Below are 288,358 nucleotides of genomic sequence, written 5' to 3'. Positions count from 1 at the left end.
GGAGTTCTCCTATGGATACTTGCATCAGTTTAGCATAAATTTTGGAAACTAATCCTCTGACAGGAAAATTAACAAACCATTTAATGACTGGGTGTGTCTCAAGACTGTTTCCCCATGGCACTCCATAATATTTTAGGGCTGATCTTAAGCGAAGATAAAAGTAGAAGGATGTCCTGGGGACCTCAAAACTAGCTCTCAGGTTTTCAAAACTCAACATACCTTTCTCATTGAATAGCTGGTCTAAAGTATAAACACCTCTGTCACTCCACTGCTTACAAGCAAAGCGTTTGTTGAGCGATCAAGTCCTCCATGTTCGGGAATGCGCTTGCATCGGTCGCTATGTTAGCCACCACTGTTTGCAGATTTTTGTGTATGTAGCTTGGACGATAACAGGACCTGTTTTCTCGCACTTGCTGGCAGTTCACTGAGTCATTGAGATAGCAGATAAAACGATTTGGCGTTGAAGAAAAAGGAATAGACCTGGTTATTCAATGAAATGCGGAGATGGGTATGAGAGCCCCAGTCTTCTACGACCATTGCGGCTGCTGGTCACGTGATCTCCTCACTATCAGAATTTGATCCATTCGGTCTGTTAACATTTAGAAAGTCTAAAAGAGACGCAAGATTAAATAATTTAATTCCCATTCAAGTTAGCGGAGCACTAAACCGGAAGTAGCTGGCTCAGCTAGTGGAAGTCTCTAGTGCACATCATCCGGGTCATTTTATATGTGTTTTTGGCCCCATGATGGCTTCATGCGCCATTGAGCAACTCTCATAGGAATGAACGGGGCTCAGCCACGAATGCTGTATCCAGTTCTAATAATACATCCATGGTGGTATTACCACAATTCTATAATATTCCAGGGGAATAGTTTGGATGTGACCTTTATATTATAGCTGTGGGATTTAATTATTGCAGCAGTGTTATAGTGTATATAGGATGCTGTTCTACATCCCATGAGGGCACAATATGTACTTAAATACTAGTAAACACACAGAGGATGACAGTCAGGAACTTCTCGATACTGTAGCTTTGATTCTCAATAGAGCCATCCTATTTCACTTACAGCTTTAGGGCAAAGCTGGGTGAAAGTTTTGGCTTCAGTAAGAAAACAAAAATCTAACTGACTCATTGCATTTCAATTATTGGCTTTTAATGATACGATTTTACGCTTTAACACCCACTGCAACAATATGATTAATTTGGGGTTGTAAATGTAGTAAATTGGTGAAAAAAAACACAACACAGAAAACACAAACCAAACAGAATACTCCACATGTCCAGGTTAACAAACTTTCATGTCCCCCATGAAGTGATATACTGTACTTGTCAAAATGGCAAACCTAATTGTCGAATGTCATGAAACCTCAAAACGGCACAGCAGCAAACAGAAACACAAACAGAAAAGAGAGGAGTAGGATTCCCCATCAGGAGTTGGTGGGGACCAAAGCAGCTTAAAGAGAGTGAATATTCGATCAGGTGGCCAGAAACACGACTCCAAATTAATAGTAATGTTGCTTCGTAACTGCTGGATGTGTAAATAATAGGGCTGTCAAAATTAATAGTTAGTTATGGCAAATTCCATTTAATGCCACTAGTGTTTTTGAAACACGACTAACGCAAGCCCATTTTATGATTTGGGCCTCGGGCCACTCCGGAGTTTGGGAAATCAAGAAGCGATGCAGCAGTACAGTTGTGGATGGCAAGCAGAAACAAACCTCCTTGAGCAGAAATGGATAAAAAAAAGGGTCTTTGGAATGGCAGTTCAGTTTCAAAGCCCTTCCAGATGGTTCTCTCCACAATACTAAAGTTACTTGCGTGTACTGTCAAGCATTAAAAACTTGAAAAATTAAGGATTAAAAATTGGATTAATTGATTGATTAATGGACAATTATGCAATTAATCGAGATTCAATATATTATTCCATTGACAGTCCTAATAAATAAGCAACTTACTGCTAACAAGTTTGCCATCAACTAAAAAGTTGATGACCTTGGTCTAATACAACCAGAGATATCAAAGGGATACATACCAGAGTAAAAGCGTTATGGAAAAATCTGACCGTAGACAAATGTATAAGTGACTATCTGTATCTCCCACTATCAGACCTGCCAACCTTGAAGAAATTTTATGAGTACACCCCCCCCACCGCCCCACATAAATAGCCTAACTGTTACCTTTATATTACGTTAATCAGCACCAGGCCTTTCTAAAACCTTTTAGTTTTCTAGCCATTCCACCACTTTTCTAACTGCCATCAACTAATGGGAAGGATGGCAGGTGTGATAGGCTAGCCTATTGACACCAGTGTTGGGCAAGTTAATTCCAAAATGTAATACATTATTGATTACTAGTTACTGTCACTGTCTCTGAATTGTAATGCTAACACTACTTTTGCGTTACTTTTGAGTTACTTTCACCAAAATAACAGCAGAAGTATTCTTGGCAGGTAGCTTGTTAATTTCACCACGGGGTCTTTCAAAGTCTTATCTTTATCCACTTTAATACATCATCATTTATTCATATTATTTTGTATTATTAATCTGACGCTGCAAAGTAACTAAAGCTATAAAATAAATAGTTAAGTAAAACGTTCAATAGACTACTTGACACTGAATTGCGATGGACTAGAAGTAGCCTAATAAGTAGGAGAAAATGAAAAATACCCAATTAAAATTGAATCAAAGTAGCCGACGGTAGGCTATAGTTACTTTCCAATGCTGATCAAATTTAATATTACGTGTAGCAAGACTAAACATTAATTCCTGACATGTTATCTGTCAGTTGCTCGGTCACATTGCTGTCGCCACTGACAGGACACAGATGTTGTCAGGTCCGTCTCTGGTTCTGGTTCTGACCACGGGAACAGTGACGGGACAGCTCGCTTCAACGCAGCAAATGTCCGTGTCGCAAATGTCTCTCTGCAGTCATTTCTACCACTGAATTGTAACGCGTTACTCCCATCACTGATGGACACTATGAACATTTTTTTCTTATCATCCATTTATTTTTAATATAATGTTTCGGGGGGTGGGGAGTATTTGTTTATGGGACTGTGTTCGTTACCTGTTGCCCCTTGGTGACTGATGTCGATGTCTGTCTTGCACACGGTGCAGAACGCATGAGGAGGTTCTATATACAGTCTACGTGAGGTAGCCCGGACATGTGGAGGAAAGGCTATCTCTCCCGTTAAGAAATCGTTCCGAAACTTTTTTTGAGGCGGTTCAGCCATGGCATGCAAGCCTACAGTTATCCGGACAGCCTGGCTTGGTGAGGCACTGAATTGAATTAAACACGCAAAGCGTTTGGCTAGGAGGGGCAGGTGGGCTGAGGGTTTAAAATGCAGCGCTCTGATTGGCCACTGCTCAGCGGCAGAATCAACGTCATAGATGTAGATTGCATAGAAACTGAAACCGGAGAAATGCGAGATGCAACAAAATGCGTAACAGTATCATCCTTGGTGTTGTGTAGCCAACAACTTTGAGTAGAATGTCTGTGGTGAACTTCCACCAGAGTAACAGTGGTCATCTACCCTTGGTCATAAAGGGTCAGGGAATTCAGGTGGACAGCTACAATCTCCTCTTCTATAAAGTGTCAGAAAACCCAGCATGAACGTTTTCTTTTTCAGCGGGCTGAAAATGTTTTCCACATCACAGGAGGGAATGGTGCAATGTCATCAGGCTGGTACTGAGAGTAGCCTCACCTTTGCAATAACCGTGTGGTATGGCAACACCTCTGATGAAAATCTGAAACATCTGGACAAAGGTCATTGACCCTGACCCAGGGCTGGACTGGCCATCTGGCATACCGGGCATTTTCCCGGTGGGCCGACGGACTTTTGGGCCGAATCGCTGATATAAATAGACCTTTTTTTAATTTTTTGGCCGGGCCGGCCCATAAAGAACTCACAGCGGCCCATTGGTTAATTTTCTTTATTGGCACTGGCGTGACCCAATGAAATCCAGGAACCCCCTTCCCATCTAGCGGTAAAATTGTATATGACAACCAAGTGAATATTACTTTCTAACCCCCCCCCATTCCTAGCGCGTTATAAATCCTTCGGTGGCCTTATTATTCCAAGAAGTATGACTTCATCTGTGAGAGTTCCTTCCAGGGTAATAATAGTTTTATGTTATTTTGGTACCATTTTATTGCTAACATCAGCTATCAGGTTCCCAAACATATGCAAGCTAATGTTAGTAAAGTATCACTGCTATCGTTATTCTGTATATTGTACAAGATTAATAGTGTAAGGTAATGTTTACAGCGTAGTAGAAAAGCAACAGAGGTTTGTGTATTTAATATATGAACAATGTCAATGAAACCGAAATTAGCTCTTATAGTATCTCCAGCTAGTCTATATTACAACTGCACATGACGAGAGTTGTCTGCCAGGGAAATCACGACATGATTACGTTTATGTTACAAGGTAGACAATCCTTTTTCATCATTGACGTAAGGAAAAGTATCCTAGACGTCGTTCTAGCGTTATGCACAACCATGATATAGTTAGCCAAGCAACTATAAAACTTTGAATTTACACAAATAGGCAGAATTACCTTATGAGAAGAAAGCAGGCAACTTTGGCATCCCTTTTAAAATCCTTGCTCCTTATGAGCTCTTTCCATATTGGAAAAGCCACTCCAATATTAACTTTGGTCTTGTTGCTTTGCCTGTTGCGACTCGCTCGAATGTATTCTGAATGATTCTGAATGGCAGATTTCTACGCTTACGAGAATACTTTGATTAGTTGGTGGAAGTAATTACACATGAATGAGCACATATTTGTGAAAGAACAATGGGGCCAAGTGACATTCTTAAACTTTTATAGCTGTCTCTTTGTAACAATCAGCACTAATCAGTAGCAACAATCATGACAACAACAGCCAACAACATCCAGAGTATACCAGTCACTGATAGTCATCGCTTTCAACATCAAATCTTGGTACAGCTTCCTACCAAACAAATGCAAGAGAAAGGTGGCAACGATAGCCAGGCAAGCCGTTAAGATCATAGGCATTCCACAAAAACAGCCATCTGATCTTTATATACAAGCAGTGGAAAGAAAATCCAACTTCATCATCCAGGATGCCTCCCACCCCCTCCACCAAAACTTTGAGCTATTACGGATTCAGAGTGCCTCTTGCTAAAAAGTAATTATACAACAAATCCTTCATTCCCAATGCCATACATATACAAAACTCATGCTACTGATCACACACACTCTGCCTTCAATCAAAAGAAAATGTTCTAACATGGCAACATATTAGACAATAAAGCTTTTTGAATCTTTGAATCTTGAATGTACTATTGTTTATTTGCCCCCTTTGTCTGCCACATGAGAATATTACAAACACAACTAACCATTCTTGACAATAAGCTCAAAATGCATGTCCAACGATGCCTTCACAAACATGCAGGTGTCCTGCAGTGGACTTTACAGCAAATTGATTTAGCCTTTCTTTTTCAATCAGAGTAATCTAAACTCTCTTTGCAAAGAAAACGATTAAGACAAATGAGATCGCAATTAGGACAATTAGGACTAACGATTAGCACTACTGATTGCTAACAGAGGGTTTGAGAACAGTGCTACCACTGCAGCAGCCGCAGAGGAGGAGAGCACAGAGAATAACACAACAAGATAGCCAACGGGATGTGGGAAGTGCAGTCATTTCACTGGAGTTTACCTTATGTTATACACATAGATTTTATACATGTTGCAACAAAGAACATCCTGTACTGACACACTGTATGGCTGCAGTTATAAATTTAGAAAAGAATGCCAAATGGCATATTTGTTGGCATTTGGCAGCTGTAACTGGTAATTGTGACATTTTGACACAGATCTGTGTTAAACTGGCCAAAACTATAAATCCCATTATTAAGTTCAATCTATAGCCATTACCTCCGTAACCTACTGTGTGTCCGTATCTATGGCTGCTGCATGCTATGCTCCATTAAAGCAACACCAAAGAACTTTTCTTCTTCGGTCCCCCTACAGGTTGGAAGCAGAATTATCCATTATCGTTCTCATTCGAACTACAGATCCGATACCCGATCTGGCAAACTTGCATAGTGCGGTTTTAGCCGATAGAGGGCCGCAAAGCGAATGCAGAAGTGCCGTTCACCCTGTTATGAGTTGATGAACCACTGAAACAATCTTGGAAAAATTATTTTAAGGTACAAAAGAATCTTTGGTGTTGCTTTGAAACCAGGGATGGACTGACAATCTGTGCATTCGGGAAAAGTCCAGAACGGCCGTCCAACCGACAAAGTCTAATAAAGTGATATTAACAGCCAACAGCAGGGGGCGCTAATACGATCACTCATATGCTACGTAAAAAAAAAAAAAAAAACTGAGGAGGAAGAGTAGGCCTACATCATCAGACGTGACTGATCATGATGAGGGACAGACAGCAGAGTTAATTTCACATCAGCAAGAGGTACTGGTAGTGCCAGGAGCAGGACACATTATAATAGGCTGCCTTTATCCCAATGTTAGTGAATTGTGTCAGCTATCAACATGGGTGTGCATCACGATTATGAAAATTATCTTGCCATTTAGTGCTGTCAAACTAAACGTGTTTAATAATTTCTGTTAGGTTAATTTGAAACATTAAACGCGTTAGAAATTAATCACGGGTTGACCGCAATTTGATTTTGTTGTATATGAGAGGTTGTAGTGAGCTCACTTTTGCTGATAGGATGAAGACTATGGTATTGAATTAAACGGGAAGACATTAGGCATGCATTGGTACCACTCTAAACGTGCTAACAAACAGGGAAGGGGGCTAAATAATTCACCAAATCTAAAATCCTAGCTTGCACTTTCTGTCTGTCTTTCATCAGAGTGCAGTTATTCCTTGTCTTTCATATTTGCATTTACTATTGTGTAACTGGCAAAGACCTGGTGGTTGATTATGAAAGTCATTTTCATCATTTCACAGCCTTAATATGAGACAAAAATTGTTAAAATATTAAATAGGTTATTCAATGCTAATTCTTTAACACAAAGCAACACATACTTATGATATATTATATCAATAATAGCTAATAACCTATCTTTAAAATAATATGTTTATTCAGGTTGAAGATAGATAAGAAGATAGTTTCATTATTTGTATTTTATTTTCAATGCAGATGTAATGGCATTGTACATTTTTTTTTTTATTTGAAGGCTGAGGCTTCATTAATAAACACAATCCCAGTTATCATCATTGGTTTTGAGATGTGTGAATACCTTGTCTGATAGGCTACAGTATTGTGGCATAGTATCAGGACATCCTGGCTAGTGTCTGTCGCTCACGGCTAGGGGCGAATGGCCGGATGATGGGCCTATTTGGGAGAAAGTCCAGGGCTGTTTTTTAGCCCCAGTCTGTCCCTGTTTAAAACCCAACATGTTTTGTTGTTGTCAGTCATATTTTGCTGTAGCCCGGGGGGTTGAATGCTATAGTCAAAAATGCAGCTATTTTCTCCTATGCTGATCTTGTTAGTGGGGAAAATTGTTCCAGAACATCATTTCAATATTTAGTTTGATGTCCTTGCTGCTTGGCCAGCTGATTAGCCTGGAGTGGCAGGCCAGTATTAAAATTGCTAAATGAAATTGGTAAATCAAAGCAAAAGTGGCAGTCCCCACTCCTTTTACTGACATAAACATGTCACACAAGCACAAAAAAAAATATCTTGGTTAAAATGGTTACAGTATACTTGGTCTGATGAATGTGTAGACATTGACCTGGGCTGACATTAGATTCAAGGCCTGAATTCTAATCCCAGTCTGGCCTTGGAGAAAACCATAAAACTAAGGAGCTAAGAAACTTTGGTGCAGATGCATGTTTTCTTAATACAGAACTATACAGCTTTACTCATTTGGATGTAGTTCTATACTGTAAGCATTGTAAAATTCATGAGAAAGACTGCAGCATGTGATTCAGAGCTCTGGCAAAAACTTGCAGGTGGACATTAAAGTAAGATACTATGTGTCAAACTACTGTTTATTATTGAGTTAAACGGTAATGCTTGTGTTCACTAAAAGCTGTTTTGTCAGTATTAGCTTTGATCAAATAATCATCATGGGAGAAAAATTTTATTTTTTTTAGACAAGATGAAGAATGTGAACTGTGACTTGAAGGAAAAAAGTATTTACATGGAGCATCATGCTGCTGCTAGTGTTGGTGGTCTCTCTGTGTGGGTCTGTTTGAGTTGACCACATCTTGGCAGGGGCGATTCCAGGATTTTTTTAAATGAGGTGGCACAGGGTGGACAAAGAACCCATTAGGCCCATGGGAAATCAGAAAATTGTATCAGAAATAAATACTACGTTGAAAATTGGCTTAGAAAACATTGGGCACGATTTTCAGGCCCTTGTGAAGGGCCCTGTGGCCTAATAGAAGGCCAGTGTAAGTGCTGAGCCTTAGTACTGGGACACACACTCAACCAGGTGAGCTACCAGGGCACCCCAGCCTGAAATTTATTTTGTCTTATTGTTCGTTTGTATTTAGTAAATGTTTTGCATGGATAGGACACCAGGTTGACAGTACTCTAGGGCATCCTGGATTGTGTCTAATTATCTCTTGGTCTATTCAGATCGGCTCTGACTGTCTGACTGTCTGACTTGGGATCATTTCTAATTCCTTTGATAATTAATTTAAACATTTCTGGTTCAGGTTTTCCATTGGTCCATTTGGGAAATGGACCAACATTTTCGACCCCTGAAGACCTCTTGTCTTAAGTATTGAATGTTAGTGATGACATTATTCAAGGAGAAATGTATTTAACATCACTTCATGAAAATAGGTTGTTCCAAAAGTACATCGCAGAAGAACTAGTGTTTTTTATATATATGTCTGAGCGTGGGTGTGTGTTTAAGAATAGCCATCTTAACACTGTATCAGCTTGGCAGTCTAAAATAATTGCTCTGCTCTTCAGGTTGACACCGTGAACAATGATTCACACAGTGTTAGAGAGCAGTCACATCGCTGTGATTGATAGGCGCTAACCTCCCATACGAGTGTTTTCAAGGTTTGAAGGAGTGGGCTTGGGAACGTAACTTGTTTGAGTCCCTGCAGTACATTAGAAATACTGTCACAGTGCCCCTGAGCAAGCCACTTAATCTCCGACTGCTCCAGTGTAGAAGCTCAGTGGGTGGAACAAGACTGAGATTTGACTCTGTAGATGTCTGTAAGTGAATGTGGCTTTGAAAAATAGCTATGAATGCCTACCGAAAAGGTTTTAAAACAGTGCAATCTGGGGCGCCTGGGTAGCTAACCTGGTAGAGCGTGCGCCCCATGAACAAAGCCTCAGTCTTTGCCGCAGCGGCCGTGGGTTAGATTCTGACCATTACTGCATCTCATTCCCCCTCTATCTCCCCTTGCATATCTTCACCTGTTCTATCAAATAAAGGCCTAAAAAATGCCCCCCAAAAAATCTTAAAAAATAAAATAAATCCCTGGCCTTTTTTGTTTTAGACAGAAACTCTTAAAAGAAATGTTCCCAACCATAGATCTAACAAAAGTGATGAAATGGATAACAATTTGATCTGTCACAAACTGCAATGTACAACTCTAACAGAAGTTTCCTTTCTGTAGCTTTGAAGACACTTTTGATGAGGTGTTAACAGTATTTTATTTCATTAGAGCAACAGTAAAATAGGAAGGAATGCACATCAATCCATTTGGACTCCACAAAGCAGTAAACACACATACATCTCTCTTTGTCAAACACACAGACAATGAGGCACTCTTTTCTCCACTTTGTTTTTTTGTTAAGTCTGGTAAATCTTTTCAAGTCAAGTTCTTTCTGTGAAACTACTTCAAGGCTTTCAACGTAATCAGCATCTTTTTTCTTCTCAGCCGTCTTGGGTTAACTGGAATGAACTTCACCTGCGACAAGTGGGTTCTGCGGTGGGCATTCCATCAGGTTCACTGCTGTCATACAGCTGTAGGGTTGCTCAGTAGTTACTTAAGCATCATCACCATCAGCAGAAATGTTCCAGAATCGATACCTGACCCTGTAGAGTTTATTCATGTTTAAAAACATACAGGTCCAGTCGACTGGCAACCTCTTACTTTACGCAGGTTAAGTACGTGATGGCCAAATCAAGCCTCATTAAGCTTCGTAAATCCATTTTTTTGTATTTAAAATAAAGAAAAATGGTTCAAAAAGCTTCATTATGCTTCATTTGCCCATCACTACTGTGTGTGTGTGTGTGTGTGTGTGTGTGTGTGTGTGTGTGTGTAGCTTTGTCTCTACATGTGCAATAGGCTGTGTAATGAGACCCATCATCCCCTGTTCTCAGAATGTGTTTAGACAAGAAGTGACTGTTGGTAATGAAAAGAAAGTAAGAATGACGCATTATAAATGTTGGGCAGAAGAAAGTATAATGCAGGTTGTTTAAAAAAACATTTATATTTAAGAACAATATTGCACATCATCCTTCCAGTGTTATTATTTCCTGGTGTGTTGTGTAAAGTGTGTGTGTCTGGATGTCAATTATGTAGCATCAATTTAGAAGACATGCAGTAAAAAAAAATGTAAATTTTATGATGGTTATTTCTGAATAGTAATGGTTTCAGATTACCATCACCTCACTGTTTGCATTTGTTGCTAATACATAATGGATGGCGTAAGCCAGCCACTTCTTCCCCCAACCATTATCCCAATTACCAGTGCACTTTACGCCACCATTACAGTCATTGTAATTATTACATAGTGGGCTAGGGTGAGAATTTTATAGTGCTCTTTCTGTCTCATTACCATTAGAGTGTCAAGGCTAATTTCTGAAGGCTCGTCCCATCATGAACCTATCCTGCGTCTGCTTTTAGTACTGACTACTAACACTGATGGCTACAAAGAGAAAGTTTGAGGGCCACATGTACTGACGCTTTTGCGCCCACTTGTTTCGCAACGTGCGTGTAAAAGCATGGCGAGGTATGTACAAACAGGCCGCACTGATCGTCGCGGGGACTGAAAATGGCAAATTGCGCTTTTACGTGTCATGCATATGCATTCATGGGAGGGTGAAAGGGAAAGTGGGAGTTTCCCATAAAGAGGCCAAGGAGACGAGCTGAAATCACACTTTTTTCTGTTGAGTGAACACAAAATCATTAAGCATTACAGATTAAGTAGCCATGCAATATTACGGTTACTGGAAGAAATCAAAGATGACATTGAATCTCCGACTCAGCGTTCACATTCCATTCCTGCAAAAGGCCGTGGGTTGGACTCAAACCTGGGCCACTGCAGTAAGTACTGAGCCCCAATATCCACTCTTTTTTTTAGCTCTGTTTTTGTTCTCCACCAACTCCTCAGAGAAACATCTCTATCTGTTTAGCTGTTGAATGCTCCAATATGTTTACCAGCTAGAATAGAATAGATCTTTATTGTCATTGTTAAGACAAGGAAACACAATTTAGAAGCTCTTTAGAATTGACAATATAAATAACAAAATATATAATAGCAAAACTATAAAAAATCTAGATAAATGAACACAATGAGGTGATACTATATACATAAGGTTATTGCACCTGTTCTTGGGTTGTGGGTTTATTTCACATTAGCCTTAAGGCGGATTTATGCTTCTGCGGGGGCTTTATGCAGAGCTTTCGCAGTAGCCTACGTAAATGGCCTGATGTTAATACTTCTGCACTGGTGTCTGCGTCGTTCTAGCGTATCTCTTAAAATTTTAAAAAATAGAAAATAGCAGTGCCGGCATGTGTGTTTGTGTGGGGAGTGTGTGGCAGAGCGAGTGACGAGGATTAGCTTGGGAGCGAGTACCAACTCTAGAGGCATAGTGGGAAAAACAAGGTGTCTCGCCTGTGCTTTCTGACCACGGTCGGAAAGCTGTAACAAGAAAAGTTAACCCTCTCCTTGATTTCATGCTGTTTATGGAGAAGGAGAACCCGAAAATGAGTAGGGGGAAATCATGGGGGAAACGCGATGCTATCAAGCCATGGCCAAGCGGACCAGTCACAGTTGTTGCGATCTGCGTCGCCGCGATTTTTAGTTACATTTCCTGAGAGGTGCACGTCAGGCTATGGCGTAGGGTCCTTCTCTCCTTACTTACGTACTTACGTACGTACCCACGGCGTTGATTAAATGCAGGAGCATGGATAGGAAGGGGATGGAGGGGAAGAGGGTTTGTGTATTTTGCTGCCTGTGGGAGAAGCTGTTTCTCAATATGTTGGTACTGGATGTGACTGTTCTGTATCTTTTCCCAGAAGGCAGGGGGGAGAATAGGTGATGTCCAGGATGACTGGGGTCCTTTATAATACAGCTGGCTTTCTCTTGGAGTCGGCCAGTGTATATGTCTCTGAGGGGGGTAGTGTTGTCCCGATGACACGCTCTGCTACCCTCACCCCCCGCTGCAGGTCCCTCCTGTTCTCTTCTGTGCAGCTTGAGAAGCACACCATGCAGCAGTAGGTCAGGAGGCTCTCTATTGCTGATTGATTGAAGTTGGTCAGCAGGTGGTGAGGGAGGTGAACGTGCTTTAACTTCCTAATAGAGTACAGCCTCTGTTGGGCCTTGCCCCCCTGATTGGAGATATATGTGGTGCACTTTAAGAAACGTACAGCTCTCTACTCTGTCTACCTCTTCCCCGTGCATGTAGAGGGCAGAGTGCTCAGTGCGCTTGGATTTCCTGAAATCCACAATAATTTCCTTCGTTTTTGTGATGTTTAATTCCAGGTTGTTGTACAAATACCATTCTGTCAGATGCTGAACCTCCTCCTTGCTGGCTGATTCATAATTGTCTGTTACAAGTCCTACTTTGATGGTTTATTCAGCAAATTTGATGATGGTGTTGGAAGGATGGATGGGAGAGCACTGGTGGGTAAAGAGGGAGTAGAGGAGGGGTCTAAGGACGCACCCCCTGTGGTGAGCCAGTGTTTGGGATGAGAGTGGATGAGCTGTGATCTCTCGTCCTATTGTTCTGGGGTCTATTGCTCAGGAAGTCCAGTATCCTTGTGCACAGTAAACTGCCCAAGCCCAGGTGGCACAGTTGTTGATGCTTCAACGCTGTTAGCTAGTTGCTAGTCTATATCCACAACGTTACACTTCCGGGATTGATCTGTTGCCGCCGGATGTCATGCTTTTCAGCCGGATGTCCGTTACCTTCTGCTTTTCTTTGTGCTTTGTGTTTTAAACTCCGGTGGATTTCTGAGGACTATGGTTAACTGCTCCTCAGATCTCTGCAGGGTAAATCCAGACAGCTAGCTAGACTATCTGTCCAATCTGAGTTTTCTGTTGCACGACTAAAACAACTTTTGAACGTACACATGTTCCACCAAAACAGGTTCCTTCCTGATTCCTGATTTTGCAGTGGGACTGTTGCTCTATCCAATGCTTAGCGCCACCCATGATGATTGTGATTGGTTTGAAGAAATGCCAATAAACCAGAGCATGTTTCTCTACCATCCCGGAATGCTGTGTGGACTAGCCTGCCCGGCCTTCTCAGTGCTGTGGAGGAAGGTCTGGCAAAGCGAGACTAGGTAGTCACTAACAGTGTCAGCCTGCTATTTGGTGCTGGGCAGGTAGTGTATAGTAGGTTTATCAGGGCTTTTTTTTATGAAAACAGCTGCCTACTGCATCTGGAAATAAGGTTGAAAGAACAGTGAGTCTAGATCCAAACACTTGTGGGCCATACAACCAAAATAATGAGCTATGAGAAAGATACTAAACTGCTCTGTAGAGCTGAGGGGGTCTACAGAGTCATTCTTAAATGCATTTTCAACATTTTTGTTTTGGGATTAATATTCTAAACTCAAGGATCCTTTAGAAGATTTATTGAGTACAGGCATTTAGTCACATGTGAGCAGGCGTTTGTGTTAAAACTGTGTCTGTAGTGCTAAGATATAATTTAAAGTTTGGTAAGACAATTGTCCTGTTTCTGCAAGGTCCAACTGGCCAAACACAATCCTAAACTCTGCTGCACATAAATGTCCTTGAGCAAAAAGCTGCTTTAATCCTTAGGCTTTAGCACACTTTTCATTCAAAGTGAGTACAACTAATTCCTTGTGTAAAGGAACTGAGATAACGTGTCTGCCTGTAATTCATATTCTGGGCGTGTACGAGGATTAAGAGTCACGCTATCATTTAAAATAGCTGAGGGGGCATACAGATCTCTGCATCACTTGTCAGCCTCCGCACACGTACTCACAGAGGAGAGATAACACGGTGTATAACAAGTGTAGAAATGGGGAGTGAGACATGCCTTAACTTTCATTATTCTAGGAAAAGGCTTGTCACATTAAATGACAACATAATGGGGAGAGATGGCGAGAGGGGAGTGGCAGGAAAACAAGATTGGAGACTGAATTACACTGTAACTGAGGAAACAAGAGTTGGGTTCATTAGGCGGGGAGAGACAGAAAGGGAGGTCGTTGGGAAGTGAGGAAAGGAAGGAAAGAGAGAACAAACTAGAAAAAACTCTGGCACGCAAGGCAGCATTTTGATCATAAAACATAAATGAAAATATGCCTTCTTTGAAATCAACATTGTGGTTTATTATATGTGATAAAAGCTGAAGTAAACACAATTTTCTTGTAAGAAACTCCTCTTTGTTCAACATCCTTCAAACACTGATCCATCACTAGCCTGATGCTGAAATACTGCCTAGCCCTTTTATTCTCTGGTTTGCTGCAGCGCTCGATACTTGCAGTGCACAGGCCATAACTGTGCATGTGATCTCTCCATAACCTTCAAACTGCATTGATATTTTTTGTACATTAACAATGAATCAAATGACTATGTATAATGTAAAAAGGGTTGCATGTAATCGCAGACCTTTTGTAAACTGACCCCAGAACAGAGATTTTCCTGTCATAGCTTAGCAACCATAACCAATCAATCAACATTTATTTATATAGCACTTTACAGTAAACAGCAGGTATCCAAAGTGCTTCACATCAGAAACCAAGAATAAAACACATATCCTACAATAAAAAGAATGAAACATAGAAAACAGTAAAATCAGAAAAGGTTAGAAATAGGAAAGGGAAATTGTCACACCACTACTACGTATTAAAAGCCATTCTAAACAGACAGGTTTTGAGTTGAGACCTAAAAAGAGCTACATCTGTAATCCGAATATCAGGGGGTAACTTGTTCCAGAGTCTCGGGGCAGCAACCGCAAAAGCCTGATCACCCCACCGTTTATACCTTGACCTTGGGACTTCTAAAACCAGTTGATTTGAAGACCGCAAGGACCGGTTGCGCTCACGCAGGATTAAAATCTCGGACAAATACTCCAGGGCCAGGCCTTTTAAGGCCTTAAAAACAAACACTAAAATCTTAAAATCGATTCTAAAACGCACAGGGAGCCAATGTTGCGTGTAGAGAACGGGAGGGATGTGTGCGCATCTAGATGTATTTGTCAAAAAGCGAGCAGCAGCATTGAAGTCGTGAGATGGAGGTTTGATTCAATCCAACATAAAGAGCATTACAGTAATCCAACCATGAACTAATAAAAGCATGAATCGTCTTTTCTAGATCATGCCTGTTAAGGAAAGGCTTAACTTTAGCCAGGAGACGAAGCTGGAAAAAGCTCATTTTAACAACATTGCTGATTTGCCTATCAAATTTCATGTTGCAGTCAAAAGTAACCCCCAGATTTTTGACTTGGCTTAAGGTATGAAGCCAGAGCTCCCTAACTCAAAGCTGGTTTTGTGAAAGCCACAACTTAATATCATTAGTACAGCTAAGCAGGAAGTCTAGTGCGACACTGTCATTCGGTTTCATAGGCAAATAAATTTGCAAATCATCTGCATAACATTGAAAAGACAGGTTGTGCTTTCCTATAATAGCCCCTAAAGGCAACATATATAAGGAAAATGTATACTAAAGTCCGATTTACTACAGCAACACTTGACCGCATCAGTGATCTCTCTCCGTTCCCCATTCTTTCTACAGCCTTTAATACCAGTTTTCAGGCAGCCAAATAGTACACACGTTGGTGCAAATGAACCTGACATATCAGGGTTTCAATCTCCACCTCTGAAAAGTGCCGCTTCTCAGACGGATTACGTCTTGCCATGTCGTAAATTGTAGGGACAAGGCCTCAAAACCAAGAATACATTGGGGAGTGATGTTTAAATTACGATCGTTTCCAGCAGCTGCATTTATCAGTGTACGACCATTCTTACGCTCTGATCGGTGTGATACGAACGTTTCATGAATCACACTTGAAGCCTGTCGTCAGAGGATTTCTGCGCACATATCTGCACTGGTTTCTACGTTAGCTTGATAAATGAGGGCCACTGTGTGTGAATTTCTCATGATATTGATGCCTTCTTTAACTGTTTTCTAGGAACATCCTGAAATAAATCCCATAAATCAAACAATCAAGTCAATCAGTGCAGTTGATGCAACCCTGCTGTTGATGAGCAATGTTGATTTCTGATTACGTCTCATCTAATCTAATGATTAGAGTCTACTTTCCTTTATGTTCCTTCTTCCCCATTGTTCCTTTGTCATCTTTTTTTATTCTTCCTTTAATGCCTCCTCCTCATGTGCCTGTCTCTCTGCGTGAATGGGAGATCCCATTAGGTGAGAACAATTTTCCAATCAGGATAGACGTTTGATTCATTAGCCAACAGTCTCAGTGAAGAGAAAACACCATCACCTCATCAGTTCTGAGAAGGAGGTTTAGATGACACTTTAAAGAAAGGTTTAAAGGTTATCTCATTAAAGATGATGACTGACTTTTTATCATCATTTAGAATCCACGTGGGCAGCCTACCTTGTGCTGCTTACACCTCCAATGCACTGCTCATCGTGCATGTTTAGAGGGTTGCTCTTTCAACCGACGCTGATATGAAACGATAGATCATGTTGAGCTGATGTCATTGAGTGCAACTCTCTTCCTCCCACTCCTCAGAAGCTAGCCGGGACTCTACATCAGCCCTGACAACTTAAGTTCCACCCTTTGCCTTGCCAGAAATTTAAATTGACTTAACTCCAAAGTACACTGAGAGCCCTCCAGAGATTTCTTTCTTTCCGCTGTTGTTTATTGTGACAGAGATGTTTGTCTGCCTTCTAAGAGGGACATTGTAAATTAATGACTGGTGTCATAAATGTGTCACAGAAAGTCAAAGACTAAACTTCATAGCTTGATTGTTAAAATAACATGAGGAGATTGAAGGGTGAAGATGGTGGCAAGTAGCCAACAGTAAACTAGGGCTGTCCCAAACGATTATTTTTTAAACGATTAATCTAGCGATAATTTTTTCGATTAGTTGACTAATCTAACGATTAATTTTTCGATTAATCTAACGATATATTTTTCAATTAATCTAACGATTAATTTTTCAATTAGCGGTTGTTAACAATTTACACAAAACAAATTTCAATAAGGTTAAAATCTCTATTTATTAAAATTGTTTAACACTGCACTGTTCAAGTAAAATAAATTTGTAGTGCGACCTGAAGACAAATGTAGGCTATCAATCCAACCACAAAATAAAGTCACCTTCAGGAGGAATACAAAAATAAAAACTTAAAGTAAACAGAGCAAGTGCAAAAAGAGTAGTGTATGAGGGATTAACCTGTATTTGTTTTTTTAACAGTAGGTAAAATAATGAATTAGTTCTTGTTTAACATCCAAGCTTTTCTTCCTTTAATTTAGGGAGGAGAAGTTGGACAGTTGTTTTGTCTCGTTCCAGTGATTGGCACATCTGGGTGATGATGTCGGATATGCGTTAGCATGTTAGATGTATTTCCACTCCCATACCCAACAACTGCTGATCAACGGCGACACACAGTCCTCGTCTTATCCACCACTCTCTCGCTTGTAGCCTACTACTGGAACTGACCCGAAGACCGACGTTTTTGAGGCGGGGACGGCATGAGACGAGAAGGCATTACACGAGAAGGCATGACACGGGAGGCTCCAGGCTACAGCCGTACAGTCTCAAAGTTTTGCCATACTCGTCCTTTCGTGCTGCCATCTCTGACTCACTCACTGGACCGTCGACCTCACAAAAAACTGCTAGGCGGAGGAGCTCGGCTAGCTTCAGAGCTAAGGCTAGATTGAGACATCGGAGCAATCCCTGAAGTGGAACAACGTGGATCTAGACTTCACAAGTGTAAATGGGGCCTTACTGTTCCCTTAGTTCCAGCTGAACAAAAAGTTATAAAGACGTTGTATCCATCAGTTTTAAAGTGCTGCATATTTGTTGGGGAGTTTAGTTTACTTACATATTTAGAAAACAAAATTATTCAGAAGCCGTTCGGAAGTAACATTTTAAAACAAAAAAACTGTTTAGTACATGTCTACTCGAATTAAAGGGAGCTCAATATGAAGTTGTCTTTAGATTGGCAAATATTCTTAGAGAAGTTCTTTTTTCTTATCATTACCGAACCTTGCTGTCGAATAACAGCTGCAGCCCAAGTAGCCTGATGAATAAAGCACTGACGTCTTAAGCCATAGATTGTGGAGTGATTGACAGCTGAGAGGTGCAGTGGATAGATGAAAAACCTTCTCTGTTGGGTCTAAGCTGTTTTGCAACATCATGGTGTCTTGCAAGTTTTGAAAATGTATTGCACTTTTAACTTGTTTCCCCCAATTACTTAATATTATATCAATATCACAAACAGCTGGCTGAGAAATGTGTTTTCTTTTTCTCAAACAGACAATGGGATACTGCAATTCAACAAGTGTTGGAGTCTTTACAGTCCGGAAGACCACCTGACAGCCTCCAGAGGAAGAGACTCCACCCCACGGTACTGAGACTCCCAAACAGAGGTTAAATTGGGCCGGAGCGCACCGGAGTGCAGCTCCGCCTCCTCAGGTCCACAACACACCCTGTCGGAGCTCAGCTCCGTCTCCTTCTGCACCATCTCCTTCAGCACCAAATATTGTTATTCCACTTGAATTATTTTTCATCTCCTGGCAAATACATGGCATATGAGACTGAATCATTTTTTTTTTTTTTTGCCGTTTTAAGTTTTTTTTGGGGCCGAATCAAATGTTTTATGGTCACGATTCATGTCGTAGCTGGCTGCCTTGGTTCCAGACTTAAAACTCTTTATATCAGCGGTTTAATGAAACGTCAACAGAGATATTGAACGGGGGGAAAAAACTTCAGAAACGGAGCCGTTAAAAACTGTTGATATCTGGGTCAAATGAAAGCGAGGCTCGTTCTTCTTTGAAGTCTGCCTCTTCTGGACAGACGGCGCCTCTCCATTGCTCCAGTAAGTGATAGGAAAACAATAAAACTAGGTAAAAAAAAAGTTTGAGCTGAAAGAAATGTTAGCTGTCAGAGACTGGGAGAGCTAAGAGACAAATAAAAATCAATCACGAAAAGTTTTTTCACGCACTCAGTTGTAGCATGCAGTCCAGGATGGTCCCAGAGCATGAGCTGGAGCTTTTTGATCAAATAAATGTGTTGTCACCTGACACCTGGCCCTCCCCAGTGCCACTGCTGTATGGAGAACAAGACTTGAGGCAACTGTGTGATAGTCTGGCAATGAACTGTCAAACAAGGTTTCAGGTACTACAAGGAAAACCCAAACATGGCAATTAAAGAGGGTCTTCTGAAATTAAAACACACAGTAGATACACTGGCTGTGAGCACAGCTGAATGTGAAAGGGGATTTTCAGCAATGAAAACCTACTAGTGTTTCACCACTGAGAAATCAGCTGAAGATTGTCAACGTGTCCTCTTTGATGTTGATGATGGAAGTGGGTGATGACAAGGTCAGCAGACCATGCCGCCTGTAGACAAAGGCAGCATAAACCAGAGGAGCCTGCCTTTACTCCTATTTGGAAGCTGATGAATGCATGAATTGTAGTATAAGCAAATGTGATGTATTTAAAGTGTAAACTGTTATGTCTGCACACAAGTGCCTCAAGTGATGTTCGGGTTGTTTCATAATGCATTGAGTTGAGCAATTACCTCCCGTGTCGGTGTGATTAAATCAAACATAACATAAACTGCCAAAGAAATTGGCCCTGGTTCTCTTAAATCAACATAACTTTCTTAGTTAAAAAGATATTTGCCAACCAATATTTTCAAACATGTTCAATTTCATACATTTTCTGAGGGGGAAATCCGTTTTACTGCCTGTTAACATTAGGTAAAAAATAATAATAAAGTAAGTGAATTCTAAAGTATTTCTATTTGTTTGAATAACTACTCAACCCTATGCTTACAAATTACAGTACATTACTTTATCTAGGTTTTTGTATGAATGGTGCATGGGAACGGCCTGATTTGTCATACATGAACAGAATACTTTTCTAGCCAATTGAAAGACATGACAGTAATGTTACATATATATATATATATATATATATATATATATATATATATATATATATACCTTGTGTTCCGAGTGCATGGAGAAATTAAAACTCATCTGGAAGAAAACATTTCAGTCCTATTTAGAACAGAACATGGGGTAAGGGTGCAATTCAGCCTCTTGTGGCCGAAGATGAGTATTACAACAACAAACAATTATATTGTATCTTGTTGTTGTTGCTGGTACCTTCTTTAGTGTTGTCAGCTGTTGTTTCAGTGTTTGGTTGATCCACCACCAGAACCCGCTGACCTATGGGTCCATCTAATCTAATCAGATCAGACACACCCATTTGTATTTATCCCTGAACCACATAGAAATCATTATGTCACTATGGGGTCTAATCACATCCTCACACATATTTTCAACTCCTCCTATTGTAAGTAAGTAAAATGTATTTGCACTTTTCACAAACATAAGTCAAAAGTGCTTCATTTATTGTGATCACTGTATCAAATAAATGTAGTTCAGTTCTACCTCTTTGAGCTCTTGTTTCAACTATTATCTCCTGATTAAAATGTCTGTATATTGTGACGGCCACTCTGTTAGGTCGCTCTGCTGCTGCTTTCTGTCTCCAGGGCTGTTGTTGTTTCTATGTTTTTACATCCATGCAGCACATTTTCACTCATCCACTCCCTATACTGTTGACTTTACAGTAGTGATGTCCAAATGAAGCCTCATGAAGCTTTCGTGAATTATTTTCTTTATTTTCTGAGCCCACTAGATGGTTCTCTCGGTTCCACGAAGCGCTGAAAGCACACTGAATTGCCATTCCTTGAGCCTTTTTCTTTAAACCAGGAGCACCATCTAGTGGCCTCAGAAAATAAATAACACGGTTCACGAAGCTCCATGATGCTTCATTTGCCCGTCACTACTTTACAGATTCCTCCTATCTATTTGTTTGCATTTGTTTTGCTTATTTTGTGGCAAATAAATGACTTCATTATTTAGTATACCTTGGCCTCTGTTTTGTCCCAGTCTAAAGCCGTTTTTCCACTGTATGGTATGACTACTCCCTCTTTTTTTGGTTTTCCATTGGCAAATCGTGGATAGTACATGCTACTTTATCTGGTACCACCTCGGTCGAGGTTCCAAGGGAGTTGAGCTGATACTAAAAGGTGGAGTTAAAACACTGCAGATCACCGTTTGGTCAGAGAGAATTGTCACTAGCGGGACATCCTGCACAAACCCGCTATTTTAAAAGAAGCAAAACTACGGTAAATATCAAATACAATTTTCTTATTCACTCGACCCAGATTTTATTTTTTTAATGGCAGCCTGCAAAACTACGCCATACACTATGCCATACAATTAAGAATGTTTGGTTGCAGATGAAAGGAAAACAAGTTAGCCAATGTCACAGCAGTTTCAATCTGTCGAGCAGAGCCCTTCCATGCAGTGGAAACATGACATAAGTGCCGGGCTGTGATAATATGCAAATGGTTTTTCATGTTTCTGCTAAGAATCAATGATGTCCACCATCATGACAACGTAACTGAGATTTGTCTTTCCCTTTATTTGTTACCTCAGCAAAGCTTTATCCCAAACTCAGTTTAAACACAAAGCAACCGTTCAGTTAGTAATGAGAAAATGTCCTTTTTTGCGAAATAATGTATGTGAACGTCTGTCATTTAGAGCAAAGAGAGGAGATTAGTTTGTGTGTGTGTGTGTGTGTGTGTGTGTGTGTGTGCGTGTGAGAAATTTGGAAGTCTGCACTAATGGTTTCAGGCAAAGTGTTTTAAATGTGTGTCTAATGTGTCTAGTCACTCGACACAATGTGTGTGTGCAGTTCAACAGATCTGTTTCCTTCAGGCTTATGTGTGTGTATTTGTCTGTTCTGATGATTAGAGACTAAATGATGCTGTCTGTTGTTACAGTTTCACTTGGGTAGCTTGCCTGCTAGCTAGAGCGCTAATGTGCCCAATGAACAGCAAAGACTACTGTAGGAATAGTGGCCTCACACACACTTAATGTACACACACATAACCAAAACGCCTGACATAATCAGACAAGGCACGATGTCAAACACACAGGATACACATATTAAAAGCAAGACACACACACACACACACACACACACACAAACTGTTATTGTGATGAAGTTTGGAGTGAGTCTAAGTTCTGAAAGTGCCTGAGGTAAAATAAATACACAATTAAACTGATGGAGTGTCAGAAGCAGCATTTATCAAACTGAGACCCACACGTTTCCCCAGTATGAATATAACAGACAGACAGCAGTGCTAAAGGACACGTTTTGACAAGGCTACATCAGCGCTTATATTGCAGACATCGGATTTATTTATTTAACATTTTATGTAAGAAGAAGATCAAAAAAGCGTGCTCTGCGTTTATATTTGAGAGCGAAACAAGGACGGGGAAGAAAAAAAATCACACTGCTGCGAGTTACGCTTTCTTCACTTTATGGAGATCTTTCATCTTATAACTGCAGTCGGCAAAATGTAAATGTGAAACTACTGTACACTCATCAAACATATCACACCTACTGTAATTAAGATAACTAAGATAAGAGAACTGTTTTTGCGGAAATAAAGAAAATTGGATTAACTCCTTGCCTACAAGAAAATGCATATGTTTTAATTGCTTTTTGGTTGTCAGCGTGTGTGGATGTTTTGCTGTTCCTCCAGGTGAAGAGAAGTGAAATAGAGCTATAGAAGGGTCTGCAGTAAAGCAAATAAAAAAGTGTGAATACATATATTTATCATAGAGGAACATTAATGAATAAGAGCGAGGTTTCAAATAATCATTGTCATTTTAAGAATAATTCCAGTTTGCAATGTTTTTACTACTTGCTAAAACACAATTTCTGATACCTGGGCCCTTTTTGTCGAAACTACACATAAATAAATATATTTTATATAAGGGTTAAGGGGGACTGCCCATTTGTCCGACGCTCCATTGTTCCGACCTCTCAATAACCCGAAAAAGTCCCTTTAGTCCTACAGCCCACTAGTCTGACGTCCCTTTGGTGGCGAAATTACGAATCCCACTATGGCCATGCCAACACCCGCCCTATGAAGCAGCTCGATTGGTTGGGGTTAGGCATTTGACCTCGAGTGGTTAAGGTTAGGATAGCCGATTGGTCAGGGGATAGGACCTGTACAAATGGGGTTACGTTATCTTGCGTAAGCATGGACATCTGGCCAATAAATGCTATTGAAGGGCAGGTCTTGGCGTGGCCATAATGGGATTCGTAATATTGCTGGTGGACGTCGGACTATTGGGCTGTAGAACCAAAGAGAATTTTTTGGGTTATTGAGAGCTTGCATCAATGGCCCCTCTGGTGTAGAGATGGAGATGAACACAGAGATCGTCTTACTTGTCCACATCGTCCAGATCTTAGCTGACAGCCATCGCCACTTTTGATGTTTACATTTGAAAAAATCGACTGGCCAGGCTAGCAGAGTCAGCAGGAGACTGGTGAGCTGATTCGCCGATACTGATAAGCGACTGGTAGTGATGAGATGGCCACAGAGATGATCTGGCTAGCTTGGGCTTATCTTCTTCACATTTTCTTTGATATTTAAATTAAAAAACCTGACCGGCCAGTTGCAGGAGGTTAGCAGAGTCGACAGGAGACTGGCAAGTTGATTTCCCGATCTTGATGAGGGATTCATAGCCACTTGCCATCAACCACATCAGCAGAACGAATATTTGTAAAATAGACAATTCTGTATAGATTTTGCAGAGCTGAGGGAGAGACAACTGGAGAGTTTCTGGACCTTCTAGAATAATCTCTAGCAAAAGCAAACACTTCATTAAAAACTATATAAATTCTTCTTCTTAGGAGCCCTCCAGAAAGTTCAGGTACTTTCCCCATTTACTAGTGTAGACATCCAATCTGTCAAACCGTTTATAAAACCACCACCCTAGCCATCTCACAGGCCCACTCCTGGATTGACGGCACCCCTTCATTCTTCCATCCTCTTAAAATAATGTTATAATATCATTAAGCTAGTCTGGGCCCAGCTTCTTATGTGCTTTTCCATCCAATTTAGGATTGACCCATCTCCCAGAATAAATAATCTCGGGCTGAATGGAACCTGGGTCCCTGCAATCAGACATAGGTTATCATGTATCCCGGTCCAAAATTCCTGGCCCTTATCAGAGGACCATAGGACATGAAGTAATTGGCCGTCCTCTGTTTAACATTGGTTCGCTGCTTTTCTTGAACATCTGAAAACTTTCCTAAAAAAAATCCTGAGACCTGACCTATCCAGAACTGGAAGATCCCAGTTGGCTGACAAGTCACCTAAGCATGCTGAACAAGAGTCTCCAGGAAAAGGGAAGCACAGTGCTGCAGATGCTGAAAAAATGTTTGAGCAGTTAAGCGTAAACTGACAGTCTTCGCCAGAGACATAGAGCCACACTCTCTCACTTCCCCTCCCTGCGAGAGTTCAAAGCAGGACACAATCACATCAATTTTGATTATTTACACATGCAATCATCGGAATGCAGACTTAATTCGGGGAAAGATTCAGGGAGTTCTGAAAGGAAAAAAACTACACTGTCCTTTCCTGCCACAGCTCTGGACATTGACCCGACTGCATTCACAGGAGTAAGTCAATTTAATTTGAAATTGAACTGGCCGACATAGCTGACTTGTGGGTGTCCAAGTTCAAGTGTGGATGGACCCCTCATCTACAGTCCCATGGAGAGAAATAGAGCAAAACCTCACTGGAAGTCTGCAAGACCTTGCCTTTGCAGGTGTGTGTCCAAAAATGTGTATGCTAGCCTATGGCCCTATTATCACCAACACATTGACCAACTTTAAACAGGTGGAGGAGCAACTACGCTGCACCAATAAGTGGCATTTGAACACAAAAAATTATTTTCTGATTCTGGTTCTAATGAATAAATCTATCGACGATAGCATCCAAGCATTCCTGCATTCTTACTGATGCATTACAGTGGTGACAACTTTTTAAGGCACTAAAAAGGTGTTTACAGCCAATTGTTATCTGTGTTCTCACAGCGGTCTGTGTCTGCTGACCATAGGAAAAACAACATGACAAAATGAGGGCTGCTGAGAGATGCAGAGTTGAACACAGTCTGCATTATGCAGCCCAGTGTGCCTGTCCTTTTCATCTAAAAAACAAGTTTCTCATTTTCAGTTAGGTCCCTACTGCATTCTGACAAAAACATATTCATTGATGTTGATTAGACCTATTAGTAATGTTCATAGGCCAATTTCAACGTAATAAGTCTGTGTTACCTTTATTATAAGGCTCAAATATAAGGCTCAAATGACTTTTGCGGCCCCAGACAGATTTGTTTTTGTTTGTTTTATGTCCACAAATGGCTCTTTTGATAGTAAAGGTTGCTGAACACCTAGTTTAGTTGTTTAGATGGCCACACATTGTTTTAATGTGACCACCATGTGGCACATTATTCATTTGTGTTATTATTTAATTATATTATGTCTGATAACCAAATTAAATATGTTGTTTATTCCTTCATGTGAAGGACTCATTGCATGGGTAGAATCTGTTCTCAAAATAATTGCATGGCCGGGTTGGCTCAGTGGGTAGAGCAGGCGCACATATACTTGGAGGTTTATGCCTCGACGCAGAGGTCCAGGATTCGAATCCGACCTGTGACGATTTCCCTGCATGTCTTCCCCCTCTCTCTCTCTCTTCTTTCTCACCTAGCAGTCCTGTCAAATAAAGGTGGAAAAGCCAAAAAAATTATCTTAAAAAAAAATATGTGCAAGTCTCCTTCAAAAACAGTCCACGGTACTAGGGTTTGTGAAATTCAAATGCCTTTATTTTACATGGCAATATGCAGGGGAGGGAAGGGAGTGGAGGAGATGAGGGCAGGGGTAAACTTAATGTTTAAAAAGAAGATAAATGTAATGTGGCTCCATCCATACTACTCATGTATTACACCTTTTTGGAATATTATCGCCCTGACATTCTTACCCTAACCATAACCAATCCCACTCCTCTTGCCTAAACCTAACCAACCCAACCAGAGCAGGCATATTCATGAGTCTTCCCCTACCACCCTGCAAAAAAAAAAATTGCGTTCGCGGGTCCTGACTTGCGCAATTGCATGCAAATTATCCAATCCAAATTTAAAAAAATAAGATCACCACCCAGAGGAATCTAACTCCAAACTCCCATACCAAAGGTAAGCGTACTAACCACTCACCTAGCAGTTCTTTTAAGAAGCTGAATAACTGTTTACCACTTGGTTTCTTCAAGCCTCAGTTGCTAGGTAACCATACTGTATACAAAAAAATAGGTACTAACTAACAAACTAACGGTTGTATGCTTTCACTGAAGACAGAAAGCGCAACTGTAGTATCCATTTTCCGCTAGAAATTCAATTGTTATAAACTTTAGAGACAAGACATTCCTAATATGCCAGTTTCTGCGGTCATGGAAGATGAACGTCCGCCATGATTTCGGTGCACACCAGCAATGTTTTTTTTGTTGTTACGTCACAGGGTGTAAATAGCTCAGCTGTGTGGCCGAGGCTATTCGTACCGGGGGTGCAAATAGACACTCCGTAAACATATTTACTACAAAATCACCTTACCCATCATTAGTTCCAAAACCAATAAATATAATGTATGAAAATAAGGCAACAAGGTGGATCCTTCCTATCTCAGTAAATACAGACTTCTTGCACTATAAAAATATTATTATACACCTTATATTTAATTGTTATGGGCCGTCTATCCCGGTGCGTCTCCGAGAAAGCTGCTCTCCGCTAAACTAAAGATACGTGCCGTGTCTATTTTCATGCAAGCCGTGGGGCATTCAGACAGCCGGGCAGGAAGTGAAACAGCGTGACTACTCAGTCAATTTACCAAAAGACACCCCCCAATATCGTTTATGTCTCCTTTACAACACCGCAAACAGCGAGAGATTCATCTTCGAGGTTGAAAAACAGAATACGACGGGAAAAGAGAAGGCATGGAGATCAGTTGCAGGTATGCTAGGAGTGGAAGGTAGATACTGGCTTAATAAACACACATTTTTTCTGTAAAGTACATGTTGAGACAATATAATCTGCGAGTCAGGCAGCAATGTTCCGCTTCGGAGTGTGGTATGGCGCGTGGCGGAGGACGGAACAAAACCGTAACACAGCCAAAACGCAGCACAGACACGCCCAGTGCAGGGCTCGACATTAACTTTTTGAGGCACATGAAGTACATTTACGTTTCACTTGTCCATGCACAAAAGTCACTTGTCCGGGTAAAGATTTATCATTATATAATTTTGTTGTGTGTTTTGCTAATGCAGAATTCGAACAAGCATCCAACCTCTATCAACATTAAGAAAATTCAGTTGAAACAGTAGAAACAAATGTGTCCCAACAATAGATTTCCCCTTTAACAAGAAAAAAGGATCTCCAGACTCCATAATACAAAGTAATACGTTTCACACCGGTGTACAGTGTATCATCAGAGGTAGTGTTTATTTGAATTTATACTATCTATCTAAAATAATCTTGTAGACATAACAATGGATTTTGCCACTAAATGCTGGTGTTAACGTTTTATTTTTTTCTACAATTTCACTTTCTACCCGGCAGAGGCTGATTTACCAAGGGATCCTTTAAAAAGTGTAGCTACTTTACAGTTGATTATTACCTGATATTTAATCTGGCAAGTCGCGGAGCTGAAGTTTTACAATAACTGATGGAAAAACAGCGCAGTGGAGTAGTAATGCTACGAGGCAGAGAGCCAGCCGCTAAATGAGTCAGATTAACTTCATGCTTCATCCACACAAAGCACACTGCTATCGACGGGGTAACGTTAAGACGGAGTTAGAAAGCTAACGTTAGCTAACTAACACCGGCTGGTTGGCTTGCTGGTTCCGCCGTGCTTTTATGCTGCATCGCTTACAGAGAATGAGCTGAACAACTAGCTAGCGGTCCGTCCGAGGTTAGCGGTCCACTGACCCACTGCCGCTGTGTCTAACCATAGACAGTATATAATGGACCAATAGATCCCGTTGCTCTGGACGGAGACCAGTGAAGGCTATTAGAAGCACTTTTCCGGTGATGGCCAGCTTTACTGCGCAGCCTCCAACTGAGAGAGACGACATAAATGTGATGTGAGCAACCTTTCTGAAAGTTGTAAGTCTTTTGGTAGCTGTGCCAAGAGAAATCTCAATCATTCCCAATCTTACAGAGACGGAGAGTGTAGGTATATGTAAGGAGATAACATGGGCACAGGCTAATTATTGCTAACTAAAATGCTAGTTAACATTAGTAATTAAACCTAAACCGCTCATGTAAATTCAAACTGCCTGCAAGCTTATCCTGTACTATACGGTTATTCCTCTACTATTTGACACAATCGTTAGCCTATTTTTACAAAAACGTCTGCTACGGAGCCATAACGTGAGGTACAAGGTAATGGAGCCTTTTATACATTGTCGTGTTTCTTTAGAACTAAACAATGGACAAATAGAGTCTTTTAACGCTTCAGATGTAAAGTTTTCACTGTCAAGTGAAGTCAAAATGAATGCTAGTCAGTGGAATGCTAACGGGAGGTGATGGCTAGGTAGCATCAAAATGGCGCCATAGGAGGTTCGAGTTCTGAAGCAAAGCTTACCCCCTTGGGTCTAACCTTAGCAGTCTGCTGCCCCGGATTGTGGGGAAAAACATTTATTTGTTTCAAATCGGTAACAGAGACATAATGAGTGGCACATAACGTGAGTAACATGGCATTTTATTTAGTTTTAATATTACTAGGGTGCCTTGTAGAGAGGGGGCCAGAAAATGGCCTATTTATTGTAAAATGTTATATCTAGTGCTGCTGCAATCGGAGACAACGGGTCTGCCAGGAGGACTCTCGAAAGGGAACCAACCATGTTTCTGGTTCATTGTTATTTTGGGGAGCGGATAGAAATCCCGGGGTCCGTTTCAGAAAGCACGTTTAGTGAAAACTCTGAGTTTGTTAACCCTGAGATGAGGGAAACTCTGGGTTTTCTGTTTCAGAAAGAGAGGTTAATCAAACTTGAGAGAGAGGGGTAACTCCAGCCCGTTTCAGAAAGAGAGGTAAGTCAGTTACTATGGTAACTGAGTCTGTGAACCTAACCCTGTTCGGGAGTAGGTTTTCTTCTCTCAGTCTCCTCCCTCTGACACAGCGCTCTCTCATTTCCTCATTCATTCATTCAGTCTGTATCAGGCGCATTTTAGCGCAGTTTGTTATCGGCATGAATAAAAAAAAAAAAAAGGGTTGGTTTATTAACTGTGTTAGGCAACTTTTGTTTTCTAAAAACGTGGCATTTCCTTTTGTCGACGATCCCGTTGATGAAGAAGCTGTATTACTTTGCAGGGTGTGATATATCGGGAGATGATATTGAAATGACATTTTAATTTCCAGATAAATTCCTATTTGAGCAGTATCGTTTTTCTTCCCAGTCTATCAGTTATGCAGCCTACATACAGTAACCTTATCCGTCCTCATATCACTAACGTCACCCATCTTATGCTCTTACATCCTAGCAGATTATTTGTGTTGCATTACGTTTTTTTGCAAACGGCAGATTTCTTTACCACATTGGTGATGCGGAGCATTTTAGTAAAGCCAGTGTTTAGCAAAGCGCCGTCAGAAGAGTGTGACTCGCTCTGAAACGTGTTTTAAACGTTTTTGTAATGTTCCCTGGACACAAACCAGTAAAAGCCATTAAAAAGGAGTTCCACAGGAATGTGAATGATGTAAACCCTTTGAAATAAAAGATTATGAATTATAATTCTGTTAATGATGGTGCTGCAGCCTCAGAATGGGATTAGTAGGCTTACTTTTTTGTCCGCCGTATTGCACCTAAATTAAATAGATTATAGGTTCAATACCATTTCACCAGTAATATTAGGCTGTACTTATGATTAAATATGATATACACTATATTGGAACTAACGCATTTACTCTAGCAGCAATTTTCTCCCACGCAAATTCTCTCTCTTTTGCAGCAGCCACTGTGTTGTTTTTTTAACTCGCTGTATGTGCTCATGAGTATTTCCGCTGACCCGTTTGTTTGTGGTTGTTACCATGGTGACTCGTAGTATCATGGCTCCATTCATGCTGCCTTTTCATTGTGGTGGTGCACGCGCGTGAACCTACTCTGAGTTGATTGAACCAACTCATATCAGCTGTTCTGAAACCGAAAACTCAGAGTTTCCCATCTCAGGGTAAATCAACTCAGACATCAGGGTTAGACTCAGAGTTTGTTAAACCTTCTTCCTGAAACGGACCCCTGGTCCGTACAGATAGTCTCTCTGCTTGGCTGTGATATCACTTTGATTGTAGAGAGATTGAATAATATTTCAGATTTTAGTTTAAGTCTGTGTTTATATACTGGCATATGTTTCCAATAGACATTGGGCTTCCAGAGCATATTGCTGTTTATCCAAAATGATAAATATATAATATATAAAAGGTTTGATAATAATATTGGGGTTATTTTTTAATTGTTGCAGCGCAAGTCTTTCTGCGGCTGTGAGACTATCTGTACAGTCCAGGCTCTCCTTGTACTGCCTCAGGATCTCTCTATCCCTCTAGGGGATTAGGTGTAGAGATGTTCCGATACCGATACCAGTGTCGGTATCGGCTCCGATACTGCCTAAAACACTGGTATCGGTATCGGGAAGTACTGGACTTTATGCACCGATCCGATACCACTTAATAAAGCCCTAAAGAAAATCTACATTAAAGTAGTTTATTTATGTTCTTTTTCCGTTAAAGCTGACTCTAGCTCTACGGCATTCATTGTTTGTGTTTGTTCATGTTTCACAAAGAGTTTAACCTGAGCCAGACCGACAACAGAGATAGAAATCATATCACATCCATACAGAGATAGTAGTATACAGCTGTTAAAACATAATAAAATATATGGCACACTGGTATCGGATCGGTACTCGGTATCGGCCGATACGCAAGTTCAGGTATCGGAATCGGTATCGGGAAGCAAAAAAGTGGTATCGGGCCATCTCTAATTAGGTGCCTGATTGGTTTGCTCAGCTGAGCTCACTGGTTCACAGCTGGATGGAAAAGTAAAAGGAATAAGGTTAAAGTCATCATTTTGAAACTAATCTATTGTCTTAAGTCTCCTGTGATATTAACAAGGTCCATCCGGAGCACTTCCCGATCAAAGTTGTTCGGTCGAGGAACAAAACTTAGCTCCCTCTTCAAGCAACACACCTTAGTCATGGAAGGTATTACAGATTTACAGAGACAGGCACAGATATACAGTTGTGGCCAAAGGTTTACATACAGTTAGTAAAGAACATGTATTTCATATTTTTGACCCAGTGGATTTGCTCACATTTTCAGAAGACCCATAATAAAGTCAAAAGAGACCCAAATTCCATGACAAAGAAGTATGTGCTCCAATGATTCCATCACAGAAAAATAGGAGCTGTAGTAATAAATGGAAACTCAAACTTCCATGGCATACATGTTCTTTACTGTATGTAAACCTTTGGCCACACCTGTAGGTTTTAAGGATATGTCAAAAGTGTTCAGTGATCTTTATTTAGGAATGTTTGTTCGGTACGGTAGAAACTGCTCCTGCAATTTCAAGTAGAACAAACTTTGTTCTGGAGATGCAAAACGTACATGAGTTGGGTCAGAGTTATACTTTGAGTAAACATACTTCAATGCAAAAAAATCATCAGACAAGGACATCATCAAATTTTGTGAGTCTCTATTCTCTGCATGTCATATAGGGCCAATGACAGCATATTCAAGAACTCAGTCTTTATGTGGAGCCTAAAAAATATTTTTAGGAAGAGATGAGAAAAGGAGGTTTGATTGTTATGTGCTGAGAAAGAGACTTGTTTTTTTAGAAATTTGATATGAGGCAGAATTGTGTCAGGTAAGCATTTGATAGTCTTTCTCAGATGTTTAAATTGACGTTTGTGATGGTAAGATATTCAAATCCAGAGATTTATTTTTTTCAAAACCCATCATGTTTCAAGCTTCTACTATACCAGGACGGCTTTGAAGTTGTTAACCCTTGAGGCTCTGCATAGACGAGGCATAAAGTATTAGCTGCCTTGTTCAGGGTGATGAGCCAAATCTGTCTGCACCATTGAGACATACAATTCTGCTGTTGATTGCCTCCAGACTAAAGATACACCAGATAAAGGAGTACAGTTCAAGTCAGTAATCAATTCTTTGAAATTCTTGAATGTCTGTCAGCCATGTTTGCCACCTTGTATAGACATAACATCTTCAAGGATGTTATGTGTCGTATGATGTTGCAATATTATTATTATTATTATTGTATTTCATGAAGAAAAAGACATGGTTGAATTACTCCACTTTGTTCAAAGTTCAAATACTCCGCCTCTGATGCTTCTACAAAGTGTCTTTGTCTTCTTTGTGTGTGCCGTGATGTTCTTATTCAAGAATATTTAGAGTCAAGAAAAGCTCTATTCCAAGGAAGTAACCTGAAACCAAAGCATTGTTATTTAAGTCATTACCCAGCACTGATTCTAAAACGTGGCCCCTTGATCAAACTATGGACAATGCGATTTGAAGGTAAGTTATTTCAAGAGATGGGCATGGACTCAATCCAAAGAAAAGCAGTGATCATGTTTCATGTCCACAGTAATATAGAAGCCACAATAAGGTAACTAGAGGAGTGGGACAAAAAATAAGTGGTTTAGAACAACTACGAGTCCTTTGACAATCTGCGTGAGTTACTCAACAAATAGGAGAGGCCGATCACGACCTCCGTGGCAGGTGCCATCAGAGAGCTCCTGCAAACCCAGAGGAGGCAGCTCCGGGAATACTTCCCTGTGCTCAGCGAGCAAAGCAGCTGGATGCAAAATCTGTTTGCCCCCTATAATGAGAATGCCATTGCAGGTCTCAGTTCCAGGAAGCAGGACAGCTTGTGATAACTGCTTTGAAACTGATCTTCACACAGAAACCCTTGGCACATTTCTGGATGCGTGTTTACTCAGAAAATATCTGTCTGAGAAGGCACTGATGTTTTTGACGCCTTTTGCTACCACTTATCTGTGTGAAACTGGATTTTCAGCACTTTTGGCTTTAAACACAAAGTACAGGAGTAAACTAGATGTTGGGCCTGAACACCGCCTAAAGCTGACATGCATTCAGCCAGATAAAAAGATTTTGACAGCTGCTATGTAGCAACGTGACCCTACTCATTAGGTAAGTTGCAGGTGACACAACATATTGTTACCCAACGTGTGATTCATATCCAGTGTATCAAGATAAACTGTTTGCGGATGGTCTCACAGAAACTGGAGTATATCTTGTGGTGATATCAATGTAAGGACTTGCAAGATTGAACACTTGATTTTGTGCTGTTAATGCCTCAAATATGTCATGGCAGTGTGCCCAGCTGTGGTGGATTGTAACTACTTCAGAATGCATGTGTTGAAAGATATGCAAATGCCTAATTCAAATGATATTTTCTGTCTTTTTTTTCATGTTGATATTAAATTAGATTGTATTGTTAAATTATATGTATGCAGTCAAACAGGAAGGATACAGGCCTAATAATTCACTATTTCCACTTCATTCTTTTTACATTTGTCCCTTCACAAAATGCAAACATTATTCATTTGCACTTCATAGAATTGTTGTATTTATGAAATGAGAAATATGTAGGGAAATACTTCATCTTCAACCAAGTTCGCATGGTACTAGTATTACCTGGGGAACTGTAGTAATGTTATACATTATCTTAATCCCATGCAAATCTGCCATTTCTGTAATTTGTCAAGTAAAAATTCCCCTGCAAATTACCTACCATATTTCGCCAAACAGTTTGTGTGATAATATTAGTCCTGTGCGTATTGTCCTCTCTGTGATTTGGTGTTGTATTGGCTGCGTTGGGAATTAAAAATGAAAGTTTGGACAGAGCCTGACATTATATGTGAGGGATAATGTCAGTAAATACTTTGCTTATCCTGTGGGAATGCATCACACAGAACACAGACGTGGGGAGATAATTTCACATGTCACATGAGGTCCCCTGGAAATAGCCACGTCCAGCTCCTGTGCCTAGGTCATGTTTTTGTGTCTTACGTTTCAGCCCTTGTTCCTAGTGTCTGTTTCAGTGAGTGAGTTTTGACTAGTGCCTGTTTTTGCCTCAGCCTTGTGATTTGGTTGCTGCTGCCTGCTTATTGTGCTCCTTTATACAATAATAATAAAAATATATAAAATAATAAAATAATAATAAAGAAGTGCCTTTTTTCATCGGAAACCACCGTTGTTGAGTCTGAGCCTGTTGTGACAAATACTAGTCCTCTGCAAACAGGGGTATAGTCTTGTGTGTGATTAATTCTTAAAATCCTGGTAAAGCAAAAATAAAAAATGGGTTCAGAGTCTGTCACACCACATCGAAATGTGTTATTAACCACCCAGTCAAATTGTATACAATTTTTAAATAAAATTAGGTTTTAAAATTGTGAAAAAATAAGCAATATTCTCTGCTCTGCAACACTGGGGCGGCTGAAGGTTCTGAGCTGAAGAACGAGCCTCTGCCGTGGGCCGCTGAGCATCGAAAGACTCTCATTGCAGCTGTGTTAGTTCACTAGCACCATAGACTGTTACAAATATAGACACAGTCTCTGTGATGTCACCCATAGGTTTCTGAAGAGCCCAAATTAGTGGCAGTGCCTGATGTTGGCTAATCTAAAATGGGCAAAGAGGTGGCGCGCGCAGGAGTTTAGGAGCTTAGGAGGGCTGAATGAAGCCTACAGTCTTATGATTGCCTCCTGAGACCAAAATTGCGTTTCGTATCGGGCTGTAAACATGTATTATTCTGCCGTGACGTTGTGCATTTTAACATTTGGGCTTATGGTGATTGACTCCCTTTTGGAGCCAGCCTCAAGTGGCCATTTGATGAACTGCAGTTTTTGGCACTTGTGCATTGGCTTCATTTTTTAGTTCAGGTTGCTGTTTGGCTAGCACATGTATTAATGAAGTAGCACACACACCCTGAGCACAGCTCCACTGCAAAAGACTATCGTTAGCAGCTTAGTATTACACCCAGCAGCATGCACAGTCTATAGTAGGACGGGCACACACAATCTGAGCCGATAAGAGCACAAAGCACACACACACACACACACACACACACACACACACACACACACACACACACACACACACACACACACACACACACAGCAGTGAGCAGTAACTGCTGGCGGGCCATGTAGCCATTTCGGGCTGAAAGACTGAAACGTATTTTAGTGACAGCTATTTGGCTTGTGTTTATATGATTGTGGTGTTTAATAGAGTTGTTTATTCACGTATTTATTAGACTGGAAAAGCTCATACTGCTCATACTGGTGGGGCGTCCTGGACATAGAAAAGGTAAAAACGGTCTAATTCCACAATTCAGTTTCAATTAAATTTTTTCCTTAGATAAGTATTTCCTTAGATGTATCATGTGTTTAGAAAGAAACCCCCGATTTTGTTTTTTCTTGACTTTAAGTTTGGGAAGCCCTGTTTTAAATTATTCTAGTAAGCAGTTCTAGTTACACTAAAAAAAACTACACAGAACTCCAAGGCTTCACCAGAATCTCAAGAACAGAGACACTACCCACAGGGGTTAAAGGGAAGATCTATTTTTGAATGCAGCATACAGCCTTAGTAAGACATTACCATTTGAAACAAACCTTTAAACAGCTGGTCACTGCAGTAGAAGTAATGTGAAAATGTCTGCATTTAACTGTGGTATTCCTCAGTCCGAATGGAGTTTTGGGGATGTATAAAGTGGAGGTATAAGGCAGGTGCCTCATGTGAAGGTGTCTTGTCTGGGTTTCTTGTTGCTGGTTTCATCTCAGTCGCTGTCTGTTCCTCCTCTTTCTGCTTTATCTGCATTAGTTTCTCTGCAGTTTCTCTCTGTGGCTGTTTCTCCTCCTCTTTAGTTGAACCTTTGGCTTCCTCCCTGCCTGTCTGTTCCCTGTCTCTCTGTGTCTGCCTCTGTGAAGTGAACTTTCACTAATGTTTGCAACTTTCTCGTCTCGGCTGCTGCAAATTAAGCTGATTGCAGCTATCCAGCTACTTTTCACTGTGTTACATTCGCATGACATCTTGACGATTCCTTTTTTTCAAATTCCATCCACTGGTTTTTGGTTTTAACTTTTAACAAATTTAAGAGCTTCGAGGAGTGCCTTTGTGGCTCGGCCGTAGAGTGGTTGCCCAATAACCATGAGGTTGGCTCCTCTGGCCACATGTCAAATACTGATGCACAGTGCCGGTTACTGTACGTACACACCGCCGCCGACTTGAGCTTCTAAAGATACCGGAAGTCATTCATTTTCAGTGGAAGCTGGCTTCTCTCAGCTGCAAGGAGCGTCAAATCTGTCGGCGTCGCGTTTTGGGCATTTTGAGCGTCTAGAGCGTCAATCAGAAGGTTGAACTTTGGTCAACTTTATGGTAATGAGCTATGACGCGGTTCAGCGGCAAGCAGCGGCAAACGGCAGCAACCAATCAGAATATAGACGTCCTTCGCGCTGGCTGATCCCAGAGAAACATACGATGTAAACTTTTGTGCCAAGGAAAATCTCATAATCGCCGTTGCTGGGTTCCCCTATCATTTATGATATGACGTTTTTTGCGTATAGGGACCAGTTAACGTTACCTGACGGTCACGTGGTCTCTAAACAGTCCGCTCACGGTGAAGTCCTGCACGGGTCAACAGCTGCCGGATGCTCGCTCTGCCTGCATTCTGCTGCGGGTCAGCGGCTAACGAGCGAGCTAACTGCTAACAGACACCGCTGCGACCAACAAACAATACAAATTCTGTCCTATATATGTTATATACTAGTTTCTAGTGTCAGTGGATTGGCCGTGCAGTGGCTGCTTGTGCTTTGTCTTCAATCGTGTGTTGAACATCATCGAAGAATGCTGCCATGTCAGAGTGGCCAAAGCGCATCAACGTACTTTTTGTACGTTCGTCCTTGAGAGGGCGGCCACAGCTACTTTGCAGCTCAAGTCGGCGGCGGTGTGTACATACAGTTATGCTGTGTTTTAATGTACTCGAAAATTGGGAACTTCCGGCAAGGAAAGATGCAAAGAAACGATACATTAATCGGGCCGGGCGCCTATATTTTATTACTGCTGATTCACAATGTCAGTCCAGCAGACAGAGAAAGAAGCCCAATAAACTTTGAGTACAAAGAAAAAATAAACTCCGGTCTGTCCTCCATGTAATGAACAACCCTCTATCCATGGCAGCAGTCAAGGTGCCGCCACTATCCTGCGGAGAGCTTCGGGGATCACCGTCACTTGCCATCCTGGCTGCTCACTGTTCACTAACTACAATCAATCACTCAACAATAAAGTTGACCACGTTAGCACTGCTGACCATGTTAGCACTGCTGACCATGTAGCACGATTAGCCATGTTAGCTAGCCGCTGACTCCCAGGCTCCATCATCTCCATGGTGTAGTAGTTGGGGCGGTTCGAGATTGGATCACGTTCTCACCACAAACTAACCGCCCGTTCGTTTGAAAGCCCCATCAAGGAGGTCTTTGTAAGCTTTTGGTGCGCATCTGAGTGCGATTGCTGCATTCAAACCTGCCCAAACTGACTGCACCAAGGGGGAAAACAAACTCTAGTGTAATCCTAACTTTCTCAAATTTTCCTTTTTTCAACACCTTAAAGTAGAATTCAAATAATTTTAGTAAAATCATCTTATGTTCTTTTTTTCTCCCTATGCATGACAGTCTTCAATCACCTGGCTTTTGTAAAGCCTCCTTCCTGTCCTCAGCATGCTAAAACTTGATTTTTAGGGGGGTTTCAAGGACATCTGGTGATATGATATGCTGTCTAAGCCTTCTGTTACACATACGTTCTATAAGTATATCTATAAAACTTTCTTCTGTCCCTTTTTAATATCCTGAGGCCTGGATCTTCCCTTTCATCTTGGAACAATTCTTCTGTTTTGACAGATTGGAAAGAGCTGAAGGCTCAGACCTCCAGCTTAAATTAGTTTCTTTTGACATCCAAGACAAGTAGAGAAAGAGGGAGAGTGAATCCTTGTGAGGAAAAGAGAGAGGACGGAGAGACAAAGGGAGAAAGACTAGCAATTTAAATGTTGTCTGGGATCCGAGAAGAGAAAGAAAGAAAGAAAGAAAGAAAGAAAGAAAGAAAGAAAGAAAGAAAGAAAGACAGAAAGAAGAAGATGAAAAGAAGAAGAAAATGATGAGAATATGCTGATGAGGGAGAACGCAATGTTAGAGGGATGGAGAGAAGAGAAAGGGATGAGCACAAAAAATGTAGCAGAGAGAGGAAAGGGATTGGAATTTTAAGTATTATCCTGAAATCCAGACACAGAATTCAAAATTCTAAAAATAGTCTTCATTTACAAAACTTAACAAAACACAACAGAAATGTTAATGTCATTAAGAGTATGTTACACTTCACATCAAAGCTGGCTAAATTAAGAAATGCGTGATTTTCGCTCTGTTTTTGCCTAAACCTAACCACGTTGACACATCTAGCGGATCCCATCTAGCATTTACCGTAGGAAGGAGGGAGCTGACAGCTGGAAGGACGGAGCTGAGAGGTGGGACGCAAAACGTACAGGGGGAGGTGGGAGCTCACAACTCTCCACAAATCTGTTCCGTCACTTAAATCACCACCCAGTACAGAACACTGCAGTCAAGCCGGCCTCCACTTCCGAAAAGACAGTCAAACTAGCTCAAATGTTTTGCATTAGTACGTGTTTATGCTAGGCATTACGGTAAGAGCATGTAAGAAGTGACTTAAAAATAAAAGCAAACTTCCAGTGAAAGTGGTTTCATATTCATTCAATAAGTCAGCCAGTCAGTCAGTGTGTCAATTATAATAAAAATAAAATAAATTAATTAATAAAACTAAATAATAAATAACTAAGATTAATCATAATGAACAAAAAACACTGCCTGAATTGAATGTCAATAGATTAAATAATTAGTTAAACCTAAGAATACACTTCCAAAGACCAATTTGATTAAAAACGATAGCACCTCAGAGAGTCACAGACAATATCAGGAAATTCTGATGTGGAATTCTAAAATGTAAGCCCACTAAATAACGATCCAAGCTGTGTTCCCTCTCAATTCAGTTATTCCGTTGAGATAATTTATTTTCTGAGCCCACTAGATGACACACACTTAAAGAAAAAGGCTCAAAGAATAGAAATTCAGTGTGCTTTTAACCCCTTGTTAATCAGAGAACACAATCAAGTGGGTTCAGAAAATAAAGAAAATGGTTCACGAAGCCTCATGAGGCTTTATTTGGCCATCACTACCATTTGGACATCACTAATGACCGGAGCCAGGAATGGTGTGGTCTGCCAGAAAGTAGAAGACCTGTTAAGTGGGCTCTCCACTTTCTACCACAACAGTCCACTGAACAGGGCAAAAATGGTAAAAAGCTTCCAGTCTTTTGGGCATACACCCCTGGTGCCCACCAGAATCGGCGGCACCTGATGGGTAGGATGCCTTTTGCATGCCCTGCACCACATCTGAAACAAGTAGTGGCTCTAGATTGCTATGCTAAGTACTACAAAAGTCATCATCAATATGTAATGTCCAGTAAATAACAATGAACACAGTTACAGTTAGTAACATCTTGTTTCAATGTTGTCACCTCACAGGACAAAATGCTTAAAAGGCTAGTCAAGAGTATGACTGACAGGTTCCTGGATGCCAGTGCAGGGGTCCCGTGTATTACAGACAACTGAGAGCGACAGCTCAAATCAGTTGATTCGTCAATCTGTCATGCATAAAAGAGAGCTGCACCCATCTCTCCTTTGATCTAAATTTTAATTGTTTGTGCAATTGCTGATATTAAATCATTCTGAATGGTTTTAGACAGGCCAGAGAACACACTAGAATGTTCAATGCTCTGCAAATATGCGGTCATAGCGTGCTATTAAGTCCACCTCCTGCCTCTTATTATGCCCTCTAAAAGATTGCTCTTGCATTCCCAGATAAGCTGTCACGTCAATGAGATGGATTAACGCATCTCTGTTTCCTCTCATTTTAATGTTGCAGTATGCCCTCTGCAAACATGCTCCACTGTCAATTAATTATTTGATGGTCACTCGACCAAAAAGCTTCAGCCTACTGTTCCCGCTGATGTGGTCACAACACGTCATGCCTTATACATATATAAATTCTTCACATCAGCGAATCCTTTAGCATTGTACTGCAAACTTATTAACTTATTAACCTTTGTCTGTTTTAAACCGTACTAATGTGTCGCTGTTTCCTGGTGCTCTGGCTTCAGAACATCTCATATATATATATATATATATATATATATGAAAGAAAAATGAAATGACTTGTCATAGTAGGAAAAACACCGGTGTTACTAATAACACTAACAATGGCTCTGTTGTTTTCATATTGGATTAGCGGTTTATTCAAGACATATTTGTACCTTTAATACCCATCTCACTACTATCTACAAACCATTCCTCTTTTATGAAGCAGTTTATACTTAGGCCAAGCAGGGTTATTTAAATAGTGCCACGCTTATATGATAGCTTCCTCCATTTTGGACTCAGATCTTTGTTCCCTCAACAAACTTGCTGTTGGTAATAGTGTGAATTTCCACATCAAAGGTCATCAAAGTTGAATTATATGTGAAATATATGTGTGGAATCACCTTAGGTAAATGATAGGGACAGACACGATATTGACGATACAGAGGGACAACAACAAAGATGGAGCAATGTCTGGTATGTGCCTGGACACCAACACCAAACTGTTGAAATGAAGAAAATAAAAAGTAGTGAAGGAGGATTTAAAGGAACAAAAGACTATTATAAGGTAATGAAAGACAGTACAAAGAAAAGGGAAAAAGCATTTGAACACAAGGATAGAACAAAGGGTTTCACTTAAACTTACCTAGTTGTCAGAGCAGGAAGTCAGGAAATAAGAAGAATAAAAGCCTGGGAGCCGTGCCATGACATTAAAAGACAAAGATGAACAAGGTGGAAATAAATGGAGGGGGTACAAAGTACAATTACTTTAATGTCAGTGCCAAGTAGCAGGTTCTGGTTTTCTACACAAGGTGAACTTTAAAAAAGGTGACAAAAGTGCTGCACATATTGGGAAATGGCAACCATAATTCTTATTTTCTCTTATGTTATGTTGTCTAAATACTTAATCTGAGTTATTAAAACATATTGTTTTGGCTTTGTTCATGCAGTCTAGTGTCATGTACAGAAGATTCTTCACTGTGTTCATACATCAAGCTTGTGTGACTAAAATTTTTTATTACGCTGCTGGTGTCTGGGGTTCAAAGAAACATTATTTTTGTGAAAGCACTCAAAATAGAGTCATAAGGTGGAGGTTTGAGGGACACAAGTTGGCACTATTTCAGGCCATTATTCCCATAGGCTGGGAGTAGTGTTGCCACCTTCACAAATCAAGTGGGTTTCAGGGGATCCTCCCCCATGAGATTTTCAGATTTTCAAAAGTCCTCACTTCTCTCAACATGAATCTAAAGGAAATAAAAGTCAATAAGAGTAAGGCAAAGTTGCAATTATATTCAGGATTTAAACATCACATCATAGACATGGCCAAAACCATTGGTCTTTCAAAATGATCTATCTGGTGTATTACAAGTAGCATCGCTACTAGTTTATAGAGCTGGGCCCCGAAAGTCGAATACCTAAACCATCAGTCGTTGACCCCTCAGTCGTCTGAGATTCTTCAAGTCAAGCAGTCTTTTGTTTTGTTTTTTGTCAGTCAGTGTGTAGTGTTTGTGACAGACATAACTGTAGCGTGAGCGCTGCTCGCTTTCACGCTGCTCACTATGGTAAAATCATTCCATTACGTCAAGTCGCTCCATCAGCAATGGCGCTTGGTTAGATCCATATAGACTATCACTGTGCAGTGCATTCGGAGATCGATCTCAGGAAGACAGCCTCTGACTGTTCAACAAACTCACCCCACTGCATTTTTTTGGATCGTTTTGGATTTTATCATTCTGGAAATATTGTGCAAAGACTCCAAAAAGACACATATGTAATGTTATTTTATTTATAAAGGGACAGTGCACAATTAAAGCGTAACTCTCGCCAAAATGCATCCTAGGGTATTTTTGTGAATGTCCGTGTGTCAAACTTTAGCTTGAAAGCATATTTAGGACCGATTTGCCACTTTTAAGATTCACCGTATTCTCGTTTTTGGGTCAAATGGCCTTTTGAATGGGAGTGCTAGGGGCACTTTTATGGTAGCCTCAAAATAGATATTTTTCGAAATACTAAGAAGGCTCGACACAACATGAAACTTTTGCTCGAAGTATCATCGACTGACAAAATGGCTGCGGCCAGAAACACCAACAGCTGCGGTGAGTTGCTCAAAAACTTTCTTTTTAGTAAATCTGTGTACACAAACAATGTTGTCAATGCTTTCGTTCATGTGTAGAGCCCCTGGTGATACTTCGAGCAAAGTTTCATGTTGTGTCGAGCCTTCTTAGTATATCGAAAATATCTATTTTGAGACTAGCATAAAAGTGCCCCTAGCACTCCCATTCAAAAACGAGAATACGGTGAATCTTAAAAGTGGCGATTCGGTCCTAAATATGCTTTTAAACTAAAGTTTGACTCACGTACATTCACAAAAAATACCCTAGGATGCATTTTGGTGAGAGTTATGCTTTAAACATTATCCTTGTATAAAAACAAGAAGAGATGCATTGCACCAGGTTGTTGCACAATTATTTTCCGCCCATCGTCTCTGGGCAGGTAGGTTCCACTGCAGTTCCAGGCTGAATTACAAAGCTTTTTGAAGGTCTAAAATAACACGGAAGCCGTCTTTGGAATGGCTCAGCTGTTAGCTTTCTGTTCATTTTCACATTGAACTGGAGGGATTATAAATAACAGTAAGTAATAATAAATGAATGTTCTTTGCTCATTTCAAGTAAAATAAGGGCAGCATTTAAACATAAAATACATAACAGAAACCTTTTGCAAAATGTGCACCTTAAAATAAAGTGCTTCATTTAAAAAAAATTCAATTTGTGAGCTATAGCTTGAGTTTCCCTTTTTCTTCTTTTTTTTTGTTCCATTTCTCATCTTCACAATCTCAACACATCTAACGATCGAACAGCTTTAACAACTCCTTTGGTGTCATGTTCCCAGGGCCCTCATTGTGAGAGATTGGTAAGGGCCATCCCCACAGCTGGAGTTGCAAAAGAACAAAGGGAGATTGACGTTTCAAAAGCAGTTTGAATGGTAAAAATCCATTCAGCCACTGTGGAGACATCAATGTATGGAATGGAAGTCAAGAAAACTGTCACCAATGTGGGGGCGAGGATTCAAGCAGTTTAAAGTTTGTACTTAAGTTACCCAGTTATACATTGAACATTTGATATATCAATAAATGTAAATGGTCTGAAAGAAAAGCGAATAGTCATTTAAAAATGACATGAAATTATATTTTGAAACTTTAAAAAGGACAAATAAGAAAGCCATCCGGAATCTGAACATTTACAATGCCTTACAACCTCTTTAAATGTAAATCTCATGCGTCCCTTTTTCATGTATGTATGTATGCATTTAATGTTTTCAATGTGTATGTGTATCTGTACTGTGTACGTTTTTTGAAGAAAAAAAAACAAATAAAATATGAGTTGTTGGCGAGCCGAGCCGAGCCGAGGCGAGCTTGCAATGTTTCGGACTGTCTGCTCGACCTAATTGCATTTTATTATACTACATTTATACACCAAACCTACAGTAGGCCTAGCTAGGCTACGTGCAGAACATTGTAAGTTATTTCAGAAGTGAAAGAATGGCTTTTGTTGCTGATTTGCTTTACCCTGAGCTCGAGGAGAGGCTGCACTCGCTTGTCTGAATCAGATCTACTCAGCCGGCTGATTCGCGTAAATCACACGAGAACTCATGAATCCCGACTCACGAGTCATCAACAACTCACGAATCATCATCGTGAGTTCTCGAGTGAATCCGAGTGAATCCCATGGTCTGCGAGCATCCGGCTTTGAGGCGGGTCGGGAACTGGCTCTCTGCTCTCTCAGTCGCTTGAATTGACTTGTGGAGTTGTTGTTGCCTACGAAATTGTAAGTTATACAGCTTTTGGCAGCTAAGATGGCTAAGACTAGTAGTAGCTAATGTTGCAAGAGGTTTGTGTGCAGCGCTGTTATCATTTTAGATTTAATTGTAGTAGGACTCAACTGAACCGGGTTGATGATACTAGAGACTTGCGATTCGTGAGTCAATTTAAAGATTGGTTCTTCATTGGTCATGTGCCCCTGGGTGGCCTAGTGGTTGAGGCTCTGTCTTTGATGAATGGGCTGCAGGTTCGATTCCAACCTACGGCTCCACAGCAAACGTGTCGTTTTCATTTATTATTGTGCACAGGTGTTGTCAATATTAACTTAAACTTAAAAGAAAAAAGATACTCACTCAAGTCACTCGATGTCTGCATCAAAGCGTATCCCACACAAACGTTGTCTGACGCAAAGCACGAATGTTGGTGAACGAATAGCAGCTTCTGCATATGTATTGCAGCAACTGGAGAGGTTACTCTAGTATTAGTTTTTGACCATTTTAAGACGAGGGAAGAACATTTCTCTTTGTTTGATTTCATTTATAGTAAAAATGGTCTTTGCTGTTGTCTTCATGACTCATTTTAAAATAGAATTTTAATTTAAATTTGCGCTATGCAGCAGCCGCACTAAACTGCAGTCTGCGGACGTTTGCCACTGTGGTGACGCAGTGTGCCGAATGGATGTCGCCACTGTCACTAACACCTACAACTTTTATACAATATTATTCAACTTTCAAAGCTATCATATTATTAAAACAATCATCACTTTTCCACATTTCTTACTTCACACTCTTGTTACACATTTTAACCACACAAAAAAAACATTAATTATTCCACATCTTTTTTGACATTAGTGGTGTTATTCAACTTGTCAATGAAATTCATACTTATTAAAACCATTCCCACTTTTCCAACTATTCTCACTAGTTCAACTTCTTCTTACAGATTTAAGCTATTAATCCAGTTTAGCTTTAGCAATTTAGCTATTAAGCATTCACACGCATTTTCTGCAGGAAATGCATTTTGTAGTTAACGTTTGAGAAACCGGTCCATCTGGTCTGTTAGAGTATCATCACTAAAAGATGTAATACAGCAAAGGTGTCCCAAGGCACTGTGGATACTTAGAAGGCATTGAGCCAGTGAATTGTTCAATAAGGGAGGCCTTAAATAAAATTTAGATTTTATTATTTTAAATTGTTCAATGACAGCTAAAAAACGGGCAACAATAGAGCTCTAGGTCTCACTTTATTATGGAAAAACCTGAGAAAAGTGAGTCATGAATTAGAGACAGCATATTCTATAGCTCTCCAGGGTATCACAAATGAGTCATACTTTATGAAGCCAGAGTTGGAAGGCCCAAGAAAGAATAAATTTGGGAGAAAAAGCCCTTGGTTTGGGTTGTTTTAGGTTGCTTGTTTTAGGTTGCTTTCTGTTCAATAGGGATTCAAATCTGGATGTGAAAACTCCAACATACACTGCAGAGGTTTGGAAATATGTCTGGGTTTTACCAACCGAAAAGGTATTTTGCCACTGATCCACACAGTCCCACATATTTGAGAAAATGTACTCTGCTTAGCGAGCGTGCCCTCTGAGCTGAAACGTTTCCACACCTTACATATTTGCATTTTACACCTTAGTGACAGTCTAATAGGCTGCCCTATTGGGAAGACTCAAACTGAATCACTAAGTGGTTGAACTTGACCTCTGGTCACCCCAAGTCTGTTGAAAATGATATCCTTATCGGGCCATAATAAGCACGGTGTTTCTCAGAAGTGATTTGATTGGCTGCACTGAATTTGACCCCACCCCTTAATTTGTTTTCTCATTGGGCATTGGGCTATTTCCAGTATTGCCTTATGCATATAGATTGGCTGTAGGTTAAACTTCTATAGAAGCCTTAACATATACTAGTATCTACTAATTAAGTGTCTTTGGTGTCTTTTGATGTAGTGAGGAAAAACTGATCACTCTGACACAGCATAAGAAAATGTTTTCAGTTTGTTAAAAAGATGCTTGCAGTCCAGTATAGGGATGCAACAATTATAGATTTTGTTGGTACAATAATAGTCTGAAAAATAATCACAGTTTCACGATTATCATGGTTTTTATGCATTAATTAATTTCACTGCTAATGAATGAAATTACATGAACACTCTAGATTTGAATGTGTTATTTATTAATGCCTTCTGAAACAGAAATAACACACCAACAGTTTTGAATATTTTGAAAATGGTAACTAACCGAAGTTGGAGAAACAGCCTTTTTTTTACTGTCTATGGAAACAGCTAGCTAGCTGATATATGATCCTTACCTAGCTGCTGCGAATGTTCGAGTGCCAACAAAGATGATACAGAAGTCTCACTCTGTAGCTAAAGCAGAGACCTAAACACACAGGGTAAAAAGAGGATATGCAGCAATGTGCACTACAACAAAAATATGGTGTTTTTTGAAAATTAAACAATGTAAACCTATTCTGGTACAACCTCAAAATACAATTATGAACCTGAAAATGAGCATAATATGGGCGCTTTAAGAAGTTGGCCCTTTTTGGGCTAGAAACGGCCCTGCTAGCTGGTGTGTCTAATGGAGAGATCTCTTTGCAGCCTTACGCCCCATAGAGAATGAAGAGGAGTAAGTAAGTAATGTTAAGTGGTAACATCAGTGACATGATTGAGCTGTTGTGGAGTTTTTCCTCGTACGAACATAATGTTATCATCGGTGCACTCACTGTAAATGCAAACGTCGGCTCCTTACTGGTAAGCTGTTAACCCTAACTCTAACCCTAATCATACCGTTAACATTAAACAGGCTAACGTTAGCTAACTGTTAACGTTAACAAGCTAACAAACAAATAACAACGTTAATAAACAAAGTCGCTAGCAAGCACCAACTTGGGAGGAATCCCCCGTTGCAGCTGCAGCTGTCGCGAGGTCAGGGGCTGGCTCTCTGTTTTCCTGGTGTTTGCTAATTTTATGTAACGTTAAAAAATTGCAGCAGTAAGTTATCCCACCACGGAGAGCCACTGTCACTCTGACAGTCAATACTCGCGGTGACCGACGTCTGATGTGCCGTGTGTGCACAAACGCGAACGTTTAGGAGTTCAAGGAGGTTTAATAAGAACTGCACATACTGCTATACATAACTTGCAGTCAGTTAACACTCGGTATAGTGGAGCCTTTACAATTAATTAGCCGTGATGTTTTAAAGCGCGGTTAATTGTGAAATTGGTTAACCGCTGCATCCCTAGTGCAGTAAGTTATAAAGTCTATTTATTGCAGTCTGCAAATGATCAGTTTTTCCTCACCACTTTAAGGGAATTGATTCATAGCGAAATTATGCTCATCCTTCATATGCTTGGGATCGCCCAGAAAGCATGATGTTCTGGGGTTTGTTTCATCATCTTTTTGGCTAATGATTATGCATAATTAATAAAAAGAAATGTTTAATAGAAAAGGGACCATTTATGTAATGAACATATCTTTAAATTCTGTTATTTACAGAATATGTTTAGTCAAAACTCAAAATGTGGGACAATCTGGTTGGAAAGTGCCCAGTTTTTCTCAATTCCTTGGGCATTTTTGGACATAAGGAGTTTCTACAGGATCCTGGTTATACATTTTTACTATCCAGTTAAAACCATGTATCTCTAAATTTGGTGATTGAAAACTTAAAGTGTTCCTGAGTGTGCTCAGACAGTTCTACATGCACAATTTGAAAACCATTGTAATATTTCAAAAAATGCTAAGTCACAAATCTGAAAGCAGGGCTGACTTAATCAGTTCATGAAAAGGTGATGTTTTGGACGTATGTAGTTTTCACAGGGAAGAGGCAATAATTCAATTCACTTCAATTTTATTTATAGTATCAAATCATAACACAAGTTATCTTGAGACACTTTACAGATAGAGTAGGTTTAGACCACACAAGGCTCTTGGTAGGCGGTGTCTGACGGTGCCGGTGGGGATGCAATGAACAGTGGCAGTAATAGTCACATTAATAATGGAACAGTGACTTCAAATGGTAGTCGTAGTAGTTCATGTCATATCAGTGCGCTGCAGGGCGTTACAGGATGTAGCGTGGCCCAGCAGAGCATGGATGGACATAGCAGGGTTCAGCAGGACGCAGCATGACACTGCAGGGCACCGCTGAGCTCAGCAGGGAGTGCAGCAGGACCACGGCGACAGCTGGAACCAGGATCTTGGTGCCAACGTTGTCCAAGGAAATACGCTGGGGGAAAAAACATAAGGACTCCGGGGAGTAAACTCCCCAGAAGCTAGGATTAGTAACAAGCATTTCTGGGACAGGATGCACACAAATATGTTAATAGAAAGGGAGAGGAGAGAGCAGCTCAGTGTGTCAAAGGAAGGAAGGAAGTCCCCCGGCAGTCTAGAACTATAACAGCGTAACTAAGAGAGACAGGTCATAAGGAGAGGTAGCCTGTTCAGGCTTGAAATTCTCCCCTGCCTCACTCTACTTTTGTTATATTATTAATCTAACGACTATGAAGAGAAGCATGTGGGCCTGGTTAGGCGGACGCTGCAACTCCTCACTCCCTAACTATAAGCTTTGTCAAATAGGAGAGTTTTAAGTTTATTCTTAAATGCGGTGACAGTTTCTGCCCCCCGAACCCAGATTGGGAGCTGGTTCCATAGGAGAGGAGCCTGATAACTGAAGGATCGGGCTCCCATTCTACTTTTAGAGACTCTAGGCACCACAAGTAACTCTGCATTCTGGGAGCGCAGTGGGACAATAAAGTATTAGGAGCTCTTCTAGATATGATGGTGCTTGACCAATTAGAGCTTTGTAGGTCAGGAGAAGGATTTTAAATTCAATCCTGGATTTTACAGCAATAGCAATAGGCTATATAAAGAAAATATATTCATGACTAAGAATGTAATGAATACATATCATTAAGTTCCGCTTTTAATTCTCTTAAGACAAGAAGGAAAGTTACAGTGTTAGTGAGTATGGGGCAAATGAGTATTTGGTAGCATTCAACAATTTTTAGCTACAGTACATGATTATTTACAGGTGCACACGAACTCATCTGACAAATAAGAAGATGCAGCTCACTCACACACACACACACACACACACAACATGCATATATACAACCTCTGACGTTTATGTACACACCCCCATTATAATGAATGGTGATGAACTATTCCATCTCTCACACTCACAAATAATTAATCATTTTAAAGAGCCTAGAAAAACATAAATCATGATTGGTGTAAATCCATTCAAAGTTGGTTGCTTAGGGTGCCTCCAAGTATTCTTAATGCTCTCAGATGGATGGATGTTATTGCATTGCAGTATTTCTACATTCTGAAACCATGTGAATCAAAAAATAACTCAAAATAAAGCAAATTTCCCCGTCTAATCAAAAAAGAAATGGCATCTTATATTAGACCACTTTGCCACACTGCTAGCACAGATATCCCTTATGACACCATCAGACCAAAACAATGATCTTAAAGATGCAAAAATGCTCTGCAGAGCTGAAATGGTCAACAGAGTCAGGTAATTATTCTCTGTGTGTTGGTACAGAACACATAAAAGTGTTTTCTTATCTGAAAATTATGTGTTACAAATCAATTATTTGGGTTTTATACACAAAAACAATTTAGTCACATTTATTCATAGCAATGACTTCCTTACTAACTTCCGACTTTCAGGCTTTTTGTAGATATATCTTTTGTTGCATCTAAATAGGAATGTGGATAACATAAGTGATAGTGAGATGCTTGCTACAGTTGCATTTCTAGTAGTCTCACTTTGTCAGACCATCCTCCACATGCTGCAGAGGAGGGTCTGGCTAGTCCACACAGCATTCCGGGATGGGAGAAAAATGTACTCTGGTTTATTAGCATTTCTTGAAACCAATCACAATCATCACTAAGCTAAGCTCCACACGGAGCCGCTGCAAAATAGCCTCGGGAAGGGACTTGTTTTGGGGGAACATGTAAGTTCAAAGTTGTTTTAGTCATGTGAGAGATAACTCACACGACTGCTAGTTGTCTGGATTTACCCTCCAGAGATCTGAGGAGCAGTTAACCATAGTCCTCAGAAATCCACCGGAGTTTAGAATACCAACACAAAGAAAGCAGAAGGAAACGGATATCGGCAAAAAGACATGCATCCAGTGGACTTTCCTGCGGCAGCGGAGCAATCCCGGAAGTGGAACGTCGAGTATATAGACTACATTTCTAGTGATGAATCGGCGAAAACATTTTATTTATGTGATTGTTCTATAGTCCCTCCCTCTTGGCTGGCTCAGAAAATAAAGAAAATTGTTCACTAAAGGCTCTGTGCAGGCCAGTCAAGTTCTTCCACACCAAACTGGGAAAATAATTTATATATGGAGTTGAACAGGAAAGGACCAAACACAAACTTGTTGGATGCACACTAATGTATATAATATAGTTGTGCACTGCAGCATTGACTGCACTGATTTATTTATTTCATGTTTATTTGTATGGGGACATGCAGCATGAACTAATACTAAACAACACTAAACAATACCACAGCATTTATAGCCTAAGCTAATTTGCAATGTCAGTCTCCAGATGGACCTTTAAAATACACAAAACTCAACAATAAAAAAAAAAAAACATACAAAACAGCACAAAACAAACATGATAGAATAAAATTAAAATAAAACTCAACAACGTTTACCAGATCATTCATGACTTCATGACTGATTCCTCTATAAAAAACTATTTCACGATCCCTTTGAAGTTCTGTGGGTAAGGATTTATACGTAATTCCCCTGAACCAAAAAAGCTTTCTGCCAAATTACGACTTTGATAGGCCTAGCCCAATATATGCAAAACCTTCCCAGATCAAATACATGTAATTTGTGGACAGGAATAATTTACTTCTAAGTGCTCATTGCTTTCATAATTGTGACCTGATATATTTTTTGGTTTGTTTTCTGTTATGTAATTGTTTCGCTTTTTCATCTTTTTTTCTTAGCCATTGTGACTACATAGACATCACTTCTAAGGCAAACAACTATATCGTTCTACTGTTTTTCTCCAGGTGAGACCGGCAGGAATGGATTGCTAAATACAAGTTATGTTTAGAACAGCATGTGTGAAAGCTTTCATGAGCTGGGTATAGACTGGCTTTGTATAGAGTCAGTATGGTGCCATAGCAAAAAGAAAGAGCAGAAAAATGAACATTTAATTATGTTTAATGCTTTTACAGATTTCACCTTACATTAATGAAGGATGCCTTTGGCACAATGAAATATGTATTTTAAACCCCTCTATATAAATTATGCTTTTTACAGACCTTTTCTTTGTATTTTTTTCTATCGCTGCTTTGTAAATGGCCAAACTGTACCACATAGGTAAAAGCTAAATTACAAAGCTACACCTTACCTTAAGCAGAAATATGCAGTGGTGGAAGAAGTGCTCATGTAAACTCCTGTAAATACTTCACTAAATGTAAAAGTATCCCTTAATGTTATGTTCAAATGTTTTAGATGGTCATGGAGGAGCTAATTTCAACTACAGTATATGCTGTAGTATATAACAGCCTAAGGTTAATTTAACCTGTAACAATGTATATATATATATATATATATATATATATATATATATATATATATATGGAGTGATGGCCAAATGAAGCCTCATGGAGCTTCGCGAACCACTTTCTTTATTTTCTGAGCCCACTAGATGGCGCTCTCTGTTCCACAAAAGGTTGAAAGCACACTGAATTGCCATTCCTTGAGCCTTTTTTTCTGAAAAACAGAGTGCCATCTAGTTGGGTCAGAAAATAAAGAAAATGGTTCACGAAGCATCATGAGGCTCCTTTTGGCCATCACTAGTTATATGGCATGTGTTAATCTCTGTCTTGTGTTGTCTTTGTAAAATCCTCATCAGAAAAAGTAACTTGTAACTATTGCTGTGAAATAAATGTAGTTTAGTAGAAGTGGAAAGTGACATAAAATAGAAAGATAACATAAAGTACAAGTACCTCAAAATGTCAGTAAGTCTACATTCCATACCTGGAAATATGAATCAGTGAATAGCTGCATGCAGAGCCTTGTTTTAAATGACCAGTATAGAACATTCAGTAATTATAATGGAAGTGTTCTCTTATTGCATAAAGGTGTCCTGCTGCATTTGTGACTGGTATAGCAAAGCAGTAAAGCAGTCTTTCACTTCCTTCACTTTCTTCTAATTCACTTACACTCCATCCAGTCTGCATACACTGAGACAGGGCTAGGGTTGGGTACCGAAATGCGGAGCCAAAAGGGCACCGGTTCCGACGTAAACGGTAGTAACGAGAACGAACAAGAAAGAAAATTTCTGTGCCTCATTTCAGTGCCTGACTTTTTTCTTTTTTCAGAAGCATCGCTGCACGGGACGCTAAGTTACCGTTAGCTAGTAGCTGGATTAAATACAGTGGTTCAAAATGCTGACAGCTTACGTTAAGCGGTGTAAAGTGTGACTGTATTTCGCTGTAGAGGATTCCAACACCGGGACGTAAAAACCGTTGTCGGAAAAACAACACTATGAGTTTACTTGAAACTCACCAGCCTTCAAAGTTATTGTAAAATACCCTTTTCCCATCTGGTGCTTGTTTTTGTCGTTTACCAGCCATTTACTGGTGAAATAAGTCACTGTTTTAAGTTATTGTTATTACATTATTAACCAATTATTTAATTTTGACAACATGGCCTTAGCAATAAACAAGCCGTTCTTTAATGTCGCCAACTGTCTTATCTTATACTATATATACTACTGTATTATACTTGTCTGTATTATATTCTTTATAAATATATTATATATATATTTCGGTTAAGGCACCGTTTAGGCACCAGCACCGTTATAAAAGTATTTTTTTAGCACTGGTATCGAAAAAAACAAAAACAATACCCACCCCTAGAGAGGACAGATCAAAACTGGTGTGTTATTAAATACACTCTCTGTTGCTCCCTATAGTCCGTCCTCTATCTGATCAAGTGTTATATCATCTGGGCTCAAACCAAACATGAATTAATGCCTGGCCTCCAAGCCTGACAGCCTGCTCTTGTAATGTACACAAACACACACACACACACACACACACACACACACACACACACACACACACACACACACACACACACACTCACTCACTCACTCACTCACAAGCCATCTGGCAGGATGGACTGCTTTTGGAGCTGATATGTAGAGTATGCTTTTGTACTGTCTTTATTTTTTACACTACAACAAACTATAACCGCCAGTCATCTGATTAATCATAATCAGAACACAAGTAAGGAAGCATAAAGAAAGGTAAGTGTAAGTGATGCTAGCAAAGCTAGCTAGCTAAAGTTATCAATTAGAGCTGGGCGATATGGAGAAAATCAAATATCACGATATTTTTGACCAAATATGTCGATGTCGATATTGCGGCGATATTGTAGGCTTGACTATTGGTACTTTTTTGAGATTTTTGCTAGTAAGTCTGGTAAGTTCAGAAAATTACATCCCCTTACTGTAATGCAGCCTTTAAAACCAGAAACTCTTGTGTAATATCACGTTATAACGACATCCAAATTTTAAGACAATATCTAGCCTCACATATCAATGTCGATATAATATTGATATATATTGCCCAGCCCTATTATTAATCTGCCTCTGTACCAAAACTCTCTTCACCCCTCACCAAAAGTGATTTAACAAATATTGGCTGATGTGTAAAGGTATGTTTGAGTTTTTTGGTCTGGTCTTGGTCTTGACTCGGTCTCAACCCCCCAAAGTCTTGTTGTTGTCTTGGTCTCAACCCTTCAAAGTCTTGGTCTTGTCTTGGTCTCAACCCTTCAAAGTCTCGGTCTTGTCTTGGTCTCAACCCTTCAAAGTCTCGGTCTTGTCTTGGTCTCAACCCTTCAAAGTCTCGGTCTTGCCTCATTCTCGTTATACTCTGGTCTTGGTAATGACTTGGTCTTGGTTTTGGTGGTCTTGACTACAACACTGCTGCTAAGGCTGACTACGGTTTACTACGTGGTCAGTAGGTTTTTGTAAGAATGAGGGTGTAGGACAGAAATTAAACTTCTGACCAAAAGTTTCTTTTGAGCCGCTACAGCCAATGCAATAGAGCTCAACAGTGACCACCCACTTTTTTAACGGCTTCTGGTTACGGACGTTTTGTTTCCCCAATCAATTGTTCCATTAATGTTTCACTAAATGCTTATTAAAAGAGTTTTAAGTCTGGAACCAAGCAAGCCAGGTACAAGAGTAATCAAAAAAGGCAAAGGTACAAGACTGTGTACAACTATCATAGACTTCAATGGTAGAAGCTTGCACTAGCCGTTCACAGGTAAACATTGCCATGACAACAGTGAGTTGGACCAATCAGAGACGTCGCTGTTATGCTTGTGGGTAGTGTAGTATTTTTCCACAAGACCATCCATCCATCTTCGTCCGCTTATCCGGTGTCGGGTCGCGGGGGGAGCAGCTCCAGCAGGGGACCCCAAACTTCCCTTTCCCGAGCAACATTAACCAGCTCCGACTGGGCGATCCTCGAGTTCCCCCAGGCCAGGTTGGAGATATAATCCCTCCACCTAGTCCTGGGTCTTCCCGAGGCCTCCTCCCAGCTGGGCGTGCCTGGAACACCTCCCTAGGGAGGCGCCCAGGGGCATCCTTACCAGATGCCCGAACCACCTCAACTGGCTCCTTTCGACGCAAAGGAGCAGCGGCTCTACTCCGAGCTCCTCACGGATGACTGAGCTTCTCACCCTATCTCTAAGGGAGACGCCAGCCACCCTCCTGAGGAAACCCATTTCGGCCGCTTGTACCCTGGATCTCGTTCTTCCGGTCATGACCCAGCCTTCATGACCATAGGTGAGGGTAGGAACGAAAACTGACCGGTAGATCGAGAGCTTTGCCTTCTGGCTAAGCTCTCTTTTCGTCACAACGGTGCGATAGATTGAATGCAATACCGCACCCGCTTCACCGATTCTCCGACCAATCTCCCGCTCCGTTGTCCCCTCACTCGCGAACACAACCCCAAGGTACTTGAACTCCTTCACTTGGGGTAAGGACTCATTCCTTACCCGGAGAAGGCATTCCATTGGTTTCCTGCTGAGAACCATGGCCTCAGATTTAGAGGTGCTGATCCTCATCCCAACCGCTTCACACTCGGTTGCGAACCGATCCAGTGAGTGCTGAAGGTCGCAGGCCGATGAGGCCATCAGGACCACATCATCTGCAAAGAGCAGCGATGAGATCCCCAGCCCACCAAACTGCAACCCCTCCCCACCCCGACTACGCCTCGATATCCTGTCCATAAATATTACAAACAGGATTGGTGACAAAGCGCAGCCCTGGCGGAGGCCAACCCTCACCTGAAACGAGTCCGACTTATTACCGAGAACCCGGACACAGCTCTCACTTTGGTCATACAGAGATTGGATGGCTCTGAGAAGAGACCCCCTCACCCCATACTCCCGCAGCACCTCCCACAGTATCTCCCGGGGGACCCGGTCATACGCCTTCTCCAAATCCACAAAACACATGTAGACCGGTTGGGCATACTCCCAGGCTCCCTCCAGGATCCTTGCGAGTGAAGAGCTGGTCCGTTGTTCCACGACCAGGACGGAATCCGCATTGTTCCTCCTCAACCCGAGGTTCGACTATCGGCCGAACCCTCCTTTCCAGCACCTTGGAGTAGACTTTACCAGGGAGGCTGAGAAGTGTGATAGCCCTATAATTGGCACACACCCTCTGGTCCCCCTTTTTAAAAAGGGGAACCACCACCCCAGTCTGCCACTCCTTTGGCACCGTCCCAGACTTCCACGCAATGTTGAAGAGGCGTGTCAACCAGGACAGCCCCTCCACACCCAGAGCCTTGAGCATTTCTGGACGGATCTCATCAATCCCGGGCTTTGCCACTGTGTAGTTGTTTGACTACATCAATGACTTCCGCCCGGGAAATCGACGACAATCCCCCATCATCCTCCAGCTCTGCCTCTAACATAGAGGGCGTATTAGTCGGATTGAGGAGTTCCTCAAAGTACTCCTTCCACCGCCCTATTACCTCCTCAGTTGAGGTCAACAGTGTCCCTCCTTACTGTACACAGCTTGGATGGTTCCCCGCTTCCCCCTCCTGAGGTGGCGAACAGTTTTCCAGAAGCACTTTGGTGCCGACCGAAAGTCCTTCTCCATGTCTTCTCAAACTTCTCCCACACCCGCTGCTTTGCCTCTTTCACGGCAGAGGCTGCAGCCCTTCGAACCCTTCCGTTGCCCTGCAACTGCCTCCGAGTCCTCCGGGATAACATATCCCGGAAAGACTCCTTCTTCAGTCGGACGGCTTCCCTGACCACCGGTGTCCACCACGGTGTTCGTGGTTACCGCCCCTTGAGGCACCTAAGACCCTAAGACCACAGCTCCTCGCCGCAGCTTCAGCAATGGAAACTTTGAACATTGTCCACTCGGGTTCAATGCCCCCAGCCTCCACAGGGATGCACGAAAAGCTCCGCCCGGAGGTGTGAGTTGAAAGTCTGTTGGACAGGGGCCTCCTCCAGACGTTCCCAATTTACCCGCACTACACGTTTGGGCTTACCAGGTCTGTCCAGAGTCTTCCCCACCCTCTGACCCAACTCACCACCAGATGGGTGATCGGTTGACAGCTCTGCCCCTCTCTTCACCCGAGTGTCCAAAACATACGGCCTCAGATCAGATGAAACGATTATGAAATCGATCATTGACCTTCGGCCTAGGGTGCTCTGGTACCAGGTACACTTATGAGCATCCCTATGTTTGAACATGGTGTTCGTTATAGACAATCCATGACTAGCACAGAAGTCCAACAACAAACACCCACTCTGGTTTAGATCAGGGAGGCCGTTCCTCCCAATCACGCCTCTCAGGTGTCTCCATCATTGCCCACGCGTGCGTTGAAGTCCCCCAGCAGAACAATGGAGTCCCCACTGGAGCCCCATGCAGGACTCCAGTCAAGGTCTCAAGAAGGCCGAATACTCCGAACTCCTGTTTGGTGCATATGCACAAACAACAGTCAGAGTTTTCCCCCACAACCCGCAGGCGTGGGGAGGCGACCCTCTCGTCCACCGGGTAAACTCCAACACAGCGGCGCTCAGCCGGGGGCTTGTGAGTATCCCCACACCCGCCCGGCGCCTCACACCCTGGGCAACTCCGGAGAAGAAAAGAGTCCAACCCCTATCCAGGAGTATGGTTCCAGAGCCAAGACTGTGCGTGAGGTAAGCCCCACCAGATCTAACCGGTAGCGCTCCACCTCCCGCACCAGTTCCGGCTCCTTCCCCCACAGAGAGGTGACGTTCCACGTCCCCAGAGCCAGCGTCTGCTGCCCGGGTCTGGTCCCTCGAGGCCCCTGACCTTCACTGCCACCCATGTGGCATCGCACCCGACCCCAACGGTTCCTCCCACAGGTGGTGGGCCCATGGGATGGAGAGGGAGTTGCCACGTAGCTTGTTCGGGCTGTGCCCGGCCGGGCTCCGTGGCAAACCCGGCCACCAGGCGCTCGCCGACGAGCCCGCCGTCTGGGCCTGGCTCCAGACGGGGGCCCCGGGCTTCCTCCGGGCAGGGTAACTTCACCTCTGCTTAGCTTTTTCATTGGGGTTTTTGAACCATTCTTTGTCTGGCCCCTTACCTGAGACCACTTTGCCTTGGGAGACCCTACCAGGAGCACAAAGCTCCAGACAACACAGCCCTCAGGTTCACAGAGACACACAAACCTCTCCACCACGATAAGGTGATGGTTCACGGAGAGGTTTTCCACAAGACGTTTTTCTTAAAACAAGGTTGATTTCTACGGATTTCCAATTTCTACAGGAGAAGAGACTTTAGTTTCACTACTTCTTAGCTTGTGGTCAGTCTACCTTGGATGGTTTAGAAATTATAGCTGATAATCAAAATCCTTACGGAGAAAATTAATGGGATTTTTACTTCCGGAACCATACTGTTGAGCTCTATTGACTAGGTTGTTAATCATATGACAATTTGCAGCTAGACAGCTACTAGCAAGGAGATCCCAGTTGAACCACAGACTTCACACTGTTTGCTTCACAGAACCAGGTAAAATAACCACCTCAACATCTAATTTATTCATCTGTATAAAACCGAGAACAGATGAGATTGAGGGTGGACACAATCACATTGCTAACTCAGTTAGCATGACGTTATTGTATAGCATTAGAAGCAGTGAATGCTTTTAATGTAATACTTTGTGTGCTCATAATGCACCTTTATGAATTATATAATATTCCATACTTCAGTTTCTAGACATTTGACAGTATTTGATTTTTTGTTCAGAGTGGGTAGCTGAAACATCAGCCTACAGAATGTGCAGAGACTCAAACATCCAGTCCATGTTCAAGGCAGAGAACTAAAAATAAGCTAATAAGCTAAATGAGAGCATGCATCTGGTGTTGATTCCCAGTGGGTTTGACACTACGAGCAACCCCATTATACAATCACTTGTCTACAACATCAAAAATATCAGTAAGTGAACCTTAAAGGACACAGGTTTAAATAGACAGCATGAATCTACATGCATACGTTTCATTACTGTAGACTCATAATTGAAAGGTGAAGATGGTGTCCCAAAAGGTCTAGAATATCCTTTTACAGAGGGCACGCTCCTTAAATGAATTATGTGTTCTACATGTAACATACCTTCATGATCCAATTACCAGTATTCTCTTGACTGTAGTTTAGTTTGTTTACTAAGGGCGCCCGGATAGCTCAGTTGGTAGAGCGGGCGCCCACATATAGAGGTTTACTACTCGATGCAGCGGGGCCTGGGTTTGACTCCAACCTGCGGTCCTTTGCCCCTCTCTCTCCCCTTTCCTGTCTATTAAAGGCTGAAATGCCCCAAAAAGTATCTTAAAATAGTTTCTTTATTAAGGTAGGATATTATTGGCAGGGATGTAATGGAGGCAAACATAAACCTATCTTACCCTGCTCTTTACATGGATCATCACTTTTCTAAAAAAGACTGGGGTTTGGGGTTTTTAGTTTTTATGCCCTGTAATGATCATCAACTAGGCTACAACTTAGTTTACTCACTCTTTTGTTTACTGCAAGTGCTGCATCACAAATAATGAGAAACGTTTCATAACAACTATAACATTATAGTTTCGGTCACAAATTTTTACATTTTAATTTAATTTTGTTGACCTTTCACCTTTATTAATGAAGCACGTATGGTGTATGGCAAAGATAAACTCATAAACTTTGGAAAGGGAAGCCCGGTTACTGGAATAAGTTTAGCAGGCATCGAGAATATCACTGCCCACAGCATCTTACAACCACGCAGCCAACCAAGCACCACAGAAGGCTGTGTGACCGAGCGACGGGAGATCGGAGACTTATGTGCGGTGCCGACTTGGCAGAGTGGCACATGATGGGCGGGCTTAGTTCCACACCGACAGAGCACATGACTCCGGTGGGATGAGGGGAGGGCGGACTCTTCACGTTATCAGCAATGCTTGGTGCTCAAATTCAAGTTGATGGACAATGATTAGATGTCAATTTTTTTATATTAAGATGCTAGCCACATCTCCCCAGATACTACTACAACTGCACTTGTTGTGTAGCAATGACAATAAATTAAACTTGAGCCTGATTTCACAGGTGTATTTTGAAATGAATAATAATCTGAATAATATTTGTCATGGAAAGGGTCTCTTCGAGGCAATCAGACATTAACGTGGCTTTCACTGGAATAGAGGTCTCTGCTAAATCCTAGTTTATTTAGAAAAATTGTAGCATTAGCTAGCATGTTAGTAATTTTGCCAAGCCAATTTGCCAAGTTCAGTCTAGCTTCAATTTCAGCTTTTCGTTAAGCCTACCTGTCACTATTATGACTACAAACAGGTGAAAAAAGTGGAAGGTTTTTAGATTAAATGACTGCAATTGTTGTTGTATACTAGCAGTTTTAAACAGATTAATCCCTTCTCGTGTGTAGGAATGGCATTTTTAACGTATCTCCCTCATTAATGCAAACAAAGTTTCGGTGACTCGGTTCATCAACGGCGCGCAGATGTTGTATTGGCGACCCAATAGAGTGTCGCCTCTTATTTGTAATGAACTCTTTCTGAAATACGGCTCTGATGTTATGATAATTTTTATTTAAATGCAGTTATTGTTCGACCCTTCATTTCAGAGTGCATTCATAGTTTTCATGTGTTTTTTAAAGGTACATTTTTGGGCTTTTATGGCCTCTCTCTGACTGTTTGTGTCTCTCTGGGCGTGACACTCCAGTTGCATCCTGCTACCAATCAACCTGCAACCATCCACTCATCAAACTCCTGCAGTGTATATACCCCAGCTTTACACTCCAATCTTCGCTAGTTTGTTCAGTTCGCCAAGGTGATACTAAGATTACAGCCAGTTTTTTGTTTCGTCAACATTTGCCTTGTGTTTGCTTGAGCTTTTGACTAAATTGTGCCTTCCTGTGCCTCAGGTCCCTTCTCCTCCTGTGGTCTCCGTCTGCCTTGCTCAGCGTCTCAGTCTGCTTCCCAGCCGACTCCCAGCCTGCATCCACTTCACTAAATAAACTGCCTCTGAACTGTTTGCAAACTACTGTCTGTGTTCTGCTTCTGGGTTCTACACAACAATTTGTATAATTTCATGTTGTGCAGAATCCCATACAGTATTTACTCTGACTTACTGACATATATTCCAACATATTGATGCATGTGTCCTCAGCCATATAAAAACTACACATGCATTTATACCAGACTTAGCTGTTGTTCATGCTGTTAAGAACTCACAACTCCCATTATGGCCACTATAGAGGGCATAAACCCCCAAGCTGTTATATCTATGTCATACTGTATTTTTATAAGTGCATACTGAAGAAAATGATTTAATTTTCAGTAAGGGCTTCACATGACTCAAGGTTGTACAGCTGCTTCCCAACAGATGGCCCCTCTACTGAAGCTGTAATATGTGCTGGTCTTTAGTGGATTCCGCTTATTGTAAAACAATAAGGGCGATGTATGGCTATAGACACAGCTGGGTAAGCTGTATAAACAGTAGGGAGAGGGAGAGAATGGGTAGGTGTGAAAATGAAAACACATACACACACTATGTAGACGTCACACTGGATATAGTATGCTGCTAAGTGTTGCACTGACTGTTTATTTAATAGAACATAGACACTGGAAATGGCAATGAGCCCAGCTGGATATGATGTATGTCACCAGGAGACTGCAGCAGGAAGAGAGAGAGAGAGAGAGAGAGAGAGAGAGAGAGAGAGAGAGAGAGATCTCAACACACACACAAACACACACACACACACACACACACACACACACACACACACACAATCGTCATCTCAGACCCACTACATACACATACTACTCCATACTAAGGGTTGTTGCAGGCTGCTACTAAGTAAGAATATATGTACTTGTGGCCAGCTGGATCTATGCTGTATAAAATCACAAACTGCTGCAGAGATGGTGTGTACTGTAAGTTTAAAGGGAAATAGAAAATGAAAGAGAAAGGGAAGTGCAGGAAAATTAACAAATACAGAAGAGTAGGGAGAAAGAAAGAGATAAAGAGGAAGAGAGTGATAACAACAAAGAAGTAGAGAGAGAGAGAGAGTGTGTGTGTGTGTGTGTGTGTGTGTGTGTGAGGGAGAGATTGAGTTTAGACTGCAATGCTGCAAAAATGTATTACAGATGGTTTTATGGCTGTACCTGCTGCTGAGACATTAGTGAACCTATGCTGCCACTCTGTGGTCAAATACAGTTATAGACAATCAGTGGTGGAAAGTAGAAAGTATATCTATTCAAGTACAGTAGCAATATCACAATGAAAAAATACTCAATTAAAACTGCAATAACTTAAGTAAAATACAGAAGTATTAGCAGCAAAGTTTACAAAAAGTATCACAAGTACTCATTACACAAAATGGCCTCAATTAAAGTGTTGTATTCATTATATGAGCTACACGCATGCCAAAGATGCCCTTAAATTTGATTCATTCAATAAATTATTTTTCTGTCTTAAACCAAGTTTCCTTTTTATTTTAAAGAACTATACCAAAACATCTTTGTTTTTGCAATTTTCGATGTCTCTTGCAACAAAAATACAAAAGAAATCGCAACTTTTATTGCAATTTTTTACAAAAGCTCCCGCAAAAAAGTGAGTACACCCCTATGTTAAATTCCCATAGAGGCAGGCATTTTTATTTTTAAAGGCCAGTTATTTCATGGATCCAAGATACTATGCATCCTGATAAAGTTCCCTTGGCCTTTGGAATTAAAATAGCCCCACATCATCACATACCCTTCACCATACCTAGAGACTGGCATGCCTATATGGGAATTTATCATAGGGGTGTACTCACTTTGTTGCCAGCGGTTTAGACATTAATGGCTGTATGTTGAGTTATTTTGAGGGGACAGCACATTTACATTGTTATACAAGCTGTACACTTAATACTTTACATTGTAGCAAAGTGTAATTTCTTCAGTGTTGTCCCATTAAAAGATAAAATGAAATATTTACTAAAATGTGAGGGGTGTACTCACTTTTGTGAGATACTGTATGACTGTCAATATAGCCAGCATCTAACGGTAGCTACTCTGCTGTGCTGTGAAGTAATGTCTGGCTATGTGAGACAAGCGTCTAGCAACATAACAACTCCAAAGTCCCCAAAGTCATTTGCGTAAAGTTGAATCCAGCCAACTTTATGCAAATAAGGAGCGGGCATCTCGATTCAACGCCTTTCAAAAGCTGACAAAAATCTTTCTAACTGACCTTTGCCGATTTGAAATGAAGACAGATTCAGCAACTGCATAGTCCGTTGTTTTCAGAAACACGGTTCGGTGAACAATTTCTGTAAAATAAGAGATCCCTAGCTCAGTCCATAGGGACTAGGACTGGGAACCGGAGTCCCCATACAGTCCAAGTACGGACTGTGGACTGATAACTGGAGAGGTTCACCTCCTGTGCACTGCTGAGATGCCCTTGAGCAAGCCACCAAACTCCAACTGCAGCCCCCTCACTCTGACATCTCTCCATTAGTGCATGTTTAAGGTCCTGTTTGTGCATGTGTGTGTATTTCGGGCTGTGTGTAATGTGTAACATACTGTATATCAACAGAGTGAAAAATGTAATTTCCCCCCTGCGGATCAATAAAGTATCTCTTCTCCTTCCTATCATGGCCGGTTTTGAAAAACCGGGAGCAGCAGACCCATGTGACGCGTTCGTCCAATCAGGTGCAGCCAGGAATGTTTGCGCGGTAACCATGGCTATTGTTTGTAGGAGGGTGTAGCTGGCCGGTCTTTTTGGAGGAGAAACTCATCACCGCTGTGTCTGGATTCCCAATCCTGTATACTGAAATAGTAACCAACGAAACTTCATCTTAACCCCTTAACGCCGACTGTCGCTAATTTGCATCAAACCCCTTCCATTCCGACTGCAGGCGAGATAGCGTGTGTATTCCCCCAATGCCGGTTTGTTTACATTCGATACATACCTAAGAACCTTTTGCATGCACTGGTTTCTCGTAAAACCGGTCGGAGTGGGAACTACATCCGGTTCACTGAAGCAAAATAAACCCTAACCCCTAACCTTAACCCCTAAACCTAAAAAGACTACTGTCAATGTTAGGGAGTAGAAGAGTGTTTTCTTTCTTGCTGTTGTCAAGATTCATTTATTTGTCAATTACTTTGTGACATGAATAAAATCTACATATCTGAGATGGGAAAATGTGTTTTATTAATTTTACCATTTTGTAAAGAATTTTACCATGAATGCATGTTGTCGCTAATTTGCATCATACCTAAATGTATATCTATTCTATATGCTATAGACAAATTAACAATCTCAACTTAATTTAGCATCAGCTTGGAGCCAGAAACACACATAATACATTTTTTTATATAATTGTGAATAAATTCAGGCGTCACGGGGTTAAGAATGATCAGAAAGACTTCAACAATGCTCTGCCACGTAAAACAAGAAAGAGGGGCAGATGTGGTGGCGTACTTCAGAGACTACGGAGACAGTCGCTCTCTCATATTCCTCTACCATCTATCATCATCACTGATGCAAAATCTATTCGAAATAAACTTGATGAACTTCAAGCCCATGTTCAGTTTCAACACAAATTCAGAAACGCATGTTTATTGCTTAAACCTTTTGTAGTTCTTCGGGTGCCCGGTGACCCTCGCATACTATGTGATGACATTTCACGTGAACTGGCGGGGGCCTTGTCCTTCGGGGTCCACAGACCCATCCTGCACTTGAATGAAGTCCCTGTAACACGAAGGACAATACATGGGTTAAGTGTCCTGTGATACTGTCATTGAGAGGCAGGTACTTATATTATGTTTTATCACCCTCTCAAGACGAATATTATGTGAATATTATGCAAACATTATCTTTGTTTACTGAAACTTGGCTTTTGTATAGAGACTCGAATGCGGAAATGTCCATTGATGGATTCGGCGAGCCTATCCATCTTGATTGTGAGGCTGGTGTCACCGGTAAATCACAGGGCAGGGGTGGGTGTCTGTATGTTAATGAAAGTTGCTGCAAAACAGTCATTGTCAAAGAGAGGCTGCACTAAACACGTTGAACTACTGTCTGTGTCTCTATGCACAGTCCATATATAAGAACAGTCCATATATGCCCACACTACCTTCCCCGGGAATTCCCCCAGATATTTGTCACTGTTATGTACGAGAGCTAATGAGGAGGAAGCCTCTGAGTCTATACTTAAAGTGACCCAGAGGCTGCAATCCATATCTCCTGATGCGCTCATGATTGTGTTAGGTGACTTCAATCACTATTCATTGAAAAAAACTCACAAGAATTTCTACCAATACATCACCTGCCCAACCAGGCATAACAAGATTCTTGACATGTGTTATGATTCTGTCAGCTCATCCCAGTATACCGTTCTGCCCTCAGGTGGGGCAAAATCATCTCAAAACAGATCAGCACCTGGACTGATGATTCTACCCTGAGTTTACAGGGATCCAATCCAATCCAACTTTATTTGTTAAGCGCTTTAAAACAACCAAAATTGAACAAAGTGCTGTAGAGAAGAATATGCTTTGACTGCACAGATTGGGACAGATTAAGGAATCTTGCAGTGACATTGATGAGTTGACCGATGTCCTCAGCAGCTATGTGACCTTCTGTCAAGACAGTGTGATTCCAGAAAAGACTGTTAAGGCATTTCCTAACAGCAAGCATTGGGTGTCGAAATCTCTGAAAAAGTTGTTAAATTTGAAAAGAAGGGCATTTCAAGAGGGCAATCTTATAGAGTTGAACCTGCTTAAAAAAGAGATCAGGAGCAAAATAGGTTGTGCGAAACAGAATTACAAGGAGAAGCTGGAAAGAGAACTTGCTAACAATATAGGCTGGAATGGTTTAAAAACTATTGTAGGTTCAGAAAGGAAAAGCAAAAAAAAAGGTGGCTCTTGATGGTTTTAATTCTGACAATTAATTGGCACAGGAGTTTAATATGTTTTATCTCAGGTTTGATTGCCTAGATTTTAATAGGGAAATTGTAAATCTGAGGAAAAAAAAAACTATCCAGTTCGGGCTATTCCCTTTGATGTTCTCTCTGTGGCCAAATCTTTTAAACACTCTAAAGCTAGGAAAAGCCCAAGGTTCTGATTTTATAAGTAGTCAAGCTGCTTTCCTCCTATGCAGAACAATTACCCCCCATCTTCCACCATATCTTCCAGCTGTCACTTAACCAACATAGGGTGCCAAGGAGTTGGAAGTAGTCTATTGGTGCGTTCTTTTTGTCTTGTAATCGCGACTAGTAGCTTGAGTGTGACATCACATCCGTATCGAAAAACGACGTTCAGACGACTTGACGAGTCGTATATACGACCTCGAGGGCGTTCTTTTTGCAACTTCGAAAAACGACTCGTAGATCGACTTCGGTGGACAAAAAGAACGCACCATATCCCTGTGGCCAAAAACAAATATCCCAAGGTTCTTAATGATTTTAGACCTGTGGCCCTGACTTCTTTTGTAATGAAGTCCATCGGAAAAACTGATAAAAGAGATATTCTTACCAAGACTGCACATCTACTTGACCCTCTTCAGTTCGCATTGGACTGGCCGGGGAGTAGAAGATGCCACTGCCACTTTATTAAACCTTGTTTTAAAACCATGCCAAGCTGTCAAGTCAACTTTTAACACGATCCAGCCCCACATTCTAATTGATAAACTTGTTTTGGTAAATTGCGCGTATCTTTAGCGGAGCGGAGAGCCGCTACTCGTACGCTTCTGGGACATGCCGCAGCACGGTTGATGGATTATCAAGCATTGACTTGAATGGCTGGAACGTAGCGCATAGTAGCGTGCCCAGTGGAAAATGGGAGGAGGGTCCAGCTGCGGCTTGGGCTTTCCCGTCATGACACAAGAACGCCCATTGGTTGATCAAGTCATACCTGAGGTCAACCATGTCCCAGGAACGGATCACTGGCCTTGCCGTCATCAATATCAATCACTCAATAGGGGAGCAGATTTCATACGATGACATCATTGATGATTTTGCATCAAGGAAGGCCAGAAAGGTCAGAAAGGTCCCCCCCCCCCCACTTCAGCTGGTCCTCAGTGAAGTAGAGAGATGTACAACAATTAGCTGTTTTTCCACAAAGGCATAGTCAATGAGACAATGTGATTCGACTGGGAGATTGGCAGTTAGGCTCCTCGAATTGTGATCGAAAGATCGAAAAAAGATCGTATTGTGGTCACCACTGTGTATTTTCTTCATTTGTACAAATGAAACAAACTGTTAAAGGTGACATATTTTGCCTTTCCTTGTTTTATGTCATATCTACAATGTCATAATGTTGGATTTTTATGTTAAACGTGGCAAATTCAAATAATAGGGTTAATATATTTTAGAGAAATCCCATGAACTAAAACGTTCAGATTTCCAACTGTTCTGAACGCTCCGGTTTCAACAGTTTTTTCTACTCTTGGCTAAATGTTAGGCAACTCTAAGCCGAACTTCTATGATTGGTCATCTGCTCCAAAGCGGAGGCACACTAGCCAATCAGAGCAGAATGGGCTTTTTTGGGAGGAGGGTTTAGGCACTCCTACAGAGCATCTCATACAGACGGTGAATACAGGTGCAGTATGAGAAATTATGTTGTTTTTTTTTGTACATTAAAGCATGTAAACATATTCTAGTACAAACACAAAATGCAAGTATAATCCTGAATATGCTATATAATAGTTGCCCTTTAAAGGTCCAATATGTAATATATTTATGGTAATAAATCCAAAAATGAAAAAAAAAGTTGAAATACTATCTTTTCTGACAATAATGCTCCTTTTGAAATTTCTGTTCCGTGACGGAATTTCTGTTAGTGTTTTGGCCTGTGTGTTGTTATCAACTGCCCAGTTTGACAGACAGGCCGTGTTGCCAGATATAACTCGAAAAACATAAATCCAGCGCGCCACATCTGTAACGTTAACAGCCATGATACAACCTGACTTTAAAAAAAACAGTTGCGTGACCAGAGACGTTACAAACCCTGGGTAAATATTGGAGATGTATTTGAAAGATGGAGACAGCTTGGACGCCGAGTTGGCTAATTTCCTCCTTAACAGGTAAGCATTAGCTTCAGGCTTATTTATCATGGCTACAAGGGACGGGGAATTTGTAATGTAATTTCAACATTTGTGTATTCACATTGAATTATATAGCTAGAGTACCCGAGTTGGTTACTCGTAAAAACAATTAAGACACAGCCAGTAAAGTGATCCCGACTGGTCCTGGCTAACGCCGCCACGCTAACCCTGCTAACTGCTAACATTACCGGAGGACCAGGCAAGCGGGCCATGGCTGTTTACAACGTGTAGCCTGTTTAGCGGCCGTAGCCGGTGAGTTATTTTAAGCCAAGAGAGGAAGGCTGTAAATTGGAAAGAGATGACCGTAAGTTTGCATTGTGTTAAGCGATTGTTGCCGTAATTCTAAGCCAATAAAGTGTGTTCAGTCGGGTGGAGAGAACGCCAAGGTAAGTGTTATTTTTAGCAATTCTCACCGTAATTCTAAGCCTAGGAAGTGTGTCTGTCTGTCGGGTGGAAAGGACAGCGAGGTTGTTATATCTATAGCTATCGTAATTCTAAGCAGAAAAGGTGTGCCTGTCAGTTGGGTACAGAGCTCCGCATGAGCACAGGCTTTTATGACTGTCAATACAGCCGGCATCTAACGGTAGCTACTCCGCTGTGCTGTGAAGTAATGTCTGGCTATGTGAGACAAGCGTCTAGCAACATTGTTGTGGATGCTGTGGTCTCGGCCTGGCAACCTCCGTGAACTTCGAGTCTGGGGAGGAGTTGGCGGGGAGACGACTCTCTCCAGGATTTTGATTTGTACTGCAGTAATTATTTAAACACTAGCTGTCAGTATTACATATTGCACCTTTAAACTGCACACGCTGTATTCAATCATTACTGTCGGTTTAAGTTTAATTTTAATGTGTTCATATGGGAACACGCTCAGGACCCTTAACACCTAGAATATTTTTCATCGCTTTTGCAGGCCAGCTGTGTAGCTACTTGTGCACCCATGGTTATTTTAAACCATAAAAAATCAAGGCAATCAGACAATAACCCAGTGTATGGGTAATTTCTAACCCAGCAATAGAGTTGATTTCAATCATTAGGTTGGGTCAAATTAAATAACCCAGCATTTGAGTTAAATTGTTAAAACTCAGCACAGGTCACTCCAAGGTTGGGTTCTTTTTTAATCCAGCAGTATTAAGTGTAGGGAGCCTTTTTGACTCAGTGAGGATACTAGCAGTGAGTATACTAGCTATTCAACCCGTGTTTGCTTAGATTGAAGATAAGAAGATGGTACTTAATCAATAATTATGTCTCATGCTGTCTCTACCTTCACTTGTTGACTATACAACACATCTTGGTGACATCCATGCCAGCCTGGTCTCACCGAATTGAAATTATCACGAACTGTTAACACCACATTACGTGGTGGTGGCCCCCACGGAAAACAATGCCAATGTAAAGTCAATGAGAAAATGAGGTAGCATTAGGAGCGACTACGGTAGCAAGTAGTATGAAAGCCCGGATGGGTCAAACACAGGACTCACCCTGTTATGGGTTGCCCTCTCTCCACCCTGAGTTGGGTGGTTTAGTTTTCCCTGTTTGTCTGTGTTCTGTGTTTTTCCACCTGGAGTGCTGGAGGAGTGTCCGGAGGGAAGTAGGTCAAGGGGCGTGGCCGATCCAACACTGCATTGCCGGTTTTCACAGCTGCAGCTCATCTTCATGATCCACTCCTGCAATACTTAAACTCGGGCTGATCACCTTGTTGGCGCCAGTTCGTTATCTACAACCCATGTGGTAACTTGGCTCTCAGTCTAAATCCAGTATAATCCGTTTTGCCTTTACTCCGGTTTTGTCTCTGTTCCCTGAGCTCCTACTAACCCTGTGTCTCTCTCCAGTTACCGCTCTGCCCAGCTGCCTCCTCTGCTTTGCCTGCCTGCTTCAAGCCCCACCATCCAGCCTCTGTCTCTAACTTGGGAAACCCTCCATGTTCTCGTCTCTGCCTGTTCCCCTCGTGTCCCATAAAGACTTGGATTCTTCCCTGTCGGCTCACCACAAGCCTCAGACCAGCCAGGAGTTTCACCACCCTGACATTACCTACAATGATTCTCTGAGTACACTCCGCTACATTAAACCTTTTTAACTGCTTTATGTTGTCGGTGGGATTTCTCTGCGTTCTGGGTCAGACAAGCTCCCTAACACACCCAGGAGACCGGGGATCGTGTCCCGCGTGTCACATTTCCTAAACCCAACCGTAACCGTCCCGTTCTTCTTTTCCGAAACTCAACCGTCCAGTTGTTGTCCCATGTCCCGTTATTGTTTTCCTAAACCCAACCGTTTATTGTTTTCCTAAACCCAACCATCCCGTTGTTGTCCCGCGTCCCGTTATTGTTTTCCTAAACAGATTGTTTATTGCAATTCCGTGAAACTGCCACAGATTTGGAGTTAAGGGGCCATGTTTATTTCACGGAATTCTGGTAAGGCAGCTTTTTTGACTCGAAGTCTAAGTCAAAGGATAATGAAATTCCAGATAATGAAATTACTTCTCAAAGTGCATCATTACGTAAGCTGTCATTGGGGAAACGGGAGAGTTCAGATAGTGGCAGTGACCACTGTGCCACTCAGCAGTGGCTCATAATTCATGTTGCATGTTTGAATGAATTGATGAGTGAGCTCATTTGTCCCAATTGTGCTGGATCTGGGTTGCAACTTACAATCAGGAGGAGTCTACAAATGACGTGCTTTTAGCGTACATGTTAGGATTGGGGTATGCAGTGCTCAAACAGATCAGCAAGGTGTTGGGGATTCCTGGCCTGCATCTTAAAACTTACCAGAGACATGACAAGACAGTGACAGGACAGGTATGTAAAGTCTTCAATAATTAAAGAGTAGCTTATCAGAAACTAATTGGCATTGATTTGCTTTGCATTCAGAGGTCCAGAAAGTACAACTTCTACCACCACTTATTTCTTCCAACCAGCTAGCTGATTCTAGCACAACCCAATAATTTATATTTGTCTGAATTCATGGCAGTATTTTTTTCACCTCTGTTTGCTTTCACTTTTTTGTCCACATAGCTTTACTTGCATCTTTGTATGAGGATACAATATTACACAGTGAAATAAAGTGGCATTTCCTTCAGTAATTTGTGCTGGTCAGTTTTACTTTTACCATACATATTTTCTCTGAGGTGGCAAAAACTAAGGTGGATATGAAAATAATGCAGCCTAAGCAAATAGTACCTTCTCAGGAGATTTAAAAGTGAGGTTGCAAAAAAAAAACATACACTTACACAATGCACAACACAGACAACGTTTTGTTTTTGTCCTCCGTTGTAAGTCAGTTTGGATATAATCATCTGGGCTACTAAATAAACCATAACCATTCTATTCCATACAAATGATCCAAGTCTTATATAAGCTATCTCTAGGACTGTAAGCATATGATTGCCCCCAAAGGTATTGGTATATGTAAGTTGCTTTGGATGAAAGCATCTGCAAAAAAAAAAAAAAAAAAAACATAACCATAACATCAGCTAAATAAATAAACATAAACATACTGTATGTAACTCGTTGCTAAAGTGAGTGATCCTTTATGACCGGTCTACTCCCCTCTCTGTTCCAAAAAACTAATTGGAAATTGCTGCCACTAAAATGAAGATATGTACGGTATCAATAAAATCAGACTAAATGAACAGTTATTGATACAGTATACTTTTCATTTTAGGGGCAGAAATTGAGATAGGTTTGGAGTCACTGCAGAGAACCAGGGACCAGATCAGGTGGGCATACACATATATTGATATGATATACTGATGTGGCTGAGGGAGGATGAGGATGCCATAATCAATATCAGTGTGTCTTTTGATGGCATGTGGCAGAAGAGAGACTTCACGTCCCCACTACGGCATTGGTGTGTGCATCGACATCCTCACTGGGCTGGTGGTGGACTTTGAGATGCTATCCTCCTACTGCCGTGCTTGTACCCTGAGAGAGTGTGCTAGGCGAGATGGTAAAATTATGCAGGAGGAATTTGAAAGCTGGAAGGAGACTCATGTAGACTGTGCTAGATATTTCTCAGGGTCAAGTAAGGCCATGGAGCAGAGGCAGCCAAGAGGATGTGGGCCAGGTCTGTGTCTCCACATCAGCTGTGCTACACTGAGATTCTGTCAGATGGGGACAGTGCAGCATTCAAGGAGGTGGTTGCGCTCAACCCATACCCATACGCGTGAAATAGTCAAGCATGGGCACAGCGCTTAGGAAACTGAGTGCTGAGCGTAAGTTAGGGGGCAAAGGTCAGGGTAAGCTCACTGCCAAGAAATGCAAAGCCTTGCAGAATTATTAAAGTGGGGCTATTCTAAATAACCAAGGGTCACTGGATCAAATGAAAGCAGACATATGGGCAGGTCTCCTCCACTCCATATCTAGTGATGAAAATCCCACGCACACTAGGTGTCCATCCATCCTGGTGTTGGTACAGGAGAGCAGAGGAGAATGGAGAAAAGCCAGTGAGCCATAGGCTTCACACAGAAAACCTTTTATCACAGGAGGTGGGTCAGAAGCTCATTCCTGTGTATCACCGGATGTCCAGTGACAGCCGGCTCAAGCACATGCAGCATGGAGGCACTCAGAATGCCAACAAATGCCTCAACACGATCTTATGGGCCTCGATGTCCAAAAACAGTCTTTGTGGGGAAAAACAGGGTTGAGGCTGCAGCCAGTATGGCTATTTCTACATTTAATGAGGATGCCTCTGCCAGGCTGACTGTGATGGAGAAATTTTGGCTTCAGAGCACTGTCATGACTGTCAGTGCAATGAAGGATGACGACATGGTTAGGATCTCAAAAGCCAATAGAGTCCATTCCGTTCAGTGCAAAGTGGAGCCGTAAAAGTGTAAGCACAGACAAAAAAGTGAAAAGACACCAGCAGGAGATGGAGGAGGGCCCTACATATGGTGCTGGCATGGATATGTAGACTGTAAACTAACTTGGGGGAACAAGGCTGTGTAATGGTTGTGTTCTGTCAGTTCCGAGTTTGTGATGGTCTTCAGTTGAAGTACATGTTGATGTGTTGTTTTGGATGTTATGATCAGTGATGGATGAAGCAATAATGAGTTTTAGATTAGGATCTTACTTGGACCTAAAGGCATATTTTGTCTGTAATTCATGGCTTTCAATAGAAATGTGTGGAATTTGGCCATAAAAATCTTTAAAAGACGGTTTCTCAAAATGAGTTTTTTCTCACACTCCAAGCGAAGAATCTCCACTTCTGTAATGGAGAAAATCATTCACCACCTTTACAGTCGTATTTCTAACTATATTTTGAAAGTTTTTACAGAGGGATATGTTGATATATCATTCTTGGCCTGATTTATATGCCATTTTATGCCTAAAAATAAGGCGAAAATCAATTTTTTAAGGCTATTGGCAGTATTTTCTGATTTACTGATTAACAAAAGGAGATATTCATAATACCCTCTGTAAATGTCTTATAATTTAATATATCAAGAAAATTTTCAATTGTCAGATTGCAGATATGCAAATTAGCGCATATATATTACAGAAAACTTGCCATACATTCTTTTCTCCTATTCATGTATATAATCAACTGGTAAAGTTTCATGGAGATATCTGTAAGTTAAAAATGTTGCCCTATTCACTTGTAGTGTCTCGCCTCAAGCACAACATTCTCAGCAGAGGGCACACTCGCTCTAGGTATTAACTAGGACATCAGTTGCTAACGCCAGCAGAGTAACTTTACAGTAGAAGAAGCCATCAGTACGTGATGAGTGAAATGTTTAATGTGCGTGACAGAGTGCTTCTAACTTCAACTGTATTTAATATTTCCAACAGGTAAACTAACTGAGAAAAAAGCCTGCTAATAGACAGAAGTAGTATATTTACAAAAGTAAAGCTAATTGCAAACTATGCTCTGCTTAATTGTCAAAATGGGGTTCAAAAACAAGCTCCTTCAACACTAGCAAATTGATAAAACATCTTAAGAGCCAACACAAAACCGAGTTTAAAGAGTTTGCTAATGCTAGCAACGGGAGTGCGGGACGGTTACATGCTGCCAGTCCGACATGCCGCCACTCCGACATGCTTCTATTCAGACGTGCTGCTATTCCGACATGCTGCCAATCACACACAATCGACACATTTTAGTACCGCAATTCCGACTACCAGGTCGCACGCCACAAGAAGCCGTTTGGAGCACCTTACACATGATTCTGACATATAAACTTCCTTTATAAGTGATTCTTGAAGGAAACGACTGTAATGCTATTTTAGTGATGGAAACAAGCTTTACACGCCAAAAAAAGCTGTTTAGAGCACCTTGAACATGATTCTGACATAAAAACATCTTTATAGGAGTTTCTTTAAGGTCTACTAATCCTATTTTATATTATTTTCAAGTCAATTTATCTCCACTGTTCCTGTATTAAATTCCAACATCCTGAGAAGCGCGGATGAGCTGTAATGTCAACTGCACCCGCGGCTAAATATCAATAATCCACCCACCATCCACCTATCTAACCCTAACCCTAACCCATGTCGGAATGGCGGGACGTTTTAAAAAAAGTAAAGTACCACCACTCCAACAATGGAAACTGTTGTAAAATTGTTGGAGTGGTGGGACGTTTGAAAACAATGGAAGTGCCACTCCAACAATTAGACGTCAATGTCGGAGTGGGGGTATGTTGGAATGGATGGCGGAACCCGTGCGGGACACAGCAACAACCAACTTTGGACATTACACTTGACGATCAGCCATTGTCAGTTGTGATAATACTGGGTTTCGACATCTTCTCAATGTACTGGAGCCAAAGCGAATTTGTGATGTGCCTGTTGCAGGACATTTCGGCCGTAACTATTGGACTAGTAGTGTCAGCCCAATGTCTCTCGTCAGCTTAACTGCACAGTCGATCGATGAGGATTTTAATCATGCAAAACGGTTTTGGGGTTTGCACACTAGTCAATCCATAGCAGGTGCGTTTGATGACATGCTACAGACATGGGGCATTCCTAAAAGTTCTGTTATGCCAAAAACATGATAAAAGCTATGAGTGATGCAGGACTCCCCAGCATGTCATGTGTTGCACACACCCTCCACAGCTGGCTCAGAAAAGTGTGGCTAATGCAGCGGCTGTCAGACGTAAAATAGTTGGGCATTTTAAACATTATGCCTTAGCCTGGTCCCTAACCATAGACAGTATATAAGAATGGACCAACAGTCCCAGTTCTGGACGGAGACCAGTGAAGGATATTAGAAGCACTTTTCCGGTGAGCGCTAGCATTACTGCGCAGGCTCCAACTGAGAGAGACAACGTAAATGTGATGTGAACAACCTGTCTGAAAGTTGTAAGTGTTCTGGTAGCTGAGCCATCATGAGAAATCTCAATCATTCCCAATCTTGCAGAGACAGAGAGCGGAGGTATATGTAAGGAGATAACATGGGCACATGCTAATTATTGCTAACTAAAATGCTAGTTAACATTAGTAATTAAACTTAAACAGCTAATGTAAGTCGAAACTGCCTGCGAGCTTCTCCTGTACTATACGGTAATTCCTCTACTACGTGAGACAATCGTTAGCCTATTTTTACAAAAACGTCTGCTACAGAGCCATAACGTGAGGTACAAGGTAATGGAGCCTTTTATACATTGTTGTTTTTCTTTAGAACTAAACAATGGACAAATAGAGTCATTAAATGCTTAAGATGTAAAGTTATTCGCTGTCAAGTGACGTCAAAATGAATGGCAGTCAATGGAATGCTAACGGGAGGTGATCGCTTTGTAGCATCAAAATGGCGCCATAGGAGGTTCGAGTTCTGAAGCGAAGCTTACCCCCTTGGTTTTAACATTGATGTGTTTACTACTGTTGCTAGGCAGCCTAAACGCAACTGTCGGCACGCAATCCGTTCCGCCTGCATGATCCGTTTTACAAAGGATTCGATCTGCACGATCTGTTCCACGCTAGCCTATGGCTAGCCTCCACCGGGAAGCTAACGTTAGTTTAGCTAACAGCTAATTCGGCTAAGCGCTAGCTGACAGCTAGATTCAGTCTAAAATAACGTTAAGTCAAACTTAATGGAAAAAGCAGGCTACAGCTAAATTAAGACTTTACAGTAATAACAATAAAGACAAATATTGAGTGATTGTATTTTAAATGAGCACAAGTAAAGTAGAACTGACGTAACAGCTGTTATATATGTTAACGTTTATTTTCAAGTTTTATTTTGAGGGTCTTTTAAAGTTATTACATGCTGTCTCGGCTAGCGGTTAGCCAAATTAGCTGTTAGCTAAACTAACGTTAGCTTGGCTGTCGACCGGAAGCGTGGAACAGATCGTGCAGTGTCGTAAATCCTCGCACAACAGCGCATGCGCAAACATTTTGTGCAGAACGGATCGTACAGGCAGAACCGTAGGGCAGAATGGATCGTGTACCGACAGCAACTTCCGGTTTCTTCTTCTCTACTACTGCTTGCTCATTCACAGATTATTTTGTTTGATTTCTGATAATTATTTATTGAAGCATACATTTTTCAATAAATAATGTCAGATCAGCAATAAATGAGCTCTCCCCCCCCCCCATCTTTTTTAGATAATTTCCATTTTAGTTATTTTAGAATATGCTGTTTTGTTTTTTAATATAGAGAGCTATTGGAATTTATGTATTACATTTTTGTTATTTAATTTTGTACAATTGAATCTCATTGTCAAAGAATATTAGGACTTTTATTTATTTAAAGTATTTGTAATGAGAAGTACACAGAACACAAATAAAAATGTAGTCAGTTGAGATGGTCTGTGGTGAGATCTGTGGAATATCCAGAGTTTATAGCTGTTGAGTTTATTTTACATTTTTGTTAGTGATATAAACTGAAGCTTTAAGATTAAACTGGAGGTCATAAAAACCTTCATATTACTGCCAGCACAGCTTGTAACAATGGAAAAAAGAACACAAGACACAGCACAGTCTTTGGAAGTTTTATTTGTTTTATTTTTTTACAAAATATAGACCAGAGGTTTGTTCGACAGAGCTCACGTTAACCACCATCTGCCTGCTTGTTTCAGGGATAGTTGGTGCACTGTCTGCCAGTCTAAAGCACCATCTTGAGATCCATCGAGAAATGGTTTTGAAGCCAATTGGACAGTTTAAACCAGGACCATGGTTCTTCAGTGAAACCAGGTCAGTCTCAATGTTGGAGGATGGCTGTATTCCAGCACTTAAAACTTAATTTATGCACTTAACCTATCCAAGCTGTCCGACCAGTTTAGACACTCCCTGCATTTTTCATTGATGATGGGAACTGAGATTACAATCAAACTACTGTTGGTTGTTACTTGTGAAACAAGAACACCATTATTATATGTAACACGAGAGAAATTTGACAGAATATTTTAAATAGACATTTTGATGATGAATAAGCCAATCAGCATCAAGAAACCTTTATACTGTCCAGTTGAGCACTAATATAGCACACATGATCAAAATGATCCTAAACATGTAAAGAATCCTCTGGTAGGATTCTCACCTGCTGAACTCACTTCAGTTTAACACACAGACACTTTCCACCTTTGTTTGTGGAGGAAACACTGGAAGAAGAAGTTGCTCATTTCTTCCTTGTCAGTCCTGGTGTCTGTTTGCATTTCATCTGAGGACGCGTGATACCCTAATAACTTCAGAGTCCCAGTCTACATCAGAGTGATGTCAAAAACAAACTATCAAATGGCAGAAACCTAGTCATTGTCCGAGAAATCACACATCATGTGATTAAGTTTTACCATTCAACTCTAATCTAATAAATCTAATAAAATAAAAAAAAGATTTTAAAACCTCGTTTTCAAAACTTTTTTGTCACAGTTAAGACTATCCCTTTGTTATTTAAGGTGTTATAAAGATAAAGTACATTATTATTATCAGTTCTAATTGTCCTGCTACCACAAAATACTGCTTCTGGTGATACGAGTAAAATAACAGCTGCTAGGACTAAAAACTAATCAGAGGTCAGGGTCCAGTTGTAGTTTAGATAGTGTGTTTTTCTGTGAGGACCATTAAACATACACCTCAGGCCTATCACACCTCATTTCTTTATTGTATTCAGTATTCATTATTTTCGGTTGAAACTGTAAGACTGTATTTTTAGAGAGTCATAGGTAATATTGTAATTTAATGTTGCTCAACAACATTAAGCAATATTGCATTTGAGGGAGTGCAGAAGTACTAAAAATCATTACGGTTGTAATTTGGTCATTAGGCTGCAGAAATTGTTAGAAGTATTTATTTTCTTTGTTGATACTTATTTCTTTTAGGCCATACTGAAGACTTTGTGGAGAAACCACAGATGAAAAGGTGGGGACAAAAACCAGAAGAAGCTGTCTTTCAGTAGACCACAACAGTCTACTTGTTTTTAATCAATACAAATGATAAAGGTTACACATGATTTAAACAGGTTAAAAACATTTACATTTCAAAATGGAAAAGCTAAACTAAACTGCCAAAAAGACTAAAACAAAAGCAACCAAAAACAGGGAAAAGATAAGAAGTCTCTCTGTCGAACACACAATGCTAGAATTAAAATCTTTTAAAAAACACTTCTTGCCACAATATATTACATCAGAAAGGGTGGTCTCTATAACAAAAATGTATATGGTCAACATAGCACACACACACACAATAAAAAATGAATATGTAAAATGATAAACTGTAGTCAGGCTAGAAGCTTCAGAGCTTGAACACAGAATCATTTCAGCCCACCTGACGTAAAAACAAAGAGTCCCCAGGGTCCGTCCTCCGATGAGAGTTCCTTCACTTTGATTCAGTGGTCCTAAACATTTCACAAATCTGGTTCAGTACTGTTGAACTGTCAAGAACCACTGGACCGAAGAGGATCAGCAGATTCCGCCGAGCTGTGGCGCTGAAAAGTGTCCTCGGCTATTTATACCCTGAAACTCCAACCGGTTCACCCGGCTTCTGTGGGTGGGGGGGGGGGTGTTGTTACCTGTCGGGCCAGGTGATGAATACCTAAGCTGTCTTCACGTGGATTCCATCTTGACTCACCTGCTCCACCTGTTTGTTCACCTGTTTTTAACACTGGTGGATATCAACTGAGCAAATTTTACTCAAGTATTGTCTTAAGTATAATTTTGAGGTAGTTGTACATTTTCTGCAACTTTATACTCCTACTCCACTACACCTCAGAGGGAAATATTGTTCTTTTCACCGCACTACATTTACCTGACAGCTTTAGTTACTTTACATTATTAAGGGAAGACACTACAAGCAAAAAAGATAATTTTTCAATTTAGAGATTTTGGGCTATTTATCTTCCATAACATGTCTTCTTTAGAATGGTTGAAAATAGGATTTAAATCCACAACTTATACCTTTAGAACAGTCTGTCCGTCTCTCCCTCCGTGTGCCGGCTGATTGCGTGTCTCGCTGTGAGAAGTCAAGACAGCCAAAATCACCATGAACCTAAGTGTTTCATTTATTTATTTATTTTGTTCAATACGTTTATTAAGTGTTGTCCTAGTAGTATAATACAAAAGGGCAAAGATTAGGAGTAAAATAATATGCCAATATGAAAAGAAAAGGAGAAAATAAAAAATAAATAAATAAAAACAAAAAAACCTAGGGCGCATAAACATTAAGTGTTTACATATTTATTATGTGTTTTATTTTTGTAAAAAAAAACATCCGGCTGCACTGTGGTCTTCCTGTATGTGATTACCTGCCCGGTGTGAACAGACAGATTGGTTAACATGGGCGCCGAAATGAAAATAGCTGCGCTACACTCCCTGGTGTGTTTTGGCTGGAAGGCTCCCAGGTTGGAACCAAACCTGCAACACTGCATTTGAGGGGCAAACACTATAACTACTCAGCTACCAAAGAACTCCATTATGTGGGATTTTAATTGATAATCTACAGTTTAAAGACATTTTAAAAACCATCATGGATTTGAGTTTTTCTGGATTTAAGTGTAAGATAAGCCCTTCTTTCCTATTAAAGGGTTATCTGGTTTAAAGGTTTTTAGGGCTAACAATCCCTTACAATGTATTAAATAGTATTAAAGCCATCTTAAATATTTCACTTTAATTCAAAATGGATTAAAGCAGACATGACTCTGATCAGCTCTGAGTGTCTTCATGAAACTAAGGGTAAACAGATGAAAGAAAAAAAAAGAAAACACAGTTGCAATTCTGTGATGGAACCTTAAATCTCAGAGAGAAGAGTAAGAACAGGTTTCGGCGTGTTGAAAACCTGTTGGATCTCCTCAGTGGCCACTACAATGTTATAGAGCCTGTTTGACCTGGTTTTAACATCTGTCCTGAGTGAGCTGATCGCAAGTGGATAGCTCTAGGTACGCGTGTTCCCACCTGGCAGTAGAATGTGTATCCAAATACATCCTGAGTGATCACTTGTGACTGGATCTCACCTACCCGCTCTATAGAAAATTAAAACTTAAATAATTTGTTTGCATATAGGCTGGCCATGTGTATAAATGTCAGTTGTTACTCTAACATAAAGCATATATTATAAACGTGACTAATGAAAAAGAGCTGCCACCAGTCGGTCTTTGTGCCGACATAAATATGTCTGCTGACAAGCGCTGGTACCTGTGCAGGAGAGAAGGACGTTTTTAAAAGTCTGTCTCTGCCATTTCAGCAAGCAGACAAAAAGAAAAGTTGCGTGTAGATTATCAAAGGGCAACGAGAACGATAGAGTACTTTTGTAGCATCAAACCAAGCAGCAACCTGCCGAGGTAAACAATGAGGCCAATGCAGAAGTGCCAAAAACTGCAGTTCATCGAGTGTTTGTGTTTTTTTGGACATTTTTCAAGCAAATATCTGACGCATAATATGGCTTGCTGTGCATTTAATTGTAATAACAGACCTGTCAAGAAGTCTGCGCTTTTATTTAACGTTATATGTTAGGATTATTAGCACGTTAACGAGCTGATTACCCATAGACAGAAGCAATTAGCCTTGGAGCAAGACGCCCAGCTAAAGGGAGCGTATGCTAGCCACAGTCATTGATGTTAAACCGGCATGAACCAAAATCAAAACGGAACATTTTCAATTTATTTATAAGGGACAATGTGCAATTAAAACATAAATGTGACCATTTGATGCATTGCACCAGAGTTAGCCTTTGGCTAATTTACATCTGCAGTCCACTTAACTTAATAGAGAAGGGTTCAAATGTAGTGATAATACTTAAAAGGTGCTTGTGTGAGCTGCACCACGTTAATGAAGACCCTGCTGCCCCCTGTGCCCGGGGACCGTCGGCAGCGGGGACCAACTGTCACGGACGACCAGGAGACAGACTGGAGTAGTGAAGCAGATCTTTATTAACAATGATCCAACAAAGAGCAGGAAGCAACATGTAGGAATCCGGTAGCTGAGTAGGCAGGTTTAGAGCAGCGGCAGACAACAGGATACGAAGTACTGGTAAGGCAAACTTAGGGCTGTGCAATGAATCAGATTTTTTGTTGAGAAAAATTATTATTTTGCTAATTATGTTTGGCAAGTAAACTCTTTAAGAGCATACACACACACACAGGACACCTAGACACGTGAAATCAGATGCCAGTCACCCTGAGTATTGACTTTCAGAGTAATCTACAATAACTATGGCTTCCTGTGGTGGGATAACGCTGCTGCAACTTTTTAATGTTAATCAAGAAAGCAAACAGCAGGAAAACGCAGCGCGTAGTCAGCCTGTGATTTCATGACAGCCCCTGACTTCACTACAGCTGCAGGGAATTAAACCCAGCTTGCCAGCGACTTTGTTTAATTGTTTGTTACCTTGTTAAACATTGTTGGTAACATTACCAGTTGGGTACCATTAACCCGTTTAATGGTTGGGAATGTCCAAAATAAGACCCTGAGGCCGGTCAAATCGGACTCCTATTAATTAATTCCTGTGTCTTCTTTTATGGACTTACGTTCACTCTACACAAGGATCAATCAGAGATGATGAGTTTAGTCAACCAAGCTTACTGAGTCCAGCATAGGAGTTACAACACAGCTGTGGGTTCGCAAAACAGGGACTAAGTTTCCCTAGCAACAGACATAAAGTTAGGGCTCGGTCCACCAAGATCTCGTCCGCAGTGAGCCCCGTCCTCACCGTACCCTAATCTTTTATTGTCTTCCTGCAGGGCGGTGTCTTCTTGTCTCCAGTCATCTTTCACAGGCCATCTGTGTTGCACCGCTTCCTTATACACATTTCCTGTTTTTCTAGCCGACCGTCTGGTTCATAATGTTACTTTTGTACCATATAAGGCTTACTCTATTTTAAGACTTAAGCTTAACCTTCTGTGCATCAGAGTTCTTTGTGCGGGGAATGCAAATGTGCCTCAGCCGGAGTACTTTAACCACTTCCTCAATGACTGCACACAGCTCTTTTGCAATGAGCACAATGTAACTTTGATTGTAATTATTATACAACAGCTTAACGGGTCAGCTGACAATAACGTTATAACATTACGTTAAGAGTCAATACTCTGCATCAGCTCATAACACACACTCTTCTTCATCCCCTATGGGACATAAGGTCAAAAGAGATCTCTCCATTGCATTTGGTCCTTGGCAACATGCTGCACATCTCCACATGACAGGTGCATCTTGTCCAGCAGCTCCTCCAACTTTTAGAAACACCAGCTAGCAGGGCTGTTTGTAATTTGTTGGGGGCCCTTATGCAAAAATCAACTTCTTCCTTAGGAGGACAGCACTGTTGTTGTCAACTTGGCCTGTGTTTGTGGTTTGACTGATTCACCTCTCTCTAATCTTAAAGTAACTAATTAAAGTAGTAATTTAAAGTAACTAACTTTTAAATGTTTCTTAAACCGTATAATTTTCCATCTGATGATCTCCTCGAGCATTTCCAGGCCCATACCTAGTCCACCCTTGAGTCTAAAGTCCTGTTGATTTTAAACATTCACTGCTCTCACCTTTCCATGCAGGGAATAGATTTTTGCAGGAGCAATGGAATCATCCTCATCTCATTCCCCCCATTCAAGCTGCAGCCACTAGGACGGAGTGTATATTGGCCTCTGAAGAGGCACGTTTACAACTTCTCTAACAGCTGGATGAGAGCTCATCCAGGACTGACGATGACAGTTTACGATCTTCCCACCATTGTGAGGAGTGCCCTTCCCCTAGCAGCATCCCCACAAAAAATTCATGCAGGGTTTGCATGCACTGGAATTTGGCCTTTAAATAGAGAGATCTTCACAGAAAAAGACTTTGCACCATCCCAAGTCACAGATCGCCCACTGCCAGCAGTGACCCCAGAGGCTCCATCTTCCTTCTCCGCAGAGCCATGTGCAGCACCATATCCTGCCACAACAAATGTGGTGCCTGAGCCTTCGGCCTCTTCAATGGATTCAGCCTTTTCACACAAGGCTGTCCGTCCACATCCAAAAGCTGGACCAAGAAAAAATACCACAGTGGGGAGGTAAAAAGAGAGACTACTGTTCTTACAGATACTCCTGTAAAGAGAGTGACATGGGAGAAACAGACTACAAAATAAAACAGGAAACTGAAGCAAAAAACATACACAAGGATGAAAACAGGGTAAAACTCAACAGAGAACACAAGAAACAGTAAACAAGGAAATGGCAAAATAAATAAACACAATTTAAAAAGGAAAAACTATAACAGAAAACCACAACCATGACAGAAATGAATGAAAAACGATTTTCTGTTGTGGAATTTGGTTACGGCAGTTCTGTGGAGGTTGTGCCCAGTTCCTGTGTTGAAAAGACCAATAAGGTACTGTTTCCATCTACATACATTTAGGATTTTGTTTGTATTTTTCACCAATGTATCTTTGTAGGGCTTGTTTTGCTACTGGACGTTCGTGGATGTCGGGGAAAGGGTAAAACGTAGGGAATAAGAAAAAATGGACTTTAAAAAAAAATCTAGACCAGGTACTATTATAATAACAACATTAACACAAAATGTAAGATGTTGTCCAACCGTCTGTTGTAAACTGATACATACATTGCCTTGATTCCTTGAAAAGTGAAACAATAAATTATTGGGTTTTGTTCCAGAAGTAAGAAAATCTCATTCAAAATTCCTAGGACAATTGTGATGACAAAATACATAAAAAGCCAGCCTACGAACAGAACCTTACTCAACAGTATGCCATGTGAAATCCATATGTTAGAATGGAATAAGAATGCAATCTGCATTAATGGTTTCCTTTAAATTATATCTTAAAGGGGTGATAGAATGCAAAACCGATTTTACCCTGTCATAGTTGATAACGACAGTTTGGTGGGTAAATCGGACATACATAGAAGCTCAAAGTCCCACTGACACCCCTTTACTATGAAAATTTCATATTTTGAAACTGCCGCTGAAAACGGGCGAATCCCAACAAAGCTGGAAGTTGACGTCAACCTCCCAAAAACCAGAACCTTTGTCAGCCCATGGGTGTATTAAGAGAACGGTCACGCCCCAACATTTACATAGGCTACACAACTGACCTGAGATCAGGTAGTCTTCCGAATCTAGGTCGCGCAGATCTCTGCTATTCCATTACAAAATTCACTTCTGAAACTTTTTTTTGTGATAAATCAACTATGTAAGACTCAAATATGGGCCATCATTGAATGAGCCTGCGGCTGGATGTAGTTCTATCAATGAGAGCTAGCTCCTCCTAGAATTCCTCTGAAATTCACAAATATTCATTAACTTGAAATCGGACACCGTTTTTAGCTTTATAAGACATTTAGGGAGATGTTGTATAAGTGGCCTAATAAAATTCAAACTGTAAATTTACAGAAATTACGACAAAAATGAAGCTAACTATCCGTGATTTGTAGCTAGCTACACATAGCTAGGATTGAAGGGACAGTCATAGCTAATGAAACCCCCACTCTTCACAAAAATTCATTAATTTGAAATCGGACACCGTTGTTAGCTTTATAAGACCTTTAGGGAGATGTTGTATAAGTGGCGTGATGGAATTCAAACTGTAAATATTCAGAAATTACACCAAAAATGAAGCTAACTATCTGTGATTTGTAGCTAGCCACACATAGCTAGGATTGAAGGGACAGTCATAGATAACGAAACCCCTAATCTTCACAAAAATTCATTAACTTGAAATCGGACACTGTTGTTAGCTTTATAAGACCTTTAGAGATGTTTTGTATAAGTGGCGTGACAAAATTCAAACTGTAAATATAGCTAGTTATGCTGACAGCCAGCCAAGATTAACTGGAACTGTTGTAAGAGATTGCTGGTGTAACAAGCTCGCTGATTGCGCTATCACTCTCACACACGGGCCATTTAGCTAGCAGGAAGAGGGGAGCTACAGGCCCTGGAGCTCTGTCAGCGCAGCAGCGTTTGGTCCATTAACCCCAAAACGGTGACTTTGCGCGGATATGGAGTGCTGTGGGCTGCAAGCCATAACGGAGCTCAATCGAGCTCAGAGCAGGCCGGGGTGTGTAAAGGAAGGCAGGCCGTGCAGCGAGGCAGCAACACAGGCAGCCCCGGCAGCTGAACTCCGACACACAGTCTTACCAAATTTGCAATAAGCCATCAATTTTCGTAAAACGTCCCATATTTGAGCTTTATATCGTTGATTTCTCGCTTAAAAAAGTCTCAGAAGTGAATTTAATAACGTAATAGCCCGACAAACAATGTATAACTTTGCAATGGGACCTGCTGTCGAGTCTCCCATGTGTTTCTATGTAGTTTGCTCAAACCAATCAGCGCGTAGCTCATTCTGAATATTCATGAGCATACCATATTTGGAAGAAAAGCTCTTGTTCCAAATAGAGCCATATTCACAGGGTAGTTAAGGGCCTAATAAAATAGCATTCGGGCAATTTTCAGCCCAACCAATGTTACATACCCCATTAGGAGACCTTAAGGAACAGTGTAAAATACCCTATATAATCATTCTATCACCCCTTTAAGACTCATACAACAAGGCCATTGAAAAAGCCTGACTGGTGGCAGAATCGTCAAACATTGATACAGAGGTGGAAAGAAAGAGGACCACAAAAAGGCCCTCTAAATATAACGCAGATGGTTCCACTGATAGTAAATTATTGGTAAACCTATATTTAATTTATTGTTCTGATTTTGGTTTGGGCAAGTAACATTACAACTAGGGTATTAAAGTGGTTTTAAAATGATGAGCCAGAAGAGGAAGGAACAGTTCTTAAATGTCAGTCACTTCCCTAATTTCCTTCATAAACAAAGAAACATACAAATATACAAATCGATGCAAACAAACAAATAACAAAATAAACCTAGTAGTTCCCCTTGCTAATCCAGAAGAAATATTACATATATGTTTATTCAGATGCTTTAACTTTTCAGAAGAACCAATAAAACAGAAACAAAAGCTAGCACCTCCAGCCCATCCTGCATGTATCTATGTTCCATCCATTCTATATAAATATTATATATTTCCCAATACTCATATGTTCCCAGGGAGACGTTTCCTCTTCACAAAGGCAAGCTTCCATTTTCTTCACCAATGTCGGATCACATACACATAAATTTACATTTAAAAAGTACATACTGTATGTTTTCATAGTTACAGTCAGACAGCTGACTGGTTAAGAAACTGCGAGAAAGTAACTGATAACAGATTCACATTTTGCTGCTATTAATGTGAGTATTTTAATGTGATTTACATCTTCATTGACGGATCCTCTTTTTCTTCTTCTACACTTCAGTAGCCTGCCTGGAGTAGATGACCAATTATGGAAACCCAGCTCCGTGTGATGTGAGCCGAAAGTAGAAAAAAAATTTGAAATAGGAGTCCAGAACATTGGGAAATCTGAGGTTTTTGCCCACATGGATTTTTCTGTTTACCTCATTATTTGATGCTTTGGCCATGTTTAACATGAAAATCTGACATTGTAACATTATAGATATGACAGAAAATGCAGAAAAGCATAATAGGTGCTCACTTAGTCTATATACACAATGTTCCACTACCGGGATTGCTCCAGTGCCGCCGGAAATTCCGCCTGATGTCCCTCATTTAGGCCGGATGTCCGTTACCTTTGGCTTCCTTTGGGTTCTAAACTCCGGTGGATTTCTGAGGACTATGGTTAACTGCTCCTCAGATCTCTGCAGGGTAAATCCAGACAGCTAGCTAGACTATCTGTCCAATCTGAGTTTTCTGTTGCACAATTAAAACAACTTTTGAACGTACACAGGTTCCACCAAAACAAGTTCCTTTCCGAAGCAATTTTGCAGAGGCACTGTTGCTCCGTACAGAGTCTGGCGCCGCCAAGTGGTGTGTCATCATTGTCGTCAGGCTGCATGGCGATCTGTTCTGGTTCCAGTATGTCGCCATTAGTGACCACAGGTAATGAAGGATGACACAGCAGGAGATCACTGTGTGGGTGAAAGATGGCCTGACCTCGATGGCCTTGAAGAAGATGGAACGCCACCTTGTCTTCGTGATTCCGAAGGATCTTTAAATAATGTTTCATGCTTTTAAGTAGCTGTGGTTGAAATAAGCTCTTACCTGATCTCTCACTGGCTCCCTGTAAGACATCATCACAGATATTGGTCTTGAAATGCAAGGGTACCCACCGTCTCCTAGGATGCAGTAAACCTCATGATGATGTGTGTATGGCCCATGCTACACCCTTTCATCAAGTTTCATGACATTTTGGCCAGTAATTTTTCCAGTAAAAGTAATACAAAAGTAATACAATGAACAAATATATGTCACTACCTAATTTTGGTTGCATAACCATTCATGCTTATTTGAACATTTGTCTAGACTGGTCTGATATAATCTCTGTTGAACGTCTATTCCATTCTACTGCTGCCATGTACAGAATGGAATTTTGCACTGAACATGTGTTTAATCTACGTAGCACAATGTCTGTGGCCTTACCTCTAGTTAAATACCCAAGTGTGTCCCTAAGTAAAAAGTAAAAAGTAATTCTTAAAATACTGTGGTGTATTTTTGTGTGTGCAAGATTTCATGCATTAGTCTCAATTTTAGCTGCCTTACCTGATTATTAGTGATGGCCAAATAAAGCTTCATGAAGCTTTCTGAATAATTTTTATTTTATTAGCCCACTAGGTAGTGCTTTTAGTTTTAAGAAAAAGGCTCAAGGAATAGCCATTTAGTGTGCTTTTAACACTTTGTTGAACAGCGCACCATCTAGTAAGCTCAGAAAATCCATCCCTACCTATTATCCACCATCAACCATTTGAATGTATTAGGGAAGGGCCTAAGCTGCGAAACCATCTTGACAATTTTTTTTGCGCTGTTTGAAGTTTAGTTTTTATCCCGTTGAGGGAGCTACGGTACCATAAATTACAGTCATAGTCAAAGTGAGATTGTATTAAAACTGTTGCTGTAACTGCAAACCCTTCTACTCAACCCTGTGACCTTGCTTTATTCATCCTGGTCGGTGTTTATATTCCACCTTAGGCCAATGTGAAGGTGGCAAGCTCACCGACCAGATATGTGTGGAATGGACACACCCGACTCCTTAGTTATTGTCCTCAGCAATTTCAACAAAGATAACATTAGTCATGAACTTCCCAAATACAGACAGTTTATCCAAAAAGAAAAATACTGTTGGATCACTGTTGCAGGACAGCTGCACCTTCAGTTACCAGTTCGCCAAGCTCCTGAAGTTTACATACGACACCATTCTTATTGGACTCATTTCTTTTGAGTATGAGTCTGCCTTATAGGTGGGAGATTGGCCATCTGGTGACCTGGTGCAGTCAGAACAACTTGGAGCTAAACACTCTGAAGAGTGCAGGTGGTTGTGGATTTCCGGAAGAACTCAGCCCCAGCTGCCCCCATAACTCTGGGTCAACATTGTGGAGCTCTTCTGCTTCCTGGGCTCCATTCTCTCTCAGGACCTCAAGTGGGAGCTGAACATGAACTCACTCATCAAAAATGCTTAGCAGAGGATGTACTTCCTGTGGCAGCTGAAGAAGTTCAACCTGTCAAAGAATTGATGGTGCACTTCTACACTGCCATCATCAAGTCCTTCTTCCCCTCCTCCATCACCATCTGGAATGCTGCTGACACCACCAAGGACAAGGGCAGACGTATCATCCGCTCCGCTGAGAACGTGATTGGGTGGAATCTGCCGTCCTGCCGGAACTTGTTAGTCTCCAGGACTCTGAGGCGAGCGAGACGAAAGATTGTAGCCGATCCCTCCCACCCCGGACACAAACATTTTGAAACACTCCCCTTGGTGGTTCTCATAGGGAATTAATTGAACCGCTCCGTTCTGCTGTTGTTACAGCTGCCTGTGAAAACCCAGCATAAAACACAATAATTTCCAACCAATCACATAAGTTGTCAATAATGTAATGTTTATGATTTATAACATGGGACGTTATGATGTTATAGTATTCCCACACGTGATGTGTCTCAAGTTGTAAGCAGAAATTTTTTTATTGAGTCCACAAGGGGGCGCTTTAGTTTCATTGTTGTGTTGAGACTGCAGAAGCGAGGAAGTAGTCAGAAAAACCAAGATGGCGGAACAGAAAATGGGGATTGTAAAAAAGGATTGTAACGGAGATTTAGAAGTTCACTAAAGAGTCTAAAAGCTACTTTGCTGTGTCGGAGTTTCATTCCAGAACATTACAAATAATAATAATTTCTTTGTTATGTACAGATGCTTTTAAAACAACAGCAGCCTTACAGGTATAAATTTGAGAAATGCCATTAGAATTGAGATACAACTTTTACTGGACTATTGGGTTAATTTATAGGGCCACAATCAAGGTCACCCAACACAAGACACTTAAAATCCTTGTTGGGAAAACAAAAGGAGAGAAACAAAAAGATTTGGATGGTCAGTGACAAAAAAAATATAACAGTGCTGAAATAGATAAATTAAACGTTATTCCAACAGTACCATTGCCAGTAATACCTCCTTGGATACTTTCTGATGCCACAGTAGATTTAAAGGGCAACTATTATGTAGCATTTTCAGGATAATACTCGTATTTTGTGTTTGTACTAAAAAAAACATGTTTACATGCTTTAATGTTTTAAAAAAACATTATCTTTCTCATTATTTTTGTTCTAAAAAGCCTTTTAAAATGTCAATGATGTCATACACATCTGTAAGGCCAGAGATACTGCTTTACAGCAAGATCTGAGTCACTTCCTTTTTTCTCTCAAGGCATCGACAACACAGCTGACAGGTTAGGCTCTCCCTGTCAATACATGAGCTAGAGAGAGGTTTGCTAATGTTTTAAAGACCAAGCCGAAATATTCACTCTGACATTCTGGTTCCGCTTTGGCTGCCATCAAGTGGGTTCTCTGGTCGTAATCAGCCCTTCACTGACCAATAGTGTTTATTACCAGAATGCTAGTGTGTTATGGGCAACAACGACTCAACCTGTAAGAAATCGACAGGACATAAGTACTCGATCATTCAACTTTCGACCTATAATCCATGGTGAATTTGAAAAAACTACAATCAAATCTGTTTCACTAGTTGAAGCTGGAGCTACTGCAACGGAGCATACGGCAGGACATTGTACCGTCAAAAATCGCAGATAAATAGCCTGACAAGCCAGACCCACATCAAGATGTTGGGTCTGGGAACTCACCACTGACAGGGCTCAATCCAAGGGGCAGGATAAACGGTTGTCTTTCCAATTCCCTCTGCATGCAATAGGATAGCGCTACAACCAGGCAGAGCAATGAAGAAGGTAGCGAAGCTAGTTGGTAGATTAAACTTTTGCCATATCCGGTCGGCAAAACTCAGAACACATCTGCCTTTTTAAAGAATGACTTCAGTGCCGTTCTTTGTTCTTTTCTCAAAGAAAAGATTAACTCCAAGTCTTCCAGAAGAGCGCTGTTCCCAGCAGCAGCAGCCATAAGCCCCGCCCACCGACTCTATACACGATGTGATTGGCCTGACCAGAGTTTGGTTTTTCCAGCTCGCAAGTCAACGGAGACTGCCTAGACCCCCCTGGCTGCAAAATAAATTTGCTGCCACTAGGGTGCGTCTAGATTTCTAGGCTAGCAGATAAAGGCCTCTGAACCAAAACACTATCCAATCGTATATGTTTCAGCCGTAATGCGACCCGAAATTGGGGAGAATTTAACAAATTGGCAGCAAAGATGAGAACTTTTACTGCCTTTAGCATGTAGCTAACATTACTATAGTTAGCAGTGGACAGTAATAGAATATAGCAGCACTTTCTACAGTCAAAAATCACAGATAAAGGCTTTTAAACTAAATACTACATAAATTGGGAATTGGGGAGAATTTAACAACACTGGCAGCTAAGATTACATATTTTACTGCCGTTAGCATGTAGCTTCATGCCACAATGTTTACTTAACACTTATGTTTACTTAATGTTTAGCTTAAAATAAAAAATAAAAAAAAACTCCAATCCTGCCCACCTGGAACAGATGACCAATCGGAGAAGGCCAGCTTAGAGTTGCGCAGCACTTAACCAAAAGTTAAAACAAACTGTTGAAATCAGAGCGTTCAGAACAATTGGAAATCTGAACGTTTTAGCCCATGGGGATTTCTATAAAATACATTTACTTCATTATTTGGCCACGTTTAACATGGAAAGATACATAGCCATTGAGAGCAGTCATTTGTTCAGTTTCAAGCTCATAACTAGCTAGTTTACAGCACAGTGATTCAGACTGCACACCAGACATTTTGATAGAAGTACAACAAACATTATTCTGAATTCAAATGACTGGTATTACAGTAATATTTGTATGGATACTGGCACATATTGGTATCAAAGGAAATGAAAGTGCAGATAAGGTTGCAAAGGAGACTAAAAAAAATAATCACATTGATATGGCAGCTAGTCTCAGCAAAACAAGACCATTATTAAACAGAGATTGAAGGAAAGGTGGCAAAAGGAGATGGAGAGGAAAGGACGATGGCTTTACTGCATTCAAAGGAAAGTTGGAAAAATTAGGTGTGCACGAAGGAGAAGGAGAGAATAGACAATAATATCAAGACTAAGGTTTGGACTGGATTAAACAGCACACTGTTTAAAATAGGTAAACATAATACAGTAAGATGTGATCACTGTGGACATACTTTATTGTCAGGAATATGAGGAAGAGAGAAGTCAAATCATTCAAAACTCGACAAAAATAAAAGTACAGTGTAATTTAATATATATTTTTTCCAAAAAACTGAAGCTTATTCAAGTCGAGTTTAGTTGTGTGTTAAATTATCATTATTTTATTTTATTTTTTGAGTATTGTACATACAGTAGGCTATATTAGATACCCTGATCCACACTCCATACCAGTTGGTGGCGATAATTCACCAAATCGTTGTTTGTCAACCGCCGACAAACATCAAAGAGGAAGAAGAAGAACTATTAACAAATGGTAGTACCAAAGATCCAAACCGTCTCTGGTAGTACTCACAGGATGGCTGAAGAGGAACATCACAGCGGCTTTTATAGAAAAATGCCGGTAGGTTATAGCACCATTGCTAAAGGCCTTGTTAAAGGCAATGCAGTTTTAGTCAGTGTGCTTGCTGTATTGTTTACTTTTGTGGTTTTGTCTGGGCACAATGTTAGCTGCGGCTATGCTAACTAGTAAGCTAGCTTTGACAAAGACCTGGTTGAACTTTACAGCATGAAAATGTTAAACGTGTGTGACAGGTGTGGCTTAATGGGGCGTCTTAAGTTGTAATGCTAGTTCTCACGTTGTGAGTAAACGTCTAACGGTCACTTGTTTGTAAACAGATGTACTGTCGTTTGTCAGCTGGCTAACAAACATGAATGATGCTGTTTATGTTTTCTGTGGTTTAGCTCAATGCTTACCAGCGGAGGTGACATGCCTTTAACGTTACTACATTCTATACCTTGCCATCAGTAAGTTGTTTTACTTTTGGAGTTCGCCTAACGTTACACACAAAACGAAAACTATCTGGGAAGTAACGTGACTGACATTAGCTAAAGGCTCAAAACTACCACCAAGTAGTTCGTGCTGTTGTGTTTACAAAACTCTCGTTAACATGTGCAACTGCTGTAATGTTAGACAGATGTTACGCCTGGCAAGTGCATATTTATGAAGCCTGCGCAGCCCAATGTGCCTGCAATTTATCTTTACTAACTGCGTAGGTTTCTTAAGAAATGTGCTGACGCTGGTGATGTAAGATAGACCTTCAGCCCTGGTGCTAACGTTACCTCTTGAAATCTTGCTTTGCTTAACATGAACACATTTTTCACACACAAGAAATAAGCTTTTCAACAAGAAATATGCCTAAATAGAAAAGATGTCAGGGAGACAGGCAACTAAAAGGAAGATGGAGGAATTGGAACACGTTTTTAGTGAAACAATACATCCTTTCCTGTCAGGGGTCAACTGAGTCAGTTTCTGATGGCAACGGCACAGCTTGATCAGCTGTCAGTCTGCAGGTATTAGCAGCTCCTTAGCATCTTTTTAAATCGTTGGATTTTGTATTTGCACGGATAGTGTGATGTACTGTCCAAATAGTCTTGCATCACAAGACCTAACTCTGGCTCTGTCAGCACTGGAACATGGGTCTAGCTGCACAAGTTTACATTCTGGTATAGGGGGGAAAAAATCACTCTGGGTTGTTTGTATTTCTTCAAAATCCTGCTTTATACCCATACTGTACATCCGGTATACAAGACTAATGTCCAAATACTTATTAGGGTGCACAGTTATCACTGCTAAGGCTACATTTTTTTTTTTTTTTTTTTTTTTTGATGTCCATCCTCATCTTCTGCATCTTTCCACCTATAATTAACTTTTGGATGAGCATCCTCACATCAGGCACTGAGTGACCACACATGACATTTCTTGTGACAGCAAGGTGTATTTATTTATTTTTTTTCTCGAAGCTGGAGGGCAATAAACTAAGCTCCTCTGCTAGCGTCGAAAACCCCAACGCTCCAGTCCCCCAATGCTCCGAGCTCCCAGTCCTGGCAGCCCAGTTAACTGAGCTAACTATCTGACAGCAGCTATCTGATGTTAGCAGCAGTTAGATCAGGTCACCTGGGGAGCGATACGATGTGAAAAAAGGCAAATGAGAAGCCCCCCCCCGTCTCTTTATCCTCTTCCCTCGCTCCCATTGACTTGTCTTCCTCTGTGATCTTTTGTCCAGAACTAAGGTTGATGCTTGGGAAATAAACCTCCTGGAGGAGGGAGGAAGTGTGTGTGTATAAGCCTGGGCAGCGACGCACGAGTGATGGGTCCGAGGAGGAAGGCCACTAAACTCCAGCCTGCTGTAGTGGGCAGCGGTGGAGTGGAGCTGGTCCTGAGACCTAGTGAGCCCAAAGACTACATCAATGAGTTGTCCCATGAAGTCCTCTGTCATATATTCAGGTACACTGCCCTCAACCTACACTTTGCATTTCATTCTAGGACTGGGTGGGGTTCTGCAATGTGTTTTTTATTGTTGAAGAGGACGTCAGCACCATGGGTGAGACTGTGTACAAGTAGGAATACAGGTGATATCACAGTTGTAATTTTCCCTTTTTATATAAATATAACCGTATGATAGAGGGCTGGGCAATATATCCCGATTTAGAGTGTGGATCGGGCCGCATTTTTCTGTGCGAGCCCGGCCCGCGTCCGACAGAGCAGTAACTGAACCCGACCCGAGCCCGACAGGCATTAAGATATTTATGTCCGAGCACGACACAGTTAAAATCTTGTTTGTTTTTTTCATACTAATGACACATCCGTTTTGTTTGTGTGGAAAGCCCGCTTTTATTAAGCAACTGTAGGAAGGCGTTCGGAAATGTCAACAGTGCACACGGGGCAACAAGCCCACGTTAACACATGCGCGCACCTACGTAATAAGCTTTTTTTTTTAATTTAAAATGTTCAATGCCTTATCAAGCTGATGTGACTGAGCCCGAACTGGAACATCATTTCTAAATATCTGTCCGATCAGCTGTGATCCAGAATGAAAATCTGTGGAATTTAGTGGACTGTTTATCTGTTTGGGGTGGAGATGTGTTAACATTCTGAGTCTTACTTTAATTTCTTTAAAATCTGCAGAATTCTGTGTCCGCAGATTAGTCAATATGATAGAACCACATGGTAAAGCCAATTTTTGTACTACTGTGTGAATTACATACTTGACAAATGAAAAGTACTGAGTATTTTGTCATCTTATTAAGAACTTTAGTGCAAAATAAACATAACATGCAAAAATCTGAACGTAAAGCGTCGTCCAACTGACATATATTGCCCTAATGCAGTTCAGCTGCTGTTTTTTTGATAGAAACGATATAGAAAAATATATGACAGACATTTTTTTATTGTTTTGATGAGCTATATATATTGCCCAGCCCTGTCCGTGTCTAGACAGTGGTCTAATACACCCAGAGATTTTAGAGGGACCGCTACTAAATCATAAACAGTATTATAAAATATAAAATGGGTGATAAATGTCTATCATCTCATGGTATTAATGTATTCCCATGTGACCTTACCATTGGTGACTTTACAGAAATAAGAGTTACACCTTGACCTAAGCCTAAGGTGCAAAAGGTTTTGAAAGTTTGGACATTTGTTTTGTTTTTTTAGGTACCTTCCCATGAAGGACATCATGTGTATGGAGTGTCTGTCCAGAAAGCTTCGAGAAGCTGTAACTCTGTACCTGCGGGTTGTCAAAGTAGTGGACCTATGTGCTGGTCGCTGGTGGGAGTACATGCCTTCAGGTAAGAGCTTGCAGCACAACCACTGCATCCCTAACAGACAAATAACTAAGTACAACTGCTTACAGTACAACTGCTTAAAGTGTTTTTTAAAGAAATTACACATTAATAAGTTCTGTCATGTGTTGTGGAGGTGCAGTCTGAAAGGGTGTTTTTCAGCCAGTGATGAAAGATGGGCAGTGACCCTGCTGTCCTGACTTCAGTGGGGGGTTAATTGCACCACTCTGGGACCAGAATAGAGAAGAGCTTTCATGAGATCAGAGGGGCCTCTGGGTAGCAGGTGACCAGTCGTCCAGAGGCAGAAGAAAGTAATGGTCGTGCCAGAGTTTTGGGTTTTGACGATTGCTTGGTGTAGGGCAGCATCTAACGATTATTTTCTTTGTTGATTTTTCTGTTATTTATTTTCTCAATTAACTGATTAGTTGTTTGGTCTAAAAAAAATTGTGAAAAATGTCGATCAGTGTTTTCCAAAGCCCAACATGACGTCCTCAAATGCCTTTTGTCCACAACTCAAAGATATTCCGTTTATTGTCAGAGGAGAGAAGAAACTAGAAAATATTCAAATTTAAGATTTGGAATTTTTACTTTTTCGTAAGAAACATGACTCCAAAGATTAATCGAATATCAAAATACTTAGCTACTAATTTAAATAGTTGACAACTAATTGATTAATCTTTGCAGCTGGTAGATTATAGTCCTGGACTGTATTTGAGCTGCAGCAGGAAGCCACTGTAGTAACAGGAAAGCAAAGTGGTTTGGGAAAACTTGTGGAGGTTGAAGACTAGGTGTGGAGCAGCTTTCTGCTCTAGTTGCAGAGGTCTGGTGGCAGATATTGGAGGGAGTTGCCATATTACAGCAGGGTGTTGACCGGGTTGTACTTCTGAGTGTATTTAGACCGGTTTACTACTTTTATGTATATCGGCTCATTTCAGAAGCAGGGCTCCAAACTAACTTTTTCACTGGGGGCGCCCAACTTTTCATAGAGATGTTCCAATACCATTTTTTTCTTCTGAATTTGTGTATAGGCTAATACCGAGTACTGATCCAATGCCAGTGCATTTAAAATACAGCTGTATACTTCTAACTCTATGTGGATGTGATATGATTGCTATCATAGTTGTATAGCCTGGCTCAGGTTACACCCTTTGTAAACCAAATACATGGACATTAGAATGAATGCCATAGAACTTTCTTTTTGTTTGTAGTTTGACCGTCCTAACGGGAAAATAATATTTATAAACTATTTAAAAGTATATTTTTCCAGGGCTAAATCACGTTGTAACATATCCTGTATAGACGTGAATAAATGTGCAGATAAATGGTTAGTGTTAATGCATGAGTAAACTCCGGCTGGTTCTGTAGTTGATGATGTTGTTTTTACTCACATTGAGAAAAGGCGCTGATCGTATTTATTGTGTTTTCTGCTTTAGGCTTTACAGACAGCAGCTTTCTGCTCCTTCTGAAGAAGATGCCAGATCTGGAGCAGCTATATGGCCTCCACCCTCGATACCTGGAGAGGAGACGAGTCCGAGGCTATGAGGCTTTCAGTATACCTGGAGTCCTGGAGGCACTACAAGTCTGTCCCAATCTGCTGGTCAGTATGTTGTGTGAGAATGATATTATACTACTGCAGCGAGGTGCACTTATACATCCCAGAGAGCCAAGAGCATGCATGCTTTCAGACCAACAGACCATCAAACCAACAGCCGTACCAAGTAATTCCACTAAATTGTTCCTGCTCTGTTGGTTGGTGTTGTAACCAGTACATTTACCTTCTGTAGTCTTTGGACCCCTACGCGAAGCTTGAATCAGCCTAAAGGGGTTCAATACGTTATCCTTTACATAACTAGGTTCGGTACATGCAAGGAATTTGTCTTGGTGATTTGTTCTTGGTCTGTGTCAGTGGTTGTCCCGGGCCTTGTTGATGAGTCCAGCTTCAGTAGGGAAGAAGTTGATATTGTGGTGTGATGGACCGCACCCTTCTGCCAGAGGGGAATGATTTTAAAAAGTTTGTGTCCAGGGTGGGAAGGGTCAGCTATAATCTTCCCTGCCAGCCTCAGGGTCCTGAAGGCGTACAGGTCCTGGAGGGACGGCAGATTGCAGCCATTTACCTTCTCAGTGGAGCGGATGGTATGCTTCAGTCTGCCCTTGTCCTTAGCAGTGGCAGCAGCGTACCAGATGGTGATGGACTCAATGATGGCAGTACAGAAGTGGACCATCATTGTCTTTTGCTGGGAGGCTGAGTTCTTTCTAAAGTCCACTGTCTTCAGAGCATTGAGCTCCAAATTGTTTGGTCTCTGAGAAAAGTTTAAAAGCCCTTTTTTACTTGCGTATTAAACCGATTACTATTCTGATGAAGAATATGCTCTTTGATTTGGACCATCCGTCACACTCTGCACAGGATAATACAGTACGTCTTGTTACCAAAACCATAGTCTGGATCAACGACCGTTCATTTCCAGTACTCCAGTAACTCCATTGTCTTCGGGAATCATCAACAAACTTCGAGCTAGCAAGCTACACTCTGAAAATGGCAAGTTTTGAAGAAAATTTGGATTGCTCAACAAGGCAGTAGGGTTGGAATACAGTACTTTTTGAGTACCGTCCAAATTATGTCAGTACTACGAAAGACAGATTCACGTTAAAGGAGAATTCCGGCCAATTTTTACGTTAATCTTGATCGCTATAGCTACGCGAGTACTTTCGATTGAAAAAACCCTGACCCAAATCAGTGCAGGTAACACGGAGAAGCTGCAGCTACGTACTACAAGCATCCCCTGAGCTAAAACGGCAGTGCTCGGGGCAAGTTTTAGAGTGCCTTTGTGCCTCTTAACAGACACAATATGCAATTAATATGTCTGTGCCACATGAACAGGGCCCTTACGTGTCAACAAGATGCGTTTTCAACTCAGACATTGTTTAAATTCACCTACCCTGGTCCCTGTCTCGATCCTGCCAGTAGCTAGCTTACCCTGCTAGCTGATAGCCGTTAGCTGCCGTTTGGTGAGTGTATTCAGACAGGCTTCTGTGATAATCATCCCAATAAAAATCCACGGAGCGCCCGGTGGTGTGGCTATGTCCACCAGTTACTGAAGGCTACCTTTAGCTTACCTTTGTGCTTGGAGCAGCAAGTTCATCTGCCTGTTTCCCCTCTGTCTGTCAGTCTCGTTCTTTCCAACTCTTGAGGCTAGTTCTTCGTCTGTATACTCGGGTTCGAATAAATAAGGATGACCATCAAACTCAAAAGGCTCTTCCGTGTGTTGTATATCTGCTATATTCTTCATACTCCAAGCTTCTTCCCTTATAAACAACTCCGCTTTTCACTCTTCACACACACTACGCTCCAATCTGCAAATTACTGTTTACCTTTTTCTGCTACAACTGAATTCCCAGGAGACCGCGCGATGCAACAGCTAGGCTTCAGTAACGCTATTACTGTGCAAGCCACAGACATCGTTTATCCCGTTTCCATGTAGTTACATAGTCACTGATATGGTCATAACCACTACAGTGCTCAATTACCTATTTTGAGGGGGAAATAATCCAAACGGATCTGCGAAGGCATGATCTGTCCTATGCAGGATATCCACCAACCCACCGGGCGCTCCGTGGATTTTTATTGGGATGATTAGCACAGATGCCTGGCTGAATACACTCTCCGGACGGCAGCTAGCAGCTAACGGCTAACAGCTATCTGGCTGTACACACTCACCGGAGGGCAGCTAGCAGCTAACAGCTACTACTGCACTATTGTTTTTTTTAGGGGGGAATACACTTCAAGACATGACATGACCTGTCCTCTGGAGGACATAGCCAAACCACCACCGCTCCGTGGATTGTTTTTGGGATGATTATCACAGAAGCCTGTCTGAATACACTCCCGAAACGGCAGCTAGCAGCTAACGGCTATCAGCTAGCAGGGCAAACTAGCTACTGGCAGGATCAAGACAGGGACCAGGGTAGGTGAATTTAAACAATGTCTGAGTTGAAAACGCATCTTGTTGACACGTAAGGGCCCTGTTCTTGTGGCACAGACATATTAATTGCAGTTTGTGTCTGTTAAGAGGCACAAAGGCACTCTAAAACTTGCCCCGAGCATTGCCGTTTTAGCTCAGGGGACGCTTGTAGTACGTAGCTGCAGCTTCTCCGTGTTACCTGCACTGATTCGGGTCGGGGTTTTTTCTATCGAAAGTACTCGCGTAGCTATAGCGATCAAGATTAACGTAAAAATTGGCCGGAATTCTCCTTTAAATCAAACGGTGCCAAATCTCGGTACCTGTAAGCGCAAGCTTATCTGTCCTCTCTGCAAGTTGACAGAGGTGCGGACGGAGTGAAATCAGGTCACCTCGGCAGTTTAAGTCAAAGTGAGTCACGGCAATGCCGTTAAAGAGATTGCAAGTGTGTTTACACTTTTCAAAAACTCCACGCAGACAGTGTTTGCTACATTATAATATAATTTGTGAACCGAAAGAGGCCGCGGAGCTGTTAACACTTAGACAGACAGGCACAGCAGTGTTCTCTATGCCCTGGTAACTGACTGACTGACTGCAGGTTGTAAGGCAAGGCAACTTTATTTTTATAGCATATTTCAGCAACAAGGGAATTCAAAGTGCTTTACATAAAACATTAAAGAGCAATTAAAGATAAAATAATAGCAGGCTAAAAAAGAATAAGATACAAATACAAGAATAAAAGTTACAGTGAGTGCAGTGTAAGAAATTAATAATTACTTGATTTAATAGATTGGAGGGAGGGGAAAGGGAGGTGTTGTATTTTTTGTGGTGTGTAAAATGTTCTAAATAAACAACCATGTTCTACGTAAATAGGATAAATAGGTTTGGAAATTTTTTACAAATGAAATTAAGTTTTATTATTACAGAGGGAAGGTACAGACAGAAAAAGGTAGCTTTCGGTACTGGAACCGAATTACAGGTACCGGGGGAAAAAATGTGAATTGTACCCAACCCTACAAGGCAGGCCTGCTTGGTTCTTTCGAGGAATAATTGTAAAGATTTACAAAGAATATGTGTACGGCATTTACTTTCTTTGCTTTTTTCTCATCATTAAGTAAATCTTCCACCAAAACAAGTTCCTTCCCGAGACCATTTAGCAGAGCCACGTCTCTGCGACCAGAGCTTAGCGCTACCCAAGACTATTGTGATTGGTTCAAAGAAATGCAAACAACCCAGAGCATTTTTTTTCTTCTAACCCAGAATGTATGTGTGGAGGAGCCAGACCTTACTCCGCAGCGCTGTGGAGATAGGTCTGGCATTGTGCGACTACCAAAACCATGACAAAAACCTTTGGACCTTGAGTTAAGATTTTCTTTTGTCAAACTACTGTTTCCACGGTTAAGAATGTATGTTCACACTTGCACTTACTAGATATATTCAAAGCTTTCAACTGCATGTCGGGGTCTTCCTCAGTGAATTGAGTTGAGAAGTAAACAATCACCATTACAGCTAAGCATACTTTATCTACTTAGGAAAACTGCAAGATAGGGTTAAATGGGGAAAAAAAACAACCATTATTAAGTGGGCCTTGAATTATGATTACTTTTTTGTGAAATAACCTTATTTTACCTAATTTCAGGGTGTGGAGACTTCCCATCTGGAGCTGGTGGAAGCCATATGGAACTACATGCCCCAGGTTCATATACTGGGAAAGTTCCGCAACCGTAATGGGGCTTTTCCCATTCCTGCTGAAAACAAACTGACCATCCCCATCACTGCAAAGATCCAGACTCTACATCTAGTGGGTGAGTAGGATCACATCTAACTTGACAGTTCCTGGTACTGCCTCCACATGCCAGCTGTAATACAATGTAGTAAACTAATCAGAAATACTGAATATGAATCCGCTTCATCCTGTTAGTTTGTGATGATTAAACAATCCTGTTGGCTCAGAAGTCCCTTGGTGACCATGCTTTGTCACCTCTAGTTTGACAAATACTATAGCTGTGTTGATGTACTTCACATAGTGTTTGTTTGTTGTAGGTGTCAATGTCCCAGAGATCCCCTGTGTGTCCATGCTTCGCCACCTTTACCTGAAGTGGGTCCGTCTCACCAAACCCCAGCCGTTTAAGGACTTTCTGTGTGTAAGCCTGAGAACCTTTGTCATGCGGAACTGTGCAGGGCCAACCAACTCCCTCAAATATGTTCCCCTGGTTACTGGTTTAGCATCAGCCCGGAACCTGGAGCAGCTGGAGTTGGTGAGAGTTCCCTTCCTGGGAGGGCTGATCCAACATGTGGTGGAGGACAGCTGGAGATCAGGTTAGGAAAACATGTTTATAAATGGTCCTAAAGGTGCTGACACACCAGGGAGACGGTTGGCCATTGGTCTAAGTAGGGCCAACGATGATTGCCCATTGCCCAAGCTAGCTAACTAGCCGACCCCTGAATTAATAAAATTCAACAACTTCTTTGTCTTGTCACAGCGTAGAAAAACGCAGTGCTATTGCCAGATGAGTGACAACTTTGTTTGGCTCATTTTCTGTAACCATCTGTTATCAATGTCCGCTGTTCAGAGGACAGTAGGGTCTGGCTGACGCCCGCTTTTTCAAGCAAACGCTGCTTTATTTTATGTATAATAGTAACGTTTTGTATATCCGGTTTCCCTTTTTGAATGACAAATAGATTACCAGCACCTGCTGGCATGGTGCGACTCGTAATCTTTGCAGTGTGTTCAAATGCAACTTTTTGGACACAGGTGACATGAGTTGATACCACAGTCGGCCTTCAGCGCCACTGGTTGTTTGCCGTCTGCCTGCTGTGTCAGGGCCTTTAGTGTGGGTTTTACTAGTGTAATATGTAAAGTATTTTACAAAAGTGTTTAATTAGTTACATCTTTATCAGTTGTGTGTCCTGTTCCAATTAAAGTTTAATCAGATTACTGCTGTGGGAGTGTATGTTAACACACTGCATGTGTCTTCTTTTCCGATATAGGTAATTTCGATAATGGTACCGTCCCAATATAGCGTGTTTTCTTGTATACTCCTATGTGAATTAAAAACTTGACAAATGAAAAGTACAGGTACGGAGTACTTTCTCATTTATCAAAGGTCCCATAGCATGAAAATTTCAGTAGTTTATCAATGGGAAACATACATGTTTACAGACCAGGCTAGCAGCAGCAGCACCGAGTCAGAAAGAAGAAACGCCACGCTCACGCCACGCAACCAGTGTGTAGCCGGTGTTCGGCTCCCAGGGCTTTTGTTTTGCTCAATTATTCCCAATGACAATAATTTTCCACTGTCATTTCAATTTGAAAGAGGATTTGGATCCTCTAAATACCATTTGGGATTTCAGATATCTAACTAATATGCTGGCAAATACACCCAAGGGCCTCACCTTTTAATTAAATGTTAACACCTTTGATTTGTTCTCTGTGATACTGTGTATGTGTATCTCCAGGAGGATTTCGGAACCTCCACACCATTGTGTTTGGAGCCTGTAAGAACGCTCTGGAAGTGGACTTGGGCTACCTCATCATCACTGCGGCTCGCAGGTGCTCAGCAAGTCATCCATTTCTTTAAACTAACTGAGAGAAAAAACCCTTGTCTATATACAGCTTATGTTTTTAAAGCAAAATGAAAAGAGTGTCATCTTGTGGGCAAATGTTGGAGTCACTGTTAAGTCACTGAACAGGGTAAAGTATAGTAATGGCCAAATGAAGCCTCATGAAGCTTCGTGAAACATTTTATTTATTTTCTAAACCCACTAGATGGCGCTGTTTGTTAAACAAAGGATTAAAAGCACGCTAACTTGCTATTCCTTTAACCTTTTTCTTTAAACCAAGAGCGCCATCTAGTGGGCTCAGGAAATAAATAAAATGGTTCATGAGGCTTCATTTGGCCATCACTAGTAAAGAGTAAACGAAGATCATGTAGTAAGTAAGAAGTACAGAGATAATTACAGTATGTGAGATTGTCTAATACCTAGTTTTACATGGAAGCTCCTCATAGGCAGTGGCACAATACGTGTGGGCAGTATATTCTGTATACAAAATGATGTCAGAATAATTATCGCAGCATTATCTTGTTATCCATATATTTACAACATTTACTTAAAGCGCCCATATTATGCTCATTTTCAGGTTCATAACTGTATTTTAAGGTTGTACCAGAATAGGTTTACATGGTTTAATTTTCAAAAAACACCATCTTTTTGTTATACTGCACAGCTCTCTCTCACTGCGGCAGATCCTCTTTTCACCTGGTTTCTGTTTTAGCTACAGAGTGAGACCTCTTTTCATCTTCTTCTTTTGTACTATCTTTGATTGCATTCGCACATGCTCAGTAGCTCAGATGTAGAGAATGTCCGCTAGCTAACTCTAGAGACAGTAAAAGAGAGCCTGTTTCTCCAACTTTGGTCAGTTACAAGGCCGGATTAGCTGGGAGGCTTCTTCTAAATGAGGGCGCACATGTAAGTAGTTCTTTTGTAGATTATGGTGAACTTGTGTGTGTTGTAGCAGTGCTTTGCTATTGAGAACGGCGTAGCATGCTAGCGTTAGCATGCTAGCGTTAGCATGCTAGCGTTAGCATGCTAACCCTAACGCTACGAGCTAACGGTTGGGGTTAGCCAGCTCATTTCGGACTGTGACGTCACAGTCCGAGCCGATTTTTGAACAGCTCACCAGGAGACTGAAGGCAGGACACGTTCAGAAACCGTATCTCACTCAAAACAGCATGGATGGATTTTTTTCAAAGTTTGTATGTGTGTGGAAGCACCAGAGACACTAAAGAACACCCCAAATTCCAGAAAAAGTATTTTTTTTTAATAATATGGGCACTTTAAAGGTACATTGTGGTCTTTTCTACAAACGTTCAAGTGATAGAAAACTCAACATTCACGTTTTTAACATCAATAACCGCAGAAAAGGTTGTCAGTGTCAGAATATTGTTTTAATGGCTTAATTTAATTACATAATTTCTGTGTGTTCAACAGGCTTCACGAGCTGCGTATCCAGCCTTCATTGACCAAAGATGGAGTCTTCTCAGCTCTCAAAATGGCTGAACTAGAGTTTCCTCAGTTTGAGACCCTTCATCTAGGATACGTGGATGAGTTTCTGCTGCAATGTTAGTTCCTTCCCTCAAATATAATCCCCTGGCTCAGAGAACACAGGGCACGTTTCCCTCCCTGACAGAAATGAGCAATTATCCTGGCGTCTCCTGTACTTCATCCACTTTTTTTTGTTGATATACTTGTGCAGTACATCATGCTTCTTTGGGTCCTGAGCAATACACCTGCCACGACATAGTTGCTTCACACACCCAAGTTTCGGCTACGCACGGTCAGAAACACCGGTGGAACTCGCGGGGAAGAAACACCAGGGGCAGACTTTACCATAAGGCAATGTAGGCACCTGCCTGGGGCCCCCTAACTCAAAGGGCCCCAAACACTTATAGATTTATTATGTTTAGATATGAAAAATATTTAATGTTAGTAGTCTAACTCACTGTACCCTGAACCAACTTACAAAAGGCCCCCAAAGCACTTAAAAAAGTATGCAACTCAACTGTATTCTTTTGACTTGCTGTGTACTTTTTTGCTGGTTACTTGCAGATTCAGATTTTACTCCAAAAATATAACCATTAAAATACGATACATTATTATTAATCAAACTATCCAGCATTATATTAGAATTGAAAGCTCCACCGTGAACAGATGTAAAGTAAACATTTGAATGCAGGACTTTTATTGTACGGTATTAATAGTTTTACTTCAGAAAAAAAAGTTTATAGTACATGTTCTACCATTGCCAATACCAACATTCCCAGTTACAGGAAGGTTGGAAAGTAAAGCAAGACGCTGTTTGCCTGGGGCCCCAAATCACTAAATCTGGCCCTAAAAAGCACACCAAAGTCAGGGCTACACGCGGTCAGAAACACACTCTGTGAAATTAGGCATTCAGGCTGTTGAACGTGTCAAATTGCACCAACTTGGACGATGCACATCCTTGGGTCCCAAGCAATACATCTGCCAAGTGTGAAGTAGATCACATGAACAGTTTTCAAGATATTCAAAGGAGAAACGGAAAGACGGACCCAAAGGAATGTACTACTCATCCAAGCTTTTATTAAACATTTTACAATTAAAGTACGATAATTTGCAATAAATTGCCATCAATTAAACTTTTAAAAAATCTGTAGTAAAAAATTGCAACTTTTCTGAAACTGAAGTCAAATTTTTGGTATCTTGAATTGAATAAGTTGAGTTGAATTAAGTTTGTTTACAGGTGTGTTAATACAAATGCAATGTCTTGTGTGTTCATAAATGCAGGTAAGATGAGTCATCCAGAGCTGGTGAAATACGGTCTGGCTGATGTCATTGAAAACCCAGGCATCATCACTGACATTGGCATAAAGGTGGTGAACGAGGTGTTCACTAATATTAAATACCTGCTCATCTACAACTGTCCTCACCTTCATAACCCTCACCATTGGATCACAGGTAAATCACACCACTACTTGCCTTATTTCACAGATGGCCTGATTATGAATGCCCATATGTTTGTGGTGAGCTAAGTTTCTCTATATAATAGAGTACTGGATACAGAGTAGAACCTTGATTTTGCTTTCATCTCTCACTCTTTGAGAAGTGCTGTGTTGTGTTGTACTCTGTGTAGCTGTTATCGGTCTTCTTAATCCCATCCCCAGATCAGTCCAGATGGAGTCGCCTTGTTGATCTCACTCTGGTTCGCTGTCATGCTATCAAACTGGAATCCTTCTCCCAGTTCATAGAGTTACTCCCTAGTCTGGAGTTTATCTGTCTGGACCAGATGTTTAGAGAGCCACCCAAGGTAAATAGTATGATTATGAACACAGACACTCACACTCAGAATCCCACTTATACCCTACACCGTCTTAGGCAGTGTCCTCATTTAGGATCCTTGTGGCCTGAGGGTATACGCTCCTCCTCAGTCTTGCTGACATTCAGTTTGCTATATGCCAAACACCAAGCTGTAGATATTACTGAAGTTGTAATAAACATCACAGACCCCTACCCTGAAGTTGCACAAACATCCATTGTTTCCGCAGGTAACGTTCTACCATCACTGAAAAGGCAGTCTCGCATTTTCAGAGCTCCACATCCCTGTGGAGTAAGGTCTGGCTCCGCTACACCTTCGTTGTTTGCATATCTTTAAACCAATCACAATCGTCTTGGGCGGCGCTAAGCTCCGGACGCAGCGACAGTGGCTCTGCAAAATATTCCACGGAAGGAACTTGTTTTATTTGAACATTTTCACCCCGCGTAAGAAAACGCCACTTACAGTAATACATTATTTTATTTTATTTTATTTTTAAACCATGTATTTATTTAAATTTTTGTACATTTTACAGACAAAAACCATACAAGGCACATAACAGAAAACAGAAAAAAGACCAGGATCAAATGTAGTAGCTGTAGTATCCACAGTCATAAGTCCGTACATCCATAGTATAAGAGTATGCTTACATGAAAAACATACTGCTGTTGTTTATCTCAACACCGTACAGTACAGATGGCACACTACAAGAGAATGTTATATTATTTATAAAAAAAAAAAAAAAAAAAATGCTTGGTCCAGCTAGTTATCACTCCATCCATCCACATCCATACTGTTATTCTCAAGAAAATTGAAGAAAACGCTCCAGATTTTCCAAAACTTGTCAATTTTATTTTTTGTTGTATAACTAATCTTTTCTAGAGCCAAGTAAAAAGTAATTCCCCTCAACCATTGCGATGTGCCACAAGGCGTGTCTGATTTCCAAGAGCAAGCAAGGCAACGTTTGGCTTCTAAAAAACAAATATTCAGTAGAGACCTAACTTTGTCAGAGGTTGTAAAGCTGTCTGGGTAGAGATTTAGTAAGCATAATTTAGGGCTAAGGGGCACATCGTCACCAGTGATCTGGCTTGCCAGGTCCAACACCTTCCTCCAGAATGAGAGTATCCGTGGACACTCCCACATACAATGGAATAAAGTTCCTTTTTGGTCATTACATTTGACACAGGTATCTGGTATGTTAGAATTAAAGTGATGCAACTTAGCTGGGGTTATGTATAGTCTACTTATCCACTTATTTTGCAATAGTTTGGAGTTAGTATTTATGGATTGGGTTTGAACTAGAGAACATGCTTTTGACCATTCCTCATCTGTAATATTCTCCTGCAAGTCTGTTCTCCACGCATGTAGTAAGTTTTGTGATGACTCTTTAGGCTTACTTACAAACCACTTGTACAGTAATGAAACCTGTCCCCTAGAGTGTAAGAACTTTAGAGTCTAATCTTGGGAGGGAGTTTCAAACTATTGCACTGTTTGGACAGGATGAAACTTCTAAGTTGCAGATATTTAAAAAAAATGTTTGGAAGGAATCCCATATCTCAATTTAAGTTCTTGAATTGAGATAATTTAGGAGTTTCTCCCAGGTGTGCCAGACAATTATGCCAAACCATTAAAGTCTTTTTGAGAAAAGGCTTTGCAGTCTTTTTAATTAGTTTCAGCTTGTTAGCAGAGTATATATAAAGATTTAGAGGGATGTTAATTAAGTGTGATTCTACTGAAACCCAGGCTGGAGGGTGGTTCCTCTCAAAATAAAACATCCCTGCTCTGATTTGAGCTGCCCAGTTACTACTACTACTACTACTACTACTACTACTACTACTACTACTCAAGATTCAGTAGTTGTAATCCACCTCTATCATACGGTAGATACAACAGGGAGAGTCTGAGCCTGGACCGCTTGTTGTTCCATAAAAAATTTGAAAAAAGCTTTTTAAGTGTATGAAAGAGTGGAGGTGGGGGGGGGCAAGTGGGATGGATTGGAAAAGATACAAAAATGTAGGCAAAATTGACATTTTTAAGATATTTATTCGCCCAATCATAGTAATTGGTAAATTTGTCCACCTATTTATAAGTTGCGTCTTGCGTGCATCTAACAATGAATCATAGTTATTTGTTATTACTTTGTTAATAGTAGGGAGTATCTTGACCCCTAAGTAGGTGAGCCACGCCGGTCCACCCAAGTCTACATGATGAGGAACAGCATGCCCAGCGCCCATGACAGAGCTCCCATAAAACCCCAAAAGTGAACTTGTGTGTGTGTGTATATAGCATATTGCAATTAGAGGTAGCCTACTGTGCAGTGTAGATTGTAGACAGTCCTGAGAGGTCAAAGTTTGCAGATTACCTGTAGTGCGACCGCATTACGCACATTACTAATCATTGATCACTGCTGTCTCCCTTGCCTCCGCTCCTCGAGTGTCAGCCTTCAGGTCCTGCACAAACACCTCTGCTTCTGCTACCGTATAGAATGTTTGCCGTTTTCTTTTGATCGTTACCAGAAGTGTAGCAGGATGGATTATTCCGTAACGTAGGTCGCAGATAGAAAGTGAGGCCAGATCTTTCTTTGAAGAGTCCAAAACGTTTCTCCGCTTGAGCAGGTCAGCAGAAACGTCGGGGAAGAACATCACATTCTTACCATCGACAAGTATCTTCCCTCTGATCCTGGCAGCTACCACTGCCTTTACATCAAGATGCATTAATGGTGGCGCAAATGCGTGATGCTTGATGAGTTGTTATCAGCAGTTGTAGTGCCCACTTAGAATACGCAGTACTACTTTACTGAGTCACCAGCCCACTATGACTAAGTGAATGTAATTATTAGCAGAAACACTGAATTTTTTTAACAATATACAAAGAAATTGTCTTTGTGAATTGTGGATCTGTGCCTGATAGCTTATCTTATTTAAAATGTGGTGTATGTGCGGATGTAGGGCTGGACAATTCAAAATTCCGAAGCTGTTATCGACGTATTTTTCAAACGGACGATAATTTCGATAATTTATTTCTGTTAATAAGCCTACTTTCTCCTTAAAAACATTCTACCATGTGTGCAGGGTCCGAAATTAACACTAGGGATGCACTGAACCCAGATTTTTGGGGTTCTGCCGAATACCGAACCTACTGGTTAAGATTCTGCCGAACCCCGAACCGAACCCTACTCCCATTCTTAACACAGTAAACAAACCCATTAATGAAGTAAACAACGTCCACAGCAGTGCATTTTTCATTGTATTTTAAGTGTAAAAAATAAAAAAGAATAGGCAACATTATGCCTGGCACACAAGTGGGAAAAACTATTTTTGACAAGGCCTATGTTTACCCTATCTCAAGATCCAACCAATATCCAAAATATTAGCCTTTTAGATTTATAATCTCATAAAGTAGGCTGCCCCCACGTTCTATTCACATCGTAGGAAAGTACATCGCTATCGCCAGATGAGTGACAATTTTGTTTTGCAAACTTTCGCTTACCAGTGTATGATGAAGACATGTTGGGTGGGTGGAATTAGAAAGCTACCGTTAGCTAACGAGCAGCAGCCGGCCGTTCGGTCGCTCCACTCCCGCTGTAGGAAGACTCCTTTCCAGAGAGAACAGCTGACAGCCCGGGAGAGGCACTGTGACTGTCCTTCCTTTGCCGTACCTGAAGTTGCTGCATTTTTGGCTGCTGTCTGGAGATTCCTTCATGCACAACTTGTATTCTTTCGGATGTTTCATACGCAAATGTCTTAACAGCGGCGATGTTGTGTATAGTTTAGGGTCCTCGTCACCACGAGACAAATCGGCATTGCAAATTGAACATGTAGCTCGACTTGAATGGCCTTCTTTTGACTGAAAGTACTGCCAAACAACACTTTATCTGCTCACAAGTTCCATTTTCACTTTCTCACAGCTTACTGCCGTTGCTAGGTTGCTACCATTGGTTGCTACAGCATTCCGTCTAGCTCCAACTACGTCATTACGTCGACCACGTAACTCTACAAAGAGTAGTGAAGTAACAAGATAGTTCAGTCCAAGATGGCGGAGCTGCAGCTCTGTCATGGGTGCGTGTCAGTTTTGTTTGCAATGGAGTGTTCTATTGAGTTTCTCCTCTTGTTACTTCTATACTCTTTGGCAAGAGCAGAAACTCAACACAACGTTCGTCTCTTTTTCTTGAGTTTCACCTCTCGTTACTTCTCTTTGGTACCGTTCGGTCGAAAAAAATTCTGACGTTCGGCAGTACCCGAACTCCGTCAAAAAGCCCAAAGTTCGGCCGAATTCCGAACCGAACTCTGGGTTCGGTGCATCCCTAATTAACACACAACAGTTGCCAAATGCGGTGGATGGCCGACATGCACACACACAAACTCAATAATATCGATACCAATGTTTGCAGTAGTGCACACCACTACTGTTTACTGATAGCTAGAGGTTAACTCAGGCTAATTAATTAGCTAGTAAGTGGCGAATTTTTGGCAGCCGGCCTTCCAAAAGAAAGCACAATGAAATGAAATGTTAACCGATCATTAACCTTTGACCGACGAGCAGGAAACGGAGTCTCAGTTCACCGTGACTGCGGACAGCTGTAGGCTTGTACCGGTGTTGTGCATTTTCGGACACATGCAGCCACTTTCCTGAAAACGCGTGGGGGACTGACGCAAGTCCACTGCAGCCCGCGGCGTGCCTGTCCCCAGCGCCTCCACCTGCAGGTTGTCAGCTGTGTGTCAGCCTGTTATACTCTCGGGCAGCCGATTTAACTCACCGGTCCTCATCGATAAAGTTTCACGTGTCCGGTAACTCTCCACAAGCAGAAAAAAAAGAGGATCTTAAAACGCAAGTTGCTAGTTCAAAGTTAGGACTTAACTAGCAGTTAAGAAATAGATTGTATAGCCTATTTACATGTTTATCATGGATGCATGTTATGCATTATCTGTGTGTGACAGGGCTGTGCCAGGGTGGGCCTGAGTGCAGGGACTGGTATTGGTGTGTCCTCAGCACTGGTCAGCAACCAGAACTCCAACAATGACAACGACAACAACAACAACCACCACCACCACAATAATGAGGCCAACCTGCCTCCTGCTCCTCCACCTGTCAACAACATCAACAACAACAACATCAACAACCAAAGACAGCAGCAGCCACCGCCACAGCAGCAGCACAATGGCAAGTCCCACCTGCATTCTTATTCAGTGGTGCAGCCGCAATCACAACACAGCAGCTCATACTATCCTGGATTTTAGCATCTGAATTATTTAGAAAGCTTCCCCTTTTCATGTTTTCTTTTGTTATTGACTTAAGTTGAATTTTTAAATAAAAGTTATAAACAACAATCTTTTCAAAACATTTCACAGAAACCTAGCAAAGGCAAATATTCCACATGTTGCAAAAAGAAGCACACCTGAATCCTGTCTGGGATTATTAGTGCTCTGTACAAATGTGAAGTGAGTCAGAGTCATGGCAATTTCAATTTGACATGTTACTGATGTGCCACCTAAAAGCCAGAAACCAAAGATTTGAAAGCAGTGTGTTTAGAAGATTGCCTTCAGTTCTGTCAACAGGTTTTTAAGAGATCATGTTAATGGACAAATAAACAAATGGGACCAGGGTTCTACTCGGTGAAGGTGAGTAAGGCGTTTTGTTTGTTTACACAGCACCAGTGGAGGTAAATGGGATTGAGGATGAAGAGGAGGAAGAAGAGGAGGAGGTAATGCTGGAGGAGGAGAACATGGAGGCTGAGCCTCAAATGGATCTGAAAGGAGCAGAAGGGGAGGTGAGAGCTGAACAAGCTGACGTGGCTCCAGGGCCCAGTCGTCCAGCGGGAACACCACAACTTCCTGATGAGGAGCAAGCAGGTTTGGAGCTGCTCTGTTTTCATAATTAACAGAGGTTATGAAAAGTGTTGTAGACAAAAAAAAACTGTTTCTGTGCTCATACGTACACTCTTAACTTCCCATTTTATAAAATCCGAAAGCTTTACTTTAAAAAATGATGTCTGCTGATATGTCCTTCACACTTCCAGGTCCAAGTGGTTTAGTCCAGCAGTGCAGACCAGCTGGCGCCACGGTTCCGAAGCCCCCACTGGTCATCTCCGACTCGGACAGTGAGGAAGAGGAAGGCCTTGTTTCAAGGCTGATGCCAACTTCCTGTTTGCAGCCGCCAGCTTCCTGTACAGAAGGTGTCAGCACAACACAGAACACACCCAGCACGCCACCACAGTGTGTTTGCTGGGCATACCATAAAATGTCACATTAGGTTGTTGGTGTAGCCTGGGATCAGTAACACAGCTACAGTATGAGGAGCATATGTGAGAGTAAAAAGTCTGACCTTTCTTGTTCAATTTATAAAAAAAAAATAAAAGTGTAAAACCATCCAGCATATGGCCAAACACACAAATATGTGGCTGAAAGAACAGAAGAAACACACCTAAATTTAAAGAAATGAAAAGCACAAGAGCTTGTTTTTTTTAACGTGTGTGTATGTCTGTGTGTTTCAGGTAAAGGTAAGACTCCTCTGAGGCGGAGCAACAATGTGGCTGTGTCAGTGGCAGTCTCGGGAGATCAGACAAAGCCTCAGGTGTTAGAAAGCAGCTGTGAGAAGAGCTGTCAGGTGACCAGCGACCAGATCAAGGCAGATATGAAGGCTGCTGCTGACAACAGCAGGAGGACTAGCGGTAAAGGATCTGCTACTGAAGCTGTGGAGACTACTGCAAGATCTAGGGCTGACAGTGGGACCGTTCGGGGCACTGGGAGTGCTGGGGCAACAGCAAGGACTGGAGTGAGGCCAGTGACTGGATCTGTGGGCAGGGTAGGACCTGGAGCAGCCACACCCAGGCAGATGGGTGGATGTGGGAGGACAGTGGTGGGGACCAACCACAGAGCAACCGCAACCACTGACAGAGCGACAGGAACTGGCAGGACTAATGACAGCACAGAGGGCCCCTCTGGAGCACAGACGGGGGACAGTTGCACAACGGAGACTGGGCTGAGGCACAGCTCTGGTCCTGCCTGTGTGGACAGTCTGGAGCCCAGAGGTGCTGCTGTAAACCATGCTTCCAGGAGACCAACACTGCTGTCTGGACAGAGAGAGCAACAACCTGCCAGTTCAGGTTCCCAGCAGGGCCAGGCCAGCGATGAGGACTTTATCCCTAGACGTCCTTTGACCCGATCGTGCACTCGTATGTCATCTGATTCCTTGATATCGGAGACAGGTAAGACAGAACACGGAACACATTTAATATGTATCCACTAAGCGGGAAGTGCAACTAAAGTTGTGTTTATGTTTAGTTTCAAACGTTTGGGCCTGTGGTTTCAAGCTCAGTGAAGTGGCAGTTGTGCAGTCAAAAGTTACGAAGCCAAAGCAAACTTTGGCAGCTGAAGGACCGCTAACATTAAAGGTCCCATGGCATGAAAATTTCACTTTATGAGGTTAACATTAATATGCGTTCCCCCAGCCTGCCTGTGGTCCCCAAGTGGCTAGAAATGGTGATAGGTGTAAACTGAGCCCTGGGTATCCTGCTCTGCCTTTGAGAAAAAGTAAGCTCAGATGGGTGAATCTGGAATCTCCCCCTTATGTTGTCATAAGGGGCAAGGTTACCTCCCCTTTCTCTGCTTTGCCCGCCCAGAGAATTTGGCCCACCCATGAGAAAGAGAGAGACATCATGGCTCGCAAACGAGCGAAGCATGGCAGTTGGTCAAGGCCACACCCCCACTCTCCACCTTTCCCCCCCCCCCCTTTCTCCTCCTCAATAGCATTTAAAGCTACAGACACAGAAATGGCACATCCTAAGGAAAGCTCATTGTGGGACTGGCTCTACTGGCTGTAATTCTGCACCAAGGCTGAATTTCGGGAAAGAGACTTCAGATACAGTATTAGGTACCACTAAGGCCCATATAAAAGCATCCAAAGAGCACCATGTCATGGGACCTTTAACATTAGCTGTCCCCATGAAACTCCCAGCTATGCTCCTATAACTCTTGACACAGTTAGGAAACAAGAACTAGCTAACTGATAATCTAAGGATTTTGTCTCAGTGGATGTCAATTTTAAATTCATGTTAAAGCAGTATTTCCCATCATTTATTCAATTCTCAACAGCAGCCTGTCACTCCCTTTCTACTAATGTTACTAACGGTCTCTCTACCGTAGCCTCGTGACCTAAGATCTCACAATGCCTTGTGTTGCTCACTTCCGCTAACTTTATTGTTCATCAGACGTGATGTTACAAAAGCATTTTGTTTTCACCAAGGCCAAGGCGAGAAGGGCCAGATTTGCTAACGTTAGCAAACACCTTTTTAAAAATACACATTCAAATAGTAATTTCACTTAGCTGATTAGTTTTGATTTTTTTCTTTTTTTACTATTCAAATTATATTCGACTTCCGGAATTTGTTCCAACAGCACTAGTTAGTATGGACGGAGATCAGTACGGATACTGTTAAGAAACGGTTATAAAACGCTCATGAGGACGGAGATTGTTTTTAAAATGAAATTCAAGTAGTGTGGATGTAGCCTAAGGCCCCAAATACACAGGAGTTTTTGAGAGCTGGGTTTTTACCGCCTCAGTTCTCAAAAACAATCCTGTCCACCATTGTTGTAGTCAAGATCACCTAAACAGAGACCAAGTCAGAACCAAGACCAGAGTGTATCGAGACCGAGACAAGAACAAGACTAGTAGTACTACAACACTGCCATCCACATAAGCCCAGTTTTACACAATTCAAGCACTGTCGAGAACTTGCCTAATCAACAGGTGGCGAAATAACCCTAACCCTAAAGCCGTGTTGGCCAATCAGAAGCCTGAAAAAAACCTATTGCAGCAGGATACCTGGCTGCAATGGCGCATCAACCGCTCCGTAGTGCATTCTTGGGCTGGGCAGTATATCAACCTTTTATGGTATATTGATATATTTTTAGACGAGATATGTGATACAGACAATACAGCAACAATTTGCATGAAGCTCAACAACACAACACACACAACAACACGTGGCTTGTGTAACAATTTACATGGTTAGCCAGACTAGGTCTGAAGACTAAACGTTTAAAAAAAGAAAAAGATTTTCATTGAATTTACCCAACCTCTGTACTGTAGTCTGCTCCTTATCTCTGCTTAAGGCTAGCTGCTCGAGGCTACATTTGCTACTACTAGCATGACGTACCTAAATGTACGAAATTGCATTGTGGGTAATGTAGGCACAAAGAAGAAGAATGTGTATGATAAAGACCACGCCTCTGGTTCTACTGCATCGATTTTGATCATTACTTTTTCTAAAGTGTCAAAGTGTCCATGTCAACTGACCATGTAATAGGAGGGCAAAGCTAAATCCATGCAGTACACTTTAAACTGTGTTGCCTACAGCTGTTCTAAAATAGTTAGCTTCTGTTTTTGCAGTTAAATACAGTAATATTCACACTTCTGAGTGTTGCTTACTTTTGTATTGTTCAAGATGATACCTTTGCTGTTTATGTTAAGATCTTTCAAGTGCCAGGCCTCGAGCAGCAGTGAGGAGGAAACGAATGGCTGACAAATCAACCAGCACCTCCGACCCGGTCACTGAGGACGACCACATACAGGTACACACTAGCGGTTGCATGACTTCAGAATTTTTAAAGTCAACTCTGATGTGATGAAAGTCGACGTCGACTAATCGATGATGATGTCATTGACATTTATTTCAGTCATTAGCCTAATAAAATCACAGAAGGAGGGAATGCTTTGCATTCTTTACCTTTTTTTTTTTTATTTTTATTTTTATTTTTTTACCCTTTTTAATATCAACCCTTGAATTGGAAGAGGCTTGCTTTGTGTAGCTTAGCCTTTCTGGCATTTTACAACCTGTCCAATTTATCAGCAAGTGCTTTTGCAGGGTGCTTAACTAACTAACTAACTTACCCATTTTCAGTTTGTGCTATAACGCACTACTCACACTACTGGGTTTATGAGCGGTAACTTTATGCACAAGTCCCGGTAATCTCCCGGATCTTTTTCACAGCAGACATTTTGACTTGTCAGAGTAGGAAAAGCACAGCTGAAATTGATAACCTTAACATTTTAAATTCCCATATTAAACTTGTTACAAAGTGATTTTCAAAGTGCAATATTGTTAAGGCTTTTCTCCCCTTGGGGGAGCCAAAGTGTTGCTGGTGGAGCTCCGAGGGAGAGACCTGAGGTCAGAGGGACTTTTCCCTTACTTACTAAACATTGGAATGCAATGGTGAAACTATTGCGTTTCTGTTGTAAATGCTTTTAGTGGACAAAAACTATGTGATGTGGGCTCCATTGAGCCAGGATGCACACGCGAGGGAAAGTCATCATTGGCTTTAAAAGTTGTATACTGTATGTCCTTTGTTAGTGTGATTGACATACTGAGTTGCTTTTGTTTGTGCAGATTTTGTCTCTGAAGAGTAAGAACCTGGTGGGCATCACTCTGACCAACTGTGGAATCACTGACCTGGTCCTCAAAGACTGCCCCAAGATGATGTTCATTCATGGTAACAGACCGACAAGACACAGACATTTGATGACTCCTGTAGATGTTTCATTACTTCACTAAAGATGAACTAATAATCTTCAACTAAAAACTCTTGCAGGAAATAAAAGTGACCACAGTTCTGATTTGCCTTAAGCCATGATTATACAGTGTAATCTTTTGGAAAAACATTAGAATCTCCAAATATCAAAACATTAGTATGCATGTCCTGATTGTCCTCTACTATTGCATTTTGGAAAATGTAATGATAAAATCTTAGCTCCAGTGCCTTCAGTTTCAGTTGCATGGGGTGCTTTGGTCTTGGTTAACTTACTTGTAATTCTAGTAACGGTATTGGTCTGATGAATCGTCACGGGGTTTCCAAAAACTGTAATCTTCCAGGGACCATGAATTATGTAATTATGTATACACTGACTGATGAGCGACTGACCATGGGTGCCATTGTCATTCTGACAACAATAAAACAACCAATTCGTTAGAGAGCGTTGTACAGTATAAATTATTGAATTAATCTTTTTATAAGGAGACCTAATAAAGTTGCAAATGTGAAAATGACACAATGGCAATGACACCACATCACCCACACTGCACCGCCTGCTGCCTGGTTTAATAAACCGCTCAGTTTAGCAGACTTAGACATAATTGTAGTGTAGTAACCTGTGTTGATATAAATGAGTCAAACATGGGGAGAATACGTGTTCATTACTCTCCTTTTTAATACTGGTCTTGGGTTTAAAGTATCTATATAAGCATTCAGTCCCACAGTGTTTCTTTTGTGATCTCTCTCTCTCTCTCTCTCTCTCTCTCTCTCTCTCCCCCTCTCCTCTCCCTCTCCCTCCCCTCCCTCCCTCCCTCTCTCTGTAGCTACCAGATGTCGAGTGTTGAAGCAGCTGCGAGTAGAAAGTGCCCCCATAGTGAACAGGTTTGATTACGCTCAGTGTAAGAAGCTGGACATGGAACAGGTCCTGGATCAGATACTGAGAATGCCTCCTGAGAGGAACCGCATCATCTACATGCGCCCTATGCACCAGGTTGGTAATCTGTGATGTCATACCGCACAGCCCCTCAGTGTTCCTGACAATTTGTCTCAGTGACCTCCATCATAAAAGAGACTGTCCTGTCTGTGAAACTGTTGACAGGAAACCTTAAACTGCAAACAAGCTCAGTTATACTCTTTCTATCTAAGTGTAGAATTATATTTAGGAATAAAAAAAAAGAGAGAAATAAATTCAGAACAGAAGTAATTACTGTATTTACAGTATAAACAACCGTTTCTAACTAACATTTCTATTTTTATACATAGACAATAACACGGAGTAATCCATTAAATGTACATTTTTATTCCACAAGATAACGAGACAAAATTTGATAGAAAACTGACCACGGGATGTTTTATGCAATGAAGATTTTTAGCCTGTCTAGTAATTATGGAAATCGGAATACCGTAGTTCACAAAATAATGTCTAAAACTAAGGTAAATCTGTTTAAAACAACTGTACAGATTTGAAGAATGTTAATAATCAATAACTGCAATTTAAAAAAAAAAAAAAAGTGTACTTGGTGTAATATATAGATTTACATTTGTATGCTGTTGAGGCATGGGATGTCAATCCGGACGCAGCCCATACCTCGTGTTATGAATACAGTACCTTATGGAGTGTAATGTTTTCTATTTTCAAATACATTTTCTATTCAACAATAAATTGTTAGTGACATTAAATATACAGTAGTGGTGTAACTGGCCGTTGTTGATGTGGGAGCTGCGGTGGAAACAGAGTGAGACTGCGTCGTCTCTACGGCTCGTTCACAGTAATTTAGGCCAAAAGCAGTCACACTCCCTCTGAGACGTGCACTTCCTCTGGTGACTGACAGGTTTGGGAGGGGAGAGGGAGGTAGGAAGGGTTTTTATTTTGTTTGGGGAGTGAAATGTTCGAACTAAATAAAGTGTAAATGGGAAAGGATAGGTTTGGAATTATTTTTACAAATGAAATTCATTTTTTGTTATTAGCGAGAGAGTAGGCTACCGAAAAGAAGAAAATAAAAAGTACCAGTACTGAATTCCAGGTACCAGTACAAAAGTTGACCAGGAAAACCGTGTATACAAATGTATGTTGCTTGAAAGTTCTTTTGTTATTGCCAAGTGTTCAACACCTCTGAGCTTGATTAGAAATCAGAGGCGGACCTTTAAGTGATAAGTTTGAGAACCCCTGAACCCCCTCATACAGGCATAGCAAAGGTCTCTGCACTCACTGGAACACTTCTCTCTCTCTCTCTCTCTCTCTCTCTCTCTCTCTCTCTCTCTCTCTCTCTCCCCCCAGATTGACTCCGTAGCATTGGAGCGTCAGCTCTTCCAGGGACCCTATCCCTATCACATTGCTATAGTGCACGAGTTCAGCAACCCTCCAAATATACGCAACAAGGTTCGCATTCGCAGCTGGATGGACACCATAGCCAACATCAGCCAGTGAGTAATATCTCTGATAACGGGGGCATTTTGCCAGAAATCAATCACTTTCTAACCTCACGCCTTTGGATGAACAGATTTTTTTTTTTTTTCCTACATAAGAGCGTGTTAGTCTTAGTTTGAACATGATCATAAACTGATCTCTGTATGTCTTTGTCTTTCTCAGAGAGTTGATCAAGTATGAGTTCTTCCCTGAGGCCACCCGGACAGAAGAGGATGTGAAGAAGTATCCCAAATACCCCTGGGGCCGGGACATCTATACACTGGAGGGTAAGACGGTCACGACTACATTTCCCCTCACAGATTTCTAGTTTACCACTGAAGGTAGTAGATATGCAGATACTCCTTTGAATGTCATATTGTGTATGGTGCGCTTTTAAGGAGCTGGACAGTGTTGGATTTGAACTGAAACAATGACTCTTATACCACTTTCACACCACCTACCTGGGTTGGGCTAGGGTTGTCTGATCAGGGTTCAACCCTCCTTTTGGAAATTCAAACCAAGCCGGTCTACACGGGTATATCCCTGTTCAGGACATCACAGATCACCTGGGCCAACCCGGGATCAATGCATAACAATTACCTAAAGTCAGGGTTTGTACATTTTGAAAAAATCTGGAAAAGTTATGGAATTTGAAAATGGCAATTTCCAGGCCTGGAAATGTTTTGGAAAACGAAAAAACACCCCAAAAGTTTTGTAAAAGTCATGGAAATTTGTTTCACCCATTGCAATTCAACTGAGAAATGTATCCCGTTTGGGCAAATCATGTCGCACGCTTCCTTGTGTCTGTCGCGCGGAGCCCAGACGGCATTTTGCGTTGGCAGTAGCCTACTGGGGTTCTTTAGGCTACAGCCCCGTTACTTCAGCATTTCATCTCACTAGCCAGTGTGTGCAGCGCTACAAAGCTGCAGGAATAAAACACGCAATAAAGATACTGGTCATGATGACCCGACAGCTCAGTCGTAGGGAGTTGGGTTGGGAACCGGAGGGTCGCTGATTCAAGTCTCCGTATGGACCACAGTACGGAGTGAGTGTGGATTGGTAGCTGGAGAGATGCTAGTTAAGCTCAAAGTGCTCTTGAGGAAGGCACTGTACCCCACCCAACTACTCAGGGCGCTGGTCCAGCACTGGCAGCCCACTCACTCTGATGTGTGTGTGCGTGTGCGCGTGTGTGTGCACGCGTGCGTGTTCTAACAGAGTGTAAATTGTAATTTCAATTACAAATCTAAATCACAAATAAAAAAAACACTTCTCAGATGATTTGTGTTTCCTCCTCTGCATATTTATTGCAGCAGCTGTGGAAAATCAGTTCCTTTTTAGAATGAGCTTGAAAGACATGGCCATATTTATTATGTGGTTGCAAATCCTTTGATGACTCGCTGAAGCCTCGAGCCCAAAGACATCATGCAGCTCCTGTTGTAGCTAATTTGTACAATAATACAATAGTGTTATGAATACAAAACGTTTTTTTTAAGTGTAAATAAATTGTCGTACTGTAGTTACAGTAGTGTAACGGACCGCCCCTACGGTTCAGCACGCATGTGAACCGCGGGATTAATTCCAAGTTTAACCATCATGGTCCGATACCATTAGCGCTATACAGCGGAGCGTTCAGATCCAGTCAAATCAGCGGCAGCCGCATGTGTATTATATGTATGTATGTATGTATGTGTATATAAGTGTGTATACAGCGTAGACATACACGTGGACAGCTCAAAATGGGTAAAGATAACACGCCATTTGGCTTTAGGAAAGTGGCGTGTATGTTTACACAAAACGACCCAAAAAAAACGACCAAGCAGTACACCTTGTGGAAGATGTGTTCTATTATGAATTGCTAGAAGAGTACTGTGCATTAATAAATAAAGCTAAACATGTTTTAGATGCATCACATGGAAGAAAAAAAGAGAAGAATTTATAGTTTTAGTCCAAAACGAGTTGAATGGGATGACTAAAGTGACAAGATTATACCCGAAACAAGCCAACCAACCAGCTGGCAGACTGGAGGCACATGATGTGTTTTTCAGAGTCCTTAAACCTTTTAAAGCTAACAGTCTCGTATGATGTTATTGTTCAGGAGTGGTGGATGGCGCTCCCTACAGCATGGTAACCGACTTCCCCTGGCTGAGGACTCTGAGAGCAGCTGATCCCAACAGCTACGCCCGCTATGACTTTGAGGACGATGAAAGCAGTGAGTGCAGTCAATACATCCACTTGTCCTATCAGCAGACACTCTGTGGTTGTTCTCCAAATGTACACAATTCTTGGTATTTACCATAGACTGTAAAAAAGAAAAAAAAAAAAAAGACGTCTCTCCACTTCCTCCCACTGCACAAAATCGAAGCCAAAATATCCCAGATACATCTTGTTATTTTGGAGCCAGAGTCTGTGCAGTAGTGATCGGGCGGTGGAGCCGCAGTATCAAAGTCCTGCGCACACACCGGCCCGACCAATCACAGCTGTCAATCATGACGTTTCACCACGTTGTTATAGCATCAAGTAACTTAATAAAATCCAAACTTATCAGGAAAATGAACACTTGAACAAACATCACCATGATCAGAACTACCTAAAATGCCTTTTGTTTGGCCCACATCCTGTCCGCTAAAGTGGAGGGTGCAGGGTTTATTATGTATACTGCAGACAGCCACCAGGGGGCGATCGAGATGTTTTGGCCTCACTTTTGCTGTCTATGCATCAACCCCTGATATTTACCAGTAGGGTTGGGTACCAAAACGCGGTGCCAATATGGCACCAATGCCGACTTAAACGGTAGTAACGACACCGAACAAGAACGAAAATTTCCGTGCCCGGACTTTACGCTACACTCGACAGCAGGTAACATTAGCCTACCTTTAGCTAGCAGCTGGATTAAAACAGCTAACGTTAAACAGTGTAAAGTGTGACTGTATTCACCACTGTAGAGGATTCCAACACCGGGAGCTAACAGTCTGCTCTGCAGCGCAGCAGCTGCCGGAAAACAAGACAGACGGTACGTTCACTTAAAACAGGTAGCCTTGTGGTGCATTCAAAGTTATTGTAAAATACCCTTTTTCCATCTGGTGGTTGTTTTTGTCATTCAACAGCAATTTACTGGTGAAATAAGTTACTGTTAGAAGTTATAATTATTGCATTATTATTAAATCTTTAATTTTGACCATATGGCCTTAGCAATAAACAAGCCGTTCTTTAATGTCGCCGACTGTTAAGTACACTTCTTTTTTTTTTTTTTTTTTTTTTTTTTTTTTTTTTTATTAAAAAGTATTGGTTCAGGCACCGTTTTAAAAATATCTCTTTAGCGCCGGTATCGGAAAAAACTGAAATGATACCCAACCCTATATATCAGTGACTATAATTTGTCCCTGTAACCGAAAAAAAATACGAAACCTGATAATTTAAGCACTTTAAATGTTTTCCTCTCTGTTGTGTCGTGTGTCAGCCACCATCTATGCACCCAGGCGTAAAGGCCAGCTGTCAGCTGACATCTGCATGGAGACCATCGGGGAAGAGATCTCAGAGCGCCGACAGAGCAAAAGAGGAGTCTTTCAGAGAGTGGTGGTCCTTTTCCTCCATCACTGTGATACACCAGGAGAACCTGTGGATGATGACTACATCTAGACACCCCAAAACACTCCTCTGCCCATCACATCAAGAGCAATCTCAACACCTGACAGTCCTGCAGCACTGCCTGAGTTCCTGACTGAAAACACTATTTTTTTTTTTTATGGTTTTATTTGGAAAAGAGACATAGAGATGTATAGTCTGTTTGGATGAGGTTACCAATATAACCTAAAACATTTACGAGCACCCTAGAACTATAAATTCTCAAATAAAAGCAGACAGAAGCAAGTTAAAAGAAAACAAATCTTGCGACGGTGGACATAACTCAATCTCTGCTCAAATGGTAAATTCAGCATGAGTTAGATTTTCATTTAACAAATGAAAACATTTGCTTTCAACATAAGGTAGTTAGAAATAAAGGCCGTCTCTAATATAGTCTTGTTCCAAATAAGGTCCATTATTGGCTCTAGTGTTTTCAGCTGCTTGTCTTGTCTATCATGCAGAAAAGGATTATGCTGTTGGTCTGATCTTTCACCTGTCCACTGCTACAGTCTGCCTACCTCTGTACCACACATGACCAATCAGACAGAAATTGCCTTAGACAGAAATGTCAAAGAAAATATGCTTTTTTTAAATTAATTTTTTTAAGGTTTTTTTTTTTTATTTATTTTTTTACCTTCAACATGCCGAACAGTGGGTGGTTTTGAAAGGTGGACGGTATTTGTCATGGGTTTGCATTTTACTTCAGCAAGCACTAAATGGGGGGGAGGGGGGGAAGAAAAAGATGTTCAGTCCACTTGGAGTTAAAAAAAAAAAAACATGTTGATTAACTTCCCTAAAATAATTTTTGCAAAAAAGTCCTCTTTGCACGTTAGGCCCATTTGGATAAAGCTAAACGCCCCACCGCCAAAGAACTAACTCCTGTTTATTGAAACTGATGATTCCGATGAACTCCATTGTGTAACTCCCATTCTCACTCAACCAGCCTGACCTGGAAACCAATTACAACACAAATATAACGTGTCCTACATGGCTTTGTCATGTTAAGATGCTGTAGCATCTGACTAAGCAGCATAAAGGGAGCTATTGTAACTGCTGCAAAATACTACATTGGCTTCGTTGCAGTTGATCAGTTCTCAGCTTTCACAATGACCAAACAAAATGCTTTGGATTGGATAGCGTAGCCCTGGTCAGACATGCCCAAAAATATAAGAATAAACCCATCTAAAGCTACGTTTAGTTGCTCTGCTGTCTATCATCATCATTATCGTAAGCTGGGAGGTCCCTATGTGTTAGAGAGAAATTTACAACTGAGTTAATTTGCACAAACCGATGAATGTGCCATATTGAATAACCAGGGTGAACAAAGGATACCACAGTGTTAAAATGCAACTCAAAGCTGTGATTTTGGACTTCTGCAATGTTGACAGGATGTTTCACATAACGATGCCACTGAACATATCTTCCTAGTTGGCTGTTGGAGCAGATAATGTGGCTTTATTTTGTTCCTGACACCAGCTTGTGTTATGTTGATTTTTGATCCATGGCAAGTTTAAAAAAAAAAAAAAGTTGAACAGATCCATGTGGGAATATTAGATTTGAGTTCTGAAATAAGTCAGAATTTTGAAGGTGAGGGGGAGTTTGAATTATAAGAATATACGCCGAATTCTTGGACTTTGTGATTTTTAGACTTTATGTTTTATTTAATTTCTTTTTTCTAACTTTGTTCTCATGAGTTCTGAATGTTTTTCTCATTTTTCTCATTCTTATTCCCATCTCCCTACGGGGATTATGTAAGGATGGGTCAGTGTCATACACATTCATACAGTATGTATCACTAGGATACAGCTGATGACAGAAATTTCTCAAAGGGGAGAAATCGGAACAATACAGAAAACCAAGACGTAACAAATACACTTAATCTCTTCTGTAGCACGCAAAATTGGGGGGGAAAGATGTAGTTGTAGTCTGACTCAAAGAACTGTACACATCAGCTGACCACTCAGCCTCAGCCTGTCTTCCCTTTATCCAAATCTGTGTGATGCTCTTCGAGACAGATAGAGATGCCATGTTCTAGTATTTTTGGATCTGCCCTCAACCTCTCGTCCGAAAAGAGTTGTATCATGAACTGAACCATCTTACCGTTTTTGTTTTCGTGTTGAGAATTTATTTTCATTGCAAAGGGATTAACACCCCAAAAGGTGCTGGATTACTTTTTTCCTCTTCTTGAGGAATCCGATTGGTTGGCTTAGACAGGATTTCGTTGGTCATGTATATGGACAGCTCTGCCCTGTATGACTGTATGCAGTGGATAGAACGGATTTGTCTAGGTTCAGGATGTGGGTATTACTCAAATATGGTAAAGGCTTTGGGTTCGGAAAGATGAGCAACTTCATTATGGATTAACTGTGAATGTTCACTATCAAAGGATCTGAAAATTCTTTTTGGCAGGTTGAATGGACTGAACACGATGCGAGTCCAGCCTTCTGTTTGTGTATTGACCACTGTACAGATGTCATGGATGATGATGATATGCTTCCATGGTGTTTATATGTTTATAACAAAAGATTATTTCACATATTGAAAAATAAAATTACTAAAAATAACTTTTGTTGTTACATGTCCTCATTTCTGATTCTCAACTTGACTGTGGGCTTGATAACTGACGAGTTATATAAAGCTATACTTTTCCCTTAGTTTTGAGTTGTTAAATGAAAAATGTTTCACTTCCAGCCAGCTGATTAAAACTAATTAAAACTTAAAAAACTAATCAGCAGGATTTGAGTATTTCCAATTTTTGGCACCCCCAAGTGGTAGTATTTAAAAAAAAATAAAAATAAATAAAGACTGTGGCAAACAGGCACATACAGAGGCACATGTTACTCCAGCCCCAATCCGCTCAATGCTATCTATCAGTTTGAGACAGCACCTTCCAAATCAGGGATACCAACATGGATATGGATACATTTAATGTTCTGGGGCTTGGACATAGAGAAGAGAAGCTGGAGGATTATTGGAAACTCCTTCTGATTAGTTGTTTTCATATTAAATCTAATCTCAGAGATAGTAACAGAAATTCCATTACATTGTATTTAGGTGGGCGCATTATTAATGAGCCTTTATATCGATAAAGCGGAGGATGTTTACAATAAAATGTGTTGTCACGGGCGCCCGGGTAGCTCACCTGGTAGAGCCCATACCATATAGAAGTTTACTCCTTGGTGCAGCAGGCTGGGGTTTGACTCCGACCTGCGGCCCTTTGCTGCATGTCATTCCCCCCTCTCTCCCTGTTCATGTCTTCAGCTGTCTTATACAAATATTAGGCCTTTATACAAATTTAAAAAAAAAAAAGCGTGTTGTCACAGTTGACAATGAAATAGTTTTTCCATGCACAAATCTGTTGATGACTTTTTTTGAATTTCCAATTTAGCATAAAGCCTGTAGGCTCAGGTTAGCCTTAATGTCTGCTGGTTATTCACAGAGGAGCTCAAAAGTATTATTTGGATTAAATGAAATCATCAGCAACTCCCTCATAACGGCTCTAACGGGAATAGCCCTGCGTAAACGTCGCTCAGTGGCACCACACGAGAAAAGCTTAAGGAAATGTAAACTACACTACCTGCTTTGGTCTCTGCTGCCATTGCACCTAGCGGATCCCTGAGTGGCTGCTCTCTATAGGGCCATTTCCTTTTCAATCAATATAACTGATGAAGTCATCATTTCAGTGAAAACGTTTGCATCCTCGTTCACTTGTGATGCCTTTGCCTGATTCAAATGTTATCATCGAGGGTCTGAATGTCAAACTGCTTAAAACATCCGTGTTTTAACTTGCTTTGAGCCAACTGTTAATGATAGAATTACAGCGCAGCGTGGAGCTGACAGAAAGCAGACGCAAGCAGCTGTCGAAACAGAGCAGATCTACCTGGACACACCGTTCTAATTCTGGCTCCACTAATCTCTGCTCTTCCTGCTTTGACAAGTTGTAGTGGAGTACAGCAAGATGGAGTCACACTCGCAGTCTCTGCGTGTGTCACACACACACACACACACACACACACACACACACACACACACACACACACACAAAATGTTTTAGTGACTCTGACTCCTCTACTGCTGTCAGCCAATGTAAACAGAGTGAAACTGCCCACAGCCTCCTGCTGTTCCAGTGGACTTCCTGTGACACTAAACAGCTTCTGTTAGGTCCTCACACCGTTTCTACACAACATGGGCTCTCATCTGATGTTAAGAATCATTTAGCAGGAAGCGATATACGAACACATTTCCTCTCATTTTTGTTCATATTCACAATGTGGTCTTGTGTTGTTAGTACACATTGATTTGTGAAATTCAATGTTTTCTTATATTTTTGTGACCAAGATTTTTATTTTTTTATTAAACATCTTTCACGTTCCATCAATTGTTTGTCCGACGCACAGAAACACGAGTTTTAAATGTGAGGAACATATCAAAAGCCAACACACATTAACATCATATCAATCCAATATAGATGATTAAGATTATTATATTTATATATTCGATTATTATGTTTTCTAATGGTTTTGTTTGTGTATGTTTTACTAATATGTGTTTTTGAACGCCAGTACTGACGCTCTGGAAAATCACGTTACTTTGTTTGACTTTATTTAAATATAAATAATCAACAGGGGAAGTTTAATGGAGATATCTGTTAGTTAAAATATTTCCCCTATTGACCTGTAGTGTCTCTTTAACATACAGTAGACTGCAATGGGAAACTGGCATTACTGATTTCATTATTTTTCAATACTTTCCACCACTTGGATTTTTTAGGACTATATAGAGGAGACTTTTATGAGACTAGATCAGTTGAAAGAGTTTCTGTTGCAATTTTTGTGGGGTCATGTTGCCTAATGCCGGTACTAAGAGACGGAGAGTCGGAGGGAGGCAGGGAGGGGGAAATAAATAAATGTAACATTTTGAAATAAAAGTCCGCTCAAGCATCATCAGAGTAGGGTTCCAAAACCGTAAATATTAATATTAACAGTCTTAGTATTCTGCTAAGAGTTTCTGTATATTTCAATATTGTTACTGCGGAAATCAGCACTTGCCATTATTCTGTTTTGAATGGGATTCGAATGTGAGTTGACGTGTAATAACAGCGTGTTTACATTTGAACAATGTGCTGTTCTGCAGTAGCCTGGTTGACACCAGACCCTTCTCAGGTGTAACTGAGAGTTGGTCTAGGCAAGCTTCATTCACAGCCCATTTCCAAAGGGGCGTCACCAACGGACGCCGCTCCAATGCCTCTGGGCGCAATTGGATAATCCTTCAACCAATCAGACCAACGATTCGGGTGATGTAGCAGCGAAAGCGGCATCAAAGGGTTGCTGAATGTAAACAAAAAGCTGCGCTATCGTCATTGTGTAAAGCCCGCCTCAACGGTTGCGATTGGTGCCTCGATTTGGAAAAATTGGAAATGGGCTTGAATGGGCTCTTGGCCAGACTGACTTGCAGAGCAAATCTCAAATATGCCAGAAGTTCGTCAGGGTTTTACCAGGCTAGTTCTGCAGGGGTTTTGTGAATGTGCGTAGAATGCATTTTGTGTGAAAGCAATAAAAAAGGATTGACAGTTTGGTCTTGCTCCTCCACACGGTGCGGAGCTGCAGAGGAAAAAAAACGTGCTCTGGTTTATTGGCATTTCTTTGAACCAATCACAATCGTCATGGGCGGCGCTAAACTCCACGCGGTGCCGCTGCAAAATAGCCTCGGGAAGGAACTTGTTTTTGGTGGAACGTGTGTACGTTCAAAAGTTGTTCTAGTCGTGCAACAGAAAACTCAGATTGGACAGATAGTCTAGCTAGCTGTCTGGATTTACCCTGCAGAGATCTGAGGGGCAGTTAACCATAGTCCTCACAAATCCACCGGAGTTTAGAACGCCAACACAAAGAAAGAGTAAGGTGACGGACATCGGCGAAAAGACATGCGTGCGGTGGAATTTCCCGCGACGCCGGAGCAATCCCAGAAGTGGAACGTCGAGGACAGACTAGAACACTATTCGCACGGGATTAGTATCATCTGGGGACCTTGTGTGATTTAGAAATAACCCTCCCAACATCTGCATTCGCAAGGGATAAGCGAAGCCTGCTTTAACTCGAGTTAAAGAGGGATGAAAAGGCGCACAGGAAACAAAAACCTTAAAAAAATGTTATATGACCCCGCCAAATCACAGACATGTCGATTCACACGGGACTAATATTATCACAGGACCTCGCTGTTCGGCAAAACATTTGGGGGGGAGTTTTTACTTGACAGATTACAGACGTGACGTGTGAATAGGGCTTATGTCCACATAGACTTGTGTTTCGCTGACTGTATGAAGAGTTTTGACAATGGGACTTCAGTTTTGACCAATGCATGTTAGCGATCAGAACTTGCTGTCAGTGTGATTACTTGACGGATTGATGACACAGGATCCACAGAGGTCTTCTTTTTGTTCTTAAATCCATGTTCTTAAATCTTAAATTTGCAATAAATCTAAAACAAAATGTAGTTTTCACCATTATTTGAGATGGTTTGAATCCGTTATGTACAGCCTTAGTATAAGACACACCTCTTCCATTAGTTTACTATGTGGTTAACTGCACATAATGAAGAGAGTTTGTAAAAAAAAAAATAGCTGCTGACTTTAACTATAACATCACAGAGCTGTTATCTAAGGGACTGTTCGTTATTTATTTCAGGGGCCACCGGAGGAGTTTTAGGATGTTTAGTCAAAATAGAAATGACCCTTCCTTCACCAGCAATACATTTTGGACAACCCTCCAAAATGATACATAAAAAAGGGATGACCCTCCCCAACAATTTATTGATGCCTTCTGTTCTGGTTTGTGCTTGGCAAAGATATACAGATGCCCTTTGTTTTTTTTGACTAAACCTCTGCATTCTCATCTTACACATCCCACTCCTCTGTTATGGTGTGGTGACCATTTCAGTAGATTTACATAACTAACATTGTTGTGGAAACGCAATAAGCATGGAAACTAAATGCACACTTCCTGCATTACCGCATTACTTAGAATAAATTACAATAAAACATTGAGACCATTCATCGAAGCACACTGGTTGCTATGGACTCGTCACTAGGCTTCCTCAGTCATTGTATATTTTAGCATAGGTAAAGCTGCCGAAGCTGAACATTATCCAAAACTCCATTTCTCAAACGAGCGTCAATTTGGGAGCTTGCATGCTTCCACTCCTTCCTTGTCAAATGCCTTGAAAAGGCTGTCGTTTGCACAATTTCACAAATAATCACCGGGACCGAAAGAACAGACTGATCTCATTAAGTGGCGTATGTATGACACGCCAATCCGTATGCCATTTTGGCGTGTTATCAAGACGCATAATCTCTTTTTAGCGTGTTTATCGACGCCATTTGGCCTCCAATGACCTCTTTACGTGTGAATTATCGCCGTAGCGAGTAGTATATAAGGATGGAAGTAAAACACAGGACTTTCATCCAGGAAAATTGGGATTGCGTCCCACGTGTGGCGTTTTTTTTTTTTTAAAGCCTTCCCCAATGTTCTTTTCCTAAACCCAACCGTTTATTGTTTTCCTAAGCGTGTGACGTTGGTCACCGTCATGTTTTTGTCTTTTTTTTGAGTTACTGAAGCCTTTCCCAATGTTCTTTTCCTAAAGCCAACCTTTTTTTTTTCTTTTTTTTTGTACACACGTGTGACATTGTTCTCGCAATAGCACGGCACGTTCTGGCGATAACACGCCACATGTATGTTTACATCCGCTGTATACAGCGTAGACATACATGTGGATAGCTAAAAATGCGTCCAGATAACACGCCATTTGGCTTTAGTGGCGTGTATGTTTACGCAAAGTAATGATGCCATGTTGGAAAGGATATTTGAGTCGGATATGGCTGCAGCCCATCTCATGCTCTCCTAACCTTAACCAGTCGAGGTCAAATGCCTAACCCCAACCAACTGACCACTATAGCCACGCCAAGTGGGTCTTGGTATGGCCATAGTGGGATTCATAATTTTGCCTCCTGGCTGGTGCTGTCCGCAAGCTTTGATTTTTCAAAATAAAAGCTTGCATCTGGTCCGCTATGTTTTCGTACGGTGTTTTGGATGTTTTTGAACTAAACAGTACAGCAATCATGCTAATGAATAAAATTATTTTTTCAGCAGATGTCTTAGCTACAACACGATGGAGCTAGCAAAGTAGTTTTATGTTTATATGTGTGAGCGGGATTTGTTCAGTTTGGGAAATCCCACAGTCTCTAAAGCTACAGCTCAAATTGTCTGGCTGACTAAACAAGGAGGGACCCATCTGCTAGCGATAGGTGCCAAGACTGAGAGAGCTACATGGAGCTACATGGATAAATATGTGCCAAACAAGCCACTTTGAAATTTTGCTGTTCTCATGAATACAAAACTTGGGTGACCCTCCCCCCTAGACTAAAAAAAATTGGATGACCCTCCCATCAACAAAGAATAAAAAGACATGACCCTCCCTTATTTTCCTCCGGTGGTCCATTCCATAAATACCGAAAGGTCCCTAAGTTCATTTCTTGGTACCCGATACTAGTAAGGTTGATTAAAATTTGACAAAACTTTGGCACTGTGTGCATCAACTCCAAATGATGCTGCAAAATGTGATGTATAGATAGTGCTACAACAACATGATGCATTTACAGTAAATGTCCATCACTATTTGTATTTTGAACAGGACGTGGATGTCTTAATATTCTTTACTATCAAAATAACAGATTTTGAGGACTGTGCAGCAAGGTTATAATAGTTTTTGAATTTTCGATGAGTTTTTATTTTATTTCAGTTTTGACTTTTCGGTTTCATTTTAGTTCAGTTTTAGTACGTTTTCAGAGCGTGTTTGCTAGTTTTACTTTAGTTTCAGTTTTTCAGTTTTTATATATTTAGTTTTAGTTTGCTTTTGTTAGTAGCAGATATAATGTCTCAGAACTATGTAGCTATATAAACATACTAAATACATAACTGGAGCCCTGTATAGGAATGGCCATGTTGTTTACCGTTTAATCTTCGCGCTACTTTAGTGTCTGATGTGAAGCAATTACAGCACAGCGCCATCTCCTGGAATGTCAATGTCAACTCTGTTCAAGTTCTGTAAAAAACTAAAACTGAAATGATTTGGATTTTAAGTAGTTTTTTAACCTGGCAATATAGTTTATGTTTTGTTTTATTTTTTCTTGAGGGTTTTAGTTTTAGTTGACTGACAACCCTACTATGCAGCTTTGGTGGTGGTCGAGATATTTGCTCTCTTAGAGCTTCATGGTTTTAAAATGGCATGTGAGTTGGGGCAGAGCATTGTGCTGTAAGTGTTTGAGACAAAGCACCGTCAGTGTCCAGTCCTCCCTCCAGAGCTGCATCCATGTTCCACCATCTTTTGCAAGGACTGGCAGATCTAAGAAGAACCAATCATGGCCCCAAACATTCTCTTGTACAGTACAGTATATATTTAAAAAAAAAACACAATCAAATCATTGCATCACTTGTGAGCAGAGGTACTGTAGAATTGATCTCATCTTGAATACATGAAGGTGCAGAACGTCGATCTGAATGCATGTCATTGCTGAAGGTTGCTGGGAGCAGCACAGAGCTAGATAAGAAGCTTGGCCTGGAAGACCCAGTTCAGTCGTTTTCTTTTATTGTCCTAAAAATAATACTATCGCAAATGTTACTTTCCCCATCTCTCATGAATTTCAAAGGTTTTTTTTACTTTGCGTGTAGAAGATCAGTAGATGTTTACTTAGTTTATACAGTTTAGTGGGAAGGACTCCTCTCCATATGAGGGAAAAGACTGCAAACACTCACTGGGAGATTTACTTCTGATGTGGACTCATTGTACATCTAGTAAAGGGTAATGTAAGTGTGTGTGTGTGTGTGTGTGTGTGTGTGTGTGTGTGTGTGTGTGTGTGTGTGTGTGTGTGTGTGTCCCTCCATGCTTGGTTGCTATCACTAATAGCCCAGTCTTGTCAGCTGCTGTAAACAGTGAACCATCTCCAAACATTACCTTATTAAGACACAAGAGACCGACCAGACAGAGAGGAGAGTTTGAATCTACCTGCCCCCCTTCTGTCTCTCACACATACATCTACTTTAAACTTGCTTTTAGCAATGTTCTGTTTGACTGGTGAGTACTATTCTATTCTAACCTGGAAAGATATAAAAAAAAGTCTTTTATAGGAGTGTCTTGGTCTTGCTCAAGAATGTAGCAGCACATAAAGGTTGCAAAACATGTTACAAACTCAGTGAATTAGATAAAATATTTCCAAATATTCCAATAAACTAGTTTAAAACCGACAGCTAGATCATCTCACTTATGGATAAGAGACAACGGTTTTAATAGTGGGCACGGAGACACTGTATGTTACTGAAGTTTTCTATCAGAAGCATGCTCCGGTGTGTGCACTTTAAGAACAGAGATTAGATATAAATGAATGGGGTGTAAATTCAGCCTAATTCGGAATGATTTACATAGAATGCCTGTCATACAAGCTTCACTAGTTTCAGCTCAATGCTGATCAAAGAGCCCAATAATCCACCAAATCAAACTGCTCCTATTGCGCGGCCAGTGGTTGTGGTATCTTTTTCAGCCAACATTCACATTCACTAGTGGGAGTTGAACTTTGTCTTAACAACAAAACTAGTTTTCTTGTTCGAATGAGAAAGTGAGAGAGCAAATGTTAGAGAAGGAAAAAACTGAGACGCAGACTTTCGCCTTCAGATTAGGACTGCAGTCTGGAAACATGTGAGAAGAGCAGGAAAAGGAGGCAAAAAGGGACTAAGGGAAGAAAATGGAACTAATATTCCAGGAGGGCAACTCCAGAAGCATGTGGCATGGTTTAATAACAATGACACGTTACAATGCCACCCCCTCCTCCCTGTCAAGTGCTGATGTGTCTATAGCAAGGGAGCTAAACACATTTTATGTAGTGTTATGCGGTGTAAATATCCTTTAGGCAGGTTAGGGCACCGCTAGTCTGGATCGACGATGGTTCACTTACCGGATCGTTCCGGTGCTGCCTGAAGTTCTGCCGGATGTCCCTCACCTTCCGCTTTCTTTGTGTTTACGTTAAACTCTGGTCGCATTGAGGAACAGCAACTGGAACCTCTAAGCTAGCAAGCTAATGTTACACGCTGAAAATGACAAGTTTTGAAGAAAGTTTGGATCTGCAACAAGGCAGGCCTGCTTATTTCCTTCGGGGAGTGTTTGTAAAGATTTACAAGGAATATGTTTACAGCATTTACTATCTATCTGGGACATTTTGGGACTGATTGGTAGGATTGCTGTGGAAGAAATACACACCGTGATACACTGGTAAGAGCAAATGTGGTTTAACCATGTGTCCAGCTAATTTATATAGCTCATGTTACTGTATTGTGAACAGTTAACTTCATTTAATATTGTATGTGGTGGGGTTTTTTTTGCGGGGTGCAAATGTTCCAACAAAACTAGTTCCTTCCGGAGACTTTTTTGCTGAACTACCGTTGCTGCGTCCGGAGCTTAGCGCCGCCCAAGACAATTGTGATTGGTTTAAAGAAATGAAAAACAACCCCTGACCGTTATTTTTCCTATCCAGGAGTTTATGTGTGGAGGGGCCGGACCTTCCTCCACAGGGCTGTGGAGATAGGTTTGGCAATGCGCAACTTGGGCGCCGCCTATTGGGTGTAGATGTGATCACTGGGGGAGGTTTGGCTTTGTTGCCTAGGAGGAGGGTTGATAACAGATTTGATGGTTTTGTAAATAACTCTGGGGTTATGACGGTTTGTTGCAATGATGTTGGAGAAATTGGAGGACCTGGCCCGGGGAGCCATCCGCTCCTTGTATAACCAAAGTTAGAGCTGTCTACGTATACTCAGTACAAAGTCAAGCATGTTTTCAGTGGATGTTGGCCTCCACCAGGGTTGTCCCTTTTCACCTATTCTGTTTATGAAATTCATCGACAGGATCTCAAGGCCCAGCCAGGGGAGGAGAGTGTCCACTGTAGGGACCTCAGAATCGGTGTGTCTGCTCTTTGCAGATGATGTGGCTCTGTTGCCGTCATCAGACCGTGACCTCTTTACTAGAACATCTACTGTATGTTCTGACCCTTACCTATGGTCATGAGCTTTGGGTAGTCACCGAAAGAAAGAGATTGCGGCTACCAGCAGCCGAAATGAGGCTGGGCTAACTCTTAGAGATAGGGTGGGGGGCTCTGATATCTGGAGGGAGCTTGGAGTAGAGCTGTTTCTTCGATTACATTCACACCTACGGGCAATTTAGAGTCGTCACTTAAGCAGATGAACTTAACCTGCATGGCTTCGAACTGTGGGAAGAAGTCGGAGCACCCAGAGGAACCCTGCGCAGGCGCACTCCACACAGAAGGGCCCCAGCCGCCTCCCTCCCTCCCTCTTCCCTCCCTCCCTCACTTTGTCTGACCCTCTCCCTCTGTCTCTATCTCTCTGTCTATCTGTCTGTCGGTTTGTTTCTCTCTCTCTTTCTGTCTCTCCCCTCTGTCTGTCTGTCTGTCTGTCTGTCTGTCTGTTTGTCTCTCGGCCACTCTCTCTCCCTCTTTCTCTCCCTCTTTGTCTCTCTCCCTCTCTCTGTCTGCCTGTCTCGCTCCCTCCCTCTCTCCATCTGTCTTTCTGTATGTCCTTCCTTCTTTCAGCAATGTAATAAGTTCCACGTGGTATTTTCAGTTTGTCGCCCAGTCCAGTCAGCTGCCTGATGCAGAAAAAGCCCAAATTTAGAAGAAATATGAAAATTGTCAAATGCTTTTTTTCAGGAAATACCCCCCAACCCTGCCTCGCCCCTCCCCCCCACACACACACCTCCTTTTTTAATTCTTTCTTCCCTTCTTTTCTTTTTCCCCTCTTCCCTTCCCATTTCTTCCCTCCTCTCTTTATCGGCTCCCTCCCTTTTGTTTCTCAGCTTCTGTCTCCTTTTTACTTCTCCTCCTCCACTCCTAATCTCCCCCCTTCTTTCCCTCTTTTTCCTCCCTCTTCTTTCTCATTCCCTTCTCCTCTCTGTTTGTCCCTCTGTCTCTCCATCTTTCCCAGACAGGCTCTACAGGTCACTAGTTGAGGCTTCTTGGTTCCTCTGACATCAGCCAATCAGTCATGTTTAGAGTGGGCATTCCCTGGTGTAAGGTCCGCCCCCCCACTGACCATACAAGGTAACAGTGGAATGCATGGCTTGGCAGTCCGTCTGCTTCATAAGAGAGACACAGAGAGCAGAGGGTGTCCCACACTGATGAGCAGTCCTATTACCGTCTGATTTGAATTGCAGCTTATTGTGGGAACACTGAAGCTTCAGAAGAGTGCCAGTGGGCAAACCTGCTCCTCAACTCATCACTATTGCAAGATCAGCCTTTTAGCAGACAGCCAACTCATTTCACCCAGGAAAACCAAGTAAGCTGCCTGGGGAGATGACAAGCCTTGAGAAAGCACATCAGTCCAGCAGCGAAGCAGTGAAGCAGCCTGCCAGCTGCTGTAGATGTTCCTAGCAACACCTCAGCTGCCCTGCAGCAGAGGACTCAATAAGGTATGATCGGACAGATTACTCAAACCAGTGTTTTTGAATGTTTTGTTGCTCTACTATAAATCATGTATTCATTACAAAAAAAATACCATGTTTTTTTTTAAGTGCTTTTCCATTATCCAGGCAGCAACTTGAAACGTGCTCGCCTTAGGTCAATGTACATAGTGTCAACATGATTGATGTTGTCAAAGTAAGGTTTTTGAAAATGTATTCCAAATGTCTACACAGCATTACAACGGCAATAAATCATAAAAACAAAGACTTGAGGCGCTCCACACTGCGTGATTTTGGCCAGTCCCAAACTAAAGTTAACAATTGTGAGTGAAACAGTGAATATTTTAGTTTTTCAATCCAAAACAGTGGTCCCCGATCTCACTGTGAGACACATCTGCTGATGGCTAAATTAGAGATTTGGACAGTGTCAGAAAATTTGAACAAACTCTCAACATGTGACCTCTGCTCCAACCCAGGTGTATAACACAGCCAATGGCAATACAGCATGAAATGATGCCAAGATGTGCTGGCCAATGCCAACATTAACCGCCCAAAGACATATGTTAATACCACATCTGTATGTAGATGTACAAGCCATTTTTGAAAAAGGAAAAAAAGCTTGTTTTTTTTCTGTATTCTCAGATAGATGGAGTTAATGACCTGTCCTTGATTGATTCTTTTCTCGTAAGTAACAGATTCAGTAGACATTCATCGCACAATCTGACATTCAACGCAGAGTGTCATGAAGCAAACAGTGTGAAGAGGCCTTGAGATGAATGACTTAACTCAAGCCAGTTTTGAGTCGGTGCGAGTTAAGAGAGACCATAGTGGATTGAGTGCAGAACAAAAGAAATGTGGAGGGAAAGAAAAATACATTTAAAAGTCTAAAAACACTATGGTATACTTTTATAAATGCTCAGTCATCATGCAAAGTATATGTGACTAAGAGTAGTCCGGGATGGTTTTTAAAGGTTTGCAAAGGCCCACTCACTGCTCTGTTCCTCCTGTTTGGTTGAAACTGTGTTACTGAGCCAAATGAGTTGAGTGTTTGAGTGTTTACTGAGAGAGTAACAGGACTCTAACTGTACAGCACTCTGGATTATATTAAAATGCCATTTTCACTTGTTCCTCTTGAACTGGCCTGGAATGGACTTAGGATTCATTTTTGTTACATGGTAATAACATGAATTCATTGTCTTCACCCATCCATTTGCACACATCAGCAAAGTAGCTTCCAGCCTGGGGTTTGTGACTCAATAAAAGGTTGCAAGATAAATCTTAGGGGTCATGAGATGATTAACAGGAAGGGGAAGTGGAAACAAAACCAGACGTCTGCTATACAAAATGTTTATTTTTTTCAGAATTTGTTATAACCTATGCATTTTTGTGTGAATAATCTAAATTTCACAACTGAAATTATTATCCGAGAAGGGAAAATCATTCTGCGGTTGAACTGATCACCAAGAGTAGATACATGCAAGTCATGCTTTGTTTTAAGGTGTCACAGGTCAAAAAGGTTGGCCACTGTTTAAGATTTTTTCAAATTCAACTCGCTTGGAGGGATGAGGGTCATGTGTAAAAAAAAAAAAAAATATATATATATCAAATCCTGGGGGAGTGTTGGGCAGTCTGCGGTGCTGTCCTTAAATGGGAAAAACAGATCAAGGATCTGATGTTGAAACCCTCCCACAGTATGGCTGACATCAATCTCACGCAGCGTCTCATGTCACACAGGAGGCCAGCATCAATGACTGGGTCCAAATTTACACCATGAACAACATGTACTGAAGAAACTACTGCTAGTCATGAACACACACACACACACACATAAACATACATATTATACGTGTACACATAACTCATGTCTGTTCCCCCAGGACACTGCAGTGTGTATTCATGCTCCGAGACAGATGACGGAGAAGGACAATCTCGAGGTGTGCAAGAAACAGACCAGGTAGGAGCACCAAAACACACACACACACACACACACACACACACACACATATCTCATTTTTTGTAGTTTTTCCTCTGACTTAAGTGTTCTGTAAACCAGCTGAGGTCAACCACTGTTGCATACTTTCAATAGCAACATGTTTCTGTTAGTAGCTGATGGCACAATGTGGCTGTCACTTGTTATGCTCTTGAATCCTAATTCCCTCTGACAGTCAAGGTTCCCTTAAGTAGCATTAACGTTCCTTCTTGGCTGCTTGCGTTGAGAAGGTGGCTGGTGAGTCGGACAGAGTTGAGCGGGGTTAAAATGTAACAGAGCGTCATATCGAGGTCCCTGTTCCCAGATCCAGCTAATGAAATACGTGTTAAAGCCCTGGCAGACAGGAACTGCTGTCCTGCTGAGGACTGGGATGGACATGAGAAAGTGTATGGAGGGAGGAGAGGAGGAAATGCTGTATTTATTTACTGAGCGGTCAGAAGTCTTGGGGGCACTGGGTTAGGAGGACTTTCACATAACCCCTTACACACACACACACTCTCCCACCAGCCCCCCTCCTCTGGGACCAAGAGACCGTGATTCCCAGGGTCAATTTCCCATCGGAGAAGGAGAAGGAGGGGAAGGGGGAGAGGGAAAGGGGGGTAGGAAGAGGGGGAGAGGCATATGGAAGGTGAAAGGAATGGGTGGAAGGAGAAGAATGCAGGAAAAGAGATGGAGGGAGAAGTGTTATATGAGCATTGACCACTCGCCCACCTCGCGGAGCAGCTACACTTCTATTTTACCATATGAGTCAATCCACACCTACTCTGAGACACGCATGCATGAGTTTTTCACTTTTTTAGGCTTTGAGTCTTTTTTGCTTTTTTCTTCATTCAAAGCTTTTTTGATCCAGTGACACTATAAGCTGTTTGGTTTAACTGACATTTTTGGATTTACAGTGCACACACTTCAACTATCTCCAATGATTTCATTCCATCTGAAATTTAAACTGCTTCACCATTTGCGATTCAACTGACATTCCACCTTCTTTCTGCTCTCAGGCCTACTCATGTTATTACATTTTTGAAAAAGGGACTGCACACAGGGCTTACTTTAAGTTGAAATGCCTTTAGCGTCACACAACGATTCGTATGGCATCTTACGGGAAGTAATGCGCAATTCGTTGTGTGTTATACTACAAAATGTCCAGCAACACGAGCAGTCAGTGCACCTGCACAGCCAGCAACAAAACTTCTTGGTTAAATTTAGGAAAAGATCATGGTTTGGGTTAAAATAATTATGTTTGTTAGTTCCGTAACTTACCTGAGTTAAAATAAGTTAAAATAAAGTAACCAGCAGTCTCCTGGGTGAAGGTCCTGTGTTAGTTTGACCCTTCTATCCACCCCGACTTCCTCCCTACGTAGACTTTTTTATATATATATATAATTTAAATTCTATAAAAACAAGTTTGAGTTTTCTTTTGGAGTTAGGTAAGCCATCACAGTGAACATCACGTCTGGAGTGGTCACACAACGTGAAAGTAAACTACCTTACCGACCTTTGTGATTTGTCAGCTAATGTTAGACCTCATGCATTTCTTAAAGATAAGAAAAAGATCTGTGCCCTTTTTTCCCGCTGACATACATCTGACGTTGATTATGTTGAAAGGCCTACCTAGCCTTTCATTTGCTTTTGGAAAAAGATTTCTACACTCCAAAAATCTCAAAAGACCAAAGTGACTTGATGAGAACAGTGTAGACGGTAGCTGTGTTGGCATGTCTCCTGCTTTAGATAACCAACAATGATTTCTCCAGCAAATGTTTTTTAATACATTTAAACAGTATGTATTGTCTTGCACTTCAGTAGCTTATACATTTGAGGTTTTCTATTGTCAACATCAGCCATAGACAGCAGGTCCATCACCCTGTAGGTATGAGTAGGGAGCAGTTATTGTAAACCAATCAATGTTTTTTTCAATAATTCTACCATAGATTTTTCCTTAATCATCCTGTGACTATTACTGTAAGACCCCTTAGAGGGGCCCTAACCTCCAGGTTGGGAAACATTGCCCTAAGCTGTTTACAACACTCTAAGGTACTTTTTTGCACCCGGGCTCCCCCTTAAACCCATATTACAGCCCTTCACTGCACCACCAAAATGTCCCTGATCAGGCTCCAGTGTTAGACTTAGTGCACAGTTCAGCATTGCCATATTTGGTAATTGATTTTAAGATCCACTTTTACAGTCACGTTTAGGTTGTGTTGTAGGTGGTCTGTTTCTGTTGAGATACACTCTGACACAGTGTTTAGCACTTCAGTCTGGGGAGTAGTACATCTGACTCTATTTAACTTTTTTGGTGACTCTTTAAGCTTTTAATATTTAAAAAAGAAATTAATTTCACATTATACAGGCGTCGTTTAGCCGTGTGTGTGTGTGTGTGTGTGTGTGTGTGTGTGTGTGTGTGTGTGCGTGCGTGCGCGTGTGTGTATGTGGCGCGCAATACATTTAGTGTGACAGACAGACAGAATAAAATGGAGAGCGGGTTTCCTGTGTGTGATTTACAGAGCCTAGAGGAAAGAGAAAGAAGACCATATTAGGCAATGTTTGGCTTAACAGAAGAGATTGGCTTTGACTGTTATCACAGCCGGCCTAAACACTCACACACGCACGCGCATGCACGCACACACGCAAACACACACACACACACACACACACACACACACCCACACACACATGCACACGCATGCACGCACACACACACATATACACACACACACGTTCCCACTCAGGGCTGGTAGTCTGCACTGTGACACTGCCTTCCATTGCAGAGGGTTTATATTCTGATTAAAATGACACAAATCTGCTTTATTGGCATGCAATTGAAAAGTGTTGAAATGTTTGGGTTTTAAGTTTATGTAAATTTTTAAAGGGAGTTTGTATTAAATCAGTCAGGCCGTATTTATAGTATGTATACAGTGGCTGTGCTGACTCCCATCACCCTGCATTATTTGCCTCCTGTGCTATCTGTATACAGTTGGTAGTGAAATCATTATTTAGCTGTGAAAGGAAACTAAAGTACGACTGAGGCTGAGCCGGTACTGGACTGAAGGAAAACCACATGTTGCAGGACTTTACTGTTTACTGTAACAACAGAAAGGAGAAGCAGAATTCAGTTCAGTTACTTTTCAAAGTATCCATACTCACTTGAATTGTGGGTTTTGATTGCCCCTATAGAATAATGAGCAATGGGGATGGAGGGGATTTCATTTGTGGTACTTCATGAATCAAAAACTTAGAACACTTGTTAATTTAGTTTGTTGTTGTACTGGATTGTATTACTTTTCGCTATCTAACATTTTGTCCAATCCAGATTATGCATTGTGGGCATCGCGATCAAAATATTGTCAACACCTTTTAGTCAAGAGCAAAACAGCTGTTTGCCCAAGTAGCTTTTTGATACTACCGCTAGGAATTGCCAAAGTCAGTACCACATAGGGGGCTTGTAAAATGATTCGCTGTAATGGGGTGCCTGCCATGGCGTCAAAATGTTTGTGAACCATTGTGGCTTCCTGTCCACAGCATGGACACACAGCCAGTCTGCTGAAGGGCCTGCCTGCACTCTGCACACATACTGCACAGCAGACCCTGTCAGGGAACTCTGTATAGCTTTGGGAGATCCACAGATAAATTCATAGATTTAAATTAAGGATCTCAACACTAGGATGGAACCTGAGAAATCAGTATGCCTATATAATGAGGGTCAGATGATTTGAGATTGGAGGTAATGTATGTATGCATGTTCCCCATATTCAACTTTAATAACAGTATTCTGCAGTTTTTGGTGATAACATTCACCTGACATATCATTTGTTAGTGTCAGCTTTATCCTATTATTATATAGATATTAGTATCATTCCATTTTTTCTTCTCATTACAAAATCCAGTTTCTACGTCTTTTTTTAACCCAAACTTAAATTAAATTGTAAGAGACCTCTTTCTGTCTCAGGACCGAACTCTCGCGAGATCTGGCAACACGGTAACGCTAACGTCAGCTAACATTCGTGAACGCCCTAGCAAAACTAATCTCTGTGTTGCTAAGTATGTCTTTTAACCGTGTAAATATCTAACGTTAGCAAAAAAAACAACAACTAATTATTAATAAATTATACAAATATAACTTTTCATCCATCTACACGATGTTCACCACACTTTTAAACAAGGCCACGCCCCTTTAGGAGACAGGAAGTGTGTACAGTTTCATACCATTGGCGATGCTTGAAATGCGTTATCTTTAGTACAGTATAAAGGATCTTTGATAGTATCAGAACCTGATGGCAATTTAAAATAGGTCATATTTCTGTTTTACCTGCATTTTTTTTTTTTTTTTACCTCCACTTAAGAAAGGAAAGCTACATTTTACCAGCAGCTGCTCGATATTTCGGACCCCTTACAGCAGATCACCAGCTCCTCTGACATGATAACTTCCTGGAAGAGAGATTCCAGGGCCCCTCTCAGCTCTGGAGCCCCTCAATGAACCAGGCTTTTGTCACTGGTTACCAGCAGAAAGGGATTTTATGTGAAAGTTTCCCCCATTGAGAAATCCGTAAATCTAAACAGATTTATAAATGATTGTTCTATGAAACATACAAAGTGCTGTACTGGCTCGTTCCTGACCAAGTTGCAGAGTGTCTGTACTGATTTCAACTCTCTTTATCTCTGATATAGTCTGGCTGTAGAATTCCAGGTCAGTCTGCGGTTTGGTTTTTTGGCCCAGATTATTGTGGAGCCTCAGTCTGTGCAAGGGGAAACACACAATGAAAGCAGGAAGTGATTTCTAGTTTTGACATGATGTAATGTCCAAACTCAAAGTAGATTTTCATTGTCCACCACTTCAGAAAAATCCTATACCATAGCTCATTATTGGAACACGTAACATGTTTAAATCCAATGGATTGTTTTGAGTGAATAGGAACAAATAACAGAGCGCCGTCTCAAATAATGATTTAAAAGACTAGTTGAACATTTTGGGAGATACGTTTTTTTTTGCTTACTTTCCGAGAGTGAGATGAGAGGATCCGTCTGACAACATTAGCTTTAGCCAGAAAGGCTAAACAGATGTAGCAACCCCAACTGCACCCTGACTCCATATACTTAACACAGAGACATAAAAATGATATCAATCTTCTTATCTCTGAGGACTTTAAGCCTCAGACGTTGACATGAACTGTTTTTAAAGCTTTAGTGCGTAACTTTTTGATATTAATGAACGTCCGTTACATCCAAGCCATCGCCAAATGAGTTGCTACAAAGCTAATTAAGACTATCAGCTCCACACAACTCTCTCTGGATTTCTCAGTATGGCTATGGTCAGAAGATTGTGGCGTCTGCCGACTTTCGCCTGCAGAAACTCAAGTGAAGATAATGACCTCTTCTGAAGAGTCCATCATGTTTTTTTAATCCTCCATGTCCTCCTTGGCTACTAGCAAGTGCGTGTGTGTGTGTGGAGGGGGGGGGTGCGCAATCACGAAAGGCTTGTATCATGTAGACAGGCCGACAGTTTTGTTAACTAACTAAACTAACTGCTTGTCTGCCTTCTATACTGTTGATTCTTGTGTTTGGTGAGCTGAAGACCCATTTCCACCCTGGTGGACAATACAAAAGTGTTCTATTCTATCTCACTCCCAGAAAGAAAATCCAAAATGTTGAACTATTACTTTAAGAATGTAGACTGAACTTTATTCTGCCTTGGTCTCAACGCACTTTTTATTCAGTCTTGAACACAGTGGCACTTTGTGTTGGACTGTAATTCACTGATGGAGGTATGGGCTGAACTTCTTCCCAATCATATTTTATACCCATTCCACACATAACGTATTTTTTCATCCAATTCTAACCAAAGCCATGCCAACCAACATCTTTGCATTTAAGACATTTACCCAGAGCACATTGCAAATCCTAAGTTTAAGATAACACAGCGGACAAGAATGCATCATAAAACGTTTCACTCAACAAAGTGTATTTGAATCAAGGCTGGTAGTGATGATGATGATGGTGATGATGATGATGATGATGATGATGGTGATGATGATGATGGTGATGATGATGATGATGATGATGATTGTAATGAAGAAGAAATGAGGGTGCTGCCTGTGGTCTGAAACTCTAGAACAGGATTCAGGCTTAAAGCTTGAAGTGATGTACCATCACATGATGCAAGCATGCACGCACGCACGCACGCACGCACACACACACACACACACACACACACACACACACACACACACACACACACACACAGTCCGGCTGGGAGAGGGCAGATTTGTTTGTTGATTTGGTTTAGTGAGGGCAACACTCCCTCAAGACAGACCTCGAGACATGACCTACTGTGGGACTGTGGCTTTCTCTCTTTGTGCGTGTGTAAGAGAGAGAGAGAGAGAGAGAGAGAGAGAGAGAGAGAGAGAGAGAGAGAGAGAGAGCACACTGGCCTTTCTTCTTAATATGGACTTGTTGGGCCCAGAGCAGAGGGAGAAGGACAGAGTGAGATAAAGGCCTCCATCTGCTGCCTTTTAAGTGAGTCTCTCCCCACTGTGACTAGAAAAGGGAATGAATGTAGCCAGCTGGAAGAAGGAGGAGGTGTGTGTGTGTGTGTGGGGGGGGGGGGCTATCAGTGGGAGCGATCACAGACTGGAAGAGGGAATGTTTATCCAAAGCAGCAATCCCATTTTCCATGATCCCCAAAATAAAAGGCTGGCTCAGGCCTTATATGGGCAGACTGGGAGTTTCTAGCCGAGCAGAGTCAGAGCATTCTTGGAAAACACCCGGCTTCTCTCTCTCTCTCTCTCTCTCTCTCTCTCTCTCTCTCTCTCTCTCTCTCTCTCTCTCTCTCTCTCTCTCTCTCTCTCTCTCTCTCTCTCTCTCTCTCTCTCTCTCTCTCTCTCCTTGATCTACTCAGTGATATAGTGTCAGTGATGGTGCTCAAATAACATTAAAAGTCACTGAGAACATTGTAACCATACAGTTTATTTAAACATGTGTATCTTCTATCAGGTCTTGCGGTTGAGATAATGGAGATCAAAGATGGAGCTCCAACAGTTTACACTTGGGGTAAGAGACAACAACTTCAAGACTCTACAGAGCGTTTTACACTTTTTATTCGGGTTTCAGAAAAATATAACACATTTGATATGAATCTAGAAAAGTTCCCAGACAGGCTTCTTATCTTTCAGAACAACATGGTTTCTGCTGAGATTACAGGAAGCTATTTCCACCACTGCCTCCCTCTTTGAAGTCCAGAGCTTTAGCTTTAGACGTTGACCATAACTCTGGGCAATATAGTTACAGATAACACAATAAGGAAATACAGGGGCTCCACATGAACTGATAAACTAACATCAAATTGATAACTACATAAAATAGATTGTTTTTAGATACAGTCAAGGGCATTACATTTACCTCGCTCTATTGATGCAATGTATGAGTCCTAACTGTGTTAAGTGCAAAAAACACATAAGGTAATTGTAAAGTGCTCTGTCTGTTAAGGTAAAAACATGTGTGTGTGTGTGTGTGTGTGTGTGTGTGTGTGTGTGTGTGTGTGTGTGTGTGTGTGTGTGTGTGTGTGTGTGTGTGCACATGCACATGCAGGTAATCAGATGTCTGCTGTTGCAGTGTCTCTCTTTCAAACAAGTATGTGTGTTGTATTTCAGATGTCAGAGATGAGCAAGTACAGAGGTGAGTAACACACACACACACACACACACACACACACACACACACACGTGGAATGTGAGAGGGAGCAGCAGCATGACAGGAAGTTGGTATTATATAGGTCTACTGGGGGTTAAAATCATTTCCTGTTTACCCCTCCCCAACAAAAATGTTTGTGCTGTGCACTCTATCCCTCTCTCTCTCTCTCTCACACACACACACACACACACACACACACACACACACACACACACACACACTTATTCACATGCTATTTTTCTCTCGCGCTGCTTTCACTGGTGTTTCAGACATGTGAGTAGAAAGACTTTGTTAAAATGTCTTAGCTGTAATTGAAGACTGTCTTCATTTGGTCATTGTGTATGTTTTCTTTTTTTTTTTTTTAAAGAAACAGAAATACAACAAACCTGATTTTACCTATGCGCTCATACAAACATTATACTGATGGAGACACATGCCAGTTCATACAGTAAGCGATTACTAATTATGTAATGGGTTCATAAACCCAGTCCATTTCCAACAGTATTGCCAGTATCTATTAATCCGTAGATTTAGTGAACAAGTCATTCTCTCCATACTTTGAACAGCATTGTGCATGTTTTATTCAGCTTTCATGAATTCTTTCCACGTTTCCTCCTCTGTCTTTAGAATAGACCCCTGTCCTTCATGATGCTGAGAGAAATGTGTTTATTCTGATGTCATCATGTCTCATCATCATGCGGCAAATATCACTTGCATCACTCTGATGCTAGCTTTAACAGGGAATGGAGCTCATTCTGATTCCTATCAGCTAGTGTTGGCTCACCTGAGTGTCTGTGGTTTTTTCTTTTGTATACTATTTCTTTGTCAACTGTAAAGACAGTTTATATGATGTAATGTTAAATCAGAATAGAAATCTATGCAGAAGATGCAATAACAGGTTTGGTAAAAACTAATTTCTCAATACTGAGTTCATTTATTTATTTATTCAGCACAAAAGAACTTGCAAAATGCAGCCTCTGACCACATCTTTTAATATTCATGAGGTTTTCTCACTCAAAGTCAAACACCTCCAAACCTCTATTTACTGTACATTTTGCTCATCTTTACGTACTGTTGTAAAATCTGTTAAATGTACAATCCATTCAATAAAGAAGTGCCCTTCTTTTTGTTGAAATGGAAACACCGTTTGTGCCAAATAGATGAATGAATAAGAGATACTTCAAAGACAATAGCGATTCATATTTTAATGCTACCAGCTGTTAGTGTTGTTTCAGATCATCGTTCGGCACTCTGTTACTGTTACGAGTCAAATTTTGTCAGCGTTCTGGGACAAGAGTTGATCCTGAGATGTGTACGAAGGGTTCAGTGCATTTTGGATGTTAGATTAACTGCGTATTGGTAAAGAGAACTGTGTGAACTCATTACAGAGAGAAATGTGTTAACGTTAGTGAAGAAAAACCATAACCTATAAGATGGTTTCTAAACTGACTGACTGTGCTCTGTTTGCCTCATCCCTGTGTTTCTCCAGTTGAGTTATTCATCCCTGTGGCCCATGGTGCAGTGCTGCATCTCTGGTCAGTTGGTAGTCTGAGATGAAGCACTGTAGCTCGGGACGGAGGACAGAAATACCAGTGGGAGCATGTATCCACAGCCAGGTAACAGCACCCAGCAGCAGCAGGTCTCCGGGGCTCTGGTTTGCTTCACACAGGGAGGATGATATGACCCAGGATGCAACACTGCAATCACAAACACCTTGTGGGTCACGGTCAGGAGTTTAGAGGAGACTGGACCATCTCCCAAAGTTCATAGGGATAATCAATTAATTTAGAGGACATAAAAAACAAGTTGTAGAATTCATCCCAAAATGAGGATTAGGGACACATTTGAATAGTCACACCTTTGCTTGCTATATACTGTATAATAAAATATTTTGTTATTGTATTTCTAACTAATTTTATAAATGACTTAATGTAAGAATGTCTCACTCATTTCTATTAAGATCTAGTATCAAATGTAACATTAAAAATGTCAGATTAATGAAGTTGACCACATGTTGGAAATTATTTGACGTGTGTCCGCCAAATTCCATGATGTATGTGTTTAGACATGGCACCATCGGCAGAAAAAAAAAAAAAAAAAAAAAAAAAGACGTTTTCAAATCTTCTAATACGGAAACCACAGCTCGACTTCTGCACATGAGGAATGGGTACCCCCCCGTTCCAGTGGTGTGATGATGGATGGATGACATCACCCGTTTTTCTTCTCCTCTCTCCTGGGGTCCAGTTTTCCCAGGAATCCCTTGACCTATCAGAAAGGGGGATTCCTGGAAATACTGTTCTTGGGGGTGGGGCTTATCAGCTATTCCATTTACAGTATTTACCATCATTCTGTGTGGTGTGTGCAATAATGGTGTACGTTTTTATAGAATCAGTTTTGACTGCATTTAGTGTTTAGACACGAGAGGAACCCGTTATTCACTATCGTTTCAATCCCGTTCAAAGTCACGTCATGTTCCTGTTTATGACATTTGAAGGCTCTGATTACTGCTCATTCTGTTTAATAAACATTCAAAACAAAGAACTATTTGTGTATTGTCATTTACTGTGTATGAATACTGCAGTTTGAAAGCAGGGTAGAAAAAATGATTAGGAAGTTTCCTTAAGTAATACATCCAAACCACAATGTAAAAAGAATCTATTTCAGTAATCATGTCATGCATTTAAAATCCTACTTAAGGACAGAAGCATTATCAGCAAAACATACTTAAAGCAACACTATGTAACTTTTAACTGCAGCTGTAGTTCCAATGAGGAAACCTGTAGGGCTAAAAGTTACATAGTGTTGCTTTTAGTTTTTTTAACATTAATATGCGTTCCCCCAGCCTGCCTATGGTCCCCCAGTGGCTAGAAATGGCGATAGGTGTAAACCGAGCCCTGGGTATCCTGCTCTGTCTTTGAGAAAATGAAAGCTCAGATGGGCCGATCTGGAATCTTCTCCTTATGAGGTCATAAGGAGCAAGGTTACCTCACCTTTCTCTGCTCCGCCCAGAGAATTTGGCCCACCCATGAGAGAGAGAGAGACATCATGGCTTTCAAACGAGCAAAGTGGCAGTTGGTCAAGCCCCCCCCCCTCTCTCCTCTTCAATAGCTACAGACACAGAAATGGCACATACTAAGGAAAGCTCATTGTGGGACTGGCTCTATTGGCTGTAATTCTGCACCAAGGCTGAATTTCGGGAAAGAGACTTCAGATACAGTATTAGGGGACCACTAAGGTCTATATAAAAGAGACTTCAGATACAGTATTAGGGGACCACTAAGGTCAATATAAAAGCATCCAAAAAGCACCATGTCATGGGACCTTTAAGAACTGAAAAGGGAAGTAGTCTTTCTGCAGTAAAACGTCTCCCGTGACTTGGCCTTCACAATTATTAAATAATTGTCTAACCGCAATTTCTTTTACATAATTGCGGTTATTTTGTATAGCTGCAAATAAAGCATTAGAGCATTTTTTTATTGTGATTGGTTCCATGTAGCGTCACCTACAGTAACATTAGCTAGCCTATGATACTTGGCATGTGCGTGCCGGTGTAAACAGGAAGCAGATTGTCTGAAGTTACTCAGAAAATCATGGATGTATAAGTTTAATATTCAGGGATTTATTGGCTTGGACCGACGAAAGGGTGGAACTGTTACTGAAAGGTATGTAAGCGACCTAAGACTGACTGCTGTGCATCGTCATTTCCAAAGGTCCCCTTTCTGCCCGTCCAGAGTACATAGCACTCCGGGAGTTTTCAAGTTCATACGGGGTCAGCAGTGTTTCCAAATGTCTCCGTTTTAGGGGCTCGGGAAATGCCGATTGAGTTTGGACGCGAGGCATAAACGTAGCAAAAGATATTGTGATGCTGTGATGTGGATCTAACCTTTAAGACAAAAAGACAAAGGTTCTAAAGTCTGTGGAGACAATAGACTGTATAAGGAAAGATGGAGACAGAAACATATGAACCAAGCTGCCAGGAGGACAGAGGACAGAGACACAACTGTGGAGAAGGAAGCATGTATCTGGTTACTACACTGTCAAAAACACAGTTGAACCGCTTCATATTTTGATCTATTATTATCTATAATTATTATAATATAACTATTATTATCTATTATTTTGATTATTGGATCTTTTTTCTTCATAGTTATTAGTATTAATTTATTGACTTTCACATCCAGGCCGTGGTTACCATTTCCCTCCGTGCATGACCGTGACTGTGTATCCAGTACAGTATTGAGATCTTACTGTTTAATAGTGTTAATAAGTGGTAAACACTCCTTTTGTATGTACTATAAAAAGCCATTAAAATACAAGCAACTAGGCTTACTAAAACAGGAAAACATTTGAGTATATTGGCTCCTCCTGCCAACATAAAATCACAGAATTATGATGTGTGACCACACGGTGGCGAAGTTGTACCTTGTAGCTGCCTGTAGGCCTTCCTCGTCCCCAAGGAACTCAACTTCCCTATTCGAACATGGAGAATGTGTTTACAGGCTGTTCTCAGTTATCAACCTCACTTGTTTTCTCCATCCAACAGCAGTAAACAGACACAGAGCTCCTCCTATGCTGCTATCTGATGTAGAGGTATGAGAGACAGGTCCTACCTGCTCAAACAGAACATCACGCTCCACTGCTCACAGAAATTGTGCTATCCTGAAAAGATCCTCTGCCTTTGCACAGACAGCCTTTTCATTTAAAACCATTAAACAATGGAATCAACTCCCAGGCAGTCTTAAGTTGTCTGTAGATTTGAATAATTTCTCTCAAAACCTAAAGAAATACATCCTTGATAACCAGCTATGTGAGCACACTTAAAACTTGAGGTAAATGTTTTTGACTATGTTGTATATATTTTAGGTTGTGATGGTTTTTTGATTAGTTTTTTATTTAAACATCTGATTAGTGTAATCTTGCATGTATTTCTTATTATTATTGACAGTTATTTGTAATATGTTTTAATATTGTGTGCACCTGCCCGGGGACTGCAGATGGAAACTAGCATTAGCTAACTCTGGTACAAAACATCTTTTCGTAAGATTAATGTATTTTGTACATTGTCCCTGACAAATAAACTAAACTAAACTAAACTAAACTAAACTAAACTAAACTCTGGACTGGACGACAACAGGAATGTGGCTGTCACACAAACACACACACACACACACACACACACACACACACACACACACACACACACACAGGTTTGTGGCACTATCTTTGTGGGGACCCGTCATTGACATAATCCATTCCCTAGCCCCTTACCCTAACCTTAACCATCACAACTAAATGCCTAATCTTAACCCTTACCCTAACCTCAACCATCACAACTAAATGCCTAATCTTAACCCTTACCCTCACCCAAACCATAACCTAATTCTAAGCCTAATCCTAAAACCAAGTCTTAACCCTCAAACAGCCCTTTAAACTTGTGGGGTCCAGCATTTTGGCCCCACAAAGCTGTTGGGACCAACACAAAAGACACACACACACACACACACACACAAAAAAAACCACACACACACACGCGCTCTACTCTGACTTTTAATGCGTATCTGAAAGTTGTGCTTGCTGGTTCTTGGACATGTGAACATATTGATGTTAGAAGCCATTCTTGGCTATGAATGTTCTCTCCATGGCCTTGGTTTACACATCTACTGTTTGGTCAGGCTGATTAGATTTAAAACACCTGTCCTAGACCCTAATATACCAGTCAGATGACTGTTGGATTCAATCCTGAAGAAGGCAGGCAGCTAAAATGATGATTTTCAGAACTCGAAATTATGAGTGTGTCGCTTTCTCGTCACTCCTCTAACATCTCTGATACTACCACCTTCACAATCAGTGTGAAGTAAAGGGACAGGGAAACATGATCAGGTGAAACAGCAACAATCTGAATTCAGTCCAGTCAGAGTTGAGTGTGCGCTGTACACTGAAGAAGAAATGCACAAATGTGCTATTGCCAGACCTATCTCCACAGCGCTTTGGAGTAAGGTCTGGTTACACCAGGGATGCATTCTAGGATAGGAGGGGGAAAAAAACTGGGTTGTTTGCATTTCTTTAAACCAATCACAATTGTTTTGGGCGGCGCTAAGCTCCGGACACAGCGACGGTGGCTCTGCTAAAAGGAAGGAACTTGTTTTAGTGGAACATTTTTACCCCACGAAAGAAAACGCCACATACAATATTAAATGAAGTTAACTGTTCACACAGTACAGTAACGTGAGCTATTTAAATTAGCTGATACATGTTTAAACCTCATGCATGTAAGAACCAATGCATCGCTGTGTGCACTTCATCCACGGCAATCGGTCCCAAAACGTCCCAGTTAGAGAAGGAAATGCCGTAAATATATTCTTTATAAATCTGTACAAACATTCCCCGAAAAAAAAAAAAAAAGCAGGCCTGCCATGTTGAATAATCCAAATTTTTCTCAAAACTTGCCATTTTCAGCGTGTAAACGAGAAAAAAACGATGCAAAATGAAAAGCATACAAACCCAGAAAACAAACGCAATTAACAGAAGAAAAAAAAACGCTGCATCCTGTTTACACGACGGAAGTTCTCCAGGCCTCTAGGGGGAGCGCTAAGAGGTACAGCTTGACCCCACAGAGAGAGAGAGAGAGAGAGAGAGAGAGAGAGATGAGAGGTTTGTTTTGGAAACGGCAAGAAATGAGTAGTTAAGGGGCGACATTAAAAAGGTGCATTTCATATTCATTTTAACGTTTGGCCCTAGTCTTTTACAGTATTATAAAAGAGCAACAGGTTTACGTAGCTACCGTGTTAGAGACTGACTTCTACAGGAGCTTGCGAGCTTAACACTAGTTAGCCCATATATGTTACTGAAAAGTAGAACACTTATTAAAAATCGAATTAAAAAAATTAGGAAAACAAATGATCCACTCTCTCTGACATAACCTCGTCTTCCGTTGAGTAAACTAGATGCAGCGTTTTTCTGTTTTCGGGGTTTGTGTGCTTTTCATTTTGCATCGTTTGTGTATTTGCAGCGCGTTTGTGTATTTGGTCGTGTTGTGTGTATTTGCAGCGCGTTATGCTAAATGCTGCACGCCGCATGTGTGTTTTCGTAAATTTGCTTGCGTTTTGTCTACTTTGTAGTTTGTCTACTCACAGTGCACCTTTAAGTTGCAGGTTTGCCCCTGTCGGCCACCGTATAAACCTCCGTTGAACAGGCAAAAACCTTGAAACAGAAACTGGCTCTAGGTGGGCGGCCATCTCAACAAGTTGGACATGCAATTTCAGTAACAGTAAAAGATAATACAACAAAAAAAACGACTAATAATCAGAAACATTTGCAGCAATGAATAAGAATGAACTAGTGTGTCGATGAAAGTTAACATATCCCTTTACTGATGATTATTGATACCATGTAGCGTAGTCTGTAGATAGTGGGTCTATTCTTATTTTTAACAAACTGGTATGACTACTGTTGTCTATGGAGCACACTGGTGACACAACAAAGCCTGTTCAGTTTCACTAAGCGTTTCCAGCTCTAATCAATCAATCTGGCACCACGCCCTCCCTTCTTTTTCCTAGTTGTGACATCTTGTTGAGAAGCAGTTCTGAGCAGCTTGTTTAAATGGAATAACTGCATCAAATCAGAAAGTTGGTGAAACAATGAGTATGAGCTTAATGTTCAACATGTTCAACTGCAAAATCCAGCCCGAGTCTACACTATTATGCTATCCGCTCTTTAAAACCTTTTAAAGCCTAACAGAGACACTGATACGCCTGGCTACTGTAGCTTGGATTGTACCTCATTTGTAGATTGCTTTGGAAAAAATAAAATAAAAGTGTCTGCCAAATGAATAATTGTAAATGTCGTCATTCAACAGAAACTGTAAATGTTATTTTTCAGATGTTACTCATAACTCATAATGCTGGTTAGACAACCTCCTCTGTGTGCGTGTCTGTGTGTGTGTGCGCGCGCGTGCGTGTGTGTGCGTGCGTGCGTGCGTGCATGTGTCCATGACAGTGTTGTGAGTCAGTGAACCGTCAGGAGAACCACACCCAGCAAAGAGTATTTCTATTGTTTTAAATACGCACATATGTGGAAGGGTAGATAAGTGTGTGTGTGTGTGTGTGTGTGTGTGTGTGTGTGTGTGTGTGTGTGTGTGTGTGTGTGTGTGTGTGTGTGTGTGTGTGTGTGTGTGTCTTGGCCACTCCTTTCTGAATAATCTTCTGAGTGAGTTTCAACACACTATGGCCTCAGGTGTACACACACACAGACACTGCACCCCCTACATTCTGTGCAGGATCATGCAACACGATGAAGAGTTTAGATATCGGAAGGACTCCTCTTGTAAAGGAGCGGGTCATCATTCCCCAGTTTTACTTTGGAACCTTTGATGCATGTCGTCCCCGCTTTCTCGGTTTCCTGTCTGACTCTACTGCGGCCTAGGTGGCGCCAGAGTCAACAGCTAAACCTCACAGGTTCAGTTTGAATCGAGTGCGACGGAGTACAATGACAACATAATGAAAGTACTTACAGACTGGACTGGAAAACATAACAATCAGACAGTAACATGATCATGTATGAGGGTTGTTTTTTTTTTTTTTTTTTATTAAATTACAAATGCATTCTATGGGATTGCTCCATATTCAACAAAGCCAAAGAAGTACATTTTGAAATACAGCATTATATTGATGTATTGCGTTGTATTGTTTTATTGCTAAATATGTGGGTATTGTAGATCAACAGAAAGTTGAAGAATTATTCCTCAAGCTAACCACAGTCTTTAAATGACATTACAAAAATTACATTTACGTTACATAGTATCATTATTGTTAGTACACTGTCAAATAAACAAAAGGCTACATTTTACATTCAAAAACACAAATTCTGTCGACCAGCTGGCTGCCTTTTCTTTTAGAAATCCCTATGAAAAGGTTTCTTATTACTGCCATTATGTAGAGGACTTATGTAAAACCTAATGGGCCACGCCTCAACCACACCTCCAATCACCTGTCAAGCCTACAGTACATATACCTGTTCTACTCCACCTGCCTATTTGTCTCAGATTACTCAACCCACCCTCCCCTAAGAAATATAATAGTTTTGAATCAACCATATTGTTGAATGAAATGTGTTAGAGTTTGTATCTGCACTGTAACCTATTGACTATAAAGTGCTCTGCATATTACTGCTCATTTTATTTCAGTGTGAAATGTATGCTCTATATAGCCTGATGCGCCAGATTGTTTGCTGTCACACAACAGATTTTTGTGTGATATGTGATCCTGCTCTCATGAATCCAGCTGCCCTGCAAGGTAATGCTCTATATAGCCCCCTCAAAAATGTTCACAATGGAACAAAAAAGCAGAGTTGTGTACTACTTTCTGCCAACAATCCCACAGTGCAATGCGCCACATTTAATAGATGTGAAAATTAGTCACGTGACACTTTTTTCCTTTGGCTTATTTGAATGAATGGACATTTTTTTACAGACAAAATGGCAGAGACAGTCTTCAGCGTCAACAGCAAAAACCTATGGTCATCGGCCGTACTGACAAATACAAACACATACAGTGCGTCAGGGTATGCTGAAGGCTGCCGCTGTGATCAAAGTCCAGACCAGCCATCTGCTGCTCCCTGTTTATCTGCCGTGTCAGCTGAAAGGACACACATGGGGTGCAGTCAGTCTGAGGACAGTTTTCAGTGTATTTCTGTTTGAATGTCTCCTCCAAAACCTTTGCAGCAGCAGATTTTCAGATTTTGCATTAAGTATGTCTATCAATGCAGTGGGTAAGAAAGGGTTACCCCAGTCAGAATCAACAAAAAGACGCCTCGGCTGTTTTTCGAGCAAAAGGACCAACTGGCTGGTCCAAGTTTTGACAATATGAATAGCTAAATTTTCATTCGGCTAAAGTTGACCCCAAAGTCCTGCTCGTTTGATAAGTGTGAACACATCCATGCCCACGTCCACTTGAAAATGTGGTCAGTGCAGTTCACTTGTGCTCCCATATGGTTTGCATCAGGTGTAAAAACCAACTGTAACAAAACACGGAAGTTGACTCCACCTATCTAGGGAGGTCCCGGGACACGTATGCCCAAATAGGCTGTTTCACATGAATTTTAAGAGCCATAGCAAAACAAAACATGCTCTACATATCTCAACAAGTTCAGTTGAATAGCATAAATTAGTCATTCACCACATTTGTAATGTATAAAAATCTGTTGTTCCAGTATTAGTAAAATTTATATTTATCTTCAGCCATTTGATAGTCATACTATTATTTAACTGTATTTAATTCCATACAATTCTGTAAACAAATATTGCAGGATTGTAGGTTGGTCAAATATGTATTTTTCCGACTTTATTTCAGGGGCCCTGAAAGCAACTTCTCTGATTGGTCAAAAACTTTCAAAAGCATCATGGGAAAGCTAAAACTGCTTAAGCATCACAGCTAACGACAATAGAAGGACCGAAAATGAATAAAATATGGACAAAAGACTATCAATATTGGATCTAAGAGTATGGATTTATTGAACAAAGTCCTCTGAAAGAAATATGAGTTCCAGGATACGAAGCGCGGACTTCTCACGAGCGCTCAGGAGTCGCATCCGCCGTGCTGTGTGTTGGGGGGGCGGGTCTGAAAACATGTTTTTTTTTTGCTTGCCAATAACATTGAATCGAGAAAGCCAACCACTTATCATCTTTTATAACAGTTAATATTTACATTCATCATTATAAGATTTATTTATTTAAACTGGTCAGTTTTGATTACCCCCGTAAATTCCCCCTATGCAGAGTTCGTTTTTCAGGGATCATGTAGCCCACTCTATGAACCCACTGCATATTGAAGTATGTATTTGTCTCTATATCAGTGTTCTGTGTGTGTGTGTGTAAGGGGGGACTGCATATTGTTTATTTGTATTTGTATCTGTCTTTAAGATTGGTTCGTGCACATCTGCATCTTGACCACCCACATCTCCCCATTTGGGATAAATAAGTTTACCCTGACCTTAAGGAAAAGCTAAGCAGAGATGGAGTGACCCTGCCCGGAGGAAGCCCGGGGCCCCCGTCTGGAGCCAGGCCCAGACGGTGGGCTCGTCGGCGAGCGCCTGGTGGCCGGGTTTGCCACGGAGCCCGGCCGGGCACAGCCCGAACAAGCTACGTGGCAACTCCCTCTCCATCCCATGGGCCCACCACCTGTGGGAGGAACCGTTGGGGTCGGGTGCGATGCCACATGGGTGGCAGTGAAGGTCAGGGGCCTCGACGGACCAGACCCGGGCAGCAGACGCTGGCTCTGGGGACGTGGAACGTCACATCTCTGTGGGGGAAGGAGCCGGAACTGGTGCGGGAGGTGGAGCGCTACCGGTTAGATCTGGTGGGGCTTACCTCACGCACAGTCTTGGTTCTGGAACCATACTCCTGGATAGGGGTTGGACTCTTTTCTTCTCCGGAGTTGCCCAGGGTGTGAGGCGCCGGGCGGGTGTGGGGATACTCACAAGCCCCGGCTGAGCGCGCTGTGTTGGAGTTTACCCGGTGGACGAGAGGGTCGCCTCCCCACGCCTGCGGGTTGTGGGGGAAAACTCTGACTGTTGTTTGTGCATATGCACTAAACAGGAGTTCGGAGTATTCGGCCTTCTTGGAGACCTTGACTGGAGTCCTGCATGGGGCTCCAGTGGGGGACTCCATTGTTCTGCTGGGGGACTTCAACGCACACGTGGGCAATGATGGAGACACCTGGAGAGGCGTGATTGGGAGGAACGGCCTCCCTGATCTAAACCAGAGTGGTTGTTTGTTGTTGGACTTCTGTGCTAGTCATGGATTGTCTATAACGAACACCATGTTCGAACATAGGGATGCTCATAAGTGTACCTGGTACCAGAGCACCCTAGGCCGAAGGTCAATGATCGATTTCATAATCGTTTCATCTGATCTGAGGCCGTATGTTTTGGACACTCGGGTGAAGAGAGGGGCAGAGCTGTCAACCGATCACCATCTGGTGGTGAGTTGGGTCAGAGGGTGGGGAAGACTCTGGACAGACCTGGTAAGCCCAAACGTGTAAGGGTAAATTGGGAACGTCTGGAGGAGGCCCTGTCCAACAGACTTTCAACTCACACCTCCGGGCGGAGCTTTTCGTGGCATCCCTGTGGAGGCTGGGGGCATTGAACCCGAGTGGACAATGTTCAAAGTTTCCATTGCTGAAGCTGCAGCGAGGAGCTGTGGTCTTAGGGTCTTAGGTGCCTCAAGGGGCGGTAACCCACGAACACCGTGGTGGACAACGGTGGTCAGGGAAGCCGTCCGACTGAAGAAGGAGTCTTTCCGGGATATGTTATCCCGGAGGACTCGGAGGCAGTTGCAGGGCACCGAAGGGGGCGAAGGGCTGCAGCCTCTGCCGTGAAAGAGGCAAAGCAGCGGGTGTGGGAGAAGTTTGGAGAAGACATGGAGAAGGACTTTCGGTCGGCACCAAAGTGCTTCTGGAAAACTGTTCGCCACCTCAGGAGGGGGGGGGGGAACCATCCAAGCTGTGTACAGTAAGGATGGGACACTGTTGACCTCAACTGAGGAGGTAATAGGGCGGTGGAAGGAGCACTTTGAGGAACTCCTGAATCCGACTAATCGCCCTCTATGTTAGAGGCAGAGCTGGAGGATAATGGGGGATTGTCGTCGATTTCCCAGGCGGAAGTCACTGATGTAGTCAAACAACTACACAGTGGCAAAGCCCCGGGGATTGATGAGATCCGTCCAGAAATGCTCAAGGCTCTGGGTGTGGAGGGGCTGTCCTGGTTGACACGCCTTTTCAACATTGCGTGGAAGTCTGGGACGGTGCCAAAGGAGTGGCAGACTGGGGTGGTGGTTCCCCTTTTTTTAAGGGGGACCAGAGGGTGTGTGCCAATTATAGGGGTATCACACTTCTCAGCCTCCCTGGTAAAGTCTACTCCAAGGTGCTGGAAAGGAGGGTTCGCCAATAGTCGAACCTCGGGTTGAGGAGGAACAATGCGGATTCCGTCCTGGTCGTGGAACAACGGACCAGCTCTTCACTCTCAAAGGATCCTGGAGGGAGCCTGGGAGTATGCCCAACCGGTCTACATGTGTTTTGTGGATTTGGAGAAGGCGTATGACCGGGTCCCCCGGGAGATACTGTGGGAGGTGCTGCGGGAGTATGGGGTGAGGGGTCTCTTCTCAGGGCCATCCAATCTCTGTACAACCAAAGCGAGAGCTGTGTCCGGGTTCTCGGTAGTAAGTCGGACTCGTTTCAGGTGAGGGTTGGCCTCCGCCAGGGCTGCGCTTTGTCACCAATCCTGTTTGTAGTATTTATGGACAGGATATCGAGGCGTAGTCGGGTGGGGAGGGGTTGCAGTTTGGTGGGCTGGGGATCTCATCGCTGCTCTTTGCAGATGATGTGGTCCTGATGGCATCATCGGCCTGCAACCTTCAGCACTCACTGGATCGGTTCGCAACCGAGTGTGAAGCGGTTGGGATGAGGATCAGCACCTCTAAATCGGAGGCCATGGTTCTCAGCAGGAAACCGATGGAATGCCTTCTCCAGGTAGGGAATGAGTCCTTACCCCAAGTGAAGGAGTTCAAGTACCTTGGGGTTGTGTTCGCGAGTGAGGGGACAATGGAGCGGGAGATTGGTCGGAGAATCGGCGCAGCGGGTGCGGTATTGCATTCAATCTATCGCACCGTTGTGACGAAAAGAGAGCTTAGCCAGAAGGCAGAGCTCTCGATCTACCGGTCAGTTTTCGTTCCTACCCTCACCTATGGTCATGAAGGCTGGGTCATGACCGAAAGAACGAGATCCAGGGTACAAGCGGCTGAAATGGGTTTCCTCAGGAGGGTGGCTGGCGTCTCCCTTAGAGATAGGGTGAGAAGCTCACTCATCCGTGAGGAGCTCGGAGAGAGCCGCTGCTCCTTTGCGTCGAAAGGAGCCAGTTGAGGTGGTTCGGGCATCTGGTAAGGATGCCCCTGGGCGCCTCCCCTAGGGAGGTGTTCCAGGCACGTCCAGCTGGGAGGAGGCCTCGGGAAGACCCAGGACTAGGTGGAGGGATTATATCTCCAACCTGGCCTGGGAACGCCTCGATCCCCAGTCGGAGCTGGTTAATGTTGCTCGGGAAAGGGAAGTTTGGGGTCCCCTGCTGGAGCTGCTCCCCCCGCGACCCGACACCGGATAAGCGGACGAAGATGGATGGATGGATGGAAGTTTACCCTGACCTTAAGGAAATGCCGCAGCGTGATAATAAATCACACCAAAACGTTAAAAAGTAAAAAACAGATAAAAGAACGGCTATAGTATAGGCCTTTTTAATACATGGTTTCGGTACCAAACCCTACGAGAGAAAAAAAGTGCAAATTAATCAAAATGTGTCATACCTCTGATTATTTTGGAGACAATAGACTAATAAATCAGTGCATAAACAACTGCTGTGTTGATGGCCAAAGAACATCTCTTTCCCTTTGTCGTTTAATGGTATACAAGGCAAAAAGTAGGAATGTAGTGGGGAGACTCAACTGAAACTGCGATTGGTCAGTATGGCGGTCACACCTAAGTGTGACTCGAATCCCCATCTCTGGCTCGGAGACCTTAGCAGTGTTGAGGCATCATACTGTTGATGTTCTAGTAATAAACCCAGAGCTGCTGATGAATTATGACATGGTTTATAATGTCTGTATGCTCTGCAGAACCCAGTGACAACTAGAAAGACTACCTTGTGGTATGCCTCCTTCCACCAGTCAAGTGTTTTTGCAGAACATTATGATGTCACAGTGAAGTTGACCATGACCTTTTTGGTTATAACATGTCATCACTTCCTCATATTTGTGTGAATTGTTGTACAAAGTAATAATTAGCGGAGAAATTCTTGAGTTACATGTGGGCCTATAGCCCAAAAGCTGTTTTGTGATTTCACAGTGAACTTAAAGGTCCAATATGTAATATATTTACTGTAATAAATCCAAAAACGACTTCAAAGCGTCATCAAATATTAAGCAAACATGCTAAGTTGGAAATACTATCTTTACTGACAACAATGCTAATGCCAGTATTTTCTCCTTTTGAAATTCCCGTTTGTGTTTTGGCCTGTGTGTTGTTATCAACTGCCCGGTTTGACAGACAGGCCGGGTTGCCAGATATACTGTACCTGTAAAAACGTAAATCCAGCGCGCTACAGCTGTAACGTTAGCACAGCCATGAAAGCAGCAAACAAACGAACAGGATTAACGGAGATAGATACTACCCGACTTAAAAAAAAAAACGGCGAGTTTCTAACAGTTGCGTTACCAGAGACGTAACAAACCCTGGGTAAATATTGGAGGTGTATTTGAAAGATGGAGACAGGGTGACCAGATTTCCGGGAGCTGAAACCGGGACACTTTGCGTCTGACCGTAGTGCTTGTGCACGCGCACACGCTTTTTAACGTGAACATGTGCCAGCCAACACTTCATTTCCCGCATTCTGGTGAATTTTTATGCACCTATTTCTACCTTTTTCTGAATCAATGTATGCTGCAAATATCGTTATGTAAAGAGAAAAATAGATTACAATCCAAATATAAAAACAGAATGGAATATATTGAAGTAAGGCTAACAGGCATTATGTATTGCTTTCAAATATGTATTCTCCTTTGGATGGACTTTTGTAATTATAGCTGAGTCAGCACACATGTAGCCTAGGCATCATTTACTCCTCCCTCCTGTTTTGCTCTTTTGTTGTTAATGCAGGCCTATTAATAAACCCCTGGACTGTAATATTACAGATGTGTTTGAGCAATGTCCCAAACTTTGTGCACATTCAAAATACAGTATATCTGTGTTCCCTGTGATTTGGAGGAGTCGTGATTTTGAGAAAAATAAAGTCATAATAGGCTATTACAAGAATAAAGTCACTATTTCAGAAATCTACCTGCACCATAGTCTGGTTTTACGTGATTGCTGTAGCTCTCAGACCTTCTGACAGACACAGAGCCCTGTTTGGGTGTCTGAATGAGACAAAGAGTTTAGCTAGGGAAGTGGCCGTACGCTGCTCTACATCGGAGGTGGAAAACCGAATCTACTGCAGAAATACACGGAGCACAAACGCAACACATCTACCGCAGCATGTCGACAGCAGAGCGCATCCGGTATAACCTGAGGGTGCGCTGCATTTTACAGAGAGAGTGCACACTAAGAGACGCACAAGTCTTCTTCAGAGCTCCGTGTGGTTGAGTCTGAACTATAGACTGTAAACATCACGTCACAGGAACTTCAAACTAAATCATTATTAGTATTGCGCTCCTTAACTTTGTGTTGATGGTATCAATGTATTACACTGATTTGGCTAGGATTCCTCCGAAAACTTCACCCGGCTTTCACAGCTTTTCCTCCACGTAGAGACGGTTGCTAGGTGATAGCAACAAACACAACATGGTCGGACCCTGCATGTAGCTGCCCGTTCTATTCGCCTCGGAAAAATAATCTGGAAAAAGTTACATTTGGGACTACACTCAAAACATTCGGGGCTCAAGCCCCAGCAAAATCGTCTGACGCCGCTCCTCCTAAAACCGGGACATTTTAGCGTCCCGAAAGGCTTTTGTCGGGACTCGGGACATTAACTTTAAAACCGGGACGTATGGTCACCCTAGTTTAGAGCCCAAAAGGACGCGGAGTAGGCTAATTTCCAGAACAGGTAGCTAAGCATTAGCTTCAGGCTAATTTATCACGGCTACAAGAGACGGGCATTTTATGTTATTTCAACATTTGTGTACTCACATTGAATTATATAGCTAGATTACCCGAGTTGGTTATTCACAAAAACAATTGAGGACCAGCCAGTAAAGTGATCTCGACTTGTCCTTGCTAACGGCGCCATGCTAACCCTGTTAACTGCTAGCTAATGGTGCGTTCTTTTTGTCTTGTAATCGCGACTAGTAGCTCGAGTGTGACGTCACATCCATGTAAAAAAATGAATAACCGCGGTTTGTTGCGTGTCACACAATACTACGAGTTGGAGAAAAGATGGAGTTTTGTAAAATTTTTAGTAAGATTTAAGATTCTATTCACCCAGTTACTGACATAACAATAACGTTAGGCTACTGCTCTGCTTTCTGCTCAAGACTCGGCTTAAAGCCATTGTTGTCATATAGCAACTGAGCGTCTCTAGCCAATTTCAGCTGCACAAGCTACAAAATAACTAATTAGGCGGTATTTAACTCCTAATAAGACTGTAGCAACATGCCTGTAGGTAGCAGTATACAGTGCTATGTGTACGACTTCTTCATTTGGTTACAACAAAGACAAAAGTGCTTAAAATTGTAGAAAACCACAATGTTTACTACGTGTGATGCACGACGTAGCCATCTTTGAAAGTGAACTCGGGGTCCTCGGAGTTCAGACGACTTGACGAGTCGTATATACGACCTCGGTGGCGTTCTTTTTGCAACTTCCGGTTCGTAACTCCGGAAAACGACTCGTAAATCGACTTTGGTGGACAAAAAGAACGCACCATAACGTTACCGGAGGACTGGGCAAGCGAGCCACGGTGGTTTACAACACCGTGGGTTATAAGCCAAGAGAGGGGGGCTGTAAATTGGGAAGAGAGGACTGCGAGTTTGCAGTGTGTTTAGCTATTGTTGCCGTAATTGTAAGCCAATAAAGTGTGTTCAGTCGTTGGAGAGGACGTCAAGGTTGTTGTTTTAAGCGGTTCTTATCGTATTTCTAAGCCGAAAAAGTGTGCCTCTCAGTTGGGTACAGAGCTCTACGTGAGCACGGGCTTTTATGACTGTCAATATAGCCGGCGTCTAACGTTAGCTTCTCCGTTGTGCTGTGAAGTAATGTCTGGCTGTGGGAGACAAGCATCTAGCAACATTGTTGTGGATGCTGTTGTCTCACGGTGCGGATCCACATGGCCGTGCGATGCTTCTGTCACGCCACGCTCCACTTTAGTCCCATTGGTGACGTCGAGCGACTTCAGCCCGTAGATCGTATTCTGAATGAGCCGGCATGATGGTCGTTTTGAAATTCGGAAGTAGCCAGATCCACATGACGCGTTTGTCCAATCAGCTGCATCAAAAAGATGCTCCTGTCACAGAGCAACAAAATGAGTCAAGGAGCCCTCAAGATGGTATTATTCTATATTTTTCTTAGTCAACAAATCCCATGTGTTAGTCAGTCTCTCGATACTTGATGTAAAAAACTAATAAAGAAATGATCACAGACCTACAGTATGGTTTCATTTTTTAATAAGGACTCCGTGATGGTAAAGATGGACAATGTCAGCCAGTCCAACAGTGGTGTTTTTAATAGTTCCTGACAATGGAGCTCTACTGCACAGAGGCATAAGATATTTCAGGCTTTGGATACACACACGCACAGCCAATTAGCAGTCTCCACATAGGATTAGTAGAAAACAAGAAAAATATAGAATACCATCAATTTATCCTTTATTGGTCTGTCCACTGCAATCCCAATTTCACAACCATTAACTTTAATAAAAAGAAATGTATACAACTTGTTGTGCTGTCAAACAATACTTTGGATGAACATAATCTTCTAGTGTTGTTAATGATTTGTTGATTGAGTAATCATTAGGGGAAGGGGGGGGGTTCAGCATCTGAACTTCTGACAATACCCCAGCACTGTGTACTTTTCCTAAAAGAAGAACAGCAAGATAACGGTGCAGTGTTGCTTACCTTGTAGACAGGTTTCAGTTCACCCAAACTATACTAAACATTTGCCACTTTTACTATTCCTCCCAAAACTCCCCCTCCCTTCCCTTCAAATTCCTACGACTCAGCACCGACGGCAGAAATGCTTGTCTTCTTAAATGACTTGTAATTTGGGATAAAAAAAAATGAGTTGGGCTTTAAGAGCCCTGTACGTTTAGTCTTATCCATCCAGTATAATCTTGAATTTTGTTGGATAACAGGCAGCAGTGGGAAGTGTCAGCATTGTTTTAGATTTTACAATTTAAAATCATTTAATAGTATGGATATGACCCGATTCAGTGGTTTAAATAATGCATTTTGTATCCCAACTAACTTTTTATAATGAATCAATATTATTGACCGACCTCTCTGATGAAGTTGCCACATGTAGTTTACCTTCAGTAGCTTGTGGTGCTCATTTTTAACTAAACTCAATACATAGTGTAGACTCGTGATCCAGCACACTTTGACTCTTCAAATAACAGCCTAACTGGCAGAGGGCTGTCCCAATTCATTCCAGCTGCTGTGCAGCAGCAATGTAGTTTCCATTGTTTTGAGGTTTATTGTCAATCAAGCAGAATAACTGACCCACTTTGGGTACTACACATTTAACTAGAAAATGTTTAAGAAGACTTTTTGTGGGTTTACGTACTCCGACTTGATACTGATCAGTACTGCATGTGTAACACATCAGCGGTGGAGGCGTATCGTAAGAACACTCATGGTGTGGTGACGGGGGACTTAAATTAGTTATTGACAATGCAATTTGTATAAGAAAAGACAAAATTTCACTGTGCAGGTGCTGGATAATGACTTGTGCTTGGAGGTCTGACTTATGTAATATTTTTATTGGTATTTTTGGAGAAGACCATTTTACAACAGATTTAATAATAATTCAGAGCTCTAAAGAGAGAGGGAGAGAGCCAGAGTATCATTCTACCATTGACTGTTGCCATCAGCTGCTTATATTGTCAACAGGCAAACTCCTAATCACCATAGGAAAACAAAAAGAAAACAAGAAAGGAAATCCAACATTTTTGATTTTTCTTTTTAGTAAATAACATCCAGGGTTGCATCATTCAATTATTTCAGAAACAAAAAAGGGAGAACAGATTTTAGGTTTACATGTATTAACATTTGCTTGGTAAAAGGGGGAGTGGGAGGGGGGTGAAATAATTGATGAGTGAAGAGGAGAAAAGATGCTTTTGAGATGTTTCCACTGGGGAAAAAATAAAAATAACAGGGTCAGATGACTATCTTCTTAACTTCAGTTTCCAAAGAAACCTTACAAAAAGTCAACACTGAAAGGAGGACAGAGACAGGGATGGATGGGGGAGGGTGTGTGTCTGGGGTGGGGGCAGGGGGCTACAGCCTCCACATCCAAAAAAAAAAAAAAAAAAAAAAAAACCCTGCTTTTTCATTCTTCTTTTCTTTCGGAGTGCAGAGTTTTATTATATTTACATATGAATATATAGATACCACAGCTTACAAAGGCGTGTGTGAATCTATACATTTCCATTACATAGATAGTTATTATGGAAGGAGAGACACAGACTTTCTGTTTGTCGCTTGTCCAGGAAGAGAGACTTGTTGGTCCTGGTCACCAACGCTTCTGCTGCTCCGCTCTGGGCAGAGACCACTCAGAAACCTACAGACACACAGACAGAAAACACAAGGCAGCGTTATTACCACGTGGTTCAGACGCCCACAGACGAGACAGACGGAGGTGGCAGCGATACAGACGGAGACGCTGGCTCAACAGCAAAGCTGCAAGACGTTGACCTGGGAGTCCTGAGTGGTGAGCAAAGGGCAGACGAGTACTTAAGAGCTATCGCAGAGTGTATTGGAGCGGTTAGCATCAGGCAGATGGCATAGGGCGCCATCACTCCGACCCAACCGGGCTCACAACTCATTTGTTGCACTGCTGAACAAACTGTGAAACAAAAAAAGGGACTGACCCTGTGTGAGGATGCTGCACCTTCTAATATGTAGAGCACTTAAATAATAGGTGTCGAATAGGTCTAGAATACAGTCCTTCCAGAAAAATGCAGTTTTTTGTGATCGTTGCGGGCAAAAATCCTGGATTATGCGGCATGTTTTCTTAAAAAAATGTGATGGAATATGCGTGATATTTATGCAATTTTATGCGTGAACTTGCAAAAATTGCGGTTTGATGAAAAAGGGGGAAGAAAGTGATTGCCCCAACACCCTGCTTTTCGATGTTCACGTCGCGTAATTACTTCACTTCATAACCTTCCCATGGCAACAGGGGAAAATGACTGCTCTTGTGTGAATTAAACGCAACATTTTTCAACTTTTCTGCTAAGACATAGGTGACTTTTTGCAACGAAAATGCAGGGATTATGAAATCATACAAGCCCCGCATATTTTGCGCGGAAATCAGCAATTTATGTGGCGAAAGTGTGGCGTATTCGAAAAAAATGCGGGCCCCGCATAAATATGCGGACTTTGGCTGATTATGTTATGAATTATGCGATTGCATAATCGCGTTTTTCTGGAGGGACTGATAATAATGTTGAAGTGTTCTGTTACTCTCTGTATGTAGCCGAGTGTTTATTTGTCCAAAGAATCTCACCGACTAGTGCTTTAACTAAAGTCGTGTCTACAAAAAAAGCCAGATACATGAAAAAAATATTCCGTTTCCCACAATACAATGTCGTCTGCAGAGGCAATAAGGGAGAACATTCATTATCTTTACACTGTTTGAGAGGAAAACCCTGCACCCATGCTTTGTGTTCACTGCACTCTGTGGGAGTTCATCAATCAGCTCATCTCCTCACACAGGAAAGCATTGTCCCGAGTCTTCCAGCTTACAGAAAATTCTACTTCATTGTGTGTGGATGTCAGCAAGTTTAGTGGTTCGCGATATCCAATTAATCTGGTCCATCACAGCGATAAATTGAGTACACTGGATTGAACAGAGAACAGCTGATCATGTAGTTTAACAGGTAGTTTTTGGTTCGCAAGAGGTTAGATGACTGGATTTTCTACGGCTGTACATATGGCAGTGTGCACATCGGCTCACAGCAGCTCATAGAAGGGCTGGGCAATATGGCTTATAAATAATATCTTGACATTTTTAGACTATGCGGTAACATGTGATACTGTACATCTCAACATCTACATATTTTCTCAACAATAACTTTATTTAACCCTTTCATCATAACAGCATGATCATCTAAAATGAGAGGTAACATAGCTCATGATATTTGAGAGGGCTTAACTTCTCAGAATGTGCCGATATTGTGAGTGGTGGTCTGCTATTATTCTGAGGTGAAATTAGTCCGTGGAAGCAGGAAGTTTCTCAGTGCCACTCTGATGTGATTAAAATAAGATTTCTTTTTACTTTACCCATGCCCGACAACTAGCTTTATAAGCTAATTAGCGGTTTGCAATAAAACTGGTCCCATTCGATTAGCATGAAAACATATCCCAGAGAACGGTGAACTCTGTACACGTGTTATTAACCCCTAGGTTCCTTTTGCGCTGGAATGGTCCTTTAAGCATGTTTCTGTGCAAACAGTAACCCTACTAGCAGAACTGTGTTAAATGTATTAACCATGCCAGATGTGACACTGTGTCTGCCCTCAGGTCAGGAGATCATAAACACTCCTCTATGGTTGTTGTATTGTAACAACTCAATTTCATAAGGATGATGGCTTGTGCAAAAATAATTTATCATTTACTCTAGTTTTTACCAGCTTCACATTCTCTGCTCTATGTTCTTAGTCAAGTGTTTTGTATGGACATTTTTGAAAATGACAATGTACTTTGCAATTATCAATTCAATTTGTCATGCAATTTAAAACAAGCTTTTTGCAATTAACTATTTAATATGTTAAGTGACAATGCTACTGCAATTCAATTAAGTTAAAATGATTTTGGCAAAAATTTAGATGAAAGCTTAATCAGTTGCATTTCATTTAGCAATGTTTTTTTTGTCTCATTCAAATGGAAAAACATTTTGCATTTGTCCATTTAATTTGCAAATTTATCATAACAATGTAATATGCATTTTGTAATTGACAATTTCATTTGCACAGTGGCAATTCAATCTCAATTCAGGTTAAATTATTTTGGCAAAAAATTTGAATGAACGTTCAATCAACTGCATTTCATATTATTTACTTTATTTAAATGGAAATTTAATCTGTCAGTCATCTGATCAAGGAGGTTCCCCACCAACAACCTGGGAGGACTACTCTACTCTGCCTCTGATTGGCCATCTCTAACCCAAACCTAAACCAACCAACGAAGGAAATGAGTACCAGAGGCAAAGCAGAGGTTTTGCGGGATTTGGCCCACAGGTGCTAACATGTTATTATACATTAATGCTAAAATTGCCACAGATGAACTTGTTGCAGCTCAGTTCAGACCAGAGATTTGCAATGAGAGGAGTCGCGACTCTGTACTTCAGTTCTACTTTCTTACTTTTCAGGCTTTTTTGTAGCTGAATATCATATGTAGTGTCTAAAAATATGAATGAGGATAAGTGAGATACTTGCTACAGTTGCATTTCTAGTAGTGACAAAACAACAAAAAACTGTTTTATTTCTCTGATTCACGTTTTCCTTCCAACGCTACTCGCTCTCTTCAGTCACTCTAGTTCGCTCGACCGTATACCGTGCTTGCCAGCACTCGTTGAGCCTCCGTCCAAAACTGCCATTTCGACCAGTTGACCATTTGTAACTCGTAGATATAAAACAGTTGACTTGACCAGCTGACTCAGCTATTGGCTGTTAAAACAGGTGATGTGCCTTTCGTTCTAAAACCAGGCACTGGTGCCTTGACAAGCTGAGTCGCCGGCGCCGCCATAAGCTGGCTTGAGTTGAGCTGAGACTGAGCTGAACTTTTCCATGCAACGTTCTAAAACAGTGTTGTGTCCTGTTGCGAATATTTGGTCTGAACGGGACTTAAAAAATGCTTTAGCAGATGACGTGGATCGAGCATCGGCAACTGATGTCTTTGATAGGGTGCAAACGCTCTCCCAGAGGGTGAAAGAACTTCCTGCCCTAACAGGCCTCGACACCACAGGTGTTCAGATAAAAATGACCGGTATTACAGGCTCTGTCAGTGGCGCGTAGACTGGGGAGAGAGTAGGCGGTTCTTCTTAACACAGCCTGCGTTCACTAAACGGGGAGTGTGATCTTAACTAATGACCGGCCTTGATGAGAGGACTTATTAAATTGCCATTTGAATAAAGAGGCCAAGTAAATGTAATGCAACAGACTTGGCTGCGCTATTTTGCTGGCACAGTGAATTGCCATTTGACACCAAAAAAAACCATGGCAATATAAAATGCAATTGATTGAGCTTACATTCAAATTTAGTCAAAAAATGTAGCTGAATTGAGAATGGCATAACCATGCATATTAAATAGTTAATTGCAAAAAGCACATTTAAAATTGCATGACAAAATTGCAAGTTGAATTGGCAATTGCAAAATACATTGGTATTTGAAAAAAAGTGCAAAAACTTTTTTTTATGTTTGCACCATAGACAAGCCGAAAAAAAGAGTTGCATGTTTAGGTGATGCAGGTGTAGTTACAGCACCTTGTTGACTTACACAACATTCATCACTTTCACACAGTGAGGCGTTCATGCGTTTGCATGTTTTAAACTCCTTGCCCACCAAAGAAACATCACCAAACATTCCTGGTAGGCTATGAGGTGAAAAAAAAAAAAAAAAAAACAGCACTTCAACGTTCTGTTTCCATTTGTGTAAACACCTTTAAAAGGAACAATGCTGAAGTTAGAAAAAGCTACTGGTTACAATAGATCTGTGCAGACAGTTACATCTCAATAAAAGCCAACTAGGGTTGAAACCTAATGCCACTTTAGCACACCCTGTGTTTTATGTGGGATGATTAAGATATATTCAGGTATGAACGGGTGTTCCGTCTTTCATAAAGAAAGCTAAGCAGTGTTCAGCCCACATTCAACCCTGGTTGGTTGGATAACAATAATCCATTAAGGTTGATGCTCATTCATTGAGTGGTTTGAAGTGTTCTGCACTGCCCGCATACAAATAACTATGATTAAAAAAAACATTTATTTAACCTCGATGTAACTAAAAAAGCCTCACTGAGATAGACAGTACAGGCATTAAGGATGCTACTCTCAGGTTTTTAGAGCAGATGGGCTAAAGTTCATGTCAAATAAAAAAACTGACATTTTCCTCTTAAAAAAAAAAAAGTAATTGCCTGCCTCACATCCACCAATAGGGCAGTGTTGGAACAGATCTGAGTAGAGCCGACAGTTTCTTTTGTACAACCTGATAACTGAACCATCCTTAAGACCTGGGATTAACCTTAAAAAAAAAAACCTATAAAGACTGTTAAAAGCTTAAACTTTAGACCGTGTTCTAACTCTACAACGTGCCAGTGTTCTATCAGACAGAAGCCACACCGTTGAAATAATGAATTAAAAGAAAATCTGAAAGCTTGCATTTTAAACAATTAACTGTCAAACACACTACAGGTCTTACATTAAATTACTTGGGAAAATTGAATTAAAATTGATAAAAACTGCATCAGTTAATTCAATACATGTGACCTTTGCCGGTTTATCAACAGGGAAATTGTGTACCGACAGCACACTGTAGTGAAAGGCCATTAATGTGACTGCTTTACGTTTCTCAGAGGGCGCAAAAAGAATTCCAACTGTGGATTCACACTACTGAAGGTAGTTAAGTACTCTAAAACATCGGGTGCATTGTTGCTAGCAAATATGTTAATGTTGAGTGTGTTGGGCAGAGGGAGAAATGGGCATGTTGGAACAGCATTTAATGAGCCATTGGCCTCGGCAGAGGTTTCCTGTCAGACTGGGTGTCTCCTGCCGTGATGCTCCCTGAGATCATGCCAACAGCAAACTAACAATCTAGTAGAGATGGTGAGATTGTACGAGAAGGCAAGAGCAGGCTGGACCAACCGGATACGTGTGTTAAACAATAAGCTCTGAAATCTACTTTGTCTACTTTTCATTGCGTTTGTTTAGTTTCTGGACCAGTCATATTTCTTCTTTCAAATGCTTTTAAGCTAGCATTCTGTTGAAACCAACTCATTTTCTGTGGGTGCAACAAAGACTTTCAGCAAAGAAGTGTGTGGCTTTAACAGTGACCGAAGATGCAGTTATATTCATTAGAGGGTGGGTGATAAGTGGGTCTGATTTGAACATCTTTTTAAGTTAAGATCAGCTTTTTAAACTTGGACTATGCAAGTGAAGACTTGCCGCGTTTATGGCAGGTAAGGTGGATTTAAAACCTTCAAATCAGTTATTCTTAATCACTGCGTGCCCAACTGGAAATGTATGAGAAAATTAATGAGAAAAATATGAAAAACTAAGAATAAAGACTTTTTTTTAAAAGTGAGAGCTATTAGAAAGCACAAACATGATATAATGTTTTAAAGCATTACAAGTTGGAATACATTGTACATAACATTACTGGAAAGCTGTCTGAGTCCCTTTGATAGCTCACGGGTGGAACTAGAAAAGCCGCTGCATGTCAGACACACCTGACTGACATTCCACACTGGACCTGTTGAAGCCTACACTGAACAGCAAGTGGAAGAACTACCTGGCAAAGTAGTAAAGTCAAGTGCAACTCAAACTCATGACTTGATCAATCTAAAAAAAACAGACAAAATAATGGTGGTCCTGATATGCAAAACTGGTTAAAACACAACAGTAAATATAACATTTCACAAAACATTTTAAAAACATGACATAAGGTTAGAAAACAATGACTGAAAACAGAATACTTCACAAAATGGCAAAGGTAGGGATGACTGTTCTTGAAACAGGGCCCTAATCAATTCAGAGGTTAATTGTTTGGCAAGCAATTGTTAGCCATTGTTCTTGAGTTATTTTCTCACTCCAGAGTTGGCTGGGAGTTGTGAAAGCTGCAGTGTGAGTTGGTCAGCTGGTGTTTGGTGCTCCACTCCTCTTAAGGTTGGCTAGGAGCCAAGTATTTACAAAAAAATAGGGGTTGACTGATATGGTTTTTATTTAGGGCTGATACCAATTATCGGTAATCGAGGAGACCAGATACCAATATTTGGAACTGATATACATTTGTAGTAAAATGAATGTCAAAATTTAAAATAACACAAACACCAACAAAAACTGTTTAAATGTGTTCAAGCATATGTTTAATTAAATGCTGCAAAAGAGAACTTGTCAACATTATCTTATTAAAAAAAAAAAAGAGCCCTTGCTCTTCCCATGCAGACACCTTCTTTGCACGTATTGCAGACCGTCTTTTCTGATGTTGGTTGAGTGTAATACTACCATAGTGTACTTTTAGACCTTACCAAAAACAGTGCTGTGTGAATGTACCGTGGCTGACCTGACTTGTTTGCCACCCAGTAGAGTGACCGTGGAAACGTCCACATACAGTGACTCATAGGTGTACCATTTATTTCAGTCCTGAAGGACCAATATTCCTCAGGTTGTCGTTTCCAATAACGACACACCTAGTCTCCATCTGCTTGACACCAGGTGTGGATCGTTAATGTCAGTCAAATAGCATGGGAAAACAAGTGTTAAGTAAAGAGGGAAAAACAATGAAAAATAATTTTCAACATTGTCCAGTTTGGAGAGGGAATGTTAATAAAGACAGACTGCAGAAGAGTCAGAGGTGTGTTATCAGAGTGAGTTGGTCAGCATTAAAACAGTGTCCCAACAGAGAGAGCCTGTGGTCCAGTCCCAACAAAGGAACAGAATAGCATGGTTGCAAAGTTAGTAGTCAAATTCCCCAAGGACGTCTTTGCTTCTGCAAGACAGACCAATTGTATCAAATTATTTTATTTGGGATTTTCTGTTCTTTTAGGGTGCCTCCTGAAACTTTTAATGCTGTTTGGCTTCATCATTCCAACAGGAATAAGAAGCTTTATTTGCTTTTGATTTCCAATTTGGTGTTTTATCGTTTTAAAAAAAAAAAAAAAAAGGGCACTGGGGTGTGGGTTAGGGAATAAAACAATATCTAATAGTCCTAAATACAATACTGAATGAGTATATGAGCAATTGGTGTCTGTAAAAAAAACGTCACTTGGCTGTTTGCTACTAACCTTTCATGTTAGGCTTGGGTTTGTCAGTTTGCTTGCCTGTGGGGGTTTGTGCCTGCTGGCCCTGGACCCCGGAGGAGGCCCCCTGCTGGGCTGCTTTCTGTTTCAGCATGGTCCAGTCAAATGTGTAGTCATACTGGTGGTTCAGAGTCCTAAAATACATAGAATATAGGAAATAAGTAATGAAGCAAGGAAAACAATGGCAGGGGGAAAGACGCAAGAGATTGGGGGCAAAGTCAGACAAGAAGAGGCGATGGCATAGAAATCAGTCTTCCCTTAATGTAGCTTGCTTTGTTCATGTGTTTATACTACAGAAATAGCGGTATACAAACAGTGGAATGACAAGAAAAAGTGTAATTGATGGCCACTGTCATTTCATCCAGCACAGGGGATGACTGGAGCAGCCTTTAGTAACTACATTGCAAACTTGCTAGTAAACATTTTCTCATAAGTAGCACAGAAGACGGACCTGAATCAGGGCGGGCATGAAGACTGGCCACAGCAAAATGGCATTTTTCCTTATGTCTGTTTATCATGTGTACGCGTGTTTACCTGAAAAGGATGCGGAACAGTTGGCGCAGGTACATGTAGTCTGGAGCCTCCTCAAAGCGTAAGCCACGGCAGTAGTTCAGATACATAGCAAACTCTGCTGGAAAACCCTGGAAACACGAATTCATACAATTAAGTTGTGTGACTGTGGAGTGAGATCACTTTTACCACGGTGACAGTTTTAACGTTCCCTTACCTTACAGAGGACCTCAACAGGGGTGGACATCTTCTTCTCCGAGATCTTCTCATACTTCTGCTTCTTTGTAGCAGCCTGAGAAACACAGACACATTAACAATGCTACTAGCGACACTCTACCACTCCAATTTTTTTTTTATACTCTCTTGTGACACACCGTTAAGCAAACAAAATGGGCCGTGAAGTGCTTTGAAGACCGGTGTACGGATAAACGGTTTTAGACCTCAAGACCGTGTCAAAGGGACGGGCCAATGACATTTTGAGCTCTATGGCCTGAGCAGCTGGGCTGGTCTCAGTGCTAAACTTAACCGTTACATTAATGACCCACCGCTCAGTCGCTCCTTGGGTCTACTCAAAGACAGAGTTTACAACATGCAACAATTTATTCATTGGGGTTGTGAAAACACAGAAAGAAGGGACTCGACGTGATCGCTCGACGTGCGTCAATATCAGAAGATGACTTCAACTCGACAAAGGCGGCGCTGGATCCCAACACCCCGGAGGGGCCAGTGAACAAAGTGTGGTTTGGTGTTCAACTACACTTTGGGTGCAGAGGAAATGAAGGCTAGTGGCAGCTCTAACCCACGTCATTCATGATTAAAAGAGACACAAACAGCCTTAGGAATGCAACACTGGCCTTCAATAAGCATACAAAGAATCACAATAACCCAATGGAGAAGAATAAAGAGCACAAGCGGCTTTATGTGTGAACAGCCTGACAATTCTCACCAGTTTCATATACAGAGAAAGATCTCTCCCACCTACCCTTGGACGCACTAGCCTTCTGTCTTCAGTTAAACTGCGGCGTTGACAGAGTGACAGAGTGCATATGTTTTTTAGTTAACCCAAGTTATATATAAAAAAGAAACTATGCTACCCTTAACTTGGGTACTTGGGTTAACTAAAAAAACATGGCTATTCTTGCTATTGGCTATTCTTGTTGTAAATGACCCAAGTTACAGCCTAAATGTATAAAATGTTATTTGCTGTGTGTTACAGGTACACTAGAGAGCAATCATCTTGCAACAATGTTGCCCAGAATTTGCAGGCAAGCCGGAACACAGAAATACACTAACCGCTGCCTCTGCCGCACCATGATTCAGAAACTCTGATGCGGGTCTTGAAACAAGAGAGATTATTGCCGTTAAGTGGCCACAAGTGCAAAACCTCTCTCCGGAGCTATTGGCGGCCGAAACTTAGTGACCGGAGAAAAGTGGAGCAACATCCTCGCCAATACAAGCGATACACCTCCACCGAGACAAGACATGCAAAGGCTACAAGCAGTTTTCAAAGTCATCCTACTGATGCTGCACAGTTTCAGTGGTTGCACAATAAAAGGGAACCTACAAATTAATGTAAATAGTCAAATATGTAATCAATGTCATGCTAGGATGTGATGATAAAAAGGAAATATGCTAGCGTTCCATAGCAACTGCCTTTGGCGGCCAGTCCAGGAGGGACCATTTTATTGTAAATATTGTTTTTTATTAATAAAAAAAATCTATTTAAATTGTGATGTGGCAGTCTGTTATATGTCCATACCTTTAATCCCTGCCACGGCAGACTGGTTCTGTTGAAGTACATCAGCACATAGCCTAGTGACTCCATGTCATCACGGCGACTGCACACAACAATATTGATCAAATATAATGGAATAAAAACTGTATTTGTTAAGTACAGATGCAGGGCGTCACTGCCTCTTTGACATATTTGCATTCATAAATATTTATATATCATATATACATTTCATGTATTACTGTCATGGAAAACAAAACATTTAGTGAGAAGCTGGTTGCACCAATGTAAGACCAGGATAAACAGCAACTTGCAAAGATTGCTTAGCTCAACCGAGAAACCAGTTCCCATGTTTTCAAATGCCAAGACCATTTTAATTACTGGCTTTATTTCTAGGAACATTCATCTTAAAAAAGGGGATATTGCTTTTCTTTGAAAATTATCCTTGAGAATCAAATTAAATGAATGAATTGACGAATGAATCCAAACGACTTGAATGAAATCAAATATTTGCACAGACCTCTGTTCAATGCCCAGGTGTGCATTGATGGAGGCATAGCGTGCTGTGCCAGTCAGGTTCTTGTCTTCTCTGTAGGGGATGTGCTGTCGTGTTCGGTTGTCTCGGTACTTCTTCGCCAAACCAAAGTCAATAAGGAACAACTGACGGAGAGGGAGAGAACACATGGTGGTTATTTGCCAGTGACGTCCCACAGAGCAATGACAATCCAAAAGTTAAAATCAGAAATGAAGATGCACAAAATTACATATTTTAATTAATTTTAGCTGAGTCTTGCTACATAACATGCATTTCTCAACATTATTGCATTGATTAAGGAGATCCTTGTTACAACATTACCATGCACAGGGGGAAAGTGTCATTAACAACTAACATAAAGTCACTTATAGCTTCAATGTGGTAACAGTAGCTGTACACAATTAAGACCCAATGAGTTCTGTGAAAGCTGCATGAGAGATTTTTTCCTCCCCTTGTACACTATGATAGTGATGGTGCATGGTTGTTTTTATTTGAATAGTTAAAGAACCTTTTCAGAGGTTGTAAACAAAATAATAATAATAATACAAAATGAAGTTAATATAATTTACACATTTTTATCATGAGTGTTAGAGCCAGTGAATGAAAAAACAGTTTAGTGAAGAGGCTATGAAAGATGGTAATTAGCTTATGATTTCTGTATACAAAAGATTCGGCAACTGAATACAATTAGCACTGTGCTGATCCATTGTAGATTGAATGAGGTTGTTTGTTTCACACTTGACTCACCAAGCTGCCCAGTTTCATCTAACCCTAAAATGTAATGGGTGCCTTACTTGTCCAGTTTAGCAGCTGCAGTTTAGCTTTCCTAAAACTATGTTGTTCATCAGTCGGCCATTTTGATTGACATTAATGCCACTTATTTACGTTCTTGTAGAGGTTGAGTTATTGTGGGTAACAGTGTTGCAGAGTCATCAATCAAAATGACAGATGTCATTTGTAATTCTTAATGCTCGTGCGCTAGAGCACTGTATACATCCAAGGTATACTCCGTGGTCATGCACAAGTTCAACACTTCATGAAGAAGCGGACCAAAAAGGCACACTTAAAAAAATAAAATAAAAAAAATCACCCCAACCTCACTGTTTGTGCCAACTGCGAATCTAAACGTCCAGACAACGTGGCTACATATGGGCTTTCTAGGCCAAAAAAGGCAACTGGGACCGGCAGCAAGAGTACCTGTCTCAGCATAACAGGAGTTCAACAGGGTACAGAATGACTGAGGCTGAGGGCTCTGCATTCATGTTATCCTGTGACAGCTTATCCATCTGCATACATCCTCAATCATTAAGACCAGCCCTGTTGATCCATAACCCATAGCTCGTCAATGTTTGCCAAATCCGTCACTGTGAAAAGCAATGCGTTTCTGGTGTAACAGTCAGAGCACACCTCTGCAGAGCAATGCTGACAGTTGAATCTCATTTGAAGATAAATGTCACACACTACTATCCAGGAGTCAAGCTATTCAGACTGGTGCTATTAAACAGCAGGTGTTGGGAAGTAATGTAAGGTATACAAAATCTCTTCAACTAGTGCATTTAGTGATTGTTTCATTAAATCATCTTCAACCTGAATACAACCCATATGAAGGTCATATCCCACAAGTGTTCTAATACAAACCTGACAAGAGGGCTTCTATTGCCATGAAGTCAAAGACCAGAATGAATACTGATGTGACAACCTACACTGAAACAGAACGCAGTCAAAGCCTAACTAAAGACAACTGATTTACAACCCTTATAGTTACTATCAAAAGGAACACAACCAGTAGTGAAACGGCAGTTGAAACTCCCCCGTCCTCAAACTAGATGCATAATTAAAGAGAAACCCTATTGGAAAAGTGTTTCAAACACACTTAAGTGACCACAACATGGAAACTAAGACAATATGATACTGACACTTTGCACAACGTATGGAAACTCCTCGCCCATTCAGAATATAACCTGCTATGACCAAATGTGACCATACCAGACAATCTAGTATAGCAGCTTGGACATATTGTTTCTTGAAATTCTGGTAACTTACGATAAACTACTGGTTTAAATAGACTGCATTAGTGAGATTTTAGGTGCATCTCCTCCCCAGTACACCTGAAGTGTGTCACCATATTAGCCAGTCAATTCTCTTTTACATTTTCAAATGACTCATTATGTTATATCTGCTTAAGTGAAATGTTTTGCATTATAATGTACACGTGTATAGGTAGGTAACAATTATTACCTAATTGTCCCGTAATCGCAGTTCCCTTGTTTAACCGCAATTAAAACATTAAAGCATGTTATAAATGAGATGGTTCACATTTGTTTGCATCCATCAAACACGTTTACAATACCTGCGTGCACGCTGTCGCGTCACAGAATAGTAGCTATCCTAGGAGGACACCCCAACCACAGTTGCAAGTCAAGTCGGCTTTGGAACGTTAAAAATCCACCGAAGTACCTAAACGCCATGCGTTTGAGTAATGTAACGTTAGTCTGTCTGTTGTGTTTAATCTACTATCGTGCGTTGTGAAATTAGTAACGTTACTGTAAATGACGACACTGTAGCGCAAACGACTAGCATACATTGTGCTAGCGTCGATCCACGGGGATTTGTGCGCTTACTTTTCTAATCTGTAAAGAACAACTTGTTTGCTAACATGTACTGAGGTCCTAAGGGTTATGACTGTTGATGGGAATTGTTGATTTTGTTTAGATGTGCCAAATTGTAAGTATATAAGTGATAATTGGTCGGAATGTTGGGCTAAAGCCATGCTAGCGGTAGCTGTCACTTGTTGCCATAGCAACTCCGAACATCCTGGGCTAATAAGGGTAAATGTTCTTTTGTCAAGTTTCCTTCATATAACATTACATAACCAACAGATGTATCCTGGGATACATTAAAACCTTGTTTAAAATATTAATATAATTATTTTTAACCCTTGTGTGTAACAACTGGCAGTAATAAGCAACTACTTTTAAATCATGTAAATGTGAGTATTTTCACTTGAAGCAGATGAATGAGACAGTTTGCTTAGACGTTGATCAAGCAGCTTCACAGAAGCTAAGCTTCTTCGTATCTAGGGGATTACAATGACACTTTCACCTTTTCAAAAATAATTTACATTTGAAGACTGATATACACAAGCTGGATTCACATTTTACATAAAGAGCTGTGTTTAAGTTAGTTTATTGACCCCATTCCTTTTACTTGATTGTATCTTACTAATAAAAAAGGCACGAGTCTCTGTGAGTGAGCCTTTGAATGTGGTGACCCGCATGCGTGAAAGACTTCAAACGCAGCACATTTAGCTGGAAAAACGTCACACACTGCCACCGAAGTCAATTGCAAGCAGGTTCTGGCGACTATTTGGAAATTAATATTTCCGCTGTGTGAAGTATTTCACCGTGTGTGTGTTTCTGAACGTGGATGCAGCGTATTAAGGTCTTCATTTCCCTGGAGTCAACAAGCACGAGTGGATATCCTACATGAACAGCCATTGCAACTCAAATTGTATATATTTGTCATACTAACTAATAACACTAAAGGTTACTGCCGGGGAAACAATGTTTAGTTACCTCCGCTAATTTAACCCATGCTTTAATGTTACTTTCTAACCCTGGTGCTTTATTAAACTGACCGTAGGGATGGCCCTATCCCGATTACAAATATGGGATCAGAGCTGATATGGGCATCTTTTAACTGATCGGGGACTGGCATTCACCCCGATTACCTTCCTCTGATTATTTACATCAGTGTGTAGTGATAACGGCCTTTTAATCACACTGCCCTGCGCTACCGACCAGAGTGCCTGGATGCCAGCACTTTCAAACCAAGATGGTGCACTGCCTCTCACCAGTGTCCGTCCAGAGTGTGTCTCGTAGCTTGCCAGCCCTTGGCAACAAGTAAAAAAAAAAAAAAAAAAAAAAGTCAGTCTTTCTTAGTCATCCATTGTACAGAAGCAGACTGCTCCAATTCTCCACATTTCTACCGTGATTCCACCTGCAAACCACGCGTACTGGCTGTTATTCCTTAGAGCAGACATCGGAACACAAGAACAAAATCAAAGATTTACTATTAAGCGCAAGAGGCGTCAACTAAGCTTAGTTTCTTGGTCCGGTGTGGAACTTGAGACCTTTTTTGAGGGGGTTGCTGTGATCCTTAAGAGATTTTTTTTTGTTGTTGAGAGAAAAGACTACCGAATTTTCCGGACTATAAGTCGCACATTCTTACTTTGGCTGGTCCTGCGACTTATAGTCAGGTGCGACTTATATATGAAAATATTATTAATTTAACATGTTTTTAAATGTTAATTCATACTGAAAACATTACCGTCTACAGCCGCGAGAGGGCGCTCTATGGACAACTATATGCTGCTCATAAAGACAACTGAGAAAGAAAAGCGATTACAAACTGCAGGTAGTAAAATATGCAGCCGAAAACGGTAATGGAGCAGCAGAAAGAAAGTTTGAAATGAGGGAGAAACTTGTGAGGGACTGGCGAACAGGTGACTCTTACTGCAGTGAAGAAAACAAAGAAAGCTAATCGGCTAATCGCGGGCTGAAGGCGAGATGGCTAGAGCTGGAGGAAGGAGTCGGGAGGGGCTCGTCAACGGTGCAGTTACGTCTCCACGCCTTTTAATACATCCATGCTCCACGCCCTGGTAGCTAGTTGTTCTGGGTGCTATTGTATAGTTCAATAACTGTTAATGTGTTACGTTAACATACCGGACACCTACCGTATTCAGCCTGTTGTTCTGGTTGCTGTGTAGTTGACAGATGAAAAAATTCAAAATAAAAGCGACTTATAGTCCGGTGCGACTTATATATGTTTTTTTCCTCTTCATGACGCATTTTTTGACTGATGCGACTTATACTCCGGAGCGACTTATAGTCCAAAAAATACGGTAATTTGCTGCACTAAATTAAATGGATTAAGATTTTTTATGGGATCTTTCAGATCAATTTTAGGAGTGCCAATAGTTAGCATTTTATCGTGTCATGCAGTGTGGGAGTGGCACTGGTCTGGTCTTGGTCTTGACTCAGTCTCAACCCCTAAAAGTCTTGGTCTTGTCTCAGCCTTGATACACTCTGGTCTTGGTTATGGCTTGTTCATGGTTTGGGTGGTCTTGACTACAACACTGCTCCCCGGCATCTGGACCTGTAAAAGACTGGTGCTGGTGTATGGTGCAAACATCCAAACAGGTCTATCGGTCGAGGCGGTAAAGAAGACAGCAGGAGACAGTAGTGTGTTGTGCCATTTATGACGGTGGTATTTTGTGTAATCCACTGCATTGACTGCATCAGTTCACCGCATACACAAATGCTATTATGAAAACAACAATATGCTGAATTAAGGTGAAGGAAACCAAAAAATAAAACAATGACCCTCAGTTAGCTAATGTAACAAGTTAAGATAGCTAAATACACCTACCATCAGCTAACTAACATTACCCCTAACTAAGTAAGAGAATTGCGCAAGCTTGGAGGGTGACGTATGACCTGCAGCTTCTACTATAGACATACGTCATATTCCCATTTTAGCAATAACCTTTGAGCACAAAATTATGTTATTTGTCAAAAATATTTAATGAACAGTGTGGTAAGTCAACATAGTAAGAAAATTAAAATGTCAAAATACACTGGAGGGGGCCTTTAAGACCCATGGCAGACTCAATTTGCCTTCAATATGCAGCTCGGCTGGGATTTCATGAAAAGAGTCATGCACATATATTATGGTTAGTCATCTAGACGTTGTCGGATACCATTCTCATTAGAGCTTTTCTGCCCTTCCTTTTCGATGGCATAGCTTTTGTATTTATCGGTATGGTTGTTAATTAAACAGTTCTGGGAGCCACACTGCTTACTTTTGGTCAGCTAGCCTGCTATTTTATAATAAGTAGATTTAATCAAGTTCAATACTGCTTTAGCTCAGATGATTTTGGTTTAATGCGAATTACTACAGAATGAATCATTGCATTCCACTTGGATACATGCATTCACTACTATCAGGACAAACGTTAAAAACTGGCTTTTAAATGTAGGCAAGAAGATTTTTCAGCCACAATTAGAGGGACTGGGACCCTTTATTACAACAAATAGGGACAATAGCTACTCCCTAGGCAATGCTAATTGAAAGTTTGCTTTCCTCTCTCACTTTAATGAAGTGCACACTGGGAGGTGGGGGGAATACATTGGGTATTGTGAGTGCAAGATGGGTGCTGGTGGTCTGATTCACTTTAAACCAGTGTAGTTAGGTATGATTGCAAAGCGACAACTGCTGTTGTGAGGCAGCTGGTGTTGTGGTAAAGGTCACACCTGGTTTAATCCTGAGAAAGATGGGTCCTGAGAAGAGCTAACAGCCAAGCTTCTTTTCCTCTTCCCCACTGACGAGTCTAAACACTAGGGCAGACAGTAGAGGGGCAGGGGTCAAAAATCACACAGCCGCTATCCACCTTCAGTCACAGTTAGCATGAGTACAACAGGCACTTTCTGGTTGCACCCACATGGTTTTCTCCCTTAGATACAACTAACAGTGCCGTTTACAGCTGGGACAGGCACATCCAAGGCTGGACCTACACAGTCAAAAAAATCCACTTTAAATCTTTGTGGTACAGATATGATCATTCGGGCCATCAGTCTAGAAGAAACCACATGACTGTGATTTTCTTCTGTCAGGACAACCGTGGTAAGATCAACCCTGTACAACAAGCCAAAAAGTGTCTCTGTAAACGTGGAGATGTTGAAACTTCAATATCATGTCTGACAGTGACAATAAAGGCCAGTGCAGACAGGCAACACCATGGCTCAGAAAAGACCTGGGGGAGAGAGGGGATTTCGGCAGCAGATGGTAAAGAGCCCATGGTTGTCCGTCCTCCAATCAGCAAAACAAATGCATATAAAATATCTGCTAACAAAGAAAGCTTAAACAGGCCCCTGGAGAGTGAAGTTGATGACTATCATAACCAAGTTGTTCACAGAACACTAAAGAGTTCCTGCCTCTTGTTTAAAAACGTCAATCATAGGCAGCTAAACAGACATAAGGGGTTAAATCTGTACGACAGACGAGTTAGTATAAGTGAAAAAGGGTAATGAGCCACCTGTGAATTGTCTAATAAGACTAGGTTACTACCTGTATCACATTAAGATGCCTTCTGAGGACTTAACAGAAACTTTTGCAATGCAGCAAGCCCAGCTTCGGGACAAAGTATCTCTACAAAGACAAGCTGGCAAATGTAGGTCCTAGCACTGCTTTGGGGCAGGATACCAGAACATTGTCTACCAAGATAGTATTAGTATTAACTTCTGGAGTATTGAGACCAGTTATACAAAGCAAGCAGGGGAGACCCAAGCCATACTCAGTCCTAGTACTAACTTGAGACAGCGATACAACCGAAGAACGTGTAGACGTTGCGGTAAAACCAGGAGCAGAGAGTAGGTGAGATAGCTAACGTTTGGAGGTAGCCGTGTGTGCCCAAACAACCACAAATCAAATGCTTCAACCTTGACACATGAGCAAGTGACTGCTGAACCTAAATTATTAAACCATTGAAACAGTTGAGAGGCAACACCGGGGAACAAGATACTAAACAGCATCTTTCTGCACTAAGCAAATCAATATCAGCACTAGCACATCGAAGCTGGTGCTAACTGGGGTTATACAGATTATTACTGCACAATTTGTCACAATATATAAAAGAATTGACGCACATATTAGCAGTCTGGCACTTAAAGACAAAGGGGGGGTATGACCAACTACGAAGGCGTTTGGATAATAAATCCAAATATATTTATTCCTTTTGTCAAGCTATTCCAATTCCTGTCTATTACTAAAGTGATATTCAAATTCTGTCACCAAGAGTATGCAGACACTCAAGCTTCAACAGTTCCTCATTCAATGATTGGCTTATCTTGTTAAGAGATTAAATACTGAGATTAAATGCAACCTAACATGGTATGTCACACGTACCTGTGACATACGATGCCTACAAGTACTTATCTTGTCCCTATTATTCAGAGTAGACATATATATTGCCGGTTTTCTGGCATTTTAGGGGACTAACCCCACCAAGCAGTTCGTTGAAAAACTACCGCCAAAAATAGCCGACTGATCAAGTGTTTTGCACGGCCTCATATTTGATGTTCACAGTTGTCAGTTGAACAAACAGCAAGGACCCCAGCCAACGGCCAGCTGATGGCAAACGTGCATGCGCATTCTTCGTCTGTGTGTGATTCTAAGGCCAACTTCGAATTGCACACAGTGAGCTCTAATTTGCTTTAAGATGGATTCATACATCTGCATCATGATATACTGCAACCCCACTCTAGAAAATGCAACAAAAAAAGAAATAAGGTATAAAAAAAACTATTTAAAAAGTAATTGAACTAATTCTGCTACACAACTGTAAAGTGACCCACTCAGTTTCCCTTTTATGCATTGAACAATGCCACTGCTAAAGGATTAGCTGCTATAAAAATGTCCCCCAAACAATAAACTGGCCATCTCTACTTTTAGCAGCCAGCAGAGTAGGGGATGAAATGATTGAACACAAGAATTGAGGAGCAGATAAGACATGTTAAAATAAGTATATCTTGTACGCAGAGGTGGAAAGAGTTCAAAAATATTCTACTGAATTAAAAGTACGATCCCTTTGATGAACTTTTGAGTAAGTAAAATTACTGGTATAACAATCTACTGAAGTAAAAAGTAGTTCATTTAAAATGTACTCAGGGTTCATTTACATAGTTACTTTAACAGAGTGGAGATATACTTTTTTATATTTATACCCATTTTAATATCTTATTTATACTTATTTAACGGAATCAGTCTTTTGCGATTTAAGCGCACAGTCAAAAAAAGCGACAAACCTTGAAAAAAAGCAAAAAAAGCAACCAAAAAACATTTTGATTTCAGATATTTTGCCAAAACATTAGACCTTTTGTATTTTTTTTCACTCAGAAAAAAATTGGATTTAAAATGTAGCAAAGTACAATAGTAACATACTGACACTTAAATTACAGATTTCACAAACTAAAATATAAAAGTACACAAACAACTCTATTGTAATCTATCAATCTATATCTATCTCTATATAGTAATGCAAGTAATTGTCATTTGTTACTTTCCACCTCTGCTTGTAAGTTTACCCTTTTATGGATATAATGTGCAAAAATAGATAATTAATAAATTCAAAGAGTTCAATGCTATAAATTTTTTTACGAGGAAATATTTAAAAACTGAAAAGCAGTCCTTCTTTTTAAACGGTGGCGACAATGCAGACACGCGGCAAAAAACTAGGGCGACGGACACTCCCCGTCGGCCCAACTTTGACCGACAGCTGACCATCTCCCTGGTGTGTCAGGGCTTTAAGTACGCCTGGGTCAAAGTTGATGCTAACTTTGGTGCTAACCCCTTTCACTTTAAATCAGCAGGTGGCAAGCAACACATGGGAACTTAGTTTGGGTCTTAAGGAATCGTGGCATTTATTCACCGACAAAGAGCCTAAACTGTACACACGCCGCACTGCTACATTCACAGTTATAACTTCACTGCTACCATCATACTCTCCGTCTCACACACACACACCTGCTTAAAATACTACAGCCTAGAAAAACACAACAACATTAGCACTTTTAGAAAGTCAATATACTGAAACAAGGACACACTAAAAAAAGATTGCGGGGTCCCTTCTAACCAAAATAAGAAACAAATCTCCACTGACCTCGCACATATTTTGTGAAGCCTTGAAGTATTCTAAAAACGTAATTTGACATCTACAACTGTGTACCAATTTGTCTAGAGCCCCTCTTGTGCAGACATGCAAAATATCTTCTGGCGGTGTAAAAAAATAAATAAAATCAATCTCGCACATTTACGCACTTCAGCACCGCCGCTGGAAAACAAATCCTACGGGAAACATGGTCATTTGTCAAATTCATCATTCGATGTTTCCTATTGATTTTTGGAATGGAATGATCCTCAATACAATTCCATTATATTTATAAGAATTCCAAATTAGCCTGAACCTTACCTGTCAACAACTCATGTGTCTGCAAATAAACTAGAGCTAGACTGCAGTGTCAGAGATGAAAGGCTGCCATATAAGCGGGAAACATCAGTGGAGGTTGGGCTGAGGTTGCACACCTGCTGTGCAGCAGAGTACACATTCTTTGAAAGTTAGTCAAATATATATATCCCCTGCTTTAACTTAGCCAGACGTTGCCTGTCTGCAAGGGCTCAAAATAATGGACACACAATATTCTATTTTAATTTCAGGCAACTTGAACACACACACACACACACACACACACACCTCTGACCAGACGCAAACAAATTACATCACAAGAAGACAATGTCGCTTGAATATTTGTTTTGTGTGGGTAGCTACAAAAACCAGCATCATAGTCCAGAATGCAGAATCAGTTCTTCAGCAAGAATCCGGTACACAGAAACTGGGCTACACCACCCTGCAACCTTTACACTACATCAACAATATTGTCTTTATAACAAAGAGGTAATTACATAATTTAAGAAAAAAACTGTTTACATAACTAGGGTCTTAATTCAATCATTTTGGCCATCATTCCTATAAAAGGTATACCTTTGTGTGTGACCTGCTCTGTTATAGCTAAATGGAATACAAGCTCACAAAATCATAAGGGAATTAGATTGGATATTATGTTGAAGATAGGTTCTCTCTCAATTTTTTTTTATCTTTATCTAATAGTGGAAGCCAAACTATTTGGAAAACACTTTGAAAATGTGTTTGAAACTTCTTACATTGCTTGGCATCAGTGTGGACCGACTCAGGGGGGTAGTTCCCACATTACACACAATTATTTTCTAGGTTGAAGCAGTTAACACTCCGCTGCTATTTGAAATGTTCTTTTCACACCTTAAACATTAAGCGCAAAATGAACGATCATTGGCACTAGAGAACTGCTGTCAATCTTCTAAAGCCTACTTTTGGATTTAAAACAAGAGACCATCTCTCTCACTTAATTGCCTACTTATTAAATTTTGGGAAGGTATTTGTATTTCATTTGATGTTTATTTATCTAATACACATATTTAATCCCTTACCATTTATTTCATTGAAAAGTTGTTTATTAATTTCTTTATATTTCTACTCTTAAAATAGCTTAGTCTTTGATATTAGGGTGCCTGCTATTTTGACAAATAAAATAACTTTGATGTATGTCAGTTTGGTTCTTTAGTAGATCAATATTCACTCAGAATGCAAGATGTACATGCAGGCGTATGTACACAAACTTTGAGTGATAAGATTTTAAAGATTATAAAACTAATATCGCAGTGAAACTTATGGAAACCTTAAAAAAAAAGTTTTTGAACATTGATACTAAATGATAGACATTGATGAGGCTGATTTTTGTTTAAGAAAACCTACACTTGAGAGGCACAAGATGAGTGTATTAATTAACTGTGTAAACTGGACTTCAAACTTGGCAATGCAGTCTTAAAAGTGATTTTCTGTCGTTGAGATTGTACCATGAATGTAGCACTTTTTTTCAGAACTCCACCACTGCCCTTATAGCCATCACATCTTTCAGGATATGAACAGCATTTGATTTGAATACAAATTGCACTAGTTAGGTCCTCTTTCTTTGTTAGACTATTTTTTTCATATGGGATGATAACCCGTATTGCTTGTTGCTGTGCCCAGACCAGGTAATGTTGCTGTCAGTCAAAAAAAAAAAGTGATAAAAGTATGACATTTGGTACCATTTGCCGGCTAACAAAGACATGCCATGGACCAAGTGCCAAATTCAAGGTTTTTCTGAAACAGCAGCAACAGCGGGTCAAGTCGTAGCCATGAAAAGGTAGCAAGTGGAGTATATGGAGAAATCACCATTACTAAAGCTACATTTGTAGATCAGCTCAGGACCAGGACTGTAACGTTAACATGGCTACCATGACATACAGTTTTGTTCTGCCAACAGCTCTATAGCTTTGATGATCCATACTTATGTATATAACCTGGACGGGTCTTACCTTGTTACAGTGACGGCCGATGCCCATGAGAAAGTTGTCTGGTTTGATATCTCTGTGGATGAAGTTCTTTGTGTGTACATACTCAATTCTGCTGATCATCTGAAGATGAAAAGAAGGCCACAGTTAAATATTTGGACATTTTCACATGTTATAGCATGAAAACCCCCGGTTTACATTACAACATTAACTCAAGTATCCAAGTTAGCCAAGCCAATGAAGCAGCTTGCACAACATCATTGGTAACGCAGCCCTTTGTAACGTCATTAGTTACACCTGTGCTTTCCTGCTAGGGCATGTCAAAATGTCTGCCGTGAAAAATAGGGCTGCATGATTAATCTAATCGCAACGTCACTGTGCAATTACATAACCGCAAAAAGCGTGCAAACAAAAAAGGTGTGCTGTGTGTGTGACAGTGTGCACTCCAGGTCTCCACGTTGTTAACACCCTTCACTTTACCGACGGTATTAACAGCGGATGAAGCCACCGTGTCCTAAGAAGCTTGGGGTTTACAGTTAACTCACTTCACATCGTCTCTGCCATCTCTTTTTTCCTCTCACTTTTCCCCCCCTCACACAGCCGCTACGCTAAGACCGACACCGCTCACCGGCGGTCCCTCTCTTCTCTTGCTTCACCACTCAGGCACGGCGCCACTCCTTCCCTTGCCGTTCTCACTCTTGCTAAGGCCTGACTTATGCTGCCGTGTTTAATCTCACTGAATCGGCCCTCTGTGTCGTGTATGGCCACGTCAATATCAGAAGCGTGGAGGGGTTCAGAGTATTCAGACCTTAAGAGAAGGTTGTACAAAGTATAATGTATTTGTAACTAAGAGTTTGTATTTTTGTTATTTATGTATTTCTCCATACGTTTGTTAACTTTGTTCACGTTAAAAAATACACATACAATATTGGTAGCTTATTTTCTGCATTTTCCTTGATAATAAAGTAAACTCATGCTACCGTTCTACCGCAACTGAAAATGGCAATATTACTTTTCCCAAATCGTGCAGCCCTAGTAAATAAGCCTATTCGACGGACCTGCAGGTCCTGGACTGTGGGGGGGAATTTAAAGTAACAAATAAATGAATCAATACATTTATTTGCCACATGAACTCATAAAATACAATTTCAGCAAAAACATTTTTTGTCCTTTACCTTTAAACCAAAGCAGATATCATGTTTACTCCTCACTCACAGATAAAGCTAGTAGTTTGGAAACCAGACCACCTTACACAGCCTACTACCGAACGGTGTTCCTCAGCCCGTTCACTGATTCAGAAGACTGCATAGAGGTGGAGGTGTTCACGTGTTAGCTACCTGGTCTGCCAGCATAAGAACCGTCTTCATGGTGAAGCGGCGAGAGCAGAAGTTGAAGAGGTCTTCCAGACTGGGTCCAAGCAGGTCCATGACTAGGACATTGTAGTCCTTTTCTTGGCCATACCACCTGGGGACAAAATAGTGATATTATGAGGGTGGGTCGGTGTTCAATCTGAATTGATCACAGCACATTGTCGGAACCAATGTCACACTTTTGAACACAGATCTTTCGGCTTAAAAATAAATAAATAAAATTGTATAATATTTAGGTAGGAAACATTGTTTAACTTTGATGAAAACTGGTCCCAAAACACTCCCCCTCCCCTTTTTTTGGGGTCAAGCATAATTAAGGCTCTACCGGTCAGCACAGTGTAGTCAAAATTTTACCATAAGGGCAAATTCATACCAGTTTTCTTTCTATAATGTTTATACCGTCCACCCTTAAGTCTAATAGTTCCTCTGCACGGCTTCATACCACACCGGGGGCATTTCAGAAGCAGAGCATTTTGCCTGCACCATTTTGTTGACATACAGATTTTTTTGGTTTGGTAATTACATAGGTAGGCAGACAGAGAAACAGAGAGAGAGAGAGACACACGAGTTCCAAGAGGCTGCTACTTCTACAAGTTAGCTGGAGGTTGAGCTTGGCAAACTAAAAAGGATTTAGCAAGTCTAAAAGCACATTATAGTACAGAGCAGTACCAACAAAATCTGCAAACACAACATCTAACCGGACGATAAACTAAAACTTTTGTTTTATCTCTATGAGAATAAGCTAGTGACATACATTCAAAGGGCTTGGTTTTTCAACAGCAAGACATGTGGGTGTATTTAACAGATAATTACAATATTCTGTTGACTCAAATAGCTGTGTCGTTATAAGCAGTAAAATGGAAATATAAACCAGTGTCCTCCTTTTAAAACCCTATTGCTTGAACGCATGCAAAAGTTGGCCATTACAGCATTTTATAAGGCACAACACGTACTTTTTTTATTATCCCACAGGGGAAAATTGCATTTTTTGCACTCTAGTTTAGCATAATATTATAATACACAACTGAATTAGTTTCAAGCTGTCATAATGAAAACCAGGTGCATTTCTTTTAGAATAGCAGTTGCCGTGACCATAAGATCGGAAGGCTACCAGGCTAGCAGAGAACAACTCATTCAAGGAGCCTATGTAACACAGGTCAGGCCCACGTTGGTAGTCGTTTTGAGTGGGTCAACATGTGTCATATTGTAGTTTTCACATCAGTAAGACTTTAAGAAAAGAGACCCATTAATGAGATTAAGAGTGTCTTACAGTTAAAAGTAGGCAACGTGTACATTAATCAGCCTGTGTTGCAATTAAATGACTTGTACTTTGCTACGTATAAATGATGTATGCCCCTTGACTACGCTACTGTCAAACACTGTGGGGGCTGTATTGGGTATGGGCATGTGTAACGTCATGTAACTTCAGGTACAGGTGAAAGAAAAAAAAAAAATCAAATACAATCCAGAAAGTCTGGTTCAAGCATTAGATCTGTGAGTTCTAAAGTTTATATGACACCAAAACACATTTCAAAGTGTTATAACACCATGGGGCTGTGCCAAAGTAGGGCCAGGGGGGAAAGCTGGGATTTTTTTGTTTTAGAAGAACTGAAGTCATACATTTTACAACAGTAGTCTTTTTGTTTTGTTTTTATTGCTTGGCCTTTTTGACATGTTTGGTTTCTTAACTGTTACCTTGTGCAATTTATTTCCCAATAGGAAGGTCTAAACAATGCTGTTTAAAGTCTTCTCCAAAATGCCGGGAACAAAATGCTGGTGGGGTAAATACTGAATCATTAATTTACTCACTTGTCTGAAAGTAGTAGAGTTGTACATGCAGAGAACGGAAAATATTGTAGTCCCATAAAACAATCCCAAGTATTAGCCTAGGTTTTCATTGTAGAATGCAACTCCCCCCACCCCAGTTTCCTAAAACTCCCAATTTAATTCACAGAAAATTTACAGAACCAGAAAAACATGCAAGTGCACATAACAGCACAACATGTCCTTTGCAGCGCCAATTCATGGCTAGTGTTGCGTTTAGGTCGCACATGCTGATGTGCGTTTGCTGCCGTTGCCTCCTGGTATGCGGTAATACTGACATGTACAGTACACCACAGAAACGCCATAGCTGGGATTCTTAATGTCTTACGCCAGCGGCGAGTAATTTGAATGCAAATAATTTTTTTCATATGTCAACCGCCCAAATTTCTTTTCTTTACATTTTTCATAATAAAAAAAAAACCATACACAACTACAATTTATAGTGTAACATTTTGTGCCATAATGACAGGTAGGATCAAATACATCAATTTGTTTGAAAGAAGCTTTCTATGTTTTAGCACTGATCAACTGTGGGTTAAATTAACATAACATGTTTTACGACAAATGTCAGAAAGGAACCGGTTTCACTCAGAGTGAAAAAACAGAGCAAGAATGAGGAAAAGACTGAAACTATGGTGTATAAAAGGTAAGCCCAGTTGTAGTCAGAGTGGAGGAGGGGCAGCAGGATCAGCAGGTTGGACAGGCTCGGACAAGACTTTGCTGCAACATTAAGCCAGCATTACCAGTGTGAAGATTCAATGAGCAGTCCCTGCTTGCATTACAGTAAAAGGTGGAAGTCTCACATACATGAGACTGATGCTCGTTTTACAACCCATTACTACAACTCCGTGGTGCGTACAAAATTAATTTTACGTTTCCCGCATTAGAACTCTAAAATGCACGTGTCCAACCCATGTGTGCTTATATCTATGACGGGGTTACCTTACAATGCAGTTCTACTTTGTATAAAAAAAAAAAAAAAAAAAAAAAAAGGTGTGCCTGTTCAGAGTTCAGGTTTCAACCAAGTCATCGTGACTCCACAGTCATTGTCTCTATTCAGCCATGTGCCAGCTGTACTGTATAAGGCTGTGCATGTTAGCACCGTTAAGCCAGATATAGAACAGGCAAAGGAAAATCAACACCAGTCAAATGTTGGTATTTTCTGTATGGTAGACAGGCAGATACTTTTTCCTAAAAAAGGAGCTATGCTTAATGAAAAGGTGACTTTCCAACAACAAGAGAAGAGTGCATAAACTAATATGTATATCAGGAGTTTCCTATATTATTGCACAGGGCAGGAAAAAAAACTTCAATGCCAAAAATAACAACAAAAGTGTGTTTCCCCCCTATATTCATTGTGCAGTGGCACACAGCATTAAATTGCAGCGACACACTCCCGTGAGTCCATGACCGAGGCAACTGCCTATGATAATTTCACATCTTTAAGAGCAGGCTTGTAAGTGAATGATACACTAACACACTGACGGATTTGGCATTGTGTTTTTAGCTGAGCTGGGCCAGAGCATATCTGGTTAAAACTGACCAGCGGCGCTGTTTTGCCCTCATTGTGCTCATGAAGTTTTCTGGAAGTGATAAAATATAACATTTTAATATGTGGCTCTGTTACTACTTCACTGCTTAAGGTAGAGTTTCCATATTTCAAACGAATTATGAACAAGACAGCAGACAGAGGAGGGTTGGAATGACAACTAGAAAGTGACACAAAGTCAATGAATAACAGGATTATTTCCTATCAACACGAGAAATGCAACACGAGAAATTGATCAATTCTACAGAATAAGTCAAATGAATGTTAGGTGATTAAAAACACCAACTGGACCATGATAATACTGAATAAAGCAGAGTTAACCTGCACCTCTTGTCACTGTAACATCATTTAAGCTCTTGATGTATCTCAGTCACACAAAACTGTTTATCAAACAATCCTGCTGCCATGGTCATACAATAAATATCAACTTATTATTATTATTATTATTATTATTATTATAATATTTATTTTATACTATGCCTATATAAACAAATGACTTCTCATCACATGTGAAACCTTGGTATACTATTTATGTATGTTCATTGTACAGGTAGAGACCATTATTACTGTAATCTTCCATAGAGGCACATACACAACCTTTTATCCAATTAATAGATAAATGTCACAGGCTCCTAAAGTGTGCAAACTCCTCTCAATTTCACATGCCCAGTCATAATATTAACAAAAGGTCAAACGGCACACTATGAATAAAAGTGCATAGTGTATATTCTACAGTTGTAGTTTACAGTTTGGAAATGTAGGGCACACCTGTGTCTTTCAAACGTTACCACTTGCTCTGTTGGGCTACAACTCACTCTTAACAGTTATTTCAGACAACAAAACAAGTTGTGTGGCCCGTTACCGGTTGAGACAAGGCCACATAAGGACTGAAATCACGCAATGAAAACATTTCTACCGTGGGGCTTGGGTTGTTGTTTTCGCTTCTGTGCTCGGCCGCCATTTTCTAACAGGGCACGGGAAGACATGTTGGGAGCTAACGCAACAAAAGAGGAGCGGCCATTTCCAACCACATAGTTGGTTTTCCCTCAACCTTAACAGCTGTTAATCCAAATAAAAGTGTACAGATGGGGTCTAAACAAGACTGATACAAAGCAACTCGTGCAGTGAAAACCCGATGAGGCTTTGAAGCGTTCGGGGGAAAATATATCGTTCCTAGAATATACTAAGTAATGTCAGAGGTTAGCAGGCCTAATGCCAACAAGGCTGCTGTCTCTTTAGCATTAGTTGTCTTTTTTTTCTCCCAATACAGAAGAATTTAGAACACTAATATAGCAAGACAATGAGATATGAACAACATATCATTAGTGTCGGTAACGTAAAAACAATTCCACTTGACGTTACCTGATGTGTGGGATTCCGACACCACCTTGTAGGATTTTGTACAGTTTGCTTTCGTATAACAGCTGTGGATGTCTGGCTTTCTGCGACTCCAATTTTACAGCTACCTCCTGAAAAAGGACACATACACAAACGATCACATTTACAACGTTGCATTTAGATACAGCAACGACAAAATATCGTAACACACGCTGTAACATGAATAATGCCGATTAATGCATCGTGTAGCAGCTTAGCTACATCAAATTTACAGCTAACGTTACTGGCAGGCTAACTCACAAAGCTGTGTGTAGCAATCCATCTGCCTCAAATACTTTGACTCAGCCACGGTTGTGTTGGGCAGGAAAACTGGCTACCAAATTCCCAACAAGAATATAGACGAGTGTTAAGGCAGTAAATTACGTTACCTCTCCATTTGTGATGTTGATGGCCAGATATATGTCACCGAAAGATCCTGATCCAATTTTTCTGACAAGCTTATATTTTCCACCGACTATGAACTCGGCTTTGGACCCACTGCTGCTCGCCATAATATCCACCAGATGACCACCCGATTCACGTTAGGAAACTGTGTGTGGCAGTCTAGCGGCCCGATGGTCAGCAGAGCATACAGAGTCCTGATGAGTATTAGACTGACGTTAGCTGTTTGTGTCGACAGATAAACGAACAAGCAAGTTTCTCCTGACGGTGTTCGCTTTATTCATAAGCTAGCTAGCTACACTGGGTCTTCGTTCAAATAAAACCTCCTCCGAGAAACACGGAACGCCGTGTCAGTATCGAAGTATATACATCCAAAACTAAAAAGCTCGCGGCCTTCAACAACCACCCAGCTACCTCGAAGTAGCTGCTAGAGAAATCTAACGGTGGCTAACGTTAGCATCAAGCTAACGCTGTCGCAAGGACCGCCGCGGAAAAAATGTCCGGACTTCCTCCGTGCTGAGTAGTAAAAACGGTCCTTTCAATTAAACGTCCGATGGTAGTGTTGCTTTTTCAATCTTTTTAGTCCGTTAAGGGTTTTTTCAGCAAACTTCAAGGGTCGCAACCGTCTGTAGAAAGCGCAACCCACTCACTCCGCCATCTTGTCTTCTCTACCCTTTCTCTCAGCTGGTTTCCGTTGGAGGCGATTATCTCATGACACCTTCAGGTGCTTTCGGAAATACTACAATCAAGACTTGTGACATACATGAGCGCTGCAAAGTGATAGGCTACATACAGTATTCCAAGTTCGATCCGTAGGTTCGACACCAGAAAAAAAATAGGTTCGATCCCAGAGCTCTTAAATGCACCCACAGGTGCGACTGACGTTAGAACAGACAGCGTCATGTATAAGTCTATCTGGCAGTTTCAAAACAGAAGCAGTCCACTTTTAAGCATTTTAAGCCAGATGTTTAGGGTTATGCTGTTTAGGTGATATTTCTTTAACTTTTATTGTGTTTTGCTTTCTTTCCCTTTCTCCCAAACTAGGCTATATAATGATGTTCTCCTAAAAGAGAATATATATATTTGTAGGCTATTGTATGCCTATCAACATCAACTGGTATTAAAATAAAGGCCATTTACATTTGCCATTTCATGAATCTCACACGAAAAAAAACTTTTGCACACTGTATGTCCACCAATTTGCACAATATATTTAAAATAGCCTAATAAAATAACCAAAACATTGTTATGAAATATATCTGACTTCAAGTGAAAAGGATATTGTATTGTAGACCCGTGGTTCTATGAGAAGCCGTCTAGGCCAGAAGTGAATACTTCACTTGCACATATATACAGTAGGCTATGTACCGGTACAAAGAACTTGCACATATGCATAATTTACTTGCACATACATACATTACTGGTACTAAACACTTGCACATACATGTATACTTCACTTGCACATGCATGCATAACTTGTGGCTGTTTTGTCTGAAAATGTCTTATCTGTTGTAATGTTTTTATGTTTTGTGTGGACTCCAGGAAGAGTAGCTGATGTTCTGCATCAGCTAATGGGGAGCCTAATAAAATCTGGTGCGGGGGTGTCCAGCAGGTCCTTGTCAGAGGACCGCAGGGAACGTGACCGGGTGGAGGGGTGGAGGAGATCTGTGAGGTATTGTGGTGAGAGTCCATGGAGAGATTTGTAGGTGAACAGGAGGATCTTGTAGGTCAGAGGTGTCAAACTCAATTTTCCAGAGGGCCACACTGGAAACTAAGAATCACATCAAGGGCCGGACATTTTTAGTTTACTCACATGCTTTTATTTCATCGAAAAAGTCTCTTTTTTTACTGGATTATTGCGTGTCTCATATAGCCTTCTCACTTACAGTTTGGTCATCATAAAGCCCCAAAAAAGTAACTTAGCCATCAAAGATGTCGAAAAAAGCAACAAAAACATTGGAAAAAACGCCAGAAAAGGCCCCAAAAACGTTGGAAAAGTGGCAAAAACTTCAGAAAAAAAGCTACAAAAACTAGGCGGGCCAAAATGTATTGTGAACCTAAATTGATACGCGGGCCGGATCAAAAGCTGCGAGGGGCCGCATTTGGCCCACAGGCCTTGAGTTTGACACGTGTTGTAGGTGATGCGTGACCTGACTGGCAACCATTGGAACTGTTTGAGGATGGGAGTGATATGCTGCCAGGGCTTTGTGTGGGTTAGAACCCTAGCAGCCGAGTTCTGGACATATTGGAGTCTGCTAAGGGCCTTGGTGGGCAGTCCAGACAGGACACCATTGCAGTAGTCCAGACGGGAGGTGATGAAGGCATGGATGAGTGTGTCTCAGTTACTGAACGTGTGAGTGAAGGCCGGAGTCGTGAGATGTTTCTGAGGTGATGTTGCTGATGTGGGACCGGAAGGAGAGAGTGGAGTCTGTATATTACTTATATACCTCACCTTCCTAATATAATGGCATAAGTCATTTTTTGACAAAAAATATTTTTTTGCCTAAATCATCTCCTCATGGTGCTGGCCACCCCTGGTGAAATTGCCTACATCCTCAGTTGAACAGGTCTATGATTCTACACTTTTAGTATAATTGCCTATGTCAAGCGTGTGACTTAGGCCATTCGGTTTTTTGTGTTTTCTGAAAAACCTGAAAAAATGACTTAGGCCATTATTTTAGGAAGGTGACGTTATGTAACAAACCTTTTTTTTGTCTTACTTATTTTTTTTCAATTAATATATAATATAATATATAATATTATAATATTTATATATAAACTACCGGTCAAAAGTTTTAGAAGACGCAGTTCAAGTCCAAAACTAAAAAATAATGTACATTTCAGAATTTTACAAAAAGGCCTTTTTCAGGGAACAAGAAATGGGTTAACAATATAAACTGTTCTGCAGCAATGGAGGTTGATCAAGCTTTGAAAATTGGTGCTACCAATTCCCACAGGTGTTCCAACTTGTCTGGATTACTTACAACCCCCTCTGTTTGTATAAAAGTATTGTTGGAACACACTGTGGTACTGTACCCTCGTGAGCATTATTTGAACAGTATTGTACTGCAGAAAGTAGTGTGTTGCCATAAAAATGGTCGGAAAAAGGCAATTAACAATGGAAGAGAGACAGACCATCATAACACTTAACAATGTTGGTCTTTCCTACAGAGAAATTGCGAAGAAAGTCAAGGTGTCAGTGAGTACAGTGTTCTTCACCATCAAAAGGCACTTAGAAACTGGGGGAAACTCTGACAGGAAGAGGTCTGGCAGACCCAAAGCCACAACAGACTCAGAAGACAAGTTTCTGAGAGTCAACAGCTTGCGTGATAGGCGGCTCACAAGACAACAGCTTCAAGCACAGATTAATAGTGGTCGTAATAAGCAAGTCTCAGTTTCAACTGGAAAGAGAAGACTTCGAGCTGCAGGTTTGATAGGTCGAGTTGCAGCAAGAAAGCCATTGCTAAGACGTCAGAATGAAAAAAAGAGGCTTGCCTGGGCCAAGAAACACTGCCAATGGACTACTGAAGACTGGAAGAAGGTGTTATGGACTGATGAAGTAAAATTTGAAATCTTGGGTTCATCACGCAGGACTTTATATATATATATATATGTGTGTGTGTGTGTGTGTGTGTGTGTATATGTATATGATAAAACAATAAGCACATAGTATGCGCTCCTCCACAGTACATGGCTTCTTAAGGCCAATTTATGCTTCTGCATTAAATCTATGCCTTGCCCTGGCTATGGAGAAATTGACCACAACATGAAATAAAGGAGAGGGTTCACTTTTCTTGCTACAGATTTCCGACCGTGATCAGAAAGCACAGGGGAGACACTTTGTTTCTCTCACGGTTCCTGTACTATGTAAAAGTGCTTTGAGTAGTCATTAAGACTAGAAAAGCGCTATATAAATGCAGTCCATTTCCATTTCCATGTGTCAGCCTAATGTATAAAATAAGTTTATCATAGGATGCAAACCCCAGTCTCATTTATCAAATCCCCATTTTGACCCATTCATCCACCACAACGACCTGCCTGACACATTACTAACAGCTGGCAGGTGAGGACTAGGTGTAAATTGCTGTCAGAGACGCACTGGATGTCAGGCTTTATCCCAGCTGTTGGCATTGATCACAGAAGGAGTTGTAAGTAAATCCTGAAGAAAAGAGACGGCTTTGACCTGAGCCGCATTGTTGACCACCTTAATGCATTTTGCTTTGCACCTGTCTCAACCCTTTCTTTTATGTTACTGGCGGTTGGTGTGCCACTTTGTAGAAGCAACTTCCAGTTAACATCACACCAAAAGTTGTGAATTCAAGCAAAAAGACTTGGTTAGGTCAATGAAAAGATCATGGTTTGGGTTTAAAATAAGTACATTTGTTACGTAACTTAAATAGTCAATGTAAATAAGTCACTAAATCAATAAATTGTCTTTTGGTTTCAGATGGGACTTGAACTCGGATTGACAAAGTTCTGCACTTTGAGCCCATCTCATATAAAAACCATGATTTATACACTTTCACTTTCGCTTGGACATGTGCCTCATAGCTAGCCAGAAAACAATGTTTATTTTTTTTTTACAGTGACGATATCTCCCACTTTAGTGTGAACAGCTACCATAGTTTCAGCAAACCGGTAGCAAGATAAGCAATAGACCTGTTCTTCCCATTCTGACTATGTTGCATGAATGCAGCCTAAAGGTGGGGACTACAATCCGGAAAGTCTAGTTTGAGCACCAGATCCACGAGTTCAAAGGTTTCTCAGACACCAAAACACAGTTCAAAGATGTATAATGCCATGAGCCTGTGCTGAAGCAGAGCCAGGGCTAAAGCTGGGATTTTAGAAAGACTGAGGTCATATGTTTGAGTCCCACCTTCTCCAGAACATACCACAGACACCAAGAGTAGTCTTTTTTTAAACTGCTTGGATTGTTTAAAAATGTTTTATTAAAGCTGTAGTGCATAGTTTCCCCATGAGAAATTCTAAGTAATGACAACCAAACTCTCGGCGCGTCCACATGATACAAGCCTTCTGTGACCGTGCGATATAACTGGATATTTGTTTTATTTCCCGGCTGTTATTCTTTTGATCCAGTCGTGTTATCTTGATCAGTTGATCTGGCGAGTATCACCTGGCCTTAACAAGGCAGCCAATCAGAAGACAGATACAGCCAGCTCAACAGGCTAGTGGGATCTTTCATTCAAGCATGATTGTACATTGTAGAATACAACACAGATTGTTTTTCCACTGTTAAAATGGCCCTACCCTGTCACACCACCAAGTGTAGTGCACATACTGTACAGACTGTGACATGTATCCAGTGTCAACCCCTCTGTACTGCACTGCACACTTCTCTCCACCTGCTGTCTTCATCAGCTGTTTAAGAAGGTATTACCCAGTCCCATGGCACCACCTAGTGCTCATCCACTTTTCACAACACATACTAAATGTAATCGGAGGGGAAAACAAAGTACAGTGATTCAGTAATTTTATAGTATAGCACATTTAGTTCAATTAAATTTAATGCAACTTTATGTAACCCTGCAAGGGAAATTTTAAGCGTCCAGGTCAACAGATACACACCCAGTAAATAAGAGAAGAAAAGAACACTTCATCACAAATAGATAAATATCCCAAAATATCTGGAGAAAAACACAAAGCAATGGAGCCATGACTGTATAGTATGGTACACAGTATCATAAAGTACACTAAAACAGTACTGTATGGCATGGAGCTCTATATACAGGCAAGTGGACCTTTAGAGACATAGTTTGCCAAACTACTGTTTATTTATCTTAAACTCTAATGTCAAAGATGAACTTCCTGTACATTCTGTTCACACTTCTATCCAAATGTGTGTGACGCAGTGTGTGTGTCACATGTTGATAATGTTGTCTATGTACTCGTACTAAAACCTTGAACATAGTTCTCCCTCTAACTATATTCTTGCCTGCGGATATAACTGGATATTTGTTTTATTTCCCGGCTGTTATTCTTTTGATCCAGTCGTGTTATCTTGATCAGATGATCTGGCGGCTATCAACTGGCCTTAACAAGGCAGCCAATCAGAGGACAGATACAAGCAGCTCAACAGGCTAGTGGTATCTTTCAATCGCACATAATGATTGTATATTGTGGAATGCAACACAGATTGTTTTCCACTGTTAAAAATGATCCTACCCTGTCACGCGACCAAGTGTAGTGCACATACTGTACATACTAGTACAGTATTATCGTGTCATCTTGATCAGATGATCTGACCTTTTACAGCGCAGCCAATCAGAGGACAGATACAAATACAGCCAGCTCAACAGGTTTTGTATAAAAGGAAAACATGCTGTGTGCTACTCACACCTGCTGCCAACAGAAACACGTACACACACACACACAAGAAACCATGAAGCTGACTGTGCTGCTCTTTTCTACTCTGCTGCTCTCTGTCTCTGGTAAGTTCATAAACAGCATAAAGTAATGATCTTAACATATCATTTAGTCGCAGATTCTGCCTCAAACACGTTTTACCTTACCTTTAAAACAGAAACAGCTCAAAGTGTTGCTTTTGTTGATTTTCCACTGTGGATTCCTTGTTAAACAGGTTTGTCTAGAATTAGGACACAGAAAATACACAGCATAAAGTAGAACACTGCATCATTGTCGAGAAAAATGACTAAAAAATTAGTACATTTTTTTTCAATAAAAGTATTGAAAAAAGAACAAGTATTATCACTCATTTTATTTTTTTTAAAAGAAAAGATTTTAGGACTCATTAAGAGATAAAATGATTTTGCAATGGGTAATCACAGTGCTATAAATGGCTAACCTGCTTAACTTCTTTAAATGTAAAAATGCAGCAACAAAAAAGAAGAGGCTATAAATAAGATAAAAAAATGTGCATCTTCGTGATGTAAAAGCCGTCTGTCAAATGAAACTGATGTAATTCATGTGTTTTTATAACAAAAGAAATAAAAGTCAAAAAATAAACATGTTGTGAAACTTAACACCATAATTGTGATGGATCATGTTTTCTCAGTTAAAAAAAAACTGATTCTGTGGTTCAGATGGCATCTTCCCATGGCTGATTTAAACTGGTTTAAGCAGCCTTCCTTGTTAACCAATCAAATAGCATACAGATAACATTGATATCGTATAAAAGCATGTAAACTCAGACCAGATTATTATGACGCCTAACCATAGATACTGATAACAATGACAGGGTGCTGAGTTTCCCACGACTGTTTGTACCCTAGAGTTTTAGTGAAAGAGGTCAACCGACAGAAGTCAATACCATCAATAGCTGCTTTCTGATCGGAGGGATTTTTGCACTTCCTAGAACATAACGTTCCTAGAAGCCTTTTTTTCTTGTGTTCAGACTAGACCAATTTGGGGATTATTAGATTCCACTGGCCACAGTTCCTGTAACTCTTTCAGCTCCTACTTCAGGGCAGGGTCTTTTCCCTTTTCTGCATAGTGGTGGTTAGATGGCTGTGTTATAATAACAAAAGGTCAGTTCCTATGGCCAACCGTCAGTATGAATACAAATGGCAAAACTGGTTTTGGGGGAGAGTAGTTAGTAGAATTGTTTAGACTGTTCCTATAACTACGTTCCTGTAACTACTTGGTCAGAAAGAGGTTATATGCCAGACCATTGTGTACAAGGAATAAAGTTGTTTACACATTTTTTTGATCATGCTGTAGCCTGATATTTAGTCCTTGTACATTTTTTTTTCTCAGCCTAAAGTAGCCTCTTGAGTTTCAACATTGTTTCGCCAGACAGCAAAAGCAAAACACAAATAGCAGCAAAACAAAAGGAAGATTAGGGGAACATAAGACTTGGCGTGGTAACATTCCACTGGACAAAAGCATCTCACGCAATGTAAGAATGTAACCAGCCTGTGAGGGGTGTGGGAGAGGGAGATAGTGTATGTGCGCGTGCGTGTGCATATTAGGTATAAAGGCATTTTTTTTACAAAGTGAGGACTTTTTGTCCAGTCCTCACTTTTTCAAAGGGCACATTGAGGGTTCAGACTTGGTTTTAGGATTCAGGTTAGAATTAGGTTTAGGTTAATACATTTAGAGCAGTGTTTCTCAACGGGGGCGTTGGAGCAATATTTTGGAAAGGGGGGCGTTGAGGTGCCCTTGGGGGGGCGTTTGTTTGAAAGCTAGTTCAAACCAAAGATTCACAATAACAATACATGTTTACATTTAAACTACTAAACAGTCTGTAACGTTAAAAGCTGCCAGTTTACAGCACTGCGACTGGACGAGACCGGTATCATAACTCTTCTGTGCTTCTGTCAGCTTTGTTTGGCGCAGCTCCGTGCTGCCTTCATGGAAACGGGACGTCAGAGCATCATCTTAAATGAGCTCTGTACCACATGAAGCTGCGTTCAGATTTAAAAAAAAATCAAATAAATAAAAGCAATCGCCGCGACATCCTGTTCTATTCTTTACCCCCGTAATGTAGCACAACTTTATATTTCACAGTAACAGTTTTTCATCAGATCGTTTATAGAACTCAACGTTTCCTACTGGACCTGAAGGCAGCTTCATTTCACGAGAGAGAAAGAAAAGCGACGTTCGAGATATATCGACTGTGCTTTGTTGTTTGGTAAACATTTAGCTGTTCCCCAAACTCCCGGCCAGTTTAGGGCTTGTGTTTGGTGTTTTAAAACTTTCTTATGGAAGCGATAGAGGCAGCGAAGTCACCGTTTACTGTACGGGACTCTCACACATCCACAAAACACAGCGCGATGTGGGGTTGCGTTTCTCCAAACGTTTTTTTCTGCTATTTACTCGTAAGACAGGTGATAGCACACCTAGACTCTTCTAACCTAGACTCTTCTAACGTAGACTCTTCTAACCTAGACTCTTCTAACCTAGACTATTCTAACCTAGACTCTTCTAACCTAGACTCTTCTAACCTAGACTCTTCTAACCTAGACTATTCTAACCTAGACTCTTCTAACCTAGACTCTTCTAACCTAGACTCTTCTAACGTAGACTCTTCTAACCTAGACTATTCTAACCTAGACTCTTCTAACCTAGACTCTTCTAACCTAGACTCTTCTAACCTAGACTCTTCTAACGTAGACTCTTCTAACCTAGACTCTTCTAACCTAGACTCTTCTAACCTAGACTCTTCTAACCTAGACTCTTCTAACCTAGACTCTTCTAACCTAGACTATTCTAACCTAGACTATTCTAACCTAGGCTCTTCTAACCTAGACTCTTCTAACCTAGACTATTCTAACCTAGACTCTTCTAACCTAGACTCTTCTAACCTAGACTATTCTAACCTAGACTATTCTAACCTAGGCTCTTCTAACCTAGACTATTCTAACCTAGACTCTTCTAACCTAGACTATTCTAACCTAGACTATTCTAACCTAGACTCTTCTAACCTAGACTATTCTAACCTAGACTATTCAAAGCATCAAAAAAGGGCTCTCACTAACTTTCAAATGTTGTAAACTTATTTCCATTCGGCAGTAGGTGTCGTTCTTCAAGTCGTTTGTCATCACCAAAATACTTTTCTGTGTGTGTGTGTGTGTGTGTGCGTGTGTGTGTGTTATTCTTCTGCTTTTACCCTTTGATAAGTGCCAGCTTGTTTTCCATTGGAACATTTAGACTTGAATGAAAAATAGATTTGAATGTTAAATTGCTAAGCTGTTTCTGATTGGCTACTGTTAGTGTTTGTAATAATAATAATAATAATAATAATAATAATACATTTTATTTAATGCGCCTTTCATGACACCCAAGGTCACTTCACAAACAAAAAAGGACATTCAAATTATAGTCATCTTCTAAAGGTGCTGAGGTTCACACCAGGGACATGCAGCAGGTCTTTTGATAATACCTAATTATATTTTGAATGTTACATATCTAGTCGTTCTGATTGGCTGCTGGTTTTTAATTTCAAATGGTTGCATTTTTTTTAAAAACCTGTAAATATATAAAATTTCTTACATGGCTTTTTTGATACCTGGGCAACTAATACATGTGTTTGTAATTCAATTATTTCATTTTTTGATTATTTTTGATAACAATAGTAACAACAATAATAGGCCTATATCAGGGCGATTAGACATTTAGTTGGGATGGTTGAGATTAGGGCCGGGCTAGGGAATGTTTTATGTCAATGCGGGTTCTTGTTCTTGTACACAGTAGAAGTACAAAGGTGTTTGATAAACTGTTCGTACTCTTAATGGAGCATTGTCACTGTTGACTCGAGTGAAATATAACCCCTGTGTGTGTGTGTGTGTGTGTGTGTGTGTGTGTGTGTGTGTGTGTGTGTGTGTGTGTGTGTGTAGTCCTTTTCCAGGGGTATGAGACTGTGAGCCCAGACCGTGGGACGGTGCCGTCTGACGCACCAAAACCAGACCCTCTGGCTGAAACCAAAGAGGTGAGACTTCTGGGGGGGGTCTGATTCTGTATTTTTATTTCGACTACTGGTTTACAGATTGAAAAAAGGCGGTTTGATTTTGATTTTGATTTTTAAAGGGTCGATTTTTTGACAATTTCAATTTGGGATAGTTTAAAACATGGGGCTCATGACATCAAATTGTACATGACATCATATTATGTGACATGACATCATATGATATGAACTCATGATACATGACATCATGTGACAGACCTCTCCTCATCTCACCTGTTCATCATGGTTTTGCTCTCAGATATGCAACATCTTTTCATCACACTGCACGCCACACTCATGCATTCAGGCTCCCTTATCACTGACTTCAGGCTCCCTTATCACTGACTTCAGGCTCCCTTATCACTGACTTTACCGATGCTTACACCCCATCAGATGCTTACACCCCATCGTATTCTTAGGTTAGCATATTTTGTGGTTATTACAATAACCTCCTTTTTACATACTGTACTGCAAAGGAATTCTTTTGCCTTCGGTTTATGCCTCCCTCTCTTTTGTCATGGCTCCAGAGCCAGGTCGTGACACGTGACATCATATGACATGACATCATATGATATGACATATGCAATGACACATTGATAACCTAAATGCCTGCGTGTCTAATCAATAATCATGTGACTACCTGTGTTTGTGTCCAGCCTGGCTGTGCGAAGTATGAAGACGGAACCTGCACCAGGGAGTATGATCCAGTATGTGGCAGTGATGGAAAGGTCTACAGCACCGAGTGTGTTCTCTGCCAGCTGAACAGGCATGTAACACACACACACACACACACACACACACACATGGGGGTATTATGGTAGCAATATTATTTGAAAATGTGTGTGGAAAATTGTGAAAATGCATCTTATTTGATCATGTTTGTTGGAGTCTTCTCTTTCAGTGTTCTCCAGCTGTTTTGGCTTCCGAGCATTTGAGAGGTCACTTGCCTACCATTTTTGACAAACAGGCTGCAACAGGATACACTCACATCAGAGTGTGATATTGTGTCTTTTAAAAAAATTAAAGTCTGCACAAGGAAAAAAAGTCAGCTTATAAATATATTGCTCCTCTGTAAGGAGCATTTAATGACCATATAACTATTTACGACAACATGTGATTTACGTATTCTATATACCTTATCATTTAGACTACAACTTCAATTATTGTGGGCATGTGAATCTGCACCGTACTGTCAGCTCTATTACAGTTCAGGTACAGGTGTGAATGCACCCAGAAGGCACTGAGGACACACTGAGATCTGATCGCTCATACCACATTCAGAGGTGGTTGAGGCCACATGACCACAATGCGGAAGCAGTGGCGATCATTTGTGAAATTGTTGGCTCCATGATGGCTTCATGCGCCACTGAGCAACTCTCATACAGACAGAGCTCATTCAAGTCCGCAGGGTAAAACAACTCTCCACTAACCGTTGACTTGTATTTCGTGTAGTGTTCCTCATCGATAATTCGGTCAGCTAGCAAACGACAGAAAAATGCCTAAATGCTGCTCTGTAGTGATATTCACTACCAACAATGTAAAGAACCCATAACTTAAAGCTGCCAAACCGAGAAACTGAGATTTTACGAAGATACAAGTGGATACAATAGGAAGAATGGGAACAGTGGGATCTTGACACTAAGCTAACATTATCCGGAATTATGTTTACAGCAAGCATTTTGTTACCAAGTCAAATATCCGAATGTCAGTTTTAGGCTAACTTTATATCTGCAGGTTAAGTTAAAGCATTTTGTACACAGTATGCAACTCATATCTAACGCCCGAATTAGCCTGGTGCAGGTTGCCGACTGAAAATATAGTGAAAAATGCATGCTGCTGTCACTATCATAAAGACCTTTTACACTCTGTTAATGATAATGTGTTCGTTCCCTGCATGCTCAAATGTTACATAATATAAATTTGTTTACAGAAACAGGCTGGACGCTAATGATAGCAAACCCCTAATAATCAAATACAGATGAGAATCACATACATCCATTGCATGAATGTTAGCCACAAACAGAATATTTAATTTATGGCATCTGTGTTTCAGCAAACACTGTGTCACTGATTGCAGTGCTAAAGAGCTGCTGGTCACTCCTTTATTGAAAAGTCATTAAAACGTGTAATCCTGTTTTTGCTTGTATTATTGCTACAAGAATACCCCCATACACACACACACACACACACACACACACACACACACACACACACACACACACATAAGACAAGCCAAAATGCTATAATGCGTACTGTTTTTTATATATTATTAATTTTTTTTCAGCCTCCAAAAGACGAATGTGAAAATTGCGAGCAAAGGGGAGTGCCCTCCTTAACGGACTGTGGTGCCCATGGACACACACACACACAAACACACACCTGTGTCTGGCTGTGTAATAGACATATTATATCCTGTCCCTGTATGTGGCCTTCTCAATAAAGTTGCGTACTGCAACATGTCCCCTGTGTTTGTGTCTCTCTTTCATCCTTTAGTACTCAAACACCTTAGCTATGTATACACCAGTTTAGACCAGTCAGTAAATACGGTATTGGGGGTACTTTTCGTATTGCACTCCTATAAAGGAACAGATTTTACAGATTTTAAAAAACAATTATTGAAAGTAAAGCGGCATTTCTAGTTCTATATTTCACACATTTAGTGGTCAATTGCCCATAGGCCATGCTAGAGAGACACCTTATTTAAGCACTTGTGGAAAATGAGCATTTTTTTAAATGGGTGCCTCTACTATGTTTTGCACATACAACCCTTATTGTAGAACCAACAATGATACTATAATAAGGGCTGTGTTAGTAGTACCATCATTTTGAGATACCTTTAACTCCAGGTTGTGACGTCTTTCTTTACCCCAATTTTCCCTGTATTCCCTTTTTGTATTTCCCTTTGAGAACAACTAGACATGCTGTTTTTTATTTAAAGTCTGAGACAGGGGTGGTAGGATCCTGTTTCCAAACACTGTATGTTAAAGATGGTAAATAATGGATTTCTTTTAACATAATATTTGAGGATTAAGCCATCCAGTTAGAAGAGGCAAAATATTTTCTTATCTTAAATTGATCTTGGCTGATTATTATTTTTTTTTTTACAAAAGACCGAGATACTGCAGATATTAGGCTTCTGAGCAGGTGAATAGGACACTTTCCATTCTTCATCGTCACAATATCAATTAAAAAGGACATATCCTTTAAACATATAGATAAAATTACAGATCCTTATGGTACATATCTCACTGTTATTCACTCCCATTTATTTAGTTTGGTCAATGGTTATGGGCCTAACAAAAAGCCAGACGGCTTCAGCAGTTGTCTTTGATGTTACACGTTGCCAGTGTTGTGGCAATTTGACTGACATCCAATCATGACAATCACACACCAGGGACCCTTTTTTAGTCGTCCAATCGTGATTCACAGGTTGAGCTGCTACCATGGCATACTTGATAGTTAGACGGAAACGTGACAACATTAAATTATATTATTTTATATTTATTGATATATAACATTCAAATTTATGAGTACATAATCCGAGTTATCATGCCTCAAGTCAAGTCTCAGGTCATTAAATTACAAGTCCAAGTCAAGTCTCAAGTCATTAATTATTTTTACATGGCATCATATTACACACCTCTCCTCATCTTGCCTGTGCATTGTTGTTTTGCTCTCAGCTATGCAACATCTTTTCATCACATTACACGCTGCACTCATGCATTTACGCATCCTTATCACTGATTTTATCAATGATAATGCTATATCATAAAATGAAATCATGATATGACATAATATGTGACATGGCATCATTTTACATGAAATACTACATGACTTGACATCATATATGACATCATAATACATGACATCTTATGATATGATTATGATTAGCATATTTTGTGATTATTATCATTGTCTGTACTACTGTAAATTAACTATTTGCCATCATAATACATGACATGACATCATATGCAATGACATCATATTATATGGCATCATATTACATGACATAAAATCATAAATGACATCATAATATGAGACAAACAATCTAATGATATGACATCATATGACATGGCATCATATTAAACACCTCTCCTCATCTTGCCTGTGCATTTATTTTTCATTTAAGCACCCTTACCATCCCAGTGCTTACATCTCATCATTTTTTTAGGTTAACATATTTTGTCATTATTATCATATTATGTAGATACTGTAGATTCATTATTTGCCTTCATGAATTAAAAATACATCATATGATATCACATCATATGATGTGACATCATAATCCATGGTAACATCATATTACATGACATCATATAATGTCATGACAAGACATCATATTACTTGACATATTATATGACATATCATATGATGTCTGTCATATTACATAACATCATATGATATGCCATCATAATACATGACTTCATATGCAATGACATCATTGTAAATGACAAAACATTATATGACATGACATCATATGATGTATGTGACATCATATTGCTTGACATATTACATGACATAATATGATATGACATCATAATACTTGCAATGACTACATATGCAATGACAGTAAATGACATAACATTATATGACATGACATCATATGATGTATGTGACATCATATTGCTTGACATATTACATGACACTATATGATATGACATCATAATACTTGACATGACATCATTTCACATGACATTATATTTGACATCATGCTTTGTGACATGACATCATATGATAGGATATGACATCATATAGTTTGACAAATTATATGACATGGCAGCATATTGACACATTAAATGTACGAGAAAACTGATGATGAATTGCTTCAAAGACAAACTCTGCTGTGTGGAGAATTAAACAAATTATGTTATTATCAATAATCACCTCTACATCCTTGATATTCATTTTAATTTTCCTTCTATTAAATAAAAAAAAAGTTATTTTTTTTTACATTCAAAGATAATTTGTTTGCTTTAAACCACACAGAAAGCTTATGCAGTTCCTTATTGATTGTGGAAACCAGATATTTAAGATTGCTGTGAGCGACGTTTGTCGCCACGAATTGCAGCTACATTTTTAGAGAGGTGCATGTCAGCCTTCAGCGTAGGGTCCGTGTCTCCACATAGCTACGGCGTAGATTTGACAGAACATTGGAAACTTTACACAAATCATTAACATAAATCAAAAATAAAAGAGGTTATCGTAAGCACAATAAAAAGTTAAAGCCTAATAAGTACTTTATCAAACCATAAGTGAATGTGAGTCCCAGGCCTGGATGGGAAATTAACTTTTTACAATGTGAACATCACATTGTGAACATGCCTGTAGTATAGCAAAATCAATACATTTATATTCTTGGGGTTTCAGATTCAGCCGGCCAGCTCCCTGCCACCACTGCTCCTGCTTGAGACGCTTTTTGTTCAAATAAACTTTTTGCACTTACCAACCAGCTCACGTTCTCTGCTTTGGAGTCCAACGCCACTTAGATCGCAACAGGAGTAGCTTTAAATTGGAGGGGTTTTTTTTTTCTTTCTGTGATGCGTCACAAGTTTTCTTCCAATTGTTTTCTGAAATGTCCTCTTTTAAGTCAGCCCTCCATGTCTCAAGTCTAACTGTCTATGTTTCTTTAGAGCCAGATGCAAGCCAGTTGTATATTGATGAAATCAAACCCCTCTCATTGCAATTGTTTGTTATAATTTCTTCTGAGAATGAGAGTGCAGGAATCCCGACTGATTGTTTTTTTTTTTTTTTATAGAAGAAATAAAGTTTCTCACTTGGACATATTCAAAAAATGTTTCTGTGTAATGTTTTACAGTAGAGAGATTTCTTCAAATGTCATTAGAATCCCTTCTTTAAAGAGGTTGCCTACTTTACTTGTTCCTTTCTTTGACCATATCTGGAATCCTGCAGCCAGCTTGCCTGGTTTATATGAAACATTGCCCCACACTGGGCTAAATAGTCCAATATGTTCATATATTCTTCACGTCATACCATACATTAACCATATTGAGAACTACAACAGGAGCAGTATGTGTTCTTAAGTACTTTAGCTTGGCTGAATACAGGTACACATCATAGACTGTAAAAAACAAGGAGCATGACTCTGTCTATTCAAGACGGAGCATCTCCAGAAGAAAAATAGAACATTATAGTTCTCAATTGTGTTGCCAAATAGTACCAATAAAGATTTGGACATTTCAGCCCCCTAGTATCAAATGGAAGATACAGCAGAGATAGGCAGATTTAAGATTTAAGGATTTCTTATTCCATATACATTTCCTGAAGAGTGCTCTGAGTTTCTTAAACATTCCTGCAGGTGGCGCCAGAGGGATATTTTCAAATAAATACATATACAAGTTTAGGCAATATGCTCATTTTTAATAAATGTATTCTCCCTATCATGGATATAGTTAAGGGCATCCATCTTTCTATAGATTTATGTACTGAGTTCGTAATTACTTCATAGTTTGTTGGTGCTGTAGTTTCTAAATGAGGTGTTATTTTGATGCCCAAATATGTAAAATCAGATGACATCTTGAAAGTATATAAATATTGGTTTATATATTATCTTTCATTTCCGTTAAGCAGCATTAGTGATGATTTTGAAGCATTTACTTTATGTCCGGACATACTAACAGGCCAATTAGATCTAACAGTGCTGGTATGGATGTGTTTCATTATTTTAAAGAATAAAATTTTGTCGTCAGCAAAAAGAGCTATTTTATGGCCTCTGTTGTCAATAAGATCTACAAGATCTAACTGCAATTGTTGGTGGTTCAATAGCTAATATGAACAGAAGTGGTGATAGAGGTGAACCTTGGGGCAACATCTTGTAATACTGAAGGGCTCAGACACCACTTCATTTGTCCTTAGTACCTCCGCTATAGGATTAAGATGTAATAGTTTGATCCAGTTAAGGAAAGTATTTCCAAAACCAAATCGAGCTATATGGTCAACGATATAAGTCCACTCAAACCATTGAGAACTTGCCTTACATGAAAAACTATTACACTAAACGATACGTTGAAAACTAGTTACTTTGATACTAAAACTGTGTTGTTTGGTTGCACCACGGAGACATAAGGTTTATCTTAGTTGCACTAAGGCCACAGTCCACATTAACCAAAATATAGTCTCAGAAAATGACGTTTCACTTCCTGTGGCTAATCAGTGAAAAGCACTTCTTGATGCAATGTTTATTATCATATTATATTATCATTCTTACCATGTTGTCTCTCGAGCTCATCTGTATATTTGTGTATATATACTGTCGGTTTATATAAGGGTGTTTATTGTGTAAATATGTTTGTATTATTCCTACGGTATTATTATTATAACTAAGTATATTTTTTCTATTTCTTATAATACTTTTTGTATATTTTTTCTCCTATGTCTATTTAATGTGTATTTGTTTTATTTGTGTGTGTACATTTTTTTCTTTTGAGCTGCTGTAGCACAAGAATTTCCCCAGTGTGGGATTAATAAAGTCTATCTTATCTTGTCCGCAATAGCGAAGAGGCTAATGGCTAAAAAAAGCTAACGTTTGTAAGGTTAATCACCAAAACAATAACAGACCTACAGCTAACCTACATTATGAATGAGTAGTTGTTAATTAAAAGCTAACGTTAACCCCAAACTGCTGCCAGCAGGTCAGTAATCCTATCTCTGCTCGTGGAAAACGGAAGTGTAAGTAGGGAGGGGAGGAACAGGATATGTTTTTTTAGAAAAAGATGTAAGAAGAACATATTGTGGACTATTCAGAAAGCATGCTATGTTACAATAACTCATTACAACTTGCATAATTTAGAAGCATCATTTTGCAGTAATGTGAAACTATGTAAAAGACAAAGAAAAACTAAATAAAACATACAATACGTGTATTTCTGAAGTAGGCCTAGTCTAAAAGAGGATTTCGACTGATTATCAGTGAATGTCACAAAGTGCATTTACCTGTGTATGTGACACTGCATTAATATGTATATTTTTTGCTATTTTTTTAGGTACGATAAGTGTCCAGATCCATCAATATTGAATTAAAGTTTGGAATTGTTCAGAGAGCAGTTGCTAATATTAACATTAAACATCCTCAAAGAAGGCTATAGGACAGGGTTCTTCAACGTTTTTTAAACCAAGGACCCCTTAACTGAAAGAGAGACGGAGCAGGGACCCCCTACTACTAATATTGTAAAACATGAAGTTGCATATTAAACTGGGCCTACAATAAAGTGTAGGGCGGCCTAAAGCCTTTATACATACCTTTAAAGTGCTTAGTATGCTAAGCTTTTAAAGTAATAATTGTCAGCATGATTTTATAAATCATGTTTTAATGTTAACCATACATGTGGCACAGTAAATCCTTGTTAACTGTGTCGGTGGATGGCTATCTTAATGACTACCTTACCCATAGGCCAGTAAGCCTACCATCAATTGGGATATACAGCATATTTGCTAATAATATGTTGGATTCATGTTAAGACATTTTGATTTTTTAATTTTTAAATATTAACAATAATTTGGAGCCCCCCCTGCAGTAACTCTGAGGACCCCCTAGGCGTCCCGTACCCCCTGTTGAAGATCTCTGCTATAGGATATTGACTATGAGTTTGTCTGACAAGTGACGTTAGTTTATCTTCTTTCTCCAAATGTGTCAGTATGTTGACATACATTAGCATTATAGCCATTAGTTTCTTACAGTAACGTTAATACTACTCTGAAAATACTTCGTTAGAGGGGTACCATCTGTGCTTAATAGTAAAAAAAAGACCTTTTTAAACATTATTGGCTTTAAGGGCTCTTATACGTTTCTTGCTGGCTGCATATGAATGGCTAACTGGTTCAGTTCCTAAACGACTTGTTGCGTTATAAATCTTAATTTGAAAATGTGGCCGGAAGATAGTGTATCCAGTCTCGTTAACGCTGCCTTTACGCAGCTCCGTAACGATGCCTGCCATCACTGTACCTGGATGAGACGGTTCTGCATCCAGCTGGGTTCTCGCGCACCGTACCGAAGCGTGTCAGGCGCGATCCAGGACAATATTCACCGGCGGCTGGAGAGATACTGCTGTTAACCGTGAAGGCTGTAAAAAATAATAATAATAAATAAAGACACAGGTGTCCCCTGAGACCCGGTTGCTGCCTGGCGATGAGAAGAGAGGGGCTCTCCGCATCTGTTGCCTGGGTGAATTCATTAACACGTTAGCATCCAGCTAGCTATAGCCGTATTCCAAGGTACCTGACACAGCGAGGTGTACTTTAAGTTTCACCGAAAAAGCACGAATGTCATGTCTCGTTTCTAGTGGACGGCGCTCGACATGAGTCTTCAGTAAATACCGGGTACGGTTACGGGGCGATATATTACGTCCGGAGAAGAAGACGGACCTAAACGTGTGGGAATGGGTTTCAGGTAATGCTAGGTAGCTAACTGGAGCTAGCAGGCTAGCTTCATGGAAAACACAGTTGTAGGCTATGCGGCTGATGCTGCTGCAGAGCGTAGCTTTGTTTCCCATTAAGCCTGACGGTGTCTCAGATAGATAAATACAATGATAATACTACATTCGATAGGCAGCTAGAAGGGCGACGCGACAATGGAGTCTTTCCTGCAGATAGCTCCTCATTCCCTGGCTATAGTGCTGTCCAGGGTCGGGGCTGGGGAGGCGGTGGGGGCGGCCGGGGTGTCAGAGAGCGACGCGCTGCCAAGACACCACACCGGCTACGAGATTTTTGCCGATTTCAAAGCAGAGAATACCCAGCAACACGTGTGGAACCAGAGGATTACCGAGGCAGTGTCCGAGACCTTCTTCCTGGGATGGATAGACGAACATGTGTTGCTGATCCAGGGGAAGGAGGACCATCTGGAGGTGCTGAGGGAGGGATGGATGCGGAGGTCCCTCAATCCGCCACGGGGATTCACCATCAAATACCTGGGTAAGGCCTCTACACCCACACATGTCTGCTTAGGTTTAGGCCAACACATTTCGGTGTGATAGTGTTTTCATTGACACTATGCGACACGACGACCTCCATTTAGCAGGAGACATTGATGCTGCCCATCGTAATCATCATCATAGGGTGTTGGACTATTTCTCTGTTGCATTCAGGGTCAATTCTAAAACTAGCTATTTAGTCAGAAATTCCAGTGGCAAGAGCCACATTGAACATTTTAAGAAGCAATCACATCATAGGAGAACTTGATTATAATTGCTTTAAATCATTGAGGTGGATGGACAAATGCAATTAGTTTATACCAAATAATTTTGTTTAGGTTAGTTACAGCTTTTTACATTTTATATGGGCACCTTTTTGTACCTGTACATGTTCAGAACAAGGGAGCATTCCATCATGAAGCAATCACTTACTCACCTCCCCCCAGGGCTCCAGACTGACTACAATTTTAACCTCCCAAAGTGAATGCAAACTGTCCCAAAAATCAAAATGTTGTTTCTTTACTTTGTTATTGTCATACAGTTTACTAGTGGCATAATACAAACACCATTCAAATGTTGAAGGAAAAAGTTATCTGTGAACTGATTTGATTTGGTCAAAAGACTCCCAGGTGGAAAGATTTCACAAGAATCATCATGACATATATATATATATATATATATATATATATATATATATATATATATATATATATATATATATATATATATATATATGTATGTATGTTTTTGTTTTTTATTGCCATTCCTATTGAAAAAGTCACAAAATCAAGCTATCCCACATGGTAACAGCTCGGTAGCAACAACTAGCAGGAGTTGTTAACAAGTTATAAACTGTGTACTTTGCTTTAGGCAAACTATCTGTTGGTTAACTGAAATTTATAAAATATATATTTAATGCAGATATATAATCAAAACTTATATGAAAGCATGTACAGTGTTTTCCCTAGCTTTGTTGAAGACTTTGGTGCATGTATTTTGTGGGAAGTTTAGGTGTCCTTCCTCAAGAATATGTTGTTGTTAACAACAAAGATGCAATTTCTCCATACATTTTGTTTCTGATTTTGTCTTTTTGTGGGTTTTTGTTTCTCTTTGTAGTTGTGTTGTGTCTCTTTTTTGGTCATTTGTGTTCTCTTTGGGGTTGTTTAGGGTCTCTGTGGTAGCTTTGCATCTCTTTTTCACATCATTTTGGACTGTTATTAGCATCATATGTGTCTAAAATTCTGGAATAGCTAGAACAGATAATACAGTAAATTATTAACACTCAAAAAGCTTCGAGACAAAACTTGCTATGGAAGTCCAACTACAATTGTTAGATCTGAGAAAAGTCTTTTAGTTGCATTCATTCGGTTTAGGTGCTGCCCAAAACGGCTCGGGTGCTGCACCTAAACTTTATAATGGCAGGGGAAAACCCTGATGTAGTCCTTTGGCCTAGACAGTGCGGTAGTGTTGGCAGTATTGTGGGCTGCACATGTGATGGGAGAATTCACTGGTTGCAGAAGGTTGTAATTTGACTGAATTCCTATTTAATGGGATGCTGGCAAATGATCTGTAGATGTGAAGGAAGAGAGCACTGCTGAATGCAGTGCATGGTTAAATTTCAATTAAATGGACATACTTTTTCCCCCAAACATAGCCGTAAACCTTGCTTTTTTGTGTATCCAGACAAAATGCTTACGGAAATTCCAGAGCTTAACCTACCCTCAATGCTAGATATATTTGTCTGTATCTTCTATCTATATATTTCACACTTCATTCTTTCTGTCACATTATTTCAGCAATAAAAAAAAAAAGAAAAGAAATTGTCTGACCTTTTGCAATCCTACTGCTAATACACATTCCTTTGGTTGTAATTCTACAAATTTAGAGGAACTGATTTCGATTTCAGGATATTGTGTTTTAACTGATGGCTACGCTTCTGACAAATTGCAAAGTACCAGTCTCTTTTGTTTGTGTTCTCTCCTTCCAAGCTTTTAAAAAGAAATCCTATACCAATACAAAATGTATTTTTTTCCCTGCCATGATCTTGCTCACATCTTTTAGATCTAAAAATATTTCACCTTCTCTGCAGTCTGCTCTGGAAGGGTTCTCTGGCTCTTTTTTTTTGCATCTGGCCCGTATGCTATGCTCCTCTTACAGTGCTTTGGCTTTTCTTTTTGTGATTAACAACTTTTATGCTTTGGCTTCTCTTGAATGTGACATATGATATGATGTTTTAAACTCCGTGGCAGTAATGCAAACAGATGAGGGGCCTCGTTTATAAAAAAAAAAAAAAAAAAAAAAAAAAAAACTGCGTGGGGGGATCTACGTCATTTTGACGTCACATTGGTGCGTGCAAGCTTGGATGCGGCGACTGTAAAACGGCCTTTAGGTGCATGTATTTGGCGAGGGGTTTAGCGGTCCTCCCTTTTAAAAATGAAAAAGCCCAAAGCCCCCCCCCAAAGGGACTTACCATCTCCAACAGAAAACACTGTTCACCAACTGCTCCAAACAGCTCTATCGTAGTCCAGCCTTCACTTCAGTGCCGAACGCTCGTCACTTTGTAACCCACGTTATAATGCTCGCCTAGCTGCTAGCGTGGCACTCCCTCATGCTTCCGACTGGCTAGTAGTCCTTACCTAGCTACTGCACATGTGCGACTCCCAACAAAGATGGAACAGAAGTGCGATGCCTCACTCTGTAGCTAAAACAGAGAGCTCAACACACAGGGTGAAAAGAGGAGCTGCAGCAACGTGCAGTACAACAAATACATGTTGTTTTTTGACAATGAAACCATATAAACCTATTCTGGTACAACCTCTAAATACAATTATGAATCTGAAAATGACCATAATATGAGCACTTTAAAGAAAATGGTACGTTTTTCAATTAAAAGAAATTTCACACAATTTTACATCATTTTGCACCGTTATTATTGCCATATCTGTGTCCAGTAGCTAAGGCCGATTTATAAATACATAACACTCCAAAAGCTTAAAGACAAAGCTAAAGAAGTCCTACTACAAGTCATTGAGTTAGTTTCGATGCTCACATGGATTTTACATTCATTTGTCTTAGGGTATTCCCAAAACGGCTCGGGTGCTGCACCTTAGCCTAATCATGGTAGGGAACACCCTGTCAATGTTAACCCAGACTACTATGGAATATTAACCTTTAATGAAGTTTGTTAGCCCAACAGCATGTCTTTTTACTGCAGCATAGCTAACACAGACAACGGAAGCTAAAGTTACCCACAATCCATCAGGTGTATCTCAACTAAGGAGCTCGTAGTGGCCCAAAATACACAACAGTTGGGTACAGTTGGGTTCAGTTGAGTTCTTGGGTTACCTCTCTCACAAAGGCCCTTCTCCCCCAATTGCTCAGTTTGTCCGCGCGGCCAGCTCTACAAAGAGTCCCCGGCCGTTCCAAACGTCCTCTGTGTAATAATTAAGGAGGCCACTGTGCACTTGAGAACCTTTGACGCAGCAGATTTGTCTTGTAGCCTTCCCCAGATCGGTGCCTCGACACAATCCTGTCCCGGAGTTTCGCAGGCAGTGCCCTCCACATCATGGTTTGGTTTTTGCCCTAAAGTGCATTGTCTGCTGTGAGACCCCATCTAGACCGGTGTGTGTCTTTTCAAATCATGTCCAATAACTGAATTCACAGGTGGACTCCAATCAAGGTGCAGAAACATCGAAAAGATGATCAAGAGAAATGGGAGGCACCAGACTTAAGTCTCAGTGATCATAGCAAAGGGTCTTAATACTTACGTCAATGTGACATGTCTTGTTTTGTATTTTTTTAAATTTTTTTATTCATTTTGAAAAAAAGTCTAAAATCCTGTTTTTGCTTTGTCGTTATGGGTTAGATAGAAAATTGATGAGGATAAAAACTATTTCAACAATTTTATCATGAGGCTGCAACGTAACAAAACGTGAAAAAGGTGAAGCCGTCTGAATACTTTCTGTATCCACTTCATAGTTACACTCATGAAGCATGCATGGTTTCCTACATGTTAGAAGTAGAGGAGTAGTTAGAAAAGTGTAAAAGCTTACGTAACTGTTGTATTGATAACAGAGCGAGCTGGTTTTCTCCTTTCTATAGTGAAACCCTTCTTCCTTAGCCTGCAGTAATAGTGGGGAGAGAGAGAGAGAGAGAGAGAGAGAGAATGCTTGCATTTGTTGGGGTTTTCTGCTCTGATTAAAGAGAAGAAAGGCACTGCTGCCATAAATAAAGGTCTTATTCTCCCCACCACCACAGGCATGCACACACACACACACACACACACACACACACACACACACACACACACACAAGCCTCACAAATACTCTCACACACACACACACACATGCTCACAAATAGGGTTGCAAAGGGGCGGAAATTTTCCAGAAACTTTCCATGAAGCTATGGAATTTTGGAAACATTCCAATTTGGAAACTTTCATGGGAATGAATGGAAATTATTGGAATTAATGGGAAATTATGGGAATTAATGGGAATTTACGGGAATTAACTGGAAATGTTGGGTAATTCATTCAAACTCCATCTTATACAAACAATACAATATACAAAAAATATAAACATTTTGTTTTTATAATAAGCAGACAGGCATATACAGTGAATACAAATGTTAAGTTATTCGTCAGTAGAACTTTAATAGATTCTTTTATTGAACAACAATAAGCAGTGTTATGGTTATATGCGTGCTAAGCTAACCATCAGCGCTGTCTATTGTTTCCAGCCTATCAAGAACAAGTGGGCTATACAATTAGCACACATAGGTTTATAGCAATGGGCAGCACTGCCTGGAAGGCACTAGGATTAGGCAATGGTTAGGGTTAAGATTAGGGTTAGGTGCCTTGAAGTCAACGGTCGCAGCGCTGCCTGGAAGGAGACGTTGGGGGCTTAAAACACCATCAAGCCTTTTTTTCCCAAGGAGCACATTTTGCTCTTAAATTGAAAAATGTATTGGTGGTCACCTACATAATACTATACATAATTGTGTTATAATTACAAAGTGTTATGAAGTGAAATGTTTTCTGTTTTGAAAAACATTCTATTGATCACTAAATTGTCAGTAATGTTGATTAGACAGTAGTGTAATGGACCGCACCATGCATGGGAACCACGGATTCATAGCAAAGTTGAACCATCATAGTGTGAAAGACTGTTGCACAGCAGAGTGTCTCGGCTCGGGATGACGCCGCCTCTCAATGCCGAGTGGTCCAAACTGTGGTTTTCACGCATATAGGCAACTCTACGTGCGCTTTAAAACCAACTGGACCAAAACACGGAATTAGACTACTAGCGGAAACGCTGAATATTAGGGCTGCAGCTATCGATTATTTTAGTAATCAAGTATTCTATCGATTATTCCAAAATACTTTTGTTTCATTGAAGAGCAATAATATACAGTAGTTTGGAAAAAGCAAAATTTGTATTGCCTACATTGCTTACAATATCATCTCTCAAAAAAACTAAACATATTAAGTGCATTTAAGTGCCATATTACATTGTTTTTAAAGAAAACATTTTGTGAAATGCAATAACAACCTCAAACTATACATTAAACATACATAAACATTACCTTAAGTTTCAACCTGAGACTGATCTGTATATAGGCCTATGTGTAAATATTAGTTATTAGTTATATTTGATTACAGTGTCACACAGCTCTTTTACACCTATGCTAGTAGATCGTTGATCAGCTGTTTCTTAGGATTTTTTTGTGTGTGGCATTTTTAGGCCTTTATTTGACAGGACAGCTTAGATTGAAAGGGTAGAGAGAGGAGGAATGACACGCAGCATAGGGTTGCTGGCCGGAATTGAACCTGCGACCGCTGCGGTGAGGACCGAGCCTCTGTACATGCGGTGCTCGCTCTACCAGGTGAGCAAACCAGGCGCCCCCTTGATCAGCTGTTTCTCCGTGAAGAGAGAGAGTGAGAGAAAATGGTGCGCAACAATCGGCAGTTTTTCCGAAGGGATAGTCAACAAGTCGGCTCTTTAGATCAAATTGTGGTCACCACTACGTATTTTCTTGTCTTTGTTTTTGGTAGTTGTTGTGTTTGGTGAAGTTTCATCATCCCTACGACTCTGTGATTTACTTTTGTCGGGTCCGCTTCGTGGAATGGATGATTAAGTTAGACTCTATGTTTTCTGTAGAGATGCTGAAGCATTGATGTCGTGCTATTATTGTAGACACACTGTACAGTGTGAATTTTCGTTTGAATCACGTTTGAACTGATTCCAAACTTCGGACACTTCCTGTCGTTTTCTCCAGCCTGTCTCTTCTCTTAGCCCCTCACTCTTTACGCTGACTTTCTTCATTTTGTAATCAGTCTTCATGGGACGTGTCGCCAACAGCGTCAGCCCGGTGTGCGACAGTAATAATCCTCCGTGCGGAAACGCCGCGAGCGATACAACGTTGGTAACATCAATTAAACGAAGCTTCGAGGCAAAGCATTTTGCATCGAGGATGCACGTATTTTGCATTATTGGTACTCCCATCAAACAATGCAAGCTAGATGGGGCAAGATTACATCAGATCCTTTCCCAGTTACCAACGGGGTTAGACAAGGTGGAATATTGTCGCCTGTTCTTTTTAATTTGTATATGGATGATCTTTCTAGGACATTAGAAGTGTGTAAAACTGGTTGTATGGTGGGAGATAGGTGTATTAATCATCTGATGTATGCAGATGATTTAATTGTTATGTCTCCTTATAGTGCTGGCCTACAACAATTGCTTAGTGTCTGTTCAAACTATGGACTACAGTATGACATCAAATTCAATGCAAAAAAGAGTGTTGTAATGATTGTCAGAACTAAGGAGGACGGGAAGCTATGCTTTCCGTCTTTTTATTTGACAGGGCAAGAGCTAAATGTAGTTACTAAAACAAAATATTTGGGCCACATTATTAGGGATGATTTTTGTGATGATGATGACATACAGCGCCAGTGTTGTAAATGATATGGACAGGCAAATATGTTGGCACGTAAATTTCATATGTGTACTGAAGAAGTTAAAACGTCTCTTTTTAGAGCATACTGTACACCACTTTATACAGCTCACCTATGGTGCAGCTATAGTAAAGCGAAGATAAATAAGATAAAGGTGGCATACAATGATGCATTTAGAATTTTGTCGAAGTATCCAAGATGGACCAGTGCTAGTCATTTGTTTGTGACGAGTAATGTTCCCACCTTCCATGCTGTGCTGAGGAATTTTATGTACAAATTTAGGTGCCGATTAACAGAGTCAAAGAATAGAATTTTAACTGTCTTAACTAACCCTGCACTTAGTGATGCCAGATTTACTTCCAAACTCTGGAAACACTGGCATACACATTTGCATATGTTCTAAGTATTGTGTATAACTATCTTTGTGTCTGTGTATGTATGTATGTAGGTATGTATGTTTTGTATGTTCCCTCTGTGTACTTTGTGATGGACAGTGTGTCTGTATGTTTTTTTGTGTTTGGGTGTACCCTTCTGTCTGTGGTATGTTGTGTGTACTTTTATATTTGGACCTTGAGTCTTTAAATAAAGTTATTATTATTATTTTAGTAATCGAATCATTCAAGTTACTCGAGGAATCGTTTCAGCCATACTGAATATAGAATATTGCCCGACTGTTCCTGACTTACCCTGCTTGTCTCCTGCCCTGCCCTGTCCCGCCCTGTAAAGCTCTCCTCAGCAGTATTAATAAGAGCCTCTTTGGGTGTCTGAGTTTGGCTCCGGGGCACTTAAACAGCTATGTGTGCTGCAGTGAACAGTGTAGCTGCCATTAGTCAGAAGATCAAGTTACAACAACTATGTGGTTGCTACACATCTTTCTGTGTGTCTGTGTCTCTATACACGGACACACACACACACACACACACACACACACACACACACACACACACACACACACACACACACACACACACACACACACACACTTGATCGTGTACAGACAGATGAAGTGAATTTTGAAAGTAATTGAGCTGTTCCTTTCATCAGGAGGAAATTACTTGTTACTACTTAGTGTGTGTGTGTGTGTGTGTGTGTGTGTGTGTGTGTGTGTGTGTGTGTGTGTGTGTGTGTGTGTGTGTGTGTGTGTGTGTGTGTGTGTGGGGGTGCCAGCTGTGTGTACCTGCAGGCATGGAGTTTCCTGCCCCTTTACCTCACTCTATCTTCGTCTTCTTCTCTTTTTGTTTGCCCGACTCTCAATTTTGTAACCTTTTAATTAATTTAATTTGAAATTCAAAGCTGTGTGCTGACAGGACAGGGTTTCACAGTGTCACCAAAGCAAAAAACATAACAGCTGCATCAACAACCACAACAATTCAATTGGTTTTCTTTTCCGCTCTGGCTGTAATTAACCCCTTAATCCCTTTTTGAAATGGTTTACAGTACAGCCTCGAAGGGAGCTTATTTGATGTGGTCTCTGATTTGTAGGTAACTACAGGAAGTGTTGACTTGTAGTCCCTGGATAGCTTGCGCTTTCATGGCAACATCACAATGACATCACAGTTGTCTCCACACCATGTGACAATCCGAGTAGTTTCAAATGGCTAGCCTGCTGATGCCTCCGCTTGTTTCCCACCAACATAGCAGCAGTCCTTGGCGGTGGTAAGGAAAATAAGAGGGGGGGTGGTGGGGGGGGCTGCCACATTAGTGTACACGCATGGCTTTTTATTGCTGATGTGGATTTTTTACAGCCGTTCACTCGGGCTGAACATTGTGACCACAACAACTGCAGGACAGAAACAAACTATGGGTGGAGCTCATTTCACTGTGAAATTCAGTGTACATTTAACTCTTCTCTTGTTAGTCGATAGCATACCATCTTCGTAGCTGTTTCAATGCAAGCCCTTGTAAAGTATGTTCACATTAAGGCCGTGTTCAGACTGCCTGCGTAAACCAGCATAAAGCATAAACGCAGGTCTTTCCATTAATTTTGAATGGCGGTAGTGCGTTTGGGCTGCGCCGGTGGATGCCGCAGTGGGGACACTCAACCGACTCAACTTTAGAAAATACACAACCCCTACGTCACGCTGCGGTAGCCAGTCATGTAACCGGAGGTCAGACTTGTCAGTGTGTTTTGAGGCGGTGTGCAGAGTCCCGTACAGGAAGCAGGAAACAACACTGCCTCTATCGCTGCCACAAGAAAGTACACAAAGCACTGAACTGCCCGGGAGGTTGTGGAACAGCTGAATGGTTCCTGCAACAGCAACGCAGTCTCGGTCGTCTCTGTTCTCTCTCCTGTGAAATGAAGCTGCCTTCAAGTGCAGTTGGAAACGTTACTATCTATAAACGATCTGACGGAAAACAGTAATTGTGCAGACCGATCTCATAAAGAGGCGTATGTATGACACGCCAATTCTTATGCCATTTTGGCATGTTATCAAGACGTGTAATCACTTTTTAGCGTGTTCATCAACGCAGTTTGGCCTCCATTTGACCTACGTCACGTGTGAATTATTGCCGTAGCGAGTAGTATGAAAGGACAGAAGTCCACGGAGGGGAGTTGGTTGGGGTGGTGGATGGGTAAAACACAGGACTTTCACCCAGGAAAGCCGGGATTGCATCCCGCGTGTGGCGTTTATCAACCGTTTATTTTTTTCTTTCTTTTTTTTTAAGCCTTCCCCAATGTTCTTTTCCCAAACCCGACCGTTTGTTTTCCTAAGCGTGTGACGTTGGTCACCGTCGTTTTTTGGGGTTTCTGTCGTTTTTTTTGTGTTACTAAAGCCTTTCCCAATGTTTTCCTAAACCCAACCTTTTTTTTTTTTTAACACGCGTGTGACGTTCTCGCGATAGCACGGCACGTTCTCGCGAAAACACGCCACGTGGTGTGTATGTTTACATCCGCTGTATACAGCGTAGACATACACGTGGATAGCTCAAAATGCGTACAGATAACACGCCATTTATGTTTACGCCATTTATGTTTACGCCATTTATGTTTACGCAAAGTCATGATGCCATGTTGAATGGGCCGTTTCATTGACACATGGCCCCCACCGCACAACCCTGCGGAAAATTTCTTTTGGTGTGAATGTCCTTTAAGACTCATCTTTAATATGCTAGTCTAAAACCTTGGCCTTCTAACGGAGTCAATGATCCCAGTGCAGTTGGTCTTTGTCAGAAAATATAAAATTAAAAAACGACACCAGTGTAATAGCGATAACTACAGTATGTGTCTGTAGCCCTAGCCAGTATGTTTTGCTGTATCTAGTAGCTTTATCCGACTCTCTTCATGTCCGTAGGGGGCTTTACACAGGGCCAGATCTCCATTCTTGTTTAAGTTGTATGAAGCTAAAAAAATTTGGGCCTGTGACATTTTACCAAAGCGTTGTGTTTTTGTCTCATAATGACATTTTATGTTTTTGAACCTGAAGATGGCACCTTTTTAAATCCTGTTTATGGCTGTAGCCCTGTTAGTCCACTAGATGACAGCAGTTGACAGTAAATTGTGACCCACTGTACTTCCTCACGGCTGGCGTCTGGTTCAGCAATTCTCTGTCAACACTGGTCAAATTATCAAATCGCATTACATGAAAGTTATTTATACTGTAAATACCCACAAAAGAAGAAATGTTGGAAAGAAATCCAAATCCAGCAGTTGAGTGTTGGACATCTGTTAGTGTCTGCCCGTTTATTTGCTCACAATGTCGTGGAGTCCGTGACATGTTCTCCTCGAGTCCAGTGGCAGTTCTCCTCGAGTCCTCCACTTGCGTCCCTTCCTCGTGTCTTAGTCCCTCCCAACGAGGAGGCATGGGAGAGACGCGAGGATGTCACGGGAGGAGAGAGGAAACGAGGAAATATGTTTTAGAGTGATGAGACGTTCTTTCCTCTGAAGCGTCAAATGAATTCATCCGCTGTATGGGCGGCGTTAGCAACTCCTTCAGTTGCACGGATTCCGGGAAGGCTGCTCTCGTGTTTCCTTGCCTATAGCTCCCCGATGATTCCTCTTCGCTCCTCGGTCCTCGGGGCAGAAATAAGAGCTTTGAGACGGCCTTCACCGAGGAGGGACAGAACAACTTCCGGTTCAGCCGAGGAGTCGAGGAGCTGTCAAATAAGCAACATGAGATGCATCCTTGGTCTTCAAATTCTTCAAGAATTCATCCCTGCCTTTTGCAGGCACATTGAAAAGGTAGGGTTGCTGCCACCAGCTGTCGATCAGTGTAATAGCATGGCTTGCATTCACTAATATTTGCTTCACAGCCCTCTACTAATTGATTACACTGGTTAAAATGGATTATACAAATATGTCACACGGTTGTTTGAGATCCTGTTTTATCAGCAACAAAAAAGCGTTTCCACGGTTAAAAGAAACTCAAGTTCTACAGGATGATTCTTCAATAATTTATTTAATTCATCACCTTGATTCCCAGCAAATAATAACTGTTAAAACATGCAACACCTCTACTAATAAAACCAAATGCTAAATAACCACACTGCTAAAACTCAAACCAGGAAATCAACCAAAACATACAAAAGTTGGAATCCAAATGAAAAGCTGCCTAAAGTCGCATTCTGACAAATACTTGCCAACATATTCCATCGTTGACTACGTTTACGATCAAATAATATTCTGGCCCTTATTCCAAAAAAGACGATATTCCGACTAAGCTGTTTACACGGGCTAATGAGAGTGAATATTCCACTAATATTCCCGTTTACGCGTAGCCGTGCAAAATAGGATCTTTTTTGAAAGTTTACCAGCGGTGGAGGACTCGTTGGACTGTGCAAACCACAGCGTAGCCCATAGGCGGCGCTAGGCTATATTTAGGGGTGCTGAAGCACCCCTAAATATCATCTCAGCACCCCTGAAAATAAAGTCCTTATTGTGATAATGTGAGATCGTTTAGTGCTCAAAGTAGTGGCGGTTTTTGGCACGGGCGAACCGGGCAGCCACTTAACTTAAAAACATATATAAATAATCCTCTGTGCTGCGAAGCGTTTTTCTGTTTTCTATCATTTCACTGAGTGGGGAATCTGCAGATCAGCGCCCCCAGCAGCTGCAGAGAGGTCAGCCCCCCCTACTTTCACAATGAAATGGACTAGTCCGTCCCACAGTGCGCCGCCAAAGATAAACAAACGGTGACAGGAGAAATGGGAAGTACACAGAGACGGAGAAAGACAAGTCTAAACGGTCTAAACCTTTCTGTTATGTCAATGGTCTAAACGGCAAAATGAAAAAAAGTTACCCAAGCGGCTCAAATAAAAGAAAAAAGCGAAAAGACATGTTTTGGGGAGTAGCAGGACCTTCATCAGCTCTACTTTGGTAACCTACACAATGCATTCTCTGTTGATTAGTTGATTACATTTGCCTTCTGGTTGACAGCACAAAGGAGCGAGGAGAATAGAGAGGGAGAAGGGCAGAGAGAGCAAGATGAACAAGGTGAGAAAATGGCTAGGTAGCCTATAAGACATGTATATAGTAGGACTACTGTGTTTTATTTTCTCTTTTATTTGAAGATTATTTTCTAGTTGATTACAAAATGTTTTGTATGTGATTGTCAGTGATAGGACGGAGGGAAGGAGATAGAGGGAGAGAGGAGGATGGGGAGAGAGAGAGAAGGATGGAGAGAGAGTGGACAAAGAGAGGGACCTGGAAGAGCCAGGTGAGAAAGTGGACATATATTATACGGGCAAAAACACTTAAAATATTCCATTCACATTATATTTACATATGCATTTCATAGAGGACTAGGCTCTTAAGAAAAAGAGATGTTGTGTTTTCCCCATCTGGTTCAGAGGCATTATTAGATTAGATGAAAAAGTTGAAAATCAACAGCAGAAAAAAACATGAATAATCTTATCTAAAAATATGTTAAGGCTTATTTTACCATTCAAGGTATGTGCAGGGGTGTAGCTCCAAATTCTGGGCCCTGTGAAAGGCATTTTCTATGGGCCCCTCCCTGCAGCCAAAGCTATGAATTCTAGCATATTTTTGGGCCCTCCTCACACGAGGGCCCTGGGCACTCAGTCGCTTTCCCCCCCCAGTCCAACACCCCTGGGTATGTGTGCTGCAATAATCATGCTTTGTAGTTTCCATCTTTTTTCACAGCAGATGCCTTGAATCTGTTGATAGTTTGTCATAATTGCATATCTCAATCTGTCTATTTCTTTCCCCAAAACTCACAAGAAGTCATGATTTAAGGGTTTAAAAAAAAAATAATCTTACGGGAGCATGCCCCCAAACCCCCCTAGCTTAACTGCTATCAACTTTTCATTAGGGGCAGAGCACCCCCAAAGGTCAGATCCTAGAATCGCCCCTGGCGTAGCCTCTTTCATTCCTTCAACTAGCTTTTTGAAAAGGTCGGCGTAGCAATGTGTGCGCATATCCAAAAACCTGTTGATAATCCAAGTCTTTGATAATGTTTAAAAGTATCTGTGTTTCTCCTTCTTATCGGGTCTGCAGACTTGCAAACTGTTGGCTGGCTGGTTTGTGTACAGCAACCATAGCAATGCTCAGAGTTGACCATAAGCTGTAAACAGACAAGAGGCCGTAAACTGGACGTAAAAACCCTGATTGAGACGCACATTCCGAATGTGCTGTATACATGTCCAAAGAATGCCTCTAAAACCCGAATAATACCGGAATATCCCATGTGTCTTAATCGGAAAATGCTATATTCAGAAAAAGGGCTTATTCGGGATATCCAACCGGAATGTGCTGTTTACCTGAATCAAATTCGGAATAATGTCGTATTTGGAATAATAGTGGAATACTGGTGTGCATGTAAACATACTCAGTGATTAGTTGGGTCTATGTTATTATGCACATCATACAAGTTATACTCTAGTGTCTCTAATTTCAGATATTTACCGTTAGCTTAATCTGTCGTCTATGGCAGATTTGTGTCACGTTTGACGGACAGACACAGGATCACAGGTTACTTTAACAGCAACCTGCAGAAATACCTTGCATCGGGGGTTTTTCTGCAGTGTTTCCTTTAGGAAACACGGGCAGGTCTGTCCGGAGTGCATTATGTCAGCAGTGAAACGGAGGGGTTTGACCTAAGTGAACTAAAAGCAGCAGCTATAAACTTACAGTGCTCAATGATGTTAGCTGGAGCTGTTAGCAGTGTTACAAGTAGGCTACAGATATGGAGCGTTGAATAAATCACGAGGTGGTTAAATGCACATATCCTACAGATTCACTTCACAGTAACCTCCTACACTATATTATTATAAGTTAACTTTAACATATAAACACTCAGAGCACACACAGAGTGTGATATAAACCGGCGTTATCACATATTAACGGCGATGATTAGTTCAGTAGACTCTAACAAGTGTGCCGTGGAGAAAGGAAAATAAGGCTTTCATGACAACTCCTGCCATAACTTCCATCTAAATAGTTAAACTATACCGATATATTTGTCCCGCATGGTGTCACACAACAAACTCCACATGTACAGTACAGGCCAAAAGTTTGGACACACCTTCTCATTCAATGCGTTTCCTTTTTATTTCCAAGACTATTTACGTTGTAGATTCTCACTAAAGGCGTCAAAACTATGAATGAACACATGTGGAATTATGTACTTAACAAAAAAGTGTGAAATAACTGAAAACATGTCTTATATTTTAGATTCTTCAAAGTAGCCCCCCTTTGCTTTTTTATTAATAAGGGAAAAAATTCCACTAATTAACCCTGACAAAGCACACCTGTGAAGTGAAAACCATTTCAGGTGACTACCTCATGAAGCTCATTGAGAGAACACCAAGGTTTTTCAGAGTTACCAAAAAAAGCAAAGGGTGGCTACTTTGAAGAATCTAAAATATAAGACATGTTTTCAGTTATTTCACACTTTTTTTTTAGTTGTGATGCCTTCAGTGAGAATCTACAATGTAAATAGTCATGAAAATAAAGAAACACATTGAATGAGAAGGTGTGTCCAAACTTTTGGCCTGTGCTGTACAATACTCACGTTTTCCTCACCAACGCACAAACAAGACAGAATGAAGAAAAGGAATAAATAAAGGTGTGCTGCCTCTCCTAAAACAGACCTCAAAGGGCAGTGCCGCTCACTCAACCAACATCAGACTGCAGTATTGCCGTTCACCTGCGGGGGGGGGGCGTGGACAGGCTTTCCAACAGGCAGGATTTGGCAGCAGAAATTTTTAGCGTGGCGGGCCGCCATTTCCAAATCAACACAAAGGAAACACTGTTGTGCCGTTTTGTCATAGATGAATGTTGAAGCTAACATTGATAAAGCTAATGACCCTGAGAACGCTGTTATAACGCTTGATGAATAAAGAATGCCCGGCTACTTTGATCCATCACAAATGGAGAGAAAACCGCCGGGTGGTCTATCACGCTCTGCGGTGAGCGATGGTGGGTCAAAGTTCTCTGTGTCCGATGTCAACTCCGGCTTGAATTTCCAGTCACGGAACCGCACTGTGCTCTTACTGCTAAACTTTAGCCGTACCTTGCCAGGATTTCCTTTTTCATGATTGTGTAATTCAAGTGGCGTTTTTCCATTACATGGTACCTGCTAAACTCGCCTCGACTCTACTCGTCTTTTTAGTTTTTTCCATTATGAAAAAAAGTACCTGGTACCAGCTAACGGGTACGTTTTTTTTAGTATCACCTCCGTCGAGGCTCCAAGCGAGCTGGGGCGATACCAAAAGGTGACGTGAAAACACTGCGGACTACTGATTAGTCGGAGAGAATCATCGCTGCGTCATCATTGCTAGCGACAGACGGTGGTGTCCTGAACAAACCCGCCATTTTTAAATAGTTTAGCCAGTAGTGTTTTTTTTTTTTTCGTGAAACGCACCAAGCCAGGCTGCACAGATTAGACTAGGTCAAGGCTCGCTTTATCGGTTATCCTGGATTTATACATTCTGCTTTTGTGAAACAGCCCCCAGCTGACGGATATCAATGTGTAGAAGTGTGCTTTGTATGAATGGGTAGCACCAGAGTGATAGAGAAAGACATGGCTCTGGGTAGCACCGTTCGGCTTTAACAACAGGGGGGAACGTGTGTGTGTGTGTGTGTGTGTGTGTGTGTGTTTGTGACACAATCCTTGCCCTCTCCTCCCTCTGCCTCCTCCCTCTTCTCTCCCTCTCTCCCCCCCCCTTTTTCTCCCAACAACAACACGGTAAGCGACAGAGTGAGCGCAGACAGGCGAGCAGCAGGCAGAAAGCGAGGCGAACAGACGAACGAGAAGACAAAGGAGAAGCGGAGGCAACGCTCGCTCTGCTCTGGATTAACCCTTTCTCCTCATAAATGTTGCTTTTTGTGGATTCCTCTTCTTTTAAACCTCTTCCATCATCCCTTTGCTCAGCCATGGTACACTGTCTCTCTCTCTCGCGCGCTCTCTCTCTCTCACACACACACACACACACGCCCACAGTTTTTTTTTCTCCAGAGGATCAACCGCTGGTGTGTGTGAACGGGGTCCTGGAGGAATAATCGTGGATGGATGGAGGTAGAAGGGAGGAGTGTGTCTGCTTTTCCCATGGAGATTGTGTCGTTCTCTCTCCTCCTCCTGCTGGCTGAGCAGCCTCTTTCCTCTCGCTGTCTTTTGTATTAGCGCCCACTCCCTCACTCCCTCCCTTCTTCTTCCCTCCCTTTGCTGCATGGGCTTTTGTCTAGCTGACAGGGATCCAGGCTTGTCTTTTTACCGCTCTCCCTAGCCTACCCCCTTTGACCGACTCAAAAACTACCGTCAACTCATTCCTCAGGCTTCTGCTTAAGCTTAGCCCAAAGGAGTCTGACACCGAGCAAAGGCACCAGGCTAGGCTAACTGCTAGCCACTGGAGTAGTGCAGACACCCCAGCTTGTCACTGCTAAGTGTGTGTGTGTTGTGTGCTGTGTGTTGTGTGTTGTGTGTTGTGTTGTGTGTGTGTGTGTGTGTGTGTGTGTGTGTGTGTGTGTGTGTGTGTGTGTGTGTGTGTGTGTGAATTCATACATTACAGCAGAAGCATTAGCTTACAGATGACCAGTCATTCCATCGTGGATTCGGTGTAGCCCGAGAAGGAAAGAGAGGTGTGTACGCAGTTGGAGGTGACAGTGACATGATCATGAGAAAGTCTGGCCAACCCAGGACAGGAATTCTTTATTTCACAACATGGTGATTTCTTTTGATTTTCATTTGGCGATTTCAGAATGGAATTTACGTGAGGAACTGGGACCTTGCAGCCCTGGGTCAACCATTTGGCTCAAAGATTCAGTGGGTTTGCTTGTGGATAAAAAACCCAATTTTTGACTTAGTCTTTCGTAGATAGATTTACTGCCACCCAGCGTGGCGAGGATGAAGAAGACCAGCAGCCGCACGCTCGGGCGGCCATGGCCCAGCTCTGAACTGTTAGAGCGCCTTTTGCCACCAGCAGCCTCTGTAGAGCCTCACAGGAGCCGACGCTCTCGCAGCGAGAAGGACTACAGAATCCACAAACACAGCAAGAGGAACCACTACCCACCACTCTATCTGTGTCAGAGTCCGCCTGCCTACATACACACAGGTACTGTACAGCTGCACAGATGGAAGCGCTAGCCAGGGGTTTACCACAGCTGGAGAATGGGTTTAGAGTGGTTTGACTGTGAGACGTGCGGTGGGAAGCTGTTCATGTGCTGCTTGGATGCTCTGACACTGGCTGCAAAACAGGATTGTTTTCAAGTTTGTCTGACTAGAGAGGTCCCTTTTCCATTACATATTCAATATTGACATATGAATACACTGTACTGTAAATGCCTCTTTGTTAAAGTGTTTAGCACTGAAAGTGTCAGTGTAGTATGTGGAAAATACTAGTATGAGTCAAATTCCCAGACCCCCTGAATCCAACACTTCTCATAATACGACCCAAACACGCACGTCTGACTCCAACTCAACATCTCCAGATTTTTAATGGAGGCTTTCGGTTACAAATGCGTAGTCTCCAAATCACCGCAGAGAGCGACCATACCCCGGTAAAGGGAATAGCCGGGTTATGCCAGTTCTTCCCGTATACATGAGCGGGGAAGAATGGGGAGAATGACCGGAGTAACTCCGCCTCCGGTACAGTAGATCGCTAACAATCGTGTAAAAGGAGAATGGTGAAAGTTTGCTTTTCTATCAAGCAGCAAAAAAAGTTTTCTACAAATATCGTGCTGCCCTGGTCTGTGGCATTTCTTCATGTTTGCTGTTTAGTGGAAATTAGGAGCAAGTGATACATGAGTGTGAGTACCTTTTGCATTAGCTAACGGTGGCTAGTTCTGCCTTCCTCCGTGTTGTACATTTTGTGGCTCCTGGATCATAGGGACCTGCATGCAAAATTACAAATCCCTACTATGGCCACGCCAAGACCCGCTCTACGAAGCAGCGTGATTGGTTGGGGTTAGGTATTTCACCTCGAGTGGTTAAGGTTAGGATAACCGATTGGCCCGGGGATATACATAACTCTCTCGATCAAGTTTTTATTGAGCCCCAATCCTGAGTCATTTATCATGGGTATCTGCCGAGTCAGATCTGATCAGTTTTTGCCTAAAAGTTGATTAAACATGTATGTGACACATGTAACAGCTGCAGACTTATAAATCTAAAACTTGTTTTTCCAGAGCAACTTGATCCAAACACTGAAGGTCTTGGTTCAAACATGTTAAGTTTATATGCTTCAATTATTGATTATGTGAATAAAAGTTAAACTGGAGAATGTGACTCCTGAAATTGGCATGAGGTCAGATCAGCTAGAGGGAGGACGCATCACTCTGTTGGTGATGGCGCTACTACAAAAGTGATTGCGAGGGCAATTGTGCTGCATTCACGTGGTGTCGGAATAATCGGAAAAATGACGACGGGGAAAGTCCCCCCTGCATTAACATTGTGATATGCGCTCTTCAAGTGCCCTTCTAGTTTTCTAGACCTGATTTACTTTTTCAACACACATGATTACGTTCATTACGTTTCACCATCCAATCGGTTTAGCCGTATGGAACGTCAAAATTGTTACAGGTGATCTTAATGTCGAGGATTGGGTTTTAAATGTCCGATTACTGCCTCCGTTGGCACAAGTTGGTGATGTAGGCTACTTTTTAATATACCAGAACGTGTCATAATGACAAATGCTGGTTCAGCCAGTTTGCATAAAATCACACCGGTTAAAGCTTGTACACCGGACTGGACTGGCAAAACCAGAAATCGACCCAACTCTTTATTTATTTATTTATTTTTTTGGTTTTCTGCTTTGAAATCAGAATCAGCTTTATTGGCCGGTGACAGGTTTGCGCAAACAAACATGGAATTCAACGATGATGAGTGACTGGAGGTCATTGGAAGTGGAAGTGGAAGTGGATTTTAACTGACTCACAAACTCCCTCAGTCATTTTAAATAGGATGCAGATTCTCCAGAAGGCACGGGGCTGTCGACTCATTGTCAGAGCAGTTCTACACATGGCCAACCCTGCCCCTCCTGTAGAGAAGTACATTCAAACATGTCAGTGACACCTCCTACAAGCAGAAAACAACTGCTGCAGCACTTGGATATTTCCTACATATATGTGGAGGAAGCCGGAACTACAGTTGTCAAACCGCTGCCGCGTTGGCTCTAAACTTTGATGATATTGATGTTCGTCATCATTGACCCTGTGTCCTTGTTTATCACTGCAGTTTATTCCCCCACCAGAGGTTATCGGAGGATAACTCACTGATATTCATTTGATATTGATATTGATTAGCCTAACCAATGAAGTTTCAAGACCTAGCATAGGGTGTAACTATTATTGTTTTCATTGTGAAATTGTGATTTGACAGAATTACATTTTCACATCGCAACAGCCATGTTTGTACCCTCTAAGCCTTTAACTCACCTTAGTGTCTAAAGCTAAAGTCAATTTCACCAGCTAAAATGCTAACTTTAACCAGCATATTCAGCCAATTGTTAAACTTATTAATGTAGATAATTTCACATCATAGGTTGTAATCGGATGGTTTCCAATTGTCAAGGAGGCGGGACTTAACATATATGAGACGCTCAGATTATGATTTTGAACGTCGTTTGTGACTATGGTGACCATAGGCGGAAAGCACAGGGGGGTCGGGGGGGTCAGGACCTACCCCATATGGGTTGCACAGTTGACATTGCTCCACTGGTTGCTGCTGCCTCACTTGGGTTGCAACTAGCAGCTGAGGCCTCAGATTTGTTGTGGTTGAAGAGTAATGGCAAGTTAGGCTAATAGTAAAGACGTGTGGAAACCGGCTATTTTGTCAACAGCTGTGCCAACAGCGACACCCCCTAACCCTTCTTTACTTTTTCTTATTTGTAAAGGTGTGACGAGATTTCTCGTCGAGGTAAAAAGTGTCTCGTGATATCAGTACGCAAGTGCAGAAAAGCAGCCTTGAAATTAGCATAGAAGATGCTAATTTCTGTTCTCCAAAGTTGACTCTGAGTTTACTTTTGCAGAGTGATAGCGGAAGAAAAAAGCTGCCTGTAAAACCCATTGTTAGAACATTAGAGAGTACCGCCGCTCTCTCTCCCTCCCTCTCTCTCTCCCTCTCTCTCTCCCTCCCTCTCTCTCTCTCTCTCTTGGCCGAGACACACCAAACGCACCGCAGTGTGCAGTTCACTGTGGCGCTGTCTCGCGCAGACCCCTCTCTTTCTCTTTTAAAATGAGTCGGAAGCAGAAAGCAAAACCTAACTTTACTTTTAATGATAATAAACAAAGAGAAATGTTCTCCATTTGTCCTGTAATGGTCATAAAGAGTAGCCTACATCCTTGTTTAGTGTCGCAGTTAATAAAATGAAGAGGAGGAGAAAAGAGCATCTGTCTTCACAAACATCATCTGTTGAGTGTTCGATGGTAATTTATTTGTGCTTTAGAACGTAATCGATGTGAAACAATAGTAAAATAAGCTGTATGTCTCTCAGTCTACTGTACAATGACAAATTCAAGTACAAAACATTTGGTCTCAACAACTGCCAGAAAACGCTTAGTTATGTTGTAACCTTGGTTCTCTGAGTGAAGAGACTCTCTCTCCACCATACATATGGAATAAGTAACAGTGTAACTGTTAGTTATACAGGAGAGAAGCCAGTCCTTTGAGTTTGTGGCAAAATCTTTAAGTGCTCATTTTTCATTTTGTATTTTTCCAATCTTATTTGTTCATCGAAGATTTCTGTAAAATAGCGTGAAAATCTCGACTCGTCTCGATCTCGTGAACCCAATCTGGTGTCTCGTCTCGTCCCGTGAGCTCGGTGTATCGTCCTACCCCTATTTATTGTTTTATCGCCACCACCAACTTGGAGTAGAACCCAAAACACTTCCACGCACTGCTTTTCAGATGCTGATTACCTGATTAACACGGCTTAACTCGCTAGTGTCATGTTATTAATTAGCATAATTTACTGATAGGTAAATAAGACACTAAAGTTTAAATTTCAAATAAAAAGTGACAGCCCACCTGGCATGCATGGAGTGTTTTATGTATATACATATGTCAAACGAGCCGTGATAAAAGTTTGGTTGCAGGTTTTTTTTTTTTTTCTTGGCAGAAGTCTGTTATAGATATCTGGCGTAATTGTGGAAACTTCAAATCCAGATATGTAGTTTGTTATTGGTTGAGAGGGAGACAGTGGGCTGAAAAGATTGGGTCGGGGGTTGCCTTTTTTTGAAAGGGATATTTCCGTTGTGTCAGATTGCTTCCACAAATGGAGCAGAACTGAGTAGCATACTCCCAGAGCTTCCTCTGGTCTCATAGTAACCACACGAAGGCTAGTTGGAATAGAAGCACCAACTCTCAGCAGGAGAGAACTCTGTGCATCCTGCAGTTGCTGGTCTTATATTCATGCACACTCAACATAACGTTAACCTCTGTTTGGACAGGGAGAGTTAAACATACCTGCAAACTAGGTGCCGTTTTGAATGGGGAAAATGTCATCCACGTGAATCGTGTAGTCCAAAGAGTTTTTATTTATGCGGGGGGACTGTAGCTGCCGTTGTCTGAAAAACAACACAGACTCAGCCTCGCCTCGCCAGCCTTGTGGTGCATTCCCATCCAGTGTTTTTTTTGTTGTTGTCGTAACAGGAATTTACTGGTAATAATAAATAATTTAATTTTATATATTATATATATATATATATATATATATATATATATATATATATATATATACAGTACAGGCCAAAAGTTTGGACACACCTTCTCATTCAATGTGTTTCTTTATGACTTTTTTTGATAACTCTGCAAACCCTTGATGTTCTCTCAATGAGCTTCATGAGGTAGTCACCTGAAATGGTTTTCACTTCACAGGTGTGCTTTGTCAGGGTTAATTACTAAAAAATGTATAAAAAAAAGCAAAGGGTGGCTACTTTGAAGAATCTAAAATATAAGACATGTTTTCAGTTATTTCACACTTTTTTGGTAGTACATAATTCCATATGTGTTCATTCATAGTTTTGATGCCTTCAGTGAGAATCTACATTGTAAATAGTCATGAAAATAAAAAGGAAACGCATTTGAATGAGAAGGTGTGTCCAAACTTTTGGCCTGTACTGTATATAATTCTTTCAGTTCAGGCACCGTTTTAAATGTATCGTTTTAGCACTGGGAAATGTTTTCCCTTTATTTCCTTCTCGGGGTGTAGAGATGTGTCCCCTTTTTCAGCCCTTCTGAGCAGGGCCGGATTGGGTCTCATTTTCAGCCCTAGAGTTTCATGCCTTAGACCGGCCCACTTTAGTTCACGACTGACTATATTAAAATAATGTAATTAAAACCTCATAATATAAGTCTGCAATAGGCACACTGTTTTCTACAGCTTTGTAATTCATTGTATTTTTGAAAAATATAATTTCCAATTCTGTGCAAAAACAGTAGCAGTAGTAGTAAGTTTTGCTTCACAGTGAACACATAATGGGTCACTAGTAACACTTGGACATAGAAAGTTGTTGTAACTTGTATGATGCGATTAATTAACTAATGTGATTACTGCAACAACAAAAATAAGCTTTTCTTACTTAGTATTTTTGTCTCGTTTCCAGTCCAAATATCACACTAATTTAGGAAAGGGTTTAAGAAAAGACACTAAATGAAATTATTTACATTTATTTCTCACCACAAATATCCCATTTTTAGAAAGCTTTCAAATCAAGTCAAGTCAGTTTCATTAATGTATTGCTGAATCTTCAGGTATCATTAATTATCTTAGGGCATTTTTCATTGAGCAGGGCTCTTCATTACTATTAGTTCTTCTGAATGACAATCCTACCTGCCCATTCTGGTGTGTTGGGCTCATGACTGGAGCTTGGTAACGTTACTGGGCCTTGCTCTTCACTGTTGGCAGCAAACCGGACTAGAGGCGGCTGCTGCTGAAGAGCTGCAAGAAAAAGTTTGATACATGAAAGGTCACGGTCGCTAGCATCTTGCACTGTTCCGAACTACCTTAACGTTAGCTTACTTACCGTCCTCGTCGTCTTCGTTTGTTTTTTTGAGGAAAAATGTGCTCAGCTTAGAACATTTGGCCGCGTCAGTTTCCAAAGCTTTCTTCTTTTTTATTCTTGCCTTTTCAGCGCCGCCTTTGCGCTTCGTGTTATCCATGTTTATCTGACTTTTTTTATTTTGAGCAACTTGCAAGGTGCCGTGTCGGGCGCGGGGCCAGGGAGTCAAAAGATAATCACGGCATCATTAACCTGCAGGCTGCACTCTGCGAGAAAATATTAAATAAAAAAGAGTGGGACTGCGGTAAAATATTAAATAAAAAAGTGGGGCTGCTGTGAGTGCAAGCAGCCTATAGGGACAGCATCCATATTTCAACCCAGTGCCATGACAACAACGTCCCTCACAGCCAAAAAAACAGACCGGCCCACCGGGAATTTTCCCGGTGCTTCCGATTAGCCAATCCGGGCCTGCTTCTGAGTTTGCAGGTATGGTTAAAGAACCTGCTTGGTCTTCTGGTTTTATCTCTGTTGTTAGTAGAGCTGCAAGCAGGTGTTAAAGGTACATTGTGTAATGTTTTGAGTTGATTCTTAGCAAAAAAAACTTTGTTCTTTCACAAATATGTGCTCATTTATGTGTAATTACTTCCACCAACTAATCAAAGTATTCTCGTACGCGTAGAATCTGCCATTCAGAATACATGCGGGCGAGTCGCTCAAATGGCGGCAGCCATGTTGTGCCTCCAACTTTAAAATACATTAGCCAAAGAGGGACATACCTCCGCCTTTCGTGCTTTTACATTCCATGTTGCCGTGACGAATGCCAGGGGGAGATTACTTGCGACTGCCGGCAGATTTGAAAGCCTGTTGAAGATGGAGTATCACACCTATTCTCGAGGACATGTAACGGGAGTTGCCAAGGAAGCAAAAAAGAGAATTAAAACAACAACGTGACAGGCAAAGCAACAAGACCAAAGTTAATATTGGAGTGGCTTTTCCAAGGTGGATAGAGCTCATGAGGAGCAAGCATTTTAGAAGGGACGCCAAAGTTGCCTGCTTTCTTCTCGAAAGGTAATTCAGCCTATTTGCGTAAATTCAAAGTTTTATAGTTGCTTGGCTAACTATAGCATGGTTGTGCATAACGGTGTGATTTCCCTGGCAGACAACTCACGTCATGCAGTTGTAACACAGACTAGGCTACAGCTAGAACAGCTGCGTGTAAACGATGGAGATACTAAGAGCTAATTTTGGTTTCATTAACATGTTCATACTGCTCAGAGAAATATATTTAAAACACAAACCTCCGTCTGTTTCATTCAACATTTATTTATATCTCAGATAGGTCATTAAGGGCAGGCCCTAATTTACAATGATTTACAGTGATAAAAATCTGAAAAACAAAAACGATTGTGAACAGGGATACGAGCAACTCCTCTGACCTTTTTGTTATAGGGATGCTTTGCTGATTTTAATCCAGCTCTGTGTCATATTTGTGTGGCCAGTGTGTTTAGATGAACGTGTTTGGCTTCCCTTTGCGCCAGTGCACGGAGGAGTGGGGCAGCAACGTGTTTCGCATCATCCGGCAGATTCAAGAGATTCAAGATAAAGGATCTCGGCAGACTCCCACTGCTCTCCGCCGTGGGGAGCTCTGTGAACTGGCGCCACGGAGAGAAGCCAAACACCGTTCATCTAGACACACTGCCCACACTGCCTTGACACAGAGCTGGATTTAAATCAGTAAAATATCTCTTAAATCCTGTTAATAAAAACATATCCTATCCCTCAATTTCAACCACAGTAGCTTGTTTATCATGAAGCCATGGTCTCAGAGACTGCTATTACACTAGATTTCTTACAGTACCATATTGTGTCAAATGATGTAAAATTATTCTTAGGACCAATGTCATTCTCCATGTTGTATGGTCTAAGCATTGTGTAAACTACATGTATGTAAACAAACTGGGGCAATTTGGATGTTATCAATAATTCGAATTAACCATGCTCACACAAGGAATAACAGGCTGTTCCCATTTGGCTGTGTTTTACTAATTTACAAACTTTCAAAGACAATTCCTGTCCTCTGTTTTCCTCTCCTCTCTCTATTGACATTACGTTACATGTTATTTAGCTGAGGCTTTTATCCAAAACGACTTCCAATTAAGTGCTTTTAACCTTGAAGGTACAAACTCCAGACAGCAAAAAGTACTGTAAGTGCAATTACATTAGCTTTAAATAATCTAAACTACAAAGAGCCATATGAAAAGGCAACTGTTTTTTTTACTTCCCTCCAATGCTCTGGAAGCATGTAAACCTGCACTTATGCATGCTGAAATTGTGAACTCATTAACCCTCGCTGAGCTGCAGTCCCTGGCAGCTGCTGGCAGCCGGACGTATCTCACACACACACACACACACACACACACACACACACACACACACACACACAAGCTGATGTAATGGCTGCTCCTCTCCTGTAATGCGATCGTAGCTCCTCCTTTTCTATGTCTGCTGAGTTATGCTTAGGGCAGCTACACACACACACACACACACACACACACACACACACACACACCAAATGTCTTTTTCCCTCACCATCTTGCCATTTTTTTCTCTCTCACACACTCCATTTTCACAATTGACATCCTCTCTCTTTTCACACACACTCCTCTTATGGCATTTTGACCAATCAGATCGTCCAAAGCCATGGCCTGGTTTAGAAGGGCCGGGCCCCTCCAGTCCTGGGCCTGCAGCGGCTGGGGCTATTTCTGTCCACTCTCTCTGTCCCTGTCTGTTATATATATATATATATACACACACACACACACACACACACACACACACACACACACACACACACACACAGAGTAGTAACAGAATACATATAACATAGGAAGAAATATAGGTCTGACTGTGATTGCAGAAACATTTTAATGACAAATTTTGATTTAACAGGTCCACATGTCCACTATGAAAGTCAACATAGTAATAGGTTGACTTTCAGCAGGGTGCTGCTAATCTCTTGCATGCTTTGTTATTAGGGTTTCCTGCAGCATTTTAAAGTGCTTGAATTAAAGACTACCCCGTTAACGTCCAAATAAATAATGACGTTTTAATGAAATTTAATATTTACAGCTTAGGAAGCTTCACCGAAAACAAGTAGTAGTGCTTCTTCACACAGCACAGGCCATGCCTTTAATAAGTAGGGTGACTGTTTAAACCGTCATCTAGTAACTAATGAGGTATGTGTCTGTTTCAGCTCATTAGCTGATCAATAAACCATCTGCATGAATTGACCAGAGCAGCATGTCAGATACCAGCCATATTTGAAAGAGAGAGTTGCGACTCTTCCTGATCTCGCCACCATGCCGTCCCGTGGCGTGGTTAATGTAGCTCTCTATAGTTCCATACAAATCTGCGCTTTGAATGGTTTCAAGCGAGACAGACCGCGGCGACTATACTTGCTGCAATTCTTGGTCAATATTAACGCAAAATGTGCATTGATTACTTTGTTACCAACACTAAATATATAATTTTATGGGGAGTGAAAGACCGCATTGATCCTTTTTTCTGTGTATAATTTTGGAGGGGGAAAAGGAACTAAAGTAAAATACTAGGGATGCACCGATACCACTTCTTTTAAGACCAAGTACAAGTACTTACATTTGGGTACTCGCCGATACCCAGTGCCTGACTGGAAAGCAGGAAATCCATGAGCCTCGTAGCTCACAGCTAGAGCTGCTCTTGCAGGTGATACATGTTTTTGCCCTAGTGAAATCAAAACCACCTCGACATGATCTTGCAATCATTATATTTTCTGAAATGTCTTTTTTGTATGTGGTTGTGATGTAGTGTTGCTGCAGTAGATCTGGGAAGGTATTTACGACACCTGTAAGCTAATGTTGCCCTGTTAGCTGCGTGCTACCAGCTAGGCTGTCCGCGGGGATTTGACCTTCTCGGATAAGTTGTTCTGTCCTCTCTTGGCTCTCCGGGTCATCTCTCGGCTATTTCTAACCTTTAGGTCATCGTTGTACACTTGAAATGTCACAGCAACATTATCCTTTGAAGCTGGGTAGACTACTGTTGTATGAGTCAGACCAATTAACAAAACATCAAGGCGGCGCAAAATAGCAAAACATCAGCTAACGGTACTGCCATCGGCGCATGTCACCTTATTTGTGGCCAATTCCGATGTCGAGCCCATGCATCTGTGCATTCCTAGTTAAACCTTTATTGATCCTAACAGGGGGAATTCTGTTGTAACAGCAGCAAAAAGACAGCAAAAGCACAAATAGAGATGTAAAAGAATAAATAATAAGATATAATAATATAAAATATAAAAATAAGAATCGAAATAGAAAAACTATAAAACATTTAACAGGGCGACGTGTGTGCTGACAGTAAAGTTACAGAAAGGAACAGGGGCACTTACTACCTCTGCTGACCAATGGGGCCTGGGGGATACTGGAAAGAATGTTTGTTTGTTGGGTGCCCAGATAGCTCAGTTGGTAGAGCGCGCGCCCATATATAGAGGTTTACTCCTCAACGCAGCGGGACCAGGTTCGATTGCGGCCCTTTGCTGTATGTCATTCCCCTTCTCTCTCGGCTTTCATGTCTTCAGCTGTCCTATTAAAATAAATTTAAGTATTATATTAGTATAGTAAAATATTAACTGTTTTTCAAGTTGTATTTATTTTTGAAACCCCTTGTGATCTTATATGTGCTGGGAAGTCCCACTTCCTTCTTTTCGGTAGAATGGTGCCTTGTTGTGTATGATGGAGAGATGGCTCAATTACAGAGTGAGGGATAGAGAGTTCATGTACACACCCAGCTGTTGAGCTGACCTCCAGATTAGAGCCTGTCCCCAATGCTCTCTTTCTTTCTCTTCACACACGCATGCACAGACACACACACACACACACACAAACTGTTGCACTACAGCACCTTGTGCCCTTAATACGTACATGTCCAGCACTGTTCCAGCGGTAGCATTGGGTCTCTTGTCTGTGGATTAGATTGAGACTTGTTCATGTTGACCAATCAGATCTCAATCTGACACAACAGATGTGGACTGCTGTGAGAAAAGCCTCTTTCTGATGTGAATCTGTAACTTGGCTGCCTTCATCTGGTAGTAATGTTTTTTTGTTGGTTTTTTTGACATCTAAACAAACGGTATGCATCCGTTTCAGAAATGTTCCATGTTGACTGTGTTGAAACATGAAGGACTGTTTGCGTTATGTTTGATCTCTGGTGCATAAGAGGAAGCTCGAAAAGGCCTCGGTATGCTTCAAAGAAACTGGGTCATGTGATGTGTCGCTGCTAGCAGCATGGCTTTAGGGATGGTCAACCCGTTGGTTACCGACGATACCTCTGCAAATACTGGATGGGTTGCTATGAAATTATTTTCAGATTTCATGGCCCCCAGATGATGAATTGTAATGGATTGTAAGTTGCATGCTTTTCACACGGGATTCTGCAATCACACGTACCTTTTAAAGCTTTACGTTACATTACATGTCATTTAGCTGACGCTTTTATCCAAAGCGACTTACAATTGCTATATACTGTATGTCAGAGGTCGCGTATACTACGCACTATAGCTTTTAACCTCTACAATTTGTGTTATTGCAGCTGGCACGCGGACCAGGCATACCTTTTTGAAATAAAAAAGAGGCATGCTATACAATGTCGAGTTGAATTGGAGCTTACGATTGTAAACCTTTATATATTGCAGTGGGTACTGATTTATTTAGATATATATTTGATTGCTTATTTATTTAATTCATGGCCTACTTTTAAATATAATTTAGGCAGAGGCATTTACTCTTTTATTTTATGTACTGTCTTCATATATTTAATCACTTATGTATTTATTTGTCATTTTTAATTTTAAGTTTATTTGTCAGGGACAATGCAGCGCACATTATTACATACATAATTATCACAGTCAAAGCCATAACAATACATGTACTGTAGATGTGTTGCATAAAAGGTTTCTAGCCAATAGGCTAATTTCCAACCCCAGTCCCTGGTCAGGTCTTTCTAAAAAGATTAACTTGATTAAATTGGTTGATTGTCTATTGTATTAATATAATTATGACCTTTCTAGTCTTCCATAGTTTTCAGTCTGAATGCCGGTTCCACCTTCCGACCAGCCGTTTGTTTGACAAATACCGACGCACTTATACCCTTTTCCCACCGGCCAAAAAACTCCCTTACACCCACTTGCATCTAGCTTTTGTCTGCAGTGGGAAAGGTCACAATTGGCATTCACTCCTGGTACAAATGGCTCTGCAGTACGCACGGGTATTTATTGGCTCCAGCTTCGATTGGCAGTGATTGAAATAAGACACCCGGGGTGGACACGCTAAGTTTCGTCCCTTTTCTGGCACTCTGTGCTATGATGCACGTCGTCTCCATCAGTAACTTCTGTCATCTAGGCCACAAATTATGTCTGTCTTTGCCCAAGCAGCGCTTGAACATCAAATTTGTCGGCACTGAGTTTAAAAAAAAATACTGACTATGTAACAATAAAAGTAACCAAAGTAAAATTTTCACTGCCCTCAACGTTGCTTTCTGTTTACTAACCCTGTGTTGTAAAGCCCAAGACACACCAACCCGATAATCGGGCGTCGGACAGTCTGGCGAGGTCGGGGACTCAAGTTTTTTCGGTGTGTTCCATGCCGTCGTCCGTCGAAGGGGCCTTTGGCCTTCATTTTGGCCAATTTGACATGTTGAATTAGAGGGCGGGCACTGCCAGCAGTCGGACTCAAATGACCAATCTGATTGGTAGAGTGCTAACCCAGAAACAAGGAGCGGGATGAGCATGACTAGAGTCTCTCAAAATCGGACGAAAATCTTTTAAACTGACCTCTGTCGATCTGAAATGAAGACAGATTCAGCAACTGCACGGCCTATTCCTCGCTTAAAATGTTTTCAGAAACACGTTTTGGTGAACTATTTTAGTAAAATACGAGATTGTCTTCTGAACAAGACGCCATGACTTTGAATTTCCGGAGAAACCACACCCACGTGACGCGGTCGTCCAATCAGCTGCCGGTTTAAATTTTTGGGCGACAATACAGATTAGCGCCGCCTGCTGTTATGGAGACGAATTAGTCTCGTCGCTTCGGTGTGTTCCGAGGCACTTTTTTGACCAACTCGGGGAGACTGATCAGTCCAACTGCCTTTTCTGCCGAGGGTCGGCCGTCTGGTTGGTGTGTCAGGGGCTTAAGAGTAGCGTATCTCTTGTCTGGGGGAGTGTATGATGGAGTGAGAGAGTGACGGGGAATACAGAGCCATGGGTCTGAGCGGAGGAGAGTTTAAGTTTATTAGCAAAGATATCAAGTTGACGTACAGCAGAGTTTGCAGTTTTGTACACTCTATCGGAAAGCTGTAGCAAGAAAACTTGCCACCTGTTTTCCGGCGTGTTCCTGGAGTCGAACGTGACACACAGGGTTCAAAATTAGCACAATCTACTAGCCAAATGCTGGTGGAGCAACAAGTTAACTCTGGACCCTGGTGACACACCAGAAGAAGAAAAACAGAGCCATACTCGTCTACTGGCAGTGGGAAAGGAGTCTATCGCCTATTTCCATGGGTTTACTTGAGTTTAATTAGATGTGGATTACTAAATATCAGATCTTTGTCTTCTAAAGCAGTACTCGTAAATGAATTGATATCTGATAATCAAATTGATCTATTCTGTCTTACTGAAACCTGGCTGGGCCATGAAGAATATGTTAGTCTAAATGAAGCCACCCCTCCCAGTCATATTAATACTCAAATTCCTAGAGGCTCAGGCCGAGGAGGGGGAGTTGCAGCCATATTTGATTCAAGCCTGTTAATTAAACCTAAACCCAAACTAAATTATAACTCTTTTGAAAGCCTTGTTCTTAATCTTCAACATCCAACACGGAAATCAGTACAGCCAATTATATTTGTTGTTGTCTACCGAGCTCCAGGTCCGTATTCTGAATTTTTATCTGAATTCTCAGAGTTTTTATCATGTGTAGTCCTTAAATCAGACAAAGTACTTATTGTTGGTGATTTTAATGTCCATGTGGACGTTGACAGCAATAGCCTTACTACTGCTTTCAACTCATTACTGGATTCAATCGGTTTCAGTCAGAGTGTGCACAAGGCGACGCACTGTTTTAACCACACCCTCGACCTTGTGCTGGCATATGGTATTGAAATTGAGGATTTAATAATATTTCCAGAATCTGGTATTATCAGATCATTTTTAATTACTTTTGAATTCTTGCTACCTGACCATACTAAACCAGATAGCAGCTTCTACACTAGATGCCTATCTGACAGTGCTATAGCTAAATTTAAGGAAAATATTCCTACAGCATTCCAGTCTATGTCGTGCCTTAACATAACAGAGGACCTCTATGTTAACCTCAGTCCCTCTCAAATTGATACATTTGTAGACGGTGCTTTTACGACTTGCCCACGGACGACCTTAGACTCTGTCGCTCCTCTCAAAAAGAAGACGATAAAGCAAAGGGAAATTAGCTCCTTGGTATAACTCCCAAACTCGCAAATTAAAACAAATCTCACGAAACATCGAAGTAAGTGGCACTCCACCAAAGTGGAGGAATCCCGTTTGGAATGGCAAGACAGTCTGAAAACCTATAGGAAGGCCCTAAGAAAGGCCAGATCAGACTATTACTCATCATTAATAGAAGAAAACAAGAACAACCCAAGGTTTCTTTTCAGCACTGTAGCCAGGCTGACAGATAGCCACAGCTCTACTGAGCCATCTATTCCTCTAGCTCTGAGTAGTGATGACTTCATGAGCTTCTTTAATGATAAAATTATAACAATTAGAGATAAAATTCATCACCTTTTGCCCTTAACTTCTAACAGTTCATCTTTAAATGCAGGACCGCTAGAAAGAACGACGACTCCCGACATATACTTGGACTGCTTTTATCCTATAGACCTTAGACCCCATCCCAACGAGGCTACTCAAAGAAGCGTTACCCGTGGTAAACACTTCATTATTAGATATGATCAACATGTCCTTACTAACAGGTTATGTACCGCAGTCATTTAAAATTGCTGTGATAAAACCTCTTCTGAAAAAACCCACCCTAGATCCTGAGGTCTTAGCAAACTATAGACCTATATCTAACCTTCCCTTTCTATCCAAGATCCTTGAGAAGGTGGTTGCTAATCAGTTATGTGATTTTCTACATAGCAACAGTCTATTTGATGATTTTCAATCAGGATTTAGAAAGAATCATAGCACAGAGACGGCACTGGTGAAAATTACTAACGACCTTCTAACTGCTGCAGACAAAGGACTTGTCTCCATTCTTGTTCTACTAGATCTTAGTGCTGCATTTGACACTATTGACCATACTATCCTGTTACAGAGACTGGAACACTTAGTTGGCATTAAAGGAATCGCACTAAGCTGGTTTAAGTCCTATTTCTCTGAACGATCCCAGTTTGTTAATGTTAATGATAAACCCTCCAAGCACGCTAAAGTTAGCCATGGCGTTCCTCAAGGCTCAGTGCTTGGACCAATTCTATTTTCCTTATATATGCTTCCTCTAGGTAATATTATTAGGAAACACTCGATTAACTATCACTGTTACGCAGACGATACCCAATTATATCTGTCAATTAAGCCAGATGAAAGTGGTCAGTTAGCAAGACTTCAAACGTGTATTGAGGATATAAAATCCTGGATGACCCACAATTTCCTGATGTTAAACTCAGACAAAACTGAAGTTATTGTGATAGGACCAACGCACAGCCGAACTTCGTTTTCGAAAGATATAGTTACTCTGGATGGTATTACCCTGGCCTCCAGCACTGCTGTCAGAAATCTAGGAGTTATTTTTGATCAGGATATATCCTTCAACGCCCACTTAAAACAAACCTCAAGAATAGCCTTTTTCCATCTTCGTAACATTGCCAAAATTAGGAATATCCTGTCTCAAAACGATGCTGAAAAACTAGTCCATGCATTCGTTACTTCTAGACTAGATTACTGCAATTCCTTATTATCAGGTTGCCCAAATAAGTCCATTAAGACTCTCCAACTGATCCAGAATGCTGCAGCACGTGTTCTGACGAGAACTAAGAGAAGAGATCATATTTCTCCTGTATTAGCTTCTCTGCATTGGCTTCCAGTGAAATATAGGATTGAATTTAAAATCCTCCTCCTGACTTACAAAGCTCTAAATGGTCAAGCACCATCATACTTAGAAGAGCTCATAGTACCTTATTGTCCCACTAGAGCACTGCGCCCCAGAATGCGGGCTACTTATGGTTCCTAGAGTCTCTGGAAGTAGACTGGGGGCCAGGGCCTTCAGCTATCAGGCTCCAGTATTATGGAACCAGCTCCCAGTCGGGGTTCGAGAGGCAGACACCGTTACCACATTTAGGAGTAAACTGAAAACCCTCCTCTTTGATAAAGCTTATAGTTAGGGACGAGGAGTTGAAGCGTCCATCTAACCCGGCCCACTGCTTCTCCTCGTAGTCATCAGTTTTTTCTATACTGTATAATTAATAATCGAGCGAGAGTAGAGGGAGGCAGGCCAGTACAGCCCGATCCGGTTGGGGGGAGTTCTAGCCCGACCAGGCACCTCTCTTTAACCTGCCTCTCTTAAGTTATGCTATTACAATTCTAGACTGCCAGGGAGGCTGTTCCTCCCTAAGACACACTGAGCTGCTCTCTCATCTCTACTTGTTACTTTTGTATGCATCCTGTCCCAGAAATGCTTGTTACTAATCTAGCTCTGGGGAGTTTACTCCCCGGAGTCCTTATGTTTCTTCTTCGCAGAGCTATGCTCTGCGATTCTCTGCATTTCCCGGCTGCATCCTGCTGCGTCCTGCTGCATCCGCAGCCTCCACCCGTGCTCTGCAGCGCCACGTTACATCCCGCAACGCCCTGCTGTGATGTTCATACGCACAGAGTAGTCAGGATCCGGTATAGGAGACTGCACTACTCAGTATGACACGATGTGCCCTGCTATGACATGAACTTCCACGATAACCTTCGAAGTCAATGTGACTTCTAATGTGACTGTTATCACCACTGTTCATCACGCCCCCAACCGGCCCGTCAGACACCGCCTACCAAGAGTCTGGGTCTGCCGAGGTTTCTTCCTAAAAGGGAGTTTTTTCTTGCCACTGTCGCAATAGCCACTACTAATGCTTGCTCTTGAGGGAATTACTGTAATTGTTGGGGTTTTGGAATTTATAGAGTGTGGTCTAGACCTACTCTATCTGTAAAGTGTCTCGAGATAACTTTTGTTATGATTTGATACTATAAATAAAATTGAATTGAATTGAATTGAATTAAAAAACCATGCATATAAACCCTAATTTGGGTGGGAAAAGGGTACAGAAAATACGAGAAAAGCAATAGGCCTTCAGCCCAGCAGAGCCCCTAGCTTGGCTGTAGAATATTTTTTTTTAACTCTCTTCCAAATATAATCTGTCTTTGTAAACTACTGTGATTCCCAGCCCAACCTTCCCGTCTCCATTTTTAACAACAGCTAGTTAGCTAGGAAGCTACATGCTAATGATGGAAGTTTAGTGTTGTATAATGCAGGAAACCAATAACTGTGGTTTGTTGTGCTCAAGAGGTAAATACAACTCTCAGGACCTAATTAACGCTTTACTGTCTTATTGAAAACCTCTCTAAATGAAATAAATATTTGAGTTTGTAGAATTGCCTCGCCATCTTTTGAATGCACTGTTTAAGTGGCCTTCAAGTCTTGTCAAAGCCGTTGTAAATACCAATTTCTATGCTGAATCACCAATGTGCTGTCCTTATGAAAGGGTTTTTCCTGGCTCAGAATGGGCCTTGGGCGAGGGGGAGGGGACAACTATGCATGACAGAGTCTGTTACATTATTTGATAGAAAACGATGCATTTTCCTGTTATTTCTGACAATTTGATACACAAAATGTTTATTATGTTTGAGTAAATAAAACCCCAATTAACAAAACTGGTTTAAAAAAAATTATATTAATATTTAAATAAATCACCAGGAGATACTAACGCAGCCTGATTCTGGAGATAAAACTGAGATTAGCGCTCATGTTTGGTAAATTGCTCTTAAACACATTTAGGCTGGCTAAAACCTCTTTGGGGGGCGCCAAAAATTCCTCTATGCAGGAACAACCCTGTCATGGGAGAGGCGGCATCTCTTAATCCGACCAAAATAAATTCACAAGTTGCATTTTCAACATTCACATGGCAAGGCAGCATTAATTACCCATTGACAGTGCTGACTTGCTCCCTTGCTGTACTGTTTTGTACATGTTAGTGGATTAGAACGCTTGTGCTGGCTGCTTGTTGTAGCATGATATGGGAGTTGTGGGAGGTGCCAATCAGGGGCCCCTGAAAAAAAGGGGGGAGTCCCTCCTACCCTCATTTGACCTCTTTCTTTCTTTCTTTTCAACTCTTTAACCCCTGCAGTCCACCCGGTTCAACAAGCCCCAACCAGCCTGATTCGCAGAGCTGTCTTTTCACATGCTAATCACTCTCCTATTACCACAGACATGTCTGACTGTCTGTCTGCCTTCTAATAACACTCTATACACCACTAATGTTGAGTGAGATGTTCAGCTCCTCATGTCTGTGTTAGATACAGAGCTGGAGTCAAGATGTTAGCCTAGTTTAGCAGAAAGACTGCATGCAGGGGGAAATTGCTAGCCTGGCTCTGGACAAAGTTTTATATATACAGTGAGGAAAATGAGTATTTGAACACCCTGCTATTTTGCAAGTTCTCCCACTTGGAAATCATGGAGGGGTCTGAAATTGTCATCGTAGGTGCATGTCAACTGTGAGAGACATAATCTAAAAATAAAAATCCAGAAATCACAATATATGATTTTTTTACTATTTATTTGTATGATACAGCTGCAAATAAGTATTTGAACACCTGTCTATCAGCTAGAATTCTGACCCTCAAAGACCTGTTAGTCTGCCTTTAAAATGTCCACCTCCCCTCCATTTATTATCCTAAATTAGATGCACCTGTTTGAGGTTGTTAGCTGCATAAAGACACCTGTCCACCCCATACAATCAGTAAGAATCCAACTACTAACATGGCCAAGACCAAAGAGCTGTCCAAAGACACTAGAGACAAAATTGTACACCTCCACAAGGCTGGAAAGTGCTACGGGAAAATTGCCAAGCAGCTTGGTGAATAAAGGTCCACTGCTGGAGCAATCATTAGAAAATGGAAGAAGCTAAACATGACTGTCAATCTCCGTCGGACTGGGGCTCCATGCAAGATCTCACCTCGTGGGGTCTCAATGATCCTAAGAAAGGTGAGAAATCAGCCCAGAACTACACGGGAGGAGCTGGTCAATGACCTGAAAAGAGCTGGGACCACCGTTTCCAAGGTTACTGTTGGTAATACACTAAGACGTCATGGTTTGAAATCATGCATGGCACGGAAGGTTCCCCTGCTTAAACCAGCACATGTCAAGGCCTGTCTTAAGTTTGCCAATGACCATTTGGATGATCCAGAGGAGTCATGGGAGAAAGTCATGTGGTCAGATGAGACCAAAATAGAACTTTTTTGGTCATAATTCCACTAACCGTGTTTGGAGGAAGAAGAATGATGAGTACCATCCCAAGAACACCATCCCTACTGTGAAGCATGGGGGTGGTAGCATCATGCTTTGGGGGTGTTTCTCTGCACATGGGACAGGGCGACTGCACTGTATTAAGGAGAGGATGACCGGGGCCATGTATTGCGAGATTTTGGGGAACAACCTCCTTCCCTCAGTTAGAGCATTGAAGATGGGTCGAGGCTGGGTCTTCCAACATGACAATGAGCCGAAGCACACAGCCAGGATAACCAAGGAGTGGCTCTGTAAGAAGCATATCAAGGTTCTGGCGTGGCCTAGCCAGTCTCCAGACCTAAACCCAATAGAGAATCTTTGGAGGGAGCTCAAACTCCGTGTTTCTCAGCGACAGCCCAGAAACCTGACTGATCTAGAGAAGATCTGTGTGTGGAGTGGGCCAAAATCCCTCCTGCAGTGTGTGCAAACCTGGTGAAAAACTACAGGAAACGTTGATTTTGTGACTGACGTGACTTCTGTACTTGCAAACAAAGGCTACTGTACCAAATATTAACATTGATTTTCTCAGGTGTTCAAATACTTATTTGCAGCTGTATCATACAAATAAATAGTTAAAAAATCAAACATTGTGATTTCTGGATTTTTTTTTAGATTATGTCTCTCACAGTGGACATGCACCTACGATGACAATTTCAGACCCCTCCATGATTTCTAAGTGGGAGAACTTGCAGAATAGCAGGGTGTTCAAATACTTATTTTCCTCACTGTATATATATATATATGTATGTGTGTGTGTGTGTGTGTGTGTGTGTGTGTGTGTGTGTGTGTGTGTGTTTGTTTCTCACCACAGTCTAGGTAATTCCCATGTGATCAGTCAGCCCCATGCTTTGTGGGTGTGACTTTTTTTCTGTGTCATCAACACATGCAGGGTCTAGCAAAAGGTATTGCCTGGTGTAAAAAGTTCTGTCAGGACTAGGGTTTAATATTTTTCCAGAAAATGAGATGAATCAGATCCCGGGAAATAGACAGCCCATATTTCGGGAATCCCGGGAAATGGCCGAGAAAAGTTTTTTTTGGTTTGTTTTTAGCCCAAGTAATGTATCGATATCATTCAAATATGCGTTCCTAAAATCCCAAACTGACAGTTTTTTATATTATTTGTATCATTTTTAGGACTAAAGAACACAGTTTATGTTCATCATCAACACAGTTTGCAATGATCAATTCTGCTGCGTGATCAAGTGATTTTGCTCTCCGTAACCCTGTTTCCACCTGTAGAACCAAGTGGACAGCTCTAGGTCCTTGTGTTCCCACCTGGCAGTATAATGTGTCTGCAAATATGTCCTGAGTGACCACTTGTGATCGGATCTCACTTCACCACTCTATATGCAGGTAGGGACCTGTGTAGGAGAGAGAGACATTTTTAAAAGTCTGTGTGTTCAGCTCTCAGTATGTTTTGTAGCTTCTGTCTGATCTTCCAAGAAGTATAGTTACAATGTCTGCTTTATTTTGCTGTTTCATGTCTTGCTAAGTTACTGCTGATGAAGACCCAACATTTCCTTATTTTGCCGCTTCATAATATTACAAACATGACAAAATAATGGGGGACTTTTATTGTGAAGAATTTATAGGAAATTAAACTGCTCCACTGTTTTACAGCCGCTTCTTTGACCCCCACCAAGGCTCGCAGGGTTTTAAATAGCAGCAGACGTTGATGTAAAAGCAGAGGAATGTTTGTAAGTAATATCCTACTCATTGGTAAATTCTGGGACGTTTTATGAAACTAAAAATAAAGTTATTGTATGGCGGGGATATAAGAGTAGGCACACTGACACCGCACCGTCAGTATGGTAATAACGTCCAAAACACAGGATTCACTCCTAGTGGGTTCTGTGACTTGAGAATTACTTTGAATGAGTACGCAGTTCCGCTCACAGCTGAGTAGGCGGTCCTTAATGGCTCAGAATACATGCCCGTACACAGTGCTGTAAGAATGTGGTCACATGTGGCCTAAACCACCTCCGAATGTGGTCTTGAGTGATCGGATTTCAATGCATCCCCAATGCCTCAGGGCGTGCATTCACACCTGTATTTAGAACTGTCCACTTGGGATCAGATCAGCAGGGTTCAACACTAAGGGTTTTCTTCACTTGTCCGGTTGGGCAAGTTAAAAAAATAAATTCTACTTGACCAAAGTAAATTTTTACTGGCCCCTATACAATTTTTTTTTTTTTTTCTTCGAGGAAAAACATAGGAAAAAAGTTCGAAAAGAACGAGGGAAAAAAAAAGCCTTGTAAAACAACGTCTAAAACTATCGGAAAAATTTTTTAAACTTTAAAGCGTCAAAAATGTTAACAAAAAAGTAAAACGTTGAAAGCAAAGTCTAAACTAATGTCGAAGAAAACGTCAAAAGCATCAAGCGCCAGCTCAACGGCACATTCAAATGAAATAATTATGATACGATAACGCCCGAATGGGCAAGCGGGTTGTTATATTCACTTGCCCGACGTGGCGTTTTACTTGCCCCGATAAACCCAGAATCAGAATCCGCTTTATTGGCCAGGTTTGCGTAAACAAACAAGGAATTTGACTCCGGTAATCTTTTCTCTCAAAGTACAACACTCACTTAACATATTAAAGGTATAGTGGAGGATTTTCTTTTTCCGGGTGGATCATCAAGACTATTGGTCCTCCTAGTTGTCAATCATTCTGGTGATATGTTTACGTAAGGCCGTCGTACGTGCACGTCCCTAGCTTTCAGGTGTATATGTGTGTGGTGAGCTTGAGCTACGGTTTCAGCCATTCATTGAAGCATTGAAGCTTTTGGGAGAATATTTCACACGCTGGCGTGCGCTAAAAGCACAGGTTGGGCTTCCCACTTATGCCTCAGTCGTGAAGTTTCTACACCACAGGTAAAGTTTGGCATGCTATTTGGATAGAGTGACCAGATTTCCTGGAGCTAAAACCGGGACACTTTGCGCGTGACCGTAGTGTGTTTGTGCACGCACACGCTTTTTAACGTGAACATGTGCCAGCCCTGTTGAGACACAGACACAGACAGTAACTTCATAATTTTGATCCTAGGCTCCTCGTCTAATAATAAGTGTTTTTTCCTGTGAAATTAACAAAATTGCAGTAACAGCTTTTTTCAGTTTAGTGTGAGATTTATGTTGAGATTTTTTCTAAAAAATATTTTTTTAAGTGTTATTTATTCCAATAACAGCAAAGTAATTAAAATGATTTATTGAAAATGTTGAGCATTAAACACTTAATTTCCTGCATTCTGGTGAATTTTTATGCACCTATTTCTACCTTTTTCTGAATCAGTGTATGCTGCATATATCTTTATTTAAAGAGAAACAGATTACAATCCAAAAATAAAAACATAATGGAATATATTGCAGTAAGGCTGTCAGGCATTCTGTATTGCTTTCAAATATTTATTCTCCTTTGGATAGACTTTTCTAATTATATCTGAGTCAGCACACATGTAGCCTATAGGCATCATTTACTCTTACCTCCTGTTTTGCGTCTTTTGTTGGTTAAGTAACCTCCTTAATGTGCATATGACAATTATTCACCTCAATGATACATTCATTCATTTTAATTTATTAATAAACCCCTGGACTGTAATATTTCAGATGTTTGAGCAAGATTTACTGCTCTTGTCCAAAACGTTGTGCACATTCAAAGTATATAAACACAGTAGTGTTCTCTGTGATTTGGAGGAGTCGTGATATTTTGAGAAAAATAAAGTGATAATAGGCTATTACAAGAATAAAGTCACAAGCTATATTTCAGAAAATTATCTATACCTGCACCATAGTCTGCTGTGCATTACGTGATTGCTCTGCTGATACGGTAGATCTCAGACCTTCTGACAGACACAGAGCCCCGTTTGGGTCTCTGGTCTCTGAATGAGACAAATAGTTTAGCTATGGAAGTGGCTGTACGCTGCTCTACGTCGGAGGTGGAAACCCGAAACTAAAGAATACACGGAGCACAAACGCAACACATCTGCCGCAGCATGGCCACAGCTGAGCGCATCCATGAACCTGAAGCTGCGCTGCATTTTACAGAGAGAGTGGACACTAAGAGACCCACAGGTCTGCTTCAGAGCTCTGTGTGTTTGAGTCTGAACCGTAGACTGGAAACGTCACGTCACGGGAACTTCAAACTAAATCATTAGTATTGCGCTCCTAAACTTTGTGTTGATGGCATCACTGTATTAGACTGATTTGGCTACGATTACAGCATGGTCGGACCCCACACGTAGCTACCCGTTCTATTCGCCTCGGAAAAATAAATGGACAAAGTTACATTCGGGACTACACTCAAAACATTCGGGGCTGAAGACACGGCAAAATCGGCTGATGCCGCTCCTGGTGTAAACCGGGACATTTTAGCGTCCCGACAGGCTTTTGTCGGGACTCGGGACAAGCAATTAAAAATCGGGACTGTCCCGGTCAAATCGGGACTGTCCCGGTCAAACCGGGACGTCTGGTCACCCTATATTTGGAGAAATCCATTTAAAATCACTGCTAGTAAAAGTTGATGTAAGTTATGATTAGCGATGCTAGCCCTGGTACAAGTCACGCACCGCGCACACACGGTAAACATCTCAATTTGTGAAAAAGTGCAAATCTTCTTTTGGAAAGTAGGCTTGTATCAGCAATGCCGACAGCAACTTGTAAACAGTGCACTCTCGTGCACACGTTTAATAGGCGTTCCCTCTCGGGAGCAGGCAGTGTTGCGCATGTGCATTTTTTCAAAAAGTACAGAGGGCGGTTCTTTTCTAAAATTCGGGGAAAATCCTCCACTATACCTTTAAGAAATGACTGTAAGAATATAAAAAATACTGTTAGTGTACAGTGTAACAATAGAATTTACAATTTTCCAAAAAATCTACAAAAGAGAAGGGAAAGAATAGTGCAATATCAGTTTCATTCAGTCTAGTCATGACGAAGTTTGTGATTTTGGTCAAAGCCATGGATACATCGGAAACACGCCCGTGACCTCGGATTTCCAAGCTCGGAACTCGGGCAACCACCGAGTACCCCGAGCTAAGAATCCAACATGGCTGCTCAATCATCATCAACAGTTGTGAAAGCTGTAGTAAAGTACAGTTATTAGCACTTCTGTGTTATTCGTGTCTTACTAAATCAGTCGTACACGCAGCGCTGTCAATATTCTATCTGTGGACAATGTTGTTACGCTGTATGCACAAAAACGGCGTAATGCATTGTTATCGACTGGCATTGCTAACAATTGCTAACCTGGCTAGAGCTGATGAAAACAATGAAAATCCGACTTGTAAACGCTTTCAACTCAGGTGTGACATCATTCCCAGCTTCGGCTTCCGAGTTCCGAGGTCAATTGAACGCACTATTAGGTGCAAATGACGTCATGTGCATATACAGTAGGTGGTGTCATCACGCAATTATTTGCATAAAGCTTAGTGGTTGCTGTCCAAGTACTCTCCATTGTTTATATATATATATATTATAAGGAATAAATATAAGGAACTTCTTTACAATGATGATAAACTGTTATACTGTAACTCCAATGCTATATTTAAATAAGCAATCATTCGCTAGTTCTGGAATGTTCTGTTGGTTGTTTGTGTTCGTTTATGTTTCTGTGTGTGTGTGTGTGTGTGTGTGTGTGTGTGTGTGTGTGTGTGTGTGTGTGTGTGTGTCCTACATCCAGCTTTAGTGTTCTAACTGGGTCACACCAGAACCCAGCTGCAGTATGTGTGCATATACAGTGTAGCAGAGATGTATGTAGCAGAGCAGAGACCTGCTACAGAGATCTTAAAAGGGAAAGGACTGTGTGTGTGTGTGTGTGTGTGTGTGTGTGTGTGTGTGTGTGTGTGTGTGTGTGTGTGTGTGTGTGTGTGTGTGTGTGTGTGTGTGTGTGTGTGTGTGTGAGAAAGTACAAATGATAGCAACAAAGAGCAACTGGGGATGCGTTGTCATGGAAACCCTCTTGGCAGCCCGCCCACAAGCTTGTATGTCGGTGGGCATCACACAGTGAGGGAGGGGGAGCACGGGTGCAGAGTGAGGCAGTGTGTGATTGGTCACACCCCCTTGTCTTTGTGTGGCGCAAGGGATTGTGGGAAGCCCTTGACTGAATGCTCATTTGTGTGTGTGAGTGGGAAAAGAGTGAAGGGGGGGGGCTGAGAGAGAGTGTGTGTGTGTGTGTGTGTGTGTGTGTGTGTGTGTGTGTGTGTGTGTGTGTGTGTGTGTGTGTGTGTGTGTGTGTGTGTGTGTGCGCGCGTGCGTGAGAACAGAGGAGGACGACGCCTGTGTGTGTGTGTGTGTGTGTGTGTGTGTGTGTGTGTGAGAGAGAGAGGGGAGGGGGAGGAGCAGAATATGTGTGTGTGAGAGAGGAGGATGAGCTAGTGTGTGTGAGGGAGAGAGGAAAAGAGAGCAAGAGAGAGTGAGCTGCGCTACCATCAGAAGCTATTCTAGGCTTTTTAACTGGATTATTTTTTTTTACTAAAGGAGTGGATTACTATCAGCCAAGGTTTGAATCTGCCTGTCACACTATCTGTCTGTCTGTCTGTATCACTGTTTCATTAGCTAGCCTGTTAGCAGCTGCTGCTAGTTAGCATTAGCAGCATAGCGTCACAGCTCTACAGAGAGAGAGAGAGAGAGACAGAGACAGAGAAGGAGATGAGTGATAGAGACATAGATGCGACATACTGTAGGAGAGGGAGATAATGGAGGTTTATAGAAGGCAAAAGAAATGGAGGGAGAGCGGAATGGAGGGTGAGAGAGTGAGGGAGGGAGTGCATGACAAAAGGAGGGGGTGTGGTTTAGTGCTGTGGACAAAGGAGGCTGGCTGATTGTTTACTACCACTGCAGTGAGAGAGACATGGACGATCAATGTTCCTTCATGCTCCCTCTATTATCTATCACACACACTCACTCTCTCTTTTTATTCTCTCACCACTCTGCTTCACACAGCTGCTCCCCTCTTTCATCCTTCCCTCTGCATCACAGTTTTTTCTCTCCTAATCTCTCTCTCCCTACGTATCATTTTCTCTTCCTCCTCTCCTGACTCTCTCTCTCTCTCTCTGGTTTTTTGGACAGTGTAGTAGTAATGGAGTGAGCAGTGCTGTAAGCTATAGTGGCTGCTGCTACAAAATGGCTCTTCTTTACCTCAAACTCTGTGATTTCATTGCCAAGACTTGATCAGAAATACTACTTGTCGGTGCAGATTCGGAAAACCGACAGTAAAACTCAAACAGTTGATGCTTTCACTCCATACTGATGCCATGTGTTTGCCATGACGTACTATGTTCTGTCTCTATGTGTGTGAGTTAGCTGCCTGCTATGTGACTTTGGTCGGTCTGGGCATTCTTCACCAGCAGTAAGAGCAGAATTGAATTAGTAGTGATGGTAAAAAGCAATAGAATGTCGTAAGCCCCAACTACAGCAAGCAATTACGGCAGTACTGTTATCGGTGGTGGTAGTTGTGGTGGTTGTTCAATAGGTTTTAGGGTATCTTTTATTCTTTTTTACACTACTTGTGTCTTATTTCGTTAAGTTGAGGGGACACTCCACAGATTTTACTCAACAAGATACATTCAGTTTCCTTAGTAAGGAGTACTCAGCCAGTGAAAACAGTATTATAATGTCCTGATTCCTCCCTTGGGAGGAACTACCATGTGAGCTGCTTTATTAACTGAAGAGTTCTGCAAAGCTTAAGTAATCCCACATGTGTGATGCATAATACTTAATATTAACAAAACAAGCTGAATAAAAGATTGGGATGAATTTGCAGACTTAAATAAAAGGTATGGCAACATCCTGACTAGTTCTGGAGGAACTGTCATATCTGAGACCCTTAACCCTGATGATATGATCAGTGCTATCTCAGCTCAGGCACATCCATAAATTCTGTGCAAATGCTGGTTAGAAATGACCTGCAAAAAGACTAAATTTAAAAAAAAGTACCCGTACACTTCTGTCTCATTTTCAGTACTTCTTTTACTCCACACAGGTCTGTTCCAGTCTGGCTCCGTTGGCGTTGACAGTCGGCAGATAAAATAATAAAGCGAGTGACATGTAGATCCTGATCTTAAGTCTTTATATCCAGTCGCTGCAGATCGACTTTTTAAAACATATTTGATTTTTGCAACTGACGTCCGCTACCGAAGATGATGTCGATGATGTTAACTTTGTTTGACAAAGGTTCGCTCACCTCCAGTTTCCTCTGTAGGCTATACATGGTGTGTTCCATTTGTAGTCGGAAGTCGTAATTTTCGAATTCGGAAGTAGGATTGCTGACTCGGAAAGTCGGGACAACCTCACAGCACCCAGAGCAAAGCCGCACTTGATATCCAACATGGCTGCTCCGTGCATCAACAGTTTTGAAAGCTGTAGTAATATACAGTTTAATAACTCTTCTGTTCTCTTATTTGTGTCTTAAATAAACCAGTCGTACACACACGTACTGTCCAACTTCTACCTGTCGACATGTTGCTACGCTGTTTTAATGCAGGAGTGTCAAACTCAAGGGCCAAACTGGAACATGAGAATCACATTAAAGGACAATTCCAGCGCAAAATGAACCTAAGGGATAATAACAGATGTGTACCCACTCGACCGTTCTCTGGAAAGTGTTTTCATGCTAATGAAAAGGGTTTGTAGCTTGAAACAAGCTAGCGCAGACCGCTGATTAGCTTACAACGCTAGTATTCGGGGCACATAGGGAATTAAAAACAAATCGCTATTTATACCACTAAAAAGGCTCAAAATATCACCACACTTCAACAGTAGCATAATGAGGGTCCCTAAATGTTAACCGAAGCATTGAGAACTTTGTAAGCGTACAGACAGTTTATTAAAAAGATAGTTTAGAAAGACAGTAGCTCCCAAGACGGCGGCCGCCTGCATACGAGAACGTGACTGTCTTTATAATCTATCTTATCGAATACTAGCGTTGTAAGTTGGGCTGCAACTAACGATTATTTTAATAATCGATTAATCTGTCAATTATTTTTTCAATTAATCGATGAATTGGATAAAAAAAAAGCATTAATTTACATCAACTCAATACATACATACTTGTTTTAGTTAATAGTTGTGTAAAGGTAAGTAACCCAAATAGCAGATACAGACAAGACACACAGACAGACAGACGGACAGACACACACAAACACACACACACACACACACACACACACACACACACACACACACATTCATTAAATTATTACCATCATTGTAGTAAGTGCAAGTTAAGTTCGTTTATACACCACACACTATTATATTTGTCAACAATAACTGATATGGGACAAAGCACATAATATATACATGACAACAGATTGAAAAATTAATGGGCCAAAAAAGGCGAGTGAATAAAACCTTTTTTATAAAAAGTCTTTAGTCTTGCAAACTATACCACCCCTGCTTTATTACTGTTATTACCGAGCTAACGCTAGCTTGTCATGCTAGTCAGCTGGATAACGAGTAAACAGCAGCACCAGAAGAGCTACTGGAGGGACGGTACGTTCCTCACTTCAGAACGGAACAGAAGTAGGATAGTGTAGTGACTTTACCCTGCTGTTGAACTTCGTTCCTCCTCATCAACGACTCAAACATTTTAGGTGCTGACTCATCACCGTGGTGCGCCCATGCCATGCCGTGTCGCTTTTGTTTATCTTGCAATTAACACGTTTTTGATTTATTTAGTGTGAAATGCTCCCACACCTTGGATGACTTAGGTCGTACTGATTTCTCTGCCCCCGCCTTGTGTTTCAGATCAACGTTACGGGTCTCTCCGGTCTCTCTCTGTATTTCCTCTACCCCCGCTCTGCTCTTTTTTTCTTCTTTCGCTCCGCGCTGCTCCGCTCTGCGCTGCTCCGCTCTGCGCTGCTCCGCTCTGCGCTGCTCCGCTCTGCGCTGCTCCGCTCTGCGCTCAACTCAATTTTTTTTTTTTATCTCCGCGACTAGGTTGCCTAATAGTTGCGCGACACAACGAATCGATAATTAAATTCGTTGCCAACTTTTTTAGTAATCGAATTTTATCGATTTTATCGATTCGTTGTTGCAGCCCTTGTTGTAAGCTAATCAGCGGTCCGTGCTAGCTTGTTTCAAGCTACAAACCCATTCGATTAGCATGAAAACATGTCCCAGAGAACGATCGAGTGGGTACACATCTGTTATTATCCCTTAGGTTCATTTTATGCCAGAATTGTCCTTTAATGGCCAGACATGTATAGTTTATTAACATGCTTTTATTTCATTGAAAAAGTCCAATATCTTTGACTGTATTATTGCATGTCGCTATTATTATTTCTTTTTTTTTACATTTCTGCATTTTGACATTTTTTGTTGCCTCTTTCAACTTTTTTGTGTCTTTCTCCAAAGTTTTTTGTCGCTTTTAAAAAAATCTGTTGCTTTTTCTGACATTGTTGCTTTTTTCAACGTTTTTGTCGCTTTTATACGACTTTCGGAGAATTTTTGTCCACAGAGTCCTACAAAAGTCAGCAAAAAAAGTTTCTTATAGATTTTAGCAAATCAACCCAAACAAAGCTTACATTTTTAGAAGCAGCCACCACACAGCCAACTCTCAGCAACCTGTTTCACAGCCTAAACATTCTGCTTTGAGTGTCGCGTAATTACAGTTGGAAAAACAGTTTACAGTCTTTTTTGGTTTGGTGCACAACTAGGCTAAATTGATATTCGTGCCAAATTAACACCGAACCCTGAAGTAAAGCTGAGGCTGATGGGAATGTTGTTAGTTTTGCAGCTATTTGTTCATAAAGTATTGGACAAATTAAAAGTTAGACATGATGTTTGGGTTCCTGGTCATTATAACAGCAATGGAGAGAGAGTTGTGTATAAGACAGGAGAGTGTTTGTTCATAGTTTACATTTTACAGCTTGATACAGTGCAATAGATACATGTTTGGAGGCTTTAAATATTTAAATATAGACGGGGTGAAACTAATTGAAACTGTCCTCCTAAGGTACAAGTTTATTTTGTATTTTATTTTGTATTTTCAGTTTCATAGCATAAGAGATGCCGTTTGGATTTATAGGCTAGACATATTGCCGTTAGGGAAAATGTTCAGTGTTCGTACAGTGTAATACAGAAAAGTTCCTTATTTTTATAATCTCAGTCCCCAGCAAGAGGATTTTGTCTGTCTTTGATACTTGCTACTGTCTTTTCTGAATAAATGAAAAGAAACGTATCCTTATGTTTTTTTTTTTTCGCTGTGCCAAACTCACACCGAAGCATAACTCCTAAACAAGGGTATGAACCGAACCGTGACTTCTGTGTATCGTTACACCGCTAGTATAATGGGATCACTACTAATAAGTGATTGATGACTGGGCATAATTGTCCTCCAGCATTTGAGCATATGAGGGACTGAATGTCAGGCTATCTCTGCTGCCTCAACGTGGTGCATTCTGTTTTTAAAGTGGTCTCTCTGAGGTCAACATATTTTATGGAGGCACAGTCCTTAATCGCTGAAGTACCCCTTTCATTGCTGAGTTTAGCTCTACTTGTCTGACTGATTATTCTTTTTTTAGATTATCTTTTGGGCATTTTAGGCATTTATATAGGACAGCTGAAGACATGAAAGGGGAGAGAGAGGGGGAATGACATGCAGCAAAGGGTCAAACCTGTGGCCCAGTGCGTCGAGGAGTACACCTCTATATATGGGTGCCTGCTCTACCAGGTGAGCTACCCAGGCACCCTGACCTGATTATTTCTTGACCTGTCTGAAATCTTTTAATCACCGTGTTCCCAGATCTCAGTAATTAACTTGGTGAGGACTGTTGTTGTTTTTGCTGATACAAGTAATGGACATCACTACAAATAAACCTTAGTTGTAAATACCCAAGTTGGAATAAAGCAGAATTATCCTTAAACAGCAGCAGTAGTATTTAGGATAGCTGTAGCAGATGTAATAATACTATTTGTAGTATTATTAGTAGTACCAGCTATGTTAGCTCGGCTAGTATACTAGTGGAAGAAGTAGTAGGCGGGAGTAGTCTTGTTTGTAGCAGGGTAGTAGCAGTGTTAGCAGTTGTACAAATGTCAGTAGAGGATGCAGCAGTAATACTAATATTAGAAGCTAATGTAGTAATAACGCGTTATTATGGAACCCACGCAACTTTTAGGCAAGACCCGCTCTTCAATAGCATTCACACGCTACTATTAGCCAAGCGTCCATGCTTAATCAAGGTAGCGTAACCCGAATTGTTCAGGTTCTATCCCCTGACCAATCGGCTATCTTAACCTTAACCATTCGAGGTCAATGCCTAACCCCAACCAATCAAGCTGCTTTGTAACAGCAGTGGTACCGGCACTGCAGGTGTAGTTGTAATAACTCTAGTAGTGTAGAATCATTAGTAATAATAGCAGTAGGGGTAATATCATTATTAGATCTTGGTAGAAGCATGCTGCCTGCTTATTGGCTCACTGACTCTGATAAGATTTACTCCTTTGGTATTGAAATTGGGTATTGAATGACGAGGCATTTTTCGATACTCAATACTTTAGAGGCAATTCGGTCGGTGCCTGACAAGCATTGAATTCAGTACCCAGCCCTACACCTCCGTTGGTCTTGAAGAGCTGCAGCTCTAGCTACTATCATAAGTAACGAGCCATCAGTACATTTGACCAAAAGATTTGTCAACAAGCTGTTGTTCATTTCAGTTAAACCTCATTTGACTACATTCAAACATTTTCAGATGGAGGGAGCTAATGGGACAGAAAACATATCACAGAGGGCAGTATTAGGGCCGGGGCATACTCGATTAGAACTAGTTGGTACAATGTGTTGTCCGATCACGTTAGAAATCTAGTGTTTTTAGCTGTCCTGAATGGCCACACTGGAAGGTGGGGTGAAAAGCCGGCCATCATAGAGAAGGGGGAAATGTTATGTGACAAATCTCTCCTGGAAGACAATCCTAGTGTTGCAATCAGTGGTCATTTGAAAAGTGACAGAAATTGTTGTGTCAAGAATGAAAAAGAGCGCTAAAGAGAGGAGTTCAAACCCAAAGTTTCTTTCTCACCTCCACCCATCTGACCAATCAAGGCGCGAGGTGGTCGTGAATGTCGGATCGTTGGTTGCGAAAAGTTACAGGAATGGTCGGACAGCTCCCCAATCTGACGCTGGAAAGGTGTGAGGGGAGGGAGGTACCGAAGCTATTCGACCATCCGACAGTCAGTTCTGATGGAGCATACTGGCCCCTTTTAAGGCAGTTTTATGCTTCTGTGTCAACTTCACACCCTAGCTATGGCGTCGCTCCTACGGCGTCGTGACCCGTTTGGAGATCTGCGTCGGGCTTGCTTTGCATTGCGGTGCATTTCACCGCCATAATGCCTAGGGGGTGATAAGTCTGAGGTTACACAACTGCCCACAAAGTACTGCTTGCTGGCGAAGTGCTAATTTCAAAAAGTTACTGACCTATAGACACTTTACAAACGGATAACCCCGTCATTGTAACCAAAATATGTCTGAGATAATTTGCAAAGCTTATGTCAGTGAACCAGCATGTTGCTAGTCCCCACAGTAGGCTGCTTGAAACACCGACTGTCAACACACAGGACGAGTTGACCAATCACAGTCCTTGCGGTCTGTGTCGCCTCGACACAAAGTTACACATTTATGGAGGTGCACGTCGGAGGGCTCGGAGAGGGCTTCGCGGCGACGCAGAGGGGTCTGCAGGGGTACGGCGTCGATTCGACGCAGAAGCATAAATCAGCCTTTAGTGTAGAAACACCATGAGAGCCAACAGGAAATGGCCTCTCACTCAGCTGTTCTTTAGAACACACATGCTTCTCACCCCCATCCCCCTCCCTGTGTGTTTTGGGTTTGTCCTATGATTACTTTCCATGTTGAGGCCTGCAGCTGTGTGCAGTCAGTGTATGGAGGTGGCAGGGTGGTAGTCAGTGTTCCTAGCAGAGTCTCTGCAGCTGTGCTTTGTCCTCATCTTTCTTCAGTCTGGTTTGTCTGGTCTGTCTCTTTAATCTGTCTCTGTATATTCATCAAAATCAAAATGTTTTGCTACCGAATCTTTTGGTATTTTTGCTGACCTTGGCAGGCGAACCAAAACCTTGTGTATCAGGTTCTGTGAACAAGAATGTAGAAGTTACCATGGTATAACCACCAATCTCTGGGTCTTTGAAATGCACCCAGTTTTAACCTTTGGTTTGTTTATTCCACAAAAATAGGCAATATTAACCAAGATCTGATATGTATTGCTATTCTTTAATTTGGGGATTCACTTTTACATTTTTGGTGATTTAAGAAAGCAGTGTTTAAATCAAGCCTGTTGTGGCTTTAAACATAAAAGATTAATCCCAGTCACTTCCAAACAGTGAGGCATGCAGCTTTTTAATTAAACACTGGTATCGGATTGGTACTCCAAAGCTCAGGTATTGGTATCGGTATCAGGGCTTGGAAAAGGAAGATCGCTGCATCCCTAGTTATCTTTGTAGATCTAAACCAATCTTCAGATATCTTACCAGCTTGAAGCAACTGTTTTTTTCCCTCTGTTAAACTTCAGATGTTGTAGAGCTGGATGGGCCTGTGTGGCGGTTGTTTAGTGCAGTTTATAACTGTTGGACTTTACAATTAAGCTGCATGGAGGACATTGTCAGAATCATCACAAACATCGTCCTTTTCACTGACTGATTATTTTGTCATTAACTTTTATACAGTCTGACTTTATTTTGCAATAAGGCATGGATACCCGAACCGAGCCCGACGGGTCCCAACAGTACCCGACGGGCCGGCCGGGTTCGGACAGATATTTAAAATCTTTGTTTGTGGTCGGGTTAGGGTCGGGCTCGGTCACATCAGCGTGATAAGGCATTTGGTGTAAAATTGGGCTGCGGCTCCTTTAAGAGAGCTCAGTGCGTGTGTGTGTGTGTGTGTGTGTGTGCGTGTGTGTGTGCGTGTGTGTGTGCGTGTGTGTTTGTGTGTCTGTGTGTGTGTAAAGTGGGCAGAAGAGAGATAGAGAAAGAGCTACACAGTGTGTGCGGTGTCCGAAATAAACCCCAGACTGAAAGCCAGGTTCATTCATTTGCTCACCAGAAACAGGATTTTAACCTCGGCGTTATTCATGTTATAACGTCAGCCCTGGAGGTAACGAGTCTCCCTTGGTTTTCTGATCACGGCAGGAAGCAAAGTAAGCAGGAAAGGTTAATACATTGAACATTTTAACAGCTTAACGTGCGCTTGTTGCCCTGTGTGCGCTGATGCCTCATCTGTTGACATTTCCGAATGCCTTCCTACAGTTGCTTAATAAAAGCAGGCTTTCCACACAAAAACGTAGCCTAAGTGTGTCAGTAGTATGAGAAAAAATTTGATTTTAACTGTGTCGGGCTCGGACACAAATTTATTAATGCCTGTCGGGCTCGGGCCGGGTTTGGTCACGGGTCTGCCGGGCGCGGGCCGGCCTCGGGCAGAAAAATTTGGCCTGATCCGGACTCTATTTTGCAACCAGTGGACTGCTGGCCATTACAAAGAATGCAGGTTTAATGCATTGGTGGGGTGGCTGCCATGTGGCGGTGGCGTATTTTGGCCTTAGTGCCTTTTTGGTCTTTTCATGAAAGCTATAGAAAAACAGCAGATTTAAGGTCAAATCCTATTTTGGCTTCACACATGTCTTTCTCGTTACATACTGTGTCTTAACTTCAGGCAGGGTTTAAAATGTTCATATTTATGTTCAAATGTCTTGGCAGTAAAAAAGATAGCATGCATTTTGGTTTTAGCCATTGAATGCATTTATTGGATAGCCAAGAGTAGAGAGATGGCAGGGAATGAAGGAAGAGAGAGATGAGGAATGACATGAAATAAGGTCCCCAGCCCGACAGCCAGGGATTTTATTTTCATGGTTTCATACAGCAGATCTTTAACCAGTATCACTAAAAGAAACTGATTTCTGTCTTTTCACAGGTGATGTGTCGCCAATCAGTATGTCCCCCATCAGCCAATCCCAGTTCATCCCTTTGGGAGAGGTATTGCTATTGGCTATCTCTGCTATGAACTCCGCCCACAAGCCTGTCACTCAGGAGGCCCTAACTGAACACCTGCAGACATGTTTTCCAGGTAATACCAGCTCCACACCAACATCAGTCAACAGCTAACACCATCCATCAGGCTCTGTCTACTGCTGCACAGTTATAGGTTCATTTTTGATAAATATTGTAATCAAATTATATATATTGCCTACTAATATTTTAATATAGGATACAAGGACTCACATTTCGATTACCTACTGTATCTTTTCTGTTGGGTTGTATTTTTATTTTGGGAGAATACTTGACTATATTTTAGAGAGAAATATTGCACCTTATACAACACCACACAGCTATGTGACCGCTGTAGTTACTAGTTACATTTAGGATTGGGTTTTTTTGTTTTGTTTTTCGATACCGATGGTAAAAATACTTTTACTACAGTGCCGCTGCCTAAACGGTGCCTGAACCGATACTTAAAAAAAAGAGTCAAAAGAAAAAAGAAAAAGAAGACCACAAAACGACATTGAACGGCAATATGGTTAAATTTTCGTGAGTTATTTAAAATGTAACAATAACTTATGTGACCAGTAAATTGTTGTTAAAGGACAAAAAGAACCAGTAGATGGCAAAATGGTATTTTACAATAACAAGGAATGCACCACAAGGCTTACAAGTTGCAAGTGAGCGCACCATTAAGTCCAGTCTGTAACTCTCCCTGACAACAGCAGTGGCCATTGTGCAGCTAGTCTGTGTCTTTAGCTGCAAACTGTTGTACGTCCCGCCGGTGTTGGAATCCTAAAACACAGCCACACGTTTAGCTGTTTAGCTTTCAGCATTTTAACCGTGATTAAGGCAGCCACTAGCTAACAGTAGGATAACGTTACCTGCTGCCAGGTGTAGTGTTAACTAGCGTAACATAGAGTGATGCTTCTGTTGCCTCTAATTACCGTTTCTGAGTACCAGAGAGCAGCACAGGCATTTACTGTAACCCTTGTGTTGACTTCGGGTCAAATTTTAAACTTTTGTTTTATATCAGAAAATATGGGACGTAGAAATAAGCAAAGTAAAATAAGAAAAATTTAACAATTGAAAACGCTGGAAAAAGCAAAAACAAACTGTGAAAAAAAGGTGTCAAAAACGTCGAAAAAAATTGTCAAGAAATGAGGCACCGAAAATCCGCATTGCTATTCGGTCTGTTAGATACCGGTTGTTTAGGCGTTTTGGTATCCAACGCTGCTGCTGCCTGAGAAACTTATGTCATGGAATTAACCATTTCTAACAAATGGTTCTACGGTTATATTTGGCTCTTTAAGGGAGCTCTCAAAGAAAGAGAAAAGGAGAGAAGAGGTCAATTCTGCCCCTGAAGCAAAGGAGGTGGGGTTACTTGATAACCAGAAGCTAATTTGTCTTCCCCTGGTGGAAATGAAGGGGAAGTAGATTTTGGTCTGACTGCGCCATGAGCCAGTGATGAAGCATGAATAAAGCAACTGATGCCAGCCAATGCAGTGCTCTATTTTACTCTTGATGATTTTGTTGGCAATGCATATTAATGAATTTAATACATTTTGAGCATTTATTTTGTCATTTATTTAGTGTGACATAGTGCTGGGCGATATAACCAAAAATGTGTACCATGTTATTTTTATAAGATACTGGAGGTTTCACAGTATATCATCATATTGTTTTTCTTTTGCATGACTGGGCCTTTATTTAGGTTTACAGAGGCAAATTCTACTGCCTGGGGTATATCAAATATAAAACCATTTAAAACTATGTATAGACTAATACAAAAGTAATCCCTCTCAATCATCACTGATGACCAACTAGAAGTCAGACTTTTCCCTACTATTATAAGGCTTGCACCACCTAAGCCGTATGAATGTAACTAAATGACTTTTCTCAGATTTACCTTAATGATTATAGTTGTTTATTATCTGCGCTAGCTTTGTCAACATTTTAGACACAGATGTTGTAATAATAATGGTCCAAAATGATGGTAAATTTAAATTGAAAGAAGATTTTCTTTTTTTCTTCATGCACCTAAGTCTTCCACAAAGCTAGGATGTACCCTGCCTCTCGCCCAGTGTTAATGGATGGCTGCAGGATGTAACCCTAATGTAAAATTTTCCTAACATTGGAAAGTTATACGGTTTTAGTTTCATTTTATTTATTTTTTTCCAGCGGCTTAATTTTAAGTGGCAGCAGTTAGAAAGTTATAGCCGGTACACACCAACCAGACGGCCGATCGTCGACAGAAAAGCCAGTCGAAATGATCAGTCGGGTCCCCGAGGTCCAAAAACTGCCTCGGAACACACTGAGGCGACACCGACTTCACAAACGTAATTCGTCTACATAGCAGCAGGCGGCGCTACTCTGTATTGTTGCCCAAGAAATGAAAACCGGCAGTTGATTGGACGAACGCGTCACATGGGTTTGTTTTCCCAGGAAATTCAAAGCCAGACTGTCATGGCGGCTCGTCCAGAATACGATCTAATATTGTACTAAAATAATTCACTGAAACATGTTTCTGAAAACATTTTAAGCGAGAAATAAGCCATGCAGTTGCTGAATCTGTCTTCATTTCAGATCGACAAAGGTCAGTTTAAAAGATTTTCGTCAGATTTTGAGAGACTCTAGTCACGCTCATTTCGCTCGCCATTTCCGGGTTTCGGCGCTGTGTGTCCCGGGCGTTAGACGTTTTCAGTCTTAACACAGTCAGAGCCTGCTGGTAGCTTTGCTTCTGAGCCAGCACCAACACAGAGGAGGAGCTGTACAGTTGTCTTCTGTGTAAATGAGGACACATTTACCCCTTTTTCTGCAGCTGAAGATTGACCCTGTCAGACTTGTTGTAGCCATTTGGACAGAAGGGGCAGAAACCTGTGGAGTGTACCAATGGCAATGTTCATAGAAGAGCTAGTGAATGTGTAGACTTAAATCTTTTTTTTTGGCACTCGCCACTGCATCGAGGAGGTAATCTCTATATATGGGAGCCCTAGACTTAAATCTTTAATTATTTGCCCAGATATTTATGTGGACTGGACCAACTAAAGTTGAAGAAGGAGTTCCAGCCCCCAAAGAGGGCAACCCCCTGTTTGGAAACCACTGGAGTAAACAAAAGAGATACATTTTGTTAATTAGTGAGCTTATGAGGTCTTGGTATTTTTGAACTTAAGACAGAGCCAGGCTAGCTGTTTCTCCTGCTTCCAGTCTTTATGCGAAGCTAGTATAATCATGTCCTGACATCTCTGTAGTGAACACAGAGCCATGAGAATGATATCCATATGAACAGAATTTCCCAAAATGTTGAAGTATCCCTCCTACCAATAAAATTAGGCCGATCAGTTAGAGTATTGACTGGCTGATATAACTTCCAAATCTGCTATGGGAACACCGTGGCATTGAGAGAAATTTGGAGGATGGGCCAAGAAAAGTTTATTTTAATTTTTAATTTTTGCAAATAAATGCCGACTACAGTTTCTCAGTGCTCAAGTGATGTTTTTAAATCTTGTTTGGTCTGACAAACTGTCCAAAACCCAAAGATATTCAGTTTACAATGATATAAAACAGAAGAATGCTTGCTCTTGGGAGAATTACTGGAATAGTTGGGTCTTTGTAAATTATAGAGTGTGGTCTAGACCAGTGGTTCCCAACCTTTTTTCCTTGGCGCCCCCCCTACTCATGTCTAAGAAAAGCTGAGCCCCCTCCCCCGAAACCAAAGTTGAGGTAACTCTCGAGATAGAGCCTTACTTTCCTTTTTGATACAGAGGAGTTATCAGCACTGTTACGTTTCTCCTCCATGTTTCATTCATAAAATTGTGATGCCGTGGCGGCAGGAAAAATGAGGATACAACAAAATATATAGTTTTCATACTGACTTTTGTATACATTAGATATTCTAGTGTATTATCATCATTTGTTTAACATGTGCAAAACAATTTTTTTTACCTCAACCTCAAACCAGATAAAGACTCGCGCCCCCCCTGTGATCTTTGCCGCCCCCCCTGGGGGTGCCCGGACCCCAGGTTGGGAACCACTGGTCTAGACCTACTCTATCTGTAAAGTGTCTTGAGATAACTCTTGTTATGAATTGATACTATAAATAAAATTAAATTGAAATTGAAGAAAGCAGCATATCCTCACATTGGTGAAGCCATAATCCGAGAAGAAAAAAAAAATAAAGTATAAAATGTCCCTGGAAACAGTATTACATAACGTTAATCAAGTACAGCTTAAGAAGATTTCAACCGTGAGTTTTTTTACCAACAAAATACAGCCACATAAGTTAAACAATAAATGAATCATCAAAATCGTTAATCGACCACATCGCTAATTCATTTGTCAATCAACTGATTGATTCATTCATTAAATGTATTAATCCAATTATAATTTTTCAGCTGTAATTCTTCTCATTTTTGATCAGTCAGTAAACGGTTGATGTCATGTTCCATGGTGGACCTAATCTGTCTTTTTACATTGCATGGGTTTCCCTCTTTAGAGAGCTTGCGTCATGTCACCAAAGCAACCGCACTTGTATGATGTAATGACAGGCAACACGCACACACACACACAGCTGTCTGCCCAGCTGCTATTCAGTCTATCAATATGAGTATTTAATGTGTCAATCTGTTGTTCAGTCATCTTTTCAGACTGATTTTGAAGGGTTATTTCACCCAAATGGGACAATTTCATCAAAATCAATCAGGGCGTTTGCATGCAGTTTAAAAAAAAACAATTATATTCGGGTTAATGCAATACCCCGATCTCAAATGCCATGTAAACACCTCACCCCGGTTAACGGAGGTAGAGAACTCCTTCACTAACCGGGGTATCCTTGCATGCATACACCTTAACCGGGCTATTATCGGTTTAAGCGTCTGCGCACCGTTTTTACACACCGTTACCCGAATTAGAGGAACATCGACAGCAAAGAGCCTGCGGTCCGTCTGTTTTACTCCCCGCCGAGGCTGCAACGGACATCGTGAGATGGCTTAAACCTACTGTCCATCTCCGGGGCTGTCACCGCTGTGTCTCGGCAAAAAACAGTGGAGAGAACGAGCAGCCCCCGCCAATAGGGTCCAACTGCAGCTTGCAGCAGTCGCTCACGCCACGCCCCCTTTGCTCACGCCACGCCCTCCGCTCACTTTGCTCACGCCACTGCTGCAAGCCAATTGCACCTGACTGCAGTACGCAGATCGGGGTTGGGCCAAATGTGGGCGGAGCTAAACGATGGGCGCGCCATCTGGTGGCGGACATCAGGCAGCACATTCTCAAACGTCAATGCAACACCTTTATAATAATTATAATATATATTATATATAGATATATAGATTATAATAAATAATGATATTTGAATTGTAAAAAGGAAAAAAGAACGGGTTGGGTTTAGGAAAAGAAGAACGGGGAAAGCAAACATGACTCCCGGGAAATGAGCCCTGGTCTCTGGGAAACGCCAGACAACAACTGACGGTTGTAAAGGCAGAGGCGGAGTGCCCGCGGACGGACGCTGGCTGCCCGCGGACGGACGCTGGCTGGCCGCGGACGGACGCTGGCTGCCCGCGGACGGACGTTGGCTGCCGGCTGGCTGCCCGCGGACGGACGCTACCTGCCGGCCGGTGGTCTACAAAATTTCCCGGTAGATGTTTTGGTTCCACTCCGCCGCTGGGTTAAGGAAAAGGATAACGGGGAAAGCAAACGTAATTTGCAGGAAACGAGCCCGTGTCTCTGGGGGACGCCAACAACGGACGGTTGGGTTAAGAAAAACAACAACGGGAAAAGCAAACTTCACACGCGGGAAAAGATCTCCTGTCAGCTTCAAAGGCCTGTGTTTTCCCCTCAGACCAATTGCCAGAGTGATAGAGAAATGGCTCTGCCAATTGCTATATGGCAAGTGGGCGGAGTCAAACGTTTAGCTCCACCCACATTGAGCCACTCCTCGATCTGCGTACTGCAGGGCTTACTTACTTACTTACTCCTGCAAGCTGCAGTTGGACCCTTTTCCCCTTCTCGCCCCCGCTGCAACCGCTGGCTAATGTTAACGTTAGTTAGCTAGCTAACGAAAGTTTGCTAATTCCACCCGACACTGGTTACAGATTATGTTCTAATGAGCCAAACAAGTTTTCAGTTGTCTGGTGGGAACACTGTGCTGTCCCATGGTGAGATAATGTGTAAATTAAACATTAAGTTGCTACATTTTACAAATTTAGTGATTGGTCTGTGTAATTTTGACATTGGTCAACCGGAAGAAAAAGCGTTGTGCGTTGGCAGAGCGCCACCTACTGTACCGGAGGTGGGGTTACTCCTGTCATTCTTCCCATTCTTCCCCGCTCATGTATACGGGGAGAACTGGCCTAACCCGTTTATTCACGGTTACTGCTGTGCATGTATGCGCCCTGATTGTCACCGATGCGATCATTGTGACATGTACCTGTCCCCACCCCCAAGTGATATTTTCCCCTAGAAACATAGTTTTTCTGATCCAGATATATTGGGATTTTTTTAAAGTATAATTTTAGAAAAAGAATATTTAAAAAAAGACATCATGTACATAAAAGTCAAAGAAGTTTACTTTAGGTAAACAATTTAGTACAAAGAAAATCAAACTGCCAGTTTGGGATTGTGGTTCACAGGTTCTTAATGAGCAAATTTGTATATGCTAAAGTAGGCCAAAGTTCAGCCATACTACGTTGTTAGCTTCTAGCAAAAAGTCAGGCACTGCTAGGCACTGTTAGGCAAGGACACTAGTGGTGCGTCTCAGCATAGCCATCTAGCGTTTAAATACAACATAAACGTGAACCACTGTCTTACCATGAATATTTTTGCACGTAAACTAAAAAAATAAATAAAAATCCATCAAAATAACATATCGCGATACTCAAGTGTATCAGATTTTCTCTCACACCCCTAATAGTTCAACGTTTTGGGAAATATGATTGTTTGATATTGATAACAGTCTGTGCTTTAGGGGTCCGTGACAATTTCTTAACACCGGTGCGGTGACTGTGAGCAGCCTGAAGTTTTTGTTGTCATGGTGAGGTTGCCAGGTTTGGTACTAGTGCCTGTACAGAGACTGGGGTTTGTATTTACAAAGGAGCTTATCTTACCGCTAGGAGTCCTCCAAATTAACACTTAAAGTTCCAGCTAAGAGTTTCCACGCACTTGCTGAGAGACACTTTTATTAAAGAACTCCTAAGCTGAGAGAAGAGGCGGGGTTGCTATGAACTCACCATGTCTACAGTGATTGTCGTTTCAATAGGTGACAGACGGGGCATTGAATTGGTAAGGTAAAAGAACGGACTGGAGCACACTGATTGAATTGCAGCCTTTATATTATGCAATCAGATTAATGTTTTAACCCCACCGCATCTTCATTTGAGTCAATAAAGAAAAAAATATATATAGTCAACCAACAAAAGGTGAGCAATTCTCATTGGATTTGTCAATGTCCAAGTGCCACTCCCCATGTACCACAGTCACATCAGAAACAAAAGAACACATATATCTCTTCAAATTACAAAGTGTGGCTGTATATCCGGTTTACCTTTTTGAATGACAAATTCAGATTACCGCCATCTGCTGGTATAAAGGGGTCGGGTTCGGGTCTTGTGGCTAGTTCTTCCTTCTTCCTCTTATCCCTTGTATTGTCCTTCGGGGTCCCCAGGACCCGTTCAGTTTATTTGATGTTTTTGCATTGACCTGGCGTTGAGCTTCGTGTCCCCCGGTGACCCCCGCATACTATGTGATGTCATTTCACATGAACTGTCACGGGGGCGGGGTCCCAGAGACCCGTGCTACAATCGAACGCATTTGGACAGGCTAATACAAAATATAAATAAACTAACCAAGTCCCCATGACACGAAGGACAATACAAGGGTTAACCTACGCTCTTTTGCGTCTGATGGCTTGTTAGCATCAAAATGGCTCCATGGTAGGTACGCTTTGCGGAGGCAGGTTTACCCCCTTGCAGTTTACACATGCACTTCCTGTTTCCCACTTTGACCCATTGTAGTTGAGATGATAGAGCATCATTAGCAACCAGTCTGGACCCTGGAACTCTCACAAACTGTCTTTCACACTAATCTCATCATTAATAGAAGACGGCTGGTACAAGTTCCCCCCTGATGCCAGTAGATTGAGTGCAGAGATTGATCAATGTAATATGAAACATTTGAATATGTATTACATTGTGGCAGTGTGAGTGTGTTGATGTCAAGATTAGCCCGTCCTGAATTCGGAACAGAAGCTTTCAGTCACAGCGCGCTTCTGTCCCCACCTCCTTCCCTGTGCTCGGCCTTTTATCCACAACATAGAGAGGAAAGGGGATGGACAAACAAGTGTGTGTGTGTGTGTGTGTGTGTGTGTGTGTGTGTGTGTGTGTGTGTGTGTGTGTGTGTGTGTGTGTGTGTGTGTGTGTGTGTGTGTGTGTGTGTGTGTGTGTGTGTGTGTGTGTGTGTGTGTGTGTGTGTGTGTGTGTGTGTGTGTGTGTGTGTGTGTGTGTGTGTGTGTGCGCGTGTCTGTCTGCATGGAGTTGCATCATTCTGGCTGGGCTGAAAGGCTGCTATGATGTAACTGGCAGCAATACCTCGAGACTGACAGAGAGAGAGAGAGAGAGAGAGCAGGAGCTACTGAGAAGAGAGAGAGAGGGGGGGATAGGTTAATGGAGGGAAGAGAAAGGAGGAGCGGGAAAGAAGAATAGAGAAGAAGCAGAGAGTATGGACAAGGAAGAGAGAGGAAAAAAATTGGGAGGAGGGTTGAGGCAGAGCGGCTGTCTGGGCATTTCTAAACTGAAATGAATGCAGACACTGTAAAAGAAAGAGGATGGCTGACCGTGGCCTCTCCCAAAAATCACCACCCTGGTGATCACAAATAATCCAGAAGAGAGTGAGTGTGTGTGTGTGTGTGTGTGTGTGTGTGTGTGTGTGTGTGTGTGTGTGTGTGTGAGAGACTATATTCGTGGTGTCCAAAAACCAGGAGTCCAGTATACTTGTGGAGTCCCGACAGCTTTGTGGGGCCAAAAATGGTTTTAGGATTAGGGATAGAATTAGGTTATGGTTAGGGTGAGGGTAAGGGTTAAGGTTAGGCATTTAGTTGTGATGGTCAAGGTTAGGGTAAGGGGCTAGGGAATGGATTATGTCAATGACGGGTCCCCACAAAGATAGTGCCACAAACCTGTGTGTGTGTGTGTGTGTGTGTGTTTTGGGCTTAGTTGGCCTTTCTACTGGAACTCAGTAACGTCTCTCCTGTGGTGTTTGTGAACTGCACTGGGGATACGGAACGTAACACTCTAAGGGCCCAAACAGACCAAAAAAAGCAATCCAGCGATTTGCCGCAGGGTAGTGCGGCGGTGGGAGCGTCACTGAAATGGTCCATTTGTGTGACGTCCTGTTGTGTTCTTTAACTACTTACTACATGGCTAAATGTTTTATATCGTAGCATACCAGGGAACTGGTTAAAAACAAAAAAACGCGGAAAAACACAAATCTTACTTAATTGTGAAGAAGTGGCTGCAACATCTCTGTAAAATCCACAATAAGAATATTAGGTGTTTTTTTTCTATTCTTCTCTCTTTTAAAGGCATCATCGCTAAGATGGCTTCTGTCCCTCTCCGCCATATTTAGGAAAAAAATAATAATACATTTTTGACACACACACAGTTTGGGGGTTTGGTGCACCCGGATAGTGCCCAGGAGATGAACTAGTCATAGATAAGGTGTATTGGAAAGGGGAAGCATCACTAACAAAGTTGTGTGTTTATAAAAGAAAAAACTGTTCTTGTTCAGTTGTATTTGTCTGTTCTGTATGTTCCAAAAAATATTAAAAATAATAAAAAGTTGATCTAAAAAAAAAAAAAAAAAAAAACTATATACAGATAAGAAAAAGCAGAAGCCACAAGCACAGAGGTAAGGTGAACACTGTGTCAAGACATGATGCATCGTAATGGTGCAATAGAGCTGAGCAATATATCGATATTATATCGATATCATGATATGATCTCGTCTTAGATTTTGGATATCGTAATATGGCATAAGTGTTGTCCTTTCCTGGTTTTAAAGGCTGTAAAGTGAGGTCATTTGAACTGAACTTACCAGACTGTTGTAACTGTTCTATTATTTGCCTTTACCCACTTAGTCATTATATCCACATTACTGGTGATTATTTATCAAAAATCTCATTGTGTAAATATTTTGTGAAAGCACCAACAGTCAACACTACAATATCGATATCGAGGTATTTGGTCAAAATTATCGTGAAATTTGATTTTCTCCATATCGCCCAGCCCTATGGTGCACACGTTCAGACTCGGTCTCTCCTCGAAGGCGTTCGTCTTGCTACGCTCGGTTGTACACGTCGAAAGTGACCCAAGTAGTTTTAGCGTAGAATGAAAACACGAGCTGAGAAAGACTGAAGTTCAAATCCTGCCTGCTCTCACACGTCCCCACAGCTGGTCAATCACCGCATGAAGTGGACCGGATTATTTATTTCGGATAACTCAGACAATCTTGACACACACTTTGTTTAAAGCATACTGCGGCCTTTACATAATCAATTTCTGTGGATTTTGATTCAATCATATTTCATTTGACATTTTGAAACAAATATTCATTACCAGCTGACATTAAGGTCATATCGGACTTCAAAAAATTTCCTTCCAGCATTAAGTTGTGGCTAAAGGCAAATCAAAACTTTAACCATTTTTAACTATTGCTATTAGTATTATTTTGTTTTTCTTGTGTAGTGAGTGAAGGTGTGTGTGTATGAAGAAATGCCTACGATTTTACCTTTTTATTTCTCTTTTTTTTTTATGCATGTATCTGTTTTTCAAACCAGGAACAAGAGTTGAGAATTAGCACTAGCTATAAACTCTATATGCTGCGCATCAGTTACGGGCTTTGTATTGTAACTATGTTTGCTTGTATGGTCCCTGTTAAATAAACAAATAAATAAATGAATTTAATAGGTCATATATACATTGCACCAAGTACATCTTTTATTCAAATGCTGAGGATAAACATAAAGTTCAACTTTTTTATGTAATTGAATGTTTCGATGAACAGTCCTCAGGTTTTTGCCACTACAGCGTTTACATGTACTCAATTTTACATTTGCAATGAGGATAATATTAAACCTGCACTTCTTTAGATAATGTTCGAGTTCTCGGTCTACAGTAGATGAAACGCCAAAACCAGGCGTGAAATACTTCTCACGTAGTTGTATCTTGCTTCGTTTATAAGAATGATGTGGACCTGTGTGAAAGGGCTCTGCTCTAACTGCTTTCTTGTCTCTGGTTTTTGCCCAGGTGTTCCCACACCAACGGAGGAGGTTCTGCACCACACGCTCGGCATGCTGGTCCGTGAGCGGAAGATCTACCCGACACCCGACGGATATTTCATTGTGACCCCTCAGACTTACTTCATCACTCCGAGCCTAATCCGAACCAGCTCCAAGTGGTACCACTTAGACGAGCGAGCCGCTGACCGACACCAACAGCAGCAGCATCAGAACCAGCAGCAGCATCAGCAGACGCAGTGCACCTCCCCTCTCTCTGGCACCATCACCCCGTCCACCTCGGGAGCCGCACGAGATCGAGCGCACCCAAAGTCCAGCCAGAACCACAGTGCGGGAGGCGGAGGCGGAGGCGGAGGAGGAGGAGGAGGAGGAGGAGGAGGAGGAGGAGGAGGAGGGGATTCTTTTTACAACAACAGTTACCGCGGAGACGACCCTCCCAGCCACCACACCACCCTGCAGCGTCGATCTCCCAAGGACCACCGGGAGGCGTACTCGTCCCCACACTCCCCTCAGACACCTCCTCAGCAAGCAGGAGGCAACACGGAAAAGAGTCGCAGCACCCTTGGGTTCCCCTTCAAGACGGATACGCTCACCAAGCACCGAAGTGGGGGAGTAGGAGGAGGAGGAGGAGGAGGAGGAGGAGGGGGAGGAACGGGAGAGACCGAGAAACAAGCAGGTGGGGGAAGTGGTACGGGAAGTCGGAAATTTGGTTTAAAGCTGTTTCGTCTGAGCTTTAAGAAGGACAAGGCCAAGCAGCTGGCCACCTTCTCCGCACAGTTCCCCCCTGAGGAGTGGCCGCTCCGCGACGAGGAGGCGCCCAGCCAGCTGCCCCGCCACGTAGAGATGGAGATCATCCGCCGAATCAACCCCGATCTCACCGTGGAGAACCTGGCCCGGCACACGGCGGTCATGAAGCGCCTCGAAGAGGAGCGGGCCCAGAGGAGCAAAGCGTCGTCTGCCAATCAGAGCTCCAGGAGCAGGCGAAGCGGGGGGAGACACCGGAAACAGTCTCAGACCAAACTCAGCCGCTCGCACAGCAAGACGAGGGCGTCCCGCGGCGAGCCAAGCGACGGTTCCCACCTGGAGCTCGCCGACCGGGACTACAGAGCCTACTCGTCCTCCCTGGCTCGCTCACCGAGGGAACACGCCCTGGCCATGGAGCGGCAACGGGCCCGCCTTCACCTGGCACACAGCAACCCCAACATCCTCGACTCCTCCCACCTGCCCGTCACGCCAGAGTGGGACGTGTCCGGAGAGCTCGCCAAGCGGCGCACCGAAATGCCTTTCCCCGAGCCGAGCCACGGCCCGTCGGCCCACCACTCCAAAGTCCACCGCTCGCACTCCCACACCCAGGAGAGGAAGTCCCGGAACGAACGCAGCGACAAGGCCAAGGAACGCTCCAGATCCATGGACAATTCCAAAGGACCACTCGGAGCCGGCTTGATCGGACCACCCGACTATTACGAGGATCGGAGCCGCTACTACACGGACGATGGCACCCTGCGAGCCAATCAGAGCTCTTCTCACTACTCTCGAGCCACCCCACCCTCAGCTAAACTGCCCGTGGATTCTCTGGGGTTGGATGGTGGCAGGAGTTTAGAGAAGAGTAAGAGCAGGGACAGCCTGCCGGCATACTCGCCCAAACCACTGCTCAGCGCCGTCCCTCCTGACGATTACTTCCAATGCGCGGGTTCCTCCGAGGCTGCTCTCACAGCAGCCAACCCAATGGGAACCCTAGGCAAAAGTAGCCACGAGGGATTAAAACTAGGCAGCGCTGACAGGCAAACAGACAGACAGACACCCCATCCTCTAGAAAATAAGGAGGACTTGTCAAAGGTGGGACCTAAGGGTGGCAGCCTGCCTCCGATACCCCTCTCTATCCCCGACCCGCCACTTCCTAATGGACGCCCTCCCCACAGTGCCTCCTCTGGTCAGGAGAAACGTAAGGAGATCTTTAGTAAAGACACACTCTTCAAACCTCCTCCTAGCCTCCCTTTGCCCGGCTACAGCTCCCTGAGAAAACCCCCAGCCCTCGCCTCCTCTACTCTGTCCTCGTCCTGCGATGCACTTGATTCCCAGGAGGCCTTTGACGCTCCCAAACCCCTGGTGGCTACGCCGTCCGCTCCCGCGCAGGGGATTGAACCCTCGACCGGTGCTGCAGAGGCTTCCTTTGACTACTACAACGTCTCAGACGACGACGAACTCGAGGAGGGGGGGACTAAAAGTCGAGGGGAGGGCGAGAAGGCCGGAGGAGGCGTTGCCGGGATGGGAGGAGGCGGGGCAGGGACCATGCAGTGGCTGTTGGAGAGAGAGAAGGAAAGGGACCTGCAGAGGAGGTTTGAAAGAACCCTCACCTTCCCTGGTGCTAAAGAGAACCTTCCAGAGCCCGGTCAGAACCAGCAGTCAGCCCACTCCGCTCGACTCGACAGTATGGACTCCAGCTCCGTCACTGTCGACAGCGGATTCAACTCCCCACGGTGAGAACATGTGTATATACTGCATACATATGTACATACCCAAACTGTTTCTGCAGGTGGATTGGCAGCAGGTGTGACATGACACACACACACACACACACACACACACCCACTCACTCACACAGAAGCTGTGTTCGAAACCGTTCCCTCATTCACTCACTCACTATTTTCCTATAAGGGGGGAACGGTACAGAAGTCACGGTTCGGTTCAGACATCACGGTTCGGTTCGAGGTTTGGTACAACGGAGGGAAAAGCAAAACAATAATGCAGAAGAAAAATGTTGTATTTTTGTGCATGTCTCAGGCTGTACCACCTAGTGTCATCCAGTCTCTCCCCTGAGCTAGCTGCCACAGCGTGAAGTGTGTAAAGTGAGATGTAAACCGTAAAAAGTATCCCACATCATCTCCAGACTCCATCTGGAACTTGTAAACAAAATAAGACGATCGGCTATAAAACTGAAAATACAGCATCTCTGTTCTCTGCAAAGACAAACTGAATCACCTGATTAACGCAACGTTATCACGACGTCTCCCGGCCATTTTTCACCGCAGAAAGCTGCTCCCCGCCTGGCTTAAAGCCAATGTAGTGAATTTCTGGAATTGTTGGGTCTTTGCAAATTATAGAGTGAGGTCTAGACCTACTCTATCTGTAAAGTGTCTTGAAGTAACTCTTGTTATGATTTGATACTATAAATAAAATTGAATTGAATTGTTCTCGATACAATATAGGCACATTTACCACTCTCATTTTCCATTCATCAAATGCAATGGATTGCATTGTGGGATGGTTAGCAAAATGTTTTCCTTCCTTTCTTTTTAGTTTTAAGGTAAGCTGATCATTTCTTTTGGCACACAAGAATAGAGAAGACTACAGGTGACATTTGCAATAATAAATCATGTCCTACTTTTATGCAGTTGTAAAGTATTATCAGTAGTTTTTCAGCAGACAGAATCTGGGTCAGTCCATCTGATAATTTGGTTTCGCTATCAGCATTTGGAAAAAAAACTTTCTAAATTTTTATAAATAATTAAACTGTTATGCTTGGTTACTTTTCTTGAACCCAAAAAGCAGCACTCGGGCAAATACAAGCAAGAGTTCAAGTAGATGTATTGAAAAGGTCAGAGAGATGGAGTTTGTTGAGCTCGGAGTGTCACGGTGGAGCCGGGCAGGCAGAGAGAGCGGGCCTGGCGGCTGGGAAACCGACTGAGGAGACGCTGGACGAGGCAGGCAGACAGGGATAACAGGCAGGTAATGGACCTGAGGCACAGGTAAACACAAGGTGAGGCGAGGCAGGATCCAGAAACCCGGAGCTAGAGCTCAGCGCGGCCGAGGCGTTAGTGGCGAACTGAACAAACTGACGGAAGTCTAGACCGTAGTGCTGGCGCAGTTGTACTTCTGGAGGTTGATGAGTGGATGAGTTGCAGGTGCACAGGTGGATTGGCAGCAGGTGTGAGTCGGAGCACCGTTCTCCCTCATTCACTCACTCACTATTTCCTATATACAGTAGTGTTTATTAAATGGTGAAATAGTGAATTTTTCAAACATTGTTGCGTCCGTAGGTGCGCTGGTTATTTATGAGACAGAAGCAGGCGCACCATGTAAACAAATGGGAGGAGAGTAAAAGGTTGTATATACGTTGCATGTTACATTTCCACTGTTTAGAAACGAAATCCCGCTCCATTTGTCCTTTTCGGGTTCCCGCGGGTCCTTGTGCTTCTTCTTCTCCTCCTCTGGGAAAACGCAGCCGCGTTGCATTGTTGTATACAGACATGAACCGCGGAGAATTCGAACATCACTACAAAATGGCGAACACACTATAAAGTGCACTGTTTGGAACACAGCTACGTAGCGAGAGTGACAAACAGCCCAACAAGAAACACAAGGGCAGGGTAAACCGCTGAAAACGCAGGGAAAGAAGGAGGGACACCCACCGATCATTCACTCATTCACTCACCATTCTCGATACGTGACACACTCAATAGTCAACGGTGTCAGATTACTGTCATTGTGCATCTATCAGATACAGTGTATGACTTGCAATTTATGGAGTCGTTAGCAAAAAGTAGCATAAGTGTTTTAGGGTCCAAAATGGAATCCGCTATATCAACACAGGCCTATTTTCTTTAACAAACCATATCAGTAATATGATATTCCAAGTAGTTTACAAATGAAAGTTATCTCAATATCATCGGCAGGGATTTGGCTGCAGCTGCTGACACCGTGGTAAAAAGCAATTAATATTACCGATTATCGGTTATTGCTGTCGGCCCTGAAATTCCATTAGGTTTGTTGTGGCTGATACCAGATACAAAAACCACTAATATTAATCTTACAAATGCAAAACTGTGAAAAGGACATTAGATAAATATATATTTTTGGATTGACACGTTTATTTTTTATAATATAACACCATTGTTTAGAGAGCCTTACCATCCCTAGAGTAAAGATTGCTCATTTCTGTTTGCTGCCGAAATGCCCTCAGCTTCGGTGCCGAACGTTCGTGTAGTCAGCCAAATTAGCCTATTTTTGAATCGGACACTGGTACAATCTCCACTACCGCTGTCCAGCGTGATCAGGAGGGGCGCTCCACGGCGGGCTAGGATTTTTATAACTGAACCATGACCTGGACGCACACCTGTTATTCCTCTTAATTGTGTGGAAATCTGATATTTTCACATCACAGAGTCTTCCGTGAAACTCGTGTAACTGTTCTAGGAGTTTAGTGCGGGGCGGCTTGTCTGCAGGTGCGCTGGACTGTCCTGTAACTGTGCGGAGGACTGAACATTAGGTTTCTCATGAAAATCCCAATGATTTAAAGTGACTATATGTAACTTTTTGATGTTTCTGAAACTGTGTAATTTTCTATCTGATGATCATAAATGACCTGTAACAGCAAACGAGGCTAACCGTGAAAAGAACGCTATTTTGATATGGTTTTTATTAATGCCTCTGCCCGGGTCCGATTTTCCCACAAAGTCACAGAATGATATTACGGCAGGTAGACGGCGCTACAGTAACACGTTGTGACGGGTCACAACGCCGTAACACCAGAAAAGCCTATGCAGCCAGGAAAAAGGTAGCATGAGATCTCTTTACGTAGGCCTAATTATATTTTTATGTTACTGTAGAAGTTATCTGCTGTCGTTATGGCGGATACTGGGGCAGGACCATCACAGGGAAGAAGGAAATTAACTGAAGAACTAAAAGCTAAAAGGGAAAGTGAAAGACCACAGGCGAAACAGAGTCAATCTCGCTCAGGCTTTCAACTGAGACAATGATGCGGTTGTAAATGATTCAAAAGCCACCCCCAGAAAGTCCTTCTTGACTTTCCTAGCACACAGTACCGAGCCTCACTGGCGAGGCTTACATCCTCCTTTTGTAAATCTCAGTCTAACCCAAACACACTGAAACAATCAGGAAACAATCGGGCAGTATTTTCCTGCTGAGCTCGCTTTCTTTGGAACCAACTTTTCATTGTTTTGTCTTTTCATTCAGCGAAGGAAATTAGACAAGCTCAAAAATCTTTACTCACTTTAATATGACCAATTATTACACAGCCTGTCTTTGCCTGATCCAGTCTCTTCTCCTCCCCAAAGTTAGACAGCATTACAAGGATATAGAAATCGGCCTTTTGGAAGCCTTCCATTCTGGCGTACTTAGGTAAGAAAGAAAAATAATATAGTAGGTGCGACTAGCACATCTGTGCCCGGGTTCAGACTACACAGTGGTTTTGTTTGCTTTGATGGTCCCTTTGTCAGATTTGCAATCATAGAGTCATAAATTCTTGACGTGATTTGACCGATGATGCTGGCTGTGTTGGGTTTTCGGAAAATCAAAAAAAAAGAAAAGAAAAGAAAAAACAATTGTGTGTTCCTCTTTCGCGTCGCAAAATTTACAGTTGTGCATGGAGCCAGGGATGTAGTACTTGAGTCAGGACTCGAGATTCTTTTCTGTTGTCTCGCACTCGTCTTGGACTCGCTGGAATTTGAACTCCGACTTGACTCTGCCGTGGACCTTTTTCACAGCAGACATGTTGACTTGTCATAGTAGGAAAAGCACAGCTGAATTTGATATCCTTAACAATGGCTTTCAGTGAGTCAGCATGCACAATACCAGGACCTCTCCTAAGTGGAATGCAGCCATCATTAATGGTTTTTAATACACCTGTGCTTTTCCTGCTATGACATGTCAACAAGGTCTATTGGACTCGCCAAATATTCTAGTTGGTCTTGACCGAGTCCAGCACTATATGCTTTTGTTCTAAAGTAACCTTTTAATCCTCCTTTGATGAAGCGCAATCGTTCAGAAAACCGGTATTAGTTTATTTCAAAATCCATCTAGAACAGGCATCGTGATTGGTCGCCTGGTATACCACTGGCTGCATCATATACCTCCATCATCAACCATTTTCATTTTGGCCACAGACACCATGTCAGCGCGCACTTTGTACTATGGATTCTTCAGGACAAGTAATAAGTTCAAGAATGGGAACATTTCCATTTTATATTTTAAGTAAATAATGTGGCCTAATTTGACCCTTTCTTTCTACGATCTTGACCGTCTCTCATTTGGACTCGGTCTTGACCTGGACTTGAACCTTTTTGGTCGTGGTCTTGACTCGGTCTCAGTTGGTCCTGGTCTTGGACTCGAAGGGAACACGTCGTGGAAGGCAAAAAATAAATCTTACAAATGCAGCGTTTGTTGTTGTCCACTAAAGACACCCTACGAGGGAGAAATTGTCACACGCTTTCATTGTGTAGTCTGGACCTGACGTTAAGGGTTACTTCCCCAAACAAGAGGAGGAAGAGTAAATCATGCCTACGTGTGTTGTCGACTCAGCAGAGATAACATTAAATGAGAAAAGTTGATTTACAGGAGAATAAATATTTGAAAGCCGTACAGAATGCCCCAGAGCCTTACTTACTGGGTTTGTATTTTAAGGATTGATTTATTGCATATTCCTCTGTGTTGTGACGATGATCAAAAATCGGAATGTCTGTCACACAGGGTATTCAATTCAGTTCATTTCATTTTTATTTATCCCTAAAGGGCAATTCAATTTAGCTGTCAACCAGTCACATAAAAAAACAGACGGACAAGAATAAACCATCGCAATCATTCAGTCAACCAACATGTCAGTAGCAGCACGTCAACAAGTGGGAAACCCAGGCAAGAGCAGCAAAAGCACACACAGGTTGCCGAAATTAAGCTAAACTAAATAAACTAAGTGGTCCTGGTGTCCTGATATGTGTCCTGGTCATTTGGTGTGGGGTTTCATTAAACCCATTCCCACTTTTTCAACTCTTCCTACTACTTCACCTTATACTTCCACATTCAAGCCCGCAATCCAGTGTAGCTTCCGCCTTCCACCATACAGCATTCACACCGCAATTTCTTCGCAAATTGCATTCTCTGGTTTGGTGTTGTGGTTCCATCGTTTCTCATTATGTGTTACTGTCTCTCCGCAGAACAAGGGAGAGCCTAGCGTCCAACACCTCGTCCATCGTGGAGAGTAACCGCCGACAGAACCTGGCGCTGAGTCCCGGGCATCTCGGCATCACCACCGGCACGGGGCCCCCCTTCTCCTTCCGCGCCATCCCAGAACCTTCCGGCACCCAACCAGAGAAACTCCAGAAGCCCAGCGCTTGCCTTGCGTCAATCACCAGCGTCTAGGGGCAGAACTAAGGGCTGGGCGGAGCCCATGGAGAGGGGCCAGAAAAGTAAAAAGCCCCCCCGCCACCCCCACCCCCCTGAGGACTGTTACATCTTTAGACTGACTGAATCAGTGGAGCTGCCACAGGCCCACTGTGGAACTATAGCTATTAACACGCACTCGCGCGCGCGCGCACACACACACACACACACACACACACACACACACACACACACACACACACACACACACACACGGACAGATACAAACAGAGAAATTTAGACCACCACAAAACTGCTTTCTCTCTCTCTCACACACACAGACATAATGCATAATACACACCAGGCCACTGGGCAGACTCTGACCATGTCATTCTACAGCCTCTAGTTTACACACTGCTGTTGTGTTGTTTCACTTTCACGTGGGTTCTAGTGTGTGTGTGTGTGTGTGTGTGTGTGTGTGGCTATGTTTGTATAATCTGTAATCTCAGGTCATGTTATTTCCACTCTCATTCCAGCTGCTCCAGATAAGCGCATCTCCCTCTAGTGGTGT

At 41.4% G+C, this 288,358-nt stretch overlaps 4 protein-coding genes and 2 long non-coding RNA genes across 10 annotated transcripts; 5 read left to right on the top strand and 1 right to left on the bottom strand.

The window, feature by feature from the left end:
• Positions 1–70,618: 70,618 nt before the first annotated feature.
• Positions 70,619–82,948, top strand: LOC114563414 (uncharacterized). The gene is made up of 3 exons (XR_003693610.1): positions 70,619–70,736; positions 76,952–77,066; positions 82,846–82,948. It is a non-coding gene; the product is annotated as an uncharacterized LOC114563414 (long non-coding RNA).
• Positions 82,949–92,173: 9,225 nt separating this feature from the next.
• Positions 92,174–124,749, top strand: fbxo38 (F-box protein 38). The gene is made up of 21 exons (XM_028589314.1): positions 92,174–92,330; positions 93,994–94,214; positions 95,427–95,560; positions 96,988–97,151; positions 101,150–101,315; positions 101,554–101,829; positions 102,970–103,063; positions 104,503–104,633; positions 105,838–106,008; positions 106,215–106,357; positions 111,301–111,523; positions 112,012–112,212; positions 112,380–112,535; positions 112,854–113,567; positions 115,832–115,932; positions 116,748–116,850; positions 117,714–117,880; positions 119,168–119,313; positions 119,480–119,583; positions 121,392–121,505; positions 122,754–124,749. The coding sequence occupies exons 2-21, from the start codon at positions 94,078–94,080 to the stop codon at positions 122,930–122,932; spliced, it is 3,624 nt and encodes a 1,207-aa protein (XP_028445115.1). The 5' UTR covers positions 92,174–92,330; positions 93,994–94,077; the 3' UTR covers positions 122,933–124,749.
• Positions 124,750–135,777: 11,028 nt separating this feature from the next.
• LOC114562895 (uncharacterized) lies at positions 135,778–148,634 on the top strand. Of its 2 annotated transcripts, XR_003693553.1 has the most exons (5): positions 135,778–136,432; positions 138,301–138,377; positions 145,398–145,454; positions 146,054–146,078; positions 147,583–148,634. It is a non-coding gene; the product is annotated as an uncharacterized LOC114562895 (long non-coding RNA). The 2 variants fall into 2 exon arrangements; XR_003693552.1 differs by having other exon boundaries at positions 146,054–148,634.
• Positions 148,635–166,135: 17,501 nt separating this feature from the next.
• csnk1a1 (casein kinase 1, alpha 1) lies at positions 166,136–195,891 on the bottom strand. 4 transcript variants are annotated; one of them, XM_028588649.1, is made up of 11 exons: positions 195,121–195,890; positions 194,717–194,823; positions 189,949–190,075; positions 188,636–188,734; positions 182,941–183,024; positions 176,612–176,751; positions 176,119–176,197; positions 174,577–174,651; positions 174,384–174,490; positions 173,835–173,983; positions 166,136–166,393 (listed from the first exon to the last, which is right to left on the bottom strand). In XM_028588649.1, exons 1-11 carry the CDS (start codon positions 195,241–195,243, stop codon positions 166,386–166,388), a joined length of 1,098 nt encoding a protein of 365 aa, XP_028444450.1. In that variant the 5' UTR covers positions 195,244–195,890; the 3' UTR covers positions 166,136–166,385. The 4 variants fall into 4 exon arrangements, with proteins under 4 accessions (XP_028444450.1, XP_028444452.1, XP_028444453.1 ...); XM_028588651.1 differs by having other exon boundaries at positions 173,871–173,983; positions 195,121–195,889; XM_028588652.1 differs by lacking the exon at positions 182,941–183,024 and having other exon boundaries at positions 195,121–195,883.
• A 5,605-nt stretch (positions 195,892–201,496) lies between these two features.
• Positions 201,497–208,016, top strand: LOC114562269 (trypsin inhibitor ClTI-1-like). The gene is made up of 4 exons (XM_028588585.1): positions 201,497–201,582; positions 205,450–205,541; positions 206,213–206,322; positions 207,841–208,016. Exons 1-4 carry the CDS (start codon positions 201,534–201,536, stop codon positions 207,890–207,892), a joined length of 303 nt encoding a protein of 100 aa, XP_028444386.1. The 5' UTR covers positions 201,497–201,533; the 3' UTR covers positions 207,893–208,016.
• A 7,315-nt stretch (positions 208,017–215,331) lies between these two features.
• On the top strand, positions 215,332–288,010 carry LOC114562449 (storkhead-box protein 2). Its single transcript, XM_028588823.1, has 5 exons — positions 215,332–215,480; positions 268,327–268,479; positions 279,686–280,024; positions 280,079–282,152; positions 287,622–288,010. Exons 1-5 carry the CDS (start codon positions 215,432–215,434, stop codon positions 287,824–287,826), a joined length of 2,820 nt encoding a protein of 939 aa, XP_028444624.1. The 5' UTR covers positions 215,332–215,431; the 3' UTR covers positions 287,827–288,010.
• Positions 288,011–288,358: the final 348 nt, after the last annotated feature.

Source organism: Perca flavescens, chromosome 10, assembly GCF_004354835.1.
Source record: "Perca flavescens isolate YP-PL-M2 chromosome 10, PFLA_1.0, whole genome shotgun sequence".
Lineage (NCBI taxonomy): Eukaryota > Metazoa > Chordata > Actinopteri > Perciformes > Percidae > Perca > Perca flavescens.
The sequence above is the reverse complement of the archived record's forward strand: the minus strand, read 5'-3'. Positions and strand labels throughout refer to the sequence as shown.

What these genes read in the sequence shown, in the direction of transcription:
- fbxo38 (XM_028589314.1), top strand. Translation starts at nt 94,078, where the DNA reads ATGGGTCCGAGGAGGAAGGCCACTAAACTCCAGCCTGCTGTAGTGGGC. An exon ending in GGATGAGTTTCTGCTGCAAT is followed by an intron (nt 104,634 to 105,837) that starts GTTAGTTCCTTC and finishes TCATAAATGCAG; the next exon opens with GTAAGATGAGTCATCCAGAG. An exon ending in CTTTGAGGACGATGAAAGCA is followed by an intron (nt 121,506 to 122,753) that starts GTGAGTGCAGTC and finishes GTCGTGTGTCAG; the next exon opens with CCACCATCTATGCACCCAGG.
- LOC114562449 (XM_028588823.1), top strand. Translation starts at nt 215,432, where the DNA reads ATGCGGAGGTCCCTCAATCCGCCACGGGGATTCACCATCAAATACCTG. An exon ending in TGCGGGAGGCGGAGGCGGAG is followed by an intron (nt 280,025 to 280,078) that starts GCGGAGGAGGAG and finishes GAGGGGATTCTT; the next exon opens with TTTACAACAACAGTTACCGC. An exon ending in AGCGGATTCAACTCCCCACG is followed by an intron (nt 282,153 to 287,621) that starts GTGAGAACATGT and finishes GTCTCTCCGCAG; the next exon opens with AACAAGGGAGAGCCTAGCGT.
- LOC114562269 (XM_028588585.1), top strand. Translation starts at nt 201,534, where the DNA reads ATGAAGCTGACTGTGCTGCTCTTTTCTACTCTGCTGCTCTCTGTCTCT. An exon ending in CTCTGGCTGAAACCAAAGAG is followed by an intron (nt 205,542 to 206,212) that starts GTGAGACTTCTG and finishes GTTTGTGTCCAG; the next exon opens with CCTGGCTGTGCGAAGTATGA. An exon ending in GTTCTCTGCCAGCTGAACAG is followed by an intron (nt 206,323 to 207,840) that starts GCATGTAACACA and finishes ATTTTTTTTCAG; the next exon opens with CCTCCAAAAGACGAATGTGA.
- csnk1a1 (XM_028588649.1), bottom strand. Translation starts at nt 195,243, where the DNA reads ATGGCGAGCAGCAGTGGGTCCAAAGCCGAGTTCATAGTCGGTGGAAAA. An exon ending in TCAACATCACAAATGGAGAG is followed by an intron (nt 194,824 to 195,120) that starts GTAACGTAATTT and finishes GTCCTTTTTCAG; the next exon opens with GAGGTAGCTGTAAAATTGGA. An exon ending in TGCCGTGGCAGGGATTAAAG is followed by an intron (nt 174,652 to 176,118) that starts GTATGGACATAT and finishes TGTGTTTCTCAG; the next exon opens with GCTGCTACAAAGAAGCAGAA.